Source organism: Diaporthe citri (genome assembly GCF_014595645.1).
Source record: "Diaporthe citri strain NFHF-8-4 chromosome Unknown scaffold_1, whole genome shotgun sequence".
NCBI classification, from domain to species: domain Eukaryota; kingdom Fungi; phylum Ascomycota; class Sordariomycetes; order Diaporthales; family Diaporthaceae; genus Diaporthe; species Diaporthe citri.
Genome location: NW_025064846.1, coordinates 11,146,187 through 11,388,179, shown reverse-complemented (window position 1 = coordinate 11,388,179; position 241,993 = coordinate 11,146,187). Strand labels below are relative to the sequence as shown.

Below are 241,993 nucleotides of genomic sequence, written 5' to 3'. Positions count from 1 at the left end.
TTTTTAATGCTTAATATAAAAATAAAATTAAAGGTAATTTTTATAATCTTTATTAAGGTTTTATTAACTTAGTTTTAATTATCTTTTTTATTAATAATAATTAAATTACCATTAATATTAAGTAAATAAAAATTATTATTATTAATATTTTTATTAATATTAATTAAATAAGTAAGTAAATAAAAATTATTATTATTAATATTTTTATTAATATTTATTAAATAAGCATTATTAATAATAACCTTATTATAGAAATTAATAAAATTAATAAGCTTATCTTTATTCTTATTAATTAAGATAATTTTAGCCCTTTTTATAACCTTAATAATAATTTTAATCTTTATTTTATTACTTAATAAAAATGTAATTATAATATTTATTTTATTAATTAAGGTTATAATTATAATATTTATTTTATTAATTAAGGTTATAATTATAATATTTATAAAGGAATTTTAATTTTATTTAAGGGTTGTAATAAGGCTACTTTTAATATTAATTATATTAATAATAGTTATAATAATAATTATATTAAGTATATTCTTAATATAAAAAGTAAATATAATATTTATTAAATAATTTTGCTTATTATTATTATTTTTATAAAGTATATTAATAAAAGTATTAAATAATTCTTATAAGTTATTATTAATATTTTTTATTATAATAAAAAGGAAAAGATTTTATAAAAATTTAATAATTAAAATAAATATTTATAATGCAAAACTTTATAATTATTATATAATAATTATTAATTTATTTTTTAATTATAGGAAAAATTAATAAGTTATAAATAAATTTAATAAAAGTTAGTTTTAATATTATTATTAATAAATAGTAATAAAAAATAATAATAATAATAATAAACTTAATTTTAAAATAATAATTATTAATAATATTAATAATTATAAGGTTATCTTTATATATAATAAGGTATTAAAAAGGTTTTAATTAAAGTATAAAAGGTTAAAGTTTATATTAAGGGTTTAAGTTTAAAAGGTATAAGGTTTTATAATTAGTAATAATAAAATTAAAAGGAAAAAGTATTAACAATAAGTTACTCCTTCCTTAATAAAAAGGGGCTACTTTAAGTTTCTTAATTAATCCATTTACTTATATATAAAGCTTATTATTATTAATAAGCTTTTATAATATAATATTTAAAGTTAATTTTATTATTATATTAATAAGGTTATTTTGTTTTATTTATTTATCTTACTTTAGCAATCTTTTTTATTTTATATAATTTTTATAATAATATAATATTAATTATAAAATGTTCTTTCTTTATTATTCTTAATTTTATAAGGTATTGTTATGGTTTGAGCTTTGCTTATTGTGATTAGTTAGTGGGCTTTGGCCCTATAAGAATAGGCTTTGGCGCGGGTATAAACGGAGAGCGAACCTTTTCCTTTGCACTTTAAATATAAACCCTATTTAAATACTTTACGGTAAATAACTTAAGGCTAGCCTATAATATATATTTAAAGTCCTTTTGCATTATAAATTTATAATGCAATTATATAAAACTTAATATAGCAAGACTTAAAAAGAATAATAATAGCCCGCTAAGCCCTTCCTTATTTAAAGGAACTCTTATCTTAAAAATACTTAGTAACTTAGTTAGTAAAAATAAGGGCTAAATTCGCAATAAATAAGGAGGCAATTAGCGTTAAAGGGGCTTAATTCTTTTATATATTTAATTAGCTAAGAACTTTTTATAATTAATTTTTACCTTATATTAATTTTATAAAGATATTTAAGAAGCAATTAAAAAGCTTCCTAAAGAAGGTTTGCCTTACGCTTAAAAATTCTTTTAAGTAAAGATGTATTAAGCTTAGCTTAATTACGCTGCAATAGCGTTATAAAGAGGGGATAATAAAATTTTTTGCTTAATTTAATTAATTAGCTTATATAGCAAAAACTTAAAGTTAGCTAAATAAGTATAAAATATTATTAATAGCTAATGGCTTAACCTTTATAATAAAAGCCTAGCTTAATTATAAGGAGTGGCTAAATATATTTAAGGCTTTTTACTTTGCTTTATGGTAATATAAGGGCGTTTTTAACACTATAATAAGAAAGGATAATACTTAATCTTAAAACGGCAAAGCAATAAATATTAATATTATAGCGATCTTAATAAGCAAAGTTAAGTATTTCGCATATAATTAATTTAGCCATTATAAGCGCAATTACCTTAATTATTGTAAAAAAATAAAAGTATAGTTTTTATTAATTAAGGCTAGCAAGGGGGAGAAGTTTATTTAAGAAGATGTAAAATTTTTTTTTATGGGGTAAGGCTTAAAAGTAATGCCGGCTTAGCGCTAGCCTAGGCTTAAAGCAAACTAGCTGCGCGTTAGCTAATTTAATGCTATAAAAACGCTTAAAATTTAGAAAATTCCCGTTAATAAAGTAAATTACCCGCGATTAAGCATTAATTAATTATAAATTATATAATAAATTCGCGGTTTTAAGGTTTTAGGTAAGGAAGCTTATGCAAAAGGCTTGCATTAAAGGATTATAAAAATGCCATTAATTTAGCCGCTAACTTATGCTTAAATGATTATTTTTTATTAGCTTGCTTTAATTAATATATTAAATTATAAGGGCTAGGGCGTGCTAATTATGGATAATAGGCCGGGCCTTTAGCGTAGTTAAGAGGCGCTAGGGTGTAATTAAATGGCTAAGCAAAGAGCAATATTTAATTCGCGATTAAACCATGGTGTTCTTTATTTTTTTTTGTTATATAGCTGCCCTTTAAGGCCCGCTATAGGGACTTGGAAAAGGAGGATATGTTACGGTTTGGGCTTTGCCCATTATAATTAATTAGTGGGTTTTGGCCCTATAAAAATAGGCTTTGGCGCGAGTATAAACGGGGAGCGAACCTTTTCCTTTGCACTCTAAATATAAACCTTATTTGAATACCTTACGGCAGACAACCCAAGGCTAGCCCATAACAGGTATTTATATAAGCTATATAAGTTTATATAAATAATTAAAGATATATTTAATAATAAGAGTTATTTTATAATTATTTTAATTATTATAATTAAGGAAATTTTAATATTTACTTTATTTATTATGCTATAAATTTTATTTATTAATATACTTTAAGTAATATATTTATACTTTATTAATAATTAATAAAGAATATTACTTATTATTATAAATTCCTTAATTTCCTTATAAATTTTATTTATAAAAATAATAATATATTTAAGTTAAAATGTTAAGTTTTAGTTATTTATAAATAATCCATTTATAAATATAAAAAGTTTCGCTATTTTAAGATTTAAGAGCATATATTTAATTCCTTATATAGCATTATTTATTTATTATAATAATTATATATTTAAGCTTTTATAATTTCTTACCTTTAAGTTTTATATTTATATAATTATTAAAAAATTATATAAAGCTTTTAGTTAATAAATTAAAGCTATATATACTTTATAAGTTCTTTATTTAAGGTATTTTTAAAAAATATCTTTATTATTATATTAATAATTATAAGTTTATTAACTTATTTTTTTTAATAAATAGTAATTAAATTAATAATATTTATAATTATATAAGCTTTATTATAATTTATTAAGTTTTTAAGTATTAGCTTTTATTTTAATTTTTTTATATTTTTTTTATAGCTTTTATTTTAATTTCCTTTTTATCTTAAAATTTTATATAAATAAAATTAATATATTATTTATTTATTATATACTTATTATCTTAAAGAGTTATGTAAGCTTTATAATTATTAAGTAAAAATTATATATAAAATAATTTATTTTAAGCTTTTATTAATAATATTTTTAATATATATTAAATTAATTAATGCTGGATTTTATTATATTATATAAGAATTAAATAATATAAATAATTATGCTTAAAGAATATTTATTCTTTAATTTCTTTAATAACTTTATAAGGATTATTTTATATAGTTTTAACTTTACTTAAGGGTAGGCTTAAATAATATCTTAAAGTATAAAAATTATGCCTTTTTTTAAAATTAATAAAAAAATAAATATAAGGATTATTTATTAACTTATTCTTTAAATAATTAAGCTTTATATTAAGATTAATCCCTTTTTATTATTATTATAACCTTAAATAATAAATTAAGATTTCTTATAAAATTTTATAATTTTACCTTTTACTTTTTATATTATATAAAACTTAAAAAGATAATATTTATTATATTACTTTATTAATTATTTCTTAATTTAAAAAATACTTTTAATAATAAGGTTATTAATTTTTATTTTATTAAACTTTTTAAATAATAAGCTTAATATTATAATAACTTTATCTTATTTTATTTTAATTATTAAATTATAATTTCTTTTTTAAAATATATAATATAATAATATAGTTTTTTATCTTTAATAATAATAGTTATATAATAAGTTGCATTTAAGGTTTTATAGCTAAATCTTTTATTTATAAGGATTACATTTCCTTATTATTATTTTAATAATATAGTTAAATAATTATTAACTTAAACATTATAGCTTCATTTAATATATTTAAGATTATATTATAGCTATTTATAGCAATAACCTTATATAAACCTTTTTATCCCTTTTTTTTTCTTTATATATAAACTTTGCATTATAATAAATATTTTATATTAAAGATAAGTTTAACCTTAGTATTTAATGCATTTTATACTTATTATTTAGCTATAGTATTTTATAATATCTTTATAACCTTTAAAATAGCTTTTGCTTGCTTTTATATTAATAATAATAATAATAACTTATATAATATTTATAAATAAGCGTTAAAAACTAAAAGCATAAGAATTAATTTATTTAATTTAGCAATATTATTAATAGCTTTTATAACTATTTATAAAATAGCATTATTATTTATATTATTATATAATTTAATATATAGGATTTTATATATTTATTTAAGGGCTTAATAATATTTTTTAACTTTCTTAATAAATTAATATATCTTTATAAAAACTTATTTATATTTAATTTTAATTATTTATACCTTTAAATAAAATTCTAAGGATATAAAGTTTATTTTCGCATTATATTTAATAATATTTAATAATTTTTAATATATATTAATTTAAAGCATTTATAGTATTTATTATGCAATCTTTATAAATATAGATTTTAAGAATTTTGCTTTTTAAAAAGCTATAGCTTAGTTTATAATATAAAGAATTAAGTGTTTGCTTAAATATATTATGTTAATTAAGATTTTATAATTAAATTTATAATTATTATATAATGTAAACTTAAAACGCTTAAGCATAGGTTTATTTATTTAATAATGGTAATATATCTTTTTAATCTTTATTATTGCTTATTTATTAATATTTAAATTACTAGCTTTTTTAAGTATTTAGCATAGTTAATTTATTAATAAATATTTAAAATAATAATAAAGTTTTCTTATTTTTATTTTTAAAAGGAAATATATAGCACTAATAATTTAATTTAAAAAGAATTATAAATAATTTTATTTTTTAAGTATTAATATAATAATTACATTATTAAAGGAAATTATTTTATTTCTAATATTATTATAATATACTTAAAGCTTATTTATATTTATTAAATAAAGCAAAAATAGGGTTTATATTTAAATAATATAAAAATTAATATAATTAATTAAGGTAAAAACTTTTATTATATTAAGTAAATTAATAATTATTTTATTATTAAATTTAACTTTAGCTTTTCTTACAATAATTATATTAATTTAATACTTTAAGTCTTTTTATTGCAATGCAAGAAATTACTTATATTTAGCTATAAATATTAATAATGCTTTTATATTTAGCAAAATTCCTTAAAAATAAGTTTAATTATATTTATTTTTTAAAATAAATTAGTTAATTATAATAATTATTTTTATTTAAAAAATATTATTTCTAATAATTTAATGCATAAATGCTTTATTAGCTAAGAAATTAATATTTATATAATAAACCTTTTTATTAAGTTTTACTTTTATAATATAAGCATTATTATTATAATTATTATTTTAATCTTATTTATCTTTATATTTATAAAATTTATTTTTATTATTTATCTTATATTTCTTAAACTTACTTAAAAAAGTATTAAAGTTATTATTATAATCTTTATATTTATATTATATTAAGTAGCTTCTTTTTGCTAAATATTGCTTATTAATTAACTATTTAATTAATTAATATTCTTTCTTTTTATAAATATAATATCTTTTCTTTTAAGGTTATTCTTCTTTTCTTCCTTTATAAGCATTATTATTTTAAGCTTTATAATTAATATTATAAGATTTTAGCTACCTAAAGCTTAAATAACTTAAATTTAATTAGCTAAATCTTTAATTTCCTTAAAATACTTAAAATTATAATTATTATTCTTTTCTTAGCTTTTAGCTATTATATTTATAATTAATATAATATTAATTTAAGATTTTATTTATAATATAAATTATAATTATATAATTAAGTTATATTTTTATTATAAATTTTAAATTTAAAAATAACTCTTTGCATAATTAAGCTAGTTTAAAAAAAGCTATTTTTAACTTAAGAACTTTTTTATAAGCTTTAATTATTATTATTCTTAAAGTTATTTTTTTTAATATAATTTTAGCTTAATATTTATTAATAAAGTTATAGCTTATTAAGTATTAAATATAAAACCTTATATAAATCTTTATTTAAGTTTTATATTTTTATCTTTATAAATATTATTATTATTTAATTTATATAATAATATTAATAATTAAGATTTATATTAAAATGCATTTTAATTTTAAAGTATATTATTATAAATATATTAATGTAATTTATAAAATAAAAATAATAAGCCTTAATTTAATTTTTAAGCATTTAAGGAAAAACTATATAAAATTAACTTAATTAAATTTTAATATAATAATAAATATTAAAAAATATCTTTATCTTATTATTTAATAAATTATATAAATTCTTAATATATTTATAAAAATTATTAAAGGTTTTTATAAATTATATTAACTTTATTAAATTTAAGCGCTTATTAAAAATATATTATAAAGAAAGAGTTTTATATAAGTTATACTTTTTATTTAATAAAAACATTTTTAAGGTAACTTAAAGTTATATTAAATATAATATATATTTTTAATATAAGCTTTATTTTTATTTTTTTATTAATAATAATAAGCTTTATTAATTATATTAATTTTTAATAAATTACATTATTAAGTTTAGGTTTTATAATTATATGCTTAAAGTTAATAGCGGTAATAAAAGTTATTCTAGGAATTATCTTTTTAGTAATTATTATTATTTAAAGCCTGCCTATAATGCTTATAAGGGCTATATTTATAATTATTATTTTTAAAGTTATATATAATATTTATTTATATTTAATTTTAAGGTTAATAAAGCATTATAAAGTTTATTATTAATTTATTTTAATTTTTCTTTAGCTTAAGCTATAATAATTAATTATAATATTATAGGTTAGTTATTATATTTTATATAAATACCTTATATTTAAAAAAAAACTTTTAAGCATTATTAATAAAAATTTAATAATGCTTTAAATATTATTTATATTTATATTATATAATTCTTATAATAAGTAATAAAAAAGTTATTATTATAAAAGTTTTATTATATATAGTTTATTAAAGTATTTATTAAGTAAGTAATTAAGTATTTTATTAATGCTTTTTATATAAGAGCTGTAAATTATAATTTTAAGTTAATATATTTATAATAAGCTAAGTTAATTAAAGTTTAAGTAAGTATTTTATTAATTATATACTCTTTAATAAAAGTTAATAGCTTTTTAATATTATTAGCTATACTTATAAATTTTTATAATAAATATTATAAGAAATAAAATTAATAAAATAAAGAAATATTAATAAAATAGGTAATATTTAAAAGTAAGTTAATAATAATAATTTAATAATAAGTAAGTTATAATTATTAAAAGAAAAAAGTTATTAATTTCTTTAAACCTTAAAAGCTAAGGCTTTTTCCTATTATTAAGTCCTTTTATATTAGCTAAAAGTATAATATATAACTTATGCTTATTTATAATATAGCGTTATATTAGCTTTAATAATTGCGATAATTATAAGCTTTATTTATTAATAAAACAAAGCTTTATTAAGTTTTGTTAAGTTTTAAAGAGAATTTAAAAATAAGTTTATTTTTAATAAAGTTTTATATATAATAAATATATATTTCTTAAATAGTAATAAATATATATATAGATATTATAGGAAATGCTATTTAGTTTATTTAATCTTTATAATATTTACTTAAGAAGTTTAATAATATAAGGAGGCTTAAAAAAGTAATTATTATTATATAGCGCTTATTAATAAGGAGGATATAATTTTTAAGTTAAGGAAATTTTTATGGGATTGCCTTTTTTACCTTATTAATTTATAATACTTATAACCATTAATTAGTATTGATAGGTCTTTTATATATATAATAATCATATGGGAAGCAATTGTATATTGATGTTGTTCTGTCTAAGTTCTAAGAGGCTACGTGCCCCGGAGGGGATAACTAAAGTAGCCTTTCAAGTGCGAGGGTCGTACTTGCCAACAGGCCTGGTCGGTGGAGTGTGCCGCCTATTCTATTTCGCAGCCTTTGTGCTTGACCAAGGCAAGTCGGTTCTGGGCACTTTCGGAGAGCCCCCCAACAACGACGTCAAATCCAACGGGCGATTCACCATGAAGGAGACGGTCAGCACCGTCTACTATGATCTTCTGCCGGAGGAGGCAAGGTACTGGGCCTCGAAGACCATCGACCAGAGCTACGCCGTGCAGACAACACCCATCTCCCGCGCGGCCTACAAGTACATCCCCTCGACGTATGTCGTGGCCGAAGATGACCATGCTCTTCCCTTGCAGTACCAGGAGATGTTCGCAGCGGCCACGGGCGCTGAGGTGAAGAAGATTAAATCAGGGCATTTGCCTCAGCTGAGCAAACCAGAAGAGCTCGCGGAGTTGATAGAAGAGGCGGTGTCGGCGGAAAAAAGTACATGAAATCTTGCGGATTCGAATACTCCATGAGACCTTGCGGATACAGAAGAGGCGGCATTCTGCACAAATAGCAGTGCTCTTCGAACCCAAAATAGATGCTTGATCATATTAGAGGCAGCTTGAAATGAGTTCGATAAGTTGCAAAAATAGTTAGAAAACTAAAGTTACTCTTACTTCGATTTGAACACAAGTGACGCGTGCGTGCTTGAAGGGTGTCTGTTGTGTCGCCTGGCTGCGGCGACAGGCCGACCTTTGCAACACATGCTCCATCTATTGGGGCGGAATCATACATGACGAGCTTTTCATACTACTGCCCATCTCAAGATAAGCCATTCTGTGTTATGCACAATCTGCCTTGTCATCCTGACACGCATTCTTTTGAGCTCCTACAGGGTTCCGTCCAGTTTTGCGCCCACCGTCCTCAGCACAGGCCTAGCATTCAAGTCATCGTAGGGCTTCGGCGCGCCGGTTCCAAACTTCCCCTGAAGCTCCGGCGTAACGCCAGCGTAATCGACCAACGGCTTTCTAGAGTCGAACCGAGAGGCATCAACCTGTAAACTCGATTAGCTCTGGCTCTTTGACAGCAAAGCAGGGCTCGTGACGTACCCATTGGCCGTGGACGCCGTCGTGATCTCGGAAGGGCAGTTCAATAACGGCGACGGGGCCGGCATTTATATCTGCGGCGTCCAGGATCGCCAGGCTGCCGTAACCAGTCTTCTGGTCCTGGCAGCGGGTGAACAAGTAGCCATCTCCCTCGGGCGAGTCTGCCGACCGCGGTACGAAGCACGGCTCACCCACCGTGGTGTGCTCGCCGGCCTTCCAGACCTTGGTCACGCAGGTTGCGATGTTCGTGTGGGTGATGCCCTCGAAGCCCATGGGACCAAAGGAGCCCTGAAGGCGTGGTTATACGGCTTCCCTGTGTAGCGGTCATCGCAACGCGCTAACTCCCCGGGGATGTCGCTGAGGATAGTGGGCAGCTCCAGCTCGGTCGACTTGGAGTTCGGATCGATCTTGAACCGGACAAACTTCCCGACCGGCGGGACATCCGCCTTTCCAGCATCTACCTCCGGATGCATGGAGGGGAATGCCCTTAGAGAGTCGTTGTTGTGCATGAAGGCATCGATGTAGATAATACCATCTTCTTCGAAATGATTGCATAAATGACCCCAGTAGTGACCCTTCAAGGACTCGAACCATCTTGCCTGCTCAGGCTTGGGATTACGGCGCGGGAGCACACCGAACCGGTTACGCTATGGATTGTCGGTTACCTGAAAGAATGTCGACCTCATGAGCCCAGGATGATCAGATATCTTACCAGATAAGCATTTTTGCGGAAGTGAGTCCCGGCCTCTTTCTTCTTGTGCTCAAGACCCATCTCATGAGTCGCCATGACATAGACTACATAGCTGAGCCCGATCGTCAGCACGGAAAGCGATTTAGTCTTGTTATGACAACACGGTTTAGGGGAAGGTGGCGAACTTATCTGTGATTGCCATCTCATGGGTCCAGGTAACAGCTGGGGTCTTTATCCAGCACTCGTCGATCACTTTACCGTCTTTATCAAATTGATAATACGCGAGATCATTTGGCTAAAATTTGCCAGAACTGCTTCATATTTGCGAGACGGATCGGGTTTACCCGAGGCCGGAAGCCTCCATGCTGTATGCCGCCATCTCGCCCGTTGTGAAGTCTGTTTTCGGGTGTGATGTGAAGGTTTTAGCAGTTACCTGACCCTCAAAGTCGTAGAACCCAGCTGTTTGTTAGATCCTGTTATTTCCCTTCAAGGACTGCGAAGTTCGAACCGAATGTGTCCAGCGTGTCTGGGTCCAAGATCAGTGGAGGGCTATCTTCCTTTAGGACGAGCAGTTTCCCCCGCCAGAACTGAACATGCGTATTTCCGGTACTCTGGACCTCGCCAAATACCCTGGAGTCACCCGCATATGGATTTCTGTAGGTGCCCCCAGAGCGGCTGCCGAGCCGTCCTCTCGATGATGAAACGCGGTGTCCGCACGAACTTCGTCCTGAAGTCAACAACACCATTGGAGAAGCGCCACGCATGAACGGATCCATCTTCATTGATCCAGATATCCTGATTATTGCGGTTGGCGAAGATAGGTTCTATCACTATACAGTAGTAGGTTCCGTCGATGCTTGTGGGCACCGTTCCGCGAACGACGCATGATGCTAATTCGGCATCAAAGCGGGTGGGTTGGTTTGGTAGCAGTCGTCTCGAAGGGTCTTTGTCTTCGAAATGGAAAAGCTCGCTGACAACGAGCTCTTTCACCTTTGCTTCAATACTTGGAGCAGGTTTCTATATCACCGTTTCAATGACCTCCCTCCGAGGCAGGTGCTCCATCATCGAAGCAGGTGCTCCATCATCGAAGCAGGGATAGCCTCAGTTTCCCTGCCCATTTTTCTGGTCTGCTGAAGAACGTATGCGACGAGCCTGGGGTAGACACGTGCGAATGTCTACATTAGAAATGCTTTCACCGCCATCCAGGGTATCGTTTACAATTGGTGACTATTAAGTACTCAAGGCGCCGTGCAGCAGGATCCAGGCCAAGACGGACTCGGCTTGCCAAAGCGCCTCGAAGCATTGCAGATCGATGGCCCATCCACAGAGAGTGACGCAACCAATTAGTACATTCGACTTACGAATCCTTTGAAATACCATATCACTTCCCCTAGATTCATGTTCTAAATCCGGAGACTGCGTATCTCCCCGAAGAAAGCACTGGCACTGGGTTGTGCGGATTAAGGCTTGTGGGGTTGGCAGTCTCAGTTCGGGGTATAGTATAGTTGCAGCGGAATTACTCTCATATGCAATCAATCGTATCATTTTGGCGCTAGTAAGCTGCACAACACACACCACACCCTTTTTCCTCCTTACTTCGTTTTTCAACTATTTTTACCTTCTATATAATGAATATACCCTTAATTTAAATATACTTTATATTAAAAGATAGCTGCTTTTTTTTTAATTTTTTTAATATTTATTTAAGGAAGGTAAAGAAATTATTTAAGGTATAAGGTATATTAATATTTAATTTTAAAAATAAATTTATTTTTTTAAGTGGGAGGTGTTTTTAAGTAAATTTAGATATAATTACCCCCTATTTATAATGATTTTAACGTAATTCTTAAATTTTATTACTCTTTACTACCCCTTTAAATTTAACTTTAACTTAAATTATTTTTAATCTTAATTTAAATATACCTTATACCTTTAATACTTTCTTCTCCCTTCTTAAATCTATATTAAAAGAATTAAAAAGAAAGTAGCTTTCTTTTAATATAGGTGATTATTAAATTAAAGCTATATTAAGAAACTTAAATAAAATATGATTAAAAAAGGGTGTGGTGTGTATTGTGCAGCTTATTAGCGCCAAAACGATACGATTGATTGCATATGAGAGTACACTCCAAGCATCCACAGAGAGCCGGAATACAGGGATTATGAGACAGCAATTGCGGGGAAGCTTCTTCGAGGTGAAGCTCAGGGACACACTAAGTAGATGGAAGCAACCCATCAGGTCGAACCACGGGAAAAAAAATAGACTTGGGGCTGCATTGACAGATATCCAAGAGGTTGATCCCTCGCTGATTTGGAAGGTTAGGAGTTGCCCAACGCGAAACAGGTGGTCCATTCAACTTTAACGGACCGTCGCCACTTTCGAACTGTTGAGGTTGATGGTGAAGACTTCGATATTACTAACTCTGATGCTACTCTGCTGGCTAAAACTAGGGTCTTTCGAGGGGCTGGCGATGAGTAGCAGCTCGCACAATTTTTTGTCGAAGGGTCTCTGACACCGTCGAAGGAAGGTGAGAGTGGGCTGAAGACCCCGTCTCGCGAGAGGGTTGGGATTGTAGTGTAGTTCAATCCTACAGTGTTTGCTATACTGGAGACAGATGGATAGCTTCCACTAGCCACACGCATATAATTCAACTCAGAAGGTTTTGTTATACCTGTCCAATGCTGCACATAGGGTGGTCGTCCAGCGAGAGGCGGGCAGCCCGGTCAAGGAATTGAAAGAAGAGCATTGCAATGGTCCAACATCAGCCGAAGAGGAATGCAGCATTAATCTAGTCTTCCAAAGTTGTAGATGTACTTAGGATTTCCAGCACTTTGCTGTTGTACGAAGTCTTAGAGTCTTAAATTGCTCATCCTCTAGTGGAATAAAGCCAAGTCGGTCAAGCCTACCAAGCTCATCTCCATCAGCACCATATAGGAACAGAGTAGATATTATTAGTACATGACGATTTGTTGGAAAACCAGGCATGTTACCTTGCTACGGGCAAGCACTGCGGAAAACAGACCGAGGCAAATGGGGCCCGGAGCAAGTGGGCTTCCAGCTTAAATAGAAGCCCAAGGAGCCCTTCCCCTAGGAAACCCAATAGAATATTTCCTTCCCCTTATAATTCGCATCATACCTTGTAGAGACTTCAAAGCTTTGTTGTTGTTAACAAAGCCTTGCTCTTCTATTTAGATCGGTCTCACAGTTGCCAAAGCCTAGAGGCCCATGGCATGCTCCCATCATCTCTATAATGCACTCCAACGGGAGGGTCTCATGCGGGTAGGCTGGAAAGATATAGACATTATCAACACACACCTGGGCGACTCCAGCTTCTATATCGGTGGTGGTAATGAAGACACCCCGAAGAAACCGGCAGCCTAATTTACCAAATTCTGCCTCCAGATAGGTGTCACTGCTGTGGTCTTTGGCGACAAGAAGAAGCGACGGGCCGGGATCGACATCTAGTCCAAGGCTGGTCCGAGGGGGATCACGTACGGGTTCCGTCTGGATTATCTTCGCATAGAGATATGTTGAGTCTGAACCTACAGTGCAATCCAGCGCTGACTGCGTCCGCGATATCCCTTCGCACACAGCGGATGGGAATTTGAGTCATCTACCAAGGAGATTTTGCCACATTTTAGAGAAAAGTAGTTCACGATATCCAGAAGATGATTGGGATCAGGAACAGGAAGAAGCAAAGCACCAGCTAAGACGGCTGTCGTCTCCTGCTTAGGCTCATCAGGTCGCTCGCCCCGACTCCACAGGGGGATTCACTCATTGTGCATTCCCCTATCTTGCGTTTGTTATTCGACCGTGGCCTGAGTTAGCTTTTCCGGGGGCCGCATACGCGTTTGTTCGCGTTTGTTGTTCTATGATTGCTGAGCCCCGCTCCTACTGCCACGACCGGTGGTCTGTTCTCTGTGATTGCAGCCAGTTACTGGGGCAATTCACCCCCAAAACCTTCAGATCAATCCCGCTAGGGTTAGTTGGGAGCATGAAGAGTTGTGCCTGAAACTCGTTTCCCTCTTCCCTTCCTCTCTTTCTTTCAGCAGCCGCAATCACAATTTGCATGCCCTGCGACGACCTTTCCACGGAAAGCAAAGTGTGCAAATGATTTCGAGGTCAGATTCCTTGTTTCCATCCTTCGCAGCGCAATCGGCTTCAAACTAACAGGATGCACAACTGCATTCATAGGTACCTGAAGCGATCATGGAGCAAGCCACAAAGCAAACTTTGAAAGACGACTACGAAGTAGCCTCTAGACTGATGAGACGGCACCAGCTGGAGCCGACGGTTGAGGAATTCATGTCCCTGGTCCAACCAATTCTCCACGAGGAGTTACCCACAGTGCGCTCCGAGATCAGGCAGAGGGCAGAGCGAATCTTCGACAACTGGAGAAGCCTTGAGTCCATTGTGCAGCGTCACGAGGCCACCATTCAGAAACGATGGATGAACAAATCACTGATGAAGAGAAGAGAGTTGATTCTCACCACCTGGCCCAACATGGCTCGAGACCACCGCCCAGACATTGTTCTGGAGAACAAGTCCTGCAGTCCCAGGGAGTTAAAGAAGGAGAAGAAGCTATTGCTGCAGGGGAAGCGAACACAGTACAAGATGTATGAGGGATCGCAACGTGAGGCCTTACTAATGCCATACATCAACCTACACGATCTTACCAAATCGGAGCCACTCCTGCTCATGATCAACGCCAGAGCACGCCAGCCTCCACATGCATTTTCCAGGCGGGACCTCCAGCTCTCTACACAAGGTGTTTGGCTGACCAAGTGGCGCTCTTTGGAAGGCTACGTTATGGACTTCGACGGCCGGCAGTCAGGCCCAGAGACTTATGGCGAATTGCGAGAGGGAGAATGGAAGAATCTTGTCTCCTCCACGGGAGCTGACACTCGGCTTGCTAATGGGACAATCAACCCAGGAGACGGTCTATGGATCCTAGAGATTCAAGACCGTATCTACAAATTTGTCTATGACACCGTCATCAGAATACTCCACGACATACCTACTGGCGACTTGACAGGACCCAAGTACAGTATTCAGCCAGAGCCGCCTCTGCCCTCAGCAAACTCCCGAGCAGACAGCGTCGTCTCCCTCGCCACCACCAACTTGGAAGCCATTTACTCCCCGCCCGGAAAAATGGATCTCCGTCGTCTCCAGCTGCTCGTGACTGCCAAAGCGAATGAGGAAGAAGACAAACTTTGGGCTTTGCGTGAGGACCCTGGGCGCTTCTCGGAAGGGTTGAAGGAATTCATTGCCCATCAACCTGAGTATGTTGCAGATCTACTCGGTGCACAACATCCTGTAACCACCATCGATGGATGCAGGAAGCATTATGGGTCCCATATCACAAACCTCGAGGACTTGTTTTCTTTTTTGTTCTTGCTGTCTAATTTCCGTTCTGTCGAGTTCTGGGTCGGCCTTGAGCGGGACATCACGGACCTGGTGGAACTGCAGAAGCAACACTTTGGCAGCAAGATTATCGAATCAGGCGACCCGTTGCCAGAGCCTTTCGCGATGGCATTAGGCAAGTTTGAGTCTACTCTATGCAAGTGTGTTGAGGAACGACTCTTCATCCTGCGAAGGGCGGCCTATTCATCCCCACCGCTTCGACCATATGTTCGAAGAGCCTCACCCGATAGCATCGACCACTTCAACTCCTGTTCGGGCAAGCGGCCACCACAACACATACTCGACTTCATGTCTATCTTGTTCCGACTTTTCCAACAAGACTCTCTCATGAGCAAGGGCCACATTTGCGGTGTCCAGTCGCTGATGGAACAATACGACATGTTCATCAACACCGTCCCAGACGCGCAAGAGGCCGTTTCTTCATACGTAGCCCAAGAGATTTCAACCCTGGCGTTGTTGTCCGAATGTCTGCGACAGATACATCTCTTCCAGCCATGGGCGACGACGGCTCACAGAGAGGTGGAGACGCCGCATGTACAAGATACTCCCGTGGCACATCACTACGGGGAAGAGTGCGAGGAATTCCCGCCTAAGGAGCTCAGGTTGAGTGTTCAGGTCTGGACAATGGCTTCTGATGTAGCAAAGAGCCCGTATCCAGTCCACAAGAAACGCACCGCGATGAATGTGGACGCGATGCAGAAGGCTGAGGCATTGCTTGACCAGATGTGGGCTGCAATGCTGGGGGAAATGGAAGAGCACGACTCTCTGAAACCACACTGCAAGAAGGTTCTTTTCTTCCAAGGCCGTCAGTTGCAGCGGACTCCGGACTGGGTTGAGCCAGTGACCTCCACCAAGAAGACACCACACCAAATCGCATCTCCCGAGGTCCTTGTGCAGTCCTTTGGTGGGCTCAACATCGATGACAACAAGGTGGAAAACTTCCCGATAGAGAAGATCAAAGTCAAGACACGTGGGACACCCGCTCCCCAAGCCTCGGCCTCAACGCAAGACGAGGAGACAGAGCAAGAAGACCAGGACCCAGCCCGTATTATCCAAGTCGACCGACGAGCCCTCAAAGTCTTCGGAGCACTCTTTCATACACCTTCCTCAACGTCCAAGCCAGGTGAAGTGCCGTGGACTGAGTTCCTACACGCCATGCGCTCCGCCGGCTTCAGAATCGAAAAGCTGTACGGGTCGGTCTGGCAATTCACGCCCCACGATGACAGCGACGGCCACGTGGGCGCGGGTATGAGGAGCATCCTGTTCCACGAGCCGCATCCTCATTCCAAAATCCCGTTCTGGGATGCAAGGAGGCACGGGAGGAGGTTGACTCGCGCCTATGGGTGGAGTGGGGAGACGTTTGTTGCGAGGTAGAGATGGGACACCGGCGAACATGCATCATGCACAGATACGAGGTTAGCGAAGGGAAAAAAGGGGTAACTAAGCAGCTGATGAGGTTGGGTTTGGAACCGGAAGGACTGCTCCGCTGTTAGTTGTTTGATCTACAGCAACTTTGCCATCAAATTTGTACTTATACCTTACCACTGATGTATTTGCGCTTTTTGTGTGTGTAAAATATGTGACTTAAATGATACATGAAGATATCTCCCGTTGGCTCCCTGGATCCAGCTACTCGGTACAGTGAATAAGAGGAGAGTGGCCGAGGTATTTGTTTACATCAGATGTCACGGGCTAAGGCCTCTCAGCACAAAGAGATTTGCGCTGGTGTTTCGGCTGTCAGAACATGTCCAAATCCATACCAGCCTCTCGTGTCTGGATAAACCGACCATGATTCTCCTGACGATCTCATCCCACCAAATCTTGCATCTAGCACCACACAGTCCCCTCCTATATTCCTACCAACGTGGCCAACATTGTGCCATATCCCAGCCAAGGGTACTGGTGGTATGGCTAGTTGCAGAGTCGACTAGAATATCCTCTCCCGAGACGTCCGCACACGCGATATTTCGGAACCAGGTCGGGGCATACCTTCCAAGGCCGGCGATGAGCAGATCGTGGAACTCCTCGGCAGATGCGGGGAATCTGCATATAAACCTATTATCTATGCGATGGTCGCAGGCAGTCCTCCTTTGTGACTCGTTGGCGCCACACGACGCCTCTGCAAAAGCAAGCTTTCGCTGTTCAGATGGTCCTTGAGAACATGAGATATTCCTGCCTGAAATGATCTCACTGTGCCACGCCATACACTTGTCAACATCAAACTCAAATTGTAATTGTTCTTGGGCTTTCAAAGCCAGAGAATGTAAATACTCAGGTATAATGAGATCATATACATTTTGTTCGTGATAAAACATTACTAGTGTGCTCTCATCGCATCCTTTCTCTGCCCATTCCAACTACATGACCATCATTATGACCAACATTAACCCAGACCGTGACACTGTTATTCGACAAGGAGTCGCTGAGAATGATTGAGTACAAGTATGCCGATGTGCATCTCTCGGCTTGCAGTGTTGAAGTTTCCATGATCATCCATATTTTGCCCTTGACTGCCGGCAGAGACATTGCATGCGTGCTCCTGCTTTGACGAGTTCCTCGGACAAACAGGTGCGAAGTCGGATCCATCTCGTCCAGCTCTCACAGGAACAAGATAGCGAACCCGGCAACACTGGCCATGCCCACAACCATGATCTGCTGCACAGCTGCAGCAGACGCTCCATTCTCATCGCCGTCATCGGAATCACTCCCATCGTCCGAGGCACCGGTGGAGGAAGAAGAAGAAGACGAGGAAGTGGAGGTGCCGGTGCTGGCGGAAGCAGAGGTGGTCACGGCCGGCTCCGTCTGCGACGTCTGGGTCACGCCGGGGCACTTGTTGACGCATTCCTTCATGGTATTATAGGCCTTGGAATCGGTCAGGTCGTCCGGGTAGCTCGCGTCGACGCACTCCCTGGCGCACGCATATGCGGTGCAGGGCAGGTTGTTTGCATCCCAGAAGGGAGACCCCTTGAGGTCCGTCTCGTACTTGGTGTAGTTGCCAGTGCCGCCGGTGAAGGTGAACTTGTTGCTGTAGTCTATGTCGTCCTCGTCGCCGTCGACCTCGCCAACTCCGATCGAGTAGTAGGTTGCCGAGGGGCCGACTTCTGCCGGGATGGTGAAGTTGCTGGTGGTAGAGAGTGTGGTAGAGTTGGTGAGCCAGCCTATGTTATTTTGTAGCGTCAGCATCTGATCTACATCTGATCCGGGTAGATCATGTCGATCACGGCCAATTGTCACATTGCAGACGTACAAGTTGGTCCAGTTTCGCCTCCGAGGGCTGCCGCCAAGTATACACGGTACTTGTCGTTGCTGTCGAGGTCCTTGGCGGTCACTTGGAAGCTCGTTTCGGCGGCAATGGTGATTGGCACAGTGACATCGACCGCCTGGGCAAGATTCACCAGGGAAGCAGCCAAAGCGGCGTAACTCGCGACGTGGTGATGCATTTTGTTTAAAAGAGTGTGGAGCGACGATCGGCTGTAGTCGCGATGTGGGTGTTTTGAAAGTAAGCAAACGAACAAAGTTTAAGGAAAGTTGATGGAGAACAAACGCAGTCGACGATCGATTGTCAAGTTGAGTGAGGAGTCAAAGATGTATGTCTGCACAGACGCCCTAGCAATGTTGAAAAAAAAGCGGACAAAAGGGGTATTATTTCCAGGAACATCCATATGCAGCTCTGACTCGCTGCCAGCCGCTGCCAACAACAAACCTGAAATCCCGGAGTGGCCCACAAGTCGGCCCGGCGCAGCATCTTTGTTTGTAAGAGTGCATGCGCCCTGCCGCCCAATAAATTAGCAGCGGTTCCAACACATGCAACGGGCGCAGGGAACATGGTAGCAGAGCTCGTGATTTTTGCTTCGTGAAGCAACCGCAATTCCGCGAACCCCTACGACCCGGAATCCGTGACATACCTCGGCCAATTGCACGTAGTCCCCTAGAGGTACTTGGATAACTTATCCCCAGCAATGACCATGCCAAATCTTGTGGCCAAAGCGAACGATTAACATGCGCCCATCGCCCAGGCTGAGCTTAGCCGTCGATCCTTTGTGCATCTGCCGGATCCTCTCGTCGAGGCCTCCCCAAAAGTGCGAAGACCCCCATTCCGGAGCGGTCTGGAGTGGTCTCATTGAAGCGGGTGACGTCGTTAAGGTAAAGCGGCCCGCATTTCATTCTCCACCAGTGCGGGTCGACCCCACCACCCCTGCTCCGTCTCATACAAAATCGATATGCGTAAACTCCGACAGGTGTGGGGCATGGGTTTTGAGGAAACGACAGTGGAATACCCTCCTCTCTTCCCGTCTTGGACAAAAGTGGCCTTCCACATACATATAGGCTAAGCTTTGGGATGCACCTAAGCCGGCGTGGTCACCACCACGGGTTCACTCAATCGAACCAAAGCTTGAATTGAAGATGCCACAAAACTAGCCACGGAACACGTCATTGGCGTACTTGGGTTGAGCACACTTAGGCGCGAGACTGCTGCGACGCTTCCTCAATATAGGTAGTGGCCAACGCCAACTCCCTCAACATGGCGATGATCTCGAAGGTAAGTGTGTGATACTATTTCGCCTCGGCAACATGTGCAGCCATTTTGTCGTATTGGGTTACCAGAAGAGCAGAGGCAACATGTGGGTATGACGCATTTGGAAAAGGGGTTTCGAGGGGTGAGGCAGACTGTCAACCCTTTCAGTCTGTTGTGCTTGATATCTGCCTTGCTCCTCGGCCAGTTTCTCCAACCATCACATTTTCTGGCTGATCCTTTAACCGTCACGACGTGGTATATGCATCGCAGTAATGGCACTGGGGACCGATGAAGTCTAAGCATATTTTGCAGACGATGACAATGGGCACGGGTTCTGTGTATTAGTCCGAGCGGCATAAGTTTACTCCCCTGTGTATTATTCATCCCATGTTATGGATTGGACCAAAAGTTCCGGACAAACAAGTCGAATTCAGATGCATCTACCAACCGGAAGATTTCAATCAGACTGACATGCGAGTCTATCCTGTTCGGGATGTGACCTAAATGCTGTCGGATGCATCGAACAGGGCCTGGGCTTCGATATTATGCGAGCTGCAAGCCCAGGGCCCCAAGTGTTTATGAACTCTAGACATTAGGAGCAAAGTCTGTCTTTCTGATTTCAAAGTCTCTCGCTATTATTTTGCACACTTCCACACTTTTCGTGCCAAGTAAACCCTTCAGTATGACTTCGGCACGTCTTAATTGTCGCCCTGTTACTGTCCTGCGGAGCCTGCGTCCCTGTCTCGGATCGCAGGAAAAGACAAGATGCCGCCTTTGACTATGTGATTGCGGGTGGGGGCACGGCGGGCCTTACACTCGCGGCCAGACTTTCTGAGGACCCTTCTACCTCAGTGGCCGTCATCGAGGCTGGCACTTACTACTCGATCACGGATCCTTTGCTGGCTTCAACTCCAGCAGGCGACACAGTAGGTCTACAGCAGCTGAAGACATTACCTTAACTTGGACACGAGTTCGCAGCAGACGAAGTCCATATCGGCGCTCCTGAACGTCGTTGTCATTATCTTCAACTAACTTGACCACAACCCAATAGCTTTTCGCCGGCAGCTCTCCAACGGACACCGACCCGCTTGTAGACTGGGATTTTGTCACTACATCACAGACAGGTGCAAATAACCGCCAAATTCGCTATCCGCGAGGGAAATGTCTAGGGGGCAGGTGAGCAACCTGTGTGGTTCATTTGGATGTTTTGTCAGATTCGTCGTGCATCGAGGCTGATTGATAGTACAGCTCAGCCCTCAACTTCATGATCTACCAGCGTCCAGACACGGGCTCCATGCAGCTCTGGGCTGACACGGTCGGGGACCAGAGCTACACCTTCGAGAACATGCTGCCATACTATAAGAAGAGCGTGCAGTTCACACCACCTGACACGAATATGAGAGATCCGAATGCAACGACGCAGTATGATGCCAGTGCCTTCGATTCAGCTGGCGGACCCCTGCGAGTGTCGTACGCCAACTATGCACAGCCATTCTCCAGCTATCTCCAGCCGGCAATGGAAGAAATGGGAGTACCCAGGCAAAGGATTTCAACAGTGGGACGGTCATGGGCTCACAATATTGCAGCTCGACAATCAGCCCGGAAAACGAGAATCGGGACTCGTCCCAAACCTCATTCCTCAGCGCGGTGGAGTCAAGGCCGAATCTCAGCGTCTACCATTCAACCAAGGCGAGCAAGGTCGTGTTCGATGGGAACAAGTCTGCCACGGGCGTGCTGCTTGATTCGGGCTACATGCTCTCGGCGAACAAGGAGGTCATCCTCTCTGCAGGAGCCTTTCAAACTCCACAGCTCCTGGTGCTGTCGGGAATTGGGCCTGCAGAGATTCTTCGGAGGTTTGACATCCAGGTCATTGTTGACCGTCCTGGGGTGGGACAGAACTTAACAGACCACATCTTCTTTGGGCCATTGTACCGCGTTAAGGTACAGACTCTCACATATCTCGCCAACAACCTCGCATATGTTGCTGAGCAGTACGCAACAGCTTATCTCCCTTCCAACGAAGGCCCCCTAACCAACCCTGTCTGCGATTACCTCGGCTGGGAGAAGGCACCGCGAGCCAACATCACCGCCAGCGCAGCCACAGCCCTGGACCAGCTTCCCGGCTCGTGGCCCGGGATCGAATACCTGCCGGCACCAGGATACGTCGGGGCCTTCACCAACCTCTTCACGACCCAGCCCAACGACGGGTACCAGTACGCCACAATCCTCGCCGCCCTCGTGGCCCCGCAGTCCCGCGGCACAGTGACCATCTCCTCGAGCGACGTGGCCGACCTGCCCCTCGTGGACCCGCGCTGGCTGACCGACCCGACGGACCAGTCCGTGGCGGTGGCGGCGTACAGGCGCACGCGGCAGGCCTTTAGGTCGGGCGCGATGCGGGCCCGCCCTCGCCGACACGGCCGAGTACTTCCCCGGAGCGGAGGTGTCGGGCGACGAGCAGGTGCTGGACACGGTGCGCGACACCCTCATGACGGTGTACCACGCGAGCTGCACCGCGCGCATGGGCAGGGCCGACGACCCGACGGCCGTGGTGGACAGCCGCGCCAGGGTCGTTGGCGTGCAGAGGCTGAGGGTCGTGGACGCGAGCAGCTTTGCGCTGCTGCCGCCGGGGCATCCTCAGAGTACGGTTTATGCTTTTGCTGAGAAGATTGCGGATGATGTCAAGGATGGGAGGTAGAGTTGGGGCCGATGGTGAAATACTGGGCTTGAAATTTAATCGAGCAGTGTCGTCGTGCCTAGCAACTTTTCAGTAATAACAATGAGTGGGGGAGGGGGGAGGTGGCAGACAACTGTTCATGAATAACGACCAATAAGCACTCATTGTTCAAGCTGGTCCAGTCCTCTCAATCACGCTTAGTTAGGTATCATAGTTGTTGAAAAGGCATATTGTTTAGGCAAATGGGGAGAGATACATCACTCCATGCGGCGAAACTCGACCTAATTTATTGACGGACGGTTCTGAATTGTGTCTAATGGCACTCAAGCGCGCTCATGTTGAACAGACAAGCCAAGACCTCCACCAAATATGCTCAGGGCTTCCTTTCCGCTCCTCATCTGTCCGTGAGCCAGTGACGATGGTCCCGAGCCGCAACCGCAACAACCCCTATCTGCACTTCTCAGCGCCGTTGACAATGACATTCCAGTGCTCGGTTTCGTGGAATATCTGCCCGCGAGTCCAGGATATGGGAGTGTCAAATTCGATGCACCCATCGATTATCTTCCCGGCAAGGTCGGCAATATCGTTGGCAGTGACAGTTGCGCCGATGAGATCCTGTTTTTGAGTCCTTAGCATCAGGACTTGTAAAGACAATCCAAACACAGACATGGAACCTTTTGGCAGGGTGGGAGCTTACGTCGTTGCACCACCAAATCGCCGCGTGGCGGTTCTTCAGGTCGCCACGACACTGCACCTGAGCACAGGTTCCAGGGCCGGAACCCAGGTTGAAGTAGTGGTTGCCGATCTGTTTCAGGGTATCCTTGCAGAGATTGACCATGGGGTATGGGGCGAGGCCGAAGACATTGCAGTTGGGCGTTGGGTCGTCTTGGGCTGCCTTCTCCGGAGACGTACTGTTGAGGTTGTCGACGTCGGGCCAGTCGTAATCGGGTAAGTGGATGTTGATGTATTGGAAGATTTTGTCTGCGGTACCCGTAACCTTGATCTTCTCGCTGTCGGAGGCACCTGGGATGTTCAGCTCCCAGGTCGGGTCGACAATTGTGTAAATGGTCATCTCGCCGTGGGCGTTGGGAGCAAGGAGGGTGTCGTTGTCATAGAAGATGGGCGCGTTGTGGGGGACGACCTGATTTGAACCTTTGTCAGTATTTACGCTCTGACAGTTCGTTTGACAATCCCAAAGCCAATGCAAGTGTTTGTTTGCGCGTTTGGGACCTACATCAGCATGACCGGCACCCATCAGCAGACCCATGAGGATCATGATGGTCATCTTGAAGCCGAAGTCGGTCAACATGGTGACTGTTGAGGAGACTTTATAAGGCAATATAATAGGCGATGATCTGTCTTGCAAGACTTGTGGGAGTGTTGCCAATCCAGGCTTGAATTGCAGAGGATGGTTGTCGTGGTGGAGACGTTCCGTTCTAGAAATGGGCGAGATAGACATGCAGGCCCCTTTTAAGGTTGCGTGAGTGAGTGACTCAAAGGCATAGACCAGATGAAGCAGAGTGAAGAGCTTGCCTCTCCGACTTTGTCCTGGTAATGATGTGTGCTGTTGGCAGCTACGTTGTTATTCACCGTCTCCTGTTACTGCAGCTTGTGATTCATCATTCATTACATCCCAACTTTTAGCGCTATAAGATTTAGATGCTACATTACTTTATTCCCAAATTTACTTCAGTAATTTACCTTCGATCTGTAATTAGGACCCAGTCTCCTTTCGGAGTCAAAGGAGCAGGAGTCAGAACACTGCAGACTGCCAAAACTGCCAACGGAGAAGAAAAGCCAGATCTTGTTCCGAACGTTGGGACCATCTTTAAGCACCATGCCTCTGGATCTTTCCGCCTGATCTGTGCAATGGGCTTCAAGACCACAGCGCTTTTGCACTCTTTCAAGAGACCTACACCTGTTCTCTCCTTGACACACTGACGTCTGCTAATCAAACTTGATCACTTGAAATCCATCAACAAAATCAATCATATATACCTAGACCTTTTCAACCACGCGTGTACCCACGAGTTCCTCAATCGCCATAGCAAAAGCCGCAACTTGAACCATTAATACCGACGATCCTAAGCTTCTCACATTGGTGTGCTGTCATCTATCTCGGATCTACTAAGGATATCGCCAGGCATGAAAGGCGAACTTCTATCTTCCAGCGTCTTCTCCAGCATGTTGCATGCCATAGATAATCCAGAGATACTCATATTCAAGATGATGTGCCGGCCTCAGAGCGAACAGCCCAAATGCAACAGTACAGGGGCACCAGGAGCAGTCCCTCCCAAATTCTTCGCCGGCCGTACGTACACGGATCTGCGTCTCTGGTAGCAAATCACACGAATTTCCAAAGATTGGTAGCGTGCCAAAAATTATTTCTAAGCCAAACCCACTGCTTGCAAACCCTGGTCCCGCATATAAATTTCTAGACTAGAGCCCGCCGGCTCAGTGCATTGCCAGGACGAGTTCCTTGTTGTGGCGACCATGGTCCAGACAAACTGGGCCGATGCTTTTAATAGTACCGTAGCGCGACGGCATCAACCATGTGAATACTGCCGACGCCACCGCCAAGAATACTGCGAAAATTACATACATTGGCGCCCGTCTACAGTGTTTGGTCAGAGCGGCACATGCAGAAAAGGGATATTTGATGGATGGCTCTGCCCTGGGGTTTGCGAGGAAGAAGAGTACGAGCCGGCTTGGACGGTTCCAGCTGGCTTGATACTAGCGTGGCCAGTGTAGCCAGCCTTGCCGCTAGGCTTGGGTGGCCGATCCGGTTGTCCCTCAAGTCTGAAGTCGTCAAGGTCCCATCTACCAAGCTTGACATCTAGACGCCGTGTGGGCCAAAACCGTCAAGTTTCTTAACTCCATCGACAGTTCATCTCTGCTCAAGAAGTGAGTTATTCCTGCCATGAGAATCTTGATCTTCAGTGATTGCAGACATAGAAACTCTCACCACCAGTCTATCAGTTGACTGCAACGCTGCTCTACAACCACCCAAGCTCTTTCACCATACAATTCGGCTTCAGGGATACAAATGTCTGCTCTTTTAAGATGGGTCCGAAAGCAGCTCGAAGAGCACCAGCGTCTCGAGGAAGCGAAAGCACGCGAAACCGAGAGACGTATCCAGCGGGAGCAGCGTGACAGTGAACAGGCTCGAGCCTTATCCCTCACCCTATGCGAGCTACAGCGCAGCATGGACACGCCCATAGCCGCACAGTTCTACAACGACCGTTTCTGTCCCTTCAGTCGGTTGCCGGAAGAGCTCCTCCTAAATGTACTCGACTTCCTCGCCGACGATCCCGTTACGCTGCACTGTCTCCAGGCAGTCTCGAGGATATTCCTGCGTCTTCTTGACCGGGAATCGGACATCTGGAGAGACGAGTGGTATGTCCGTCCTACATATTTGGGAGGAGCTCGCACTATCTATCTCCAACCTCACTTAAAGGGACAATTTCGACCGCTCCTGCAGAGAGACGGGCGGTGCGACAACTGCAGGCACTGGAACCACTTCTCTGTGTGCCAACCGTTCGACGACTGCAAATTCGCGCAGAGGCACCGACGGCGCGATTACAGGAAGCTTTATTGCGGCGCGTGCGATACTCAGCACGACATCTGTCAATTCTCCAAGAGATCTCAGCAGCAATGGGAATTCCCACGATCACGACGATGTCTAGGCCAGGAGGGATCGGTGCAGCTGTGTGAGCACGTGCAGATCACCTGGGCCAGCATCACGGCTCACATCGACGAGTGGCGGCGGCGGCACAGCGAAGGGGGAGGAGGTTTGAAAGCCTGCCTCGACAGTTTCAACATTGAGTGTTGCGATGCCAGCCACGATACGCGTTGCACAGCCTTGGAGGCGCCGACATGGCCGCGAGCCCGCCTCCGTGCTTCCACTGCCTTTTCGAGCTGGCATACTGTGGTTCTCAGTCTGGAGTGGGCGCCCCACAGCCGCATCGACTCGCTCAATCTCACCGCTGATGGCCGGATACCCGCTCATGAGCTGAGGGCGAATTTTCAGAGGCTTCGAAAGCTGGGGCCAGCGGATACTCTGTATCCTGCGAGCCGTCCTGGCGGTCTACCCGAGTTGGCGTGCATTAGCAGTTCGTGCCCTTTTGTTTACTACAAGACGGAACAGGACGACGAGACCCCGGCATGTCCATCGCTTCCTCATGGGTGGCAGTTATCGCGTTATTGCAAAAGCTTAAAAAGCAATGATGGAAGCGGGACAAGTGGTCGGAAGCTCCAAATCATGCCTCACCGCCTGAAAAACGCTGGCGGTACTGGCATTTCCTGGCAATGTTTTGTGACCAGATACATGGAAGACATCGTTATCTGCAAGATGACAGCCATAATGGATCCTACCATTAAGATTATCCCCACCGACTACTGGCTCCACGCCATGGATACCGACACATACCCCCACCCGGAGGCATGTCAGATCAGGCCTCAGTGCAGGGACGAGACCTGCGTTAACTACCATCGAAGGAGAATGGATTGCTGCTTGTTCGGTAACAGATACTTCAGTGGCTCATTTCCGGTAATCTAGTCCATGCATCCGCGATTTCAACATTTACGTCCAACAAATAGCGCAAAGACAGGACTTTTCATCAGGGAGTTGGTATGAGATGCAGATCCGCCCCGGGTTGAATTATGCTCTCTGTCGCCTGCCAATATGAATACAACTTGCGACATGGATTTGTGACACGACGAGATTTTGTTCTCTCTTCCTTGATTTCTAGCCACTTTAAGTTGGCACCAAAATCTCCGCGGAGGCGAGCGTGCCATCACTCCGACCGGGAGTCAATGACGGGCTAAGCATGACCTTCCTGCACATTTTCTGTGCTTTTTTCGTCCTTCTCTCCCTCCATAGGAGGCTTCATAGGAGGGCCACCTGTTCGGGCGTCTGTCCCAGTCTTGGGTAGCTGTCGACATCCCGCTTCTATCGCGTGCGGCGGACCAGTAGGATCTTTTCGTAGCTGACATGTGTCCCAGACAAGGCGAAGAGTTCCGCTCCGTTAAAATGGGGTAAATAGCCGTTGATGTACGATATGAAATCCAAGGACGTCTTTGTTACCGGCACGTAACGAAAACGCACTGGCCTGTTTTTCAGATGGTTGAGACTTTGCCTCGAGATTCGATATTCCGGGTCGTAATCATTCACGGTAGCCACCAGGGTTATGGGACTAGGAAACACAACCGAATCGAACAGATTATTCATACAGCCTCGCACGAAATTACCAATCGCTCGAGACCTGATCTCTTCAGAAGAGAGAGTATGTTCATGTCTCGAGCCGATGAGTTTTATCTCGACAAGCTCTTCATTAGGCCCCAGGCCCCTTTGACCCACATCTGACATAGTCGTGCCGCTAGATGGTCGCCATGCTGACTGCAGAGAATAGATATTAACCGCAAGATTCTGGATGTATTGGATGAAGGGGGGCTGAGCCGGGAAGACTACTGACCTCCTCGGAGTTCTCATCGAGCTGACGCTGGCCCTTCGTTCGTGACAGCCAGGTGTTGATGTCTTCTTGTGTGTAACTTTGTAGCTTGTCGGCCTCAGGCAGCTGGTGCGGCCGCTTTTGGACGAGGTCTTGCAATGTATAAATCCCCGGTGCCCATGTCGGGACAGAAGTCCGCGTCCTAGAAGAAGCCAGGCGAATCGAGTCAATGAAGCTCAGGCTGGGCCTTGGGATGGTTGGACTCCAGATGCTCCGCGCAGCGGAAACTTGTAGACCGGGGGCCAAAGAGGGCGAACGAGACAATAGCAACATCGCAAGTGTCTTCAGATCCTTCACCGCGGATGAGGGCAAGTCGATGTTGACACAGAAGCGAGTTCTCGTATGCCTGAGCACAGCTTGTGCAGTGGGGCGAGGTTGTGAGGGGAGGTCGGGTGGAACCTGAACCCTAGACCCCGCAGATAAGATAAGACGGCGAGACTGCATAATTTCCGGGGTCAACCCCGGGGCAGTTCACCCAAGAATCTGAATAGAGGGGGAGTCTGTGTAGGGCTGTTCTAAGTTAGTTCTGCTTGAGCACGTCCCTATTTTGGGCAAACTGAGCGGCTGTCAGCCGCGCGAGCCTGTCTCATGGCAACTGGTGGTCATGGACATGCTGCTGTGCACAATACCCGGGTACTTTGTTTCACACATCAGAACCACACAGACCCAGGCATACATTTTCCGCAGCCCATGATACGGTATGGCTTGAAGAATGGCTTGAAGAATTCAAGCTCTCATTACTCGCAACACGGGGTCGTCCCGGTTAGGAAGCAGTTATCACGTGATTGATTCTTGGCATTCGCGGTCTTGGCGCGGTTTCTTAGCGGCGCTCGGGAATTCCTGTGTGCCCGTGGCTGGGCCAAGGACACAGCTGGGCGTTGTCGTTGGGCTCGATTGGCCACCCCTAATGCATCCCCTACTGACAGCATGTCTTCCTTGATGAAGGTGGCTCCCAGCTCGGCGACTCCGTAGATCACTGCCTGGGGATTTGCCGTCGGCTCCAGAGGTATAATACTCGCGTCACACACGCGGAGGTTGGAGCAGCCATAGACACGCAGCCTGTTGTCCACCACGCCGCCCGTAGCACGCGGCACCATCGAGCACGTACCAGTACAGTGGTGCGAACCGTCCACCGTGCGGCGCACCTAATCCTTCGCCGCCTCCAGGTCAGTGATCCTCTTGGTGTACGGCTTCAGGTGGCGCGCGAGTGGCTCCGCGGTTGTAATAATGTCCTCGGCGAAGCGGACCTGGCGCGCGAGCACCTCGAGGTCCAGGGGGTGCGAGAGGGAACGGGTGTCGATGCTCACGCCCTCGCTCGTGCTGGCATGCTCCGGCACCGCGCTGGTGATGTGCATGGAGCCGCGCGAGAGCGGGTGCGACAGCTGTATCACGACGGAGACGTGCTTCCCGGGGGCCCGGTAGGCTGGGCTGGGGCCGTCGAAGGGCGCGTAGGCGGCGCCGAAGATGTAGCTGCCCAGCCCCTCGGTTGGGTCTCTGAGGATGGATCGTACGAAGGCCTCGTGAGCGGCGGCAAAGGCCGGCGTGGTTGGTGGGGAGCGGAGCGCGTCCGCCTCCGGGTCCAGGGTGCCTAGCAGCTGGTCGAGCTCCTTACGCCCGTCTGGGGTATGGAACTCGGGCAGCGGAAGCTGGGCCATGGTTATCAAGTTGCTGGTGCTGAGGGGCCCAGTCCCCTTGGTGCCGTAGTCCTGCATGGCTGCATCGACGGCATCAGGCTCCTGGCGGAAGAAAGCATCGATCGTGTCCACATCGTCGCGCGCCTCAAAGGAAATTCCTGTGAAGAGGTGGTTCTGGAGGTTCTCGCCAACGTGTGGGTTGTCAACTAAAACATCGACTCCCAATCGCTGAAGCAAGTCGGCACCGCCTACTCCCGAGAGCTCGAGAAGTCGGGGCGAGTTGATGGCCCCCGCAGAAATGATGACCTCCTTACGGACTGCAACACTTTGGGCAGACCCTCCCTTGGTGATTAACTGTGCGCCCTTTGCGACAGCATCGCTGCCTGGGGAAGGTCTTTCGAGCAACAACTTGGTAACGGTTGTCTCAGTCTGGATCGTCAGGTTCGGCCTGCCTCGGACCGGATCGAGACATGCATTGGCAGCATAGCTCCTCTGCTTCGTCTTAGGGTCGATACTCTCGGCAGCGATATTCGGTCCACCAAGACGGCCAGAGAGTGGATCAGTCCTCGGAAACCCAACCGACTCCAGGCCGTCAATCCAGGCCTTCTCCCAGACGGTCTGAGGTGCATGAAGCGTAACCTGCAAGGGGCCACTGCCTTCAACTTCCCCCGAGGACTTATGCAGAGTATATGACTTCTTCAGAGCCGTCTCGTACGCAGTGTAGTCCCAGCCTTCGTTGCCCAGGTTCTTCCATCCGTCCACAGTCGCCTTGGACGTTGAGGTGAACAGGAAGCTGTTGATTGCGCTAGAACCTCCGAGGGCCTTCCCCTGCGGGGTTGTGATTTGCTTGTCGATATTCTTCTGAGTAACCGTGTGGAAAGTCCAGTCAGCTGGAGACTCGGACAGCAAAGGCCAGGCCCCCGGAGTCAGGGTGTTCGGGTCTGCGCTGCGGTCCTCGCCACTTTCGAGGACGAGGACCTGTACATTCGGCTGTTCGGAGAGGCGGTTGGCCAGAACTAGGCTGGAAGTACCGCCACCAATAATGACAATATCGTAGGTCTCTGGAGACATTTTGACGATCTCTTGGTGAAGGAAGATAGGAGGATTTCAGCAATGATTCAGACAATTGAGACGAGGACATGCTCGGTGTTCGAGAGGCGTCTTCAAGTCAAAGCATCCACGGAGTGACGAAACCTCAAATGTATATTTGGCGGACTTCAAAGAATTCCTTGACGGTCCTCAAGGTTGGCCAATCACAGTATACGGTGAACGGATTTTCACTTATGCATGAGGACCCGCGCGTTGGTTGACAATGACAGGGGCATTTTGTCTCGGTGTTGCACTGCACTTCGCCCAACAGATATTAGTGCGGAGCCGAAATACAGGAATAACATGTCAAGGGGAAATTGACACCCCTGCCGCGGCCAAATCAGCACCCTCGTGTGTTCGCCGAAGGATCTAGAGGGTGTCGCCAAAAAGAGGCACAGCACCCAGGAGCAGACGGAGCGAGTAACTTGCCGGCTGCGATTGCATGTAAGCTGTTGGTTGTCAGCTTGTTGATGGCCGCAAATGCACAGCTAGGCAACAGATCCTTTTTCCTGGGCGTGAACATCCTCGAAAGGCCGGCCGCATTGCATTGAGTCGAACAGTCAGCGGTTGTGATGAGTACTTGGATTGCGGTCATGGTAAGCAAAGGCATACTGTCAACCCTGGGTATCTTACGAACTTAGCAAATTGGTTCCTACGGAAATGTCTTGGATTATCCCCATACTGTATTAATAAAGCTATCGTGCCTGAGTTACATGCCATCAGTCATAGAATAGAACCAGTCATCTGGAAACTGTTCATAGTCATAAGCTTTTGAAATTTAACTAATTCGTGATAACTATTCATTCCTTTTCTTAAAACTTCTGGTGTCAAGCAGGTACTCAGCCGGGGAAATTGAGTCCAGTGAAGAAGTAGTATGCCTCGATGCTTCCAAGGTTGAAACCGCTACTACATATCCTGGGGCACATAGACACTGAGGAGGGAGATTCCTATGCCAATGGTCTCGAAACCATCAGGGTCTGAGTAACGAGCCCAGAGTCACTTTGCAGGACTTGGAACTTTTCGGCACAAGAATTAGTGAGGTAATCCATATTAGGGTTTCGAGAAGATTCTCGAAATGCATAGATATATTGCCCTGCAAGGTTCCGTGTGACGGCGAAGCAGAGAAGACAGGGCTATTAGATCAGCCCTGGCTTTGCAAATCAGCCAGTCCCAGAACTTCCTCTCGTAAAAAGCTTTCCATCAATGTTCGCCAGGTATTGGATAGAATATGCGCTAGTATCAACATTGGTCTCGATCAGACAATGGACATATAGGTTCTCTTTGAGTCAGCGTAAGCCATCACGGTCCACACCACACAACTAATGCACATAAGTTATGTACTAGCCTACAAATGAACGAGTCTTTCAGTATTTAGCCATCATAGTTTGCAGCTTAAATCAGCAGGTCGCCATTAGGGTGCGTACACTCTTCACTGAAAGTATAAATGTGCCGGTCCCCCCGACTCCCATCACCCAACTTTCCTTTCCCTTCTTCTTCTTCACCAAACACACACTCTCTATTTCTCTCACACACACACACAAACTTTCAAACTCATTTCAAATCTTTCTACTTCTTGCTTCAAGAAGAACAACAACAACAATAACAACAACAACAACAACAACAAGAGAAAGAAAGCATCATGCCTTCTAAATCTCAGAAACAAAAGAGAGTCCCGCTCCAGTGGTGGTCGACCGAGGCCCCACAACAAGGACGGACTCTGGGGAGCCAGCTTGCTCCTCAACCTGGCCCAGCCAGGAACAACGCTAAGTCTTCATACCTTCTCACCCCATCTGAGTTCCAAGCTGAGCTGGGGCGACAATGCATGCAGCACCATCAACAATCAACTAACCGGAAATGAGACCCTCTAGTGCTGCCGCTGGTGGGTGCAGCAGGCGAAAGCCTTGGGCACGTCGCGGTCCCTTTGTGGCCCGGCGGTTCCACCAGTGGTTGTCTAGCAGGGCACCTTATGAGCGCTTGGGGGTAAGAGCCTGGCAGTGCAGGTACCGTCCTTTGGGGCGCGGGCGGCTCGGCTGGTGCTGAGTTTCTCTGCTGGGCGACGACTCCCTGCTTGTGTTTTTTTGTTTGTGTTTCAGCGGCGCGAGAGGGTAAGAGCCTGGCAGTGCAGGTACCGTCCTTTGAGGCGTGGGCGGCTCAGCTGGTGCTGGGTTTATCTGCTGGGCGACGACTCTCTAGCGTTGCTTCTGTTTTGCTTGTGTTGTTTGTATTTCAGCGGCGCGAGAGGGTAAGAGCCTGGCAGTGCAGGTACCGTCCTTTGAGGCGTGGGCGGCTCAGCTGGTGCTGAGTTTATCTGCTGGGCGACGACTCTCTAGCGTTGCTTCTGTTTTGCTTTTGTTGTTTTGTTTGTTTAGCGGCGCGAGAGGGTAAGAGCCTAGCAGTGCAGATACCGTCTTTAGACGAGGGCGGCTTAGCTGGAGCTAAGTTTATCTGCTGGGCGACGACTCTCTAGCGTTGCTTGTGTTTTGTTTGTATTTCAGCGGCGCGAGAGGGTAAGAGCCTAGCAGTGCAGATACCGTCTTCGGGCGAGGGCGACTTGGCTGGAGCTGAGTTCATCTGCTGGGCGACGACTCTTTTGTGCTTTTGTTTTGCTTTGTTTTTGGGGTAAGAGCCTGGCAGTGCAGATACCGTCTTCGGGCGAGGGCGACTTGGCTGGTGCTGAGTTTATCTGCTGGGCTCCGACTCCTAAGCGTTGTGTTTAGGGCGTCAAAGTCGTATTCTGCGCCTCCACGTGGTGACGCCTGGATAGTACCAGAGCAGAAACGCAATAAGAATTAGATAGCTCTTGATAGGTGGCAACTAAATGTACTCAGACGTCTTGGTCTTTCTGAAGAGGCACCGGCATTCTTTTTTTTCTCGTGTGACTCTTGTGATACTTGTTTCCAAGGCTAACAAATATCCACGAAGCAGCAACCACGGTGACTCACTATGGCTGACACGTGATATTTTGGCTGCCTTAGGTTGGGAAAGGCAATGCTTAGCCCGGGTTCGGGTACCGCCCAGGACCTACAAGGCTGCTACTTAGCGCGGTGAGGCTGCACATCATATAGCCAATTACGAAAGCGGCAGCGTGGACGGCGTCACGGGTATTACGGGGCTGTGTCTCTGCTCCGGGGTGCAGTCCACACTGCGTTGGCCAGGTTGGCTCCTCATAGCCTTCACACCGTCTGCTGTTATATGTACCTTATTCTGTATATTAGAAACTCTTACATGTAAGCAGATATGAACCAAGGCTTGTAACACAACATTTACTTCCAGCATATAGCCGAAGAATAATAGTTTGAAGAATGGACCTACATTGATCTTCTTTATTTGTATCCTTACCTGGGGAATTGATGCGGTGTTTCTGCATCACCGTCGTTCTGCAAAGGCGTCCGGGGTAATTCTTGCAGTATCTATCTTGCTTCCAAGCATACATCACTTTCGTCGTGTTAGACTGCGTATGGCCCTGATTCCTTGCAGTTTAATGTAACTATGGCCTGAAATAGCTTGCTAAATCATAGGTAACGTCACGTGGCCTTTCAAAGAAGCCTCGTACAGAGATGTCGAGTCCGGAATGACCATCATGTACGCTATTTAGCATAGCATGCGCACCTTGATCATCTCTGCGAGCGCACGCATTTGCTCAACCTAATCTTCAGTGCTGTTGTCCGAGAAAAACTCTTGAGACAAGAACTTATCCAGGCACTGCAGTGGAGCATCTGCTTTCAGGTCCTCCCAGCATTCCACCAAAACTCTTCCCACAGCTTTGGGAACATTCAGCTTGACCTTCACGTACTGACAGAGGATTTTGCTGATTCCCATGTCTAGAAGGTAAATTTGTGTCCATATAACGTTCTCCGGTTGCACATGATTTCTCAATCCTCTTTCTCTCTGGCCCGGTTCCCGCTTCAGAGGATTCTGTGAGCGCATGGCTGTTGCCCATGATACCGGGTCGAACCTTCTGAATAATTCAACAGTATGTGGCAGCAGGCGGCCCCACACGAGGCTCGGAGACCGGTCGCCTGGGTCTGATGTATTTGGAGCTTCTTCGCGGCTCGTTTGGTTCGGTTGAACATTGGCAACTCGGCGCGCTCGGAACCTAGGCTGAGGACGTTCTAGGTTAAGGGACCGAGGGCCTGAGAGATCAATGACAGGCACTGAACTGAGTAAGATCTTCTCAACCCGTACCAGGTCAATCAGGTCCAATTCGGTATACATCCAATAACGCGTTTATAATTATACTTAAAAGCTATAAGATTTATTTTAAAGAGATTAGAATTTTCATAAGTATTAAAGTAATAATTATAAATGGAAAGATAGATAATAAAAATATGGCTAAGCTAGTTAAGTTCTTAAAAAAGCATAAAATAATTAATTAAGAGTTAATGAAATATTAAGTTCTGCCTATAAGTAGTTAATAGAATAATTATAGTTTAATAAACATAGTTAAAAAACACAATTATAAGTCTTTAGTCACCCTTATACCCAGGAGGGGAAGGGGACTATGATAATGAAGAAATTCGCCTACTGAATGCAAATGGCTATTTATTCATGTAATGGTATCTAGCTTATTCATGTAATGGTATCTAGCTAGGTTTCACGAAGTAGTCATGGTAAGAGATGGCAGCGATGAGCTCCGCCTGACCAGGCAGCTTGATAGAACGAGGTGTGCAGAAGTCACCATTTACTTTTCGGGTCCAACCAAGGATGCTTCGCAAGTTCTTCAGGTGTTGGCCGCTCGGCTGGGTTGATCTTCATCATAGCCCGGAGAAAAGACCCAAATACCTCCTTGGTAGTCTGGTCCAGACCTGGTAGAAATGCCTCTGACTCGAGGGGTGGACGGCCCATTGGCTCAGCGTCTTTAATCCTTCCTTCGTCGTCAAACATGGCCTGAACAGTGGCATCGCCTTTCTCCAGCAAGGCCCTTGGGAACGGGCCAAAGATATCGACAATCTCCGCCAGATGTTCCCTGACTTCGGAGTGGCCGTCAGGCGGGACTGCCCCATCAAACAGGCGCATGGCACGATAAACTTCAAAAACCGTAGCGCCGAGGTTCCACCAGTCGACGCTGATATCCCACGGGGCCCTGATCAGAACCTCGGGAGCCCGAAGAGCGACGGGCTGGATGTTTTCAGTCAGATGCCTGGTGGCCCAGCTCGACACTCCCCAATCGCCCAAGGCGATGTCGAGCTCGTGAAACCGTGTGATATCCGCCCTGAAATAGTATGCCCGTAACGGCCGAGATTAGATCGGAGTGTACCGTTCTTCAGCCTTGTCCTGCTTCGGGATGGGTTCCTTGACAAGGTACTCTGACTTGATACGATGAGTGTCTCGAAACTTGATAAATACATTGTCCGGCTTAATATCTAGAATTCATTCAGCCTGGTAATCTGTATCGTATTTTTGAGGACAATGACATACCGGTATGAATCACGTTACTCTCGTGAGCAAAGTCGAGGGCACACACCAGTTGGAAGGTGAGCTTGCGCATGAGCAGGGTAGGCACCATGTGCTCTTGGAACCAGACGCCGAACGTCCGCAAGGTTTCACCCATTAGCTCCAACACGAGGCAGACGTGGTCACCGTTGGGTCCCTTGAGCTCGAAATCATCGACGAGATGGCAAACGTATTTTTAGCCCAGCAGTTTACGGTCACCGGCGCGAAGGTGGGTGAGAATCTCTCTCTCGAAGATGGGACTATCCTGGCCGTAACACTCCGCACTCAGAACTTTGAGAGCCTTGAATCGGTGCTCATCTTCCAGCCTGCATATTACAGGCCGAGTCAGTGTGAGCCCGGTACTGGAAAGGAGGGTGAGGGGGGTGAAGAAACGAAGGACTCACGGTTTCGAGAGGTCCTTGACAAGCCAAACTGTCGAGTAGCGTCCGTAGCCAATCTTGCTCATGACTTCATACTTGCTTGCATACACATCGCCAATGTAGACTGGATGGAATCCCCCTGATTGGTATGCATCTCCACCCTCCTCAATGTTGCCCAAATCGGTCACCACGACGCCGGATTGTTGCTGGGTGTCAGCTATTAGCGCAGCGCACGCCTCATTGGTTGGGTTTGAAGCCATGTTGATGAGAGCGGAGGAATTCTTGATAGCAAGTGTTCGTATAGACGCGGCGACGTTGAGCTCGAGTACGTTGCGAGATTTGTAAGAAGCTGTGCGTACTGTGGCAGCATAAAGCAGGCAGCATATTTGATCAAGATTGCGAGTGTCGAAGCATATGTTGGTTGGCTAGACTGCAGTTTGGCTTAAACGCAGCAGAAGCATACCGGTACCATTGCAGTTCCAAATTCCTGTGACAGTCCTCACGTCCTACGGCAACGAAGGTACAAGCTGAACGTGACGAATTGTTGATTTACAACTGTGGTTGCCTGGCTAAAAGAGAGGTTACAATTCAGCATTGGAGGCCAGTTGGGCTGATAAGATAAGCGAATAAGTGGGTCCAGTCAGTGACTGGGCCTGGCGTGCGTTCAGTCCACGGCCCTGACAATTCCCACTGCAGTGCAATCAGGAGTACCAATCGCCCTCGTCATCGTCAATCGACTCCTTTCTACCAGACTTGTCCAGCAATTCCTGAAATGTCCAAAGCTTGAAAGGAAAGCCCGGAATCGTGTTCGTGTTCTTGAAGTCCTTTCCATGAAGCAAATGGGCTGCGCAAGCCTCGTAGTTCTCATAATGTCCCCGGCCCGGATCTGCCGCACCCCCTGCTCTGCCGCACGAGATTTTTGGTGCAGACGCACCTTAAGACACCCACTTTTTAAACGCGCTAAATTAATTTTCCGTTAATTCTAAAAGTATCCCAATTTAAATCCTATATATAAAATTAATTATTTTATATAAAAATAAACTTAATATTAATTTACCATATTTATAAAATTTAATATAAATTCTTTAAGTTAAAATTAAGGATTTATTAAGATTTATAAGCATTTCTCTTATATTTTATAATAGCTACATGTTAATATGTTTCTTTATAAAATAATCTATATAAAAATTATGCTTAAATTTTATTATATATTTAAAAATTTATTATTATATATTTTAACTTTATTTTAAGTAATAAATCTTTATATAAGTTTATATAAACTATTATATTAAAATGTAATATTGAATTAAAATATATTAAGTGTCAACCAGTCCAGCTTGTTCGCGTAGACAAGGGCGGTAAGGCATTTTCGATTGCTACTGGCGAACCTGTTGAGATAGACGAAGCCAGCAATAGACCTGTCAAGGTCAAGCGGTCTGCTTCTGAGGAAGCAGCCGACGAAGACGAGATCATGCAATCCATGGCCCGGCGGAAGAAGAATGCAAGCCCCCCTGGTTATCAGTGAGCCTTTGAAAGACTTATATGGAGCACAGAGAAGCCACCAACGTGCATTGGCCACAGCTCTTAGTCCAACGGGATATTCGGCAGCCTAGCAGACGGGCGCGCATCCTGCGAACCCAGTTGAACGGTTATGTCCTTCCTCAATACCACTGCTCCTTCCAACCTGCGCACTCCCCAGCAGGCTCCTGCGGCTCTATTTCAACCACGCAACTCGCATTTTCCGCAAGGAGGCGACTTGTTCAGTAAGATCTAACTTCAGATAGGATGTAGTACCAGCAGCACCCTCGCTGAACGATCGAAGAGGCCCAGCTCCAGCAAGCACGCATTACACCCGCCAGCACCACCAGTGAAGATTTGACATCTAGATTTACAGGCCGGCTGCCTCACCAAGACGACTTTGGGTGGTGAATCTAAATTTTTATCTTCAGTGGTGGAGCTTTCCTCCACAGTTTCATAACAAATTTAATCCGCACACATCGAATCGTAGACTAATCCCAGCTGTGTAAGTGGCCATGTGAACGAATAAAGAAATGCGATCCATATGGATATCGTCCTCGTGTTCCTCTTTGAACTCACTCGCAGCCGCGACTGTTTTTTTCCCACCGGCTATGTCGACTTCACAGCAATAATCAGGCTTTCTTGAGCATCAGGAGCGTACTCGCAGATCTTGAGGATCTTGAATCCACTCTCGGCCGTGAGTCTTTCCCACTCAGCCTTGGTGCGCTCCTGCGCCCCAAGTTGGCACATCATGGTCATATCCAAAAACGCGGCTTTCCACGGAGCCTGCTTCTCAGACAAGACCGTGTCATCAATCAAAAGGTAAGAGCCCTCATTCATGGCATCCCTAAGATGTCTAAGAATCTCAACAGCCTTGTGACCGGGCCAGTCATGGAAAATCATTCTGAGATAGCATGCCCGTGCTCCTGTTTTACTTTGAGTGGGAGTTGAAATATGCGAGCGCTTGTATTTGCGAAGCACGTACCTTTGATTGGCTGGGGCTTGAAAAAGTCGTGAGCCATGGCCTCTATACCCTCGAAACCCGGTAGAGGCGTCGTTTCAATCTGGCTAACGACTTGTGCCTGGTCTTGGACAATGACCCTCCCCTGAAGGTCAGAGTATGCGTTTTTGAAGAAGATAGATTGCTGACCCATGGCCCCGCCTACAGCCACGAACAGAGGCACAGAGGGGTCTGTATCATGGCCGTGGAGGATTTCTTGGCGAAAATCAACAAGGTCAAACCAGTTGGGCATGCCATCCCTCAGCGTCGCCATGGCCTGATGACACCTTAGTTAGCACTCATATGACCAAATCATCCTTTTCCCCCTCCGACCCGCCTCCCCCTCCCCTTCTCTTTTTCTTCTTTTCTTTTTTGCCGTATCTGCAGTGGAGCAAAAGGGAAAGGGCAGGCTACGGCAAAATCGGCAACACTCACCTGCATGAACACTTCCATCTGACGCGGGTGGTTTAATAGCCCATGGGAAAGCATTGAGTTCAGTCTTGTGACCTGCATGCCACGCTATATGATCCGGGTTTGTAGGATTCTTGTACTCGTTGTCCCGCAAGAACTGGGGATGGTCTCGACCTCCAAAGCGGACACAATGCCACTTCTTGTCACTTCATTAGGAGGCACTCGACTGTGTGGTGCCATTTCCAGGAAGATTTCCTGGTCGAAGTCAAAGTAGTAATCCAACATCGAGAGACTGTAAGCCTCCGGAACGAAATCGTAGAGGTCCCAGAGCCTTGACAACGTCCCATATCGGTCCAGATACAAAGTAGCCTCCGGATGAAAGTCGTCGGGTAAGTGATTTAACTTCCTTTCTAACCCTTGCCTTTCATGCATTTCCAGACTTGTGTCCATGAAGTGGACCGTTCAATGTTGGGCCAACACGACCCTCTCCCTCTGCTTCTGACACCTTATGCTGGCGAGCCGACCGACGTTGCAGAGTGTATCAGGATGGTGAGTCGTTGCGGTGAGTATGCGCATCTTTCGCTCTTCTCTGACATCTCTCTTGATTGCTCGTGCTCACCAGCATGCCCTCTCTTAGTGGAAATGATGCACAATGACGCCGACATAAAAAGTGTAGTCATCGGGGTCGCCGCAGCTAGAGCCCAATGCAGACGCCCGGCGGCAGCCGCGACGCGCGATGCTACGACTTCGTGGGGCTCGACTTGGACTACAAAAATGCCATCGGGGTGGCGGGGAAGAACGGGACCTTTTCATAAGGCGCGAACATTCTCAGGCCCCTGAATTACATCGACTTCTTCGCCTACGACGCGGGCGTCAGCCCGCAAGTAGTCCAGGTCCTCGAGGTCGATACGGTCTCGTTGGCGATGCGCTTCGAGGCCGCGGACTGCCGAATCCTCTAGACGTCCAATACTTTCTATAACTTCACAAACTGGTGGAGAGACGCAAACGCCGCTACGACGGCATCGCCGTCGCTGTGTGCCCGCGGAAGGGTTCGACGGGCTACGCGGGACCTTCGGCTCAGCCGGGCCACTCGACCCGACGCCTGATGGCCATCAACTACTCCAGCATCGACGTCGCCCGCCTGGATCTGGATCTCACTCGCGCCGTCGGCATCCCAGTCCTGATGTTCAACGGGCCTGTTCCGGATGTACAACCACCCCTCTCCCCTTTCACGTCCTCCGCCCGATGACGCCGGCTTATCCGGACTACATTCCGCGGTCATAGCATTTCACGAAGAAAGTGCAGGATAAACTAAACTAGCTGCACCAGTTGCGAGGAAGAGATTAATTATAATAAAATAACAATAAGAATTACCTTTCTCAAGGGCTCTTTGCACTGCCGTCTTAGGATCATCAGAAAATGGAGGATGTTGTCTTGATGATCTGAAGATGATGAATAACCAAGAAAAGGCCTTATGAAGATTAATTTCACGGAGAGTAAGGGTTCTCGTCTTGAGGTTGATGCACAATTTGTATATTTCTTCAATGCAAACCTCAAGCCGACCTCGAAGATTTCAAACTAGATTTTATTGGGACGAGCTCTGCTCAGCCCGGAGACAAGATTAGCTAGGCCTAACAAGGCCGAGGTTATGGCCGGTCTAATTAGAATAACCAGCCTTTGTCGCCCCAGACGGGCCACCAGGAGGAGTTTAGGGATTTGTCACCGATAGTTTACGGTACCTAGTCCAGGAGAAGCTGTCATCAACCCGTCCCCGGCAGTAGGCTCCTGTTAGCCTGTTAGCTTAATTTCGCGTGGGGGGCGACCAATTAGTCCATTGCGAGACTTACCGATGTCTTGGCGTCAGGTTGATACGCTCCCGGCAGTGCAATACCTGTTGGCAGCGTGGTCGATCCGCCTCCAGTGATTGGTAATCTGATCGCAGCTGGGATAGAACTGCGCGAGTCTTCCGTTCGTGTTCGTCCGCTGGGGACCAAGGACCTCATGTTTGCAATACTGGGTTAGAAACGAGCTGAGTATCAAGATTCTAGGGGCCATTATCTCGGGCTCGACGGAATGTCAGACTCGATGTATAGGGTTCATGACCATCTGTCGATTTACCTAGGTACATTTGCGGCTGGATCAAGCTAAACATTTCGAGGAGGCGGAACGTAGGCAGTAATTAGTTTGGACGGAGAAATTCGAGGCGTGTAATCAAGCCTTTGCCAAGAAGGGACTCGCTGCAGGCTTAATTCCTAGCGCAGATCCCGGAGCCTAAGAAAACCTGGGGAAAGCTCATTCTATTGGGGGAGAAATTAGACGCCAAGGAGAAATGCTGGCTCCGTGAGGGAAATGACTTGGCAGACATAAAAGAGGATGAGCAAAACAACGTTGCTCTACTAGGACTCTCATGCTTCACCCGTCTCTTGCCAAGGCTTCATCACAATCATTGTCATTATCAATTATCATGGCCAGGCTTGCTTGCGCCGTCGCGCTGCTCAGCGTACCTGCCCTGGCGGTCAGCGCAACAACCTGTACAGTATCTACTTATACTGCAGTATCCTCCGCGGTCGCCTCATGCACAGATATCGTCCTCAATGGCATTACCGTGCCGGCTGGGAAGCAGCTCGATCTGTCGGGCGTGCAGCCCAGTACCACTGTGACATTCTCAGGCACAACCGTAGGTGTCTTGACTGAAATTTGCCTTGATTTGAGCTAATGGTTATCCCATGCTAGACGTTCGGATTTAACGCCTGGACTAGTCCTTTAGTTTTGATTGGCGGAACTGATTTTCATATCACAGCTGAATCTGGCGCCATTCTCGATGGGAACGGCCCGGCCTGGTGGGATGGACAGGGTGATAATGGGGTGCAGAAGTATGAGACCTGACTGACTTGACTGAGTAATTTTGACATTATTGACAGGCCCGGCCACATGATCTCAATTAAAGCCGCGGGCACCAACGCACTAATTGAGAATCTTAATGTGAAGAACTGCCCTGCGCATTGTTTCACAATGTCTGGAACGAATTTGCACATCAAGAATGTCAATGTCGATACCTCTGCGGGCAATGCTGCAAATAGCAAGTCGGGTGGCAAGCCGGCTGCGCACAAGTAAGTTTGTCATCCTTCTGTCGGCATTGAGTAGTTAGCTAACAAGTGAATAGCACCGATGGCTTCAATGTCAAGGCCAAGAACGTATGAACGGAGACTGGCATTCGCTACGTGCTATTCTTAAACTGACGTCAAATAGGTCCTTATCGAGAATATTACAGTCAACAACCAAGATGATTGTGTAGCCGTCAGCGGCGGCGCAGGAAACGTTACCATCAGAAATGCTGATTGCACTGGGTCTCACGGTCTATCTATTGGAAGTGTTGGTAGTAAGTAACGCCTTATGACACACTCTCCCGTCCAACAAGCTAACGAGAGCAGGCGATACGACTATCAAGGACGTATTCTTCTACGATAGCACCATCAAAAGCGGCCAGAATGGATGTCGAATCAAGACCGTCTCGGGCGCTACTAACAGCGCGGTGGAGAATGTCAACTACGTGAACATCAAGTTATCGGGTATTGCGAACTTCGGAATTGTAAGAACTACCCCCTCTCCAGCCTACCAAGCTGACCGATCCAAACAGGTGGTCGAGCAGGATTACCTAAACGGCGGCCCATCAGGCACCGCCACTAACGGCGTGAAAATCGCCGGTGTCACTTTCAAGAATGTGACTGGAACTGTGACGTCCAGCGCCAAGGATTATTATATCCTTTGTGGTTCTGGTAGTTGCTCTGATATCACCTTCAACGGCGTCAAGGTGACTGGAGGCAAGGGCGATAGCTGTAACTATGGCAACCTGTGCTAAAGATACGTTTGAGCTCTGTCAATAGTTATCATTCTAGTACTTATTTTTGTGAGCCCGGCCGATATGTATGCAATGTCTCTGTGGAGATGAACCTTGTTACTACTTAAAGAATTATGAAATCTGCAAAGCGACAAATCCTTGCGGTGCCCGCACAGCATACTGTCGTCCACTTTCGTCCTTGCTCACGAAGTCCGGCCCGAGTTTCTCGTGTGTCGCCACGAGCCAGTGAAGGATCAACCTGGCTTACAGTACAGTGTAGACACTATGCTGTCAGCCGTGGCTATCCATGCCGTCCTGTAGGTTGTGGAAACGACGGATGTACTGGTAATTGCAAGGTACCTTCCTTACTGGTATCCTTAGTCGACATGTTCTTCATTTTTCACTTGTCCGATTTCCTTGCTTCCTGCTTCCCGATTATTTACATTTCGTGTTCTCCGTTTCCCATTTTCGTTTTCTTCACCCAGATAGAATTTACTAAAATAGTTTGTAAGGGAAAGAAAAAAAAGAAGAAGCTTGGAGAGCAACGGCAAGAACCAGAATGGTGGCTGTACCATTTGGTGATTGGAGCAGTGATGTGTTTTGGGTGAAATTTGGCCTTGTTAAGTGTTTTGGGCAGTAGGTAATTTTCTTTCTCGTCCAGCAGGCTCAAGTTGTTGCCTCCCCAGCTAATCCATGACCAAGAAGATAACATAACTCCTGGTAGGGCAGATTGATGGCTCGCAGAGTGCTTTCTGGCCTCGAGAAATGTTTTCACCTTGTAGCCGCTGAGGTAACCTGCTCCCAATCTGCAGTGCCAAATCAACGCAGCCTCAAATCTCATCTGTGGAAGCCCACACAGAAACCCTCCCCTGAATGAGTATTTGACTAAATCCACAAGGCCAGTTATCCCTGGCAATGCGTCTTCTGGGCGTGTAAAGTTGTTGAAGTACCTACGGTATATAAGGCTTGATCCGGCTGACGGATTAAGCGTTCGCTTTTTCCACAAAAGTCCCGCATGTGGTACTCATTCAGTAACCGTTCCAATCCATTGAAATCAGGTATTCCGGAGAGCATGTTGGGCACACCTGACTGCAACGCTGGGTCTTTGAGATACTTTTTTTCTCCCTCGGTCTATCCTCGTGAAAGATCCTACATGCGCAGCTCCAGTGGATCTGCCTCTTCCCGAAAGTCAGCCGTCTTCGAGAGAGAGGTATTCCTGAAGGGTCGATCCCCGTCAGAAATACTCAGGATTGGGGCGGTGTTCATATGTTGAAGGGCTTGCAGAAGGAGCAGGCAAGTCTCGCACGACTATCTTGATATCGTTTAGCCACGAAAAGATATTTGGCAATTTTCGAGGTTGAGACACATTTCGGACTCTATGTAGTCCATCCCAGGCATCCCCATCCGCCGAGATGATCGTCGGCTTGGCGCAAGTGGAGATCGATCCTATAATCTGAAGCTGCCCAGGTGTTCTTGCAAATGTTCCTCGTCGTCGCATTTGATGCACAGGGAGTCTACCCAGAGGTGCCGCTCTCCTAGCAACCAGACGACGTGCATGGCGTGTTTGATTGTGTGTGGGATGTTGGTCTGCTTTGAGACGGCGCCTGGAATAGTCAAGCTGTTGAAGTTGCTCTTCTTGGTCCTGAAGCCAGCCACATGCCTCGTGCCCCACGTGTAGCTCAGCGCAATGTACTCGAGCCCTGGTTTGCCTTCGACTATTCAGTCGAGCTCAGTGTTAATCAGGTAGGCTGGAGTACATGAAAAGGTCTCGAAGGTGTTGCGGCATCTTGTTCCGTGTCTTTTCACACAACGCCTTAGCCATTGCCGGGCAGCCTGGAGATCTATCCACTCCGGGTCGAACGACTTTTCGTACGAATTTGTCTGGCTTTCATCTGGGATCTGGATCAGGGATATGCTCCGAGACCACCCAATTCGTCCTTAATAGTTGAGTGGTTGAATCTGAGGCGAGGCTCCAATTTTTCGATGAAAGCCGATTGTGTAGTGATGACGCGATGGATACGGATAGTGAGGTGCGCCGTGGCTGGCGAGGTATTGGGCTTGTTCGTCAAAGGTACCCTTGAACCAGGAGAGCACTGCGTCGTGCGCGGCCAGGGCGCAAGGTGTTACCTTCCCTTCACAAGCATTACCAAGCTCAATATCCACCTCATCCTAGACGAAGAGCCGTCTGATGCAATGGCGGATGTAACATGCCCCTGCGCTAGGGAGCAGGTCGGGTTCGTAGAAACTATGAGTCTTGTTCATTGAATCGTGTTGCATGACGAAGTTGGAAAACTCTTCTAGATACTTTCCATAGGCCTGAAAAACCAAGTCCATCTCGCCAGATTCAATATATTCGATCTGAATTGCGCAAGTTAAATAGAGCATTCAGGCGGCCTACAATACGTCGTCTTTGTGTGTGAAGGATGTGTGGAGGGGGTGGTGCCAGAGTAGATCCATGGACTTATCAGGTCGGCAAGTCGGCAAGTTGTAATCTTTGCTTCCATCCCGCATCGGTATTATCCTCCATCTCATAAAAACGGAAGGTAGTTATTGGTCACATGTTTGAGGTTTGTAAGGATATTGCATTGTGAAGCCACAGTACGCCCACCCAGCTTCCAGCGTTGGCCTACCTAATACTTCCTTTTCTTAATATTATATTAATAAAACTAGGTACTTTTTTAAGTTTACCCTATATATAAAAAGCTAGGGTAGCTATTTTTTAATTTAAGCAATACTTTAAAAATATAAGCTTAAAAAGCTTAAAGTGCCTTAAAGCGCCTAGAGGGCCCCAGAGGGCGCAGAGGGCGCAGAGGGCGCCGAGGGGGTAAAGGGCGCTAAGGGTAAAAAGCAAAAGTAACTTTTAAGTTATAAATAAAGGGGTAGTTATAAAACCTCTTTAAAATAGCTATAACTATACTTTATTAATAACCTTATAGTATTAATATTTTATAATGCATGCAGCTAATTTCCTTATACTAGGTGGGCCAACGCTAAAAGCTGGGTGGGCGTACTGTGGAAGCTGGGTGGGCGTACTCTGGCTCGCGAAGAAGGGGTTTGTTAAAAAGTTGGCGCATCTGAGTTACATGTGGATCAAGCCGGATCCTTCATCCATTCTAGTCGGGTCCCGATTTGGCAACCACACCGGTTACCTGATGTTGCGACGAGGAGGAATTGCACATTTGCTTTTCACGGCATGTGAGCACGCGTTGACAATTGATGAAAACAGTTGGACCCGTCGGTGATTATCTGGGGAGAATTATGGATACTAAGCCGTCTTCTAGAACATCCTTTAGCTCGTCTATGCATTCATCCTTAAGTTCGCTCTTGAGGTTTTCCTTCCCACGTTCCAGGTTTGACTCGATGGCAGCCTCTAGATCGAGAATGCCTTTCCCAACAAGCTTTTGTATGAGCTGCCCCCACTCTTGGCTCTTCGACCCTTGGTCATCTGTCTTGTATGACTCGTCGCGGAGATGCTCCTCGACTCGTTCGATGATCCGGCTTTCCATGCATTGTTCCGCATGATCCACGCGAGCAAGAACCGCTTGCTGTTGCTCAACAAACTTCGCCATCTGAGCTTGCTGCCATGAGATGAGCTCCGTCATCTGTGCTTTCTGTTGCTCAACAAACTTCGCCGTCTCAGCTTGCTGCCATGAGATGAGCTTCGTCATCTGTGCTTTCTGTTGACTGAGAAGCTCAGCGCAAACGTTACTGAAAGATTCGTGGATCGTGCCTGGATTTTCGGAAGACAGCTGCCGCTTCTTCAAGGGCGCCACTGTATCTTCGGGGGACCGCTGCCGCTTCTTCTGTTGTGCGAACAGCGTGGGTGGTGGCAGCTCTCGGGCTTCAGGATACGGCGGGGGACTCGCGCCATAACTGCCGTTTCCGTCAACTCTGTCTTTACCACTCCTCATCCCCGTATCTTCGCCCCCGGATCTTGCAAAGCCAGAGAATTGTTGAACCACTCCAGCACCGCGACCCCTGTAGAAATCGCGAAGAGAATCGTGCCTTGGGTGCTGCTTTATTGAGCCATTTGTAAATGCGTCGCATATTCGTCGCACCAAATCTGAATCGGAGATGGTGTGTTGGCCGAGGTGGATGCCCAGAACTGTCTGTCGACTGAGCTCTTCCAGGGAGTCCAGAAGCCGAGAACTGCGTTCCGATCGGAGCGGGACAGGGGCATCCAAAGGGGCCAGGATCGAAACAGGTCTGCTCAACACGAGGCGGAAATATGCTGTAGGACTGCGCACCGCAGCAGCAGAGCCTTCTGGGAGAGAATGTGTTGGACACTGAAGGAGCAAGTGGACATTTTCGGGATGAATGCAGATGTATACATATTCCTGCCTCTCGCCACCCGATGCCTGCTCAAAATAGAGCCAAACTCGGATCTTGAAGGACACAGTACCTTGCTCTTCGTTAAAGAGCAAGTTGAGCTGGACGGAGCAAGGTTCCGGGCCAGCGAGGTAGCGAGGAGTTCGGGGTCTGGACGCGACGTCGCTCCATTCGACCACAACGGGAGCATTGGGGATGATAGGCAACAAAGGTGAAGTCGAGGCGGGGGCTAAGGTAGCCATAGGATTCTCTATAATACGCGCCAGCGTCAGTAGAACTCGTTAGCATAGCTCCGAGCAAGGGCGCAAGAACGGCCACTAGGAGAAACTCGGCACATGGAAAGCGAAACCCCTGAAATCAGGATGCCCACCCTCCCAGGCTTTAGAAATGGCGGTTGGGCAGCCTTGACCCCGAAAATCCGTCGCAGCAATTTAATCGTGGCGAAAGAGTCGAGTTGAAGCATCCAAAGCTGCCCTCTAGACAACGGCGGCAACCGAGGACGGCTAGTTTTCGCAGCTCAATGCCCAGAGGCGTCCGGTCTGTGACGGTGATGGCGCGGCTAAAGTACGAAGCAGTCTTGACTATATACACCAACAGACACAAGTGCGATACGAGGCCTCTGGTGCACATAGATAAAAGAGCCAAGTAACGCCTGACCAAAACCCAGATTCTTCAACCATCTGTAGCTTAGCGTTGAGCGCGGTCGACGATCGTCCTCAGTTGCGTGCTGCGAAGTGCAATGCAGCAATTGCAGCGTCTATTCATTAGGTAGCTCGGACTGAAACAAAGAATGAAAGGGATGAATGCGAGGACGTGTGGATATTAACGTGAAAAGGTAAACCAGAGTGAGCGTTCAGGACCGTGATGGAAAGGCTCAAATAGGAGAGGGGTTGGGAAGAAGAGGTAGCAGCAGAGCAGCAGCGAGAGCATTACTAATAAAAGCAAGTCAGAGAAAGCAAGCAGGTTGTGAGGGTGGCTGGTGCCGGGCCGGGGCAACAACCAATCAACGCGAATTGACTCCTGGCTGGTTTTTCTCCACTCGGGGCCTACTTGTACGCGCGTGAGAGTTTTTTGGTCCGCGGAAGACGATCGCGCTGGCGCTCTGGCCCCTATCCCCAGCCACCAAGTTGCATGTTCGGTTGGACGCAAGGAACCCTTGGCCACGACAACTCCGGCGTTCCAAATACAACTCGGCATGACGAATTCCACCCTCCCCGGGCGGACGAAAACGATAGTTGTGCCAAAAACGGTTAGCGGGCCCACTATTTCCTCCATGGCATTCAAAGTCGTTCCAGAAAACGCATCTTGCTCATTTTAAGGAACATAAAAAGTACCGGGTTGGGCCTCAAGTGGTGCTCGGCGGTACCGGCACCGTCCGTCCTCGCCCCAACCGGCCCTTTCTTAATTCAATTGTCAACCTGAGAATTAAATTAATTGAGGCTTTGTTTGGAAGTGATGAAGTTGCTCTAAGATTGTTGTTTTTTTAAAGTGGATACGCTAACCGTGTTTGGCACAACTATCGTTTTCGTCCGCCCGGGGAGGGTGGAATTCGTCGTCCCGAATACAACTGAATGTAGCCTTCGGCGATCGGCCCTGCGGGCCCGAGAATATCGGGCTCCTCACTGCACAATTGTAATCCAGCGCTTCAACCTCACCCGCTGGAGGACTAGACAATGCGAGCAATCGTTAGGTCCTGTCCGGCCAGTTCCAGCGGATCCCCAATCAAGACCTTGAATTCCGTACCTACCTAGGTAGGTTAGGGGATGACTGATCGACTAGCTACGTAGCTAAAACACCACGAATCTCCCCGTAGCCTGCCTTGATTATATTCTTGCAACAACACAAGCACTCACCAATATATGCTTCCAGTCCTGCTCACAAAAAAAAAATAAAAAATAAAAAAAACTTTTCTAACTACTTCTCAATCTCTTCGATCGCCGTTGGTCTGCATCGACGCCATAGTAGGATACGCAGGCGTGGAGATTCCGAACGATGCTCGCACGCAATTTCACGGGGTCTAGTTGGTCGTCCCAATCGCCAACTGGCTGGCCGCTCATCCGCTGGGAGGCATTGCGCACGACCATCGGGCCGCAGCTCGAGCAATCCTGCTGCTGCGGGCTGGGCTGGTCTGGTCAGCAGTACTTCGTGCTTGATAGGGAGTCTGTTGCCTACCGCTTCTTCATAATTAAAGCCGAGGCTCTTCATCTCCTCCTAGAGGCAGAGCTTAGCACATCTGCCAAACCGAGGGAGAATCTTGACTTACCTGTACCGCGTTTCGAACTGGGTCGCCTCTGGAGAGTCCGGACCTACCCGAGCGATTTGAGAGGGAGTCATAATGATATATCATGCCTTCTCTTTCGTTGATTTCAAGGAGTGTAAAGTGGTTGGCGTTGACGCATAAGGGGCACAGAAAGATAAATCCATCCTGAGGCCACTGGCTGAGAGACTGAATTTCGCTCCTTAGTCTTCGGAAAGGTGCCTTAATGGGCTTGACTTTGCCATCGACCAGCTCGTGCGTGGACACGCAGGGCAACAGTTTGACACAGGCGGGCCGGTCCTGGATTTCAAGAGCGGCCTCCAGTAGCCAGATGTCAAACCACTCGCCTGTGCCCAGCCTGTTGAAAGAGTCACCTGGAATCGATTTACCGGACAAGGTAATAGTATCCTTGTGGTCGAGCTCTCGCTTGCCGAGGGCCTGATGCAGTCCATTCTTCAACTGATGGATTTGTTGTCTCAGTTCGGCGCCAGACGTCGACAACTAGGAATACTGTTAGCACCCCGAAACAGCTCTGAGTGAAGCGATCCTTGCGTACGCCATAGTCTAAGCGCAAGGAAGATGCGTCGTGTGCGCTGACGAGTGACTTCGCGTCAACCGCGTCGAGGAATTTAGCGGTGTTCGGCCGCCCGTTCCCAACCAGAAGCTCTACCTGCTCACCGAGAAGGGCGAGGGTGGTAGCTTTCGCGGGGTCAGTAGAAAGGTGGGAGACCACATCTTCTACCTGGTCCTGAGCTATTTTCAATAGGTCCCTCAGAAAGAGTTAGCAATTGCGACCAACTCCGAATAAAGACTCACCAAATACGGCGGTAGAAGAGAACACCTGTGCCCAGGACTTTGACGATCTGGCGCAACCTCTTCCCTTTGTTGCACTTGTCGATGAAGGTTTTGCGTTGTTGGTCCTTTCTGTCTGTGGGTCGCTCAGAGGGCGCATCCAAGCCAGTTCCATTCGCTTCGTTAAGCAAGCGGTCCAGGACCGCAGTAGAGACTCGCTTCATTGGCTTGCCTCGCTTCGTCCGCGGAGGGGCGGTCGATGCCTGCTCGACCTGATCGTCGAACCATGCCGAGGCTCCCATCCACTCGATCTTGCGAAGGATTCCGCTCTTTTTATGTGACGCACGTCCTTCATCTAGTATATTCATTCACATGGTTAAAGACCAACCCATGGGGCGGCTAACCACATAGACGGAACCTGCCAGTAGTGGAAAGATCCCGTCGGTGTCTTCGCTTTTCAAGGAATCGAGAATCCCCCGGTGAACCTCGCCTCCTAGTCGGCCTTCATACATCTCCATGTTATGTATGTCCCGAGCTGCGTCAAAGATTATGCACCTCGCCGTATCTTCAGATACCAGAGTAGCCAAAGCCGGCGATGCCGCTGCAATGGCCTCGTCTCGCGGTGCCTTGATTACGTCCTTTTCGGACTCCGGTGACGTATCCAGCATGACAGGAGATTCCGGTTTATCCATGGCTGCAAAGTCCACGGTCAACGTCTCTACCTCATCTCGTGTGCTATAGTTGATGGAAGCGCTCACGACCTCAGGCGACTTTGGGGACGGGAGCTCAGGTTGCGATACCTCAGGCGACGTTGGGGACGGGAGCTCAGCTTGCGATACCTCAGGCGACGTTGGGGACGGGAGCTCAGCTTGCGATGTAGGCGGTTCATCCTCTGCATCATCTCGCTTTAATTTTGTCGACCTCGTGTATTTGGAGGATGAATGCGACGGGCGCTACGTGAGATCTTCCTGCTTCCTCGTCGTGCTCTCGGCTTCTCGGCATCGTTAGAATCGGCTGAAGTTTGAGTCCCGGCGTTGATGTATTTGGCTGTAGCTGGGGACTCGAGCGGCGTCTGGTCATCGCTAGATGCGTTGGGTTCGGCGGCTTTGTTTAGTGTTGCTCGTCTCCTCCTTCCCTGCTTTGAGAGCTCTCCCAGAAGCTCGCCAGCAATCTCAGGGTCTCTTGCCCACACGGTCTCAACTGCTGCCGAGAACTGATCTCATTAGTATCCGTACCTGCCCAGGTCCACAGCTTTCTTACTCACGCATGCTTTGTCACTTGTGCCGGTCTCCGTCGACTTCAGAAGGAGGAGGGCAGATATTAAGGCATCCATTTCATAGACGAGTAGGGCGAGTGACAGTGGAGGTGGAGGAAGGGATGCGTGATTAATTTGAAAGGAGGAAGGAACGGCTGAGAGTAGCAGAGACGAGAGACCTAGTTTTATAGTAGTCAGGGCAATGATGGCACATCGGACAAGGACTAGGGTACGAAAGGTATGGTAGCATTGTGTGCTGCATTGAATCAGGGATATGAGAGGGAGCGATTGAGGAATATGCACGTTGGCGCTAAGAAGGTAGGTTCGAGTCTGCTGTTGGCTGGTTGCCTGCGGTTGGCTGGTTGCCTGCTACGAGGGCACGTCGATGGTCCAGACATTCCAAATGAAGACACACCTCTTTGCCCGGACAAGATAGTTGGATAAGCCTCGTCATCCCAGCCCCCCTTTTCCTTTCCTAGGCTCCGTGACGGAGTCCTCGTGCAGCTCACTAGACACGAGAGTCTCCGGGATAGGCAACATGGCCCGACGGTGACGCATCGCGTCCCTTGTGTCGAATCTCTATCGCCTACAGCATCGCAAACGCATCAAAATGTGGTTCAAATTTGGTCTGGCTGCCATCTCATGCAACACAATGTACTACAAGCACATGACGCATCTAGATCAAGACAAGCATATGGAAGGATGCCGTGCCAGGGATGTCTTGGGAATATGAATGTCTTGGTGGATACAATTGGCACCGTAAACGACTCGACAAACCTCAGGTGCGAAGATTTCACCTCTCATTCAGATCACCACTGATGAAGCAATTAAGCAAACGATAGTTGATTGTTGGGTGTTGAGGAGAGAAATCTCCCTGCTATTAAACGCTTAGAAGGAGCCTATTTATAGGCTAGCGCTAATATATAGGCATATAACCCTTGCACCTTTTAATACACCCCTTATTGCAAGTATTGTTATTTTAATAATAATAAGAAATATTTCGTTTTAATAGCTAAAAATATAGTTTAAATATTCCGTTATAATTTATACTAAGACTACTATATAAACGTTATTTAATATTTATATATTTTGCTTATATTATTTTTAGTTAATTATTTAAATACCTTCCTTAGTAATATAAATTTTATATTTATTTTAATCTTAATTTCTTATAAGCTTTTTTAAGGGTAAGGCAAGGTAATGCTTTTATATAAATATTAGCGAGATTATCTTTAAATATAATGTAATAAATATTATATATTTTTTTAATTCCTTTATAAATAAAGTAATAATAAATAGCAATATATTTTAATTAAGCGTTAACTTTATAATTTTAAATAAGGTTTAATATTAGCTAATTATTAATATATAAAATAAGCAAATATTTAATATATTTAATGCTTAAATCTTTTAATGCTTAAATTATTTAATAAAAATATAATAATATTAATAAATATATTATATATTTCATTTTATAAGTAAATTTTATAATAATAAATTAATGCTTTAATAATTAAGCAATTAGGCTGCTATTAAGAAGTTATATATATTTATTAAATGCTTTTAAATTATTTAAATTAATATTATAAAAAGCATTAATATATATATTAAGTATAGTAAATTAAAATAATAATATTTATTTTAAAAATTATAAAGTATAATTTAATATATGCTAAATATATTAAAGCACTCCCTTTATAATATTTAAATAATAAATTATAAGCTTTGCATTAAATATTAAGAGCATTATATATAGAAATATAAAATTAAGTTTCGTTTTAATAATAAGAAAATTAATAAATTTAATAAGTAATTAATATATCATTGCATTTATTACAATATTATTAAGTTCCTTTTATTATAAAAATGAATTTAAATTTATAGAAGTTTATTTTTAATTATAATTAAATATATTAAAGCGTTTTAAAATCCATTAAGCATATCCCTTTTAAGAAATGCAAATTTTATTATTAATTTATATAATTTCTAATTTAAATAAGTATTTATAAAAATTAAAATCCTTGCATTTAAAACATTGCATAAGCTTAATATAAAATTTATTAACTTAAAAGGAATTCCTAATAATAAGAATATCATTAATATAAATAGCGATAATAATTTAATCTTTAATGAAAACATAAGGATTAAATATTATTTTTATTAAATATTTAATTAATTCCTTTTTAAGAGTATTAAATTATTTATAGCTTAATTATTTAAGTTTATATAAGGTATTAAAAAGTTTTAAAATAACTTGCTAATTATTAAATAATATTTAATATTCTTATAGCAATTATATATAAATATTATATTTTAAATAGCTATATAAGTATATTATTTTAATATTAAATTACTAAAGCCATTAGCTTATTATAACGGTAATAGTAATAATTAATCTTAAACTATTATAGTGCGCTATAAAGCTATAAGTGTTATTATAATTTATGTTATAAATTTATATATATTTATAAGTAATAAGTTATGCCTTATAATAAATAAGCTTATTAAAAGTATTAAACTTCTTTATATATACTTAATAAAAATTAATAATATATTAATTTATAATAATAGGTACTTTAATTTATATACTTATATTTAAAAGTAATTTAAGTTTTCTTTTAATAACTTATTGCTAAGCGTTTCTTTTATTGCTTTTTATAGCTTATGCATATATATTAAGAATATTATTAATATTTATTATATTAGCAAGTAATGCTAATTAAGTAAGATTTAATATAAAGTTTGCATTAATTAATGCTAAGTTATTAAAATCTTTAAAATATTTTATAATAATGTTTACATTTTTTTTCGCTTTTTATAAAGGCTAAATTTATTATTTTTAAGAACTATATAATTATATAAATTCCGTAAGTTTAAGTGGTTTATTAATGGGTTTTATAAGTTTAAACAGTTTATTTATAAATTTATTTATAAGTTTTGTATTATTAGCAGGTTTTATTAATTAAAACGTTAATAATATCTTTATCTTAAATAGCATGTTTTTATTTAATTAGCTAATTATTTATACAATCTTTATTATTAAATTAAACTAAGTAATATAGCTTAATATTATAATTATAATAACTTTTTAAAGTAGTATAAATAAATAAAAAATAATCTTACCTTTAGCCTTAAATCTTATAAAGTATATCTTTTTGGCTTTATTTAATAATTTTATTTTTAGCTTGCAAGCTTTAATAAAGATATAAAGGTATGTAAAGCAAAAGTATAGTTAGAAATATTTAATATTAGGCTTTTATTTATAAAGCGCCTTAAATAGTATTATTTAACATAATAGGGCTAAGTATAGTTTTTAATTTCATAAATATATTACATAGGAAATCACTTTAAGCTATAGGAATAAATAGTTTTTATTATAAATTATTATATAAGTATTAATAATAATAGTATATATAAACCTTTTAAGCATATTATTTAATTTATAATAATAAGGAGGTAATTTCTTATAAATAATTTTATATCTTTAAAATATTATAATAATTATTTTATTTATATATTTACCCCTGTTATTTAAATTAAATATTTTAACTTTTACGCTAAATTAAGTTTTAATTATATTTAAAAATCCCTTAATAATATTTAAGATATTATCTTTTTAAGTAATAAAGTAAACTTAATAAAATTAAGTATAATTATTAATAAATAAAATAAAATATTAAGAAATTTTTAATAATTTTATTAAAAATTTACTTAATAAATTAAATTAAATATACTTAAATAGCTATATAAATTATTATTTTAGCAATAAATATAAGCATTTCTTAATGAACTTTATAAGTTAGTATGGTTTATAGTAAAAATCCATTAATTTATTTAGCATAATATTTTTATCTTTATATAGGCATTAAGCAATTAATCTTAATAAATTGCTATAGCTAAAAGCTTTATAAAATTTATTATATATTATAAATATTATAAAGTTATTTTTTATTATTTAAATTTTAAAATTTCCATATTAAAACTTTACTTATAGTATTTTATAAAATTTATTATCTTTTAATAATAAGAAGATATTATTTCCTTATGCATTTAGTTAAAACCTTTTTTAAATTATAATTTAGCTAAATAAATAAGTATTCCTTAGTATATAATTATATAAAATATTAATAAAGATGCTTTTAGTAATTAATTTATTTAATAATTATAGGAAGAATTTTATAAAGTTAATGCCTTTTATAATAAGTTAATTATTACTTATAATAATAATTATACCTAAATATAATTATAAAGAGCTAAAGTTTTTTATATATTTTATTATATGCTTTAAAGCATTAAAATTAAAAATTTATAATATTAAAGTATTTATAATTATTAATAGCTTTGCTATATATATTAAAATATTAATATGCAATGCTATTATATTTTCCTTATTATTATTAAAAATTTTAATAACTTCTTTATTTATAATTTAATTTATAATAGCTTATTTTTTACCCTTTTTTTATTTTTAATTAACTTTATATTTAACAAGCTTTATATAATTAATATATAAATAGTTAATAAATATAAAGTTTTATACATAGCATTAAGTATATTCTTTATTGCTTAATATAAAGTTAGCACCTATTAATATAAACTTCGCAACCTTTTTTATATCCTTTAATACTAACCTTTTTTAAATAAAGGTAAAATAGGCTTTAAATTATTTAATCTTTATATAGAAAATAATATTTATTATCTTAGGTTTAATTTTAAAAAATATTATAAAGTTTTAATTACTTAAGTTATTAATAATATTATTTATAATATTTAATAATATTATTAAGAAAAAGGAGCCTTTAACTTTATTGCTTTTAAAAAGTAACTTTATTAACTTCTTAATTAACTATTTTAATATTAAGATTTTAATATAAAGTTTTATTTAAAGGTTTTAAAAAATATTTAAATAGCCTTATAAGTTAAAATTATTCTTATATTATAAGTTTATTAATTAATAAAAAAAGTAAATAATTAAGTTATTAGTATTATAATTAAATTAATTAGTTAATATTTTTTAAGCATTAAAAGATTTTTTATATAATATAATAAATATTATAAGGCTTAAATATATTAAGCTTAAAAGCATAATAAAGGCTTAGTTATTAAGCTTTTTTTATTTTATAAGGGCCGCATTCTTATTTAATTATTTCTTAATACTTATAATATATTTATTAAGATTAATAAATTAAAAGTTGTAACTTTATATTATCCTTTAATTTAAGAAGTTTTCCTTTTTTAAGTTTAACTTTAAGAAAAATAATGAGTTAAGCTTAAAATTAAGTATATTTAATATCTTTTAAATAATATTTATATATTTTTAAGCATATTTTAAATAATATTTATATATTTTTATTTATTTATAATAATTAGCATTAATTAATATAAGTAAATAAATAAAAAGAAGTAAGTAATTAAAATATTAAATAGGGTAGAAATGTTAAATTATTATGAGTTATTATTAGCTATGGCAGCTATTATAAAGTATAATGATGGTATATAAGCAAAGGCTAGCGATATTAAAATTTTAATAATTTGGATATGAAAATAATTATAAAAATGAGGGTATTAATATTTCTTAATATTTTAAGATATTTTAAGCAATGCTAGGCTTATAACTTAATAAAGCAATTAAGCAAACGATAGTTGATTATTGGGTGTTGAGGAGAGAAATCTCCTCGCTATTAAACGCTTAGAAGGAGCCTATTTATAGGCTAGCGCTAGCGTATGGGCATACGACCCTCGCACCTTCCAACAACCACTCCTGTCACGGGGCGTGACCGCTACACTAAAGCCATGCCGTGTCCCTACCAAAAGGTACAGAATTCCAGGACGTACTGGGTTCCTCAGTGTAGTCTATGTAGCCGTGTCATCACAACTCCTCTTACTTATTGGCAGCAACGAGACCTCTATCGTAAAAAATGTGAAGGCTTACCCTAGGGTAATTAGGGAATCGCAACCAGGTCTCAGACCGACATCACGTCGAGGAGGTTGGCGTCTGACATCTTCCATTTCTAGTTGAGCAGTTATTCGGGAGGCGAGGATGTTGTGAAACCGTCATATAGAACTGACCGATGAAGCATACAATGAGGCAGAACCCAAGGTGTAGAGGTGCGAGGAGACGGGCTTCCCAACTATACACTGCCCTGGTCTTGCAGAAAACAACGTTCAAATCCAAGTGGCAAGCAGCTTGGAGCCGGGTGGTCCCCATGTGGTATAGCAACGACGCTTGCGCATAGTTGTCACGAATCTACTACTGCTAGCAAATAGACCGCTCGGCCAAAAGACCAGTAATTTCCAATCACTATTAGAAATAACCCAGCAGTATATAAGTGCTACGGAGCCGTACCGTCACAATAGTTGAGATTCTTTATTTTTCTTGAAGTCCCAGTACGTTTTGAGCAGGCTCGAATGGAAGGGCACGTGGTTTCTTCATAGATGTACACCTTTGCGCCGCAAAAGTCGAGTCACAATCGAGGTTTTCCACGTCGTAGATGTGGCTTGAATTCGGAATGGGCGGAATGTGGCTCATAGTCTTAGTCAGTGGGGCGCAGCACCCGCCGGCTACCATACAGGCTAAATGCAGCGCAAGGAACATCTTTAATCCAGGACCCGTGGGGCGGAGTCTCATCGGTTACTGTGCTCAGCTGACGGAAATCCCCAGCGGGGAGGGTGACGCCTTTGTCACCATAACTGTCCGCCATAACCAAGCATCCACAATGTCGGAATTCACACAAATGGCAGAGCGTGCTCTTGCTGATGATGGGTTCTTGGAACTAGACGCCCCGAAAATAGGAGAGTCCATACTAGAGTTGGAGCGGCGGCGCTTCCCTCTGGCATCTAAGCATGGCCTGGACTTCATCCAGCAACATGTCCTTGATGATAAGGTAAGTACGTTTACAAGACTACGTAGAAGCATAACTAACAACTTACAGCGCATCACATCCATCATCGATTCCGTCTTTCCTAATGGGTGCGTGATCAGGCATTTCTTGAGATATCAAGCGTATCCTGGTCAGAGTTGTGAAAATACAAAAAATTACAAAATACAAAATACAGATACAGATACAGATACATAAAATTTTAAAAATACAGATACAGATACAGATACATAAAATTTTAAAAATACAAAATACAAATACAAATACAAATACATGTATTTAAATACATAAATACAAAATACAAATACAAAATACATTATATATAAATATTAATTAATTAAATCTAGTATAAATTCTTTTAAAATAAGCTTAAAACTAGCTATTTAAGTATATTTTTTTTAATTTTATATCTTTTTGTTCTAAAAAGATATTACATATAATATAAAAGTATTTTTTTTTTAAAAAAAAGCTTATCTTCTTATTTAAGTCTTATCTTATCTAAGTTTTTTTCCCCTTAAATATAAAGTATTTATAGCTTTTTAGTAAATTTAAATATAAATAAAATAAAATATATTTAAAATGCTTAAATTAATTAGAATTTAATTAAAATTTCTTTCTTTTTTAAAATAATAAAATTTAAATTAAATATTATATAACTTGTATTTGTATCTGTATTTTGTATTTTAAATACAAAATACAGATTTGAAATTTTAAAAATACAGATACAGATACAGATACAGATACAAAATACAAGGCCTATATAAATACAAATACAAATACAAATACAGTATTTAAATACAAATACAAATACATGTATTTATGTATTTTGTATTTTTAAATACAAAATACACAAATACTGTCACAACTCTGATCCTGGTAGGGCTGTCAGTTTGTGGCGGAGGCGTGGTTCTGAAGACGGGCGGCACGCTGTCGTAGTGCATTTCTTACCCATAGAATCCCAGGTCAACTACATACAAGGATCGCATCTTCTCGAATTATCTTTACAGAATGGGAGCCGTTCGCTATGGGAGGCACCTGCAGCAGAATTATTGGCAGAAATAGGGTGTAAGAAAGTATAAAAACACTTTAAAGATGGAGGGTTGTAAGTAAAATGCTCTTTATTCCTAATAATCTTCTAACTTATTATAGGATTATTCTTAATGCACAAACTCTCTGTATGATGGAGCAAGCATATGTGATTAAGTGCGAGATTACAACACAGGATGTTGCAAATACCTAGAAAAAAATGATATTGCCGAGAACGAAGACTACAGAGGACAAGCTCGCTGCTATCCAAAGCTCCAAAATCCAAATCAACGCAACTTTCCAGCAGACAACAACATCCGCTAAGTATTAGTATGGTTGGAGGTGCAGTGACTGGTTAACATAACGGTCGTCAGACATAACAGCGTTGAAAGATTCGAAATTGTTGGTAAAGTCGATCGGTGGCTGTGGGATATTGAGATGGTTGTGAACACAAGCGTAACGGTCCGCGTATATATCCAAAGCTGTGCCGGGCGTGGGGGGTTCTCCTAAAAGGGGCAGCGCATCTTGCTGAGGGGCCGACTGGCCGGGCGTGTCGAGTTCTCCCGAAAGGGACAGTGCATCTTGCTGACGGGCTACCGCGTTGCTGTCACCTATTCTTGCCATCTTTAATTATCCACGGCCAGCCCCAAGATTTGCAATATATGATGGCCTTTTCTTAGACCTCTTTTGTTCTTCGAGCAGGGCACTGTTGATCGTTTCCCCTCATCATGTCGCGTCTTGAGAGGGTGTAGATACTCTTGGATTGATCATCTAAGAGCTCCTTGTTGTACTTAAGTGGCAAAACGTGTCTTAAGAATTTGCTAGCTGTGTCAAAAGTTTGGTGGCAGTACACGCAAACTTCAGCACATGCAACATCTGTGCCAAACCAATCAGTACGGGAGGCTGCTCGGGAATGATTTACCTACGTTGTTGGAAATGTTGCTTTAAATATTTGCGCGATTGATAAACCTTCCCTTCTTTGCAGCCTCGTGGACAACTTCCCGCTGTGATGCCATCACTTTGACTATCACTTTGACTATCACTTGCATCACTTTCTGGGTCCTCTAGACGCAGAGCCCAATGAGCTCGGCATTTCTCCTTCTCAGCATCTAGATCCTTTTCTTGCGTCTTGGGAAAGTTAGCTAAGATTTAATAATGCAGAAGGATGCTAACCTTGTATTCATCTACATGGCGATCTAGGCCGTCGCTTGTCCTGAAAAGAGCAGAGCATGAGCATTCCCAAGACATTCTGGATGATAATGTGTCAAGAGGAAGTGCAGGACATCAACATAATGCCAGATTGCTAATCTTATCAGTGCCGGAACTATATTAATCCGTCATTGGAGAAGCCTGTTGGTGTCTCCGAACCGATGCTGGGCACCCAAACAGGCTTAACAAAACCCTGGTGGCTGCAGCCCGGCCTACGACCTTGTTTTCCTTTTTTGCCATTTTCAGAGACCCAAACCAGTCATCCTATCAAGACAAATTTCACTTCCTCAGGATAAGGATGCTCGCTTCCATTCGATACGAACGCGTTGACCTTGATCACCCGTGCGAGGTTTGCAAGGGTTCGGGCAAAGTTGAGGGGATTAATTGCCCAACTTGTGGTGGGTCAGGGTGAGAGCACTCGGATGTGTACTCGGGTATCTTTCTGATGTATTTTAGGGCGGGCTGATTCGGATGTGTTGAATGATTGTCGCGGACATTCGACACAGATAACCTCGGGTTCACATCGGCCTGCTGCTTCCATATGGCAACGCTCCGGCTCGGAAGTCGGTTCGCGCGTGGTCCTCGCTTTGTGGAGGGTTGTTATCTAAGTTCAAGGATCAGGACGTAGGGCGGTTGGCGGAACAGCATTTGGTACACGTGAGGGCAGAGAGTGGTCTGTTGGTTTACGTTTCATAGATGTCAAAATTCACGATCAATTTGCCAAGGACTCTAGCCCCAGGAACTTTACCGGTATTGCAGGACAGTCTGGCTCTGGCTCTGGCTCTGGCTCTCGCAGTGCACAATCCGGCCGGGGGAGCTACCGAGTACGTTGCCCAGGAGGTGAATGGACCCCCGCGTGCCCCGAGCGAGGAGAAGCTCGGGCCCCCAACGTCGACCAGCACCAAGAGTCGCGCCCATTGGTGCGTATGCTCGGCATCGCCCCCATTGCTAGTCTCTCTATTCGTCTGGAAAAGTCTCCGAACGGAACTCTTGCCAAGGTTCCTCGAAACTGAACAATGATTCGTCAGTCGCACTTGCCAAGACACTAGCGCGCACACGGCCGGCCAAAGAGCCTATCAACCGAGCTCCCCAGCAGGCTTGGCAGACTACGTGGAGGCAATCCGCGTTGTTTCTCGTGATAGGCCCGGATCTTCGAGGACGGCAGATGGTCCGGTGGCCCCCGAGAAAAAGCTGCTTGTCACCCCTGCACCCATGGCATCCCAGCCCATCAGGTCTGACCAGCCACCAACAATTTCCTCTGCCCCTCGTCTCTTTGTTTCAGACAGAGCAACACCAAGCGCATAAACTGCATTGCATTTCGCACGGGCCGTGGCAAGACAGTGCAGGCTGGCAGGGAGCCCTGTAGTGCTTTTCAATACCTTCGTACTTGGAAGGAGGGAGGTCCCACAAGGAACCACCATAAGTATTTCTGCGCGGCACTGCGAGCGATTAGTCTACTACAGTACGTCGCTGCCCAACAGTCGTAAAATACGTCTGCAGTGGGTGGCACCCCTGACCAGAGGTACCTGCCGTTTTGTCTCAGCCTCTCGGCATACCTTAGCTGCATGCCGCTTCAACCGCCAACACGAGTGATGCTGCGACTCTCAGTCCAGACTTCGATTTCTCCAGCCCCTGCTCATCTGAGATCGCATCCCGCAAGTCACCTTTTGCAGGACCGCGGCCGTGGCCGAGCGCGCCCATCCGTCGGCCGTCCCCGGGAAGTTCACAAATGCTCCCCGTACGTGTTAACCGTGAGTTAAATCGTCCCGTAGCGTGGCTGCACGCAAGGACTACGTAATGGCGTTCAACAAGACGATCGAGACCGCCATGCCTACTACAAACGGGTCACGGACTTCAAAAACAGGCTCGGCGTCCCGGTTTTAAACGCGCTTAGGCACGCATGCTAAAGCATTCCTCTAAATCGACAACGTGACTTTGCAAATCTTCATAGAGAGGGTGTCCTGCAGGATGGCGAAAGGATATGATTTTCTTATAGTCACAGCCGAAATCCCGGTCGTAATCTTGGACGAGTTCGTGCCCAACATCAACACGGACAACCCTAGCGAAAAGATCATCTGGAAAGTTGTGGCTGCTAAGTGTACCTATCCCTACGACCTTATCAGCCTCGCGCTCTCGCCAGGCACTAAGTTCCTGGCTACCAGCGTGTGTGCGATCTACTTAGATTCGGCCGCATTCAGGACCCCGCACCGGTGCTGTAGAGCTGTGATGGGTCTCGAAACAGAGTCGCTCTAATCCAACAGACCATCCAAACCCGCTGTGTGAACGTGTTGCGCGGAAGGCAGAGTACCCGCAAAATGAAGACTGAAATTCATCCTAAATCCACGACTTCCTATTCATCATCATCATTATCAACATTCTCAATACAGCTAACAGCGGTTCTCATCACGTTACAGCCGTCCATAGCGTATATAAAACTTAAAAAAAATTTCTCCCACTTCTTAAGGCTAACTATCCCCTCTATATTAAAATCTATTATTTGCAGCATGAAATATTCCTTATCAAGAACATTAATAGCGCTCTTAAAGTTTTCCATTATGGCAACCTCCTTCCTATTAATATAATCAATGCATATATAAAGTAGGAGCTTATGCATATCGGCAAAACTACTAATCGTAATGGCCGTAACATAAATTTCTAAACGGCACATTATTCTAAATCAAGCTTAAAGAGAGGGTTTATAAATAGTAGCCCTATAAATATAAATAAATTCCTTTATCTATATATTATTAATAGGGATTATAAGGACTAAAAAGTTAACTAGTTGCCCATTACGGAGGATACAAATGGAAATATAGGCATCTATAAAGATATATCGCAGGTCAAAGCTCTTCATTACCTTCTTCTTATCCAACTCCAAAATGATATTACCCTTGCATAGCGAATATAATTCAGCCTTGCCATTTAACGCAGTGCATTGCAAAGGAACCCTATCCATAATAAATAGCTAGTTAAATAAGAATTGCTTCGCGATAGCGGATATAGTTTAATTTAACAAGCTTTGCCAAAATGCATTAAAATGCAAAATGCTTTTAACGTTAAAGTCCTAGAATTAAATATTACTAAGCTGGCCCAACTTCCAGAGCTTAAAAACATTATCCACCCAACTAGCGGGGAGGAAGTAATATTGCTAGCAGTATAACTAAGCTAAACTTACTATAATCCAGCTACTATTCCATCATTATAGAAAATAACGCCGCTCTTTATTCTTAAGAGTAGTAAAGTAAGGAGCATAATCTTATAATGGAATGGCAGGTAAGAGCCTACACTTCTTTAGTAAAAAGTGCAATGGCTAATTAGCTTAACGTAGGTATGGACAACCTTTTTCTTGGCATTATTAAAGCTTGCAAAGTAAACCTTATTGCATTCTTTAAGACGTCTCTTTAATAAGGAAACTAATTTAAAGTTTGGGATGTATAAAATGTTAGCGATATTATACTTAATTAAGGTAAAGTTAGCCGCCTTATATATAAACATAATATGCGCTTATATCTTTATTCCCATTAAAAGCGTGATTTTAACCTTATTAAAGAATAACATGCCTTTGCAATATATAATAACAAGGCCATGCTTAAGAAGTAAGCCAATCTTAATAAACTCGCCGATATCGTAGCCATTAATATCCGCAGAGCTGTAAAGATGTAAAGACATAATACCGTGGAAGATTTCGTTAATTTTCTTGCCAAAACCATTTTCGGGAAAAGCTTTTTTAATGCCATATGCCACAATCTCGCCCATGCTTAATTTAACTAAATCAAAGCGTTAGCCAAAGGCATTGCCGAAGGGCATCTCCATTTTCTTTTCAACCCAGCCCCCTCCTTCCCAAGGCTTTCTCCATATCTCTTAAGGTAGTTTAAAATTATTAATTAAAAGGTATGCCATAATATATATAGTTTTGCGGTCTTTAATATCTCTATGTATGGTTTTAATGTATTGCGGTCCCTATTTAAGAAATTAAAGCGCTTATAATAGGCTTCCCATATTTAATGCTGAGTAGTTGTTAATAAACTTAAGAAAATGATAAGATTTAAATGCATTACTCGTAGCTTCTTCGGTAATGTAAACACCCTCAATAGGGTAATTTACCTAGGAGGCCGTCATCCACTCCATAGGGTAGAAGGTAGCGCTGCAATAGCTTATAAGATGATATACAAAGATGGCGTGGAAATCTCCGATATAGCAGTTAACTTGAACTTCTCAATTCCAACGCCAAAGCCAAAAGCTAACTTCCCAATCAATGTAATTATCCTTATATATACTTAGCCTTAATAAATCAGTTTGCAGGTCCTAATCTACCTTTAAAAGGATGTCGCTAGCTTCAATCTTACTATATGCAGGGCCTCCCTTCAATACTTTTTCTATGATAATAGCGTTAAATCTCCCTTTTTCCCGTATCTTAATATCCCACTTAGCTAGCAGGCCATATCGTTTACTTTCATAAAGTGCTTATAGCGTTTATTATACCTAAATGGTGCCATAAGGAATAATTATCCCCGCAAAAAGTTTCTTTATAACCATTTAAGGGTAGTATAAGGCAATTAAGAAGTTATTACTGCTTTTAAGATATCCTCCCATTATTAAGCCAATTGCCTTACCTTTTATATTAAGAGCTAAACTTCCAAAGCTCCCACTTATAAAGGAAAAAGCAACCTAAATTATCTCGCAATTAAAGATCCTTAAGCAATAAGCATTATGGTTATACTTGGGCTTAATATTAATTCTGCTAATAGTTGCTTATCTAATACTAAGCCTTAGCGCCTCATTATTGCCAAGGCAATGAAAGTTAATACTAGGCTTTGCCCCTTTTGTAGCGAAAAAAATCGCCTTAATTCCCTGGGAACGTGCAAGGTTCGCGTTAACCTAAATAATAGCGAAGTTTATCTTAGGATTTATATAAACAATATGCAGAATCTTAAGCTAATTTAGTTTATTAATCTACTTACAGCCAGAAGAAGTAAGATCTTAGCCATAAGCATACCTTAATGTTACCTTTAAAGATAATAAAGCCAAAATAGGGGCCTAGGCTTACAACGTGCTTACACATAAGCACAAAGCCTTTCTCCTCTTACACATAAAAGCCAGTGCCTCCTTTAATTACTCTTGGCTCCTCTAAATTAATATACTGAAAATAAGAGAGGCTAAATTAATTAATGCTCTTACGAGCTTATTAAATAATAATTTCCCATTGCTTAGCTTAATTAGCAAGGCTCATGTTAAACATCTTATCGCTAAAAGCAATGAAATTAAAAGTCATTATAAGGGCGGGAAGCATACATTAAGTCAAAACTGGAAGATATGGAATAAGTTCTTGGAAGTGAGAACAAGGTATGGTGTTATTATAAGAAAGAAGGGAAAGAAGGGAAAGAAGAGAGAGGAGAGAGACTAAGGACCCAAGTTTCCAAGTAATTATACTGGTAAATTATAGGCAGTGTCCTTACACTCCGTCAATCCAGGTCGGGAAAGCAATTAATACATTGGTACTTATTTCTTGCCTCTAGTGTCAATATATGGCATACAATCGAAGTTTGTGTCGCGCCCCCTCCCTGTACTTAATCTACGCAATAAAAGCGGTGGCAGCAGTGGCCCTGCATCAGATTGCAGGTGCTTGACCAACGTCCTCGCCTTGTGGTTGCCCAAGTGGAGACCACAGCGTTATGATGTGTGTAATGTCCAGACTGATGGCATGCTGCCTTGATACATCTATATTTGGCGACACCACGGTGACATCTAATTAGTGCTTGCATTATACCAGGGGATGCAGCTTGTAGACCTTGTTCACACCATGACAATGGCTTGCAGGCCTGTTCACACCATGACTACGGCTTGTAGGCCTTGTCCACACCATGACTACGGCTTGTAGGCCTTGTTCCACCAAGGCTATGGGCTGTAGGCCTTGTTGGATTGTCTTTTGCCTGTGGTGGGGTGAAGGTGGCTGGAGCAAAGAAAAGGAAAGGGAAACATCTGTACCAGGTGTGAGCTCATAGAGACAGCTGCAAATCTATGGGTACAGGTACAAGCGACTACCAGATTTGTGGACACGGGGGCAAGGCAAGCATGTATGGGTACATGTATTGCCAAGCAAGGGCCTGCAGTATATATTTTATCGACACCCGTCTAGACATGGAACCTTTCATTCTGGTTGCCTTATTCACGTCACTACGAACTGCACCTTTGCCAGCCCTCAGAATGCCCCAAGATGGTCTCCTCCAGCTTATTGATGGGTGGGGTGCATTTTTATTTGCAAATATAGCTGTCTTATCCTGGTTTGCCATTCGCTTAAGTGCAAAGGCCAACCAGTCTTCCTTAATGCCATAGTTCGCATGGAAGTTCGCCTACTTACTACCTCTACTCTCTGCACTTCCAACCCTCTTGCTTGCTATTGCATTGAGCTGGAGTATCAAAAGCGCCAAGTCCTTTTGGCTTCCCCATACCTTTCAAATTCTTCTAGCCTTACGAGCTACCTGCATTTTCATAACTACCTTCATTAAGGCAAGTCTTGGTGGTCCCTAACACCTACTATTTCTATGCTAATGTGCTTACAAGTTCTTCAAGGTGTTTCATCCTTTTCTTCAAAGTAATCTAAGACGATACTATTTGAATCTATCCACAGACGTTGAGGTGCCAAGAATACAGCTTTTCTGTTTTGTTACTGTCATCCTTCAGTGTGGGCTTTTTGGTGTGGGATGGAAGCTGTCTGATTCGAGTCACGACCTGACGGCAGCGCCGCTTGTTCTGCTGCGAGCGCTTGTTTTCGCCTTGAGTCCCAACCTTATTCGGCATCTCTGGAAGCACAACAGACGCCTGCTCGTGGTGGTATCATCCATGCCTCCCACAGCCACAATTTCTATCGCATTGTTGGCTTCCACAGCAGAAGGGAAGCTACCTGTTCCAACATCTCTTCAATGCATGCTTTGTTTGATTCCACTTGTGACCAAATGGTTGGCACACAAACGACATGCTAGCCTAGCGACACTCAGGACGCCCCCGAACTCGAATCCTTCCACTCGGAATCAAGTTTTGGGCATGCGAAGTCAGTCTGAGACCAACTCCGAATCTGAAAGGCCGAGTTCAATTTCACGTTCCTATTTCACGGTGTAATTTGGAAGCGGCGTCATGTGAACTTCGGGCAGGGCCATTTTCTGTGCTGGAATCTGATGAGTGGATTTATACAGTGAGCGTCACTGAGCACAAGTGAGGTGTGGGATCAGAGGTTGGGTCGCCGACTAACTTGCGGGGCCTCGCAGAACTGGGGACCCGCGTTATTGGCCAGCGGTTACCGCGGAAAGGTTGCATGGCGTATTGTGATTCGGAGGAAGCGGATGCATGCCTGGCGTCGGGGCCGTCGGAGGTGCGCAGGATAGCGTTGTCGAGGATGGTGCATGCGTCCGCTGATCCTATGTACTCTGCACGAGGCGGACGTGCCCAGTGTTGCTCACAAAAGTTTCGTCGAGGGTTGCAACGCCCACACAGGGGGTGCTTTCCAGATCTGGCAAATAACACAAAATTGATTCATCACATGCGCAGTTGCTGTAGCAGGTTTCAAATCATTGTCGTCGTCATCGTTTCTGGAAGGCGCGATGTCCATCTCGGTATGCCATCGGCTCATGCCTGCGGGGCAACGGTTTGCAGGATCGTTCTGAGGCTCTTGATGAGCAGTTGAGGACTTCCGAGACCATGGAGGACGGGTCCATTTGACAAAAGTGGCACCCTCTTGCCGGGACTGTCAAACTGGACCCTTCACACCCCTGGTTGATTGCTGTTAGCGCATAACCCTAAAAGGGCCTTGCTGTACACCTGCAATCCCATACCCATGCACCCGGACGGGAGCATTCCCGTTTTGGCTTAGATGTCGCTGCGTTCTTGGTCCTTTCCCGATCTGTCAGAAAATCAGTAGTGAGCCTCCAAACAACCTCGACGGGGAAAATGGATGATGGAAATGAACACGAACCGACTCAGCCCACCGACCTCGAGGTCATATTTTATTTGCCGGATCATGCAGTTGGCGTGTCCTTGCCGCCGGCGAATAGAGGATCCGGTATGCCAACGTGGGAAAGGCTTGCAGGCCATATCGGCACAGCCACCATACTTCCTCGCTTGCGTGTGGAGGATTGCCTCCAGCTGCTACCAAAGTACAGCGGTGACACAGCTTTAGAGGCTGCATCGAGTCTTGCATCAAGCATCTCGCAAGCTAAGGAGAGGCGAAGCATCCAGGGGATCTTACTCCTCAGCCTCTGTATAGTGTTAGACATGTCAGGGCGTGCTTCTCGAGCGAAGATTGATAGCATCATCAAGGTCCTTACCAAGAGTTCGAAGCCGAGATACCTTGACACTTTAAAAAGAGGAGCGCGAGTTGCGAACGAGATCATCGCCGAGTGGGCTGGGCGGCATGGCGGCGATCATCTGCAGCAGCTCGATCAGGCCACGCAAGCAGTGCTGCAAGGTGCGAGATTCATTGATTCATTCCAATGTACGATCTAACCATTTGTGTCATTCAGCTCGCCTCTCCGTTGCCCAATGGGGGACACTAAGTGAGCACTGCACTCAGGTAAAGGAAAGGGTAGTATCGAGACCTTTGTCTCAAGTACCAACGGGTAATGGGTGCCCAGTACTCATCCCACCTCTCATCAGCCATATCACCAAGGGTTCCCTGAAGTGCGTCGCCCCATCTGCAGGACCAGTAGCAAGTTACTGATATCTTAGGCTTGGCGAGGTTTGTCGCTACCTGGGGTATAGCGCTGACCTTACCGCCAGCATGGTTGGCGTGTCGTACGAGACAGGGAGGTTGGCCTAGAGTGACCCCGATTGGTGAAGTCGCAAGGAGGAACATCGCGATACCAGAGACGAAACCTTCCCCATCCGCGCCGCATCGGGAAAGATTAGCGGTGGCGGGTCGCTATCCCTACCCTTGATCTACGGGGAAGGGGCCCGGCATTGATCTTGGCCCCGTGTAGCATGAGGCAATTCAAGGCATTTTGATAACAGAAAAATTTCGAGGTCTTGCATGCCCCTTTACTCGCTACTATCTACCAGCCGGGACTGGTGTGGTATCCAAAGTAGGATGGCCAAGGACTGCTCCGCAACAGACGACCTCTCTCAAGCTCCCCTGTCGAAAATGCATCCTTTTGAAGCTTCAGCAGGGTGGTGAGTCAGTTTGATCAACACTGCGAAGCTCATACTGAGATGCAGAGCTTTGGAGGCACAGGACATTTTGCCAAAGCTGACGGAGACAGAGTACCCATATCTGGCGAATGCACACGTACATTCCGCCAGGGACGGAGGCGAAGTAGACAACCTGCAACGTCAGCCTCAAGCTTTTGACGTGTCAAAGAACGGACTCACCAGAGAGAAATCATCGTATGGGCCAACAAACAAGGCGAACCAGACTGCTCCGTGGAGGAGGAACATCACCAATGCCGGAACCAACCACTTTACGCTCTGCTGCCCTGTGGACACAACTGAAAAAACTCCTCCAAATTGTCGCAAAATCGTCCAACATTCCCATGCAGACCACATCCGACAAAGAAAAGTTGCAGACAACGTCGTTACCCTACTCCAAAGTGGACTCGCTTGCGCCAACGGTACGCTTCCGACAAGGAGGCCCAGCAACACACCGTCACAGATCATCGCCCCCGCCATCTTGCTCTTAGGCCATGGATCGGTCCACATACGAATCCAGAAGAGCCTCTAAAAAAAGGTCAGCCATAGCTCTGATACCTCTTCCGCCGAGTGTACATACCTCGCCTGACACCATCAAATAAGTGCCAAGGTTAATTTATGTAGATAAGAAAGTCGTGACGACAGTGGAGAATGGAAAGAATGATGATAGGAACAACTCCTGCCATACACTGCCATAGAGCAAAACAAAAATATGCATTAGGGAATATGAAAAAGAGTATCCGGGGTCCGTCTGTGCCGGTGATTCTGCGCCTGCGAAGTATCAAGACAATACTGAGTCCTGCCCAGAGATGGCTCAGCACAATGGCAAGCATGGCGGTCGCAGAGGGTGGCCAAAGGCCATGGCTCCTATTCGATTCGTCGTCGTGCATAATTTGGTTCTTGTGCCGGTCAATTCGTCTTTGCAGGAAGAGGAAGACAACGTTTCCCATCCCGGCCCAAAATGGAAGATGGCGATCGGATTACTCTTATATACTTTTCACATGCAGAGCCGAGATCCATCGCCGAGGGGGGGTCTCAGAGATGTGCATTGTGAGGCAGATTATATAAGCCACGGAGTGGAGTTGAACGTGACATTCTGTTCTCAGCCACCCGAACCGAGATGGGTGCTCAAGGGCCCCGGATGCGAAACTTCACACCCCAGTGTGCCCAGGGTGGTCTACCATATTGTAACCAAACGCGAAGGCAAGGGATTGGGGAACCAATAGCTGCGCGGTGAGACCTTGTCCACACCATGACTACGGCTTATAGTCCTTGATCCCAAACGGCACTGCGCAAAAAAAGTGTCCGTGAAATTGCCTGGTCAAATTACTCATGCTCTGCGCCGCATCTTTGCATCGTGTGGTCGCACATTCAGAGAGTCTCTGGTTTGCGAACCGAGACTCACGGCTATATAATGTAACTGGTGCTTCCAACTGTCGCCGATCAGAAGGATTCCCGTTCTACGCCTGAAAACATCCGTCCCAATACATATTCGTTTTGACATCAGTTTCGACTGACAGCCGAGAATCACCAACCGTCACAACTATGGACAACCACACTCCTGACCAGCAAACAGTCCTGAAAAATTTGCAATGGATGGAAAGAATTTCCCTAGGAGTCGGTTATCGATGTGAAGAGAGTCAAATATCATTTAGTTCGATGTTGTCGCTCCAAGATGGGCACCAAGAGGAAGCGAAGCTGCAGGAGCTCCTCCAGAATCATTACGGATTTGCGTTCATGAATCTCTTCCTTATTGCCCTCGCTCGACATTCTTCTGCAGCTAACGGTCTGATACGAGTCCTTGCATCTTTGCTGTCATTCCGCATCTTATCCCTTATACAATCCTTTTTTTGGCTACGGGACGCACGCACATGGCTGTATGACTTCGTCTCGCAAATGGGTGTTGTCCTGTCTTTTCTTTGCATCCTCGTGCCAACCCACCATAGCTACTTTGACCATTGTATCAAGGAGTTACATAAGTCTGTCACCGCAGTTTGTCGTGGCCTTCACGCAATGTCTTTCTGACTATTCTGATAGGACTATCTCAGTCGGATTCTTGATCGGAGCACAGAGTCAATTTGGCAATACGGCATTTCGTCAGAGCCCGGATTACATGATTCATTTCATCCAGTCACAGGGAATGCGGCCCACTGTTACGAAAGTTATGACAGGCCTTCAAAAAATCATGCAGAGCATGAAGCGCAAACACGATCTTTCCGAAAGTGATTTCCAGGTGGCCTTCGTCGAGTCTTTCGAAAAGTGCCGTACCCTCGTTCATCCGGATGACAAGCAGATATCAACAGCGGCGGACCAGTCACCACATTGGAACAATCAAGACCACAGGATGACCGAAGGCTCCCAAATGAACTCGGCCGTGCCTGCACCACAGTGGGATTACCAAGACCACGGGATAACTGGAGGCACTCAAATGAACTCGGCCGTGCCCGCACCACAGTGGGATTACCAAGACCACGGGATAACTGGAGGCACTCAAATGAACTCGGCCGTGCCCGCACCACAGTGGGATTACCAAGACCACGGGATAACTGGAGGCACTCAAATGAACTCGGCCGTGCCCGCACCACAGTGGGATTACCAAGACCACGGGATAACTGGAGGCACTCAAATGAACTCGGCCGTGCCCGCACCACAGTGGTATAATCAAGATCACGGGATAACTGGAGGCTTCCAAATGAGCCCGGGGGTGCCAAATTTGCTCTTTTCTGTGAAGGATATCCAGGAGGCGTCGTTGGAATATGCTGAAGATGACAGTTCGCAGGTGGCCGGAGGGAGTCAGCCGAGAGCTTAGGCGGCTTGAAGGTGCTTGATATCACACAAAAGTGCAAGGGTGCTCTGGAATGGGACACACATTGATCTCCTGAGTCTGTAGTCATGGTTTCGCGAGACTGAGCAGGGGCACAAAGAGAATGAATGTATAACTGAAATCGGGGAGCTTCACAGTCTTCGTAAACATAGAAACGTAATTGAGTCTTTCGAAAATCAGCTCAGCAGCCTTGATCACGTAGATCATCCTCCGTGGGGCCGGTTCTCCCATATCAACGTCGCTTACGGAGCATCCCTTGGGCCTCGGATTGCATCTCTTGGACCCTGTGTTGCGTCTCTTGGACCATGAGTAGCTTGTCTTGGACCTCGCGTTGCCTCTCTTGGACCGCGAGTTGCCTCTCTTCGACCGTGCATGTCATCTTGTCGACCGCGCATTGCAGCTCGCGCACCGCGTTTACAAGATTTTTGAGTCCCTCCGAGACTCCTTCGTCCGGTGATCCTTGATTGCTGGCAGACGATTCGACTTGGACATTGGTTTGAAACTCTCGGACCGCGTCTGACACCTTATGTGCCACGCTCTGAAGTTTTTGCAGTTCCTCCTGACATTCAAATTCTACCTGTTGGACAGAGAGCTCCTCTCCCTGTTGCTGCTGTGTATAATCCACGGCGTCCATCACTCGGGACTCTCTGCTTCATTCTTGGTCAGAGATGGTCGATAACAAAAAGGAAAGTCAACATATCTTACTGGCTGGGAGCAACGACGGTTTTTGCAGAAGGACTGGATCTGGGTTTCCAAAGACTTTACCATACGGTGCCAGCTCCTTGCGGGAAATCAAATGTTCCCAGTCGACCTTTTGACTGTCAGAAGAAGCCCTGCAACTTACTTTGGCCTGTTAGAACCAGGATTCTCATCTCCTTTTCCCAGAATGTAGCCTGGTAGAACTCACAACAGTCGCCACTGAGCTCCTCTGTCCAATTCACGATTTTTACAGGGCAGCGGCGATGGTAAATGATGTAGGTGGAACACCACTCCGCCGCCCGAATGTAGTAGTGGACGCAAGGGTAAAAATACACTGATTCCCATTCGCACATGGTCGATGGAAGTGTCATCAGAAATTATTCTGCAGAATTGTTCGCAGACTGGTTCGCAAATGACTGAGTTGCCTCCTGTGGCACCTATTTCACTCTGGTGTAAGCGTCGCAGCCGCTTCCTGCGAGCTTGAGTTCAACCGGGTCTTTCACTGGCTGAAAATTGACGCAACAGGGGTCTTCAAGTATCAATTGCAACATCCTGCAGGCATGGCATCCTGAATCACTACTGTGTCAATCGGAGGCTGTGCAACCAGCAGCTTTTTCGCAGATTGCGCAGAAGAGGGAGGCGAGGGAGTCGTTACTAGCGCCTTCTGATCCGTTCCCCGAGATTCCAGCCATAAAAGTACTGCTTTCAGTATAGCTGCTCATGTCGTCACCCGCCTGGTCATGGTCAGGGAGACGGATGTCTCGATTGCCATCCGAAGCCCGCACTGCCCTGATGTGCAGTGTGCGTGCCCAGGCGCATGCTTTTCATTTCTCGGAATGTCCCTCCATCCAGCTCATCATATGCTCTCCTGGGCAGAGGGGAGGGACACTACCGTTTTGGTCTCAAAAGAACAAAATTCATGGCAACTCGTTAATTACAAGGTCTTAGCAGCCTAAGCCTCTGTATGTGTCTCGGTCTGCATGGCTCATCGGAGCATCTATTGTTGGTCCCGGTCTTCCCAAGTCTGGTCCCACGGGACTTCCCACGACTGAAAGTGCACTCTATTCTTTCAATTGAAGGTGGTATTCGATTTTCTCTGAGCATTGGGTTGGTGTTCGTTCGGAAAACAATCGCCACGTGCAACAGGTAGTCTCAATGAAGTAGCGCTGGGATGCACTGCACACTGATCTAAATTCAGAAATCCCTGTTTTGACCCTCCTTGATGCAAGAGCCACAAACCCCTGCCGAGCCTCTAAACTGTTTTCAGAAATCCCTGTTTTGACCCTCCTTGATGCGAGTGCTATGAACCCCCGACCTGCGATGCAATGTGATCGCTGGATTAGGTCATGCGCCCGTTTCAGGGCTGGATGCTGGTGGAAGCAATGGTGGAGGCAATGTTGGACAGGGAACGCTGCGTTGCTTCTTGGCCGACTCGCCTGACACGATCATCGTGACCGATGTCACTAACACAGACCTTGAGAGTCAACTCTACCAATCTATACCTTTCGGGTTCTGACTGAGATTACCCCGCTATCTCTGTACCCTCTGGGTAGGCGGACGTTGGCTGCGCACTAAGCATGGCTGTCTGCGACAACTGAGAGCGCCCCCTCGCAAGCCCAGGCCAGTCTCAGCAGCGCTTAGTCAGTCCAGGGCTCTGTTTGTAGACTTGAATGCCAGCAAATGCTTCTTCTCGGGGGTTTTTTTTTTATTAAAAAAAAAAAAAAAAACCTGGCGGCACACAATAGCCACGCTGCGGAGCCATCTGCATACATATCCCAAATGCTTCCTCCAGTTCTCTCATATTTGTAACACTCGGTTCTTGCCAAGGGCAAAGAGTCCTTACCAGATCTGCTCTTCAATTCAACACCCTTATACGTCTTGATGCGATGGATCAGAGCCTTCCACATCCTCCTCTTCCAGCTCTCTTGGAGGACTTGGCATCTCGGTCGCCCCATGACACGTTGATTTGTGAGGAGACTGAAGCTGTCGCCGTGCTTGATCCTCCGGAGAGCCCGACAAGCCATTCGGAAACAGCTTCTTTGCTTTCCACGGTGGACCTGGATGTCCCAAGTTACCTTCCTTGGCCTTCAGAGGATGATCGCAAAGCTCCTCATCCCCAATTCACACTACTATTCGGGCATTATCACAGCATTATGATGATGGAGATTTTAGGACCTGAGTCGCATATAATTGATGCGACCATTCGCCGTCCGGGCGGAACTCAACCCTCTTGTGTGGGGAAACATGATCTGGGGAAACATGATTGGTAGATCTCTTCAGATCATCGTCTGTCTACATAATGCAGCGTCTGGAGATCAGATCACAGATTGTGTCCTGGACGGTGAAAATACCTTTGTCGGCATCTAATCTCAACGCCTTGACAAAAATGGACAAGCAACCTTGGTATATGACTTTATGATTTGTGGACTGCGGATATTAAAAGAAGGGCATTTCTATTTTACACATTTGTTCATAGAGCCGCTTGATGAGACAAGGGCTTTTTGGGACTTGAAAGGCAGTCCTTGCAAGGCTACTCGCCGCCCGGAACTTTGTAAGCAAATGACCACATTTTGCGAAACGCAGCTAACGCTGATGATAACCAGTGGAACATAAGGTGGCATACCTAGCTGAATTAGAGCAACGGGGCATCCTGCCGTTTAGTTATGGGGAACGGGCAGGAAGCGAAAATCGCGACTCGCGTACGAGCGGAACTAGTGAGGCTTGGTGGAGGTCAATCGTCGACAAATGAGCTTCGTCTGCTTCGTTTGCTGGAGCCAAGGATGTCTTGACAGCTAGTATTTGGTCTAATAGAATGTTTTGCCTGCCTGTTCAACTTCTATGTCTGCAGCTCTGGGAGTCCATGTGGTCGTCTATGTCATGATTGCCCGGATCAGCGTCGATTCTATGGGGACGAAAGTGGTCGTTGAGGAGGATACCATGATGGGGGGAGTCAGGTACATTCAGGTCTTCCTCGTCGCGAGACATGAAGATTGTTCTATTCTAACTGAGGTGCAGAGGTTCAGGATGTGTCCTTCTCTAGAATTCTCGCCGTCTCCTTGCTCCCATCTCATGCTCATCGTCCTCCCGGGGCCTCTTAATGCGGCGCGGCGGAGGTTGGCTCGCATCTGACTTGCCTTGCCTTTCTTCCTCGGCCTCTGAGGCGTGTTCAGTTGTCTGAGCCCGGTTCTTCGCAAGCCGGTCCATTTCCGCCTGCTTCCTCGAGAGGTTCATCGAGTGGGCCAGCACCGAGCCAGAGACATCCTGATGGACAACTGCGCAATGAGTCCTCCACTCTTCTGGGCCCTGGATCAGCGGAGGCTTGCTTTGGTCCGTCTTTGTCCTCGCACATTCTGGGCACGAAAATTCCTGGCTGAACAGTCCCTTGGCGACGTGTGTCTTCGTAAAGTGTCCCGATATTCCCTTGAAGTGTCCATTGCAGACAAGGCAACGCGTATACGGCGTCTTATCGGCGACTTTTTGGATACCCCACGGGGCTTCCTGTCCATGAGCGGCAACACAGTGAACGTGCCAATTATTGCAGTTCAGCACCAAGTGCGGGGCCTCGGCGCCCTGTCTAGCACATTCCGGACATGGGAAAGGCTTATCAAATTGACCAATCTTCACATGCTTGGTTTCGAAGTGCTTGCGTGGATTATATGTCGGGGTGTTGCATAGGAGACAACACGGTCGCTGGTCCATCGGCCCTGGAGGATTAGGAGTGTGCTGTGATCCGTGGTGCGCCGCCACGTGCTTACACCACTCATCGAGACCAGAGATGCTCCTTTCAACTTTGCCGAGTCGGCGGCACTCAGGACATGGGAAGGGGCTGGTGAAATCCTCACCCTTGACGTGGATGTTGGTATTATGTAGCGACAACCCAGTCTTCGTCGGATAGCATTGATCCGAGCAGAGCAGGCACCTGTGCTCGGTGGGATTCGCGCTGCTCGCCTCCGTCGTGGATGGCAGGAGTTTTGGGTCATGGTGCAAGTCAATGTGACGCCTCCACTCCGCACGGTCGCTGATAATGCAGTCCTCCGAGCCCAGACGACAACATTCGGGGCATGGGAACGGCTCGGCAACAGTCCACAGCGCCCGATGACACTTGACCAGATGCTCCCTGAGGGCGGTCGTGTTTTCGAACGTCTGGCAACCAAGGATACACCGGTAAGGCGCCAGCCCTCCCGGCGCATGGTGCTCATGTACGTGGCTGCACCACTCTCCAAGGTCTGCGATCTGGTCCAGGGTCTCTCCATGGCCCAGGCGGTCGCACTCGGGGCAGGAGAAGGGACACATCCGCTCACTGCGATGCGCTCTGTTGGTGTGCTTCCACACGTCCTTCCAAGACTTGAAAATTCCGTCCCCCGTTTTGCCGGTAGCTTCCAAAGTACTCGCCCCGGCACAAATAAAGCACGTCGGTACACTCTGTGATCTCTGCTCGAGGTACGCGACCAACATGTCGATGTATATGAACTCCAATTTGTTGCAGTCATCCGTGCGGTCCTGCTTCAAGTACTCGCTGATGGCCTCGGCCGGGAACTCTGCGCCACGACGCGCTCTCAGCCTCGGGCGTGGTGTTTGTAGGTCGCCTGTGTCTTGGCCGAGAGCCCGCCGGCGGTTGGTTTCTTTGAAATACTGGCCGCGTTGCTCTGCGACGCGAGCTCTGGAGAGCTTTTGGGTCAGGACCCGGATCTGAGTCGACTTTCTGTAGTCGTTGCTGCTGAGTAGAGCGCGCATATCTTCTCTTGTACTCTTCCAATTCTCGATGTCTTCGGGATGTACATCGAAAGGGGCTAGCTGATCACATCGCAAGGACGAGTTGCGCAGGATCTGGAAAAGATCGTCGGCATCCTCTGCCTTCGCTTCGGGCGCTAAGATTGAGACGAGGTCCTCTTTCATGTGTCTCGGCTGGTAACTGCGCTCAAACATCGTGTTTGAGTGCGATAGAATGTAGTTCCGAAGCGCAGGAGTGAGGGCACCTTGATTCTGAATGTCAGAAGAGCCGACCCGTATCAGGCTAGGTAGGAGCCCCAAGGGGCCAACGCACCGTTCATTCTGCTTCCTGCGCCGACCCGTACCGCGTAGGGGCGGAGCGATTCGGGGAACCCAGCGACGAGGAGGACCCGGCTCCATATCTCCCAGAAATCGCGGTAGGAAATTGGGAATATCTCCTTTTCCAGGAGTTTCTCTTTCCAACCTAACGTGACACTTTTGATGCCCTTCTCCATCAGCGGCCGCTTTAACAATTCCTCCGCCGAGCCGAATGAGGGATCAAACGCATCTTCGGACAGGCCTTGAGCGACAACAAGGCTTGCGGGGCAGAAGAGGCGATACGGGACGAAGGTAACGGAGAATTCAATCCTGCTCGGAAACATCATATCAGTCATCAGTCAAGACGGGGGCGAATGAGAACATACACATCCTTCTGGTCCGTCTTGATAGCGTCAGGCCGCAGCTTATTCTGTTGCAGGGTGAAGGTGGCAACGAGTCGCTTTTCATGTGTTTTAGGATGGCGTAACACCCGGATGGAGACTTGTTTGTACTTGACGTTCTCGACAACCCCAGGACGAAAGCCGCCAATAGCAGCCAATAGAAGCATAGCATGAAAAGATACCCGAGTGATGGGGGTGCATGGAATATCCTCAGCACGTTGCCACAGAGTCTGGAGTATCAGTGCAATATCCTCAGCTGTTGCTTCCTTCTTCACGAACATCTGATTCCGTGAAAGACCCATCTTATCGGACTCCGCTCCGATCCACTAGGTAGATCATTATCAGACGCGTTTGCAACGCGGATGCGAAGAGTGCCTTGGGGCGGGGGGAACATACCCGAATAAGCTCATAAACTGGCCCCACGCCCTTCTGCGAGAACAGACCCTCCTTGAAGCTGAGATTCCACCGCGCCGAATTGGCAGGATCTTCTCTCCTCTTCTGGGCAAGGACTGTCCTGTTAAAGTGGACAACAAGGCTCCTCCAGCATTTGCCAATGTCCTGGCAGAGTTCACAGTACGCTCTGCTTTCTTCTCGCTCGGGCCCAGATCCACCCGGTACCGCTTGCGGCGCGCCGCGTAGATGCTCAAGAACTTCTGGCAGAGGCGGATGGCATCCATCTGCCTCTTTCCCTTTTCGCAAAGGTCATACCAGATCTGGTCAGGGTTGGCGACAGCCGTCGTTGAGGACCAGAAACTATTCTCAGCGGTATCAGAAGGAGTGCACTAAAATCTCAAGTAAAAGAAGGACGTGACTTACTCATACCAGGTGCTTCTCAAGCTCTCAGACTTCCTCATTGCTGTCTCGCACCCTCGGAGTTCAGTAACCTCTGCGTCAGACTCCTCTAGCATTCCCTCAACTTCATCCGAATCGATGTCGAAGAAAGCCATCGTTCTCAAGTGTTGGTCAGATTGAGGAAACTGAAGCTGAGCGAACCGTGTTCCCATTAATGAGAGGGGAGGTAGAGAACACTCTATGTAAGAAAGCAGAGAGAGAGAGGAACCGCCGGATCATGCCCAAGGGCGGGCGCCCGCCCACCACCTACCACCCTGCCTGCAGTGCCGCGTGGACATTCTGTGGGTGCCCTCCTGTGTTAGTTGTCAGGTATGGCGACGAGAGGTTACTGACACTGCTCATGGCCAGGTCTGACACATCCAGATTTCCGTTCACGTGACATTCCGTTTCCCCCTTGCGGTTTCCCGTTTCCCGTTTCCCGTTTTCCCATTACTTCCGTACCGTCTCCCGTTCTCCGCTTCCCGTTCTCCGTTTCGCACTATCGCCTTCCATCAAAAAAAGAATTTCACCAGAAAAAATTGAGAAGAAATGGAAAGTTGCATAAGATGCAGGGCAATAACAGGATCCACAATGCCGAAAAGAAAGAACAGGGCAGCAAAAAGGAGGGGTGCAGGGGCGAATGAGCTGCAAAAATGATGAGACTGGGACTTGAACCCAGGAGGATTGCTCCACCAGGATTATTGTTTGTTAAGTTTAACCTTAACCTGGCGCCATAACCTTCATGGGGATTAGCGTTAAATCAATAATCACGAATTGCAGTGGTGTTGCTTACCGACTCGGCCATCTCACCCATTTTTAATGAAATGGAAAGTTTGGAATAGCCTGTAAAGGTTGTGTGGCATCCAGGGTGGGACCGGAAACGGGTCCGAGGCATGGAGCTCCGCCTGGATCGGCAGACCGCGTCCAGGCGCTAAGGGCTTATTAGAGCCATTTCATCTGGCAATGCTTTGCGCAGAGGAAAGTGAGGGGGGAAGGCTGATTTTCTCGGCTTGTGCGATGCTCGGGGCACGGGCTACTACAGATGCATTTTGCCGCCTTGGCTGTGCAACCCAAGAAGCAGCTCATCCTATGTGCCCACGACTTAAGATACTCTCGGGTTATGTACCTTTGTTAGCCTTCGTCGATCAGCGTTTCTCTCCGTTTTCTTGTGCTGCTCGAAGACGTGTCAATTGCATTTTCGTGTGCATTGTTCGGCCGAGCGGGGAAGAGGGGAACCCGCCAGGCGTACGTCGACACCGCTTTCGTCGAAGCAGCCATAGCTTTAGCCCTAGACTTTTAATTCCTTTTCTTGATACGGGGAAAAGAGAGCCACACGATAGCAACCACAGCAATAAGCGAGAGAATGATAGGTTGTAGGACACCAACGCCTCTGCTAGCCGCGATCGCGCCAATGATAAAAGGGAAGACCGTGCCGCCGGTGCCACCGATAGCCATGGCAAAACCTATAGCACTCACGTGAATGTGCTTCGGAAGCAGTTTGGCGGTCATCATCACAGCGCCGGGAAACATGGGTCCCAGAAAGAAGCCCAAGAAAGCCACAGTAATAGCTGAGACAACGAGTTGGGGAACGAGCCAGAACAGCAGCTGCAGAGCGATGCAACAAGCCAGGTAGACGCTGATGCACAGCCTCTCACCGTATCGCTCAGTCACAAAGCCTAGGCCGGCTCGGCCGAGGGCTTGCCCGGCCCAGAATCCGGTGGCGGAGATACCAGAAACATAGGCTGATGCCTTACGGACCCGCAGCATGAAGGTGACGATCCAGCCACCGAGACCAACTGTCGACGAAATCAGCCACGGAAATCATTGATCGCATCATCCAGCATACCTTCGACGCCCAGATATGCGAAGAAAAATAAGGAGCAGAGCCAGGTGACCCTCGACTTGAGGGCAGCCCTGGTGCCGGCGCCGCCGTCTTGGTTCTCTCGCGTGTGCTCCGCGCGGTAGACCCCGCCGGTCTTTTTCCAAAAGGTGATGGTAAGGCCGACCAACTCAAGCACGGACATGCCAATCTAGAAATCGATGAGTTACAGGCTCATGTGGTACCTTGCGTGTTGTTTCTCACCATCAGATAGTAGTAGTTATACCACGGTAGCTCTGCTTTCACGACCATGGACGTCGCGACGAGTGGTGAGACGAGGGCGCCCACTGAATAAAATGAATGCAAGAAGCCCTGTATGGTGTTCGCCTTATCCATCACACCAACCCAAGCGCAAAAGCAGGCGTCTGTCAAGCCGTTACCAAATCCGCTAATCGTGTTGGCTATAACAAGCACGGGGTAGGGAGGGTGGAGTGCTAAAATGATGTAGGTGATGATGTGGCAAAGGGGTGCCATTATCGCGATACCTCGCTGCCCAAAAGTTTGATGAATACGGGCGTTGGTAAAGGCGGCAACGGAGTATCCAGCGAAAGGGGTCAGGAAGATAAGAGACACAATAGTGTAACTGAGATCATAGTAATTTTCGATCTTCTCCTCAGTAAGACATGGCGACGTTGCCTCGGGGACGGAGGAACATCACGTACGTATGGGATCAAAGCCTGTAATCTGTCAGCAAACGGATGCGTGTTGGCGGTCAAGACAACGCACTCCAACTGCGGCGTCATTCATTCCAGCAATGGCGAACGATAAGCAAGCAAATACAAGCCTGCCAGCGTTGGCCTTGGGCCAGTTCCACCTCTCAATTTCGACATGGGCATTCGGCGGCGGAGTGACATCGACGCCCTTTGAGTCAGTCGACTGGTGGTGCTCTTTCGACCTATTCTTCTCGGGCAAGATGCCACCGAGCTCGTACACTTCCGAGCTAGAAGTCTCTTGATACGTCTCGGTGCAGGTCTGCGTGTTCGATTGGGCCATGGCGAAAGAAGACGTGAGTTTGCGATATCGTTCAGAACGAAGACTCCGGACGAGACCGCGTAGGGTTCAATGTAATGTGTAGGTAGGTTGTCATGGATGGGAGCGATGTTCGGACCAGTTAGCGTGATGTAGCCAACTTCAAACAGGCAAAGCGCCCTGAGAATTTCTCCGCAACGCTCTCCACCTTTCTTTTATGGACGTATGAACTCGGCCGTGCCGAACTGGTGAGTCTTATGCCATTTGAGCGACACATCCAATCTCCAATTGATATTTCTTTGCTAATGTAGACAACGGTTTTAACGGTGTGGTGTACATTTAGGCTCTATTAAGGCTTTTCCCCTTACGCACCGGTTCTACATATCTTCGTCTAGGTTGTCACTGACTTTTGCATCGTCCGAGAATCTCGGCCTTTTACTCCGATTGCCTTTGTAGCCACTTGAAGTTGGTTCAATACAGCTCGGAGATGCTCTGGTGCGTGTTGAGGAATACCAATGCTATGTATTATCCATTCGAGGTACCTCGCGTTTCGGAATCAGGAAAAAGGGTGCTTCAAAGCTGTTCTTCACAACAACGCCTATAGCATAGTGAGTCCTTGTATGGAAACCTCTGTGCCTCCGTCTGCATCTACTTCAAGAAACGGAGGCCTAGCATAGGTGCAGTCGAGTATGGATGCCGCAAGTTTCAACACGAGAATTTAATTCATTGTTTTAGACTCGGTGCTATGCTGTTAGGCACTAGGCTTTGAAATGGCTCCGAGAAAAAATCTTGATTAAACGAGTGTGACTGAACAGAGCCAATGGAATTACAATCCTGGATGCCTCATGGCTCGAGCTAGGATGCACCAGATTACTATCAAAAGTTACAGTACCACAGCTTACTTTTGGTGGTATTAGTGTCAATGTTCCGCAGCGCTTCGGACACATGGGGGTAACACTGGTAGAGGCACTTAGAGAATACAAGTAGCCCATACCATGTATCGGATAATTATCGTTGCCCAACAGGAGCAAAAGAGTTTTATCAATGTAGTTATACATCACCCCCGATGGGGATGTCCGGCCGGTCTTTAAATTGGCTTCAGCCACATGCCTGAGGTCAGCAACAGCTACTTTCGAATTGTCCCCCAAATCAACGAATTCCACTCCGATATAAAACAAATAAAGCTCTCCAATTTGCAGGATTTGACTGAGTCCTAGTGTAGTCTATGCTCTCGCACCTATACTTTATCGCCTAGGAATTACATTGTGCATCATGGGTTCTAGAGGCACAGTTACATCGACACCGCTCAAGATTGGGGTCGTGGTATGTGGTATCGCCGGGCTCTCGGCGACGATAGCCTTAGCCAGAGCTGGTCACGCGGTCGATGTGTTTGAACGGTCTCGTTTCACACGTGAGAATGGGGCTGCGCTCGTAATCGGGGTGAACGCTACCCGTGTCCTGGCCGGCTGGGGTTTCGATGTTGACAAGTACGGGGCCGTGGACTACTGTCAGCTTCGACGTTTCGACGCCAAAACCGGTGAACTGGTGTCAACGGAGAATTTTGACGGGATCGAGGAGAAGTATGGCTCACGATGGTTGATATTCCATCGCGCCGATCTCCACGCAGGTCTGCTTGAGCTGGTGCAGAAGCCGGCGGTGCCATATGTCCATGCACCCAAGATCAATCTGGGCACAGCTGTGTCCGACGCCGACCCTGACACCGGAACAATCACCATGGCAGACGGAAGTTGCCTTCAGAAGGATGTCATCATCATCGCCGACGGTGCTCACTCGAAGCTTATCCCACGCGTGACGGGCCGAGAGGAGCCAATCATCAAGTCTCCTCTTTCCATCTATCGCTTCATGCAGCCAATCTCATCCATTGTCGACCACCCACTGGCAGGCCACTTCTACCGAGACCAACCGTCCGGGTTCACGGCTTTCTTCGTCAACCAGGTGGGCAAGCCAGGCGTCCTGCTCAACACGTATCCGGTCAGGGGCGAGCAGCTGCTGTATGTTGCCTTCATGCACCCGACCAAGCCGCAGGAACGGGATGTTGGGGACAACTGGAACGCAGAGGCAAGCTACGAGGACCTGATGGAGGATCTGCAGGATTTCCACCCCAGTGTCAAGTTTGTCTGCGAAGGTGCCGAGGACATCAATGTCTTCACCATTATGAAGCGGGATCCAGTGCCCAGCTTGACAAGAGGCCGGGCCGTTCTTGTGGGAGACGCGGGACACTTGATGCTATCTACTCATGGACAGGGAGCGTCACAAGCGATCGAGGATGCCGCTGCTTTGGAGGTTCTGTTCAACATTCAGCAGAGCAGCCACTCATCAGAGAATGCGGTGTTGGAACGGGTCCAGATGTTTGGTGACCTTCGTGGCCCTCGCATCAAAGCAACTCAGACGCTTTCCAATAAAATGATGGGTCCGCCTGAAGTCATGATGGCAGAATGCAGGAAGTACTACGATGAGCCATTGCCAAGCCTGAAAGCGCAGGTCTTTTCGGATGAATACAACGACTGGTTCTTCAATTATGATGTTGGAGTCGAGGCCAAGGACTTGCTGGAAAGGACGGCATGAGATTCGCAAGGAGGGGGTCTTTGTGTCACAGATTCGAGCTGTCGATGGATTGCCAGACTCTGAGAAGTATGTTATAGTGGGGCACAACCGTCCACTTCTGAACTCGAGGACATCAGAGGTAGCCCATGTTAGAATATTCTAGATATCTAGGCTATTATTAATACGGGATATCCTTTTCCCCATACATTTACCACTGTATAAAGGATAATAACTATAAATAAGAGCCTTCCCTCCTATAAAATAAATATTAGCTAACTTAATAAACTAAGCATTTAACGCTATTATTTTAAAGATTATAAGCCTAAAGCTAACCCAAAATAATAACGCTAACCTAATATAAAAAACATATATTACATAACACCCTTAATTATTATTACTTTTCAAACCTTTTAAATAAAATAAGCTTTATATTTAAAAACATACCTTTTAATTAATTACTTAATTAAGCTAATTAATAAGCCCTTAACCAATTAAATTACTCCATTTAATATTATAAATTAACCTTATCTCTTAACTTAAAGCTTATATATAAAAACCATACCTTTTTTACTTAAATACTTAATTATTTCTTTATTAATACTTAACTTACTTATATAATTTATATATTATTTAAAAGCCCTTATTAAAAATAATAAAAGCATTTCTTTAAATTTTAAAAACCATATTAAATTAATATTAAAAATATAAATTTTAATAAATTTATAATAATCCTTAAACTTCCTTAAAAATACTTAATTATATCTTAACTATCTTTAATTCATAATATCTTAAAAATATATTATTTAAAAGCCCTTCTTTTTTTCTTTATAACTATATTACTTTAATACTTATATCTTTATTCCTTAACTTATTAATGCAGTACGAATGGGTCACGGTGAATCTGCGATAAATTTGCCATGAATTCACGGGCACCCGTGAATTCACGGTACTTTCACAATGAATTCACCGTAAATATATGGTTTCACAATAAATTCACCATATATATATTTAAATAAAGAAATTCCCCGTGAATTCACCTTAAATTCACAAAGAATATTAAATTTTAAACCTTTATTCTTATTATTATAATAGCTATAATTACATGCCTTAGCTGCATAATTACCTTATAAAAGAATTAAGTAAATTATAATTATTATTATTATAATATTATAATATTTATAAATTAAGTTATAAGATTTTTAATAATTAATAAGTTAAGTAAATATTAATTTAAGCTTTTTTAAATTATTAAAAAAAGATAAAGTTTATTATAAATTTATAATAAATATATTATAAATAAAATATAAACTTAATATATAATTTTTTTTTATATTTTTATTATTACTTTTTAACTTTTAATTAATAAAAAAATATTAATAATTATTTTAATTATAAATAATAATTTTTAAATAAATAAATATTTTTTTATTTATTATATTTAAAAAAATATAAAATTTATTAAATATTATAATAATATTTATTATTTAATAAATTTTTTATAATTATTATATTATTATATATAATTTATTAAAATTATAAAATTTTTAATTTAAAATAATTAAAAATTAAATAATAATAAAAGGAAATATTTTAATTTTAAAAAATTAAGCATTAAGTTTAATTTTTTTAAAAATATTTTAAAATAATCTTTAAATTTAATATTTAATAAATATAAACTTAATTAATAATTATAATTATTATTATTAATTATATTAATTAATAAAATATAAAAGCTTAATTATTTATTAAAAATTATTAAATAAAATTTATTTAAATTAATTTTAATTAAAATATATATTAAATTTTTATATAAGCTTTAATAAATTATTATTTATTTAAATTATAAAATATTAATTAAATATTATTTTTAATTATTAAATTATATATATTATATTTTATTAATTTATAATATATAAAATTTATATTTTATAAATTAATATTTTTATTATATAATTAAAAAAATTTAAGAAAAAATTAAAATTATAAGGTTTATTAAAAATTTTTAAAATCTTTTAAAATTAAATTTAATATTTAAATTATATTTAAAACTTTAATTCTTATATTTAAATTTAAAAAATTATAAAAAAAACTTAAAATATTAATATTATATATATTTATATAAAATCTTTTTTAATTTTTTATAAAATTTTAAAATTATAATTTTTAATTTAATTAAAAAATATTTTTATTTATATAAAATATAAAACTTTTTAAAAAAAATAAAGTTAAATTAATAAATAATTATATAAATAATATTATTTTAAGCTTTTTAAATTAATTAAATTAACTTTAAAATTAATTAAAATATTTATAAATTTATTAAAATTAAATTATTATATTTTTTATAATTATTTAATATAAAATTAAATTAAATAATAAATTTAATTTTATTTAAAATATTTAATTAAAAAAATACTTTTTTTATTAATAAAGCTTTTTTAATTAAAAAATTATAAAATAAAAACTTAATAATAAAAATTTTTTAATTAAATAATTATTATATTTACTTAAAATATTAATTAAAAAATAATAAAAAAAATTAATTATATAATTATAATTAAAAATATTAAAATTTATTAAATAATAATTATTTACTTAAGCTTAATAATTTTTATAATAATTAAAATTTTAAAAATATTATTATTAAATAATTTAAATTATATAAAAATTAAAATAATTTTTAAAATTTAATTTAAATATTTTAAATTAATAAAAAAGTTATTATTTAAAAAAATTTTTAAAATTTTATTAATTAATATAAAATATATTTATAAAATAATATTTATTAAAAAGCTTAATTAAATTATAATTTATTTTTTTATTTATTAAATATTATTTATTTATAATTTTAAATAATATTTAATAAAAATAAATATTATAAATTAATTTAAGAAAATTTAAAAACTTAAATTTTATAAAAAAGCTATTTATTAAATAACTTTTATATTTTATAAAATATTATTAAAACTTTATTAAATTAATAATATTATTTTTAAATAAATATATTTAATAATTAAAATATTTAAAAATATATTTAATAAATTTATTAATTTATAATATTAATTAAATAATTAACTTTTTTTATAACTTAAAATATATAAAATTAAATTAATAAAATATTAATTATTTTTTATTTTAATTATTTTTTTATTAATAAAGATATTTATAAATTTAAAGCTAAATTATAAAAAAAATAAAAAATTTAATATTTATAATAAAAGAATTAAATAATAATAAGAAAAGCTTTTTAAAAAATATAATTATTATTTTATTTTTTAGCTTTAATTAAGCTTATTTATTAAATATTTTTATTAATATATTAAATCTTTATTTTTAAGTATTAAAAATAAGCTAATTATATTAATAAATTTAATTACTTTATTTTAAAAATTATATTTTAAACTTTATATTTTAAAATATAACTTTAAAATAATATTAAAAATTATTTAATATTTATTAATAAATTTAAAATAAATAAAATAAATAAATAAGTTTATTTTAAGCTTAAAAATTATTAATTAATAATTTATAATAAAATTAAAATTAATTATAAAAGCTTTAATAAAATATATAATTAAATTTATAGCTTTATTAATATTTTAATTAATAAAATAATATTAAGAATTTTTTAAATATTATTATTTAAATATTTAATATAAATAATAATAAATTTTAATATAATTTTTATTATAAAAATAAGCTAATTATTAAAAATTATTTTTTTATAAATAATAAATTAAAAGTTATAAAAAAAAAATTTTTATTATAAAAAATAATTTAATTTATAAAATATTTAATTTAAATAAAAAAATTAATAAGTTAATTATTTTAATATTAAAAAATAATTATTATTTTATTAATAAATTAAATTTATATAATTTAATATAAATAAACTTTAATATTTATTTTATTAATATTAATTTATATTTAAATAAATACTTTTATTTTAATTTTAATTAAATATATTATAAATATAATATTATTTTTATATTAAAATTATTATTTAAGAAATATTTAAAAACTTATTTAATAATAAATTTTTATATATTTATTTATAAAGTAATTTAAAATAAGTTAATATTATATATAAGTTAATTATTAAAAATCTTATTATTATATAATAAATTATATATTTATATTTATATATAAATTTAAAAAATTATAAATAAATTATTATTTATAATTTATTATAATATTAAAGCCTTAAAATATATTATTTTTTAAAATTATTTAAAATATTTTTTATAAATTATAATAAATTAAGTTATAAAAATTAATATTTAAAAATAAATATATAAAAACTATTAATTAAATTAAATTTAATATATTTTATTAAATTATTATAAAAAGCTATTTAATAATTATTATTATATATATTAAAATATAAATATTTAATTATTTAAATATTAATTTATTAATAAGTTAAAAATTTATAATTCTTTATTAAATTAATATTTTAAATTTAAAAAAAAAAGTTACCTTTAAATATTTTAATAATATATTTATAAATATTATAATTTTTATTAAAGCCTTTAAATAAATATATATAATTAAGATTAATATAAATATTATAATTTTATTATATTTATATTAAATTATATTAATATTTATTATAAATTTAAAAAAATATAGCTTTTTTATTTTAATTTAAATAAAAAAGCTAAATTAATAATTTAATAAGCTATAACTTTATAAGTATTATTATAATAAATTAATTATTATACCTTATATATATTTATTAAAACTTTTATTTAAAAGTAATTATTTCTTTTATATATAATTATATAAGTTTTTTCTTTAATATTTAGCTTTATTTAATTTTATAAATTTTCTTAATAACTTAAATTAAAGCTTAAATTATATATTAATATAATATTAAAATACTTAATTAATACCTTAATTAAATAATTCTTTTAATATATTATTATAAAATAATCTTTTAAAATTTTAAAAATAACTTTAATTTAATAATAAATTAAAAATATTTAAATTTAAAAATTTATTAAAAGTTAAATTATTAAATAATATTTATATTTATTAATTTTTTAACTTATTTATAAAAAGAATTAAAAATCTTATTTAAAAATATTATTAAATATTTAAAGATAATAAATTAATTAATATATTAAAAAATTAATAAATAAAAATATTATTAATAAATAATTAATAAAATTATAAAATTAATAAATATTTATATTACTTAAATAAAGAAAATTAAAAAATAATAAATAAACTTATAAATAACTTTTATTAAAAAGAAAAAGTAAAATAAATAATATTAATTATTTTTTTTAAATTATTTATTTTTATTATTTAATAAATTATTTATAATTAATATAAAGGTTAAATAATAATAAACTTAAAAGCATTAAATAAAATTATTATTTTAAATATTTATCTTTTTTCTTTTTAATTTAATATTATATAATAAATATATAATAAAAATTACTTATTTATAATAAATATTAATACTTTTTTTTATTAATTTATAATTTATAAGTTATATTAAAATAAATTTATTATTATAAATTATTAAAAATAAAAATAATTTAAAGTAATAATAATAAAATTTTATAACTTTCTTATTTATATTTAAAAATATATAAATTATACCTTATAATTATATAATTTTTTTATTATTATTTTTATTAATAATATTATTATATTTTTTAACTTAATTATAAAATATTTATAGTATTTATAAATAATTCTTAATTTATTTAAGGTTAAGAATTTATTTTTTTCTTTTAAAAAATCCTTTTTAAGATATTTATTAATAAAATTACTTAATTTTTATATTAATAACTTAAGAATATATAATATTATTAATTAAATTTAAATTATTATAAAGTTATAATTCTTTTTTATCTTATAATAATTAAAAAAATTTATTAAATTTATAAAATATTTTTAATATTTTATTTTATATTTTAATTAAAAAATTAATTTATTATAATATAAAATATTTTAAATATTTATTATAATAAAAGCTAAAAGTAAGCTATTTAAAAATAACTTTAAAAAATAATATATAAAAAAAATTAACTTTAATTTTATTATAAAGAAACTTTATATTTTTATTAATTTTTAAATAGCTTTAATAAGTTTAAATATTTTTTTTATTATAACTTAAATAAATTATTATTTATTTAGCTTAATATATTAAAAAAAATTAATTTCTTAAGCATTTATTTTTAATTAATAAAAAAATAAAAATAAAATAAATTTTTATTAATATTAAGATTTTAAATATAATTAATAATATACTTAAATAAAACTATTAATATAACTAAAAGGAAATATTAATTAATTAAATTAAAGATAATATACTTTATATAATTAATTTAAAAGCTTTAAATTATAATTAAATTTAATTATTTATAATTAATTTATATTTTAATTAATTATATTATAATTATTAAAATTATTAATTATATCTTTATAAAAATAATAAATAAAATAAAAATAAATTTTAAGTTTATCTTAGCTTTAAAATATTTTAATTAATATTAGCTTTTAATATATTATATATTAAAAATAATTAATATTATTATTAATATATTATTATAATTATTAATATATTAATTAATTATTAATAATAAAAAAGTCTTAAATAAACTTTTTAATTTAATTATTTATATTTTATTTAAAACTTAACTTAACTTAAATTTTAAGAATAAAATATTAAAGGTATACTTTAAAAATAAAAAATAATTTAAAATTTAAAGTTAATTTTAATAGCTAAGTATTAATATTAATATATTATTTAAATTAAATAATAATAATTTTCTTTACTTTAAAAATTATAATAAAAAGCATTAATTATATATTTCTTTAAAAATAGCAAAACTTATTATAATTAATACTTATAATTTTAAATATTATTTTAAAAAAAAAAGAGTTTATTAAAAGCTAAAAAACTTATTTATTATTAAAAACTATTAATATAAAGTATATAAATATTTAAATATTTACTTAATATATATTATAAATTAAAATAATAATTAAAAAAATTATTAAAAAAAATATAATTTATTTTTTTATTATTAATATTATTTTATATTATTATTATAAAAACTTTATTATAAATTTCTTAAAAATATTAATAATATATATTTTAAAAAAAATATTATAAGCCTTTTTTTTAATTTATTTTTATTTATTATAAATAAATATATTAAAGCTTTTTTTATTATTTTTAAGAAATATTATATATATAATAAAAAATTAAATAAAAGTTATATTAAAAACTCTTTATTTAAGTAATTAAGAAATCTTAAAATATATTTTTTTATTAAATTATAAATTTTTTTTTAAATTTTAATAAAAACTTTAAAAAAGTTTAAACTTAAAACTTTTCTTTTTTATTATATAATATTTATAAATTAATAATTAATTTAAAATTAAAAATTAAATAATTAAAATAATAATATAAATAATAATAATTATTTATTTAAATTATAAATAAATAAATTTAATATTATTATTATAATTTAACTTTAATAATATATATAATATAATAATAAAGTATTTTATTAATTAAATAATTTATAATTTTAATTTATTTATATTATTATTATTAATAAATTAAGGGCTTACTTAACTTTATAAGCTATATTAAAAGGAAATTTAAATTATAATTATTAAGGCTTAAATAATTATTAAATAATAATATAATAAAAAGCATTATTAAATATAGTTTTAATTAAGGAATTAAATATATATATTTTTAGGAAAAAAATATAATTTATTAAGGAAATTAATATATAAGTTTTCTTAATAATAAATAAAATTATTTAAAATTTAAGAAAAGATAAGTAAGCTTATATATTAATTAATACTTTTATTATATATAAATATATATATAATAATTTTAATTATTTAATTATTTTTAGCTAAATTATTAAGTTTTAACTTATATAATTATAATTTTTTATTAATAAAAATTATAAATATTATTAAAAATAAAGTTAAAAGCCTTAAAGCCTTTAAATATTATAAAATAAAAAAAATTATTTAAAGATAAAATTATAAAATAAGCTAAAGCTTAATAATTATTAAATATTTTATTAAATAAATAAACTATTTATATTATTATAATATATAAATATTAACTTATTATTTATAAGTTAATAAGTTAATTAAAAACTTTAAAATATAAAAAATTAAAATAAAAACTTTTTATTAATAAGTTAATTATTATATTATAATAAAGCCTTTGCTTTTTAAGCTAAAAAATATTTTTTAATTAAGCTTATTTATTAAATAAAAAAGATTATTAAAAAAAAGAATTAATAATAATCTTATTATTATAACTTTATTATATTAAAGTAATATATAAGTTATTTAAAAAATAATTACTTAAATATAAATAATTTATTATAAATTTATAATAAATTAATATATTTAATTAACTTTCTTAATTATATTATTTTAATTATTTATAATTTTATAATATATTTTCTTAATTTTTATTAATATTATTTATTATTAAATTTAATTAATTATTTTTATTAATTAATTATTATTATATTACTTTAAAAATTATTATTAATCTTATTATTTTATAATATTATTTATTTATAATAAGTTAATATTATTATAATTATAAACTTATTAAGGTTAATAATCTTATTATATTAAACTTTTATATAATTTTATATTTAATTAATTAAGATTTTAATATAATATACTTATAATAAAGTTATATATTTAAATATTATTACCTTATAATTAAGCTATATAAAATTAATAAGTTATTAATAATTAATTATTATTAAGTAGCTTATTTATATAATAAAAAAATATATATATTTCTTTATATATATATTATTATAACTTGCTATAATAATTTACTTATTTATTATTAAGGTAATTATAAGGCTTTTTAATAAACTCTTTATAAGGAAAGATATAATAATTTCTTTAATTATAATATTAAATATAATATTTTTATTTCTTATAACCTTTTATTTAATTATTTTATTAAATGCTTTATTATTAAGGTATAAGCTAAATTATTTATTAATTAATATTTTATTTCTTATTAAATTAATTATAATAACTTATTATATTATAATTAAAATCTTTATAATATTATATAAAAAGGTAAATAAATATTAAAGAACTTAAAATTAATAAAGAAAAATAAATAAAAGTATATAATTAACTTCCTTACTTATAATTATTATAATAACTTATTAAGCTTATATTTATATAATTTATTTTTTAATATTTATTATTAAAGTATATTATAAAATTATTAATATAATATACTTTTTAAAAATTAAGCTTATAATTTATATAATTAATTTATTTATTAAAATAAAAAGATTTTAATTATTAATAAAAAAATTATTATTATTATTTTTATTATAATTATCTTTATTTATATAATTAAAAATTTAAATATATATTTAGTTAAATAAATTATTAATATTAAAATTAATAAGGCTGCTATTTTAATGCTAGCTATTAAGGTTAATTAATTATTTAATAAGGCTTAAAAGCTTTAATTCCTTATTAATATTTTTTATTACCTTAATCTTAGCTTTAATTTATTTATTTTTAATTATAAATATAAAATAATTATTAACCTTTTTAATAATAATAAAAATAATATTAAGCTTATTTATATAATTACCTTAAAGTTTAATTTTAATAATTTATTTATATCTTTAATTAAAAAAAAAGCTAATATTATTTAATTTAAAAAAATAAACTTAGTAATTATTATTATATTTCTTAAAATTAAAAACTTTTATATAAATATTATTATATTTATAAATAAATTTAAAGAAATTATTAACCTTAAGTTTAATTTATATTATTTTATTATTATTAACTTTTTTAATAATTATTTTATTTAATATAATAATATAATTAATATTAATAGCTAATATATTATTATTATCTTTATTTATAATAAGTATATTATTATAATTTTAATTTTATATATTTTCTTTATTAATTTATATAAAGCTATTAATATTTTATATTTTATTAATTTAAATAATAAAATTAATTATATCCTTATTAGCTTTATTTTATATAAATTATTATATATAAATTAAAATTTTAATATTATTAAAATTTATTATAATAAAAATAATTAAATTAATTACTTAATTATTATTTATATTTAAAAGGCTAAGTTTAATAATTTCTTAATTATTATTAGCTAAGATATTATATATAATTATATAATTAACTTAATTAACTATATTAAAATTTATAGTATAATAAAGTATTATATATTAATTAATAATAAAATTAATTTAATTATTATTAATATTATTAATAATGTAATTAATATAATTTAAAAAACTATTAATAATAATTATAATAATAATAATATTATTAATATTAATTAAGTAAAATTAAATACTAAAGATCTTATAACTATATAATTATACTTATATTTTACTATAATAAAAATTAAAAGAAAATAATTTTAATTTTATTTTACTTTATTTTAAAAGAATTTATTATAAATAAAAATAATTTAAGTTTTTTCTTTTAATAATTAATATATTAATTAATTTATAAACTAATAATTTTATATTAATATAAAGAAATGTTATAAAAATAAAATATATTAATAATTATAATATTTATGCATATAGCCTAACCCGCCCTATAAGCACATAACCATGCCTATTACTTTATTTATTTCATTTTAAGGACAATATTTAGCAAATTTATAATGAATTTACAGCAAATTCATAATAATAATTAAAACTCCCACTGCAGTGCCATAGAGTTATTTCTCTTTAATGTTTAAAGTTTATAATGGCAGCCGGGATACCTTATCAAGAACTTCCGTATCTCCTCTGCCGCCTTCCGCTACTATCAAGGCAGCTCTTAAGATTTAAACTCCCTATTCGCTGCCATTTCCCAAATTTACCTAAATCCATATTATTTACTAATACCACGAAAAGATTATACTTAAAAGTAAATTATTTATAAGGGGGAATTTAATGCAGTATAAATAGGTTATAATGAATTTATAATAAATTCGCTGTAAATTCATAGGCACTTATAAATTCACGATACTTTCATAATGAATTCACCGTAAATATATGGTTTCACGGTAAGTTTACCGTGTATATATTTAGATAGAGAAATTCCCTGCGAATTCACCTTGAATTCACGGGGGACATTGAATTTCAAACCTTTGTTCCCATCACTTATTAAACTTATTTAAAATTTATTATATTTTTCTCTTTATTATCTTAATTATCTTAATAAATACTTTATTTATTTACCTTAAAATAGCATTTCTTAATAAGTATAATATTTTACTTTTTAATAAAATAAAAAACTATATATATTAAAATATTAAAATTTAAGCTTAGCTTAAGAAAGAAAATATTATTAAAAATAATTTTAAAAATCTTTTTTAAAGCTTATTTTTAGCTTAAAATAAAAAAGCCCTTATTAATATTAAACTTATATATAAATAAAGGCTTATTATATTTATAAAAAATATAAATAATATTTAAGAAATATAAGATATATTTAAATTTTATTATAAACCCTTTAAGTTTATAAACTAATATTTACTTTATAAAAAGTTCTTTAATATTAATTTTAATTATTTTAAGATTATAAAAAAAATATATTAATAAGTTAAAGCTTTTTTTAAAAAATTTAAAAATTAATAATATAATTCTTTTTAAATAAATTATAATTAGCTAAATTTTTTATAATTTAAATAATAAATATATTAATTTTATTTAAAATATAACTTAAAGTCTTAAAAAAGATTTAAATGTTTATATAATTAAATTTCTTTTTTTTAGCTTATTAAATAAAAGTAAAGATAAATTCTTTAAATTATTTATAAAAGTTTTATATATAAAGAGCAAGAAAAATAAGAAAAAAATTATTATATACTTTAATTATAAAATAAAGGGCTATACTTAAGAAAATTATTATTTCCTTTATTTAAATAAGGTACTTATTAATTAAAAAATAAATAAATAAAAAAAAGAAAAGAAAAAAATTATTCTTTTAAAAAAAAATATAAGCTAAAAGAAATAAAAGAAAATATAAAAACAACTCTTAGCTTTATTAGCTAATATAAAGTTTTCTATAGCTTTAAAAGATACTTAAGAAAAACTTATAGCTTATATAGCTATAAATAATTTAATAAAAAATATTAAATATAATAAAAATTTATTAAATTTCTTATAACTTTCTTTTAATAACTTAATAAAAATTAAAGTAAATAACCCCTTATATACCCTATATATATATATAATAACTATAATAGCTAATAATAAATTTATAGGAAATTAATAATATATAAACTTTATAAAAATAGCTATAAATATTGCTATAAATATAATAAGTTTCTAAAATATTTATCTCTTTAATACTATATATATAATTAATAAAACCATTAAATAAGGTAATATAAGTATTATATTTATAAATAAAATAAGGGATTTAATAATTAAGTTTTTAAAAATAAATATTATAAAGAAATTCTTTAATATATATTATATGCCTTTTTTAAGTTTAAATATACTTAGTTATAAATATATAAGTAATAAAATTAAATTAAAATTAAAAGGAAATATATTAAATTATACTTTTAAGAAATAAATAAGCTAATAACTTAAGAATATTAAAAAAATAGCTTATACTTTATAAGAATTAATATAATAAAATAATTAAATAAATCTAAATATATTTCTTAAAAAATATATATAACTTAATAAAATTTAAATATAAATAATAAAAATAAAAAAGAAATATATAAATAGCATTATAAACTAAGCTATATAAATATTTAAGCTTTAAAAATATTTCTTTAAAAATATAAAATAAATATATTAATAAATAAACCTATTTAAAAATATATAAATAATTATAAAGTATGCTTAAAAGCTAAGTATATAATTAAAATAAATAAAATTAGCTTAAATAACTAAGTATATAATATACTTAAAAAAATATATAATAATATAAGCGATTCCTTAAAACCTATATATAATAAATATAAATATTATATATTATTTCTTAATAAAAGAATTTAATATTTAAAAGTTTCTTTACTTAAAAATAAAAATAATGCATTAAAAGCTTTTAATAATTATAAAAATAAGGCAAAAAATAAATATAATAAAAGAATAAAAGAATTCTTTATTAATAATAAAGGTAAATATATAAATAAAAGATTTAAAATCTTATTAAATAAATACTTTATAAATCATTATATAATGCCCTTATATATAAAAAAACTAAATAGCTTAATAAAAAGATTAAATTTAATTATAATAAATAAAGTAAAAAGCTTTTTATATATAGTAAATTTACTTATATATTTATAAGGAAAAGCAATAAAATATGCTGTATATTTATATAATATTATATCTTATAAAAACCTAGGGTATAAGTATCCTTATAAGGTAATAAATAAAAAGAAGCCCTATATAAATAACTTAAAAATATAGGGATTTATTATATATTTTTAAAATAATAATTATAAAACTAAATTAAAACTTAAAAGTAAAAAGAGCATATTATTAAATATAGTTTTAAAATTAAATATATATTAAGTATGGGATATAAATAATAAAAAGCCTATATTAATTTAAAATGTCCAAATATTAAAAGGGTAATATATAAATAATAATAATATTAATATTAATAATAATAATAATAATAATAATAATAATAATAATAATAATAATAATAATAATAATAATAATAATAATAATAATAATAATAATAATAATAATAATAATAATAATAATAATAATAATAATAATAATAATAATAATAATAATAATAATATATATTCCTAAAATTATAAGAATAAAGGGAAGAAAATAAGGAAGTAAATTCTCCTTTTATTTTAAATAAAATAATAGTTTAAGGGAATTTAAAAGACTATATATATATTATATAAGACATATTATTAAATAACCAAATATTTATATTAAATTCCTAAGAAAATATATTAAAATATTGCTTAATTACAGCTAATATTAATAAACCTTCTTTTTTAAAAAAGATATTAAATAACTTAAAAAAACCCCTATAGGTTAAATTTATGCTAAATGAAATATATAGTTTATAAGAATAAAATACTTATATAATAATAAATTTACCACCTAGCCGTATAGCTTTAAAGGAAAAATGAGTATATAAAAAGAAATTTATAAATAACCTAGCTATTATAAAGCTTAATTAAGTAGTAAATAATGAGAATAATATTAAATTTAAATTTAAATGGGTTATTTAGGGATATAACTAAAAATTAAGCATAAATTATTTAAAGACTTTTTTTATAATTTGCTACCTTAAAACCTATATTATGCTATTAATAATAACTATAAATAAAGAATATTTTATATTTAATTACAACGTTAAAAACGCGTTTCTATACTTTAATATTGATTTTAAAATATATATAAAATTACTTATATATATATATAATAAACTAAAATATAAAAATAAAGTTGCAAAACTAAATAAAGCTTTATATGGGTTAAAATAATTACCTATGCTTTAATATAAATACTTAAAAAATATATTAACTAAGCTAAAATTTATTATTTGCCCATATAACGAAGGGGTATTTATATACCTTAATAAACAAATTATATCTATATATTATATGGATAATATTATTATTATAAGACCTAATAATAATAATATAAATTTAATAATTAATAAACTATATAAGAATATAAAACTAGATTTTTAAGGAAATTTAATAGATTTCCTTAAAAGCGATATATATATAAACAGAAAAGATAAATAAATAACTATAAACCAAAATAAATATATGGATAAAATATTAAATAAATTTAATATAAAAGAAAAGGTTAAGAAAAAGGAAATAATCCCTTAACTTATACCATATACCCTTAATAAAAAATTAGAAAAATATATTAACCAAGCTAATAAAAATACTATAAAATTATATTAGCAATAAATAAGGTTTATATTATATGCTAGCTTAAAAACAAGGCTAAATTTAACTTATTCTATAAATAAGTTAGCTAAATATATAGCAAACCCAAAACCAAAGTATATAAAAGAATTAAATAAAATATAGGGATATATATATAAATTCCCACATATATCTAAAGTATATAATTACTCTGGAAATAATTTATAATTAATAGGCTATATAAATTTAAATTAAGGTAATAATATATCCACTAAAAAAAGTACCTTTAGTTATATATTTAGCTTATATAATATTAATAATAATAATAATAATAATAAAATAAATCCCATAAGCTGGAATTCTTAACTATAAAAAATATTAGCACTTTCCTTTATAAAAGCAAAATATATAGCTTTAAAAAAAGCCATAAAAAAAGCTAAATATTTATATAATTTACTTAAATATTTTAATAATAATTTAAATATTAACTTTAATTTCAAGCCCCCTACCATATATATAAATAATAACGGAGCTAAGAGATTAACTAAAAATACCTTATTTTATAAAAGAACTAAATATATAAATATTATATATTATTATATAAAAAAAGCAATAAAAAATAATAAAGTAATATTAAAATATATAGATTTTAAGCAAAATTTAGCAAATTAGCTTATAAAATTAATAAATACATTATATTATAAGAAGTCTAAAGAAAAGTATAGTTTAATAAAAAAATAATATAAAAATATTAAGCCAAAAAATAAAGAGATTTTCTACTTATATTATAATATACGCAAAATAAATTAAGGTATTTATTCTTTAATAACTAGGGTTAAGATTTTTTTTCCTTTACTTATAAAATATATAAATAAATAAAGCGGATTTAATTATATATATATATAATATTACCCTAAATATTAAAGGTTTTCCCCTAAAAGAAATAATTAAAATAATAAAGGTTTTTCCTGAAAAATAAGCATTACTTACACAGCCTATATATACCATATATATACACAGTCACAATATACCTATACTGCGTTTATATACGTTTAATTTTACATAAAAAACATATTTCCATAATATATATAATATAAATAAAATAATGTATAACTTTAATATATAAAAATACTGTAATATACCATAGTTATTATAAAATAATTAATAAATCCCATATAAAATTATAATTTAATATATAATACCTTACTAGCTATAAGTTTAAGTTTAAATAATAGCAAATTTTTGGGTTTTTTGCCTAAATATATAAATACTTAATAAGTAAGTTTTTCCCTTTTTATAAGGTTTTCTTATTATATAACTAAATATTCCTTTTTTATAAATTAAATCCCTTATATATAAAATAAAATAAATAAAAAGGAATTAGTTTAAGGGGGGCTGTTGGAATATTCTAGATATTTAGGCTATTATTAATACGGGATATCCTTTTCCCTATACGTTTGCTACTGTATGGAGGATAATAACTATAAATAGGGGCCTTCCCTCCCATAAAATAGACATTAGCTAGCCTAATAGACTAAGCATCCAACGCTATTATTTCAGAGCCCATCCCGGCTGAAGTTGTCCCTTCTAATACGATAACTACCTAGAATGGTGATACATGCCAATTGAGAGCTTGAACTGTTTCAGAACCGTATATACCTAGTCATCATCCAAGGGTTCGCAACCGCAACTCGATACTTCATCTCAGACTCAACAACAGCGACTTGTTGATTTCCATGCGGTACCGTATTGCTTTTCAGCTTTAAAAGGAGATTGCAGGCTAAATTATGCTTTTCTGGAACAGTCTTAACAAGCTGTCGTTGCAGACAACAAAACGCACTGCCGTTACACACAAGCTCTTGCTTGCATTTTCTACAACTGTAGTTGGCCAATGTATTATTAATTGACCGAGAATTAAAGAGCTGTCTTGATATCTCTACCATCGTACGCTTACTTCTTGCGTGAATACCGTCTACGGACTTAGACATCCTTTTGATCCTAGCTCATGTATCACATATCCTAGCTCCGTGGTGACCATACAGCCTGTACTAGAAACTGGAAGATTCCTTACACAACGTAGTAGGGTGACTGACCGCAAATCACAGACGGCTTCCATCCCACGCTCAGACGCTCTCGCAGAGACAGGATGTGGAAGCCGTAGTGGCAGGATGGTGATGGAAGGATGCTCTGTCATTGCATTGCTAGCTTGCTGTCAACTTGCCCTTTGATCCCATGCGCATCGTAGTCGACTGTCTCAGGCAGGCTAGATCGCTTCTGTCAACTGCATCGGTACTCCCGCCGCAGTCCATCCCGTCTACTGAATCCGCCAATTTAGTTTACTGGCTTGCCGGCAATCGCCCAGGGTCTACCCCGTATCCCACCTAGTGTCTACTTCCGGTATCGCCCCGGAAAGCACAGCATTCGCATCTCATCAACCTCGAATAGGCAGGTCCTCAAGGCAATATCTCCTCTTTCGGCCGGTCATGGATCAACATACAGAGAGATCCAGTTCACGCAGGCAGATTGGCCAGAACACAAGAGTTCCCCGCACTGAATGCACAAGCTATCTAGCATATCATCGGAGTATGGTGTAAGTGCGCTGTGCCCGTGAGAACCCATGGTATCAAGACAACTCATGCTATCACGGCAACTCTTGGTATCACGAGAATTCACAGTATCACTAGGACGGAACACAAGCTGCTTTCTACTCCTCCACTCATTTCCTGAACGGCAGAATGAAGGCATTTTCCACAGTCGTCATATCTCCAGCGGGAAGAGGACTACTCTTGCGTCCCTGCTTGTTGACCAACAATCCGGGGTACCCTCTCTCTGCTCGCTTGAACTCAAGCCGGTCAACAGCCGTTCGACAAGTAGCGATAAGCCATCAACTGGATAATTCCACAGCCAGTCAGGCGCATGCGTTCAGGCAGAGATACCCTCTATCAATTCTGTCAACTCGAGACCTTCTCCGGTCATTGTTGATTTCCACAATCTCTTCCAATTCATTCCTCCTGACACCAGCGCTCCACATGCTCTCTTTTCTGTGCAAGCCGCTCGGAGGTCGATGGTTAGATGTCGACAGAAACCCTGTGCTGCGCAAAATTCTCAAGACAACGTTTTACGATCAATTCTGTGCTGGCGAGAATCCCACCGAGACCAAGCTGTGCGCACAAAGGCTGAAGGATCTTGGGTTTGAAGGCATCATCCTCACATATGGCAAAGAATCTCTCCATGAGGATGACGCAAAGACAGCTGCTGCAAAGCAGGAAGTTGGATTGGATCCTGAGATTGGTAATTGGAAAGTGGGCATCATGGAAACAATCGATTCCGTAGGCTCAGGGGACTATATTGCGTTCAAGTGAGTGTGGACTCTCTTGTGCTGTCTGGGGTGTATTCTGACATGACAATACTTAGACTTACCGGCGCAGGGCGAGCAGTCACTGCGGCTCTAGCGGCACACAAGACTCTCCCCTCTCAGATGCTTGAAATTCTGGATGCACTGTGTATTGAGTGCAAGAACCGCAACATCAGCATGATTGTCGACGCTGAATCGCAGGATTACCAGGTTTCTATCGATAAAGTCACGCTCGAACTCATGCGCAAGTTCAACAAGGATGGGACTGCTGTTGTCTATAATACTTACCAAGCGTACCTGAAGAAGACCCCCAGGAACGTTATGGACCATTTGGTTGAGGCCAGTAAAGGAGGCTTCACATTAGGTCTGAAGGTTGTGAGAGGGGCTTATATCCTCTCAGAAAAGAGGTCCATGATCCACGATACCAAGGAGGATACGGATCATTCATACAACAGCATCGCCCAAGGCGCTCTCAAGCGTCAACTCGGAGACGTCGGAAGCCCCGGGCCAGGGTCGGTAACGTTCCCATCAGTTAAGCTCCTTTTGTGCAGCCACAACAAGGAGAGCTTAACCGACGCACTCAGCCTCCATCAGCACCGTGTCAAGAACGACCTCCCAACTACCCCCGTCGCTTTTGCACAGTTGCACGGCATGTCTGATGCTGTCAGTTTCTCGTTGCTCCAGCACGAGACCAAAGGACTGCCTCGGCCAACAGTGATCAAGTGTTCTACATGGGGCACACTTGGGGAATGTTTAGCCTACTTGCTTCGCAGAGCGGTTGAGAATAAGAGTGCGGTCCTGAGAACAACGGATGAGCACCGTGCGTTGAAAAGGGAGTGCTGGAGACGCCTTCAGACAGCAATAACAGGATAGTGATTATTCGGTCGTACATTGGGATTCAAAATGAATCGTTTACTGTTAATTAGTCCCGAAGTGGACTTACTTTTCCTACTTTATAGCTATGAAGCTCCCTCAGAAAGACAAATCCAATATGCAGTTTTGAAGCTAGGATATGCATGTATGCAAAACGTCCCAGATAGCTAGGACCAGTCGATCATCCACCCTGCCCCCTCTGAAGGAGAAAGATAAGAACGCCCACTTTCACATCAGAATCCATCAAAGTGGATTAGATTGCCACTTAGAAAGATCATCGCGAGCACGCTAAATGTTACGGTGCAGCATTGGAGTCGTGGTAATAACTTGTTGTTGCGCGAAGAAAGGAAAACTAGAAGTCTACAAGCCGCAGGCGAAGCTGCGGTGTTTATAAGGCGGGCCACTGTGGGTGGGTACCGTGACACTAAAAGCCTAGTCTGTCCTCTGAGGAGATCATTCTTGTGCGACATGATTGCGTGCATTAGAAGGGACAGTCAAACCTAGGCAAGTATCACCGTTTGCTAACACCTCTTGCCTCCATGTCTGTTGGTCCAGCCGGGCGTATTTCTTCCCTGATCCTGAAGCGTTCCAGAGTAGTAGGCATGTTCACACCATCCCCATCAGCCGCAGCAGCCGGGCCCAGGCCAATAGACGCATATTCTCATTAAGGTCTGTTTCCAAAGACATGACTGTTGTCTTTGCTTCCTGGGTGCCTCGGAGATACACGACACAGAATCCCCCACGGGTTTACGGTCCGGCGCGATACCGTTGCCGGGCGTACTGAGCATTCGCGATAATTTACAGAAGCAGTTTATTTCCGGCCGGGTGTCTATGAAAGTCCCCGAAGGGACTGTTACTTCTGAGACTCTGCTCAGAGTTCAACCAACCTTGTTCAAAATTTTGACCTCGAGACTTGTTTTCATTGAAATCGAATAGCCTCTTTTCTCATTCATATGTCCTCGAGTTCTGTCTCTCACTCCGTGGTGCTCCTAATCTCTGGAGGCTCGGCAGAACGCGGTATCTTTCTATGGGGTGCCTGTTTCAACACGAAGCGTCATTGGATCGCTGTCTCCTCCGGTGCGGGCCAGATATGACAGGTCACAATGAGGGAACGGGACATCCCGCCGTCTGCCGTATATGTTCCAGATCAGCGGTCGAAATTTTGCATCTCTGACTGTCCCATCGGTCAGGGTCCTTACCAACAGGGCGGTAGCCGCGCTTCAAACTCTTTAGTCAGGATGTCAGCTCCTTCGGCTCCATCTGAGACAGGCTTTTCACAGATAACAAAATCCCATAGCGGGCTAGCCGAGGACTGAATGTGGGCCAATCTCAGCTGCATCTCGACACGGACTGATGCGATGCATGTGAATGCACGATGGACCAAGAGAATGGCGAGTTCGCCTAAGCTCTGATCTCCATGGCCCACACCTTTCTGCATATCAAGCCATGTAAGAAGGCCAAGAAGAGTTACGCCATGCGGGTAGTTGCACGATCAAAATGAGTGTTTGGATTGGTGAGCCCGCTGCACTGGGAAGCCATGTGGTCTGAGTTATTGAAGCGCTGCAGAATTCGTGTAGAATGGGTCCCGGTCCTTGGCACTGTGAAGCATCCTGCAAGTGATTTCGACAGTGAGATTTTTGTCCGGTGAGAGGATTCGCAACAGTGTATTCGATGCCGACAGTGGAGTTCGATAGCATGTGATCAAAATTCTCGGCACCAATTTGAGGGGCAGTTCGAATTTATTGCTTGGGAACAAGGAATGGCGTCTTCCGATGATCCACTCGATGGGCTGTCCAAGATTATTCATCACGCGTGCCACGTTTGCTTACTCTGCACGTCAGATTTTAGGTCCCTTTCACTTTGCTTGGCAAGTTGATAGAGTGAGATTGCACTTCCCAGGGTCCTTTTCAGTAAATACTAAGCCGTATTTCTCCTTATGATTATGTCGAAGAGCACTGCATGCCACCATCGTGTCTAGACACTAGCAGTACCGCCAGACAGGATTGTCCTTCAACAGCTCTTCCACGATATTGACAACAAGATGGCGACTGTCACAGAAACTACCACAACAATAAGCAAGGAGCAGCTTCCGGCGCTCCCGTCAGAAATCACAGCTGAATGGCTAGGATCCAAGTTGGGCCACAAAGTCAAGGCCGTGACCATGACACGCACCATCTTCGGCACGGCCAGCAAGCTGTTTTTCTCGATCGAGTATGCGCACGAGGTGGCTGACGCAGGCTCACGGCCGGCGCACGTCTGTGTCAAGGGCGTGTTTAACCCGGCAATAGTAGCTGCGCAACCGTGGACGGTGAGCCTGGCGCAACGCGAGGCGGATTTTTTCGCCAAGATCGCACCCACCATCAAGCACATGGGTTATCCAAAGGGCTGGTGGGGTGGGACGAGTGACAGCCAGGGAATCGCAATCATGTCTGACTTGGTGTACGAAGGTTGTACATTCCCGCCCGAGGTGGCCTCCTACCCACTGGAGGCGGTGCTGGACGGGGCTGCGCAGGTGGCCGGTCTCCACGCTCAGTTCTGGGGAAAGAGCCAGGAGGACTACCCTTGTGAGTTGTGTCATCAATAAGGCCATGCGCAGAAATAAGGAAATCGACAGTGCTGATTTGATGACCTGACAAGGGATCTGGAATAATTACGACCCGGCGATGACATTCATGGTCCGACAGTGGGATACAGTCGTTAGAGAGCCGTGGCGACTCAAGCTGCCAGACTTCCTAATGGACGGCACGAGAGTAAACAAAGTCTTGGACCGATACTATGCGGAGCGCAACCCACGATTCCGCACCTTGTTGCACGGCGATACGCATTTTGGCAACGTCTACTTCACGGCCGAGGGCGGCACGCGCTTCCTCGACTGGTCAGCATTCCACTTCGGCTCGTGCTTTCACGACCTTGTCTACTTCATGACTTCCATGCTCACTATCGAGGACCGCCGCCGCCACGAAATGGACATCCTGGATCACTATCTTGATACCCTGCATCGTCTCGGCGGGCCCCGTTTCGACCGGCACTCTGACGAGGAGCTGATGGTAGAGTACAAGCGTTCGTTTCTGACGAACGTCATCTGGACTATCTGTCCTCGCGAGATCCAGTCAGAGGAGAGGATTGCGGCCCTGTGCGAGCGCACTGTTTCTACCTGGGTTGATCACAAGGTGCTCGAGGTCATCGAAGGGCAGCCAATTCCGACGCAGGACCAAGCATAGAATCCATGTCTTTCAAAACTACATTTCTTCAATTATTTCTCAATAATTCCTGGTGTCTCGAATCCAAAGAAAGATTTTGATATCTACTACCCTTGGGTACCGTTGTACCTTTTGTTCATAAGACAAATTCTTGAGCCATATAGCATCTCAAAACTTCTGTATGCACACCAGCCCTACCCACATGTGTATCTACTTACTGGTTTCTTGTAAACTCAACCGTTATTTCGAAACATTGACGGATGTAAGCCACTGTGATTTGAAGATCAAGTATCTTAACTTTGTGTTCGAGGCGTTATTTGTTGGCGAAAATCTTCATTTGATACACGTGTACAGGCATGTGGCCGATTAAAGATTGCCGGGTCTACCTACACGGTGTCGAAGATGAATTTGAAGATGCCGATGAAGTGCTCGCACCTACTAGTACGTGAGCTAATTGAAAATATTGATTTTATTTGTTAATTTCATGAATATCTAGCCTGCCTGATTAATTAGAGCTCACTGTACGAGTGCAGATGCAATTCTTCTTTAGCAATGGAAACCATGTCGCTGAGGTATACCAGCTGCGTGATATTTTAGCAGCTTGATATCCCAATACGTGGGTCATGGCTCTTGATCAGGATGTGCACGCACTGGCATATATAGTACAGTAGTATTCAAATCCCTATTTAATGCACAAATTGAGTGTTTTTCAGTTCGAATGGTACATATAGTCTATTCACGGCAGCCTCAGTCGCTGCCTCACAGGTGGTAGGCCAAATCGTTCCGGGGCAAACCAAGATGAGCACTAACCTTTCCGGGCCGGGGGCAAGAAACCATGACTGGCTGCTTTGCAGGCGGTCATGGTCACGAAAACGCCACGTGATCGGGGACTACTGCCTACATGCCCTGCTAAAGAAAACACTGGTAGTGGCATTGGAGACCTCGTCGAGGCCGCCCGTGTCGGGAGTATATTTTGGTTTAGCGTTCTCTTTCAAGCGACTTGTCTTCAATCCACCCAATTCAAGAGTTAATTACACAGCCGAATGCTCGTATCTCTAACGTCGCTTCCTTCCTACGTAGTGTATGTGAATAAGTGTTGCGGGGCAGTCTGGGAAACGTTGCATGTCTGCCGATTGGCGCTGACTGGCCTAATCACAACCAATGCCAAAGGGAAAATAGAAAGAGTCACATCAACGACAAAAATTCCAACATTAGCTCCAAATCATCAGGATACGGGTGGCAGCAACTTTAGCAGTGCGTAAACAGCCTGGATGCAACCCCGGGAAGATCCTTGGCGCATCCTTCGTTCAGCACAATCATTGTGATTGGGCCAGATGTGTGGCCAGGTCAATCTTCTGGCGGCTGTGTACAGTGTGCTGGTCTGCCTGGCCAAAGAGAGGGCTTTCTTCCGTGACTCAGCCTTCGCAACCTATTTTCTGACCTTTTCAGCTTCTTTTTCCGTGCACCAGCACGGCCATGCCGTGTTGCTGTCAGCCCATTTTGCTCCAGGCTGCGTAGTGTCATCAGGCGGGAATATAGGTTTGGCTTCATCCCTTCCTCCCATATCTTGGGTGCAATCATATTCTTAATAAGACGAAAGGGGCTCCAGACTTGAACTCAAAACTCAATTCCACTTCCACGCCGCTTTTGTGATCACTAGATCGATTTATTTTACTCTGCATTATCTCACTTTTATTTACCTAATAATCTCACATAGATTATTTCCTGACAATATCAGCCTAGCGAGAATCTGCTCACCTGACACCCGGCTCCGTACCCACACTATCCACTATCGGAAATATCAGTCGAGTCCAAAAATGGCGGCGTACATCGACTACAATGTCATAATCGGCGTTAATCTCGGGCTCATGGCTATCATGCTATTGCCTATCTCTGCGATGTTGTGCGCCAGCTTCTTGCTAGTACGCCGCAGCAAGGACCCGGCACGGGTAGCGTTTACATACCTGAAGGTCATGTTACCGTTGGCATTCCTGTATGTATAATTCCTGGCCCTCTCTCTAGACCACCTGGCTGCAGTGTCAGGTGGTCTCGCAGCCGTCCTCATTTCTGACTTTGGATTCAAATAGGTGGTTCGCCATGTATACGATAGAAGGCGCTTTAGAGCTGGTGTATCAGAACAGCACGGTGTATTGGTGGACCAACGATTCCATCTATAAGGCCTCCCTACGGACGTCTCTGCTGGGCTCCCTCTTCTACCGCTTGGCAGGCCTGCTATCCGTCATGACTCTTGTGGAGCTGGGCAATGGTTTCCTCTTCTGCCTCACCGAGACGAGGACGGCACTGCAGAAGGCTATGCGGAACGCGGGTATTGCCTCTTGCATCGTGCTCTTCATTATCGCCTTTGCCTCTTTTGGTATCCAAAATGAGGCATACTCGCAGTATCTCGCCACTCCCTGGGCATACGAAGACGTCGGCGAGTCTCTATTCTCTGCTGGGGGGAAGCTGAGTGCTGCTTTTGACATCATTTTGTTTGCTTGGGCCGTTGTTCTGGTGGTCTTTGCGGTGCTTGTCTTCAAGGAGATTAAGCACAACAACGCATTGAAAAATGTAAGTTGCTCCCCATACCTACTTCAACAGTGCCAGCACCATGAAACAACTTTGAACTTTCTTTTGCTGACACTCGGCCATCCTTCCAGTCCGCTGTTCTCTTCCTCGCCGCCATCGTCCTCAACCTGATCGCCCGTCTCTACGGCATCATTTACGCCTCAATCTTCAACCTCGCTGGGCTTGACTGGGGCCACGAGAGCTATACGGTCGTCATGTTCCTTGATCCGTTCATGAGCGAGTGGATATTCACAGTGATCGTGGCCCTTGTCTTTTCAATCGCTATACGCAAGCGCAACGGCCTGTGGACCACCATGCAGCCGTGGATGGACGCCCAGGGCCCACCCGCGCTTGCAACCTCAGGCGCCAAGGGCATGGGTCAAAGGAATGCTGCCCACGTTGGACGTGATGAAGAGGCTGGTCGTGGCTGGTAATCCTATGGAGAGTCCTCAACAAAAATCGATGATATACCTTTGGCGTTTAGTTCGGGTTTGGGGGAGTACACCACATGGTCCGCATTGCTACAACATAGGGAGCTTTTTGCTTATTGCAACACTACATTTGACACCACATACACATTTATGCTATAGTATCGTACCGATTATTCCGGCGCAGACCCGTTGACCTTGAACCTGGAGTGTAGCTTTCGAATCTTTGACCAGAACGAGCGTGGGCGTTTCGTTTGCCTCATACTTGCCGACGGTGAGTTACACGGTGAAGGGGTGGGACTCGAGGGAGCTGGTCGAGACGGTGGAGAAGGAGACGAAACTTGGCGGTGGCAAATTCTTGGTCCGATAAACTACAGAGTGCGTGTCCAGTCAATTGCCGAGGACAAGCTATAAAGCTTGATGTACAAAGTCCATTCAGAGCTTTGACTATAGACATGACGAGTGGTGGCTATAAACATGAGTAGGGGTTACAGCGCCGAGATGTCCCCCATCAAATCTCTTCTACAACTATCTTTTGAGAAGGAACGTGTAGTATATTTACTGTAAGAAAAGAATCGGTAAATGCCATCGCAGCACACGAGGCTGTGTCCCCGTTAAGTGCAACAAAACTTCCTGTGCTTATGCGAAGGAAGGCTTCGCATTGTTCAACAGCATCTCAAAGTATGCCTGGTTCCAGGTTCCAGCCTCTGGACTCGGCTTGTAGGCGTCGGGCATTCCACAGAACGAATCATATCGGACGGCTGAGGAGTCGCTGGTTCCGTCACTCTCGCCACCGGGCTTGACCCACACGAAAGCATCGGCCAGCTCCGAGCCAGTGTCGGCGGTAGGACGGAGACCGAACCCGGCGCCGTCGACATTGCACCAGTGGCCCCACTCCTCACGGAGACCTTGGACGCCGTTCCGTCCTGGGAAGGGGTTTAGTGACTGAGCAGAGATTTGGCTGATAGGGTACCAAGCGAAACAGAACCAGAACTTACCGGTGTCAACGATAGCATGGTTAGGCATGCCAGCAGTAGCGAGAGCTGCGCCAAACAGCTCCACGTACTTCTTCTCGTTCTGGGCGGCGTTGTACTGCCCGTCGGGGTCACTCGCGAACTCACCGGGCTCGGCGTCCCTGGTCAATGTCAGGATTCCTGTTCTCCACTCGAGGCCTCAAGAAGCTTTCGACTCACCAAGAGTTCCATCCCGCGACGTTTGTGGCAATTCCTCGGAACTGCGACGGCGAACCAGCAGCCTTGTATGCGCTGGCCAACTCCTCGGCGCCAGGCTTAAGGTTGTCGTTCCAGCCCAGCCAGCCACCGTGCCCGGCGTCCAGGTACTGGACAACGTTGGGCAGGTTGAGCGTCTTCAACGCATAAGCAACGCCGTCGCGGTACCCAGCGGCACTTTCCTGGCAGGTGGTGAGGTCGATGTTCGTGACCAGGTTGGGGAGCGAGTCGGGCTCGATGAGAAGGGCGAAGGCCGTGTTAGGGTTCGCCTTGAGGATCGCCGCGATTGCTTGAGACCATGTCAGAGGAGCCCAGGTCTCATGTATACAGGGCTGGGAGAGATTCACGCACGGTCAATGTACTCGGTCTTGTACCGGTCAAGTTCGCCCACTGCCAGCTCTCCATTCGAGGCCTTAGCGGCACAGTCTCGGCCTGGGAGATCGTAGACCACGACGCCCAGGATGTTGTCGCAGGGCACATCGGCAATGGCTGGCTCAAGGCGCTCGATGTTGGCGATTGTGTCGCTATAATGTAACGCATTAGTATGCCGCTCGGGGATCCTGTGTTCGTAGTAGACTTGAACTCACAGCCAAACGAACGACCCGACATCGGCAACCTTCAGGGCTTGTTCCTTCAAGGGGCTGGTCATGTTGGCAGCCGCCGCCTCGAGCTCGGCACGGTAGAAGTTGTTGGCGTGCAGGGTGTGGGTTGAAAACACATTGGTGCTGGCGTCCAGAGTCACAGCTGAGGCGCATGCGTCGGCGGCTTGCCTGGGCGCAGCCTTCAAAGTCCGAGACGGGGCTGCATTGACAGTGAGCGCCAGGCCCAAGGCCGAGGAAATCGCGTACTTCATTGTTGATGTTGGTCGTCTGATTCAGCGGGAGACTGCGGCGATGAAAGACTTGCTGGCCTGGGTCAAAACATGAGAAGGGTGATAGGGAGGCAGGATCGAGCCTTTTATCACGAAGAGACAATTCGATCGCCAAGCCTGCATACTGATGACGCGCGGGCTACATACACCTTCAGCATCATCTGTGGAAGTGCCAACATCGTAAGATTGGAGCCGGTCCCTTGAGCCGCCTGGGCATTCATTCTACCGTACCCTTTTTTTGCGGCGTCTTGCAGTCAACGTCGAGTCGAATCAGTCAAACAAGGGTATAACAAGGTTTTCGGAAGCATCGCTCCGACGTTGACCTTCCAGGCTGCGCCTCTCCACAAAATCGTGGGCCCCTGAGCAGGCGTGAGGTTGTTCGGCCTGCGGCCCGGCCAAACGCCTCGTTTGCGGGACGTCGGTCACGCGGGAGTCGCGGTGAGTCGCGGAGAAACAACACCGATTCCCCAACCCGGAGCTTGGGGATATTTCAGGGGCCGCGTAATGTCGAGATGCAAGGGTTGGCCGGGCTGCCCAAGGCTTGTCCGCATAGATCTGCGGAGCTTGTCCGGCACACAAGCCTTGGCACGCATCAGAATAGGTGATGGAGATGATCCATTTCCTATTCGATAACCACGCAGCCTCCGAGATTCCAAACGGCAAGCCGCTGCGTTTCGCCTAGACGCTCGAGTATTCTAGGGTGGCGTGGTCAGAGGCCAACTTAGAGGAGCGCGCTGCAAATGAAGTATTCAGGCATGCGTTGAGGTATAGAAGGCTGGGCAGCTGAAGATATTGAGTTACGTACAAAGGGAACGAAACTCTAATAAGTAAGCGAGCGCGCAGGCGGGCAGGCAGGCCCGGCCAAACTATGGATACTTACCCATCGCGACAACTAGGCGAGAGATGATGCGTCACAAATACCCTACACGGGTCCCGATTTTCTGCCAACACAGCCTGATGACAGCTGACAAGTGGATATGTTCTAGTCCTCGAACGATAATCTTGCCGTGGGGAAGCTGTCCTTTGAGAGGGAAGGCAACTTCAAGGGTGACTGGTCAACCAGAGAGCATGAGCATACTTGTGCGATGTTATGACCTCACCCATGTTCTTCAACAGGGAAGGCTGAGGCTATTTCCATAACTCCACCACGGTTCTCCTTTTTGTCACCCCTTAATAGCCGTCCTTCCTTAAGAGATCACTGAGGAAGTTCCCCGTTCATCTATTGCGAGGCTCTTCATGGCCCGGCCCGATTGCCACTCAGCCTGTCATTCGGAATCCCACGCGCAGATCAAATAGATTACGGACTGTAATCACGAGTAACACTCAGCGACAGGGTTGTTCTTTTCAGACAAGAGAGAAACCAGTCATCATGATGGCCCAACAGTACCGGAGTGGATGCACGACCCGGTGCTGTCTGCCGAGCCCGCCGAGCAATTTCTCATTCTCTCTCGTCCAAGCAAGCACATGTTCCTGCAGTCGTAACGAAGTTAAATTCCGGCGCAATGGTAATGAAGTACCGGCATACTTACTCAGTATGAGATATCCCAAGAAAGATCGAATGGTACCCGGGCGCTGTTGAAAGCGTCCTGTTTGCTTATTTCCACAGAGCTGACGATCATTAGAGAAATTGCGCACAATTCTAGTGACTGGCCAGCCTAGCCTACATAAGTTGGAACACTTCTTCCTGCCACCTTTACTTGACTATATGTAAGAAAGGTGTACAACCCAGCCATATCTTAAGCACTTCCCGGGACACCAGTACTCAGACTGGTACGCGATGGACGTGAATGGCTTGGGATGTTGAAGCGCTTCCGAGGTACCTTTTGAAATCAACCGTCTCCATAAGCTGAGGTCCTCTCAAATTCAAGCTGCTGTGCTATCAAAAGCTCGCGGAATGACGGCATTGGAGCTAATCCCATTCCAACTACACTCAACTAGCTGCTCTTTCATTCGAGGTGCCCCCCACCCCATAACACAAGCTCACATTATCTAGGCGACACGTGGAAAAGGATACAACGCTTCACTCTGAGTTGGGAGCCGACTTTATAGCATACTTACAGCCTGTCTCTAACTGTGAAACGTACTTGAGTAATTTACTATATAGGAAGGGCTGATGTAACCATATGTCAGTAAGGCTTTGATCAAATCAGATACCAGCTATATTTCTGAGGGTGTTTTCAATTCGGTCTCAATTCTACAGTGTGTGTCTTGTATCCCTAATGATCTGAGAGACGCCACTAACACTGTCAATAGGTGTAATTCTGAAGTCCTAACTAACTCAACGTCTCTCTCTCTATGACTAAGGCACCCTTACAAAGCTTTTCATGTTCACTTCTTCCTGCGCCTTTCCCTGACCCGGCAGTCAATCTGCATGGACCTCAACGATTTTACTCGAGGAATACACTATTTGTGACCGATTCATTAAGCCTCTTATCAACCAAGGAATGATCTCAGAGGGTAGCTCACCTGTCTGTGCAGAGATACAAATTTGTAGGGACTCCACCAGCATTTGTTAAGCAGATACCACAGCTTTCTCACGTCGAATCCTCCTGGAAGGTTGCTTTAAATGATCTCGCTTCCGTGTAAATTTGTAGCAAAATGCAAACAGTTTGAACAGTACGCACCTGTTACCTGTCGTATGTGTTGGGATAAGATACAGGGTTCACCAATATCAGCGAAGCAAAAGGCACCCCTCGCAGGGCTCTAACAAGTCTTCGCTACGCTTTACCAAAATGTTTGCCGGCAGAGATTTATTCATCAATACGCTGAGATAGGTAAGTGTTGGTCTCCGACTTAAGCTCCGCTATCACAACTCAGCAATAACCATTCGCAGGGATTTTGCATAAGACGTGGTCGGATCAATATGAGGGGGCTGAAGAGGATCGACAGCAGTAAGTGTACAGATGTAGTGACACTGCTTGAGTGACGTACACTCACTTGAGTACAAGGATTACACTCTTTTATATAGATTTTCTTTCATGTTGATCGATTGGATCTGCTTATTTGCGAGCGCTTCATGTTGAACAAGCATCAAACCACCAGCGTCTTTACGACTGACAGGAAAATTGCAGCTTGCAGTCAGACTTTGAGATCCCAAATATGGCAGTTCATGGCCTTCAAAGTGATACGGAAGCATGGATGTTAGAGGAGAAAGGCTCACATAGAATCCATCTTAGTTTTGGTAAGAGCGTTGTTGAGGGGGCTTCTTCTGTGATATGCTGGATGGCATACATGTGCTCTTGGCAATGTCGTTCGTGGTTGGCATGGACAACAATGAGATGTCACGTACAAAAATGGAAGGCGGGAATATTACGCAGGCCAGCGGCTATATCTTATACGAGGTGATCTGTTATGCGCGACAGCGGGAGCGTTTCTCAATTTGGCAGCTCAATGAGTAACCCTTTCCCCAAGACCTCAACGTCGCCATCGCGGTGGAGATTGGCGACCCCAGTTTGGTTCGCCAAGCACCTAGGGCCTCGTGTTCACGACGAACACCACATGATATCGCTCCTGGCACTGCATGCTCCCTTCAGTCCCGGCGCTAGACTTGATGAAATTCCATATATAAACATGGAGCGTACATGTATTTGAGACCTACCAGTGGTTCCCGATGGCTGTCTCACCTCTACTTGACCAGGTCACCTAGGCGCGCGTACGATCGTTTGTTTCAACTCGGCGAGACAGGCCAATCAAGACACAATGTTCAAGCGTGCTGCTGCTGCTTCGGTAGCGTTGCTCTCTCTGGTAACACCACCTGCGCTCGCTCTGAATTGTCTCAACGATGATCTTGCTGTGGTGGAACCGTTGAGCACTGCACTCCCAGTGTACACGAAGCGACAGGAGGCGGCCACCGCGGTCGACGTATACTTCCATGTCACCAGCACAGAAGCAAACAAGGACAGGATCACGGACGATATTGTGGATGCCCAGGTGAGAGGGCCCACTGAGGAGTGGTTCAGCAGCTAACAAGGAGGCCAGTTCGGTGTCCTGCGTTCCACATTCCTCGAGTACGGCTTCAATCTGACACTTGTCAACGTTTCGCGCATCGTCGATGAGGTGGCTGGTAAGGGCTTCTACGCAGACGACGGTATCGAGATCGTCGACTTCGACGCGTACCTGGCTTTCCGGACTGAGACGAGACGAGGGGGCTACGACGCTCTCAACGTCTACTTCTTCTCGGACCTCAATGATGGCATTGGTGGATACTGCAGTACGCCTACCGTCGTTGAGGAAGGCACCCAATTCTTCTACCAGGACGGGTGCTGGGTGAACGGGGACTCGATGCCCGGGCTGAGCCGCAATGAGACGACACCTCCCAATAAAGGACATGCTGCCATCCACGAGGTCGGACACTGGTTTGGCCTGCTGCATACCTTCCACGGAAGGCTCTGTGAGACCATCAACGATCAAGTTGCCGACACGCCCGCACAGTCAGGCGGAAGTTCTGGATGTCCCGTTGGCAGAGACTCTTGCCCGGATTTGCCAGGCCTGGACCCAATCCACAATTTTATGGACTACTCAGATGATACTTGGTGAGTTCCTTAAACCCAAACTTTGACACATGTGAGAATTCGCGTGGTTCGGTGGCTAACAGTGTCCTTGCTATAGCACTACGGAGTTCACACCAGGGCAAATGGAGAGGATGCATCAGCAATTCGATGTCTTTAGAAGGTGGGAAGGCTAGAAACTGGCAACTCAGAGAAGAATTCAGACTCCGATCTGCGTCCTGTTCATGTCTCGTTCAACTTGTTAAGTCCTTTATTTGGGTTTGAGCGAAACCGTTTTGTTGATCCCAATCAACTGATCAGGTACGCTCCTGTGAAAGATGTCGAGTGAGTTGACAGATCCAGTGTGAGTCCGGTGTGGTGATGTCTCGCCAATTTTGGAAACATTCCACAGTGAGGAGGCTGGAATAAATGGCAATCTGAAGTTACGGCAGGCAGGTTGTCTGGTAGGCAGAGGAAGATAGCAACAAATAATCTCTGGCTGGATGAGGACAGCATGCGCCTGCCACTAAGGAGCTCTAAATTCGTAAAATATGGCTGTTCAAGCCCCCCTTTGCCATCTGAATCACAATAGCCACGTTCTCAATTTGTTGCAACCGCATAGTGGCAGTACTCTCACAGCTGTCCTTGAAACAGCCATCCGAGTTCGTAGCGAGTTTCCTCGACGCCAGGGTAGAAACCCTTCTCATGCCTAGGACAAGAATTGGAAAAGAGAGTTGTATCAGCTTATTAAGTTGTTGATCCTTTTGAGTCCCCCCCCCCCCCCAAAAAAAAAAAAAAACTTTTGACACATGTTGCGCACCACGTATCCTACTAAGCTACAGGACCCTGTGACCCGTCCTCAGAACCTTCAGGTTCATAGCCTTCAAAATAGGGATACTTCGTGTCCCGCGTTATGATCAGGATCAAAGCCATCATGACTCTGTCCATAAATGGCGACCTTTCGTCCGCCAGGAACTGGCGGATGGTGAGGTCGCGAGGGTTCTGGATAACCGGCCAGTGCCTTGGTTCAACATTCAACGGCGTCAACATGGGCCCCTCCATGATCTGGTTAAAGCGGTCCTGAGCAGTCGCCGCGACACCTGTAGTGGAAAATCCAGCAGTGGCAGGCTCCGGCTCGGGATAGTCCTCCCGGGTCGACGTGTTGTCAGCGCCAGCTGCGAGCAGGGCGAAGACGATGTGCAGGCTGTTCATGTGGAGCAGCGAGGGCTTGATCAGGACCGTCGCCTCCTCCAGGGGTGAAACATCGTCCGTCCTTTCGTTGACGTCCTCGCCTAGGACTATCAGAAGCTGCACTATGTCCGCCTTGCCCTCCATGACGGCGGCCCCTAGCACAGGACCCACGCCGACCCCGCGCAGCCAGTACATGATCTGCTCCACGCCATGCTCTTCCGAGCGATGCTGGGCCGCGTAGCTGGGATAAGTCGCCAGGTAGGCGTCGACCACGTGCCGGACGAGGCCCCGGTGGTTTGTCCGGAAGTCGACCTCGTTCCCCACTCGCACCACGACCCATTCCAGCAGGGACAGCCCGTTCCTGCCGGAGGCGCTCCTCCGGCCTATGGCCTCGAGCATGAACGCGTTGACGTTCCCCAGGAGAAACTGCTGCGGCGAAGCCGCGACCAGGTTGAACACCCCTCCGGCGTCGAGGTTCCTGACTATGTCTATGGCCAACTCGGCGGGCATGTCGGCCAATGACACGGGCTTCGGTGCCTCCGGGTCTTCTAGGTCCTCCTCTGCGTCCGCTCCATCATCTACCCTCTTGCGCTTTCTGCCCTTTCGAACACCGGAGGGAGGCTCGTTGGGATCATCGTCGCTCGAGGAGTCGCTAGAGGAGTCGTCTTCTTCGGGCCAACCGTCTTCAGGCTCACCACTCTCAGACTCATCATCGTCGGGCCCCTCCTCGTCCTCGTCGGAGTCCTCTTCGGAGTCCCAGTCGGAGCTGTCGGAATTTTCTGGGTCATGAGGGCCTCTGATATCATTGTATATCCTGAGTCCATTGGCACGAAGCCGAAGGTAGAGCTCATACTTGAGGCCGCCTGCGGGAATCTCTGCCTCCCGGAGCTGTTGTCGTATGCCGGCTGTGGTGGCGGCAATGAAAAAAGGGAGGTCCTCAGGGGGAACATTATTTTGGTTTCTCGCTTGTGAAGGCATGATTATCCGAGGTTTGTATTGTTAATACGGGTGGTTATCTTCGGATTCTCGGAAAATGATTCAAATCAGGGGATATCCTCATGATTGGGCATGGTGGTTGAAATTATTGGTTGGTGAGTTGGTCTCGTCAAGAACGCGAAAATTTCCTAGACTGCTGCTATTCGCATCACAAAGCTTTGTTTTGCAATGCTCGCTGTTAAATGAGCCGCGAGTGCCCATGTGCGAGGGCTGACCCGTTTTATTGTCTTCGATCAGTCGGCATCTTTGTTTGAGCCAATTCGGAAATACCAACGCTTCTTTGTCTACGAGCCAACTTCGTGTGAGACAGCTCACAAGATCGAAATTGTCCGCATTCGGCGCCGTGTTAAAATTGTTTTGCGTTCTATCAAATATCGCCCCTCAATTCTTAACCATTCTACCTACCTCTCTGCCTCGTTCCTCCCATAAGTTCCAGTACAGTATGTTATGCGTATATTCATTGCTATCTATCTAGGTACTCTGCCCTGTCTGTGCACATCTTCCGTTCCTGGCAGCCCTGAAGCCGCATTTCCCTCGGCCAAGTGCCAGACCAGGAGTATTTAAGAAATAGATACGTATTGCACCAAGTCTGCTCTCGATGCCGGAGCCCGGTGACCCTTTGAAGAGCACACACAATATGACACAACGCCAGCTACTCCCCAGACTACTGATTCGTCGAGAGACCAATGCAAGGCTTGAAAACCTAGTCATCTACAGACCAATGCCAATTCCAGTATCCTGTGATGGTAACGCCAGTGTATATCCCCCTTTCCGTCATCAACGCCGTTGAAATAAATTTGATGTGCGGGTGTTTCCCCAGGCCTCTACGCAGCACACAGGCTAAAAGTTTAGAAATGATGCGCACCATTCACGCCGTTCGTGAGCTTGGCGGACCGCCCTAGTCCCTCCTTCAGGACCTTTTCGAGGAGTCCAGCACTGGCGGCAATGAAGCCAAGGTAAGGCTTCTGTATAATCCAGTCAGAAATGTCTCATAACTGTTGGGAATGAAGCTGATGTTTGAACTTACGCTTGGGTTGAGCACCTTAGACTGGTACTCGGCATGGAATTGTGTGCCTTCCAAGGGCGTTAGCGATTGCTGCAAAGTGAAGGAACCATGAGGACCGCTGCTCACCAACGAAGTAGGGGTGATCCTTGAGTTCGAAGATCTCCATGCGCTGGCCTGTCTCGTCCTTTCCGACGAAATGCAGACCAGCCGTCTCCAGGCGATGGATGTACGCGGGATTGACTTCGTACCGGTGACGGTGTCTCTCCTCAATTTCAAGGCCGCCACCATAGAGTGTACGAATCTTTGCCCAATCACTTCCATCCTGGAAGATCGTCTTCCTCGACCCAAGACGCATGGTGCCTCCCATGTTTTGCTTGTCGAGCTCGGGCATCGAAATGACGACACAGTCCTTCGCCATGGAGTGGAACTCTTCCGAGTTGGCCTCTGACATACCACAAATGTCGCGTGCGTACTGGATGGCAGCAGTTTGGAAGCCCAGACAAACCTATGTAACAGATCAGTCATACGTACACTAGGGGGGTGGTCTTCTGGGAACGTACTCCCAGGAACGGCGTGCCATTCTCCCTGGCAAATTTGGAGGCTAGCATCATGCCCTCTGTGCCACGGGTTCCGAAACCTCCTGGAACAATGATACCCGAGGCGGTGCGCACTGCGTGCCATGCTTCATTGCACTTCTCCTCGTCGGTTGACTTCGCCTTGGGCTCGAGGTGCTCAGCGTCGACCCAGATCAGGTTGAGCTTCCGTCGCAAGTGCATCGAAGAGTGCTCCAGGGACTTGACAACGGACAGGTAGGCGTCATGTGTCTCCACATACTTGCCTACCAGTGCGATATCGATAGTGGCTTCGTGATCTTGAGTGACCACAAACTTCCACGTGTCCCAAAGTTCGGAGCCGGTGGAAACGCTTGCGGGCGCAATGGTCAGAGCGTCCAGGTTGAGCCGGGTCCGGAGAAGGGGAATAATCTTCTGTTCCTCCAAGAGCAAAGGGACTTGGTAGACGGTGGGCATGTCCCGGACAACGAGAATCTGATCGAGCTCGACTTGGCAGTGCAGCGCCAGCTTTGCAACGGTGCTCTCTGCGAGGGGCTGTTCACACCGGCATGCGACCTTGATCTCTGTCAGCGACGGTGGGCCAACAGGAGCGATTGTTACATACAAGGTCAGGGATTAGGCCGTAGCTGCGAACAGACTTGACCGCGTGTTGAGTGGGCTTCGTCTTCTGCTCTCCGTGAATGGTGGGAACGTAGGAGACGTGGATATTCATGAAGTTCTTCGGTCCGGCTTCGTGGCGCAGCTGAGTCAGTGCCTCGACAAAAGGCATGCTCTCGATATCGCCGACTGTGCCTCCGAGCTCAATGATACACACGTCCGGATCCTCGCTCGATCCATCCACCGGGACCTTGGCGACGCGCTTGATCCAGTCCTTGATGGCATTTGTGACGTGGGGAACGCTACGAAGGTCAGCGAGACTGCGATGAGTGATGATGCGAAAGCAAGATGGGAAGCAGTTTGAGACCATCCACCCTGCAAGCGAATGTGAAGGTAGGTGATGCCGAGCACGTACATCTGAACAGTCTTTCCAAGGTAGTCGCCTCGGCGCTCCTTCTGGATAACCTAGATGAAGACCGTCAGATGACTGAGGAGCAGAGGTGCAGCTGAAGGTACGTACATGTTGGTAGATCTTTCCGGTGGTGATGTTGTTATCGCCGGCCAGGGTCAAGGCCAGGTATCTTTCGTAGTTCCCGAGATCCAAGTCGACTTCGGAACCTGCACAAGGACTCAATACGCAGCCAAGCAGGCGAGGGCGTTCTGGCACGGACCGGACTGCAGAACAAAGCATTCACCGTGCTCTGCGGGGGCCATTAGGCCCGCATCGACCGACACATAAGGGTCGATCTTGACGCAACTGACCCTCAACCCGAGTGTCTTGAGAAGCTGTTGAAGGTCCTATCAGAATCTCCTATGCTGGGATAGTTGAGCTCATAGCAAACGAACCAGACCGGTGGATGAGGCGATGATGCCCTTCCCCACGCCTGATGTCCCGGGTTAGCGATGCGCGGCCTCGGAAAGGGGGAACCCGCGCTGGCAAGGTGGGAGGGGTCGGACAGTACCAGAGATGACTCCGCCGGAAACGAGGACGTAACGCATCTTGAACGCCGCGATGCTGTGATGATAAGACCGACAGTATAAGTAGATGACAATTCGAGGTGTGGGAGAATGAACAATTCCTTTATGGTCGTCAAAAGGGCGATTGAAGATGATGGGCTGCGCAAAGATTTTTCCAAACGCGGTCGCGTCCCTCCAAAAAAATATCCCAGGAGAGGTCGCGGGGTCCTTTTTAGGTCTCTTATCGATAAGAATGACTCGGAGGAACAAAGACAGTGTACCTTCCCTGCCGCTGCGAATCACAAACACGGTCCCGAAGAAGCTAGCATGTGCCACCCAGCACCGCGGTCGTTCTAGGCACCGCAGGTATATCTGGATGGCAATATTGAACGCCAGCTGATCGGCAATCTCATTTCACTAAACTGGTTGAATAACAAAACACCAAATCGTTCCTGCCGTCTGTTCCAACCCCTGTGCGATGAGCCGGGCTCTTTGTAGGCTAGCTAACCTACCCGGAATGACGCACAGTGAGATAACCTGCCATAGATAACCTGAACGGATAATCTGCAACGGGACCTTTTCCAGTAGGATAATCTCACATGGAATATCAAATTGTGGGATAGCCCTATATGATAACCTTCTGCAGGGTAATTTCTAGTGGGACAATTTGCTTTAGGAGAAACACTGATAGGATAACTTTTGAACTTACCTAATGAGACCTGTTTATCATGGGGTTGACGTTATTGCCTAACAGTCCCTATTTAACGAATGGTACACTACCACAGAGAGGTAGAAGATTAGTAAATAGGAGGTAGGAGGTTTGAGGAAAGAGGAGGTATCCCAGACGAGGTACCCTAGAGATACTGCCTGGAGACCATTTGCTGGGTCTGGAAATCCCACCCAACATATTCCACCCTTAATTTGCCAGCCTTGGGCGGGCTGCTCGCAATGACCATTTCGCTACCTGAGAAGTGAATCTGATAAATACGAAGATAGACCTAGGTGAAATCCTGAAGTCTACGTGATAACTACTTATGAAACATATACAAATGAACATTCACTTCTATTTCCGCCTCGGTAGGTACTCGGCAAGGAGAATGGCTAGCCCTAGAACGGTTTTGATTCTTGTTTCCCCTGACCATATCTTATTTCAATTTTCTTACATAGAATATTTGTGATCGTCTTCGACATAAAGCTCAGGTGGAAAATATGCCCCACCCTACTCTTGAACGACGCATTCCGATGTACCTTTACGAGCGAATGGTCTTCTCCGGAAAGATAAAAAGCCAAATGCATTGCTTGAACGTTCAAATATCGTTCTTTCCCATCGTTCAGTGTTTACGGAGAAAGGAAGACCTGCTGTCGTCTGGTCCTTCCATTTGTAGCAATGCCGTCGCTCACCTGAACCCCTACCACAAACACCAACCACATCACGATCAAGAAGTCCAATACCTGCTGGGAGATGCTTGGCGATGGACATTGTGCACGTGCAAACAACGAGCTTGGACCAGTTCAGAGACGTTAAAATTCATTACCCAAGCCTGAAACCCTCCAAGTACTAGCTATGTGTATATCCGCGGCAACAAGCTTTTAACCGAATCAAGTTTTGGTTCTATGAAGCGAGATGTGTGAACGTCGCGTTTTCGTCATCGCTTACTGCAGGCTCTCAATCACGATGGCGGAAGCACCGCCGCCGCCGTTGCAGATACCGGCGCAGCCGATCTTGGCCTTCTTCTCCTTGAGAACCGTCGTCAAGGTCGTGACGATACGGGCGCCGGAGCAGCCAAGTGGGTGGCCAATGGCGACGGAGCCGCCGAAAACGTTGACCGTCTCGGGGTCGAGGTTCAGCAGCTTGATGTTGGCCAGGGCAACAACGGAGAAGGCCTCGTTGATCTCGTAGAAGTCGATCTTGTCGGCGGTCAGGCCGGCGTGCTTGATGGCCTTGGGGATGGCCAGCGAAGGGGCGGTGGTGAACTTCTCGGGCGCGTTGGCGGCATCTCCCCAGCCGAGGATCTTGGCGATGGGCTTGATGCCCAGCTCCTTCAACTTGGCCTCGGAGACGAGGACCACGGCAGAGGCACCGTCGTTGATGGGGGAGGCATTAGCAGCGGTGACAGTGCCGGTGCCGGGGATGAAGACGGGCCTGGCGCTCTTGAGCCTGTCGATGTTCAGGTTCTTGACCTCGTCGTCACGGTCAACCTTGACGGCGGGCTTGCCGCGACCGCCGCTGACCTCAACGGGGGCGATCTCAGACTTGAAGACACCGGCCTCGGTGGCGGCCTGGGCCTTCTGGTAGGTCTTGATGGCGTACTCGTCCTGCTGCTCACGGGTGATGTCGTGGGTGGTGGCGCACAGCTCGCCCTGCATGCCCATGAGCTCCTGCTTGCCGTAGGCGTCCCTCAGACCGTCCTTCTGCACGCCGTCGATCAGGGTGCCGTCACCATACTTGACGCCCGTGCGCAGGTTGGGGAGGTAGTGAGGCGTGTTGGACATCGACTCAGTGCCTCCAGCCACGACAATGGACGCGTTGCCGGTCATGATGGTCTGGGCGCCCAGAATGATGGCCTTGAGCCCCGAGGCGCAGACCTTGTTCACCGTTGTGGCCACCACGGCGTCGCTGAGACCAGCGTTGATGGCACATTGACGGGCAGGAGCCTGGCCCAGGCTGAGGGCGTGTCAGTAAATCGAGCAGACCATAATAGAAGTGAGAGCTGCCTACCCAGCCGAGAGCACATTGCCAAAGAAGACTTCCTCAACGTCCTCGGGCTTGATCTCAGGAACTCGCTCAACAGCAGCTGTGCAACTTAGTCAGCAAGTCCCAGCCGCTGGAGGGGAGAAAGATTGAAGCAGATTTAGGCCACGTACCCTTAATAGCGTGAGAGCCGAGCTGAGTAGCCGTGAGGCTGGAGAGAGACCTATGGGCACACGCAGGCTCATGTCAGTTGAGGGCATCTCGGGGTATAGTTGCCGCTGTCCGGGGTTCAAGGACGGGTCGAGTTCAAGCTTACCCGAGGAAAGATCCCACCGGGGTTCGTGCCACGGAGGCAATGTAGACAGGAGGGAGGCTGGACATGATGAAGGACGTCTGAATGTGATGTGGATTCTAGAACAAGCAAACAAGGACAAACAGCAATGCTTCTCGGCGGTAAACTGGAAATCTGGCGGAGCAAGTGAGGACGGACGGGGCTGGACAGAGGACAGGACAGAAAAGTCGGGAACAAGGTCGCCGTCAGCGCCTAGAGGTGTCTTTTTGTAGACGATTGGGGCTGATCGGACGTGGTTGAATGCCGTTCGATGTGGATTGCTGAGTGGGACCCAACAGAGTGCAGAACCATGCGAAGACTAATCGAATATCCCCACCCACTGCCGAGTTCGGGAACGTGCTTCAGGCTGCGGTTGAGTCGGTTGAGTCGTTTGTTGCTGCTGGCTGCTCGGAGTTACTCGCTCGGGTCTCAAGCTCCCAAGACCCAGCACCCAAACTTTTGGCCTGCCCAGGCCTGCCAGGCCGTCCCGCCAGGGGTCCAGTGCCTTGCATGTGCCGCCCGGCCACTCAGAGCAGGCCCTCAAATTTCAAGTGGGGCACCACCTTTGCCTTGGACGTCAGCCTCGCCGAAATTTGAGATGGGAGCTGCAGTCCAGCAGTAGGGTAGCTCTCCCTCCCAGCGCGCGACCAACTGAGAGCCCATCTTCCATCCCCCCGCCTCCTACTTTCCCACTACACAGACCGCAGCCGCCATGGATGACCTCTACGATGAGTATGTTAATGCCCGCGTCTTCACGCGACACTCGGTTCGTAACTGACAATTGATTTCTCTCCAGATTCGGCAACTTTATTGGCGAGGAGGCCGACGCATCAGAGGACGAGTCCCAGCATGGCGTCGACGCGGGCAACTACGTCTACGACGACGAGTATGCCGAGGAAGACCAAGCGGCAGCCGGCCAGGAGCTGATGGAGGTAGATGGTACGTTGGCCCCCGGAGGCGTGATGCGAGCTCCAGCGCCGTGCTGACTTTCACTGTCGCAGATGGCCCATCGAACGCCGTTGTACTCCACGAAGATAAGCAATACTACCCGACGGCAGCGCAGGTATATGGAGAAGGCGTTGAGACGCTCGTGCAAGAGGAGGATGCGCAGCCCCTGATCGAGCCGATCATTGCGCCCGTGGAGCAGAAGAAGTTCACCGTGGAGGAAGCCGACCTGCCGCCTGTGTTCTTCGACAGGAGCTTCATGACAGACCTGATGAACTTCCCCGAGCAGACGCGGAACGTGGCCCTCGCAGGGCACCTTCACCACGGCAAGACCGCGTTCATGGACATGCTAGTGCTCGAAACACACGACATCAACGACCGGTTGGAGAAGCGCACGGGCAAGAACCGCGACGAGCAGATGAGATACACCGACGTGCATGTTACCGAGAGGGACCGGGCCTTTCCGTGAAAGCGTCGCCTATGAGTCTTGTGCTGCAGAGCACTAAGGGCAAATCACACCTCGTCAACGTCATCGATACCCCCGGTCATGTCAACTTTGTGGACGAGGTTGCGGCATCATTACGACTGGTGGACGGTGTCTGTCTCGTGGTCGATATTGTGGAAGGAGTTCAGGTCAACACGGAGCAGATAATCAGGTATGCAGTCCTGGAAGATATACCCTTGACGCTCATCATCAACAAGATGGACCGGCTCATCCTAGAGCTCAAATTGCCGCCGAACGACGCATACTTCAAGCTAAGGCATGTTGTGGAGGAAGTCAACACCGTCATAGAGAACACAATACCCGGAAGGGGAGAAGAAAGGCGGCTAAGCCCTGAGAAGGGCAACGTCCTGTTCGCTTGTGCCGACATGGGTTGGTGCTTCACCCTACAGTCGTTCTCGAAGATGTATTCGGACAGTTTTGGTGGTGTCAACACGGAGGAATTTTCCCGGCGCCTGTGGGGTGACGTCTACTTCAACCCAAGGAAGCGGTCTTTCACCAGGAAAGCGGTTGAGGAGGGGGCAAAGAGGTCCTTCCTCACCTTCATCCTGGAGCCGATCTACAAGCTATATTCTCACACGATCAGCAAGAACCCAGAGGAGCTGAAAGCTACTCTGAGCCCACTCGGTATAGCGCTCAAGCCGTCACAGTACAAGACAGATGCCAAAGTCCTCCTCAAACTGGTATGCGAGCAGTTCTTTGGTCCATCTACAGCGTTCGTCGACATGATCGTGCAGCACATCCCCTCCCCGGCTGAGGCAGCTGAGAGGCATCTCGAACGGTACTACACTGGCCCACTGGACACGAAGATTGCGGAGTATATGAAAGTCTGTGACCAAAACGGCCCACTGGTTGTGTATGTGACGAAGCTGTTCAACTCGTCCGATGCCAAGAGCTTCTACTCGCTGGGACGTGTCATGAGTGGCATTGCTCGCCCAGGCGCGGAGGTTCGCGTTCTGGGAGAGGGTTATTCGCTAGATGACGAGGAAGATATGGCCATGGCACGGATTTCAGATGTTTGGATCGCAGAGACGAGATACAACATTCCTGTGGATGGCGTACCAGCAGGCAACTGGGTACTCCTCGGTGGGGTTGACAACTCCATTGTCAAATCTGCCACCATCGTCGACAAGCACTTCGAGGATGACGAAGATGCGTACATCTTCAAACCCGTCACTCATTTTACGGAGTCAGTTCTCAAGGTCGCAGTCGAGCCGATAAATCCTTCAGAGCTTCCTAAGATGCTTGACGGCATACGGAAAATCAACAAGAGCTATCCATTGATCAACACCAAAGTGGAGGAGTCTGGCGAGCATATCATTCTGGGCACAGGCGAGCTCTACATGGATTGCGTGCTACACGACTTGCGGCGCTTGTACGCGGATATGGAGATCAAGGTCTCTGATCCTGTCACTCGATTCTGCGAGACGGTCGTCGAACAATCACGGACGAAATGCTACGCCATTACACCAAACAAGAAGAACAAGATCACGATGGTGGCTGAGCCGTTGGAGGACGGCATCGCAAGGGACATCGAGCTGGGTGCCGTAAGCATCAAGGAGCCAATCCGCAAAATCGCCAAGTACTTCGAGGACAAGTACGAGTGGGACAGGTTGGCAGCCCGAAGCATCTGGGCCTTTGGGCCAGACGAACTGGGGCCCAACATCTTGCAAGATGATACTCTCCCTGGCGAGGTAAGTGCAATTGCCAAGTCCCCCTGTCCTGTGATGAGGGGTGAGCTGGGATGTCAGAGAGTCTGCACGTTGCCAGCCATCGCTTTGGCTTGACGAATCGCTAACTTAGATCTGCAACAGGTGGACAAGCGACTCCTGAACACGGTGAAAGAGCCAATCCGCCAGGGGTTCAGCTGGGCCACTCGAGAAGGTCCGCTCTGTGAAGAACGTGAGTGCATAAGTATTCCATTTTGACTCCTATCTATCTCTATTCCTGCTATCGCCTGCGTGGGTGGCATTGACACCTGCCGTCCTCACCCACTACCGTTATCACTGCCGGTCAAAAGCCGATCTGGGGTCCAGGCCGCCTTCCCAAATCAGTAATGGCTTTGAGAAGAGGTGCGGTGAGGTCTCATGCTGTCAGCGGTGGCCCGTCAGCTCACTCTCCCCATCCAGTTTGGGGGGGGGGGGGACACGGTACCCGCGGACCCATGTGAATGCAGCCACGACATTAAATCCCTTGCCAAGCCCATCGCGTCAGCTCTTTTACCCATCTTTTGTCGTGGCTGTCACATTCTTGCGCATTCTTGTGTAGCTAGCAGCACACATAGCTGCATGTATGATCTCTCACTAACACTACCTGCAGCCATCCGCAACACAAAATTCAAGATTACAGACATTTCACTGGCTGACGAGGCGATCTTCCGGGGAGGGGGGCAGGTGATCCCCACTTCCCGAAGAGCTTGCTACTCGTCGTTTCTCATGGCGTCCCCCCGCCTGATGGAGCCCATGTACTCGGTGTCGATGACAGGAAGCCAGGACGCGGTGTCGTCCCTGTACACGGTCCTGGCGAGGCGGCGGGGACACGTGCTCCAAGACGGGCCGATCGTGGGCACCCCGTTGTATCGTGTGAGCGGGCTGATACCCGTGATCGACTCGTTCGGCTTCGAGACCGATCTGCGAATCAACACCGAGGGCGCCATGCTGTCTTTGGTATTCGACAGATGGAGCATCGTGCCGGGCGACCCGCTCGACAGGGACATTGTCATCAGGCCCTTGCAGCCCGCCAGCGCGCAGGCGACGGCCCGCGATTTCGTACTCAAGACGCGCAGGAGGAAGGGCCTTAGTGAGGACGTTTCCGTTGCCAAATTCTTAGAGCCTGAGTTCTACCAAGATCTGGTCGACGGCGGTACCTTGGGGGATATCTAATGGAAAAGAACAGCCGGGGTGTTCCTGTTTGCGAACATTACTTCAAACAATCATTCGGCCCAGCCGCTGGGGGATTTTAAGATTCTCGGTTTCGTGTCACAAAATCAAGCCTGGAGTCGCATGGCAGTGGAGTTTCGGGTGAATGAATTCAGCAGGGTTTGGCCAACGCTCAAGATGATTTCTGGCCTGAGGGATGTGGCCTGTCACTAAAGACACTCACATTTGCACCCAAGCCCGCGCCTGACATATTGTGCGTGCAGTAGATACGGGCCAGCCGCTGGTGAAGGCAGAGAGGGGGGCCCCCTCCAAATGCTACCTACCTTTTGGCATCGACTGGACATGCGGCTCCAGTCACAGATGAATGTGACCCTGCGAATGCCCGCCAGCGGTTGCCACCGCGATTCAGATGAGACGGCGACACTATTTATGGTCGCCGGGCGCAGAAACAGTCGGTCCGTCTGCTGCCAAGTAGTCAGTCTATACAAGATGCAACGACAGTAGCAAGGTACACGTGCATACAGGCATATATACCTGCATACATATGTGTACGTACGCACACACAACCTACAAATATATACAACCAACATACAGATACACCGATCGGGGTTCAAGGTGGGAAAATCTCAGGGCCTTTTGTATACTAACCCAGGTACAAAGACGATCAGCAACGCCTCTTACCCCAACCAGGGACTGACGCACAGTAGGGCCGAGAGACTGGTGCACGAAGATCCAAGTCGCGGAAGCGCACCACTGGAAGCGCTCAGTCGAGGGATCAAGAGCTGGCCCGCTGCTATGGCGCCAGCGCCTAGCCGTTGATTGCTGCGGCGGCTTGCGCCCAGGGCTGCTTGGACAGGCAAGCATTCCCCTGGAGTCGGACATTTGAGAGGGTGCGGTGCGGTGGTAGCGCGCCCTAGGTACAGTACCTGGCTGGCTGGCTGGGTACGTACGTGCTGTAATCCGAGGAGGAGAGGAGAGAAAGTAGGGGGCAAGCCACACACGCCCCCCGTCCCCCCTTCTTCCCAACCACCCCGGTCCTCCTCCAAACCTCTCCACAACTCAGTCTCCCCCGCCTGCAATTTACACTGCCGAGTAAGCTGGACTGGCCCGGCCTTTCCATGATTTTATCGTTTTGGGATTCCTGCTCAAGAACTGCCACTCTGCTATTATCGAACCCTGAATAAACTAGCAGGCGTCGGAGTTCGTCTCACATCCGCGCTACCTAGGTACGTTGGGTTTACCTACCCACGACCCTACGCGCAGGGCTATTTGGGATTTACCTACCTGGCGAAAAATGCATGCAGGGCATTTGCCCAACGTAACCATCTGGATACACACGCACGACACGCTACCCACACACCACACGGCAGGTTACAAGGTTCTGGCCCAGGGTTCTGGCCCAGAGAAGCTTCTCTTAGTGTCGAGAAACCAGACCATCTTGAGGAAAGCTCGCGCTGGTGTCCCTGGTGGCTGGAATTCCTTCTGGAAAAACGTATTCGGAAAAGGCCGCGGCTTCTGGTTTGACCCTCTACGTACTCTTTTCTCCTTTGCGGGGAAAATAACAATCCCTCCAGCCGCCTCCACGGTGAAGCACCCCCCGCCCTGCTCCCCCCCCTTCCCCCAACAGCCTCCCCCAAGCCCGAATGGATTCGGTGAGAGAAAGAGAGAGAGGAGGACAGGAGTACGTAGCTACATACAATACCCCCGACGTGACATGCTTCCTGCCGAGGTAGAACCTTATTCTGGCGTGCGTGCAGAAAACCCGGGGCTGGCCTGCCTGACGGGGGCCCCGGGCAGGCCAACTAACTGCCAGGGCCCTTTGCCAGCTCTTGCCAGCTCTTGCCAGCCCCCCGGTTCTCCCCAGGCAGCCCGGGCTGAGGCAAATCTGCCAGCTTGTGTTATACCTGGGGACGTGTGTAACAAGGTAGTCCATGCAGTAATAAATCCACACACACACACACCGTCACACACCGTGAGATCCCGCATTGGGCCGCCCCCCGGAGCGGACGAGCAGGCGGGCGCTGGCCGCGGCCCTCGGGAAATATTCCTGCATTTGCGCGAACAGAGTATGTATCTATGTTTGTGTTTTGTTCCCACCTCGACCCCCCAGCCCAGTTAGGCCCCAGGGAACCAAAGCAATGCAATGCGGTGTGTGCATGTGTGTGCCGTCCATTGCTGCAACAGGGCGGCAGTTGCGATGCCCCCCCCCGCGCCGACCAGACCGAGAAAGGTATCCAGCTGTACGTTGCCCGTTTCAACAGGATATACCTCACACATAAAATCCTTGGGGTAGGGGGGCGGGTGACGGAATTTTGGGCGGGGGTGGGAAGGGGGTGTATTAGAAGGAGGAGGAAACTCTGGACGAAAGGAAGTATTTAGCTACATTGTCTACATACATGCTACCACAAGGTCCCTACCTACACGTCCCGCCAAGCAAAACCTTATCGAGCGTTCGCCGGGGTGGCTAAATTTTGTCCAGCAAAGACGAGAAGAAGATGGATGGATGTGCAGGAAAAGGAAGGCTGCTGGAAGGACCTGAGACACGCGAATCTTGGGGCCGATCCGCGGTAAGACTGTGGCCGAGAGAAGATCAGACCCTCGTCCCTTTTTTTGGTCGTGCGTTGTCGTCGGTAGGGCCGACGACGCACAGCAGGAAACAAGGTTGCCGGTTCCCTTTTGTGTTGATGCTGTGCTAGTATCGTCGCAGCATGGGATTGCGAGGGAAGGTGGGGCAGGGCAGGCACCCACATCAGACGAGGAAAGCATATCGAGCCCTTTGTTTTTTGTGTTTGAATTCTATGCTATTATTCTACTCTGTGGCCGCTATAAGGCTGGGACGGTTGACGGGCGTGCATGCGTGCATGCTGTCGTCGCATTTCTCTTCACTTACCATGTTTCCGTGCACACATATACGTAGCATTAGGTAGGAAAGGTGGGTTGGGTTGGGTGAAAAAAACAATCCCATCGGCTTTTGAGGCTCCCCAAGGGCGGGGCCCAGGTCAAGCAAGGTGAGCGAAGCGTGGGGAAAAAAGGGCGAAGGGGGCTCGGTACTTGACGGGGCTGGCAACACCAAGGCGTGTTAAAAGTCCACACACCGGACAGCGGATCGGGAAGGGGGGAGGGGGGCATGGGGACGTCGGTTGTTCGGGGGCCCTGGTGGCCCTGACCAGAAACCTGGAACAGCCCGCATGGCGCCGCGTTAGATCCAAGCACGTTAAAACGTATCCATCCACACACGCCTGCCCTTTGTTATTAACATAGACCAACCCACTACGAGGTGCGTTATACAGTTAGACCGCGGGACATGCCACGAGGGGTGCGTCCAGCCCAATACCCTAGCGTACCATACTACCGTGATGTTTGGTACGACGGGTGCGGTCTAAAGTACAACGGTGGCAGAGGCGGCCAGAGAGCTCTCTCCCCGTTGGCCCGCCCGCCTCGGCCGCTGAACTACCTTGGGTACCCAGCTGAACAATGAGTACATTGTGGACCAAAGCTAAGGGACCTCATAGACTTGTTGAGCACACCACCCTTAGAAAGCAGTTTAGCCTCTGGGCACGCTGGTAGCCGGTTTCTAGAAAACCGCTCAAAGTTCTCGAACATAGTACGGATGTAAAGTACATCAGATTTCCAGGGGGTTGGAAGGAGAGGTCGGCGGTGTGTGTGTGTGTGCGTGCCCCATGGGATGATACACCATGGCGCAGACCCCAACCCAGGTTTCGAAAGCTCCCACTCCTCGAAGCATTCCCATTCGGCAATCTGGGCAAGCTGGTGCTCAATGTGCATCACCCAAGCCCCGGTCCGACGCTGCAGACACGTCCAGCAGCCCCAAGCCGCCCAGACAGCGGATGCCTTCCATGGTCAAAAGCTTAAACTTGGCGGGTGATTCAAAATCCCGCCATCCGCGCCGGGGGATGCCCAGGACGCTGATCCTCGCAGCGCGTGGCAGGACACGTTCGAGGTCTCGCCGTAGCATTGATGCTCTGCTATTTCGTGGTGGTATAGTTTACGGTAGGGCACGCTCGCATTCCTTGGTTGCAGTCCCCTATTTCTTTGACGTGGCATCCTAAGCATCTGCAACGCTGCGCTGGGGGCATGGCTGTGCCTAGGGCCCGTCTATTGTGCTGCAGTGTAGAGACGTCGTCTCGCACGAATCGACGGGGAGAGTCGATGTTACTCAATCCGAGTCAATATCTTTGGCATAACCGCTCACGCACGTCTCCATCATGGTGTCGAGGGTTCGCTTGAGTGTGTCGTTCTCCAGGGCTGCAGCGACGCGCTCCTTGTCGGCGAGCTGCTTGTTCACCTGGTCGTCCTGCGCGTGGGAGCCGTCCTTCATACAGACGTCGACCCTGTAGTTTGGCGGCAGGCAGGCCTCGAGGCGAACACGCACGGCAAGACCAATGATGGTGGCCAGGCTGCAGTGGTTGACAGTGGGAGTCAGCTCGACCGTGACCGTGGTCACGGTGTCCAGGCTGGGCCCCACCCCCGGAGCGGGCAGCGGATCAAGGCGGATATCCGGAAGATTGACAACGGCGAGCTGCCCAAGAGTGAGGGGATGCTCCGGATCGGAAATCGTGGAAATCAGATCTGTGAGACGTCAGCTGTTCCACGTTCTGGAAGGCAGCTGTGAAACAAATGATTGCCCAATGCTCGCCGGCTTCACGTTCTAGAACGCGACCTCGACCCTGCCCGGCTCAGGGAGAAATGAAACCGAACTTTAACAGACGGCCAACGGCCCATGAAACCAGATGCTGGGCTGGCCGGGGATGGCAGCATCGGGCCCGGAACTGCAAGTGTGCAGCAACCGGAAAAGCCATGAAACGAAATCGGCAAGACTTGTTGGGCACACACAGCATGGCGTGGCGCACTGCAGCAGGGCACAGGGGTACATGGCGGGTATCTCGTTGAAAGAAAAGCGAGAGAGAGAGCTATGCGAACAGACACGTACCAAAGATCTCCTGCTCGTCGATGGGGTCCTCGGCGTCGGAGCTGTCCGACACGGACTTGCTCTCGAAGCCTTCAAAGGTCTCATGGAGGACCTTCTCCCAGTGGGGCGGCCTCGGCGAAAAGGTGGTGAGGTCGTCATCGGGCCGCCGATGGCTCTGCTTTTGCCTCCTCCGGGTGGGAAGCTCGGACAGGTTGAGGATGGTAGGGTTGGCGTTCTGGAGCTCTGCCATGGTGGTCGACGTTGAAACGTAGAGCTGTCAAAAAAGTGTAATTGTTTGTGTCTGTCTCTGTCTATGTCTCTGTGGGAGTGGAGCCGGGTTGGCGCCGCGGATGAGGCAGTCGTCGCAGGTTAAGTGAAGAAGGGACTGGCGAGTCCGAAAGCCCTGTCCTGAGCGGAAGTGCCGGACGCGCGATCACACGATGCCCAATGGTGATCCTTTTTTTGGATGCTGGTCAGGTCAAACAAGGGTTCGCCTTTAGGATTCAACGTGTGGCTGACGTCCAAAGGGGTTTGTAGAGTTTGTTGGTGAGGCAGAGCTTGATGTCGGTGGATTTTTCTGGATTGCCTCATGGGACTGGATGACTGACGGGGCTGATTTGATATGCTGGGCTGGGCTGGAGCTAGAAGAGGCGAGCGAGCGAGTGGGTGGCGCCCGGCGATCGGCTGTCCAGAATGTCGGAGCCCAGTTTAACAGAGCGACCGCAGACGAGACACCTGGATCTGCTAGTGTCCAGTGCCTTACATAATACACCCCGCATTGCATTATCATCATCACTATCGTTATCACTGTCACTGTCACCATCGATTCGGGCCTTCAAGACACACAACACACGCAACGCAGCAACCGGCACGCAGATCTACCTTTTTCACAAAAGCCTCGGCCATCCCCGCCTTTGTTACAGGCGCTGGACTCTTGACTCGTGCACGCTGAACTCTCAACTCAACGGGCCAGCGGGCACCAGGTCGAGGGCTCTCTTGCCTGACGTCGGAGCTTACCGAGCCGCCGAGCCTTCAGGGGCCGCGCCTTGCCCAGTTCAGCATGCGGCTATCGTCTTGAGACAGCGGCAGCAGCCCTTCACTTCTTCAGATTTCGCCGTTGTTCCTCGCCGCCCCCACACAACGCTCCTGCTGCGCCTTGTGGCCAGGGCACGCACCATCTCCTCGGTGAGAATTATCGGCATCATCGTCATCATCATCGACCTACCCTAAAACATTTCTCAATACTTGCACCCCGGCAAAATTGAGATGCCCCGTCGGCAGATGCTCGGCCCTCGTGAGTGAACTATTTCAGGAGCCTGAACCTGGGCTGGTGGCCATGGGCCCTGGAGCTCACGCCCCCCCCCCCCACTTGTACCCTCTCCCCCGAACCGAGTGAACATTGAAAAAGTACCGGTACAAAGATGGGTCCCCGCTGAAAAGCACGCACCAACGCACTCCTGTCCTGACGATCCGATTAAAGTTGATCACCCATGTAACGTTTTTGGAAAATGGGTCATGGCATCACACTGTCTGTCTGTGTACCTGCACGGCCCTGCTCGGCTCTGCTCTGCTCTGCTCTGTGCTGCAGTACACTGCATTGCACTTTCTGCACACGTGCCACGCCCTATCTGGCTACCACATCACCAGCAATGGCTCAGAACACTCTCTCAGCCACCAATTGAAGAATCGACACAACTAGAGAAGACCAGACGATGCGAGACGACCGTTGCTTGAACAGAGTTGTACTCGTGTGGTCAATATCAGACTTGATATTCGCAACGGGGGACCAATTCAGGATCCAGTCTCAATGCTGGCGAAGATGTTCACTGCGCAGTGCACTTACCAGTGTCACCAGCCAACCAACCCCCCCCCCCCTTTCCAAAAAATAAAAATAAAATAAATAAAAAAAAATTAAAGAGACAAAATAATCTCGCGTGAACAAGGCTGAACACCAACGTCACCCAAACGCCACCGGCGATACTGGGACGTGCTCCTTTCCGCAGCAATAGGTGTTGGTAGGGGGTGGGGATGGTGGGCTTCCTTCACCACCGGAGGCCTGGTTCGTTAATCATATCGCCGCCTCATCGCCCTCCAAAATATTGCGGGGGGCCCACAGTCTATACTATTGGCAATATTTCATTCCAGTCTGCATGGAAATATCAGCATTCCCATGGTTTAGGGCGTTCGTAAAGGCATGTCGCCCTGCCACGATCGTAGTCATGCTCATCTGGCCCGGTGGGCTGCAGATTCATGCGACCCCCGGTCGTCCCATGTCCGCCCTCGCCCTTGCGGCCCCGGGGCTGCCCTGTGGCTCAGGCGTCGTCACTTACTTGGGGACGAGGGAGGGTTCTTTTCGGTGGCTTAGTCCCTGCGCGGGTCAACCAGGGTGATTTTCGGAGGAATCCAGGACCCAGGAGATCACTATTGATGGGGTCGACGGAGAAGAGGCATGCAGGCATTCTCGATGAGTGGTAGACCCTGGAAGGATGTAATTGCAGAGGATTAGGCGAGCGACCCTTGGATGCCGCGGCAAGGGGACACGCAGGTTGCTGGAACTCACGTGCCCTGATTCGTAGGGTCACCGCCTCATTGGAAATCAAATTTGACGCCTCCAATTCGGCATGTTGATCATGCAGAGTATAATCGAACGTGCACCCGTCCAGGTGGTGACCTGCATGATGTCAGAAAGCCAGACCGGCGCATGATACCGTCTGTAAAACATCCTACTCGGCCCTACCGTCGACGTCCGTGCTCGCGTGTGTCGAACCTCAAACCGCATGGAAAGCTTCCACGATCCCTGCGTTGAACGAGGATGGAAGCATCGAGGTGCAGAGTGCACAGAAGGGGTTCGACTCCGGACCACCGTGTCAAACAAGCGGCCTCGAGCCTGTCCGATGTTTACCAAAGTTTCCTCACATTTTTAGGGTTCCTAGCCTCGGGAGCTCCCTCCACGCATCTCAGGGCACGGGGCGCGGATCTCGGACGAAACTCCTGAAAGAGGTGGAGGGAGGCCCCAACAATAGAATTTGGCATCGCACTGCCCCTCGGCGAATATCTGATAGCAACGGGGCCACGATGATCAACTGTTGTATGATCAGATCCGCGCCCCGGTGGGTTCCCCTACGTTGGCAGCCCGGCCTCGCTTCCGCGGTTCAGGGTCGGCATGTGGATAATTCTGAACAACCGCGCCTCGTCAGCCGAGGTGCAAACAGTTCTGGCGGGTGACTTTGCCATCCTCGACATGCAGGGCAGGCGGCAGGCGCTCGCCGTTCTAGTCGCCGAAATAACGCCCCAGACTTATTGGTAGTGATTCGCCCGGTGGCCTCGATGTTGACGAAGTGTCCAGCAAGGGTGCGCCGAAAGTGGGTGGCACCTTGGATCGCGGGCAACTTTCGAGTGCGGAGAGAGGCGACCCGATGCTGTGGCATCGGTAGCGTTGACAGCCCTTGTCGGTGCCCAGATGCCGCGATTGGCGCCGAGAAGACATTGCGGGATCCCTCGCCGTCAGGGGTGGATGGCACAGGGGCACGAGTGCCCTGTTCTGCCTCTTTGTGGACTTCAACTTTGAATTTGACTTGCACGGCAACAATCCAGCGACATGCAGCTGCTTTTGTGTCACCTGAAACGCATGCTGAAGACTCAGCTCTGAGGGTCAATTTCGTGTCATGCTCTGACGAGCTCGAGCCTGTCATTTTTGTTGCCCTGCTTGCCCTGGGTGGTCAACTGATATCTTGAAACGTGGGGACTCGCTTATTTGCAGCCACCAACTTGAGTTTTGGGAAGGTGGTTCGTGCCTACGACATACGCCACATGCAACAGGGACTTGGCTGGGCACTGGGCCCTCGGTAAAGGATTGTCGTCCCCTTGATTACAGAACTCTGGTGTGTCTCTGCATCTGAGTGCCACACCTGCGGGACATACCCACGTTTCCCGGAATCTCGATGCCACGACGGCAATTGAGCATGTGAAACGACTTGACGAATAAAATTCGGGGGCGCAAGTTTGCTGCATCATGATATGGTTGCGCCAGGACCTGTCGAGGTGGTAGCGGTGGGCTGTTGAGCCATATCAGCTTTTGGGTATGGGCGTACGCAGTGCTGCGATGGATCCCAATTCGTCGTTCGGTCAGCGATATGTGGGAGTTGGTTGTGCGACGGCATGTGGGGAACACGCCATTCAGCCCGGACAAAAAAGAAAAGTGCCGAGGTGGAACTGGAAGGCATTCATGAAAGATTCCTGGCCTGGATTTGACCTGGCAGCCTGGGTGAGCCGGGCATGCTATCGGGCTGTGTGAGGTTGTGAGAGATCGACATGTACTCCATCCTACTCGGTCCGCAAGCATCCGGGCATCATGTTGCTGTACATAGTACGCGAACAGCACCTTGCGGGTATCTGTATGCACTGCAACTCTCCGCCCTGGAAGGTTTGTTCGACCAACCGTACCTGCCGCTCGCAGAGGACCCTGGAAAGCTCTTGCGAGCGGTCTGACCCTGAGCTCGACTGGGGAGCTGGGCTGCCGGGTTGCTTGTCGAGGGGTCATCTCGGCTAGCACTGCTCGGGGCAGATCCCCCAGAGAAAATCCACCAGTGTGGGTGGGTAACATATACGCTGCGTACATAATAGTGTAAAGTACACCGCGTAATGATTGTTGGTATACTGCACTGTACCGGGGGGCACAGACAGAAGCGCCGCGAGTGCCCACACTCGGTCACCGCTCTGTGACTGATCAAGCAGAGGCGCAATGGATTTGAGCTTGACGCCCGCTGACCCTGTCCAGCGGCATTTGCTAGCTGCCGCAGCCCCGGGGACCCGACGTCCGGGATTGCGCTACTGCCAGCACGGAGTCAGCCATAGAGCGAGCTTCCCCATAGTAAATCTGGATTCGGACCCTGGCGAACGACGTCTATGGACTACCGTGCCTTTAGTGAGTGGTCTACTAAGTCCCACTGTTGACGTGACCAACGCCTTGAACGACGTCTATAGTCGCCAATGTTATAGTCCAATGGTCGTATTCGATGCCTCCTTTTGGGTTCGTGAGCGCGAAAAAGCTTGATCAAAAGATGAGCGTATATCTTGGCGGGTGGGCATCGAAATGACAAAGCTTACTGCTGAACGGGCCTGGGGCCAATGCCAGAGTGCTTGTTCCTTGGGGGCCGAGGGGACGACGGGAGATGATGACGATGATTGGGGGCTCTAGCAGCAATAGTTCTAGTGAGAACGCGCCGGAAGCAAGACCGAGTCAGCATCGGCCGAGAATCCACGATCTGCCTCTATATCGGATGGATCCACGGAGATCCGCCAGACAGGTACCAGGCCGGTTGTGATCCGAAAACGAGGATTCATACCGGCTGTCGCTGACAGCCGCGCGCTGAGTCGGCGATCATTAGCTACGCGGCCGGATCAAGGATACCAAGCCTGGAATAAACAGGTGGGGAACAGCGTTCTCATTGATTAGTCTACCTTGTCGTATCCGGCCTTGGGGGAGGCGAAGAGAAGGTATGGTTGCGAGCGATGAGATAGGCATGATTCGTCAGCGGCGTGGGCTTGGGGAAATGTATACCCGTTGTGCACACACCCAAGAGATGACACCCCTCTGGCAGATAGAGTGCTCGCTAAGGTCCAGTCGGTACCTACTAGCTACTGTGCAGTAATACGCAGTCGTAAGGGTACTGACCGCGACGAACTGCAGGTACGGTGCCATCTGTGTAGGCGGTGGATCTCTGTTGGGTTTAGTTGCCTGGACCAGGCCCTAGCAGGTCAAACGCAGTTGACGCAATCAGGCGAAATAGTTCGTGCCGTCAACGGCTGCTAGTTTTGCTCTAGTGCCGTCTCCGTTGTTTCTCAAGCCCGCCGCACACCCCCGCCAGGCCCCCTCCCCCAAATTCGAGTCGTGGCCCAGCTGGCAGGTTGTCTCTCGGCCCGTCCAGAGTACATGGAAACCGATCGTGTGACGAGGGCGTCAACCTTCTTTTTGAGCATGCCGGTACCTTACAGGAAACATGAGACGAAATCGGTCGTGCCGTGCCAAGACAGGTCAGAACACCGGCCGCACGCCGTGAATGGTACGTACCGACAACGAGACGTCATATTGAACATAGCATTCACACTGCTTCTGGGAGGCAATTATGTCCACAACACAGGCCAACACCAAAGTCAGGAAGAGCCGAGGGGAGACTGCTATCCCGTTGTCCAGCAAAAGCGCCGTACTGTGGTGGTCAACGCGCCGATAGACCACCATGGCAATGTAGCACTGCGTTCTTTTGAGTACCGAGTCCTGACCCACCACGGCTTCCACATGGCAGAAGATCGAAAGAAAACAGCGAGCCCGGCGGGCGCTGCTTGGGTATCCCCACAAAGACTGCCGGTGGGACGGTGGGCCGCATGGGTCTGATGTTTGCGCGCGTCTACAGACCAAGCCTTTCTCATGATTGCTGGTACTGGTGCAGATGTAGGTGCAGGTGCAGGTGCAGGTGCAAGCGATGGTGCAGGCCATACCGTAGTCTGGTACAGAATACGGCAGACCTGCCACAGTACCGTCAGCAGATATGCCTCCAGCACGGCACTGTCCCGCCCCTTGTCTGATGAGACCTCGGGTTGAACACAAACCAGATTTGCCCTCGAGTCGAATCGTACGAGTGTTGCGAATCTGTTCGTGCCCATGGGTCATTTACTGTGCTAGTCGTATTCACGTACGTGGGGCGTTGGGTCTTTCTGCCAGCCCAAATAGCCCGAGTCCTTGTCGTGGCAGCCGTCAAGCCTGGGATATCCCTCTGTTTCTAGCCCTCTGCACTGACAACGCGGGCGTCTCATCCAGTCCACCCCAACCTGGCTTTCTTGGCGATGGGGGGTGTCTGCGGCGTGCAGGAACTAAAAAAGTCCATAATCTAGTGGGCGTTGAAAACCCAACGGCCGCGACTGACACTGACAGATGACCCGACCCGCGGACCGGCGTGGAGACGTGCTGGGCCATGGGAAACGAGAATGAAAGGTTAGCAAAATTGACACGAGAGCTTGTCGACTGTGGCCCCTATATGTGATCTGATATCGGCTGCTTACGATACCGTTGGTAAGTCGGGTAGAGGTGCAGACGTGCATGTACTGTACGTCCGTACTGCACGCAGCACGAGTCTGTTGTGCCACCGTACGTGCAGATAGAGTTTGTCTGGTTCCAGGGCTGGCTTTTTTGGCTGGGTCCGACAACGGGTGCCGACCTGTATTGCGACCGTAGTTGCTTTCTCTGGTGCTGGACTGGAGAAGATCCCCCCACCGACCAGCCAGCTGCCACAGTGAATGTGTACAGTACAGAACGGTACAGTGCTGATGGCTTTGCTTTTTTTGACATGCAATGGCAGAGCGGGTCGGAGCTGCATGGCTGCAGGCACTCGAGTCCCAGTCCCAGTTGCATTGTCCGTACTCGGCTCCTCAGGGATGGCGTGAATAGGAGGCAGTGAGGGCGCAGGCGAGTCGTCAGCATAGGATGGATGCTGTCCTGACTGACTGACTGACTGACTGACTGACTAGAGCATGGCAACCCACCCCCAGAGGCAAGGACAGGCGCGGAGGCGAGGGTGAGGGCGATGGCGTCGGCGCAGGCGCGTGGCCATGTTCCCCAGTCGCACCCATCAAGGGTTCGATTCTGGTGCTGGCGGCATGGACGTACGCACTGAGTACCCAGGCATTCCTAGCACACACCCAGAAGTCAGGCCTGGGCAGGCCGGGCAGCACCGATAGCAGCAGCAGCAGTCAGCACTTGCCTAGATGATGCACTCCTGTCACAAGCAAGAAGAGCACATGGGCCCAACGGGCGGCAGGCGCAGGCCAGCCAGCAGCCTATTCGGGTTAGCAGCACAAGCAGCTAGTGTGCCTCTTTTCCTTCTTTCTTCCCCTTGGACGGTCAGTCTGCCCTCTAGCCCTTGGGGCCCTTGGGGCCTGAGCTGTGGCCCTCTGCATCCCCACCTCGCCTGCTCCTCTCTCGCATGTCTGTGTGACAAGGGTCTGCCGATTTGAGGCACTCGCGCCTCCATATTTCAAGTGTTTCTTGTCTTCTCCAAACAGGCCCCTTCATCAACGGGATCGAGGCCCCCATCGCACCTGGCACCTCGCTACACCTCACATAGCAGCACATCACACACGCGCACACAGAGCCACTACCACGCACCCACGCACATACACACCACCTCGTCCAATCCACACACCCTCGGCACCCGCGCAAATCACCAGGGGGGTGTGGGTGCTGGTGCTTTTGCTGCTGGATGGAGCTGCTCGACGCCGTCAGCCACAATATCTGAGCAGAGGCGGAGACCAGGTACACCCATCAATGCGCCCTAATGATGGATCATGCCCTGCCCTACTCATCTTGCCTCGTGGAGCCCTTGCAGGATAGACTGACTGACTGCTTGACTGACAGACAGACAGGCTGCCAGCCAGCCAGCGAGAGACGCACGCACTCACGGCACGCACGTACTGTACTGTACTTTGCTCGCACACACACATCGCCCACTTGCTCGCTCGCCCGCAGCGGGACATCCGGGCGTCCCTCCCATCTTCCAAGCTTGCCTCCACCTGCACATAGACCGCGCTGCACATCATCATACTTGGACCAGGCTGAGCAAGCGAAGTGCTCAGACGTTGTTCTACCGTTAGCACAACCCTTGTTCTGGCCTTCTCTTCCCGCCAGCAGCCGCCAACTTCAACTCCAATACCCAACAGCCACACCCCTCTCACCCCCCTCCCTCCCCCCAACCTTGAGCCCACCTTTTCCTGCTTCCCAGGCCCCAGTTCCATGCCCAGTCCCAGTCCCAGTCCCCAGTCCCCAGTACCTGGTCGTGGTCCCGGCTCCGGCCCCTGGCCCTGGCCCACACCCATACCCATACCCCTGGACTCGCCTCGCCTTCCCCTCCATGTCTCGAGTATTGCAATGCAACCTGTACTCCAGAACAGCGACAGTACTTACATAGCTCTGTGCCGGGACCTTGACCTGCCTGCATGTTCCCTGCCGTCCCAAAGTCCCAAAGAGGTTCACCAGGCCCTTTCTCCCTGCCTGTCCTACGCAGCAATCGCTACTCCATGCGTACATGTCCATGTCCCTCCTGGTCTTCAAACTCCATCGCCCTCACCCGCGTCTTTGGACAAAACGGCCCTCCCGACCACACTCTCGACGTCTTGAAGGGAGCTGAAGGACGCCTCTTTCAATACAGAAACATAACCAGCCCGGACCGACCTTTCTGGATGTGGATTCGAGCTCAAGCTGTGTGCACCTGTCACCTGTCACCTGTCTTGTCTCGTTGAACGTAGCGACCTGCCGCTGTGTGCCGAATCGTTACTACAACACACCGTACCGCACCGCACCGCACCGCACACACCAACCACTGGGACACCGAACGAGAGCCTCCTTCGACACCATCCCGCCTCTTCTGCGCTGACCTGTCATCTCCCGAGAAAATCGAAAAACCACAGCAACGATACCAGCAGCAAGTCCCCAAAACATTGGCCTCGTACTGGTCACGATCGGTTTTCTTTCAGGACCAACCGCGCCCGTTCTATCACCACCATGTCGGGCGATCCATCAGCTCGGCGGCTGCTCCCGCAGAGCTCCCAGATGACCAATTTCAGCTTCGCGCCGCAACCATACCAGCCGAGGGAAACCCAAAAGAGTGCGCTTCTTCTCTCCTCCGACACTCGCGGCCTAGCTTTATGTGCTTCGATCGTTAACGTTGTTTGATTCCAGATTATGTGTTCGTGGATGAGCATAATCGTCACAAACGACTAAAGGGTATGGAAATCCGGCCCCAGAAAGCCCAATTGAATGAACATGCCGCGCCCGTCCCGCACTACGACCGATGCTAACTGCTTGCCCAGTCATGAGAGCATGTGAGGGATGTCGGAGAAGAAAGATCAAGTGCGATGCCGCGACCACCAATACGTGGCCGTGCTCCGCCTGCATTCGTTTGAAGCTTCACTGCGTCAGGCCCAACGGCTACGATGGCGCAGCAGAACCTCAGGTCTTCGAGCCCACTCGCCCCGAGTACGAGACTCTTGGAGTCCAGGATTTTCGACAGCACATGCCAATGCATCCTCCTCACCTCATGCCTGGCGCTGCCAACCCATCACCTATGTCCTCGTCCATGTCCTCGTCCATGTACGCCCCGAACCGAGGAAGCTACTCCGAGCAGTCCGGACTCTACCAGCCGATGCAGTATCAGGACCATTCACCGCAGCACGGCATCCATTACACTACCGTGCCTGCTCCTGTGGGCGTGGTTGACCACTCTTACGCACAGGCGCAGTCACAACAGGCGCCACAGCCCACGATATTCCCCACACCGCCCATGCAACAGGCGACGCGTCCTGAATCCCCTCCGGAGGTCTACAACCAGGATCAGTACGGGCAGCAGGATTTGTCAGAACTTCTCGGCACGCTGAAACTAAATGATGCAGGCACAGGTGAGTTTCGTGATGGCAAGCCCGTTTTCTGACCATTGAATTGTTCCTAATGCCAGCAAAGCGCCGTACTTGAGCCACAGACTCAGGCTGAAGGGATTGGCGGACGAAGAGCCTCTCCTCCCAGAAGACGAGGACTACAAGACATCGCTGCCACCACTTGTCTCGGGACCGGGGCTTAAAGTCAGGATACCGCCAGAGTTGATGCCGGACGAAGAGACTGCTTTGCACTATTTCGACCTGTTCTTCAGCAACATCCACCCCTACGTACCCGTACTCGACAGGTCAGCTTTCTATCGTCAGTGGCAGACAAACAGGGATTCGATCTCTCCGTTAGTTCTGGAGGCCGTCTTTGCTTTGGCTGGAAGAATCGCGGACGAGCCAGGCGAAGGGCAGCAGTGGCTCGCTTTGGCAACAAGTACGTATTGTGCGACATCCGTCGTTCTCGTTGGAGTACTGACACCCACTAGGGCATGCCGATTCCTTCATGGACACGCCTAGATTGAGCACAATCCAGGCGCTGCTGCTAATTCTGAAGGCAAGAGAAGCGGCTCCGAGACGTGGCTATTTCTACCGTTCCTGGATGAGCATCGTCCAATGCGTCCAAATGGGCAAAGAGCTCGGACTCGATGAGCATTTTGAGGATCATAAAGCTGGGCGTTCTTGCGACTCCTCCGCGGCCGATTGTGCCCTGAAGAGCCGAATCTGGCAGACGGTCTTCGTAGGCGAGACCATGATAGGTTCTGCCCAAGGTATGGAGGCCTGGTCCCGAAAGGTTGTTTGCAGCTCCACTAACACCAACAACAGGTCGCACGGATCTCTCGGTCGATCTCGACTCAGTTGACTTCGGACTCCCGCGCCCATTGGCAGGGGGTGACGATCAGGACTACCAGGTCGCCCGAAACTTCGCGTACATGGCTCGTGTTGTTCGCAATATAGCGCGGATGAACAGAGTCTACTCACGCATCCACAAGCACAAGGACTGGGGCTGCGATCCCGAATTCGTTCAGCTCAACCCTAACGCAACCGCCTGGCTGGATGAACTCCCTGCGGATCTATCAGTCAACTACCCGCCTGATGGCTCCGCGCCATGGTTGTCCTCGGCGATCATCGGCAATCTGCACTCCTACTACCACCTCAGCATCATACTGTTGCACCGCCCGCAATTGACGCATCTGGAGCCGACCAGCATGGATGGCCAATGGAAACATCACATGCTGCTCTGCTACAATGCTGCGAAGACAATCTGCAGGCTACAAGAGGCTACCCTGCAATCCTTCGGCCTGCACGGGCTGCAATGCATGCAGAGGGGCATCAATTTCTCGCTCTACTGCATCATGTCATGCATCGTGCTGCATCTTGTAAGTCTTGGGTTCCCATGCTCGACGTCTCTCGTCACCTGACAAGCTCTAGGTTGCCCTCACTTCGCCGGATCCAGACTTGAACTCTGATGCCCGTGAGTACTTCACGAGACACATGAGGGTGCTGGAAAAGGTCATGCACGCGTGGCCAATGCCCGATGTGCAAAAGCAGATAGACTCCATCCGAGAGGCCTTCTCGGCCGACACAAGGAAGCCTTTCGTGTTGAAGCCTAGCTTCCCGTACGGCAGCCCGCACTCGACCACACGTCAAACTCCGCCGCGGCTCAACCCCAATAACTACAGGCCGTCTATCCCCCGCGGATCGATGGACCACCACCAGCAGACAATTGACACACAGGGCGCTGTCCAGCATTCTCAAGTCAGTTACCCCGGGCAGCACCCAATCACGCCTCCAATCTCGGCGGGTCCTATGGACATGAAGAGTGACTCTCCTGCGGGTCTACAGTTGCCCATGATTTCTGGCAGCCAGGCCAGCTCGTCACAAGCACCTCCGATGCAGTCGTCTATGCCAATGACTTCGGACGGGGGATCTGGGTGGAATCCCTCGAGAATATTTGAGTCAGTACAACATCTTGGAGATCTTTTCGATAAGGCGAATACAAAACTGACATTTATTGACTAGTCAATGGAACAACTCATTCGGTACGCCGTCAGCCCAGTCGGCACCAGTAGTGACTGGTGCTCCACCTCCCAATAGCTCTCTAAGTATTCCAAATTCAGGTGCCACGGAAATTCCTTCGATTCAGGATATCCAACACGTGCACGCCACCGTGCCTTCAGTTGCTGCTGCCGCCGCAGCTTCACAGATTTCTCCCCACCAGCAATACTCGTCTGCACCTGTGCAGACATTTGTGACTCCTGCTATGTGGCAGGACTCTGTGGCCAGTGTCTACGAGGGCGGGTTGAAGCGAGGATGGGACTACGATGCCAGTGGGCTGCCCTTGACGAAACGCAGATAGACGACGCTCACACAGCAACACGCACACCGCAGCACTTGGGTTATGTCAATTTCACCAAGCACGCCGTCTTGATCATTCAACGGCATAAAAAAGGCCTCATGGAGTCCTCCATCGCTCACGAGCATTTTCCTCATTTTGGCAAGTCCCTGAATTTCCTGGCGTTTTCTCGGGGGCATTTTAGGCGACCATGGGTGCAACCGGACATGAGAGTGCATTTGGTTCAGTATTTATGATACCACCAACAATTTCCAACATTTATGTATTATATACCTGGGAGGGATGATGGGAGAATGTTTGAGGACGGCAGTCCAAAGGGGACCGCCAAAACTGTACCAACAATCCAACGGCGCCGCAAGCAGTGTGCTTCTGACACTAATTCTTCACGGTTTACTGTTTTCTGCTACTGTGACAGGGCCTGTCCAAGCTACCCTGATACCAGAAACAAACACTTCCCTAGCAGCAGCTGAGGGCCAGTCAAGACGGCGTTGCAGGGCTAAACTTTCCAGCCACCTAGGTACACCGTCTGAGCAATAATCGACGATGGACTTCTCAGACACCAAGTGTCGCTGCTAGGCTCCGCCTCTGCCAAGCTTTCCCCAGCTTCGGCGAAGCTCTCGGCCTGCTTGTTGATCAGATGGCCTCCTCCGCTTGTCACGGGCCACATAGCATCAGCGGTCCCTCGAGTCTACCCACTCCCTGGGCCCCCTTGTGCTCGGAACCGAGTGCATGTACTGCGCAAGCCAAGGACCGTCCCAGGATCACGACGGTCTCGCATGTCCTGACGATTCAGGAGGCTCGCTCTCGTTCGAGCACGTGGGATGCTGTCGTGTGAGAGGAGGCTCTGGGAATCGCGAGCGCTTTTTCTCTTCCTGATCCATGACCCTGGGAAAACCTTGGTATCCATGGCCTGCAGACCCGCTTACATGGTTATTGACAGCAAGCAGGCAAGCAGGCAAGCGAGCAAAAGACCAAAACCCCCGACTTATACCTGCGTCTCTTGGCCACACCCCCTCCCCCCGGCTGCCTTGGCGCTGGATGGGCTGGAATTTTCTCGGAGGAAACCCCAGCGGGTAGCGACCCCCCCTCACCAGCGCTCCCCCGGAAGCTTCGCACCCACCCCCGGACGCACATCTTCTTGTGGGCTGGGTGGATGTGTATACTTAGTAATGTACATGACGTCTTCCAGGACCCTGCCATCACCCTTCGGCTTGATCGTCTCCTTCGCGGCGGCCAGACACGCTCGTCCGCCGCCGCGGGCACTGAACATGAAGATGAAAAGACGGGAGGAAGTCAATTCGAATGACACGTGCAGGAATTGACGACAAGCGCGCGCGCACGACATCACGGGTACGGGACGGATACCCCCCCAGAGCAAGCAGGTCCTGGTCACGCGTTGTCCAGGTGCGAGTCATTACCCAGTGTCGATATTTGTGTGCTGTATATCCCCTTTTCGTCTGCCATTTGTTCACAATGCCTCCCCCTTTTTCTTTTTACCGCGGCCACGTAAACGCGCACGCAACGTCGTGGGCGTGCATAGCTCGTCCCTGTTTTCTTGCCTTCGGCCGCCAGACAAGTCTGTGGATGTGTTGTCTGGTGGCGTCTTCTTTGGGGACTCGTCAGCTGTGAAGGAGTGGAAGGGTTTCGAGGTTCGCGGCGGCTAGTCAGGATCGACGGGGGATCCTCATGGTCGCGGCGGGTAGATGGGGAGGAACCGGGGTACTTGTGTGGCCTGTGCTTCCTTCTTCCCTCTACTGCATGAATATGTTGCGGCGGCAAGGTCGGCCCCGTTCTAGATACAGTGTGCATCACGGTGAGATCTTGCTAGGAGATGGGCGCCGTCGGCCGGAGGCGGCATCATCAGGGAGCAGGCAGTTATATACTCAGGTCACAAGGCAGAATCTCACACGAATGCCTGAGAATAGGCGTAGGTTTGTGTGTCGAGGGCCATGTGGGCTTCGTATGAACTATTTATCTACAACCTGCAGTGATGACCCAGATTGCCTGGTAATAGCCAGTGTCATATAGACTGTTGGAACGCGTTTCAAACAATTGCGTGTAAATATACCAGTATACTCTTTCAGATTGACCTCCAGTACTCCAACCAGGACAACTTTCCGAATAGCGATGTCTCACGTTAAAATGCTTGGGCCTGTGTCAAGTCGAGTGTTTCCTTCAGAATGCAGAACCTGCAAAGCATTTGAACATCATTTACATGCTCTACATATCTCAGGACCACGAATGTTTTACCACCTATGGAAGCCTCACCGCTGGATTCATTCGCCTTCGCTGTTACGGCAGCTAGACCTAGTGAGTAATGATCAATGAAAACAAAGAGACTACAGCAACGCCACATTGTACTCGCACGGTCGGCAACCACGAGGTCAATGGCAGACAAAGAGCAATAAGGACGAGGGAGTTATCTTAAATGTTTAGATGCTCATTCTTATATGTTTAAATTAATCAGCTAGTTTTTAAGGTCTAAGCTTTCTTAGTAATTTAAGTGGTTATGCTAAAAGTATAAAATAAGTAGGTTTTAAATATATAAGAAAAATATTTAAAATTAAAATATAAAAAAGTTTAATTTAAGTATTACTTTATATAAAAGCAAAGAAAATACTTTATAAATACTTTTTAATTTTATAACTTTTTTATATAATAATTTTAATATAAATAATATATTAAATAAAAAAAATAATTATACTTACTTTTTATATTTTTTTTATCTTAATATACCTTTATTTTATAAAATATAACATACTTAATTAAAGAAAAAAATTAAAAAGCGCTTTCTTTATTTTTAATTACTTATATTTAACTTTTAAATTAAAGGAATTAATTATTTTAAAATTTAATAAAATAATTTATAATAATTTTAAAAACTTAAGCCTTTTTTAAATTATTTTTTAAAATATTTTTAAGGTTTAATTTTTTAATTTTTATATAAGAAAGGTATAACTTAAGAAAAATAAATTAATAAAAGCTTTTAAATTTAAAAGAGATATTTATATAAATAAAAAAAATTTTATAAGAAAAAATTAAAGTTTAAATTTAAAAGAGTAATTAAGTATGCTAAGGCATAATTAAATCCTTATAAGCGTTATAAATTAATTATAAACCTTCTTAGCCGCGAAGCTGCCCCGTTTTCCTTCGCCATACCTTACGTAAGTGCAGCCCCTAAGCCACACTTAGCTTCGCCACTAGGGAGGTCTGTGAGTCAGAGATAACGAGGGAGCACTTATCCGTTGCACCGACTGTGTTGGTGTCGGAGCGGCGTGGGTGATTATGTAAGAGCCGTCGGCTGGGCCCGCGCCAACGCACAGGCCCTCTGTCTCGGCAACTCCGTGCTAGTCCGGCCCCGGTCGGGTCTCCATATCTCGCTCGATCCCCGGCCCACCCGTGAGAAATTTGCATTGCCACAACGTCCTTGGATTCTATTTCGTGTTGCATTTCAACAAGAAGCGGTCCCGTAGCTCAGCTGGTTAGAGCGTGGTACTAATAATTCCTTGACAAGGAATCATCAGTGATGCCAAGGTCGCGAGTTCGATCCTCTCCGGGACCAGCCATTATCTTTTGCCTGATCTGCAGGCAATTGTTTTTGTCCTTGTTGAACCCGTACCGAATGAGGCCCCTCTGGGTGTCTAGGAGGCTTCAGGATGACTAAATCTTTTGGAATGTTGGTGTTCGGTGCGTGGGCGAGTCCCGGGGTAGCCTCCCGGTGTGCTGCATCTCGTATCCGTGATCCCGGCAATTGGAACTTTTCCGCCTACAGCTGCAACAGTGACGACGGCGTATGTTGACTGTGAACTTTGATTCAGAAGAAAAGTAGACAGATTGTGTATTATCTCCCATCTCATGTGGGACCTCGTGCCCTCTTGGTTCCGGGTTGAATGCGTGGGCAGCATTGCACATCGCCATGCTCCGGCTCTCACCTTTGACTTGAGCGGCAGGGCACGAGCTTCACGGTTATTGAGTAGCATCTTGTGGGATAAATTTGCGTGCACATTGGGACAGTCGTCAAGTTCCCGAGGCACTTGTGAGACTGAAGCCACCGAAATACCGGCCGGGACGTACTTCAAGCGAGATTTCCGCCGCATGAAGATTACGCCCTCCTGGTCTTCTTCCCCTCCCCTGCCCTCTGCCGGATCTGCTTCGCCACAGCCTCCCACGCCCACTTCGTCTTGGACCCCGTGGTGGTCTCATCCTCGATCCTGAAGCCGCCCATCGCCCTGAACATCCACCACTTGCGCTGAGAATTCTCCTTGGCGGTGTCGCGCGTGTAGTTGATCAGCCCGAACCGCTTCTTCTCAGGCTTTAGGTCGGAGATCCTGACGTTGCTGATGCGCGGCTTGAACACGGCTCCCATGTTGGTGATGGTGACCTCGGCGTCGGCGGGCGGGGCGTCGAGGAACAGGTCCACCACGTGCTTGGACCGGCGGTACTTGTCGGGCACGCGCATGTGGATCCAGACCACCATGGGCGAGGTGAGGTACCAGACCCCCAGGAAGGGGATCACGCTGGCGACGGCCACTGCGCGGGCAGGTGAGTGAGATGAGCATGGGAAGTTGGGTGATGATGCTCTTGGGCAGGGGACTCACATCCGGTGGTCTGCCAGAGCGGCATGTCCGCGGACACACATCCTGGTATCACGACGAGGGCGAAGAAGCCGAAGACAAAGATTGTCGTCAGCTTCAGGGCACCCAGGAACATGATCCTAGGCGTTCCGATGTGGTAGATGATCATCCTCTGGGGGATTGCTGCATGCTTGTGGTGAGCTTTGGTGATCCGAGGACGTGAGGTTGCTGGTGGACGTACCGAACTTGGGCCCCTTCGGTTTTGGCGCGGGTGGCGATGATGAGGCTCTCCTGATGAACTGCTCACGGCTCACCAAAGGGACAACGACGCGAGACTGGGCGCGACATGGTGGCGCCGAAAAGCCTCGAAGGGCAAGCCTGATCACTAGAGGGCTCAATTGGGTCCGTTGGTGTGATATCGACCGTATCATGTTGAGAGTGAAGTTGTTGTGCAAGGGATGAAATGAGTTGTGAGGTGTGGTGGAAAAGTTGTGGTGGCCCAAGCTCCTAACTGTAAACAGCCGCAGTTGGACGCTGGCTACCAAGGAGGATCTCAAAGCACTTCATTGATTTCTGTGGATGTTCCAAATCCAGAACACAATTTGAATTTGTTCTACTTGAGATAGAGAATCAATATAAGCCCCTCAGATATAACACTTGAGACGTATATAACAATTATGCTACCAAGATCAAGGCCGTTGGTACAATGCACGGCCGGGTTTGAGAGATACACGGAGAAGGCTGAGAAATCATTGCAACGTCTATTCATGTATCAATCATCACAGAATCAACCATCCATGTGAAAGTCCTAATCTGCTACCCCAGGCGTCCATCTAATCGATGACCTTGCCCAGATACTCGAGCCACTGATCAGCACTCCAGCCGGAGCTGATATCGTTGTTGACCACACCGTTGAAGATAACAGTGGGGCTAACGTGGACTCCGACCAGACGGGCAATCCTGATAGTGAGCTTGAGGTCATTCGTCACCCCGTTCCCAATGTTCAAGCTGCCATCGTCGGCCGGCTTTTCGGGGATAGCCAGCAGCTTGTACACCTCGCCCTCGCTCACACCAGTGCTGTCCGCCGCTAGCTTAGCCAAGCGCTTGTACGTGGCATTCCGAGGCTCGTTCACAATGTTGACGTCAAAGTACGACTTTTGGTCGTTGAATAGGGCCTCGCTGAAGGTCCAAAACTTGGACGGGGCAAGCTGGTTCACAGCGAGGGCAGCCTCGTGAACGAGCGTTGACGACGGGTGCCAGGGCTGGACCTGCTGGCGGAAAATGACCTGCAGCTTGCTTGCCAACTTGGGGTCCGCCCGGATCTTGGGAGCAACGGACGTGATAAAGGTCTTGAAGAGCTCTGTGCGGCGTTATGCTGTCAGACAGGCATCGCTACCCGGAGAGGCAATGGTTGGTATTGCACGGTCAGTCACATACTTGCTGAGAAGGGACACACGAAATCCAGATAGAGTTCTATCGTGTGCAGGGGATCAGCTGCCGATGCCTCCGTGGGTGCCGGAGCAGCCGGGTCGTCGCTGAAGAAGAGCAGACGGTGGCCCTTGAGCTTGGGAGGGAGCGCCATAGCTGTCGTAAGTGTTAGCCGAGCTCACAAGCTGGTGGTTTCCAGGGCGAGGGCGGACTGGAATTGGATCTTTTCCTGGGTATGGAGCACGGTATGGAGTGAAGAACTGAGAAGCAGGTCAATTGGGGCTTGATGAGTCTTCTGTGTAGGATGCAAGTTGCAGAAGTTATGCAGCGTCCGGAAAGGAGCATGACTTAATGGTGATGGATGGCGTAATAGGAGCGATGGTGAGCGAGCTCATGGTGGGGCTGGGGGTGAGGGAGGAGCTGGCAGCTCTCAAGGGTATAACCCTCTCTCTCGACCCCACCCCGTCTCCTTCCTCTTCACATGGCAGCTCCTGGCCTCAGAGCAAAGAAAGCACCCTCGCGACTGTGACGCGACATCCCTGCCCGCAGAACAGCAAGGGTCTGCACCACCCCGCGATTCGATAGCCGATTCAAAGTCCTTATCAGCCCTGCGGTGACGGAGCCCCGCGAAGAATTTATTCTTGATCTCCCCTTCGGCGACAGCCCTCCCACCATTGGACTTTGGACTCTGGACTCTGGCCATTGTCCCAACTCTCGCCATGCCTTACCAAATTCTTACTGGGAGCTCGTGCTACACGAGTTCCGAAGCCCAGAAGCTCCTGGGCCGGATCAACAAGCAGACCGACGCCAAGCTGCAGTCCATCCAGGGCAACTGGCTGTACTATGTCGACCTGAAGAAGGGCCAGACCGGCCTCGACAAGGTCCAGCAGTTGCTCCAGGTCAACAACGCCTCGGCGCCCGCCCCTGCATCGCAATCCGAGAACACCGTCACGCTCTACATCACTCCTCGCAACATCTCGCCATGGAGTTCCAAGGCCACCAGCATCGCCCACGTCTGTGGCCTCAAGGACCAGGTTCACCGGGTCGAAAGGGGTCGAGTGGTCACCATCCAGTACGAGAACGCGAGCAACGCAGGAGATGACCTGCCCTTCCGCGATGTCATCCACGACCGAATGACCGAGACGCTCGGCATCGAGCAGCCCTCCATGGACGCCATGTTTGCTGAACGTGACCGCTCTCCTCTTGTCGTCGTCGACATCTTTGCGGACGATAGCCGTGGACCCCTGGCGGTGCTCGACGATTACAACAAGAAAATGGGGCTGGCATTGAGTGCCGAGGAGATGCAATACCTGGTGGATTCATATACTCGGCTGGGAAGGCCACCACACGACGTCGAACTGTTCATGTTTGCTCAGGTCAACTCCGAGTATGTCTTCCGAGGCAGCCGTGTTTTTGTTCCTTGTCGTTGCGGATGACAAGTGTCACAACTCTCGCCCGAACAATCCCATCTCTTCTCTTTTTCAGTGCTGTTTCTGACTGTCGGTCCCACACAGACATTGTCGCCACAAGGTCTTCAATGCAGCCTGGACAATCGACGGCAAGCCCATGGGCAAGAGCCTGTTCGAGATGATCAAGAACACCCACAAGAAGACACCTGACTATACCGTCTCTGCATACAGCGACAATGCCGCCGTTCTTGAGGGAGGACTCTCCAACTTCTGGGCACCAGACTATTCCACAGGCACATGGAAGCTCTCCAACGAAGTGATCCATCCGCTGATTAAGGTGGAGACGCACAACCATCCCACAGCCATCTCACCGTTCCCTGGCGCTGCTACGGGTTCAGGAGGCGAGATCAGGGTATGAGGACTCTATTTTCACCAGCCTACCTTCTATCTTCTGATCACAGACAACATACATGCGATGGAAACAAGTGTTTCCGCTTCTTTGTCTTGCGGATTAGTAGTCCGTTAGTTGCGTCCGTATACTGACCTGGTCATTGTAGGACGAAGGTGCTGTCGGTAGAGGCTCAACACCCAAGGCCGGTTTGTGTGGCTTCTGGGTGTCGGATCTGCTCATCCCCGGCAGAAAAGAGCCGTGGGAGGTCGACATTGGCCGACCTGGTCATTATGCCAGCAGTCTCGACATTATGCTGGAAGCGCCAATCGGCTCTGCACGATTCAACAACGAGTTTGGTCGGCCATGCCTGACCGGCACCTTCAGAACTCTGCTCACAAACACCGAGGGCGAACATTCTAACGCCAACACCGAATGGAGAGGATACCACAAGCCAATCATGATTGCTGGCGGCATTGGCTCTGTCAGGCCACAGCATGCCCTGAAGAACGAGGCAGATGTGCTCGACGGCGCCCACGTCATCGTTCTCGGAGGGCCCGCGATGTTGATTGGACTCGGAGGAGGAGCTGCCTCGAGCGCCGTTGGTGGCGGCAACGCGGATCTCGACTTTGACTCTGTGCAGCGAGGCAACCCAGAGATGGAGCGCCGGGCGCAGATGGTCATCAACACTTGTGTTGCCCTCGGTGCCAACAACCCCATTGCCATGATCCACGACGTGGGTGCCGGTGGCCTCTCAAACGCCCTTCCCGAGCTGGTCAAAGATGCTGGATTCGGCGGCAAGTTCGAACTGCGACAGGTTGAGAGCGCCGACAACAGCATGAGCCCATTGCAGATCTGGTGTAATGAGGCACAGGAGCGATACGTGCTGCTCGTCAACAGGGACAACATGAACCGCTTCCAGGTCATCTGCGGTAAGTTCATGTGATGATGGATTCCGCCGCCGCAGACTTTATGACTAACTTACAAACAGAGCGCGAGCGTTGCGGTTACTCGAATGTCGGAAACGTGGTTGCCAAGGACGACAATGGTGCTTCCCGACTGGTTCTGCAAGATCGAGAATCCAGGGAGTACCCCGTTCCAATTGATCTGCCTATGGACGCTTTGTTCCCACCGGGCCGCCGTCAGGAGCGAGTGGTCGAGAGTATCAAGGCGCCTCTGGTTCCCTTCGATGCAGCCACTAGCATATCGGAGAAGTATGGCCTCTCGGACAAGACGGAAGTCATTTCCAAGGCCATTGAGCTTGTCTTCTCCCTCCCATCGGTCGGATCGAAGATGTTCTTGATCACCATCTCAGACCGGGTAAGAGCTCTGTACCATTTCTTGAACGATGATCATGTCGATGCTGACTCGTGCCGCAGACTGTCGGTGGACTTACGGTGCAAGATCAACTCGTTGGACCATGGCAGACGCCTGTGGCAGACGTCGCCGTGACACTCGGCTCCTTTGGATTCGAGGATAAGACCCGCCATGGCGAGGCAATGGCAATGGGAGAGAAGCCGACGCTTGCCCTCATCTCTGCAGCAGCTTCCGCGCGGATGGCCGTCGTTGAGAGTCTAATGAACCTCGGCGCTGCTCACATCAAGGGCGCCGCAGACATGCGCGGGGATCTGCGGCGTGTCAAGTTGTCTGCCAACTGGATGGCCGCTGTAAACCACCCTGGCGAAGGCGCTGCGCTGTTCGAAGCTGTCAAGGCCATCGGCATGGAGCTGTGCCCAGAACTCAATGTCTCCATTCCGGTCGGCAAGGACTCGACCTCGATGAAGGCGTCTTGGAAGGATGAAAGTGGAGAGTCCAAGAGTGTGACGGCTCCTGTCTCAGTTGTCATCTCTGCTTTCACACCTGTCGAAGACGTTCGCAGCACCTGGACGCCACAACTCCGACGTGTTGAGGAGGTTGGCGATTCTGTACTCATGTTTGTCGACCTCGCCGGAGGTCGCAAGGCCATGGGAGGTTCAGCTCTGGCACAGACACTGGGACAACTTGGTAACGAGGCGCCCGATGTCCACGACTCTAGGCTGATCGTGGACTACTTCGATGCCCTGTCGCAACTGCACGAAGAGGACATTGTGCTAGCGTACCATGACCGCTCTGATGGTGGCCTGCTTACCACCATCGCTGAGATGATGTTCGCCGGTCGCTGTGCAGCTGACATCTCGGTTGATGAAATTGCCAAGTCTGCGTCAACCTCAGATGTCCTTGAGGCTCTCTTCAATGAGGAGCTCGGTGCCGTGTTCCAGGTCCGCAAGTCAGACGAGAAGAGATTCCTGCGTTGCTTCGCAACTTGCGGGCCGCCGCCAGGCCTGATCAAGAAGATTGGCTACGTCCGGCCGACTTCCAAGCAGTCCCTGTCAGTAAAGTATGGTATGACACCGGTGGTCGACCTGGATAGGGCTCAGATGCAGCAGTGGTGGTCAACAACTTCGTACGAGATGCAAAAGCTTCGGGACAACCCGGCTTGTGCCGAGTCAGAGTTTGCCTCTCTCACCGATGCCAAGGATCCAGGTCTCTCATACAGGCTGAAGTACGACCCCGCCGACGCCAGCCTCCCGGCGCTCACAAATTTGAAGTCCCTGGTCACGCAACGGCCCCGCGTCGCCATCCTGCGCGAGCAGGGTGTCAACGGCCATGCCGAGATGGCGTTCGCCTTCCGCGCCGCGGGCTTCGACGCCGTGGACATCCACATGACGGACATCCTGTCGGGCTTCTCCCTCGATGGCTTCCGCGGGCTGGCGGCGTGCGGCGGCTTCTCGTACGGAGACGTGTTGGGCGCTGGCCAGGGATGGGCCAAGTCGATCCTGATGCACGACAACGCGCGCAAGACGTTCGAGGCCTTCTTCCGGCGGCCCGACACGTTCAGCCTGGGCGTGTGCAACGGGTGCCAGATGCTGTCGCGGCTCAAGGAGCTCATCCCCGGCGCGGAGCACTGGCCCGCCTTCGTGGAGAACACGAGCCAGCAGTTCGAGGCGCGGTACAGCATGGTGCAGGTCAAGTACGACGACAGCAGCGTCTTCCTCTCCGGCATGGGTGGCTCGCTGCTGCCCATCGTCGTCTCCCACGGCGAGGGCAGGGCCGAGTTCGCGGCGCCCGCCGCCGCTGGGCTGCAGGCCTGCAACGACGGCGGGCTCGCCCCGCTGCGCTACACGGACAACTACGGAAAGGTGACGGAGAAGTACCCCTTCAACCCCAACGGCAGCCCGCAGGGTATCGCCGGCGTCCGGAGCAGGGACGGCAGGGTGCTGGCCATGATGCCGCATCCGGAGAGGACGATCATGGCGGACGTGGCGAGCTGGGCGCCGAGGGAGGAGGTCGACCGGTGGGGCCAGTTCGGGCCGTGGCTGAGGATGTTCCGGAATGCTAGAAAGTGGGTTGGTTGATTGCTATGTTGTTCTATGAGACTATGAAAAGGAAGAAAAGAAAAGAAAAGAAAATGGGACCGCATGGTTTTGTAGATGGATTGGGGGATAGGCCGGTTCAGCTCAATACATGCCTTACAGGTGTGAACTCACAATACGTAGAAATGTTAGCCTCGTGTTTCTGTGTATATGTATGTGTTCGTGGTCTCATTTATTCATGCCTTATTCACGCTCGCTGAGGTATCTTTCGCTTCCCTTTCTAGCACAACCCCTCAAGCTCTATATTGAACACATAGCCTCGAGCATGCAGTCTTCCTCACTTCCTGTCCGGTCTCTCTACTGGGCGCTGGCCCCGCCAGCCAGCCTCTCAAACTTGTCCAGCACGTCCTTGTCCACATTAACCACCCAGTTCTCCCTGAAAGCCGCCTCTCCGCCGGCCCTCTGCACCAGGCCCTGCAGCCTCTCCGTGACAAATCCGTACGCCCGCAGCGTGTGCACCGGGTCCCTCGCCACGAGGGCGGCCTCGGCGTTCTCGAGCGGGGTGCCCTCCTCCGTCTGGGGCGCGGCGTCCCAGACCAGGCCGTCCTCGCCGAGGGCGTTGCCGTCGTGGCACTCGAGGACGACCGACGGCCACATGGTGAAGTAGTCCTGGAGGCTGGAGCAGGCGAGGTCCTGCACGGGCTGGGGCAGCTCGCACAGGCGAGTGAGCGCCAGGCACGAGAGCTTCTGCCGCTCGATGTCGGCCATGCTGTCGAGCGAGCCGAACCACTGGGTCGACAGCCACGGCCACACCTGCGTGATGTCGCCGCCGACGGTGGAGATGACGTTGACCAGCAGGGTCGGGTCCGCGAGTGCGATGCGGGCGAGGGTGCTGAAGTAGGCGAGCTTATGTGACCACTCCAGTGCTTCCTTGTTCGCCGCGTTGGGGCCGGTCAGCTGCGAGTGCTCCCAGTCGCTGTGGATGCGCTGGAGCATGAGCGGGATGACTCCCAGCTCGATGAGGTCCTGCACGATGACAGACGCGCCGTTCGAACCACCGAGCTCGGAAGCCGCGATGAACATGAGCTCGATCTTCCTGTAGCTGGTCAAGACGTCGGCGCCGCGGCTTCGACCAGATGATTGCAGAGGAGCTGACAGTGCCTCCAACGTGCTTCTTCGCAAGTTGTCTGACAAGACAGCTTCAGGGGCCAGAATGATATATGCATTCAGTATATCGTACGCCGACTCGGCCAATTGAGGCTCGTTATCCAGGAGTGGGAGTATCATGGGTTGAAGGCTGATAATGTTCGCAGATAATGGAGAAGAGCTCTGAGTGATGAGGGACCTCCAGAGATCCACGATGTCTTCGAGGAAAGCCTGGCTTGAACTGTCGTGCATACATTGGTCGATGATAGGGAGCATTGCTTGCTGATAGCGTTGCGACTCGGCTCCTATCGAGTTCACCAATGCTGACAGGACCCCAATGATAGCAGCCTTGACCATGTACGCATCGCCGGAAGCTTCCCAGAGAGCTGGAAGCGCCGCCATAATGGGATCTGCAAAGGGAACCACGTGCTCCTCCATCCTCTGAATGCACACACGAAGGGTTTCGAATAGAGCCTGCTTTGTATCCTCCAGGACGGCCTCTTGAAGCAGGTTGATAAGTTGGGGGAGAAAATCGGGTGCGAATTTTGCGAACACATCACCTTGGAATCCGAAGTCATCGGCCACTTCCTTCAGTTGCCTCGCCGCGGTGAGCCGGACAACCTCATCGTTGATCTCATCTTTGTCGTTGAGAAGGTGACGGTAGATCTCAAAGATCAGTGGCCGACTTGCGTCAGCGATCTTGACCGGAACCCAAGTACTGATCAAGATGGCAATCCTGCGTCGCAGGACCTTGGCCAAATGGCCAGTAAACTGTGCATCTTGCACAAGCGTTGTCGCGAGAAGGTTGTCAAAGTCAAAGGCTTCCGAAATATTAGGTGCGGCTGCGCCCATGGCGGTATAGATTGCTTCCTTTGTGATGACGTCTGATTCGGCGCTTGTCGCCTGTTGGAAGTAAGACAATAGTGGAGGTGTCAAGAGGTCTTTGTAGTGCACAAGGAGTTCCAAGAAGACTCGTTCAGCACATGGTCTTACAGCGAACTGCCACCCATCACCTAGATACTGCTCTGTGGACTCGAACTCCTCAGGGTCGGCTTCCCAGGCCTCGAGATCAGCTTGGCGGAAGATCAAAAGCTTCGTGATAATGACGTTGACGATCTGCATAACAAGGTCGTCCTTGAGCAACTCCTCCTTAATAATCTGGACGGCCCTGTCTTTCTGTTCCAGAAACTCCTTGCTCAGGTATCTGAAGGTCTGCACAGGTCTCCAGACAATAGCCACGCAGCTCTTGACCAGCAACAACCCTTTGAGAGCTAGCTTCTCGAGCAAGGGGCCCTCAACCTTGGATTTGGCACCTGGTCCGTCCGCAGTCGCTGTCTGTCTCAGACCGCCAGACTTGTCGAAGACCTCAGCGAACTTGGCCACGAGATCCCAATACGCAAGCACAAGAGGGATGGAGTTTGTCAGGAGGGGGAAGCTGGCAGGATGTGTTTCTGACATCTCGACATGCAGCTTCGTGAACTGGAGGAGATGCTTCCCCACCACGTCTTGGTAGGGAGCAGGGACGGGGGAGTCGTGGCTCACGTAGCCCAGGAATTGGCCAAAGTGGTTTTGCGTGACAGACCAGTACTCGACGACGACCTTGTCTTTAACAGGGTTCTCATACCCGAGGATCAGCAACCGCCGCAGGATCTTTGCTGCCAACAGGCTGTTCTGCATGGCCAAGTCTGCGTCATCCTCGTCGCCACGGCCATTCACCAACCACTCGGTCCATAGGGAGGTTCTTTCTGTATATATCTCGCCGAGAAGGTAGACCAGCTCGGGTGTGACGGACTGTAGGGCGGTCTGGGATTTTCGCATCCGAGCGGTGCCGAGCTCCTTGACAACCCGGAGGAGGATGACCAGAGCACCGCCCAAGAGTACCTGGTCGCCATTTTTGTACGTCCTCAGCAGGTCTATTATGCTTGGGAGTGCCTCTGGCCACGAGTCGGGGTAGTCGATGCGAAGGACCTTTGCTGTGGCAAGGGCGTTGTGCAACGCGAACGCCCTGTCGTCCTCGCCCAAGGTGCCTTGGAACAGTCTTGATCTTATAAGGGCCTTGTCATTGGGACTCATGGCGTTCTTGGCAATGTGGCGCCAGTATTTGTCTATTCCGTTCTTGAGTTGGATTATGGCCAGGAAACGAATCTCTCGCGGGATCGACTTGTCGAGGAAGATGCTCTGTGCGGTGAAGCTTGGTCAGCCATGTTGAAATTAGAAGTAGAAGGACTGCTCGGGCCATAAAGAGACGTCATCGTGTTGCATACCTGCAATGAGGGAAAGTAGCCGTGCTGTGTCTCCCAGGTGCTGAGCTGCTTTCCGGCGGCCTGCCTCTGGCTGTTGTCCATGGAGGTGGCAGCCTCGAGTGCCTTGCACAGCTCCTGCATGGTGAGAGGGCTGGCCTCCCCGGGCACCTCGATAGCGAAGCTCATCTTGCCGGCGCTTGGACTGGCTTTCAAGGGTGAAAGTGTCACGGTTGCAACAAGGGGGCGAGCGACGGTGGCACAAGCACAGATTATGTCAAGGTGAAGACGCGGCGAGAACAAACGCTACGCGACACGGCAAAAAGATGGAGGGGTCGGAGGGACACCTTGGTAGGTACCTCCACCCCTGTTCCTGAGCGCAAACGGTCACGCACGGCGGCGGGTCAGCCCCCAGGGGTCTGATAAGTACCTCAGTACCTACCCTGATACCCTGGTGTCTTAGACACAGGTAGCTCTTTCCAAACAGGCAAAAGGTCTTTTTCATCATCTACAAGTATTCTAGATATTCAGATCCACGACGCCCTGCTACTTGTACAGCATGTCCTCATCCTTACAGCTTCGCCTGGCCGTCCTGGGGCACCTTGACCACGACCTTGCCCCAGGTCTCTCTGCTTCCTAGAGCCTTGAGGGCCTCGGGTATGCTCTCGAGGCCCACAAACTCCTTGTCCGTGAACTCGGTGCCCCTGAACTTGCCGTCCTCGATCAGCTGCAGGATCTCCTTCCACACCCTCACCTCCGTCTCCGTCTCCATCTTCGCATACATGCCCCAGTGGATCCCCACGATCGAGATGTTCTTGAGCAGCACCTTGTTCATGGCCACCTTCTCGATCGCCCCTGCCGCGAACCCAATCACCAGAATCCGCCCGTTCCAAGCGATGCACTTGGTGCTCTTGTCCACCATGCCCACCGGGTCGTAGACAATATCCACCCCGCGGCCCCTGGGCGTGAGCTTCTTCACGGCCTCAGGCCACTTCTCATCCCTGTAGTCGACAACGTGGTCGGCGCCGAACTGCCTCGCGACCTCGAGCTTGCGCTTCGTGCCCGCAGTCGCGATCACCGTCGCCCCAAATGCCTTGGCGACCTGCACCGCCGCGAGCCCAACCCCGCCCGCCGCCGCGTGCACAAGCACCCAGTCGCCCTTCTTGACGCCCGCCCGCACCACCAGCGCCCCGTAGCTCGTCGGCGCCGTCACGAACAGCCCCGCAGCCTCGGTCGACGTCCACCCCTTGGGCTGCGGTTGCAGCGCCGCCTCGCCCGCCGTCGCCCGCGTGGCGTAGGCGCCCTGCGCCGCGCCGAACACGCGCGCGCCCACCGGGTACTTGGGGTTGGAGCTGGCGGACGGCGTGGAGAGGACCGTGCCGGCGAATTCCATTCCGGCAGTCCAGGGAAAGGGCGGCTGGTGCTGGTATTTGCCCTGGACCTGCAGGATGTCGAAGAAGTTGGTGGCGGCCGCCTCGACCTTGATCAGGTACTCATTGGGGCCCGGCACGGGGTCTGGAAGTGTGGTGACTTTCAGATCGTCAAGTTTCTAGGATTCAAGTCAGCAGGCTTGTTCTCAAGGCGGTTGCTCCGTGTGAAGACGGCTGGTTGGGGGCGCGTACCTTGACATATTGTGACACTTGTATTCCCTTCATCTTGGCGTTCGGTGGACAGTAGATGCTTATTTCCCGGGAGAAGAAATAACCGTGTCCAACACTCTGAAGGAGACTATGCTATAGGATGGAGAAGTAGTGAAGATACCGTAAGAGGCGGGACTGAGAGGAACAAGATTGACGAGGTAACCAGTGCCAGATGGGAGATCTGGGGCATTCCGGGGTAAGGAGGTGTGGAGAGCCGAGGCTCTTTTGACGATTAGCAGGGATCACGCAGATCAGTTCTTGGTGCCGTGCTCTTCGCGCTGCCGACGTGCACTAAACGGTCAAGTGCGGCAGCGAAGGTGTTTATCGATGGGAGCTTCTCTACGAGGCCTGCGAATGATGATATGTTGTGTAACTGGCTTCTGAATACTCGATGAGGCTGATTGGAGCACACCATCTGGATTGCGGTGAGCATCGAACCGTCCTGGTGACTCCGCCATGACGACTATCCGGGAAGGGGAGCATGAAATCCAAATTCCGAAGAGGACCCGGGGTATCCCGTAGACCTTTGGCGTGGCCAGGCGATATCTTGCAGTTGAATCTTTTGCTGCCAGTCTATGTTCATACACCTCACAGATTTGGCTAGAATTTCTCTGGAGTGAACAGATGTTGTGGCAGGTTTGTGTTTAGCGGTTCGTTTGCGCCGAGACCGAGGCCAGGCAAGTCATTATTATGGTATCCTGAGTCTATATGAGTAGATGAACAGTTGTGATATTTGCGCAGCCTCCGTTATGCTGCGAATTCCATCTTGCAATGACACGGCTTGCGCCTCACGCTTTGCGGCAACGGTCGGGGGGGGGGGGGGGGGGAGGGAGGGGGGGATGGGTCGCTGCGATGTCCACTCGTGCCCACAGAGCCTGCCAGGCTTCCAATACAATCCTCGAAGTAGCCTCAGTCGTTTGGGGAATAGCTGATCTCGCCTTTGTGAACAAGGAGGTTGCTGGTTTGCTTCAATCCTTCCGCAAGCTGACCGGGACGGGATATTTGGTTTCCTCGAAGAGGCCCTCGCCCGATCTTGCCGATGTTCTTCGTTCTCATGATTGTTAGCGTAGGAATTAATTCTCCCGCTCATATAGAATCATCCTTAAGCTTCGTCATGCTGAATTCTGGCAACCTCATGGTGGGGTACAGGAGCCCACCGGGGCTCTGCCTCGCGCGCCTCGCCTTCTCAATCGCCTTCTCCTCCGCAACAGACTCCCTCTCGGCCTCGTCGTCAAGCATCGTGCCCTGCAGACTCAAGTACGTGTAGTCGCCCGTGGACCCGCTCGAGAAGTTCTTGATGCGGAAGTAGATCTTCCCTGTCACCCTGTCGCCGTTCTGGTCCAGCCAGTGCCCGGAGCTTTTCAGCTGGGGCACCTCCTCGGCCTTTTTGCCCTCCTCGCCCTCGCCGCTATCCTGCCCCTCGACGAAGGGGTCCTCCTCGGCGGCCGGCTCGGGCTGCTCCTCCACCAGCTCCTCATCCTCCGGCTGGTCCACCCACGTCCACCCCCTCGGCAGGCTGCGCCGCGATATGCTCGCGTTGAACTTGTCGAAGCACACGACGCCGATGTGGCCCTCGCTCTGCAGGTTGATGACGCCCTCCATCCAGGCGCCCCGCGACGGCACGAACAGGTGCAGGTCGGCGGTGAGCCACGCGAACGGCGGCGCGTAGCACTCGACCGACTCAAGCACCACGGGCGTGTCGTCCGTCGGCGGGTCCTCCGGGTCCGCGCGCCGGGGCCCTTCCGACAGGTTCACGTTCTTGTACGCCAGCAGCACCCCCCTGAACTTGGGCGAGTACCGGTTCAGCATCGGGTCGAGGTACTCGCGCGCCGTCTTGGTGATGGGCTCGTCGAAGGCGGCCGGCCACACGGGGATGCGCTGCGAGAAGGTCTGCGAGAAGAAGGGGTACTCCTTTGGGTCCGGGACGACGGCCTCGTGTGCCTGTTCTTTTCGCCCTGCCGGTTTCTCGGGCGTGGCTGCGGATTTGTGGTGTTTGCTCTTCTTTTCCTTCTTGTCTGTGCTCTTGTGCTTTTTGTGCTTCTTTTCGGGCGAGGCGGTTGGCTCAGCTTCGACATCTTCGGCCTTTACGTCTTCTGTCCTCTCCTTCCTCTTCTTTTCCTTGTGCTTCTTTTTCTCTTTCTTTGGTGTCTCGGTCGCTTTTGGCTCCTCGTCGACGTCCATCTTGTCGCCCTCTTCCTCGTGCCGATGCTTGCGCTTCGACTTCTTATGGCGCTTTTCTTCGTGATCTGAACCCATATCGGCAGACATCGTGTTGGAACCTGGCTGTAATTGGTGTCGCTGCAATTAGAAACGGGGCCCAAGTCCTGGCAAGCGGAAAAGAAGGTTCATGTAAAATGCGTCTCCAAACTTTTTCTTTCTGCCGGGCGATTGAGCTCTCGGGACCCCAATTTAGCCCCACAACTTACCACACCGCCCAGCTGTAAATGGCCTACCTACAGGGGTTGGCGTTCGCCTAGGAACACTTGCACATGCATTAGTAGCTCTAGCCCAGGCCGTCTCGGTATGGGACACTTGAGAATTATGGGATAACAGAAGCGCGGCATAAAAGCGACTCGACTTTTTCAATGACAACTTCAACCAGTCCCCGTGATTGATTGAAATGGTGTAAGCGCTGTCTAGAATAAACAGCCGAAGCTCGCCGCAATGTGCCAGAGGCATTACTCAAATTTCATTAAACGACGCCTTCTGAACAATTATACCCGAGACGTACGACAAGAAAACGGCTCTAATGTTTTGTCTGTCCTCTTGGTACATATTGTGCCGTGCCGTTGGTGAGTCTGCAGTGAACATCATGGCTCGTGCAGCTTGACAGCCTCTTGTAACACCCGTTTTTGAGGCCTGGCACGCCACGCCATGAGGGGCTTCTCATCCATTTCTTAACCTGGGCGAATTGCCGTCAGTCGCCAAAATCGGGACGGATATGCGGCCGCATCACCCAGCAAGACGCATTGCCAACCGATTGGTCGTAGGGAAAGATTTGTCCAACATTCGTCGATGTTGTTTTCAACCGTCCTCGGATTTCGTGCGCTTCTCTTCGTCCTGCCTTCGTTTTCGCTTCGCCTCTTTCCTAGCCCGACGTTCCTCGTTCGTTTCTGGTGTTGCGCCCTTTTTTGAGCTCTTCTTCGAGTCCTTTTTGGACTTGTCCTTTCTCTCAACAGGTTTGGCAGCCGCCGCCGATTTCTTGGCCAGTTTCCTGGCCGACTTCTCAGCCTTCCTCCTCTTCTTTTCCGCCCTCCTGGCCCTGCGCTCCTCCTTGGTCTCCGTTCTTACTGGAGCGGCTTCGGCCTCGGGTGTCGCGTCCGTCGATTCGCCCTCTGGATCCCATTTCAGCGAGCCTTCAAGCATCCCACCGCTGACGAAACATGCGTACAGGGCATTCGCGCCCTTGTACTTCCCCGCGCCGGCCGTCAGAAGGCCGTCCAACTTGGTGTTTTTCTTGGTCTGCACGATGCTGGTCTTGTTGGAAGTGTCGAGACTCTTCAGCTGTTCGTCGAACGCATTCAGCCACCACTGATCGCTTGTGACATGGCTCTTTCGGCCGATTCCGCGTGTGTTGTCTTTTCGCGACGCAAGGATGGGCCTGGCCAGGCCGATCGAGTCGTCGGACTTGTGCAGTGAATGGCCAGTGCCCCGCCACCCTTGGGACGTGAGGAGGGCACGGGCGTCCATTTTGTCGGGTCTGAGGATGTCTGCAGTACAGAGGATTGCACTGGATTTGAATTATCGTGTTGGACCTGTTGATATTATCATGTCGACGGCTGGTGGTGTGGCTGTGTGCTGAGTGCTGCTTGCGAAGAATTTCAGAGCCGCTTCAAGGGACCCAGCGAGTTGGAGAAAGATTAAGTGGGGCTTCGGCACCGGCCACGGCATTACGTAAGCTTCGCAGACTGATCCAGTATTGGATCTGGTCAATTTAGATCTTTTGACTTCAAACCACCTCCCGCCTATCAGTTCATGCATTCACCCTCAGTGGGATAGACACTTTTCAGTGAAATGGCTTATGTTGTCTATTTCTTGAAGGCGCCCCGGGACTTGGGGTTGAGAGATCACACTCCAGATGACCAGCATGAAGAGCTGAAAGTCGGAATCCCCTCGACCAGGGCGACCCGATTCAGTCGACCTGCAGGTTGGTTGACCTGTCTTGTTTCTGCAAGCCTGCTCGCAGCCGAGATAGCAGGACAAACTGGGGCATGATACACTGGCTTGCAGACCAGCGTGGAGATGGGATATCCGAGTGGATATAATGGTGGCATGTCCACTGTCACATCATGAAACCCTCTCTACTTCTTTCCCCCCCCCCATCCGTGGTCAAAGAGATTCACCCGTGACATTCCAATCAAGCAAGTCAATCTCTTTCTTCAGTGATGGTCACCCGTCCATTTGAGGCTGCATCTGTCCAAGCCGATGCCCGCCCAGCAGGCTCACTCCCTGGGAGGAACAGTCAACAGGGGACCTGGTACAGCCCAATTGTCCTAGATGATGATTACCATCACGCTGTTTTGAAACCTCAAAACCATGGCCGGGACGGCGATACAAAATCGAAGCCGACTTGTATCCAAGAGGATGATAGAGATGAGGTCCACCAAGGATGGTCTTGAGACGGAGCCAAGTCTGCCATCGCCAGTGGGAGTGCCGACATTATCGACCCGACCAAAGCAGGCATCTATGGCGAAAACCAGTATGTACCGAGGAGAGTGCCCTCATCGCTTGAGGGCACAAGGAGCGAACAGCACGGTCCGGATGCAGCTCCGCGTGCTCACTCGTCAGTGCATGGGTTGTTGAGGACAGCTCATCAGCAGCACCATCATCACAGCGCGGATCGCTATTCTCGCCATTTTCACCATCCTCAAACGGGCGGCGACCACTCTTGCGATGATTGCATGACGGGCACTGAGTTTCACGGGTAGGGTGAGCTTAAGCCAGAACAGAATCGTTGGGATTTCAATGTTTGGGGCCTGTCCTTTTCCTCCTACTTTTTTTATGGTGGCACGAGACAACGCCTCCTCCCTACTACCGCAATTGAGATTCCAGTACGCCTGGCATGATGCAAACCAACGGCTCGGTACTGGACGTGTTTGATGGGCCCATCCATATGGCTGTGGGTCCAGTTCAGCAGTGATAGCAAGGCCCACGATGCTCAATGTTGGAGACTACTCGACAGGAAGCCGAATCTTCTGGTCTCACAATCTTGCATAGCGTTGTTGCTAGACTACCATATGTTGATCTTTTACCATCTGGCCTGGTCCCTTTGATCTGTAAGGTATGAGTGTGTACTTGATCCATCTCGCGCTACTAGTCTCTGAGCTGCAACTGACCTTGTTGAGCAATCTAGCCTAAGGGTTTTGAATTTGATATTTCCCATTGGCATCCGAAAGTCAATGTGCACACACAACATTGCAATTCCGAGGGCCATAGCTGCATCAATCATGTAATTGAGCTCCGAGAGGTAGCTTCATTGCCGGCCTAGACGAGGACGCCACTGATGATCGCCTCAATCCTGCTGCCTGCTTGCCTGAAGAATGACGAACTGCAGGATTGAACCCCTGGGCACATTCTCAGGTCGCCGGAAGTTGACAGGCTAGACAGGTTGATTAAGCACAGTTCTGGTGACTGCTGGAGCCGGAGGGCAGGCAAGACTCCGGCGATCGCTCATCCTGGTCGTGCCTCCCGGCCCTGTACTTGGGCGGACCGGGAGCGGATCTGGGCGGGCTGTACCGGGGTGCGATTCCTTCAGCTGGCGGGTGCCACCACAAACAGCGCCAAACCCCCTAATTCATGATCCTTCTCACTCAAAACTAGGTTTTGCTCCGCCCTGAGAGCTGAGCGATGATACATGGCCATGCTGCTGGGTGGTTCAGCTGCCGGGCCCACGATGCAGCTAGGCGTGGGAACCTCATCTGCCGCCGCCAATGCTCCCCGGTCGGTCCGGGTGCAGGATGACGATCATCTTTTTTTTTTTTTTTTTTTGCCCAGCATAGCTCACCCTTTAAGAGCAGACGTCGCTCCTGTGCTCAGTCGATGTCTCCGACACTGAGCGGCCGAGGGTGTTCGTGCTACTGCTGATGATGTCCACCCCGGACAGTATCCCCAGAGACAGCCATGGATCGAGACGACCAAATCGCGGCAAGTCCGGAGGCTTCGCTTGTAGCGATAGCCCGCAATAAACACGCCGGGCATCAAGAACAGCAGTACTCGGCCTTGCAGACTGATGACGCTAGGGACGAGCTTGCCGACAATGCTGGGCATTTAGAGGGTGACGACAGCCCGGCGTCGCCTCCCTCTTATCACTTATTAGACCCAGGCCATGACACCACCAAGAAAGGCACCGGCGAGTCCAAGGTCGAGAGCGTGACGGGAGACGACACGAGCAGCTACGAACAGCACCACGGGGCCGATGGCGGAACGCACCTGCCACCCAGGACGCTCACGCCCCTGACGAACGGCCAGATCTCCCTCCTCGTCCTCGAGCTGCTCGCCGTCGTGGCGCTGACCATCTCCGGCATCAAGGGGCTGTTTATGCTCCCGGACCTGAACCTCTTCTCCGTGCCGCCCATGACCCAGGACTGCGGGGGGTACAGCGTGCCGGCGGTGGAGCGGAGCTTCTACATCAACCTGCAGATCGCGAGGGACCTCTCCTTCACGCGGGCCAAGCTGCTGGACCTGGCGTGGGACACGATCGTCGGGCAGGGCGGGCGGTTCCTGCACGGGTGGCTGCTGTACCAGGTCGCGGCATCGCAGCTGGCGTGGATGATGGAGTATTCGTCGGTGCCGTACTACTTCCAGCTCGACAGTAAGTAGCTTCTGAATACGGTTTGGAGCCCCCCAACAAGAATTGTCTGCAACTGGCCGCCTATATCGCAGAGGCTTTGTTCAGACTATAGAATTTGAACAGCTATAGCTATACTTTGGTTTATCTGCCCTCTGTTTTTGTTCTTTTTCTCTTCTCCCAGTCTCTCTTCTTCCTTTCCTCTGTCCTGAATTTCCTCACTGTTTTCATAGCTAACTCTGTACTGTAGTCCTATTTTCGACGGCGTCCCTCCCAGCACTGTGGTCCACGCTGCGGTTCCTGGGCACGAGGCGGCCCGCACGCGCCGTCTTCTCGGCGGTGTGGTTCCTCCTCGCCATCCTGTACGTGCTCGCCTTCTCGTCCGTATGGGGCGCCGCGACGGGGTACCTGAACCCGAGCAAGCCTGCGTACCAGATGGACGACCACTCGTACGTGACGGTCGACTCGGATAGTCTCAAGCTGTGCATGTCGGTGGACACGGAGAGGCTCAACGGGACCGTGCCGGCCATCGTGCAAGGGCCGAAGCTGGGCGACTGTTTCGTCATTTGATTATATAAGTGACTGGGGCACCTGTGACACCACGGAGGGCCCGGACGATTGGAGGAACATCGTCGCTTGTAAGAGCCTTCTCCCGGTGTTCCGTGGCCCGGTCGTGAACTGACTGCTTTTTGTAAAATAGACTCCCAGACCAAAGGGACCATCCAAAACTTCTATTCCAGCGCGAACTCCACAGCGGTTGTGAACGAGACGACAGATCTCAACCTCTGGGGGTATCACTACGCGAAGTCTGATCTTGGCGGCGCTTCGATCTCTACCGGACGCTATCATGGGCAGTACGGCTATACGGGCAGCTCGATATCGGGCGGCTCAAGATCAGCAGTCCCGGGATTATACCGACAGTTCACGGGATTCCAATTCGCCGGCGCGGGCCAGAAGGTCACCAATGAAGACGAGCCCTGGTTCAACACCACCTTCCAGCTGGACACGTCGGTCAACATGAGCAGCTGGACCCAGCCGTACCGGCCACTCGACCCGGTGCCCTACAACTCCACGCTGTGGTGGAACGGCTCGGCGATCCCTCTCGAGGCGCCGTTCATGAACCTGCCCGCGCGCGAGGACGACTGCAACTGGTTCGGGGTCACCGGGATGTGCCTCTGCTACCGGGACGCCCTGCTCACGTCCGACTTCCGCGGGGACGACAACCTGATCTGCATCAGCGAGGAGGGTTACGTGTGGGGGTTCTCGAGCGTGATCACGCTCATCGGCGTCATCCTCGAGGTGTGCTGGATCGTTGGGTGCTTCGGGATGTGGCTGGACGTCCACATCAACAGCAGCCTGTTCCGGATGAACCGACGGGGCTCCGGGGTGGTGAGGAACATCCTCGACCTCGGGGGCGCGATCCGGAACGACCTTGGCCGCGACACGGGAGCCTATAGGAATGGGGCCCTGCTGAAAGAGCTGGAAAAGCTCCCACCGGTTGGGTATGAGGTTGTCGACGATGGCCGGCAAGGCCGGATTTCCACAGTTTCAATGCCGGGGGGCAAGGAGACGAGGGGGCGGTCCCAAAGCTGGCAAGCTGTATGCGTGATATAGGGCGATGTAGAGCTCGGGCAGGTTAGACCCCGCCAGCCCGACCAACAAGTATAAGTAATTAATAGAAAGCAAGCGAGCATCGCGCACGCGCATTGCACCCCTGGTCTTGCCCTGCAACGCGTAAATTGTGTTTGTCTGCAAGCTGAGGAGAGAAAGGTCATTGATGAGTCCCGAGGACGCATGAGGTTTGTTTGATAGCGGCAATTGCACAGCATGTATGGGCCCTTGGGGGCGGGCAGCAGAGTAGCCTCGGCCTCCAGCCAGCCAGCCAGCCAGCCAGCCAGCCAGCCAGCCAACGGGTCGTGTGAGAGCCCGAAGGCAAGACGCACCGCAGACTGCGGTCTCGGCCGGCCGGGTTTTGGGCTGAGGCCGGCCGGGGCGATGAAAACCATCGGTCTCAAACAGACAAGGGGGCTGAAGTCAGACATTGTTAACCGAGCCACGCTCCCGAGGCTTGCTTGCCTGCCTTTGTGTCTTTCCCGAGAGAGACGCACTGCCACATGTGATGAGTGGTGACTGACCGACTGCTTGGTTGCTTGTTGACGTGTAGAAAGCAAGTGCCGGTGGAGGGGTCGTCATGTCTTGTGATGGCTTGCGTGTCTTCAAAGTATTCCGCCCCAACAGCAACAGCAAAAAGCATGCTTGCCTTGTCACCCATCACGACCTGGTGGCTAGGGCTCGGGGTATCCCACATCCCTAGTGGCAGCTCTGGGAGGCGGGAGACGGGGGAGGCGCTGGGCTGCATCGAGTGTCAGCCTGGGTCACATTTAGGCCGCCGCCCGGATGGATGGGATTGGGCCTGACATGGCGGCTTGCAACCTCGGGAGGGCGGCTGAGTGGGCGGCGGGCTGCTAGACAGTCTGGGAAAGAAAGGGTGGTGCACACAGGATAGATGGGCAGGCGCGGTGCAGTGCAGTGCAGTGCGGTAATGCAGGGGAGGTAGGAGCCAACGTGCCAAACCCGCGGCCAGGACCAGGGGATCAGGGACAGTCGGGCATGACACCCTTCCCGTTGCGGCCGATCAGGGCGATCTGCGTGGCCCGAATCCGGCTAGTCCCTGCTGCACACCAGAGTTTCTGAAACTGCCGAGAAGGTTTCTCGTTCTTGAGAGGCTAGGGAAGGTGTGATCTCATCGCGCTGCACAACGCATGATGTTCTTCGTCAACTCTGTTCGAATTGGCAAATGTGCATTGGGCAATGTGCAGTCAGTCGTGAGCCACACTTGTTCCAGACGACCTCGATGCTGTGATACATGTCCAGCACCCTTGTAACTGCCGCCATACTTCATAAAACCTCACGCCGAGGTAGCACGAGGTCACAGTCGAGCCACTCCACGTCTTCTTGTCCGTCCCAAGAAATTGCTGTATTCGGGAACGAGCCTTGTCAAGAACGTGAGGAGGCTGGGCCGCAACGCCGAGCCTTCTGCGCTCATCTCGTCTGATGTTTTGGAATCCTATCCGCCGTGCCACCAACTGCTCGCTCGGGGCTGTCTAGGACCACATTGCGTCACGCAACAGCCTTCTCTCTCTCTCTCTCTCTCTCTCTCTCTCTCTCTCTCTCTCTCTCTTTCTCTCTCTTCAGCTGTCAGGTCCTCTCCTCTTGTTTTTCGTACACCTCGTACAATCTCACACACACTATACGCTAGACCACGACGCACTAAGAGAGGGGCAAGTTTGCTTGCCTGCAGTATCTGATCCGAGGCACCCGCGCCGGGCCACAGCAGCACCAACCAGCCCGACAGCCAGCCCAGACTACGCCTCCTTACTCTTACTCTCATTACATGCAGGTCAGACATCTGACACCTGCATCCTGGCCCAGCCTGTCGCATCTCATCTCGACCGTTTTCTTTCTTCTTTTTAAACTTTGTAACTTTCAATTTGGTATCATAAGTATGCTGCCATAGGCCCCTCGGCCCTCTAGTCTCTTCCCAGGCTCCTTCTATTCATCCCAGTTTCAAACTTGATATCTCATTGTCCCCACTCATCTTACATCATGGCACCGACCACGATGCAACTGGTCGCGTGCCTCCTCTCCGCCACCTCCATCTCCTTGACGGCCGCCAACTCCATCCCATTACGGGAGCGCGCTCTTCTCGAGGCCGCAAGGGCTCTTCCCAACGCTGTCAGTGGCGGATACGCCCCGGCAGTCGTCCCCTGTCCCTCATCGCGTCCAACAATCCGCAGTGCTGCCACTCTCAGCCAGGATGAGACCGACTGGCTCACCAAGAGGCGCGCAGCCACTGTCCAGCCCATGGCTGACTTCATCGACCGAGCAAAAATCTCGGGTTTTAATGGCGCGGATTACATCAACAACCTCAGCAACAACATCTCGGCCCTGCCCAACATCGGCATCGCCATGAGCGGAGGAGGCTACCGGGCTTTGATGAACGGAGCAGGTTTCATTGCCGCTGCAGACGACAGGACGCCAGGTTCCACGGATGCAGGCGGTATTGGCGGTCTGTTGCAGGCGACGACCTATGTGGCGGGGCTTTCTGGCGCCGGGTGGTTGGTCGGTTCCCTCTACAGCAACAATTTCACAACCGTGGTCGACCTGATGGACGGCAGCTCCGGGTCTGCCGTCTGGGACTTCGAGAACAGCATCTTTGAGGGCCCGAAGGAGGGCATCGCTGTCATAAGCACCGTCAGCTACTGGAGCGATGTCCGCGACGCCGTCACCAGCAAGGCCGACGCCGGCTTCCAGACCTCGGTCACAGATTACTGGGGCAGGGCTCTGTCCTACCAGCTTATCAACGACACAGACGGTGGCCCTGCGTACACCTGGAGCTCGTTCGCCCAGGATCAGCAACTTATCAGCGGCTCCATCCCACTGCCCATGATAGTCGCCGACGGGAGAGACCCTGGGGTTGCCATTGTCAGCTTGAACGCGACCAATTATGAGATCAACCCCTGGGAGATGGGCTCCTTTGATCCCACAGTCTATGGGTTCGCACCCACGCAGTATCTGGCATCTAACTTCTCAGCTGGAGAGATCCCAAGCGGCGGCAGTTGTGTGCAGGGTTTCGACAATGCCGGGTACATGATGGGCACCAGCTCTTCTCTGTTCAACACCTTCTTGACCACCAACATTTCTCAGTACGCCGATGTACCTTCGTTCGTAGGAGACGCCCTCACGTCTATTCTGTCGCCACTTGGGTAAGCAGGACCCAACACCGACTCTCGTGATCACTCAACTCAACTTGCTAACCACACCTACAGCGAGGACAACAATGACATTGCGCAATGGGTCCCCAACCCTTTCCTGGGCTGGAACAACGCAACAAACCCCAACGCCGACCAGACTGAGCTCGGCCTCGTCGACGGTGGTGAGGATCTCCAGAACATCCCAATAAGCCCTCTCCTGCAGCCCGTCCGAGCCGTCGACGTCATCTTCGCAATAGACAGCAGCGCAGACACCCCGTTCAACTGGCCGAACGCGACCGCCCTGCGCGCGACATACGAGCGCAGCCTGAGCCCCATCGCCAACGGGACCCTGTTCCCGCCGGTACCCGACGCCAACACCTTCATCAACCTGGGCCTGAACAACCGCCCGACCTTCTTCGGCTGCGACGCCTCCAACTTCACCCTGTCCGCGGGCCAGTCCGTGCCGCCCCTGGTCGTCTACGTCCCCAATGCGCCCTACACGGCCAACTCCAATGTCTCGACCTTCACGCCCAGCTACACGCGCGAGGAGAAGATGGGCATCATCACCAACGGGCTCAACGCGGCCACCCAGTCCAACAGCACCATCGACGGCGAGTGGTCCGCATGCGTCGCCTGCGCCGTGCTCAAGCGCAGCCTCGACCGCACGGGCACCGCCGTCCCGTCCACCTGCGACAACTGCTTCGGCCGCTACTGCTGGAACGGCACCCTCGCCACCGGCGAGCCCGCGCCCTACGAGCCGGGCTTCGCGACCGGCAACGCCACCGCCGGGTCCGAGAACGCCGGCCCCCGGGCTGGGCCTGCTACCTCGTGGGCCCTGGCGGCCGGCCTCGTCGCTGCTGCCTGGCTGCTGGTGTAAAGCTTTCGTCGTCTCCAATATCGAAATGGAAATGAAATAATGACCGCCTCTACTGAGGCGCAACAGGCAAAACAGGCCCTGATGATGATGATGGTTGGCATAACACGCCAGGCTGGCAATGATCTAGTGGCGTTACTGGAACATGATCGTGGGAAATGGTCTTCACGGGTTCCTACAGATAAACGCCATGTTTTCTGTCTTTGGAAGATTGGTTCACGTCTTTCTGGATACTTGCAAGGCGTTAGGGGCCAGGTCTTCGAATATGATGGGGGGTTAATTTATCAACGACATATATGAAAGGTGTTGGAAAAGGTGTATTAGTTATGTTTATGCATTTACACGATAATTTCCAAGTGCCCTATGTGTACGTGAAGCTAAGGGGGAGAGTGGTACATGCCCGCCGTTGTAAGCGCGCACGCTCCAGCACACCGACGGGGTTCGTCCACAAAAGGCAACAGGGCCGAATAATACGACTACCCTGCTTAGTTGGACCCCTACTATTCTCTCTATACTTCCAGGTTCTCCTCTTTTCACCGAGTAATGGACGTGTCTTGACAAGCCGCACTATTGGATCACCAACCAGGCAAACATATCAAGGCAGGAATCCCTACGCAAGGCCACAGTGGGAAGTTGAACACGAGTGAAAATAACATGCCATTCCTCAAGCTCTCATCATCGACCTCTCAAGTGTCTCCGGCCGAGCGAGCGAGCCAAAACATCTCCGAACCGATAGCCTCCCCACCAAAGTAATTCTCATACTCCAAGGATATTTCCCATCCCCCCAAGCCTAATTCCCCAATGACAGTTGGTATACAATCGAGGTACCATACTCCGCGCGACCCTAAGTCTTGTTGGGCAATCCTGATACTCCTTGCTCCCATGCTTGCCTTTGGTGCTTTCCATCCCTGGTGGCTAGGCCCTCCCCCGTGTTTCTCAGACCCAAAGACCAGGAGCATCCATCAAAAAAGAAAAAGGAAAAAAAAAAGCCAGACCATGTATAAGTATACCCGAGAAAAACAATCACAGACTAACCGAACCGAATGTAAGAAGACTGTAAACAAACCCGGCAATGCCTTTATCCCTGCCCACTTCATCCCAGAGGGAGCCCTCTCAATGGCTTACCTTGTTAGCACAAAGAGAGAAGCTGTAGACAGGGCCAGCATTGCCCGGCGAAATGATGGTAAAAGCCGTAACACTCCCTCCCACGAAGACTTCCCCACGGCCGTCTATCTCAACGCCGACCGGAAGGCGCCCTCGATCTTAACCTCTCTGACGCCGTCGGGCATAAGGCGCAACCAGTCAGCCCAGCGGTCGGCGTCGGGCTCCCTGTCGAGGCGTACCGTCATGCTGACCTCCGCGCCGGGCGACGGCGAGACGCTCTCGGTGCTATTGAGCCTGCTGCCCCGCAGGGGCGCGAGTAGCACAGACGGCACCATTTGGCTGTCGGCGAGCTGTAGGTGCAGCGGTGCGGGGAAGGTGCTGAGGAACTCACGGTCCGGGTTCAAATCCTGCACGATCCGGGGGTACTCGGCGAGGAGGTGCGCGTGGAGCTGGGCGGCCGAGAAGGGCCGCATGCGAGCGGCCTGGGTCCGCAGCTTCTCGCTCAGCGCCTGCGTGAAGGCGCAGCGGGCGAGCGGGCTGGCGTACTCCTCGAATGAACCTGCCGCGAGTACTTCCAGCGTGCCCCGGCGCCGTGCCGCTCCCAGTATGCCGAAGTACCGACAGTCCATGATGACGAGTGTGTCCGCGATCGCCTGCTCAAACGAGGGTTGTACGGCGTTCCATTGAATGGTGCGTGGCTGCCCGGTTTGCGTGGAGCTGGAGACATATTTGTTAGCTTTGTACAAGAAATACTCGAGTATCAATGAGACAGCTTCGAAATAGTGTTCGAAGGGAGAGATCGCCTGTAATTCAGACGAAGCACAACCAAGCAGTATTGTGTCAAGAGCTTTCGTATTGGTGTCAATGTCCATGGACGCATTCAATCCGTCAGTGCTGGCCAGGTTCGCTTAGATCCAACAGCTCCTCTCGGCCGGGCACGAGGTTTCTCCAATCAAAGCTCGTTCTTCGACACAGTAAGGAATGCTCACGGAGAGTGTGGATACCGAAAGGGCAGTGGAAGTGCACGCGCAAAGATTGGAAGACAGCGGGCAGGGAAGCTTGGGATCATGGAGCAGGTGGCGCACTACGAAATGCCCCAAAGACTTTGGACGTACCTGGCGAGAACCATTGCCCGATTTCCGTCCAGCTGTGTGCGGCCGTTGTAGTAGAAGATCTTCAAGACGTCTCGTTGGTCGTTCTGCTCCATGAATTGGTTGATCCTCCGTGACAACCACCTCCATGAGCGCTCGGGCTCGTCAGAAGGTATCACGTCCATCTCAAACGTATAATGGTAGTGCCTGTCGAACACTGATCGCAGTTCTTCCACCGACTGTCTCACAACCTCGTCCTGTTCGTCTCCCCATACGAGGAGGAGCACGTATACGGCGCTGTATCGTCTGCGGCTCGGATTGGCTATGATGGTCGACGCTTGGCTCTGCATGCTCGAGCTGCCAGGTAAGGACATTGCGGCCTGGGCAGTCCGTTCCAGACGAGGGCCCGATGGTAAAGGAGTTCTTACGGTCCTCGTTTGAGCGTCGGTGGAAGATGACTGGACCGTTTGTTGGCTCGTGGGTGACTGATCGATATCCATGCCTTGTGGCTCGTAGGTGTAGTTGTCGTTATTGCCGTTGACTGGATGGAACCCGCGATCAGAGCTTATTGCAATGGGTTCCTGGAGATCCTGGCTCTGTGATCGGTATCTCCTTTTAGCCTCGTCCCATGACATGTTATGGTGGCTCGGGTTGCACTAGAAAACACTTGAATCAGCATTCAAACTCTGCAAGAACGTTGCTTCAGTAAGGCAGGCACGATCATCAACCAAAGGGTTCCGGTATAGAATTCAAGAAGCTACCCTGTCAGCGCCTACTCCCCAAAACAGAGTTGGACGCCACATTAGCCATGACAGCAGGAGCCAATGGGCCTGGGCAGAATAAGGCTTGCTCCAGGACGCAGGCCGGGTCAAGGCAGGGCAGTCTGCACCAGCGAGACAATCCGTGCTCGAGACGTGGTCCACGTTCTCAGAGACTTGGTGTAGCGCAGAACATCTGGTTCCCAACAACACTGGAGGGGCCACCATGAATCCATTCCACCCAGTGATAGCTGCTCGTACAACGAAATCATACTCACAGCGACTCGTCTCCGACGACAGTCCGGACAAGCGCCCAGCTTCCGTATGATCGCGGCCTTCTCCCGTTGTTCGGCAGACAAGGGCCCAGTGCGCCTCCTATTGGCTCGTCTATTCTGGGAGTTATCGGAACCGTTAAGGGGAAAGACACCTTGCGAGGCATGGTTGGTTGGTGAAAATCCCGAAAGGCTGTAGCCGTTACTTGTCGTCTCAACAGAAGGAGCCCTCGATTGCCTCATGTTCTCGCCGGCTGCCGAAGCGGATGAGTACGTCTCTATTCGGCGTGGCGGGGACACCGATTGGGTCCGCCGAATTGACAGAGGTTCTCGTGATCTGTCGGGACCAAGCTCGCCGCCGTCGTCGTCGCCGACAGGGCCGGGGCTCGGGCTCCGGACACCTGTGTTTGCTCCGTGCATGCTGTATTGGCTTGAGCGAGGCTCGTCTGGTCGAGGACCGCTTCCCGGAGGGGCTTCGGCCAAACTGGGAGCTTGATGCATGCTTCGTCCACTTCCTCCCCCACTGCCGCCGCCGTCGCTGCTGATGACACTGCCAATGTCCATGTTGCTCACCATTGCACTTCGGTTGTCACGGGAGCCAAGTCCATGGCTTGAGGTTGACGCCGATGCCATTCGATGTTTCCCCTGGGCTTTGAGTTCACAGCATCATATAGAAGCGACCAGAAAGCGCAAGAATTGGAGATACTCTCTCCGGGCAGCCGAGCTACTCAGTCGTCAGGTGACGAGTCCACGTTGACTGGACTCGGGAGGCTGAGCATCAAGTACCTCCTAGCCGAGCTATAATCAAGCTTCGATACCTAGACAGCGACCGACCTAGGTAGTTCAGGAGCACGGACAGCTACGCTTGACCTAGGTGTGGAAACGAAACAAGGGTGCCAGACCAAGGGAACTTGATTAATAGGACGGGATCCGGCTGTAACTTGTGGCCTCGGAGCTGTGGTATGGGCGCGGTCCTCCTGGGCTAGACTGGCGTTCAAGGCAGCACGGCTCAACCTGACTGCGAGGAGCTGGGCTGCGAGGACAATATGTCGTCGACGCTGCCTACTCCTATAGACGAGTTGAATATCGACCTGATGTGGGGCTCGGCGAGTCTGCTCGGTGGGGTGACCTCTTGGTGTGCTGATCAGTGATGTCTACTCCGGTTTAAGGTTGCTGGATTAAGTTCAGAAGAATGAGACGAGATGATCTTCGAAGATCAGAACAAGGGCAGGGTCTGGAAGGCATGCGACAGGGCGCCCTGTGGTATTTACAAAGTGTGAAGACGAGGGCAGAATAGGCAGGGGCTAGAGCTGTGCTGAGCTGTGTGGTATGGTGCGGCATGGGGTGTGGTGTACAGTGAACGTATGTACAGTACAATATCAACAAGCAGAAGGGATGGAAAGAGCAAGCGTCGAAACGGTAGCAAAAGAAGGAGCGACGTCAAGACTGGCCGGGGATAAAAGAGGGTACATTGCGACCGGAAAGGTTAGAGCGCGTCCGTGTGAGGAGAGGAGAGGAGAGGGAGAAAGAAAATTCGGACATAGACAGATTCAGTCTGTCGATGGCCCAGCGGAGACCCGACAAGCCGAGGACGGAGAGGGGCTCTAGGATCTGAGGGGCTCGCAACGGAAGACGGGTCCGGGGGAAGCTGGGATGGTGGAGGCCAGGCATTGCATTGAGGCCCAGACAGACGGTCACAGTGGACGGCGATGGCGACGGACGGTCAGGGCAGGGCAGGCCCAGGCTAGGCAAGGCAAGGAAAGGCATTCTAGGTCAGGCAAGGCAAGCCAAGGTATCTACTGTGCTGCATGGTGGTCGGTAAATCAAGTCAAGACAAGTCAAGTCAGGCCCGGTCAGGTCAGGTCGGGTGGGTGGGGCGCGCCTGCCCTGCCACTCCGTCTGTGAAGCCGGGACAGGATAGCTCGAGCACACAGAGGTGGCATCCATCGTTGCTGGTCAAAATCTGTGTCACAATATCCTAAGAGGAGTTCAGGGGTAAGCCGAGTTCGAACGGAGAAAGAACCGTGTGCCGGCCACGGAGGAATCCTGCCCAGTGCTGCCCGGGTGCGGTCCAATGCAGCATAGTCTGGGTAGTGTGCAGGACAGTACGGTGCGGTGGTTGAGGAGGGTCTGGACAAGTCCACCCATGTCGCTGCAGTGCCCAGGCAGTCCGGTCTCTACATAGGTACCTGCAGTGCTGGCCCTCCGCCCAAGGCCACAGCTCATGCACGTCCGTACCCATAATGACGCTCGAGATGGAGAGCATGTTGGCAGGTGGTGGGGCTGCTGTGTGTGAGAGAGACAGAGAGAAACTCGCTGCCGGGTCGTGCAGGCACCGGTTCTGGCCCGCGGCGCCAGCAGCAGCAGTAGCAACAGCAGCAACAGCAGCAGCAAGCAAGATCAAGCATGCGCACAAGCCAAATAGCGTCGCGACGGCCGAAGTGTAGACGGCCTGCCCTCCAAGGATCAGCGCCGTCAGGGACTGACGGCAGCGCGGCAGTGGGTGGTGAGGTGAAGGATGTTGTACATGCATAGTACCTAGGTAGACTGGCACTATGGCCGATCGGTCGAACCCCTGGCCCGCAGAGGTGAGGTCTGGTAAGGTCTGGTGAGGTCTAGGTCTGCGCCGCTGGCCCGCCGCAGGAGGCCCAAGCTTCAGATCTATAGCCCGGGGCCTATGTGTTATAGCTGAGGATGCCGTGTCGATCGCTCTCGGGGGATCTCGCACGGCCTTGGTCTGTCGCCCGGTCTGTGCTCGCACAAGCTCCAGTGATGGTCGTGGGCCGTGGGGGGGGGGGGCAGCTCGGTAGGGTTGAGGGGTGAGCAGCGCCCAGGGTGGAGGCCGAAGTGGTGGTGGCAGTGGTAGAGTAGCAGTAGTGGTGTGTGCGTGCGGTGGTGGCCGTGCTGTCGTGGTAGTCGTGGTGGTACCATATTTAGTGGACTAGAGATGTGTCAAAGCATGATGGCATGGCATGGGCACGGCGTGACATGCAGCGGGTGCCCGATGGCAGGACAGGTCGGGACAGGGCGGGATCTGGCATACTGTGGTTACTCTGTCAGTTTCTGGCCAGTCTAACAGTAACAAAAAAGGCCCAGGGGGCAAAAGGCAGACAGAAAGAGAGAGAGCGAGGTGAAGGCATGGGCATGAATGAAGCATTAACCTGTCGCATAGCGCGATAGACACGGAGCAACGCAACTGGCCCAAAAGGGCGAGGAGCGGGACTCTCTGACTGGGGCGCGCGACGGAAGGCGCCCAAGGGTACTCGGTACTTGACAAGACGTAGCCCACAAGTCAATCCACGCATCGTCGTCTCGTCGTCTCATCGTACCGTCGCATTGTCGTCCGGGTGCAAGTTGGGGTCGTCGGCGTCGGCATCTCTGGTCTGCAGCATGTCCGGCTGGAGACCCTGAGATCTGTCGACAGCCAAACCTTTTTCCCTGGTGTCAACAGGGTTGCTTCTTGTTTAGACACGTCAAGCCAGGGTACCCCCGATCCCCCGTTCTTGACTGCCGTCTGCTATGTGCTGTCAGCTTTCAGTGGCAAGGAAAGGGGGGCATTGACCCCTTCCCTATTACCTATAATGACGGCAAGATAAAACCCAATGTAATTACATGCCTACCACCTACCTACCTACCCATCTACCTGGGCAGCAGTAGGTAGGCACGATTTCTTGGTCATTCCCCAGTCCCCCCCAGGTCTGCACCTGTGGACGGAGCATACGCAAGGTAAAACCCATGGTGAGAACATCGTAGGTACCTCGGGACGAGACCTTGAGACCTCGAGGCCTCGGGATATACAGCACGAGGACATCAGACTGGCATAGGTCGGTGCTTCCGCACCGGTACAGCCGTACTGCACAGTACTGCAACTGCGCGGACATGCCTAGTAGCTGCCTGGCAGTAATCAGATGGGCTAGGGAGGTATTTGCAGGACGCCAGGCGGGGGAAACCAGCCGGTCCAATACCAGTGCCCAACACCTTCCGTGGGCATGTTGCGAAGGTACCGAGGTACCATACCTCCTGCACCATGACCCTGCGTGCCTGCCTCGCCCACCTGCTCGCCCAGGCCTATCCCTGGTCTCTCCCTGCCTGCCCGCCTGCCTGCACGCAACGAACTATTTTCTGCACCCACTCGCGACTGACTGGTGCACACCCGGCATGGACATCTTCTGACTTCACCTTCAGTCACTGCGCTACCCCAAGAGACAGACAAGACACAGGGGACACGAGAAGACACAGGACGATGCGAAGCCAGCACGATGCAACCTGATTAAGACAGGCAGGGAAACAAGGCGACTGGGTGAGAGCGAGAACCCAATCGGCTCCGTGCGCGTGAGGAAAGCATGAATGAACTTGTCAATCGTTCCCTCCCAAAATCTCAACCTTCCAACACGAATGTGCAGCCAGTCAGCTCACCAGGAACGAAGACTGTTGACGACACCTCCCTCGCCCGCCCGTCACCCGCCTCAGGCTTCAATCTCGGACTTTGACTTGTTGTTAACTTCTCCATTGTGAGCCCGAGTCCTCATTTGGGCTCGGACATCTAGCCTACAGTAAGGAGTCAAGTCAGTCCTTGAGTCGAGCTGGATCCTCCGGTAGCCAGCCCTCCATCTCCCTCCCTCTATCTCTCTGCCTTGCCTTGTGTCACCTTGGCAATCGATGTGGCATGTCGACACCTATCCGCACCTTGACGAGGGCCATCGAATGCAATGGCCCTTCCCAACCACCTCTGTCCAACCAGCAGGACGGTGAACGGCACGGTCAGAAGGCTCATCCCAAAGGGTCCGCAAGTGGTCTGTCTCACATTCTTTCACGCTTAGGCAGACTTTCCGGCCCTCCAGAATCAGAGACACCGGCCCGCCCTTGACTCGAGACATCTCCACAGCCCATAGCCCACAGCCCACCGTCCACATGCACGTCGACTAGGGCGGGGAGGCTCGGTCTGCCTCAATGGGCAAGTGTCGTGCCGGTTTCCTGCTAACCCGAACCGTAAATTATCGACGCCCTCAGTAATAACCCCCCGTACTTACGCGTATACTGTCCCGACCCGACGTGCAATTGAAGCCCAAACTGCTGCTGTCAACTCGTCCGGGGCCAGACTTATATGTTCGGAGCCGCTGGGGTGTGGTCAGCACACTCGCTGCCTCGCCGCCACATAAGTTCAGCTTCCGGCCCAACCTGGGCAGGCCTGGGCACGCATACAGTCCTCTTCCCAATCCAGCTCGTTCCCATTCGCCCGTCCATCAGGCCAGGCCTCTCCTGCGGCCCGCGCTGTCCTCGGGACTTCCCCTCCCCTTTCCAGCTGTTGCCCACTGCACGTCAGCAAGCAAGCAGCATATCCTGTCTGCATTGGGACGCTCTCATTCGTCCCTACGCGTGTAGAGGCTGCGTCAACTACCCACACGCGGCTGGTCATGACGGCTGCCTGCCTGGGCTTCGAGGGCCAAGCGAACCCTCTGAGGCGCCGCTCGTCCTATGGATGGCTTATTATGGCCCTGCCTACCTGTTCCACATGGCAGGGTGAGTATGACGAGTAATCCAGACCAGCGGCTGTGGCCGTTCCAGACTCGACAGGTGCATGCAGTCGAGATGCAGCCTGGCCGACACAAGCAGGTCTCGTGCGGTTCTCCCGTGTTTTCTCCGTCCTATCAAGGTTTCCACATGCGCCTTGTGTTGCATCGTCCAGAGGCGTTTGTCTCATCCTGCCGGACCAGCCTCTCTTCACGAGTCACCTGCGTGGCCTATCGAACCCATCTCAACGTCCCAGACCGGGGAATTTACGGCTATGCGGCCGGCCTTTCGCATGCAGCCAGCCACAAGGCAACTTGTCCCAGATGGCCAGATTTGCAATATGGACAGGACGCACTCGAGTCCAGTCGTGGGAAAGCATGTCCCGCCTCTTGGGTCTTTCCGAGAGCAGTAAGATACTGTTTCAACCTGATCATACAACGCTTCACACAGGATTGGTCCCAGTAGAGGCGTTCTCCGCTCCGCTACTGCAGCCACGGAAGACCGTCCACTTACTTCACGTTTCGGGAGACTTATCGACCATTGTGTGCTTCAAGCCTCTCCAGCTTGGGGATCCCAACTCTGACTTGCGGATCACCGTGGCCTCCAATCGAAATCAGCGTCTGTCGGTCTCTTTCCTCCTCGTCACCAGTGCTCGGCCTTCCTTGATGCCCATGTGTTGATAAAATTGGGTGGCAGGGGGCCTGCTTGGGCACATGTCAGCGTTTCCCCAGTCTGGACCTTTCTGCTTCACCACTCAGTACTGGCGCCGGCGGCACACGGAGAGTCAGGCTTTCGACTGTCCATGACTCTATCAATGCCCCTCACCCTGGAGATCACGATCTAGCCTCCGACTGCCTGGGTACGAGCGCGACCCGGGCTAGAAGCACTTGTCCTTATCCGAGCGTCCTTGCCTCCCCGTGTGTAGTCGCGATGCCCACCGTTGTGACCACTTCTTGACATCTCATGTATGGGAAAATCATCGAGAGTTCCACAAACCACAAGTTGTAGCCTTTATCCGCATGATGCTTTGATATTCTTTGTCATCGATCCAGTCCGCATGTCAGTTTGTATATCAGCCTCAACGGGGACATGTCATGCTCAATACTATTCATGAAGATGATACTGCTATAAAGAAACGGGCGTTTCCAATATGCCAAGAGGTATACACGAGAGCCTTTCGGAACTCACCACGGAAACGTCGATGTTTTGGCCGTTGCGCTTGAGAGTTAAACAGCTTCCTTGGCTGCCAATAGGCGCCTGCAATCCCCCTCCCCCCAATCCTCGAGCTTGATGCACGTTCTGCTGCATATGCTAAGCGTCAGTCATGCCCAATCTGGTTTTTGAGTTCAACACCAATACTATCATTCCTGGGGGCCCGTGCGATTTGGGGGAAGGGGGCCTGCCAATTTCCTCGAGTTTCTTCTAGAAGAGCTCATGTATTTGGCTGGCTGGCTGGCCACTAAACATTTTTCGACGTAGATCAGCTTTTCGATAGGATGGGCTGTTTATCTCTAACTGTTGTTTATTTGTTGGCGGGTGAGGGGAGACTTTGGTTCATTGAACCATCGCCCCTGAAATCCGGACTTTTGCCCCAGTACCTTTTTTCTGCCCGGCGTATTTCTCACGCCGAACGTTGGGCATCTACGGTACACGCCAGCTGGCAAAGAAAAAGACAACAGCACGCGGCGTGTCCTTACATCATGCTCGTCGGTTCTGTTTGGTACCCATGATTCTTGGTCAAGCGCGGCATATTCGTGTAACGTGCCATACGTTTCGACGGACGGTATTATGTGGTGAAACTTTGGTACGGACAATGTATTTGGGGATATTGCCCTGCTATAACAGCGCAAGGAGTTTCAAGATATAGCCGCATGCGTGGTCTTTCTGCGGTATTGGCGCGTGAACACTGGCTCAATGCTTGGTCGGATGTATATATGTGCGAACCGCTCGCGGGCCAGCCATTGTTGATCAAACGGGTTTGTTGGCTATCGTGTCACGCTGGCATTATGTTGCGGACCTTTGCACTTGGCGAACTGGTTCTGGTAAACTCGCTGTCACTCGCGCAAAGTGGTTGGCTTTATCGGCGGTTAAAGTAATTCCATGCAACATGTGGTTGATTCAACCGTTCCAAGTTCGCGAGCCGGGGGCGAGATTGCGAAGCTATCACCATCAATCATGGCAGCAGCGCGCCTGAGACGAAATAGCGTGTTATTCGAAGTCCAACGCTCGTTCTGTACGGATGACACAGCATCAAGTCAAATGCCGATGGAGATGCCCTGAGGTTACATTCGCGTGCCAGCAAGTGCGAGGGACAGCGGAGATCACTGGAATCCTTCGGGGAGGCTTGTCGTCAGTCTCATGCCACAGGGCCAATATCGAGATGGAGAACGTGGTATTCTCGCTGCGTGTCCGTCAGCAGAGCCCACTCTTGTCTCCTGGACGCATGCAGACTAGCAGGTCGCGTCACACAAGATGGGTAAGCAGCCAAGCAGATCGTCTCTGGTTCGACCCACCGCTCTGGTTCTCACCTCACCGAGGCGTAAGGTGACGGAGATGATGACCGTTCGCACATTGTGGGCGTGGTTCGATCCATTAAATATTGAGACCCGTAGTCTTCTATTCGCGTCCTAGAGATAGTGAATTGTCTCTACGTTCCATCCAACGGCCATGCTGACAGGGAAGCGTGTTGCAATTATCGGCCTCTGCCTTCTATGGCAGAGTGCCTCTGCACAGGATTCTTACGACTTTATGTAGGTCTGACCAGATGCGATATCCCGTTTGATACATGTAATTGAACTGATGACATACCAGAGTCGTCGGCGGTGGTGCATCCGGCTTGACGCTCGCGACGCGCCTCTCTGAGGAGCCCGACTTCTCGGTGCTCGTCCTCGAGGCCGGGAACGACCACATCAATGACACCAAGGCGCAGTGTCCTGGCATATTCGCGTCCATGTACGGAGATCACGAGTACGACTGGGATTACCGAAATGTGCCGCAGGTAAGTTTTCTCCTATGTACCTTTGCCGTCTCCTTGCAGTCGTCGAAGTTGACGTCCTTCCCCTTCAGCCATACATGAACGACCGGGTCCATGCAAACATTGCCGGTAAAGGCCTCGGCGGCGGCAGTGCTGTCAACTTCATGTGGTGGACTCACCCCTCGCGTGAGGACATCGACAACTGGGGCGCCTTGGGCAACGCGAACTGGAGCTGGGACGAGGTGCAGCCGTACCTCAAGAAGTCTGAGGCGTACGTGCCTCCCGCTTCGGCGGAGGCCATTGAGGAAATGCAGACGCAGTATGTGGACCCAGATGTGCATGGCACGGATGGGCCCATAGTCAACTCATTTCCCACGGCTTATGGTCCATTCACGGAAGCTTGGGCCCAGACGATAGAGCAGTTGGGGCTGTATCCTCCTGGGGATCCGAGGGGAGGTGAGGCTCTGGGTGGGTATACGAACCTCTTCAACATCAACCCAGAGACGAAAGAGAGGAGCTACCCGACGACAGAGTACCACCTCCGTGCTGGCGAGAGACCTAACCTTAAAGTCGTTACTGGGGCTTTTGTCACAAAGATTCTGTTCGACGAAGGCGAGGCAGACGGAACGACGAACAGCCCTAGAGCCGTGGGAGTAGCGTATGTCAAGGACAACTCGACTCACACGGCGCAGGCGAGCGCAGAGGTGATACTCTCGGCAGGGTCGATGCAGTCATCCAAGCTGCTGGAACTCTCAGGGGTCGGCGATTGCGATTTTCTGAGCACTTTCGGGATCGAGTGTCTAGTCAACAACACGAACGTGGGCGAGAACTTCCAAAACCACCTCATGCTTCCCCTCGGGTGGGCCGTGATCCCCGGAGTCACGACGACGGATGATTTCTCATCCACAGATTCATTCAATGCGGCCCTGGCGGAATACACCTCGTCCCGGAGCGGGCCATTCTCCACCGTGAACGGCAGCTCGGCCCTCCTCTCCCTCGAGCAGGTCGGCGGATCATACGACGATATAAACCCGTCCCCGGCGGACCCCCAATACGAGGCGCAGCACCAGCTCCTCCTGCACGGCCTCAACTCCTCGCAGAACTCTGCGTTTCAGGAGATCTGGATATCCGGAGGAATCTCGCCCTGGTACTACAACGACAGCTCCAAGGTCTTCGCCGGCCCCGGCGACGGCGGGAACTACTTCAGCCTCTTGGGTCTTGTGTCGCACCCCTTCTCCCGGGGTTCGGTCCATATCCAGTCCGCTGACCCGGCCGAGCAGGCCCGCCTGGACCCTCGGTACCTCTCGCACCCAGTGGACAGGCAGCTGGAGCGCCAGCTGGCATTCCACCTCCGGGACGTGGTGCAGAACCCGCCGCTCAGCGGGCTGCTGGAGGGGAACGGGACGGTGTTCCAGTCCGGGTACCTGGATGGGGGCGTGCTGGGTGAGGACAACGTGGATAATTTCGTGGCTGACAAGATACTGGTTGCCTACCACCACTCTGGGAACAATGCCATGCTGCCAAGGGATGCCGGTGGTGTGGTTGACCATAGGCTGAAAGTGTATGGGGTTGATGGCTTGAGGGTGGTCGACGCGAGCGTGTTCCCGATGATACCACAGGGGACGATCACGAGTATCGTGCTTGCTGTGGCGGAGAGGGCGGCTGACTTTGTGAAGGAGGAGCACTCTCGTGGATGATTACTGCCCATCGAGCTGGGACAAGGTAATTGTCGAATCTCGGGACCACCAAGACGGCCCACATGCAGAGCACATAAACCCATATTCCATCTCCGTATTTGCCGTATTGCTTCCTTCTTATCTTGTTTTGCATGGGCGAGGGAGTCCATGTGTCCTGTATGGAAACTTCAAATAGGTATTCTGCAAAATGGCGATCTGCGGAATAGGCCCTGCGGATCATTTTCTCTGTGACAACCTTCAACCTTCATTCCCTGTCATTGATCAGAAGTGTACCATCGAGCCAGTCTGGTTCTCTATTTCATTCTCAACATTCGAGCGTAGGAGACGTTCGTCGCTGCACAACACACGATTAAGAAGAATAATACCAGAACCTGTGGAGGCCAAGTAGTGCCTTGCAAGACCTAGTTAGGCAATGTACCCAGTTCCGCTTGAACCGAAGTCGGGCTCCGCCACACTTGTTTTGTCCAGGCAGAAGCTGAATGATCAGGTATTCACAAACCCTCAGAATCAACCCAACGTCGTCTTATTGATGGTCTGTGCTCAATTTCAGTCATTCATATGTCGAAGGTTTAACGAAAGTACGGTACATGGAAACTCGCCCGTCCAGGATTAGCACATCACCGTGAATACATCCACGTGTTTCCGGTATGCTTATGAGCGAATTAAGTGTCTGCCAGAGATTAATCTAGTCACTGACTGGGAAGCCGTGGCTTTTTTTGCATTGTTATGTTGGGTCTCAGTCGAAACTTTCACCGGGGGTCCGTACCTATACCTCCCAGCAGATCGTTTTCCAAGAACATCAACCCAGGCTCATTCATTCAATTTTGATGCATTCGGACGCCCTGTGAAGTTGAATTCAGTGCCCCGCAAGAGATTCTAGCGCTGTATATCTTTCAGTGAGGTCCGGCGGTCTCCGGACCCGACTCAAGCCGAGTGGGTCCCGGAACCCCGGAACCCCGGCCGCGTCGCCTCCGGTCCACCACGATCCCACACAAACCTTCACAAACCCTCTGAAACTCGCAAATTCATCAAAAACGGGTGAGATGGCCGAGTCGGTAAGCAACACCACTGCGATTCGTGATTATTAATTAAACGCTAATTCCCATGAAGGTTATGGCGCCAGGTTAAGGTCAACTTAACACATCTAATCCTGGTGGAGCAATCCTCCTGGGTTCAAGTCCCAGTCTCATCATTCCTTTTTGCATTTTATTGTCATAGACCTGCAGGATCGTCCCTAAAAGAGATGTGTTACTGGAATTTTTGGGTGTTTGAGAATGCTTGGTTCCTAAATGGACTGAGGGCAGGTGGTTAGAAGTAACCTAGTCTTGAAACTTGATCTATTAAAACTGCCATTGAGAGTGAAAGGGACATGTCTTATGGATTGATGTTTCCTCTCTGCTCCGGTCGGAAGACTCAGTACGAGTTGCAGCCAGCGGTGTGAGATCGTCTTTGGGAACTTGGCTGCGATCGTCCGTTCCGACTCACTGTTTGATTGGCAGTCACGATCCCACCTGGGCCTGTCCGTCTCTGTCTCCGAATAATCTTTAGCGGCGCCCCTCCCCCCATGTCTCGTGTAGCGTGGACTTCGTTCTATCTAGTTGTCGATGGGTTGGCCCTGGTCGATGTTGACACCTTTGCTGGCGCACACATGCTCTGCAACCGGCTTGACATTTGTTAGATGGCATTGCAAGTCAAACATCATTGAGGACAGAACCATCTGGTGATTGACGTAGCAATCAGACATTTCATTGGCATGAGCAGTCTGAAAGCTGGCGTCCACTGTCCTGGTATGCCCAAAGGTGGGCGCGCAATCCTCAGCTGTGTATCTGTTCTAGTTGATGTTACTCGAATTTCCCATGATGTGCAACGGAGAGTAGCGGCTGAAGATGGAGGCCCGGGACTCATACTGTCTGCCCAAATTTCCTTCTCAAATCCTTTCACAGTCTCGGACAGGCACTTCCAAAAGAAACCGTGATCGGTGACTTAACGAATCGAACCTAATGGACGACACGAAGAGCACGGCCAGTACGCTTGACATCTCTTACTGAGCCCTGAGTTGCCGTGTAGCACTGTGGGTTCAGGCAAAATAGACAACTAATACCAAACTTCTTGCGAGACTGCGGGAAGTAATCTGCAGCCTGTCCTGCCCTGAGTTATCCAGTGTGTTGTCAGTGAAGACAGTTTGGGGAGACTCGGTCGAGATAGATGTCAGGAACGGGTCGATCAGGGTTGATTACCAACCAAGGTTATGTCGGTATTAATAGCAGAACACATATGTATGCCATTACTACCTAGGTATATGAGCTCACGTCTTACCCGGGCAGGATTCCCCTGTCCTTGACAAACAGGTGGCTTACACCTCTTGAACTTACCCCGGTACTCTTTGCTTAACGTGAGGCCGACTGAATGTCCACAATGTAGTAGTGGTCATAACCAGGCTGGGGGATTTTATGACCAATCTGTATTGGAAATGGCTGTGTCTAATTTGGCTGGCTAGCTAGCTACTGAGTGAGCAGGCGGATCGCCTTTGACTCCCGTCCGGTTCAGAGAGTAGAACACAAGCCTTTCTGAAACGCCAAACACCGAATTAGCCCGCCGTGATCAACTACCGTGACCAGCGACCATGATGTTTGCATGACCAGGTCCTAAAGCCCCAACAAAACCTGAGGAGGAACCTCGAAGGCCAGAACCTAGCGTTTGAGCCTTTCGCTTCTCCTTCTCGGCATTGTTGTGGTCTTGGTTCGCTTGCTCCTATCCTCGCCGGGGTCTGCTTCTTCGTTTTGGCGCTTGGAGGGGCGCCGGTCGGAATCATTGTCGTGGAGCACGTCCGCTTCCTTGGTGGCTTCATCATCGCCGCCGTCATCACTGTCTACGCTGCTGGCTTCCTTATCAAATCTGCTTTTCATCACCTCGCCTTTCACCAAAGGATAGCCAAGTAGGTCTCTCCGCTTGAAGAACTCCCAAGCCAGCTCGTACGCCTGGGACTTGTCTCCGTTCGCCGGGCCCTTCTTCTTCAGGAACGCAGTCAGGGTTTGGCGCGTGATCCCCAGTGCCGTCTGGAAGTCGTCAAGCTCAAACTCGCCATCTCCATTGTAGTAGAGGAGGGGCAGGGCCTGCTCCCAGAGGCAGAAGCGCCGGATCATCAAACGAATTTGATCGCAGTCCCAATCTATCTGCACAGGTGGGGGCAACTCGGCCTCGGCCCGAAGGCGCACTGTCGATTTGCCGGGGAAAAGTACAGAACGCCTGAGGGGTGGGAACTTCTCGTAGTTGCGGATAGCACCAGGTCGCACACGGGGCGCCAGGTCGATGGTAGTATCGACAGTTGTCACGGCCTCGTGCAGTTTCAGGACTGCCTCAGCCTGCCTCTCGTGCTCGAATCCGTAGCTCAGCATGATTCGCTTGAGATTGCATTTGTGGATCTGTTCTGGCGTGGCGTCATCTTCAGGTATGCCCTTCTTGGCTCTGTAGGCGCGTAGGTCGTCCTCTCTCTTCTTGGCAAGTGCCTTGCTGTACTCGCTCACCTGGTCGGCGGTCAGGTCTGGGAACAAGGCCCTCCGGGCAGGTTGTCTCTGGTCTTCGTTGAGTGCGGCGACTTCGTTCTCTTCGTCCTCTTCGTCGTCGATCTGCTCCAGCAGCCAATCCCGGATGAAATGGTTAGGCACATCAGATAGGGTATGATTACGTCCTAGGCGGCCGCTGCCAACGTAGTCATTCTTGGGGGACCAGATGCCGCTAGTCCCGTCTTCATCCACGGAGTCGCAGAAACAAATGTATCCAATCAAGGATTTCTTCCGGTCTGGTGTCAGGCTGACCTGCTCTGCGAAGATGTCGATGAGCTGTGCGTTGGTGAGGGCAGACCCAGGAGGCTACTACGCGTCAGTTGTGCTCGTGGGAAAATCAGGAAAGGCGGATCATGGACATACGGCCCTAGATTTCGAGAACGGAGTGGCAGGCTCCTCATGCTGACCGCGACGAGAGTGCGACAGCGGTGGTAAAGGCAGAGGCGACTGCGAGGGTGATGGCGATGGCGATGGCGATGGTGGCAGCGTTGGCAACGCTCTTCGCTGGCGTGGCTGTCGGCATGTTAATTCAGAATTTTCCAGGCGGAAGATCCGAGCTGCTTACAGGCATCGTGGCTGTGAAGAACTGTACGGGTAGGAAGAGCTCAGTTCTCCGCCCACGAAGCTGGGTCAGAGGAACTCAGACAAATGACATCAGAAAATGGTTTGAACGCGGTCGCGTGTCTGCAGGGGGGGAGGGGTAGGGAGCCGGGCTTGCCAGGCGTGCCAGGGTGACAGGGATCCAGCCAGTAATCGGTATAGGCTGTGGGTCTGGCAAGGAAAGAAGATGAAACCTTGTCACCAAGAGGACTACAAGGAAGGAAAAGAAAAAGAATACACTCTCTATTTAGTAGGGAACGAATATTCGCACAGAAAGAAACGGATGGCCACAGATACACTATACGCCTGATGCACTCACACCCAACACACCCACACCCAACGCACGTACACCCAACACACACACCCGCGCCCAATTCACATAGCCAAGCCTAATTAACATACTAAATTGATAAAAATATTTTGTGGGCTTCCCTGATCCTGAATCCTCGCTCCGTGGCGCATGAGAACAACACCAAATTTACGATGCCCACCGTACCGCAGCTTCCAACCGTCAACCACTACGTGTTTCAGTATTACTGGTGCATGCCGTCGTGGAACACAACCACAGCCTCGGAATAGTCGCTGGCATGCTCATGGACTTCTTCCACTAAGAAGACATAGCGCTCGCGGGCATCACGATCTGCGTGGAAGACAGCCCCAGACATAGCTGATCTTTCCAACTTCAGCACGGTCGTTGAGAACTTAGCCAGCATGACATCGCCTCTGGGTGGACCGAGTGTCCAATCCTGGACGCATATCTTGCCACGTACACCGACCGCCATTACAGAATCCACGGCGCGGCCCTTTAGATATGTTGACACGACTTGGGGGTGAGAAGAAGGCACAGGCTATTCAGCGAACTTTCGAGAAACCGCACTAGGAATTATTTTTGGTTGATAACATATGCAGTCCCTATTCATCATTGTTGCTAATTGAAGCGATGCTTTTCAATCGCTCTTATGATTCGCATGGGTATGGTGGCACAATTTACTAGATGACAACATCTTCTGAGACAGTTTTTATTTATTAGCTGCGCCAAGTTTAAATCCAGAACTCCAGAGAACCCAATCCAAATCCTGTTACTTTTTTTATGCGGGTTTTGTATTTTTTAATTCGAGGCTCTCTCTTTTTCGGTCACTCACCTGCACTGCCTCCCTAGCAGTCCCATATAGATGAGCCAGTTACTCCGAGTCCGAGTCCGAGTCCGAGTCCGAGTCCCAGTCTCCAGTGGAGTCCAAGCCAGGTCCCTTGCAGACACAGGGGCTAGAGCACTGTGCTGCAAGACCTACACCCTCGTTAGCCCCAGAGAAAACAAAGATGGCCTCGATCGAGTCTTTGCCCAGCTCAGAGATTGGGAAAAAGATGTTCGCTCGGCCGATGGTCTTCTCCCAAAGCCATTTGGGCTCACCCACAAAGCCGCGGAGGGGCTTGACCTCGGGTGTCAAGGCGTTTATGCCCAAGATTTTCCAGAGAGTGCTTCTTCAGAATGCCGACGAGCTTCTCAGCGAAGGCCTCGCTCTCAGGGTCGTTCGGGTTCGCAAGGGGCTCCTCGCCGTCGAGAACGTAGCGGAACTCGTAGGGTCGGAACTTGGGACCGTCAGAGTCAGCACTGAGTCGGAAGCTCCGGGGAAACACTCGGCCCTGCATCACAGAGGCGTTGTCCCCGAGGTTTTTGACGTGCCAAGGGGTAGAGGTGCGCTCAACCTAGACAAGTATCTCGCTGCTGGTCATTGAGAAGTGCCGATGGAGAAGCTGCAGTCCAAACTTCTGGCGAGCGTCGGGATACTGCTCAAACAGGTCCAGAATCTCACCGTCAAGGACCTCCCGGGCAGACTGATCAGTGAAAGTCTTGTGGGCGGCCTTTAGGGTAGGCAGAGTGTTGTACGACACCGGCGTGTAGGAACGTATGGCAGCCATTTTTGGGATGTGCTGATGTTTTTAAGAAGAGTTTGTTGTGATGGTTGGGATTTTGTGCTGTAGTTGTGATTTGTAGTTAACGTTTGTTGCTTTTTGTTGCAGGCAATGCAGATTGGTTCAGCGATCTAAAGCTGAGAAATTTACACCCGTTTTATATTCGAATGGCCCCCTCTCTGAGGCGATTGCAATGCCTCACTTTGAAAGATTTAAAACAAAAAAGGGCGCCCTCACTTCTAAGTCCTGTGGAAAGCTCTAATGTTTCTATACAATACATTTCAAAGGATAGACGCTTTGAGGTAGCCGATTGGATTTGATGATACAAGGATGCCTCCACGCAGTTCAAGTTATGATTCTGCCTTATAAGCAGCTTTTACAAAGACTCTATGTCCAGCCAAGCAACAACAATAGGAATATGTTATGCAGCTTGTGACATTGTAGTTGTCTAGGTTTGCTAGTTCTCAGTAACTTCATCTTGGTTACCTGCAGTTGTTATGAGCTGCACAGGGCCTTTGTTCACTAGCAGTCGCCGTTAGCTGTACAAAGTCTTTGTTAACTAGTTAGTGCTTTTTTGACTTGCATCTCTTCTCAGAAGCTGACTAACCTTGCGGAATTCGAACAAAGAGCACAAAGCGCTGTCTCTGCTCAGACTTCCCGTTGCCATAACCGAGTCTCTGAGAAGGAAAACACTTCTTCAACCTTGCAGGACCTGCGATATCTGGGGTGACTTGGCCGGGAGGCGAAAGTGCTCTTGGATGGAAGAGACTTGGAATATTGTTTTGGGCGGACTGAGACATGGCTGTGTCGAAGGGCTGAAATATCTTATGTGGTCTTTGGTGTAGAACAGAACCGGGTACCTCCGCGTGCTTTATAGTCGTGAGCTCAATCAATCAGTATCTGGGTGCATGACCACGTAAGAATAGGACGATGGAACCAGACGGGGTGGCAAGTTGAAGATACAGCATCGCAACTGTGTCTGACACACGAGACAAATAAATCTTTCGTTGTCTGATCATGCAGATAACACTTCGTTGTAGGATCCCTGAATTTGTTGCGAAGGAGTTGGTGTAGACCAAATTATCACTGCGCTGCTTATTCTAGGCAGTTCTGCCGGACTCACCATTGGAATGTATAGAGCGTGTATACAGGAGCTTGATAAATCAGGCAGGCATTCTGTTTGCTATCAACCAAGGAGCCGGGTGGCTATGGCAATGAGCCACCCAATAGTTCCAGCAAGCAGCAGTCCCATAATCCGCATGTCCCACTCAGCATAAGCCGTCAAGTTTTTCTTCAAATTAAAAGAAGAAACAGCCATTGAGGCAGATTCAAGACGAGAGTCGCCGTCCTCATGAAGTGCTGTCTCAGCCTCAGCCTTGTGTGAGGTGGGTAACAACCTTCTTTGCGGGAACTCAGGCACCATTCCGTTTGGTATTGCTCGACCATCGTCGGCCGGCTTCTTTAGCCAGTCCGCGGGCGTCAATATCCTCTTTGGATCCATGCTATGCAGAGCGACTAGTGCCTTTTCGAAATCCTCCCGAGGCCAAGGGTGATTTCCCAGGGCCCCGAGCCCCGGATCGGGTCTCTGTGAATCCCTGAAAAAGTCCCTAACCTGCTTTCGCCGGATAAACTCAGGCGATTCTGCTATCCTCGCCTCGAACACCCCCTCGCTGACCATGTCCGCAGCATCCCACCGGCCGACCAAGCCGTCGATGGCGTCCTGCCGCGCCTGCCGGAGCAGCTCCTCCGCCAGCTGCAGCGCGGTCATCCCGGACGCGGGGTCGCGGTGGTCCGCGTCGACCCCCGCCGCGATGAGGCGCCCGGCCGCCCGGACGTCGCCGCACGCCACGGCCGCGTGGAGCAGCGTGGGGCGGATCTCGTGGGCGGCGCCGGGGAGCGCCGCGCCCTTGCTGATGAGGTGGACGCACATCTCGTCGCGGAAGTAGCTCTGCGCCAGCTGCAGGGCCGTCTGGCCCCAGCTGTCCGTTGCGTCCAGGTCGATCCCGGCGTCTGTGAGGAGTCGGAGGGCTTCTTGTGAGTTTTTGAGGACGGCGAGGTGCGCGCAGGTGCGTCCCAGGTTGCACTTTGCGGACAGGAAGTGTCCGCTTCTCGGGAGTAGTAGCGCCAGAAAGCTCGTGTCTTGGGGTTTCTGGAGCTCGATTGCCCGATAGAGGAGGGTGTATCCTGTGTAACGGTCTGTTTCGGGATGAAGAGGGCCAGACGTGCCGCTCAGGACGGTTTCAACCACGCTGAGGTCCCCCGTCTGGAGAGTTGACAGGAGCGTTGGCCGTGAAGTATCGAGTGTTGCCTGGGTTGTGACTCTCCTTGCTGCGAATACAGGTCTGACATGCGTGGTCCAGAGCCCTGGGGACGCGGACCTCGCCATCGCCACTGCGTTGAGACCATCGTCATCCTCTAGGTCGAAGTCGGCACCAGAGTCAAGAAGGAACACAACTGCTTCCACGTGGGCCTCTGTGGAGAGGTATTGACAAGCTAGATGAAGAGCCGATGCCTTGTAGTTGTCAAGGGAGTCAATATCAAAGGATTGAGAACGGGCAAGGTGTTGGAATATAAGCTGTACGACTAGGTAATTACCCGTCGCAGCAGCCAAGTGGAGAAAGGTACGACCATGTTGGTCCTTGTACGAGCAATCTAGACTGTCAGCCTTTGCGAAAGTCTCCAGCAAACTCGTCCTCCCTAGACGGACAGCAAGGGCGACGGCTTCGTTCGAGGGCTTCAGCCCTCGCCGATCAGCCAACAACTCACTAGCCACCTCATCTATGTCCTCGTCGGTGAATAGTGAGCTGACACTCTCTTCCGCGGTCCAGTCCAGAGCTGATCGACCTCCCAGTAGATCTGTCACAGTAAGGTCGGTCGCGTCACAGCGGAGCAGCAGGCGCACGCAACCCATCTCGACGCTCTCCACTGCTCTTGATATTGCAGTGCAGCCCCAGCCATCTGGCTTGTTGACATCAAGATCGGCGCGGGCCAGCAGCTTTTCTACTGCGGAATCGTGGCCCAGCTCTGCAGCTCTGACCAGGGCGGTTGTGCCCCCCCGGCCAGGAGCTCTGGCGTTGACATCTATGTCCGCCCGGCTCAGCATGAGATCTAGCATGTCGATATCGAAGCTCTCGATAGCCTCTATCAGAGGCGATTTTCCCTTCTTACTGAGATGGTTAGGGCCTGCACCAGCATCCAGAAGCAAGCGTGCGGTCCCAATGTGTCCGTTGCGGCAGGCATATGTCAGAGGCGTCTGGTTGTATAAATTGTCACCGGTGGATACGCTGGCAGGGTCGAAGGTGAGAATTGCCTGGCACTGGGTCTCCAAGCCGTAGAAGGCGCAAAAGTGAAGCCCAGTAATGCCCCCAGCCACATCCCAGGACGCGTATTCGAAGGGCCGGGTCCTCGATGCAATCTGCATCGCACAGGCGAGACGATTCTGGTCACTCAAAAACTTCAACACGCGAAGACTGTTCTGCACTGTCGACTGTGCGCTTTCGGCGTGGAAGCCCAAATAACATGCAGCGTAGGAGGCGAATGGGTGCTTCTCTAGGGTCTTCTCCAGCTCGTCACGGGATTGGAAAGGGCGCGAGAAAATATCGAGGCTTAGGTACGACAGGCATGAATCGAGCATCATTTGTGTCGCTTCAGGCAACCATTTGGACTGGTGCTCTTCCATGTAGGTCGTAAGTGATCGGTGAAAGAAGCCAACAGGGAACGAGTCTGCAGCCCCGACGGCCTTGATAGTAAGAAGACCGTGCGTGTCACGTCGAACAATTTCCTTGCTGCAGAGGCGTCCAATGAAGTCATCCAATGCTTTGTCTTCGGGGCTGATGGCCGTTGCGTGGGACAGCTGCTCAAAGGTGAGCACCTCGTGCGCAGTTGCCACGATGGCAAGGTGCTCCCTGACCACCTGCGCACCATATTTATCGTTTTTCTCCAAGCACAATCTGATCATGTCGTCGTATTGCCCTTCGAGGTCATCCATTTCCCCGGAGGAAAGCTGCTGTGTGAGGGAGACGGCGCCGTCGAGGTTCCTCTGCAGTCTCAGTCGCTCAAGAAACAGTCGGGCATACAGAAAGTTCCCGCCAGCTGCCTCGCTGACCTTTTCTGGCAATGAGTCCCAGAATTCGGGCCCCAGTCTCTGTCTCAGGGCTGCCAACAATGGGACGTTGCCGGAAAACATGTCGTCATCATCCCCAATGTCACCGCCACTGAAGTTGTCGTTGAGGAATTTGGTGACGTGGAGTGCGATGTCTTCCCGGGATGCTTGGATCTCCACGTTGACTCTCATCGGTGGCATCATTACGTGGCTCGGATCAAAACAACGAATCCCTTTGACATTGTGGCACTCCCCACAGAGCCATATCTTCTCGCCAAAGTGGCCGACACACTTCCTGCATAGCCATGCTAGGTCCAGAGGCCCGGTTCCACACTCTTGACAATATGCGGCATCATAACTAACACGAGGTTCCCAGCGGTTGGTACTCAGGATACAAACACCCTGGTGCCGGAGCTGTTTGATTTCATAGTCGATGCTGTCTATGCAGCCTTCCGCTTCGTCAATGGCATCTATGATGAGGAACTTGGTTGGGAACATGGCCAGCTGATCTCGGAGTATTTCTTTAGCCTGATCTTCCGACAGACCCCGCCTGCCGGTGGATCTGGACTCGGTCCACAGGCTGGTAATTTCGTGTGGGATTTCGATAATGCCGTTGGAGCGTTTTTTGTTGAGGATCTGTCTCAACAGGCTACAAAACACGTTGTTCAGTGTCTGACGGGCTCCTTGCTTGGAATGGAAAAATATGGAGAGGACGGGCGTCCCAAGTGGGTCATTGACTTGTCGCAGCTTCGCGGCGACGGCCTCGGCCAGAACACTCTGTAAATACAACAGTAAGCATACAATTCCAACATAAGTGGGGAGTTCTCAAGTGTCTTGCCTTCCCGCACCCGGGGGTGCCGTACCAGTTCAACTGCCAGGAAGCGTCCTGTGCCCACTGCTTGTATATGTCGTTGTGTTCGACGTATCGGTTTGAGCCGGGACTCGTCGCCCCCGCTGGCGCCGGATTTGGGGGGTCTCGTAGGCTTAAGCCAGGTGGACAGATCCAATCAAGAATCTCGAAGGTACGGTCGACATGTTTCTCCTGTGACAAATATCGAACTTGGAAATGTGTGTCATAGTTCACCTGAGAATCGCCGTCCGAGACCAGTTGTCTCATGGAATTGACCAGCTGGATAATTTCTTCCTGCTCCTTTGCTAGCTTCTTCTTCTTCAATGTCCACTTCAGGCGGCGGTTTAGTATCTCATATTTGGATTGGGCCAAGCGTTCCAACCCAAATTTGATATGCTCCAATTTCTTCTTTAACTTTTCGTAATCACCACCAGGCTCGCGAATGGCCTGTGATATGGCAAGTAGTCGTTCACCGCCGCTAATTCCCATCCCTGGGAACGTGCTTTCCTTCGACCTGGAAGCGGTGCCAGGGTCAAACTGGGTCTCGATGTATTCAAGTCTCTTGGAAAGGCCCTCCAGGTTGGCTATAATGCGCCTGAACTTCTCACAGAACTCGCCTCGCTCCTCATGTTCGTGGCGCACGTCATGGATGTAAGAGTTCATGGCAACTGCGGCGCTGAACGCTCCTTGGGCAAGCGAGATCAGGCCGGCAATTGATGCCGCCATACTCAGAGGGTCCGCCATCTCGCCTCGTGCTTGGAATTATCGCTGAGACCTTCTAGCCGGGCAAAGTATCTGCAGAAAAGAAAACTTGTTTACCTTCAAGCTGGACGCGACTGCCTGGAGAAAGCGGATGGCCAGGAAGGGGATATAAAATTAGGCCTTAATGATCCCATGAGAAGCAAGGCGTGAGATTGGGGGCTGTGATCAGCACTAGCAGTTTTGTGCTACGCACCAGGACTGGTATGCCTGGTCAGATTCCAGCTCGGGTAAGCTTTGCTTGGAGGTGAAGTGCCGCTAAGTGAGATTGCAACCACGGAGGATGCAACCCAAACAAGCTGATTTCCCCAGTCGCACGGAGCGACCTACCATGTGCTCTCTCCGGAGTATCCAACCAGTGGTTGAAGGATGCCTCGGGAGGAAGCTTCTAATGCCAAGGGCGCCCTTGCATCTGATTCCTGCCCACCCCAGCTGCATGCTCAGCCTCTTCGAGCTGAACAAAATGCAGTTTTTGTGATGAGGCTCTGGTGTTGGCCGCTTCCAGAAGAAAACATTAGTCAGTCATTCGCTGCCACTACGAGTGCCTGTGTATAATATAGAGGACGGAGCTTCTGGGGAATCATGTTCTGCGGACCTCCCACCTGGGCAGGTTTTCTTTCCTTTGAATAATTGCTACACGTTCATTCTGCCTGCAATCATCATGGGCCTCCTCGGGCTCTCTTTTGGAGCAAACCTCCTCACTGTCGTTTCCGGTCTCGTCGCGTCTCAAGATCTTCCCGGGCCAGTAGCTGGTCGATCTGATACAGAGCCCTCCCATGCATGCGGTGACCTTATCCGCAATGCTCATGCCTGTGAGAACCCCCCCTGGTATTCATAAGAGAGTTTTTGTAATTGTTGTGGCCCGCAGACTGACAATCACAAGACGGAGTTGTGCCAGCCGTAGATGTTTACAATTGCTGGACTACCGTCCCGTTACACACGGCCGTTGCCACCCAGCTCATTCAATATTGGAACAACACGCTCCAGTTCCAAAGCACTCTCGACTATCTCAAGAAGCCCCCTTCAGGCTACCAACAGCCTGCTGTGGACCTAATTGCCGCACTGGGTGAGGTACAAGCTGCCGTTGACAGCAATGGATTTGCCAACGAGTACCAATTTGAGGCTGCTCTCCAGAATGTTCTCCTGTCGGGTAACGATCCACACCTTGGGTTCTTCGGTGGTTTGCTGTCTTCGTTCGGCTTTGGAAGCCAACATGGACTCACTTCACTCTCGCTCGACGGCACACAGCTGCCGAAGGTGTATTTTACCGGTACGCATACTCATGTCCCCCACGAGCCCATTCAGGACTCACGTATCTAATGAAGGTCGGAGACAGATGACTTGATCCTCAACCAGACGAGCCCAGACCCATCATGGCAGCCGTCTGCTGTCCACCAGATCAACGGAACTGATGTCATCGACTATCTCACCCGTTTTGCGGCGCTTAACTCGTATGGAACATCAGAGGCTCACGCAGACTGGAACCTGCTGGTCGAGAATCCCGTCATGGACGTACTCAACGACATCGACTATCCCCTCTGGAACGGCGGCGCAACTTTCTATCCAGGCGACAGGTTTACATATGCGTTTGAGAATGGATCAACACTCGAGGATCAGTGGCTTGCGGTATACTACGACCCGGGAGACACTGGCCCCCTGGAGACGGGCGGTGACTTTTACAACTTCTTCGTCCTGGGCTTCTATCCGGCCTCATATAATGACAGTGCAGTGGACTCCGTTGATAGCAACACCGCTGACAGCGCACAGTCGTTTCCGACGTCACTGTCCGGTGTTAGTAGTGCGTTCCCGCGGGCGGATGTCTGGCAAGAAAACCTGACGGACACCGGCTACCTCACCGGATATTTCCTGCACGACGAGTCTCTGGCCGTGCTAAGCATTCCGACCTTCTGGGCCGACGAGGACGCCATCAGGGCATTCGCCGACACTGTACAGAGCTTCCTCAGCCAGGCCAAGGCAGCTGGGATGAGCAGGGTCCTGGTCGACCTGCAGCGGAATGCAGGCGGGGACGTTGTACTCGCCTACAGCACGTTCAAGCAGTTCTTCCCAGCCATCGAGCCTTTCGCTGGCAGCGTAATGCGCGCAAACCCCCTTGCGGATGCTCTAGGCTCCAGCATCACCGAGTACTGGGACGGGACCCTGAATTACACGGATTGGCAATACCAAGCCGCGTCCGCGAATGAATGGATCGCCACTACGAAGCTGAATGCCGCCACGGGACAAAACTTTACTTCTTGGGAAGAGCTCTACGGTCCCCAGTCTGATTCGGTTGCCAGTTTCACGCTGACGGAACGGTTCAACGTCTCGAACTATCTTCTTGCTTATTCCATGCTGGGCCAAGAGGAACCCCCGGCAGTGTTGCAGACACCCTATGCCGGGAATGCACCTTACGCTGCTGAAGACATCATCATGGTAAGTTCTGTCTAGGCTTTCGTATCTCTTATTACCTCTTCCCCCACTTTGGGGCTCCCGTTCCTCTTTGACGCGTGTGGCTTTCAGTGCTGATGCTTTCGTGTGCCCATCTAGCTGTCCGACAGTTTCTGCTCATCCGCTTGCTCGCTGTTCATGGAGATGATGCGCCATGATGCAGGTGTCAGGAGCGTCGTCGTCGGCGGGCGTCCAAGCTACGGCCCTATGCAGACACCCAGCGGAAGTCGCGGCGCACGTCACTACGACCTCGACTCGCTCAACGTCGACGTCCTGAACGCATTCGGGGTAGCTGATGCTGTCGACCAAGATGTTAACATTCTCGGGTCCCTGAATTACTCGGGTGTTTTTTACTAGCGGTGGCGTCAGCCTCCGCGCGCAGGTCCGCGAGGGCGAGACGGTGCCCCTCGCAATGCAATTCGAGGCAGCTGACTGCCGCATCTTCTGGACGCCCGAGACGTTCAACAACTTCACAAACCTCTGGAGGTATGCGGACTCGGCAGCGACGACTTCGCCCTCCCTCTGCGTGCAAGGGTCGACAGGCTACGCCAGTGGACAGTCGCCACCGGACCCCCCACGCCTCGCGCCCGTCGTTAACTACACGAGCACAGGCACCCCGTCGATAGACCTCTCAGACGCCGGAGTGCCCTTGCTCGTGATCGACGGGCCGATGCCTGATTTTCCTGGACACCTTGCGCCCAGCACCCCTGCCCGCCAGCCGCTCGCCCCCCAATACTACAAGCCCAAGCCGCAGGGGCTCACGCCCGCTGCAAGGGAGGCGCAGGCAAAGAAATTAGAAAGACTACAGAAACAACAAGGTCTGAGGAAGACTTCTCTCTGTGGGTTTGCGGGCCCGCGGTGTTCACAGCGGCTCAGGAGGAGGGGACCCGTGGGAACGACCAGAGCCTGATACCTACCAAGTGACGCAAGAGAGTTATTAAAACCATTCCCTAGATTGTCTCCAAGGAACTGGATATCGAGTGGCGTTGACGGAGCAGTTCTTTTCCTTGGCGGTTTCGGCCCGAGCACCGTGGTCTTCCCGGTGTATATCTTCTTTGATATATTGATTTATACTATAATAAGGATAGACTGTCACATGCATGACATACATTTGTTTAACTCTTGCTAGTGGGAGAGCAAGCTAAGAGCCAAGTATGGCATTGAGCTTTAGGACCTGCCGCCAAGATGAGGGAACTCATGAATGGTATTGTACACCTCCCAGGTGCTAGGTGATGCGTGCTTGCCTGTATGTATATTGTCTTACTGATTATTGTTGATCAATTAATTGGTAGGATTTCCTCATGGTTACAGGTTCGCCGATCGGCGTCGTAAACTATGCGCAGTCGCAGACGAGAGTACGCTACTGTATAGGAGACTCGAGACGACTGTTCATTCCCTTTGTAGGACGAAGCGATGCCGATGTGCCCTTGCTAGGAAAAAGGTTAGTGTCGCATGCATCGTCAGCTGGTGGCAGAAATGGCTTCGTACTTGGCGTCGCGTAAGACTGTGATAGGCGGATAATACAGCCGTAAGCTGCATAACATGCAAGAGGAATGGTAAAGCTAACAAGATTCCATGCACTAAACATGGGCCCAAACAGTATGCATTGGTCTATTGAGTCCGCATTCCGAAAAGTGTATCCGTTTTTGCTGATCGCACATTCCTTCCTGGACATAGAGACTAGACTATCCCCTCGATATCAGGTCCTTCATGGTTTCTGCTTATTACTTCAGCCGTCCTCCAGCTGTCAGCTCTTAGTTTCCTAGATATTTAGCCCTACTTCTTTATCTAGCCCGCAGATATCGCTCGACTTAAGCAACGCAAGATTTTCTCGGTATGGCTATAATCTTGAGTAGCCTGACGGCAATTCCAAGCCAGGCCAACAATCTGCTGGCCGCGATAGCGACTGTCCTGGTCTTGATGGCTGCAAGACCACTTCTTTACCGCATAAACCCGCCCAGTGATGCGCCAGAATTTGCCAAAGGATACTTGAGCTGGAAAGCACCAAAGTTCTGGAGATCTAGAGCGGAATACCTTCAGCTCGGAAGAGATAAGAGCCCAAATCGACAGTTCAGCTTCTGGTATGGATCAAATCACGTAATCGCAATTTCTGGCGAGGTAGCACGGACTACCTATCTCACTTCCAGGGGACTTGATTCTCTTGCCGGGTAAGCTAAGTTCTTTTGTTTGAGGTTGCAAGCACTCGGGTAGGTGCTAAGCCAGTCAAAGATTTCTCGTCTTGTTCGGAAGTTTTCTGAACGTAGATGGACTAACGAGTAGCGTTGCTCGTACTGCTATGCTTGTCTACAAGAAGTGCACACATGATGACCAAATGACACTCAATCTACATCATCTTGTCAACGATAGTGACGAGTGTGTTCAAGACATAGGCTCTGAGAGCATCATTGACCCAGTTGACACAATGGGTATTCTTATCTATCGACTTACACATCGTATGACAGGAACGCATGACATTGCTAACAGCTTGGACCTGGTTGTCAAGACGAGAGAGGTGTACAAACCACTCGAAGAGAGCTCTCTATTTGATATCTGGTTTCCATTACTACCCACACCATCCAAACTCAGGCGCCTTTGGGGATACTCCAGATTACACTGGTTGATTCAAGGTTTTGTCTCTGAGAGACGTAAAAGTGGCAGAGTGGAGCAGGATGCAATGCAGCTGATGATGGAACAAAAGATCAGCGACCCCATAATTACCCTGGTACGTCTTGATCCTTCTTACGCTACACAAATGGTAATATCTGACATCCTGTGATGTATAGTCTATTATCGGCGGAATTCTCGCCGGTGTCTTTAACACGAGCATCAACGCTGCGTGGAACTTATGCTACCTGACTCAGAGCCCAATCTGGATGGAGAAGCTGAGGGCGGAAGTCGATGCAGCTATTGAGAATCATAGGCTGCAGTCAGATGAGAGCGTTGTTGATATCCTGCACCAATTCACGCTTGAAGACTGGGAAAAAGAGTTTCCGCTCCTTGAACTGGCTATGAAGGAAACTATGCGGTTTACCATGTCCGGAACAATCGTGAGAAAGAATGTCGGTGGAAAGAAGGTTCCAGTCGGGGATACTGGATCATTCATCCCTCCGGATGGCCTCGCAGTACGTGATGGATGTGAGACGCTAAGTCTCAGCTTGAGTATTTGCTAATGTTAGTCTGACTCTAGGTCTACGCTGCTCAGGATGTCCATATGGATCCGAATATTTACAAAGACCCTCATGAATGGGACCCAAGCAGACACGACAAGGCCAGGGCTGAAGGTTTGGCAACGCCTCATGCTTTTCTTGGGTGGGGTTCAGGGAATCATCCATGCCGTAAGTGCCCTGAATATATGTTACTAAGGTCTCCAAACCGTACTAACCTGTTTCACTCTTCCAGCGGCTGAGAGAGTATGAATGATCCTTTGAGACCATACTAGGATTATAAGCTAATGAATTGTAGTTTGCGAGACTGAACATTGTGGTGCCAACCGTCCTATTCTTAGCTATCTACGACATTTCCCTATGCGATGCTCAGGGGAGGACGACGGACAATCGACTCCCACCTCTTACCTTTGATCGTGTGGGAGCAGGTCGCCCTTCAGGAAACGTGTACATGAAATGCGTTTCCAGGGCGCAAAGATAACACCTAAGTTCGAAGCTTTTGGCAGGGCGTTGATTACAGCCGGGGATAGATTAAGGAACGGTGGATTGGGAGGCGAGCATGTTGAATGGATCACGAACCCAATGGTCAGACGCATCATAACAAGAGGCGTAATCTCATGCCGAGATCGGAGGTGCTCTCGAAGGTGACAACACCACCAGGAAAGCTGCTCATGGAAAAGAACATCTATGTGAAAGACCAGACGTGCCTCTGAGCCTGTCAATAAAGCAACAGCCATAAACTCGATCTTGACTCAGATCAATCCTCCCCACTCTACTTGTATACCTGTTCTTGCGTTCAGGCCACGTTGAAATGGATTGGATAGAGAGAGATGGACTGCCTACTGAGCAGACCAGAAACCCCGACAGACAACGGAAAAGCCATATTTATCAAGGAGTATTGTCCAAGACTGCACACCCTCAGCTAGGTATAAGCAAGGCAGAGGTAATTTTCAATTTCGAAAAGAATGGCAAGCACATGCGTGATTGCATTGACTTTTACCACTCCCGAGACTATCCTCTACAGCCTCTCCTGGACGGAAGTGCCCTGTAAGCAAAGCCCCGAGGGTGTCACTGAAGGGGGTCATATGTTAGCGCAAGAACTCGAGGAGCCCTTTTCGTCCTGTTCGTACAGCTCTCGTAACGGGCTTCTCATACGCCAATATGTCTCTAGTTGAACTGATTGAAGCTAATGCTCTCTAACGATTTGCTTCTGACATGGATGTTCTGTATCTCATGTCGTCGCCTGCGATCTTTTACAACCTGGCTTTCGCTTCCTCCTCTCGGCCTTGAAGATTGGGGTGAGGAGTTTTGACAGGTCGAGTGACAGCATAGAAGGCAAAACCATTGGACTTGGTCGAGAACTATAAAGTATTCGTTAGTGAAGACAGCCAGAAAGTACTTGGATGTAACTGCTTCTATGATGAAAACATGCGTGCCCGGCTGCCGGACTGACAGTGGACAGCCACGGTACTCCGCGGTACAAGATGAGATGGATGATCCAGTATTTCGATCATGACAGACGATGCAGGCGTGACGTACCTTCACCTTTGATCCGACATGGAAGAAAGCAAAGTCTCCGGGCACGAGATGGTGAGTAATGCCAGTAGCTTCATCCTACGAAACGGTACGGAGTCAGATAATGCGATTATCATCGAAGGACAGATGGGTACATACCAAGATATCGATCTGACCACTTAAAACATACTTGGTCTCCTCAAAAGTATAATAAGCGGGTCGAGCAGGCCCGGCGGTGATCTTATAGAACCCGGAGGTGAAGTAACTCGGAGAGTCGGTGGTCTTTGTTCGGATTCTGCAGAAGTTTAGATGATGACACACTGGTCCAGTCAAGAATTTCAACATACGAGTGAAAATCGGCAACAGTCGCGTTCTCCCCCTGGGGAAGGGGGATGAACTCGTGGCCAGCGCCCTTGACAACGGTGAGAGGGACAAGGTTAGACACTGTAGGGACGAGGATCAGCAATCATATCGCGTGACCGAAATGCTCAATTGACGGGAACTAGGTCAAGGCGTAACTCACTGATTGTTACTGATTGTGTTTAAAGATAAAATTAGTGGATATGGTAAAAATGCGTGACGTTTGTGACGCCTTTTATAAGGACTCGTGGCACACTTCGGCTGCGCTGCCGATGATATACGTCGGGGTTTTCTCGGATCGGGAGTCGACCCGACTTCGCTGGTCCGCTTCAGGTGCAGTTGCCCGCCCGCGCAACGCGGGGTCATGTGAATTCTACACTGCACAGTAAGTTTCGATATTTCTTTTGTCAAAGCATCCTCGTTGACAGAGCTATGTGTCTGCCACCAAGAGACAACCTAATCCCCTAGGGATGCCTACTACATGTAGGGAGATTATACTAGATCTCGTGTAGATCTAGATAGACCTCACAGACCCAGAGACTGTGTCTGCACCTACCCCTGTTCCGGCTTTCGGGCTGGACCAGGCGGACGCCAAACTATCTTGTAACCAATGCGCTGGTCCATCTCAATCGAGAAAATCGGTACGGTCTCTCTGAGCAAACGAGGAAGCAATTCAGAGGGCCCATGTGCGTTGCAGAAAAAGGCCCATGTTAGGGCCGTGGGGTTGATCGTGCGCAGTGGCCCTCTGGGCCCGTCTGGTTGGCTTATCTTACCAACCCAACTGGCCTCCAAAACCACTCTGATTTGCCCTTTCGGTAATTCTTCCTTTTCCTTTCTTTTTCTTAGGCAAACCTAGTTGTAAATCAACCATTCTTCACTGTCACATTGCGCCCTTGTTGCCATTTCGACGTGAGGACCGTCTCAGCCCAGAGGTGCCCAGAGGACATATATATGGGCTTAGAATTTCTCGCTTTTTTTACTTTCCCTATTAGCCGTTTTCCATTTCCTTCTGTCTGTTGTTTTTCATATCTCACTCTTTTTAACCTATCTGACGTGCAGGAACCTCGGTTCTACCTCGTTCAACGAAACTTCTTTCTACTAAGGAGGCTACTACCTATTTATACACTAAACCATAGGATAGTAGTAGTTCAGCTGGTCTAATGCTACGATTCTGCCGGCGAGTGCGGAAAACGCAGCAGAGATCTAGGTTCGAGTCCTAGGCTGGACGATTCTCCTGACTTGAAGCCCCAGAGCGTGATTGACGTTTCTATCCACTCCACTTTTTAAAGATTCAAGTCTGACAACTTGACCTCCTTTGGAACGACTGCATCCTTTCGTCTGCGGTCACTGGAGCAGGGCTACATAGAGAGCATGCAAGTGAATTCTCAGGCAGTCAATTACAATACGCTGACACCTATCGCCAACACCAGAAGCTTTCTTTTGGGTCACAGCTGAACGGTTTCAAAAGCCTACTTAATAAACGTTGAGTATTTGGCGGTTTTCAGAGCCTATACTCTGAGAACTGAGACTAGATGTCGAAGGCCTAGAATGTGTCTGCATAGATCAAGGCATCCTTTATCGAGCTTGCCTAATACCGAGTTGCGAGACTTCTTCAGCTGTCCACGGCCCAGTGCATCACTTGATGATGATAACAAGGCGCCCATCCCGGTCCTCAGAGGCGGGCACAATCTTAGCAAGTTCGGTCGCTTTGATTGAAGAATCTTGCCTCAAGACATCATAAAGTCTTGGTACAGACCTGTCTCCCTGGATTCGTCCATTCGGCTGCAGACATGAAAGCTGCCGATCCTCCGTAAGTGTTTGGGACCGCTGGTGTTGCTGGAAGGCTGGAGGAGGAGACCCTGAATTATACGTTTCGATTGAAGTATCTCCCCATCTAGATAAACTTCAATCGACTCCGTATCGCCTTCGATGACCGGCAGGATGTAAAAAGGGCCTTCACTTAGATCTGATACTTCCTCTAGACAGTCGAATGTGACAGGGACGCCTTCTGGTTCAGACCCCCTGTGTTCTGGGCCTTCGTTGTGTACTCCCACATTCTCATCTCTGTTGATTTTAGCACGGATGAGGTGAGCGCAAGACAAAGTGAGCTCTCTGTCGACGACTGCGCCGTAAGGATCTGGCCCGGAGGGTCTTGTCCAGGCATCCACCACTCGGACGTACTCGTTACAATCCTCCGATTCGAAGTGCCCTACATCACCGTCTATCGAAGCCCATGACCAAGTCGGCGCCCGCCATTCAGGCCTACGGCTCTTTTTGTGGAGGGCCTCCCACGAGAGCTGCGTGATGAGTGATTCTTTCCACATGCCTGCCAAATACTGGTCGCCGGCCACTCGCTGCTGACGAGCAGCTATTCCAGACAGCGCTGGAAGCCGATCTGAGCCGTACGTTAATTTGGCCTTGGAGTACTGCTCGACGATTTTCCTCCAGTTCCAAGGTACATCCTCCGCAACGACCGAGTTCTCGCCACTTAAGCCTGGGAACCCGAACCCGTCCGGTAGGAACTCCGAGCTGATGTGAGTGCGACATTCCCAGAACAGGCCAGTCTTGCCAAGGTAGATCGTACGAGGCGACAGGAGCCTTTCTTGGAGAGCCCATGCTCTCGTGGCCAAGTGGGTCTCAGTAATCGATCCGTCATCAGGATCGTAGCTGTGGAAGTTTTGGACTCTGCAGTAGTCGTTTGATGTGACTCGGGCAATAAAGCCCCCGTTGTAGTGTTTTGGCCTCGTGCTGTGCATAAATCTCTCTTGGACGCTGGTTGCAGTAGACGCGGCGAGGTTGACGAACGTGCCGCCGTAAACCGCCGACATGAGGCCTGCTTCATTCTCCCAATCGCTGTTGTTTTCTTCTTTCTGTATGATACATGGAGCGTCGATCCAGACGTAGTCTATTCCAAGTCGGCGTGAAGCGTCGATGGCGTCAAGAAAGGTCCGTGGCAGTTCACCCAGCGGGATGCGATCCAGGAACAGAGCCATGTTGTCTTGGGTCAGCATGGTGAACGGTTCGCTGCCCCAACAGTAACTCAAGGTAGCATACCGAGGAGGCGCGGGTAAGCTAGCCGTGACTACCAGTTTCACGACGCCATGGCCGATGGAGATCAGCCTGGATGGCGGCCGAAGCTGCCTTTTGCTGCGGCAGCATTCATGCGACTCGGAACACCTTGCCAACCACATTCTAGCTATCTCGAAAGGATCGTCGACAGGATGCTCCCACAGCTTAACTACACACAACATCAGCATGCAAGTTGAGGTGTATGGAAGGGATAAGACCATGCCGGCTCACCTGATGGCGGCAAGATACATGAACAGAACATGACATTGGTCGCAGAAGGCTCGCTGATATGGCTTGCGATTTTCCCCGGAAAGTTCAACCAGAGGATCTGCATATTGTATCGTGCAAACTCTTCATGCTCCGATATTGACAATGAAGCAGTCGCACTGTCGCCAACATCGCGAAGTCGAACCTCTATCTTCTGGAACACGTCTAGGAGGTGGTCATGTTCCAGCCTTGACAGGAGCAGCGCGCAGAACCTACACCCCAGGCGCGCGGCTGCCTCGAGTTCATTAATGTGGAAGTATCTGCCAACGGCGTGATCTCTGATATCTGGAAACATCAGCATCGGCCAGTTTTCCAGAAGATGCCGGCATTTTGCGCAAAATCCGCCGGCAACATCTGCTGCTGGGATGAGTTGCTGCACTTCGGCCTCAACCCGCTCGTTGTCGAGCACGTCAGACTTGACAGCTCTGATGATAGTGTGTTCAGACCTGAGGGAGCCGCCGTCTTGCGCGTTGTACTGTTGATGCCAGGATTTCAGAGCGTCCTCGGGTACGCCAGGCGATGTCCTCCCAAGCTCCGCGCTCACACCTGACTGTCGAGCAGAGTCGGGAGGCATTGTGACCAGAAAGGAGGAGGAGTACTGGCCCCTCTCCAATGCCAGCATTCAGTTTCTCTCACAAGAGTCGTACGTGCTCTGCCGGATTGATATACTGCAAGGCTGCCTAGGCTGCCTAGGCTGCACAGGCTGCAGACACAAGGTAGTTGGAAGACGCGCCATGTCATCATTGCATGTGCTGAGACTGGCGTGGACAGCGCTGACCACCTCATAGGTCGCAAGAACGGCCTTCACTCCGGCCGTTTGTGAGGAATTTACTACTCGAAACGGCTACAACCTCTCCTCATCAGTTGACAACAATCTGCGCATCTTGCACGTCCATCCTTGTATTGAACGGCGCCGATGAATATATGCAAGACAGAAGTGTAAAAAGAAAACATGAGGGGCGGGGTGGTTAGCAAGGGTGGGAGACTAGGGGGACGGAGTTCACGTTCTAACAACCGAGAAAAGACTTCACAACATAGAGTCAGAAAGGCCCCCAAATCTCTAAGATATCTATTTAGCCGGTGCTCAAGCTAGGCATACCCTTTCCCGAGGCAACGGCCCCAGGCTAGAGCTCTGCAGGAGCTGAGGGTGCAAAGGGGTGTAAACACATGTACCTTTTGTAAACTTGGACTCGGCCAAGATGAGAGTTGAAACTGTTGATCAAGTCTGCTGCATCCTCATTGCGGTCGGCTTTTGGCCTGCGGCCTACCTCGCCGGGCAAATTTGCCACTGATTAAAGATTATTGCATTTGGACAATAGTCATCAACACTTATTAAGTGCACGCGTGTTTTGTGTTCTGTTTTTCCACTTCCAGCCCAAACCAGCCGGGTTTGCATCTACTGCCTCGCATATAGCACGTCATAATCCTAAGGGCTCCCGTCCTAAGACCTCTCTCGTCGCTGCCTCTCCAACTCTTCCCTGAAGGCATTCCCTCCCTGTGGTGGTGGTGGTTGCGTCACAGGGAAATTCGCACTCGTCGGCGTCCCAGCCAAGCTGCCCAGTGCATCACTGTCTCGCCTGGCGTGGCCGAGGAACTCGTTATTGTTCTCCTGACGGCGATAGACGTGCTGCTGGCCCCAGCCATCGCCGCCGCCGCCCCGGCTGCCGGGCTGGTGTCGCGGCTCGTCGCGGTAGTGCTGGTCTTCGGGGAGATGATGCATCAGGCGGATGTTGTCGCCCTTCCTGTCCCGGCGGCCCAACCTCCTCGCCCGGCCTTGGCGGTGCCGTAGCCGTGCCTGCTCCGCGACATGATGTTTCCGATAGATATCTTGCGCGCCTGCCTGTTCCAGAGGCACACGCCGAAGATCATGATCACGCAGAAGCCCAGGACCGTTGGCAGGCCAATGTAGAGCGCCGCGCCGGTTGGCATCTTGGGCGGCGCCTGGTGGTACGTCGGCGGCTTCGTCACGAGCACCATGGGCCCCGTGTATGACTTCGCGGTCGTGTTCTGGTCGGCGTCGAGCGCATTGAGGAACAGCGTGATGTTGACGGCCCTCTTGCCCTGCAGCAGCTTGCTGTCTACTGCCCAAGCGTAGTATGACCAACCGGCCGTAATTTTGTCCGAGGAGAATGCCTGCGACGCAACTTCGCCGGTCGTAGCATTGTTGTAAGAGCCCTCCAAGATCACGGTGGTGTTGGTGGAGTTGAAGACGGACGTGTCCCAAGTAACTGCAGTAAGGTTGAATTAGATGGCTGCACATGTCATGTGAAGAGAATCTGGAGGTTCGCATACCATAATACGTCGTGCCGGGGTAGAGCGAGCTGTTGTGCGACGGCTGGCAGAACGGGGCATTGATCCCATCGGAATTATTGCACACCAGGAACGAGCCCGTCCCATCTTTGTTCGTGGCCGTGGGCTCAGGAGGCGCGGTGCCAGTGCTGGTGGTGATCTCAGCATGATCCGTCCTCGTCACCACAGTCGCAGTTAGGTCGTTGGGAGCAGCTGATATCGTGGTCGTTGCCCCGTCCACGACGGTGACCACGGGCGTCACCGTCACGGGCACGCCGGACGTGTCGACGCTGACCCATGGGTCTGTAGCTGCTGGAGCTCGGGCGTCCAGGACCGGTGTGACGAGTGGCGGGCGGGCGGACGCGGCTCCGAGGAGCAGTGATGCCGCGGCGAGGAGCTTGGGGCGCGTCAACATCGTGGCGCGGATCCGAAAGTCAATTACACGGGTACGGGAGGTCTTCTTTGCAACCAAAGATCGGACGCAAAGACCAATTGACTCCCCAGAAACGAATGACAGTTCGACAGACCAACAGCAGCCCAAAAGCAGAGCTGTTATGCAGATCCGGACGAGAGAAGGGACGCAATGAGTCGTGAAGCGAAGGGTCGAGAACACTCGCCCATGGGGAAAAAGAATGGCGTGGAGCTCCCTAATCAATCAGTGATCGCCCTCCCTTGCGCTCCCTCGTTCCTTCCTTGCGCGCACTGGCAAAGCTCGTGTTAGTGGCTGCCCGAAGGTCGCGCTATCACCCCGACAAGCCAAGCGATAAAGCTTGGCTAGGCGAAATGAGCTTAGGGGCAGCAGGAAGGAACCAGCTTAATTCCCGAGCCTAGAGCTCCCCCGCCGGTGACAAGGGTAGCCTGCGGGTATTTTCTTCTCAAGAACCACATCACAGGGCTGAGGATCTGCAGATGCGTTCGAGGCGAGGAGGCTCTGCGGTGGATACACAAACATCGTACAAGAAGTAATACTGTGGCTAGTCTTAGCTTCCATGGTCTTATGGTCTTTTCCCTTTCCACAAACGCCGACCCAACCAACCATCAATGCAGACCTCAGAAAGCCCCCAACATTGATCACTGCGGCTCGCACGCCATTATTTCTTGGGTTTCTTGTGCTTCTTGTGCTTCTTTTCACCGAAAGCCTCATTATAGACCTCCTCCGCGGTCTGGCCAGCCTTCCTCTTCTGCTTGCTGCTCTTGACGCTGACCACATTGCTTCCCTTGCCCTTCTTGACCTGCTCCTCGGCGTCTTTCCACACTTCTTCGTTGCCCTCGATTTGGTATCTAGCACGCAATGATTAATAGATGTCCTCTACGACATACTCCGGGGGCTTTTCAGTGCACTTACTGATCAAGAGGCAGAGAGTCAATCAGCTCTCTCTGCTTCCTCCTGACCTCCTTCAGGGCCTCATCTCCCTCCTCGTCAAGCTCCTCCTCCAGAGCCTTCTCCAAAGGTTGGAACTTGCTGTCGACAATCTCGTCGTCATGCACGCCAGTCGCGTTTTCGCGGCTGACGCCAATGTCCGTCCGGGGCATCTCGGCATCGTACGCCCCTGAAACAACGCTGCTGAAATGTGTCGTGATCTTGCGCAGGATCTTGATGAACATGGCGAGCAACTGCGACGATTGGAGGCTTCCGTGTTCTTCCGCAACAGCATCCATATCCTTGCGCTGAAGACCGACCGAGAGGAGGATCGACTGCTGGATACCCGACAATTTGACTGCGTTCTTGATACGTCCCGAGAAGTAGAGTTCTGCTATTCTTGGGATGAGATCGAGGATGACGTGGTAGTCCAACATGTTGTTCGCGTACGACTCCAGACGCTTCAGATCGTGGGGAGTGAAGCGCTCATCGAGCTCTGCCTTGGTTAATGGGCGGGGCTCGACGTCGTCAAGTGCTGCTCCAGCGTTGGCGCTCTCGTCAATGCTCAGAGCCAAGACCGAGGGGAACGTCCTGAATTGGTAGGAGAGCAGCTCCATGAATCGGCGGTGGAAATCACGGGAGAAGGCACCAAGCCAGCTCCTGTCGCCGCTCCTCTCCAGCGGCCTGATCATGACGGTCGTGTGCTCGCCCGTCAACGAGTTGGCCGTTTGTCTCAGATAGACCGGTGCGAACGACGACCGTTTCCAGAACTTGTGCAGGGGCTGCGTCAGTCCGTAACTTACACCGACATAGTCGAGTTCTACCGGCCTGCGTTGAGAGAGAACCGAAAACAGTGGGGGCATTTTGCTCTGGTCCCTGATCTTGATGTTGTCATCCAGCAGGTTCGCATCTGCAAGCTCTGCGTCCGTCACCCTGGTTATCGTCTCCTCAACTGCTACATCCGCATCCTCCGCGAGGTTCGTAAACCTGCCCTCATAGTAGTCGGTCAAAAGTTGCAGCGCTTTTGATCCGTATCCCATTGAGGCGTAATCTGGGTTTGTTGCAATCCGGACAACTCTGGCCCCGGACAAGGAAGCAAACTCGTCATCCTGGTACTGCTGGCTGACCAGCCATGGTATCAAGTCACCATCGGGTCTCCGTCCTCTGCTCAGAGAGTTGATCACACTTTGCCGGCTGATCTTGCCCTCAAGAGCCACTTGAATGACACAAAGCGGTTCCGGGAGACGACTCCCTTCTGTTGCCCCAGGCGGCACCAATACGTACAGTTCGTGGGAAGGTGCGTCGCTCATGAGCTGGAGGTCGTCAGGACTGTTCTTGTAATGACTCGAAACGTAAAGTGAGACCATCTGCTGCAGGAACTTCTCCGGCACGGGATGGAAGCTGAAGAGGGTATCGCGATTGACGTGCAACAGCTCACACTGCGCTGGGTCCGGGCAGCCCTGGCTGAGCTTTGCTTTTGGCAGTGTTGCGTCCAGGCAGAGAAGCCTGTTCAGCCACCTTTCCACAGAATCTCCTTGTGCGTAACGGATTGGCTCTGACAAAGTAATCTCTCGCAGTGTCCTGCCACCGAGGTGGGAGGACTCCTGATTCTTGGCGGCCCTGCCCGTTGATCTGTCTGCAACCTCGCCCTCTCCGCTGACGGACGCGCCTGGTCTTGACTGCTCTCTTAGCTGCTTAATCAGCTTCAGCGACAGAGAGCGCCCGGTTCCCTCGTAACCATTGATTGTAGATGCCATAAAGACAAGGTACGGCCCCATCAGCTTCCTCACGAGTGGTAATGGGATGGCAGCAGCTTCGTCTATGACGACCAGTTCAGCCTGTCCAAGCACATGCGCATCCTGTGGTCTTATGTACTGGATCGTTTGTCTGTGGTCCCGGTGAATGTTGACTCTGACGATGGCCTTGTTCAGCTCCGGCGAGGTGGCCTGAATGATAGAGTAATCAAGATGGTCGACGTAACCCAAGGCATCGAATCCTTTGAAGATGAACTCGAAGAACGTCTTCAGGTTTTCAGGAGAAGGCGATGTGACGAAGATATTGCTGTAACCATACGCGACAGCTGATGCGACAGCCACACCCATTGCCGCAGATTTACCTCTTCCTCTCGCAGCGGTCAGGGTGACAGTATTCCTCAAGGTCTTCTCCGAGATGGCGTCGCAGAACGTCAACAGGGCCTTGGCCTGGTCCACCGTCTTCGCAAGCTTCACCAGTGACCCAACGGGTTTGGTGTCCTCCAGGCTCTCCTTGAGATTATCCAGCTCCTCTTGGGTTGCGGTCTTGGGCTGATCCAAGTCTGGGGGCGGAAGCGCCTTGACATCTTTCCCTCCCGATATGGGCAACACGTTGAACTCGTCGTCAATCACCAGGCACGAGTCGCAGCTCCCGAGCGACAATATGAACCGCTCGTTGAATCTGGCGACAACATCGTCGTAGGCTTCGGTTCGGTATCGCGAGTGGACGTCCATAGACAATGTGTAGAGGCTCTTCAGGCTGTTCATTCCCTTGAGTAGCAGCACCACCAGCCCGCCTCCCTCGACCGTCTCGATCGTTCGCGCAAGGATATTTGGCGTCACGGCCTCGAAATCCTGGAGGATACACATGCCGTATGTGTTACCGAGGACCTTCTCTGTCTCCTTGTAGTAGACATATCGGATGTTGTGGAGCGAAACAAAAAGTTCGAAGGGGTCCTCGGAGTTTGCTTCTCGTGTGCCTCGTTTGATTTCCTTCTTGATCTTTGCCTCGCGCTTCTTTCGGTGGCTGGTGAAGTCGAGCAGCTTATTCTTGTAGGCCCATAGCACCGACTTGTTCTGCTTGACGTCGACTTGGGAGAGGATATAGTGCAGGCGGACGATCGTATCTTTGGAATGGTCACCGACAACCACAAAGAAACTCCTCTTCTTTTCCTGGACTCCGTTGCGGATGAGAGCCGGGATTCTCGAGTCTCTGCAGGAAATTTTGGGATCAGTAACAAAAGCATATCTGTTGGACGGACTTAAAACTTACACTTGCTTGCGCGACATCTTGAACGAGGTCGAATGTGCGCCGGAGATCTCGAGTGATCCGAAATGCGACAGGCGAATTCGTACGGGAGCGCGAACATCAGAAGCTACTGAGAGCTTGAACTTTTTTCTGGCAGGCACTCGAAGTTTTTAGTGGGTCACGCCAGGATGTGGGGCCGGCCGGCAGGGTCCTCGGGTCCGGACCGGCCACGATCGGTCGCCGGCGCGGCCGGTCTTTTCAACTTCGACATCAATTCCAAGTTCGGTTGCTCGGCCAACCTATGACCACTGTCCCATAATCTGGAAGCTCCCTTTCTAAATTGAATCGCATTTCTTGTCCTTCAACAAGCCTTATTTGCTAAAAATGTGTCTCATGGTCGGCGACGGAAGATATGAGATCTGTAAATGCTCACTCTCGCCGAGATCCCATTCACCGCATATCTTGGACCAGCTGTGAGCCACTACCCGCATGAAGAATTCGCTGACTGTCATTGAATATCTTCAATTCCACAACTACAACAGCTCTGAAGAACCTCGCGGCTTCATGAAGGGCCGGGAAAACCAGCACAAGTCTATGCCTCAGATGGTAGGATCGCATGGATTGCTCCACGGGATGGGTGATTCATCTATACAAACAGCAGATCATCCCGCCTTTGAAAGATTAGAAATTTAAACACGGTGCCTCGAGCTGTCTCGAACTACCGGTAATCGAAAGTGGGAAATTAAAGAAGTTGCAACAGTGATCTGGCATCCGCGAGCATCTAGCCACAGCTGGATGCCAACTGGTCATAGTTAGAGAAACTATGATGGTGTTGAGACGATGAAACGACGACAAGAACATTTGCTTAGTACGTGCCAACAAGAAACGTCAAAAAACAGGCCTGCGATGAATAGTCTAAGTCACCTGAGCTATGTGACTGACTTATACGCAGGAAGCGAACGAGATATTGTTACCGAGATGCCATGCCATTATCTAAGTTGAGTCCATGCTTGGCAGTTCCGTACAAGATCACCCTGACGTATGCTATCCTACGGCGGAGTGAGTGCTGGATATTTCCTGCCCAAGCGTCTGGAGCCTCTGTGAGCTATAATTGTACAGCCTATCGATACACCGCTCAAGAATGCACAAAAGCGATGCCCTTGGAGCGTCACACAAGCCCGCAGGCAAAGGCACAAGGTCGTGATGGAGTGGTAGTATGAACTCTGTAATCGAAGAGGGAGATGATTATAGAAGCCCTCTCTAAAAGCTGCCGATGACATCGCCGTGAACGGCCTCTAATGCAGCACCCACGGCCTGTACCAAGAAAGAAAGAGCAGCAGACGACGCCGTAACGTGCACACACACACCGAGATCAGATGCCCACCCCAGCTAGCCTGAGAGCTCCCGACCAGCTCACACGTGCTCTCTCTCTGTCTTCCTCTTTCTACCTGTCGTGCTTCCTCTTCTCGTGCCTGAGCCTCTTCTGCAGCTTCTTGTACTTCTTCTTCTTCATCTTGAGCTTCCTCTGCCTCTTGACGCTGATGGCCTCGTAGCGCATCTGCCGCTGCGCCATGCGCTCCAGGAACGTCCGCGGCTCTGGGGCCGCCTTCGAGCCCTGCTGCTGCTGCGGCTCCTCGATGAGCTCCGGGCTGTGCGCCAGGATCTTGACGTCGCCGTGTGCATCCGTCGACTCCTCGATCGTGAAGACGGCCCTGTACACCCGCGTCTGCATCTGCTGGTCCGCGTCCGCCGCGGCGAGGGCAGCGTCCGACCCGGCCTTCCCTGCAGCAGCCTCGGTTGTGCTGGTCGCGGAGTGCGGTTGCGGTAGAGGTGGAGGGCGGAAGGGCAAGAAGTTGCCGGACATCGAGTTTATTTGCACGGAGACGGCTGCCTCGGCGCCCTCTCCTTGCATCATGTCGAGCTTCTGGATTCCGGCCTCAGTCTCGTGGGGGGTGTTGGCGTCGCTCTCGACGGAAAGGCTTGCCATGGGCTGTTCGAGGCCTTGAACGGTGCGCGAGATGGTGGACATGACCTCGGAGGGCTTCGCCGCTCTCGCGCGCTGTGTGAATATCGCTGCGAAGGCATCGTCGGTTACGATTCGGGGTAGGCTGTGTGTCACCGAGATAGGCCTGTGGAGAGAGAAGAACGAGGATAGGGCGAGGGCTGCGTGGCACAGGTTAGCATAGTGCACATGATAGCGATTGCCGGTGATTTAGCTGCGCATACATTCGTTGGGTATACTTTGCGTGCTAGGGACCCTTGGGAGCTGTTGTTCCTCCGAGCTCTCCTTCGCTTTCCGTTTCCTCTTATCACCGGAAGATTTTGCCCCGGCGGTCTTGGATACGGTAGATGGCTGGACGGACTGGTTGACGGGCAAGTCTCCCGAGTCGTTGTCTCGCGATGGTTTCGATGACGAGTAGCGTCTCTGTTGGAGAGGTCTGCATGTCAGGGTGATGTTGGCGACGGTCGCTCGTGGGATAGCTGAGCCGATGGATGACAGAATCGGCGAGTGTGGCGCCGTTGCGGCTACGCGCCGCACCGAGCCAGGCAACATGGCGCCTCTGGAGGATGGGATCGTTTCGAGGTAGGGGAGAGGTTCGCCGAGACCACCAGAGAGGATATGCGAGAGGAGGTGACGGGTCACGATGCGGGCAGAGGAGTGCTAGCCCGCTTGCCCGATGTTTGGTCACAGGTCGAAGTTGGAAGGGGGAGGATCGCCTCATCCGGGCAACCTTGAAAGCCTTGCCCCATTCAAAGGCTTGGCAAGCTGTCTGGTGGCCCGCTTATCGGCGACAGATAAGGGGCGGCCCCAAAAAGAAGGGTTTGAGCGGGCCAGGTGGGGGGGGGGAATCCGAGGGGGGTGGTTCAACGCGATCAACAATGAATATTGTTTCGTGTTCAATGTGTTGGCACCACTGTCTAACATGCTTTATTGGGAACATATGCATTCTCTTTCTCTTGTTAAATATCATTTCAAACAGGAAAGGATGCGTGCGGCGTCTTCTTTCCTCTAAATTTAGACCGGTCTCCTATTTGGGTCCACCGTTTGCTCCCTAGACCGCCCAAACGGCCCATACTATGCCGTGAAGCGGTGCTCAGCTCAACACTCCATGGGCCGGACCCAATGACCTCCGCTTGATCATGATATAGGGGGCAATTACACATGGATTTCGCTCATATGCAATAATAATCACAGCTGGTTTATACACTGAATTGTGAGACGGGTATACATCTCCCAGGCCCATTAATAAGAACAACAACTCCTAATCCCATCATCCCTTATAAGCCAACCACAGCCAGAACCCCCCAACCATCCACAATACTCTCCACGCCGTGGTCCATAATTCCCTCCACGCTATCACCAGCGTGTTCCTGCTACCCCTCCTCCTCGAACTCGTCGCCTTCCAGCGTGACTTGCCCGCGTCGTAGTAGTACTCGTCGTCCTCGCCAATGTCGATCTCTATCTTCGGCCCGTGGCCCCAGCCGCCCCAACGGCCCCCGTTCTTCTCCCTGTTGGAGCTGTGCCTCGCGAGGCCCTTGGCGTTTCCGCCCCCGCCCGGCGTCCGCTTCGGCGATGCGTTGCGGGCCTGCGCCACGAGGCCGTTCGCCCTGACTCCGGGCGTGAAGGACGCGCTCCTATCGCGCGTCGCGGACCGGTGCGGCGCGGCCGAGTTGAACGACGACGCAGAGGACCCATTCCGGTACCCGGAGTACCCGGACTGGGCCTGCTCCGGATCGTGGTCGTCCAGCTTCGCCTTGAACATGGGCAGCGCGGACCGGGACTTGCTTCCTGGCGCGCTCGGGTCGAGCGCAAATGGCTGTAGGTTCAGAATGGGCACGAGAAACGCCCGTATGGTCAGTGCTACGGCGCAGACGAAAGCGAAGCCGCCGTATCGCGCGTAGGTAGACAGCTGGCTGGGCAGCAGGCACAGATGCGTCTGCAGCGTGTGCTCCTGGTCACCTGAGAGTGGCTTCCCTTCCGCATCGATGGGGTTGTACATGCTGACCATGACAAAACCCGGCGTTGGGACGCCCATGGCCATGCTCGTGCTCTTGACTGTGATCTCCTTCACATTCGCCTGATTGTCCGCATGCCTCAACTCGCAGTAGTCGTGGTCATCGCCGGAAAACGCGTGAATAATGTTGCCGATCTTGTTGACCACGTCTATCGAGTCGCCTTCGTTAAGCACATTCTGGTACTGGTAGCCCCTAGAGACTGAAATCGCATTCCTATCGTCTCTGGCCCCTGGGTCCGCTGGGTTCGCTGGCGGCCAGTGTTCTCGCATAGGTCCACACTGCGTCCCTGGCGGCCGGTATAGCGGCACATGCGAAAGCAGTATCGTTGGCAGTTCCGCCTTGCCCTCGCCTGGATTCAGCGTCGGGATGTGGTTGAATTCTGCCGAAAGCGCGTCTTCGATCTTGTGCTCCTGTGGCACTTCCCCAACCTCTCCGCGAAGTCGTCGTAGCTCTCGCTCAACTGCTTTCCGTTTCGATAGTTGCGCCTTGTTCAGGAAATCCTCTGTTGGCTTGTAGATGCTGCTCAGATCGCCTTGGTTCCTGTCGTCCGAGGAGCGGGCGCTCAGGGAAACCGCGTCTATCGACACAAAGGTGTGGTTCGCGATGACGTCCACCCTGTTCACGTCCCCGAAATACGCCTCGAAGCGATTTCTCACAGGGACCTTGACCTCGGAGCCAAACCCGAGATCATGGTTGCCAGGTAGACTGGCAATCAGCCTTCTCCCTCTTTGGCCTCGCCCTGCTTCTTTTCCGCCGAGATCCCAAGGGTTGACGAACAGCCCAATGAACCTCGCATATTCCTTCAACCAGAAGTCTTCTCCGTACTTTTTCTTCCACTTTTTCGCGTAGCCTACTTCCCCCTTGGGTCGGTGGTTCCAGCTTGGGTCTTGGGAATCGCCGTGGAATGTCCGCCACTCTCTGCCTCCGTCGAACAGGTCGCCCAGAAAGAAGACCGTGTCAGGGTGTAGCTGCTCTTGCAGCTGGCGGTACGACCGGCGCATGTAGTTGTCGGTGACGGTGACAGTCAACGAACTGATCGGCCAAGGTCGCCCGGGGTAAGAGTGCGGATCGATCAGTTGGGGGTCGGCGACGAAGATCAGGTGGTGAGGCGTGGCATCTGACGGCTACAGAGACGGTACGTGTTGGTCAGCTTCCGGTGTCTGTGTAATACGGCGCCCCAGAGGAGTAGGGCAGGGACATCATTACCCATTTCTCCCAATTACTCCAGTGACAGCTCTCGACCTTTGTGTGGAATATCCATCGCTCTCCCCAAAGTAATACCACGGCCCATATCATGACCATGAGGTGTGGGAAACTGGAAAGGCGACGGAATGTTAGATTCCTGCGCAGCTGGTGGGCCACGTCGAGCAGGAAGGCCAGCGTCGCCCTCTTCCCCCTCGCATTCCAAAACCGATGCAGCGACTGCGCCTGGCGCCTGAGGAAGCGCATGAAGTCGCCTACGGGGTCCTGGTCGTGGTCCCCGAAGTGAGCATAGTTCTGGCGAAGGTTGGACGGGGCGTGGGGAGCATAGCCGGACGAGGAGGAGGAAGGGCCGCCATTGCCGCTGCCGGTGTAGCTAGCCATGACACGGCTAGCATAGGAGGCAGGGGGAATGTGGCAGGTCAGGTCGATGTTGGGATGGATATCCGGGCGGAGGGTAGTCGGAACACCGGGTGCGTGTGTGCTATGGAGGCGGTGGTGGTGGCCTTTGTCTGACAGCCATGCCTCGAATCCAGCCTGCCCAGGTTTAGGAACGGAACCATGTAAAAGCGACAGACAGTAGGACAAGCCCGATGACGACCCCTGACCCGCAGTTCTGATGAGCTGCGTGGCGGGGGGACCGGGGACTTAAAAGACGAGGACTGCGGTGTCAAGAGAAGGTTTCAGGAACAAGCAGATGGTCGTGTGGTTTGCTAAGGAATGCAGGAGAGCTGCATGCAGACAACTGGCTAAACCATGTCTCATTGACTTTCGGGCGAGCTACAGGGCCACGGACTAGAGACTACCGTAGCGCGGCGGGAGCTTCAGCTTCGCCAAACCATTTTAAGTTAGATGAGCTGATCTCGACTCGGAGCCGAGGCTCCCTCCTCACAGCACTGTACAGTGAGTGTGTGCGTGCTGCACAGCCAGACAGCACAGCAGCCAGGGCACATTTGCAGATCTTGGCAATCAACCGCAGCTCGTTCGGCTCGAAATTGCCCTCTTTCAATTACGCACTACACATTCCTAGTCGATGAAATGGCATAATAAGAAATAATCTCGTTGGCAATACAACACAGGGTACAGCTCGAGAAACCATTGAAGTCAAACGGCAAACCTCCGACGCGTGGCATATGCACCCCAGCTTTGTCTGAGGCATGTCATCCCCGCCCCGAGCAACGGTCCGTTGACAAAGTTCCCCGAAATGAACAACACGGCAACCTTGGCTTTTCTCGCAAGGCAGCCAATATCTGCTACTGAATGGAGGATTTGGACGGTCAGCAGACCAGCAATGGTCACATTGGCATGTTTCTTATACTTCGTCGGCAGCCACGAGCAGGTCACAGCGGACAAGGGACCACCTGCCGGTCCGGGCCAAGCAAAGTGGCACCCTGTCTGGAAAATCACTTTGCCCTTCTTGGACCTGGTCTTCCAACACGATCTGGACCACACGGTACTCGGCACACAGCGGATTGGGCAGACACGAAGCCACAGCCAACCAACGCGCTCATGTTTTATCGCGACAGCTTTGAGTACTGACTTGCTTGCATATTGTCACTCCAACGACACGAGTACTCGATTGTGTTTACCGCTATATCCGGCCTCGAGTAATCCAGTCTCGAGATCTCATCTCACTGAGAACGTCGCTCAGTTGTCCTTTCCAGCACACATTGCCCCTTCCCCCCTCCCCCCAGGACAACAGCATACCTAGGTAAGCAACAGCCAAAGCTCTTTTCCTCCTCAACCTTCGGCCGCCCAGTCCACACAAACAGCCCTGAGATGGGTCCATATATTTACAGTGGGGGAAATAAGATGAAACCAAAAATAAAAAAATAAGACAGCCAAGAGCAAATGGCCCTCAAGTAGAGAGGGGCCAAGATCTCTTGGTCGTAGTATATTTCCCGGGATTCCGAACCCTCCTGCACATGCATCGAAAATGCCATCGTTCCCTTTGTATCGCCATGAACCCGAGGCGTATATCCGTTCCTTAAGAGGTGTGGTAAGGAGTGTATTGAAGAGTATTGCGAGCTAATCATGGCAATTTAGGTAGGTGCCTGGTCCGGGTTTGGATAGAAACCTCCTAAAAGACCCAGGTGAAGGACTCCTTGACTTCGAACGATATTTTCCGTCTGCAGGAGAAACAGTGTCAGCAGATATCTATATCATCGCTAGAGAATAAACACCATGCAACGTCCAAAAGGGAAGAGAAAACCAACCTGATATCAGCCGACGACGCCCCGATGAGGACCTCAAACCTCCCCTCCTCAGCGATCCACGCCCGCAGCGAGGTATCATAGTACCCGACGGCGTACTTGTCGATCCTGATCCGGAGGTGCCTGGTCTGGTCCCTCTCGAGGAAGACCTTCTCGAACGAGACGAGCTCCTTCTCGGGCCGCGGCAGCCTCGACTTCTCGTCGCGCACGTAGACCTGCACCGTCTCGAACCCGTCCGCCTCGCCGATGTTGCTCACCGCCACCAGCAGCTCGAGCGCCGGGCCGTCCTCGGAGAGCACCCTTGCGCTCAGCGAGGGCCGCCCGTACTCGAACGTCGTGTACGAGAGGCCGTGGCCGAAGGGGAACAGCGGCGCGATGTTGGCGCGCTCGTAGTGCCGGTACCCGATGTACAATCCCTCACCGTAGACGACGCCAAGGTTCTCGCCGGGCCAGTTGTGGTACGCTGGTGTGTCTGTGAGTGCCTTGGGGAAGGTGCACTGCGCGAGACGGTCAGTAAAAGCTACTCCCAGACGGCATTCAAAGATGAGCCAGCACTCACCGGGAGCTTCCCACTGGGGTTCTTGAAGCCGAACAGGACGTCGGCCAGCGCATTGCCAGCCTCTTGGCCCTGGTACCACGCCTGGATGATCGCAGGCACCTCATCAACCCACGGCATCGTCACCGGCGACCCGGACTGGTTCACAACAACGGTTTTCGGGTTGGCCTTGACGACAGCCTGCACCAGGCGGTCCTGGCTGCCGTCCGACGGCAGGTCCATCGTCTGCCTGTCGTAGCCCTCGGACTCCCACTCCGCATCAAGACCGACAATCACAACAGCGACGTCGGCCTGTCTCGCCGCCTCGATGGCCTCCTGGAGGTAGTCGACCTTGTCCTCCTGCTTGAAGCCGATGCGGCAGCCCCCGTACTTGTGCGTCATGTTGAACTGCTTCTGCTTCGAGATCGGCCGCAGCTCGTTCGTCATCTCCACCTTGAGCTCCACGGCCTTGCCGGCCTCCATGTCCACCTCTACGAGATAGTCCACCGAGCCGTCGAACATGGCCTCCCCCTCCTCCGTCCAGTCCCAAAGGTCCAGAGCGAGCTTTCCGTCGAGGTACAGCTTTCCCGGCCCGACGCTCATGAAGCTGATGGTGTGCCTCCCTGATATTGTCGGTACCAAGGACGTCCTCGCGATTGCCGACCAGTCCGGGCCGACCTGTGAGAGCGGCGCCGAATCCCATAGGAAGAGATCCGTGTTCGTCCTTCTCTGCTGTACGACTGGTGTCCCCTTGAACTTGTCTCCTGCAAACCAATCAATTGTGACTCCCTGCTTCCCGTCCTGCGTTTTACAATATGGCGATGCGACAGGAAGCCACTTGTTGATGTGGCAGCCCTGGGCATAGATCACCTCCTTCTCTGCGGCGTTCTTGATGCTGTCAAGGGGAAGTGTGTTGTAGTAAGGGTTCAGACTGGCACTCCCCCCACCCCCAGCGATTGCGCGGTTGGCATTGGGGCCGATCACAGCCAGCTTCGCAGTTTTCGGGTTGATGGGGAGGATGCCGCCCTCGTTCTTGAGCAGCGTCAGACCTTGGGTTCCGGCCTCCCTGATCAGCGCCCGCGTCTCCGGCCGGTTGTCTTGCCTCTCCGGCTCCTCGGTATATGCTTCACCACCCGTGACTCGGTGGACCAGGGTCAGCGCGTTCTCAGCCGCTTGGTCGATGTCCGCCTGTGAGATTTTACCCTTTTTGAGCGCGTCTAGGACTTTTTCAAATCTCCATTTTGTGGAAAAGGGGAATTCAATGTCACATCCTGCCACGATTGACTCCTCAGTTGAGTTTATGCCGCCCCAGTCTGAAATCACTGTGCTGTGGGCGAGGTTAGGTCTGATCCTGCTCCGATGATGCTAAAAAAGAAGAAAACTTACCCATCGTATCCCCACTCGCCGCGTAAGATGTCTTTCAGAGTGAGCGTATTCATGTCCGCGTGAACACCATTTACGAGGTTGTAGGAGGACATGATAGCCCACGGGTTTGCCTCCCGCACGGCAATTTCGAATGGCTTGAGATATAGCTCTCGTAACGGCCGCTCCTGAACAATAGAGTTTATGGTCAATCGGTGAGTCTCCTGTTCATTTCCGACAAAGTCTGCTCCACGCGTCAGCAGTATTCCACATGAAATCCGATGTCCGGCGCTACGAACGCTTGATAGTGGCAGCAACGCCTTTCTGTTGCAAGCCCTGGATGTACTGCGCCGCGAGCTTCCCCGTGAGAAGCGGATCTTCCGAAAAGGACTCGAAATTCCTGCCTCCCAGAGGATGGCGGTGCATGCAAACAGTGGGCGCGAGCAGGATATGGGCGGACCTCGCCTTGACCTCGTCCGCGAGGTGCTGGCCGACCTCGTAAAGCAAGTCCTGGTTCCATGTTGCGGCTAGTGACACGCCACATGGAAATAGAGCCGCCTGAACATCACTCAGCATGTTTCCATCGATCTCCTGAGACTTTCAGGGGTGGAGCTCACCTTTGTGCCGCCGACGAAGATCCCTCCACGGGCACCATTTGGTCCATCACTCGTCTTTGCTGCCGGGATCCCTTTCGAGGTGATGGCTTTCGTCCTCCAGAAGTCCGCAGCGGTGAGGAGTGAGACCTGGCAGACATCAGCGACGCTCGTTGAATAATTCCCTGAGGCAACCATCCTATACTCACCTTCTCTTCTTGAGTGAGCTGAGACAGCTTCTTCTTGGCCCACAGTCTCTCACTCGAGAGATGGCTCCGGTGCTGCTGGACAGGGCTCTCTGGTGGCGTGACCTCCGTATCGGGAGTGGAGACTGTTCCGGCGCTTCCCATGCCCAAGTGGGAAGTGTCAGCGTCCACGTCGCTGTCTAGGGCCATCTCCCTCGCAACTTCTGCTATGATGGCCATCTTGGCTGGCACCTTTCTGGATCACTGTAATGGCGAGATGCCTTGACTGAAGTGTGAATATTTGAAGTCAGACCGAGGATCCAAACACATGCTCAAAGGTATGGCTTCCAGGTCGAAAACAGGGAACGAGCGTGGGTGTCTTCTCAACAGCAACCAAGAGATAAGGAGGATCAAAGACCAATGACCAATGCTTTATCACTCGGACGAGGCTGGTGACGTTCTGTTGGCTGCGATTGGCACCAACACACCCACCCGGGGGCAAGTCACGGGGATGGCTTGATATCTATATAAGCCGTACGCGATGGATCAGCAGGACCGGAGCATAGCTGCTCCACCCCTGCCGAGATTTAGCCGCCCCAAATGAATTATTCGGAAAAACCATCGAGTGAGAGTTCAAGTGCCATAAAGATCCGTCCTTGGCACTGAAGCCCGTTTCATACCCTGGATGGGTCGTATCTGGGGGCTCATAAGCCTGGGGTTCATCAACATGAAATATGATGGATAATAATGAGGAGAAGCATGTTCGTGATGTGGTTGTTTGTCCGCAGGACACGTCCGCCCGATGCTCATGTGGATCGACACCATTGATTGAGCCAAGAGAGCTAGGAGGAGGGATACTGGAGGACGGTGGGCGTTGGGAGTAGGGATGGACCCTGTGGGCGCTGTTGGAGTGCATTTGATTCCGTCACTTGACTGCTGGTGCTTTAGAGATCCAATCTATTGCGGCTCGCAATGGGGCATAGTCAGATCGGTAGGGACGGACCGTGTGAGCGGTGGTATTGTACGGGGTCATAGTACGGATGATGGGACCCTTGCCCGGGTCCCATATCCAAGAACTGGCCGTTCTCGCCTGCACACAGGGCCGGCAGGATGCTGACATTGAATCCACGGCAGAGGCATGAGCGACCTAACTCAACAATGCCTGCTCAAGCTGCGAGAAGTCCTCTTGGAAGCTGCGTTGGTTGTTGAATAGCTCGGTCTCAAGCTGCCGAGGCTGACGCTCAAAGAGGCCATGTCGCGTGTCGGGAGCGGAACTCGAGAGCTCGGAAGGGAACTCTTCTCGAAGCTTGTGCAGCTCGCGGGGCATGCAAAGGGAACGCCACTCGGGGCATTTCCTGCTTCCTCTCCAATGGATGCAGTGCAGGGGGCAGGGGAAGCAATCCTTGGCCTGCGGTGTGGAGGCAGATGGGAGGTGGGAGGTGGCAAGGTGTGGCAGACCCGACCGACGTTCCTGGATGCAGGCCACGGTCTCTTCGGGATTGACGGACAGAGACAGAGGGCTGGGAATGGGGATCCTTGTCCATGAGCCGGTTTGTAGTCCCGGCGGCTCTCACCTGCCGCCGCCGACGATCCACACAAAGCTGTCCGGTAAGCCATCATAATATCATAGTACCAGAATACCGGAGTACATAAGCAGTGCGACGCCCAGACTTGTTACATACTTGAATGCTGCTTTTCCTGTTGCGACGCTCTCAGCTGTTGCTAGCTTGCTCAGGGCCTCAGGGCCGTCTGCCCTCGTTCCGGCACCGAGTCCGTCTCGAAGCCGGGCAGGTTGCTGCAGCATTTGTCGATGATCTGGAAGATTGTTCTCGCGCTTCTCAACCGAGGCGCATCGAAGTCACAAGCATAGGTCGAAGTTAGCCGGGACTTGCCGTTCGGCCGTCGAGAGATGCATGGTCCATCCCTTCCCATGTCGATGCCGATGAAGTTTAAATGCCGTACTGTGTCTCTTCGTGCAAGACAGAAATGTCCATCAGTGTCTGCGCGAGCCCCCGCCCGCTGGGGTGAGATATCAAGTGGGGGTCTGCCGTGCGGCAATCCGGCCCGAGACTCCTCCCCTCGGGACCCAGTGAGCCTCATTGGATTGGCTCCTCGGAAGCTCGATCACGACAATTCAACGACGTAAGCCCGACCGCCCCGGAGCCGCTGTCAACACCGCACTCCTCGCGATGCAGGTGCGTGAATCATCATGCAGTACAATCCTGTTGTGGTTTGTAATAATCCAGCAGGCGCCGACATACCTGTTGTGCGGAAGGGGGGCACGAGATGCAACCTCGCACGTCTTGTCCCTGCGGGTGCTTCACCAAAGAAGGCATTCAGTGTCACTGGGCGGGTCTTCCATTTCAGGCATGGCCTGGACCTTGGATCAAGCCCCTCTGACATGTGAGTCTGTTCCAACTGGCATACCTGCTGTCAGGTGTTGCTTATCAGTGTCATCCCTCAGAGGCAATCCCTAACAAGGTGGGAAAGCCTGTCCTCAGGCACTGTCTGTGCGAATCCCGAGCAAGCGGTTTCGAGAATTTGGTTCAGTTCACGTTGGACACTTTTGTTTCCATCAATCATGATTTAGCCGTACCACTGTATTTGATCCCATGTGGTCAGTAGGGCTGTTCACGAAACAAGACTAAACGTTGAAAGAGGCTTAAAACGAGCCGCGGCGCCACACGTCAGCGCCTTGTGTTCTAGAACCGGCGCCAGATAGGAGTGTCAGCGTCCGCCCCAAACGAGTCGAACCATGGGTTGCCAATCGTGCTAGACTGGCCAATACTCGCCATCTTAATCCAGCCAGAAGATGGTGAGCTTTCCGTAGCTCTCATGGTGTTGTTTCGCCCATTCGATCTTTGGGGCGAACTCAATCTCCCAGGACAGTGGATATCGTACAAATGCCATGAAGTTTCACAAGCATCGCTTGCGAGCACTGTCAAGCAGCCAGGGGCGTCACGGGAGGACGGCATAAGAGCCGTCGGGTAACTTCCCTGCAGTTCCAAGAAGCCCTCGAAAGATGTTGGCAGGTGTATTTTCTTATGTATCTTTTTTCCCCTCTGCATGGCATCCCGGAGTGTTATGCGGTGAAACGGTGACATTGGCTTTGTCATTGCGTACGCGATTGTGGACAAATCGGAGATATTGTCGGCTGTTGGAACGTTCGCAGCGCATGTCTGACTAGACAGAAGGCAGCAGGCGCCGGTTGTTCCGACCCAGAGACTCTCGTATCCAGGTGGGTGCATGGGGACAGTGCGACCTTCCATAAAGCAAGGAGAACACCAGCCTGGGGACATGAAATCAATGTCGCTGGATCTGGATCTGGATCTGGCGCCTTGCAGCTTGGGTTCCAAGCTCTTGCGTCAGATGCTGCCCCAAGCGCGCTCAACGCCAGCATTCTCTGCCTGCAGTTGGACCGCCAACATGTCACTGGCTTCCGTAATAACTGCGCGGCAGATTTCTCTGCCTCAAATTTTCATGCTTAGCCAAGATATGTCAGAGGCACAGGTTGCGTCGCCAACCGTCGCTTCCGCTGCGGAATCTGATGCATGGGTCCGTCCATCAGCGGCCGCTTCGAGGTTCTGCACTCGGTAGAACGGCCCTTCGGTACATCTGTAAACACAGAATGCACCCACGAATGTTGGCTCCGTCAAGCGCTGTCTCAGTCCCGGCTCGGGAAGCCCGGTGGACGAGACTTCGCGGGCAACATTGTCCTCGAGCGGTCAAGCCCGCCTCCGGTGACATCGGTGCCGTATTTCGGGATGGCCGGTCTCTCCGGTGCTACCGCTTGTAACTCTAAAAGAGAAATAAGCTCTTTTTGACTTGGTAGTATTGTGTGTCCAGGTTAATAATATGTGATCCTTATAAGGAGCTCCTGCACGCAGCCCTGCACGATATCACCCACCGTCGCCTTTTCGAGGCTTTTAGAACCGATCTGAAGGGAACTCGAGGTACGGCAATCAAGATGCTGCCAAGGATTTCCCGGAAGCCTGGTCCGACAAGCAACGTCGCGCTGGCCAAGGGGGCAGGCTTCGCATATGCACGCGGCTCTGCATGTCTGTGTTGGACGAGCCTCACCCAACACCGGCCATACAGCCCCCACTTTGATCCGATCGAACCCGGTAGAAGAGACGCGGGCTGCGCCCTGACTGGCATTGTGTCCGTGCTGTGAGGCTGCCATCGAGAGCTTTAGAGGTTAGGCCCAAGGCCAACACGAAGTCCAAGAGTATTGTCGAGGCGCAAGAGGAACAGGATTGTGTACGTTTTGGCTCGACTACCCGGAAGATCGCGCCGACACTCACTGGCATATCGCTCCTGTCGCCCGTGTCGCTTCTCGTGGAGCCTATCTCAATTGAACATGAGGCCAAGGTCTGTATTTTCTCAAAGGAGGCCATTGTTTGGGCATTTGTCCGATTGGCCACCTGTGTCGCGCATAATCATGTTGCCGTGCCCTCGAGTTATGATATGCATCTGTCAAATACGGCGGATTCTCAACTGAACCTGATGGGAGGGCTCCCCTTCAGCTTTCTCTTTGGCGGAAGAGTGATATTAGTCGAGACAAAAGATTCAGCCAGCATCGGGTGGATGATGTATTCGAGCTGCTCAAATTGAGACACCAACACATGGCCCAGCTGTATCATGTTGTCAACTGGTTGAGGCGTAAATCTGGATCCATGTGCTCTTTCGTAGAGAATGGATATTCGCACCCGTAGAAACGGATAGCGCACGTGGGTCTGCTCGTCTAATTAAGCAGTGAGTCGATGTACCCACTCAAGCACCGTCCCCGGCCGACCGTTCGTTTCCCCGTTGTCCTGGCAATAATGTCTTGGTCCAAGGATTGTTTATAGCTTACACTTAGTAAAAGTTCCTTGACATTACTCCTCCAGCAGAACTATAGACTATAGCAAAAGAAATAGGACCTAAAACGACAAACAATCTGTAAAAATTCACATTGATGGACTTGCGCGTTATTGATTCGTTGTATATATGCGGCATCGATCGCGTGCTAGTTCCTACTTATCGCCACTTTTCTTGACGGGGAAGTCTTTGAATTTGAGCGTCTCCGCAGTACCCATATGGAGGTGATGCGACTAGGACTCAGGGTTCCAGGCAGTCAAGCCACCAGCTGGTTGTGGCGGAGACTTGTGCTTGTGCACGCGGACGTGCATACATGAAACAACACAGAACCTGGAAGGCACTCTATGCATGAGTTGTGAGCGGAGTGACTTTTGCTGATGCAAGAATAGCATAGCGATAGCTTCCGCTGATTTGACATCGCATTCTGCGAATTCGGACTCCCCCATCCTTGAAAGAAAAGCTCGAACGCATGTGAAACCCTTCTAAGAATGTGATGTTCAAGTCTTCTCTCCCTGCTATGCCATGTAATAGGTGCGCCTCACTTCTTCTGGTGGACGAAAAGCAAACCAGACTGCCCAGAAAGATTCGCAACTGAACCCGAGCCAACGAGCTGCCTGCGTGCCATGTCCAACCATGGCACCACGGCAGCTCTTATTTGTTCATGCTCGCCGGAGGGTGTTGAAGTAACGGCCAAGATATGCTCGTACAAGTTGACGGCGACGGAAGCTCGATTGGCACGCAGGTATGCTTCAGCAAGGACCACCTGAGTTGCAAGAAGGTGTCGATCTGACGTGTCAAAGGTCGAGATTTTCACCGTCACGACATCCTCTAGTACTTTAATGGCCTCTGATATCTGGCCATCTGCCAAGTGCGCCCTGCCAAGTTCATGTTGGTATGTAAGGCGGCGAATATCTGACTTTTCAAGGGCGACCAATTCCTCCCCTACCAGATGCTTCAATATCCTGATTGAATCTGTTGTTTGCCCGTTTTGTGTATAAGCAACTGAGAGCTTGTACTTTGAGTGAATGCAGTCCAGATGATTCGGGCCAAGAATGTTTTCACGGGTTTCCACGACACTCTCAAGGATCTTGATCGCTTCTACGATGCGGCCCTGCCCAAGAAAAGCTTCAGCACGCTGCGATTCGAGTTGGCTCTGATCCACTTGCGAAAGAAGCTGCTCTTGTAAGGTGGCGGCCGAAGTAGCGGGGGTTGCTTCTTCAATAGAAACTGTTGAAGAACTGTCCGGTTGGATTATTCGAAGACCTCTGAGAGGCAAGCGTACGGTGTTGTTGTCTGAGAAGATAACGGATCTCTCCGTCTGTCTAACGTGCTCATTGGTCGTTCCAATATGGGCTGGCGGGCGCGGGAATGCTGAGATGGCCAGAGAGACCACATGAGCGCTTAGGGCATTTTGTATTTCCGTGATTGCTGTGTGCATTGGCACCATATATGCGTGGTCATCGCCGTTTATTGCGATTATGTATCCGTATACACACCCATCTCCGAGTACCCAGGCACCAGAGTCGCCTTTCATAAGTACTGCACCTATTTGGAGATCAGTAACTGGCTAACCATATCCTGAGTGATTCACAATGGCCTGGGTAAATTGGAAGTAAATTACCTTTGTCCATGACGATCGTTCTCACTTGAATAAAACCCTGGTCTGCGTTGAGCATTATCCCGCTCGAGGAGGATGACAGAGTGCCAGCCAAATCGCCCCTTAAGGTTCTGATGGCTACCGCAGTGCCCTCTCTAGGAAATTCCGACTCCTTGGCTGTGGTGAAGCTGGTCGTGTCGTGGTCGAAACCTAGCTTAGTTGCATCGAATAGCGCCCAATCGTACAATGGGAGTGCTCCCGGATTCTTTGGATGAACCATGCTTCCGATAATCGGAGAGTTACCAATGATTCTGTTGTGTTGCTCCATGGAATCTTGACCCAGCTGCTCTAGGAGGTGCGCAGCAATGAGGCCGACTTGTCGCGGAGGCTGGTTGGGGGCCTCCATGCGTAGGAGGCCACCACAGGTGCCGCGTACATATTGCGAACCGTCTTTCTTAATGAGACGTATACCCATTCCATGCCTCACCCCTGCAGCGATATTTATCGGGTCGTGTACTACAGACACTGATTGAGGATCAGTTGCGGGTGCTTTCGAGGCATTCAAGGAATGACGTCCTGGGCCACTGTCGCTGTCTTCCGCAGATCTGAGGGAATCGTTGCTATCCGATAGGATATCTGACTCGCTACTGTCCGATTGGGTCTGCGGGCTGTTTCGGACAGTGTCGTTTGGCAAGCCGATCAGTGTTGAAGACCCTTTGCATGCTAGAGCCAACAGCTCAACTGTTGTCCCATCCTCTGGTCTGCACCGGGTTTGCACCGTACCATCCTTGTTAAGGAAATCTTGCATCCTCTTGATGTGTCTAGGAATCACGACCAACACTGCCGGCATTGAACTTGCTCTAGTGACGCCAGCCGACATCAACTCAATGACCGGAAAGGATTGCCGCTTGTTCAACGTCACAGCAAATCGCCCCCGTCGCAGCCTTTTATGCACTCGGTCGAAAATCTCAGGACGTATAACCTGCCAACGGGCTTCGTAAAGCTTTGGAATTATCTTCTGCGTTTGGTCATAAATTTTCATCCCTCCAATGCTGTATTTTGGGGTATCCTCAAGTGGCTGACAGTCAGCGGCCACTGCTGACCCTTCTACAGGCCTAGAAAGTCCCGATGATGCTGCTGTTGTTGAACCAATGATTGAAGAAGAGGCCGTATTCTTTTCATGATTCGGTATGGCTTTCGAGACCTCATCACTTGTGTCTGGCGAGAACGCATTCATATGCGTTGCAGACTTCGTCGGATCAAAGCCATCAGAACCGTAGGTCGCTTCAGAGCGGGGTGAGATGTTCAAACTGGGAGGTGGCGACCCAGTCGAACCGTCGCATCTGCCTTTCCCTTTCGTTGCGTTCTGAGAAGTTTCGAGCTTTTTCAACCCTCCCTCGGTATAGAGAGGGATTGAAACCCGTGCTTCGTGTGATTGATGCGTCTCACTATTTTGCTGCAGCAACTCAGTGATTGAAGCATTCCCGTTGTAACTAGCGTTCGAATCCTTCTTTCTTTCTCCCATGATACCTAGCCCCGCTCTTGCGCCGTAATGTGTAACAAGACAGATCTGCTCAAGATTGGGTCGGCTGTGAAGCCGAGGCAACATAGCATGTGGAATGACATGGAATGGGTGGATGATGTGATGATCAGATGAGAGAACTGCCAGGTTGAAGTGTCAAGAAAATTGGTGATATTTCCGATCACAAAGCGTGGTCTTTCGGTTGCAGACCGTTCACCTGAGATGAAGTCGCAAGCGTAAACTGCCTGACCTCCTTCTGTGTTGGCGCTGCAGAAACGGTAGAGTGGAGCGGCACACCTGCCAGGCGGGGTGATAGGTAGATAATGCTCGGGGCTAGACTCGTCTGCATCTCAACTCGCAGATACGGTGGTTTAATATGCACCTCGTCCTGCAGATGTGGTCGTGCTGACGGAAGCTTTGGGTCTTGTCGCCCCAGCCACACAAGACCCCGGGTTTAAGGAGGCCTCGTTGTGGTTCCACGGGGTTGTGAAATGGGCCTCCCGGTGCGTGGGATGAATTTTTACACTTGAGATCTTCGGTGACACAAAGTGGTCAGCAGCCTCAGTACAGTCAATCGCCGTCCACCTGTACATTCAGAAATTGGTTTCTCCTCCATAGCATCTCGGTCTTGAACACATCATGTAGCAGATGGCCTCGAATACTAAACATGAACATGGCGCCGCTTCGAGAAGAAATCAGCTCTACACCAAACTGTGGGAGCTACACCGATGCGATGGATCTGGCCCAATTTGCCGTTGGAAGCTGGTGGATGAGGGCTTCATGGATGTTTTTCTTGCTCAATTCCAAAAAGCCATAAAAGGCGTTGCAAGCTCAGAAGAAGAAGTACTGGAAGCAGTGGCATGCATCAAAGCAGCCTCTGGAAACGTGAAAAGGGTGTCGCGTACAACCGAGCTCAATCTCCCAAGTCCAGGTATTTCACCTTCCACGCTTCGGCTCACAATACATAGTAAAGGCTGATATTGCAGCTCAAACACTGGTGATTCCAACAGAGAAAGAGCGCTCATTCCAACTTGCGGCCAGTATCGCAACTATGTGTAATTGTATCGGTCAGGACTGGGACGACCTGCATTACGGAGACTCGGCCCTGGGGTCCATGGGACGCTGGCAATGCGATGAGTCTCTTGATGCATTTATCATGGATTCATTTCCAAAAAAGGAGCATGAGGCGCTCCAAATAGGCGGCAGAAAAAGCGAGGCTATTATGCGCAAGCTGACTGCTGTCAACTTGAAGACAATCGGAAATATTGAGATTCAAGGAACGCACGACTTGAGAAACCACCTTCGGCTCAGTGACTGGGAGGGAAAAGTCCGCATCAAAATCTTCCACCATACGAGCTTCCTGAGGCAGCACTTGCTGGCCTCAAAACAGGCGAAGGAACAGAAGTAAGTCCAATCTGAAATTCAATCTACATCAAAGACTGACGACCTTTTGCTGCCACACCAGTGACCCCGACGAGGTCTTTGATGGTTTCATTCTCCCGCGTGAGTTAGCCTTGGAAACGCTCTACACATTGCAGATACTGTTTCCGAACGACAGACAGACGAACAAGCTTATAAAGAAATTGATCTTAACAGAGGGGTTCGATCCAAATGTCGGCAAGCACAACACCAACGGCACAGATGAGAACGGCATAGAGTTAAGAGGTGAGCGAAGAGAAGCGCAGAAGTGGAAATACTGGGGTTCACAGATGCTGGAATTGTACGAAGAGCTCCAGAATGAGAGGCCACACGGGAATTGGGACGTCTGGGTGGAGCGTAACAGCAAGAATAGGCATGTTATGATGGCTACAATCATTGGAGTCTTTATAGCAGTGCTTCTGGGGCTTCTGAGTCTTGGTCTGGCTGGAGTACAGACTTGGATAGCGTACAAAGCTTGGAAGAACCCTGTGGAGAATACAGACAATCCTGTTTCTTAGTCTTCCCATAATTTCCACTCACATAACCCAATCAGAACGAGAGACTCACGTCCATATTCATGGGATGTCCAGTCACCGAGAGCTGCACCATAGTTTGTTGGGCACTTTTCCCTCTACACCAGGGATGGTTCTATCCCGCCTTCACTGGGTTGTGCCAAGGTATCAGAAGAGAATATCATCAATTGTTATGCCCGGCCGTAAGCTGTTTTCCGCATTCAAATCACTTTCATATGTGAGTACATAGTAACTACTTATGAACCTTTTGGTCACCGCTTTAGAGATGTTGAAAGACCTCGAATTTGCTTGATGCACTTGTCTTCTCGCCATGGCTGCTGCTAGGCTTGTACAACGACATTCGAGAACGCTCATACAAACATGAAATATCAATATGGTCAGAAAACAGTCTGCCAAAGGGAACCGAGTCCGTCACGCCCGAGTTCATTCGACACCATGTTTCTCTTTCCTCAGTATTCTCTGTCCAGTGTACTGGAGGCGGCAGTAGCCTTCCTGCACATCTCTCATGCCTATTCTTTAAATCGTACCTTCGAGGAGTCGTGCTCTGCCTTTGCGTCTGAGACGAATATTCCAAATGTGGAAGTCCACTTCAGTCAATGTCTTCCCGTGGGCTACAATCTGTCTATTCCCGACTTCGTAAGTTCACAAGCGACCCATTCTGATTTCGCACACATTACTGACTGAATTTCACAGCCGCAATCATGCATCGAATCCCACGGATCCTCTGCCAACCAAATCATCCGCTCCGAAGTGTGTCGTGTTGCCATGCTAGTTAACACGTCCTCTAGCAGCAGCATGACTCTGGAGGCTTGGCTCCCTTCTAACTGGACCGGCTGCTTCCTAATCGGAGGCAATGGTGGCCTCTCCGGTTGTATTCAATACCCGAACCTGTCATACGGCTCCTCCTCGGGCTTCGCAACCGTCAGCGGAAACAATGGCCACAATGGCTCATCTGCAGCTCCGATATACCAGCAGCCCGATGTGCTGGAAGATTACGTCTACCGTGCGATCTACACCGGAGGAGTTGTTGGGAAGCAGATAGCTGGCGCCTTCTACGGGAACAGTGTTTCCAAGTCTTACTACATGGGCTGCTCCGGCGGAGGCAGACAAGGATTCAAGCTGGCACACTTTTTCCCAGAAATTTTCGGTGGCATTATTGCTGCCGCCCCAGCTATTAACTTCAACAACCTCATCAACTTCGGAGGTTGGCTTAGCACTATAGCCGGCTTCAACACAAGCTCCCCTAATTTCATTAGCGAGCGTCTATGGCAGGTCATTCATGAGGAGGTTATGACCCAGTGCGATGGTTTAGATGGCGCAGTTGACGGGTATGACCCCGGCGATGCCAAAGAACCGGGTACCATTTACTGACCATGGAACAAACAGCATCATCGAGAACACCGATTTCTGTCATCCTCAGTTAGAGCGTTTGATTTGCACAGAACAGTCAGCAAATGCCACCAATTGTCTCAGTGGCGCTCAAGCTGCCAAAGTCCGCGCTCTATACGAGCCTCTTTATGGCAATGACGGCACCCTCCTGTACCCGCGTCTCCAACCTAGTACCGAAACCACAAGCTACAGTACATACTTCTCGGGCGAAATGTCGCTCATCGCCTCAGAATGGTTCAAATACGTCGTCTATAATCCGGATTTCGACCTGGAGACTCTGACTCGCGAGGACTTTGCTGTCGCTGCTTCGCAAGATCCATACAATATCAGCACTTTTGATGCCGACCTGTCAGCCTTCCAGAGCCGCGGTGGGAAGTTCCTGACATTCCATGGGATTGAGGACTACATCATCTCGTCAGAGATCAGCACGCTACTACCGCCGGCTGGCCGAGACCATGTCCATGCCGCCCTCCTCTCTCGACTCCTTCTACCGCTACTTCCGCGTGAGCGGCATGGGCCACTGTTTTCTCGGGAACGGCGCCTATGGCTTGGGAATGTACTCCTTTGGTTCCAACCCAAACGCTTTGGTGCAGGACCCAGACGACAACGTGCTGCCCCGCATTGTGGCATGGGTCGAACGGGGCGAGGCTCCGGAGTACATCCGTGGCACTAGCTTCCAAGGCGGCCTGCCGGGTTCGGAGCCTGGATACAAGCGGAAGCACCGCAAATACCCGAGCAGCAATGTCTATGTTGGCCCAGGCAACTACACTGATGAGGATGCGTGGAGATGCCAGTAGGAAATGGCAATGCTGAGGGGTTTCGGGCACCTGATGGCTACCTTGTTCAACTTCACAAGCGTAGTGGATGCGCCCGGCCAGTCATGAACTAAGCAAGGCTTCTGTTGGTAGGTCTCTCGTACGTATAATAATCATATGGGAAGCAATTATGTATTGGTATTATTTTATCTAAGTTCTAAGAGGCTATATGCCCTAAAGGGGATAATTAAAATAGCCTTTTAAGTAATAAGAGTTATACTTATCAACACTTATAATTTTTCTCTTTTTTTAATAAGTATATATAATCCTTATTATAATTAGCCTTAAAATTATAATTTATTATATATTAAGTATATATAATCTTTATTATAAGAAAGTATTGCTAAAAAG

At 48.0% G+C, this 241,993-nt stretch overlaps 55 protein-coding genes and 1 non-coding gene across 56 annotated transcripts; 25 read left to right on the top strand and 31 right to left on the bottom strand.

The window, feature by feature from the left end:
- Positions 1-8,703: 8,703 nt before the first annotated feature.
- Positions 8,704-9,018, top strand: INS49_002966 (uncharacterized protein; the record flags this gene model as incomplete). The annotated part of the gene is made up of 1 exon (XM_043163766.1): positions 8,704-9,018. One exon carries the CDS (start codon positions 8,704-8,706, stop codon positions 9,016-9,018), a length of 315 nt encoding a protein of 104 aa, XP_043032272.1.
- A 383-nt stretch (positions 9,019-9,401) lies between these two features.
- On the bottom strand, positions 9,402-10,600 carry INS49_002965 (uncharacterized protein; the record flags this gene model as incomplete). The annotated part of the gene is made up of 5 exons (XM_043163765.1): positions 9,402-9,566; positions 9,622-9,840; positions 9,897-10,265; positions 10,331-10,421; positions 10,563-10,600. 5 exons carry the CDS (start codon positions 10,598-10,600, stop codon positions 9,402-9,404), a joined length of 882 nt encoding a protein of 293 aa, XP_043032271.1.
- Positions 10,601-14,519: 3,919 nt separating this feature from the next.
- On the top strand, positions 14,520-17,108 carry INS49_002964 (uncharacterized protein; the record flags this gene model as incomplete). Its single annotated transcript, XM_043163764.1, has 1 exon — positions 14,520-17,108. One exon carries the CDS (start codon positions 14,520-14,522, stop codon positions 17,106-17,108), a length of 2,589 nt encoding a protein of 862 aa, XP_043032270.1.
- Positions 17,109-18,332: 1,224 nt separating this feature from the next.
- INS49_002963 (uncharacterized protein) lies at positions 18,333-19,174 on the bottom strand (the record flags this gene model as incomplete). The annotated part of the gene is made up of 2 exons (XM_043163763.1): positions 18,333-18,892; positions 18,982-19,174. The coding sequence occupies 2 exons, from the start codon at positions 19,172-19,174 to the stop codon at positions 18,333-18,335; spliced, it is 753 nt and encodes a 250-aa protein (XP_043032269.1).
- Positions 19,175-20,256: 1,082 nt separating this feature from the next.
- On the top strand, positions 20,257-22,945 carry INS49_002962 (uncharacterized protein; the record flags this gene model as incomplete). Its single annotated transcript, XM_043163762.1, has 5 exons — positions 20,257-20,274; positions 21,302-21,426; positions 21,499-21,720; positions 21,837-22,586; positions 22,624-22,945. The coding sequence occupies 5 exons, from the start codon at positions 20,257-20,259 to the stop codon at positions 22,943-22,945; spliced, it is 1,437 nt and encodes a 478-aa protein (XP_043032268.1).
- A 426-nt stretch (positions 22,946-23,371) lies between these two features.
- On the bottom strand, positions 23,372-24,233 carry INS49_002961 (uncharacterized protein; the record flags this gene model as incomplete). Its single annotated transcript, XM_043163761.1, has 3 exons — positions 23,372-23,539; positions 23,622-24,065; positions 24,159-24,233. The coding sequence occupies 3 exons, from the start codon at positions 24,231-24,233 to the stop codon at positions 23,372-23,374; spliced, it is 687 nt and encodes a 228-aa protein (XP_043032267.1).
- A 1,737-nt stretch (positions 24,234-25,970) lies between these two features.
- INS49_002960 (uncharacterized protein) lies at positions 25,971-26,610 on the top strand (the record flags this gene model as incomplete). The annotated part of the gene is made up of 2 exons (XM_043163760.1): positions 25,971-26,320; positions 26,382-26,610. 2 exons carry the CDS (start codon positions 25,971-25,973, stop codon positions 26,608-26,610), a joined length of 579 nt encoding a protein of 192 aa, XP_043032266.1.
- Positions 26,611-29,579: 2,969 nt separating this feature from the next.
- On the bottom strand, positions 29,580-31,139 carry INS49_002959 (uncharacterized protein; the record flags this gene model as incomplete). Its single annotated transcript, XM_043163759.1, has 1 exon — positions 29,580-31,139. The coding sequence occupies one exon, from the start codon at positions 31,137-31,139 to the stop codon at positions 29,580-29,582; it is 1,560 nt and encodes a 519-aa protein (XP_043032265.1).
- A 4,692-nt stretch (positions 31,140-35,831) lies between these two features.
- Positions 35,832-36,708, bottom strand: INS49_002958 (uncharacterized protein; the record flags this gene model as incomplete). The annotated part of the gene is made up of 3 exons (XM_043163758.1): positions 35,832-36,275; positions 36,456-36,520; positions 36,576-36,708. 3 exons carry the CDS (start codon positions 36,706-36,708, stop codon positions 35,832-35,834), a joined length of 642 nt encoding a protein of 213 aa, XP_043032264.1.
- A 78-nt stretch (positions 36,709-36,786) lies between these two features.
- INS49_002957 (uncharacterized protein) lies at positions 36,787-37,230 on the bottom strand (the record flags this gene model as incomplete). The annotated part of the gene is made up of 2 exons (XM_043163757.1): positions 36,787-36,916; positions 36,995-37,230. The coding sequence occupies 2 exons, from the start codon at positions 37,228-37,230 to the stop codon at positions 36,787-36,789; spliced, it is 366 nt and encodes a 121-aa protein (XP_043032263.1).
- A 1,867-nt stretch (positions 37,231-39,097) lies between these two features.
- On the bottom strand, positions 39,098-39,762 carry INS49_002956 (uncharacterized protein; the record flags this gene model as incomplete). The annotated part of the gene is made up of 2 exons (XM_043163756.1): positions 39,098-39,414; positions 39,474-39,762. The coding sequence occupies 2 exons, from the start codon at positions 39,760-39,762 to the stop codon at positions 39,098-39,100; spliced, it is 606 nt and encodes a 201-aa protein (XP_043032262.1).
- Positions 39,763-40,603: 841 nt separating this feature from the next.
- On the top strand, positions 40,604-41,148 carry INS49_002955 (uncharacterized protein; the record flags this gene model as incomplete). Its single annotated transcript, XM_043163755.1, has 2 exons — positions 40,604-40,684; positions 40,897-41,148. The coding sequence occupies 2 exons, from the start codon at positions 40,604-40,606 to the stop codon at positions 41,146-41,148; spliced, it is 333 nt and encodes a 110-aa protein (XP_043032261.1).
- Positions 41,149-42,363: 1,215 nt separating this feature from the next.
- On the top strand, positions 42,364-43,758 carry INS49_002954 (uncharacterized protein; the record flags this gene model as incomplete). The annotated part of the gene is made up of 7 exons (XM_043163754.1): positions 42,364-42,576; positions 42,633-42,772; positions 42,821-43,009; positions 43,063-43,093; positions 43,149-43,278; positions 43,331-43,488; positions 43,537-43,758. 7 exons carry the CDS (start codon positions 42,364-42,366, stop codon positions 43,756-43,758), a joined length of 1,083 nt encoding a protein of 360 aa, XP_043032260.1.
- Positions 43,759-45,183: 1,425 nt separating this feature from the next.
- Positions 45,184-45,559, bottom strand: INS49_002953 (uncharacterized protein; the record flags this gene model as incomplete). The annotated part of the gene is made up of 2 exons (XM_043163753.1): positions 45,184-45,452; positions 45,544-45,559. The coding sequence occupies 2 exons, from the start codon at positions 45,557-45,559 to the stop codon at positions 45,184-45,186; spliced, it is 285 nt and encodes a 94-aa protein (XP_043032259.1).
- A 1,420-nt stretch (positions 45,560-46,979) lies between these two features.
- INS49_002952 (uncharacterized protein) lies at positions 46,980-47,648 on the bottom strand (the record flags this gene model as incomplete). The annotated part of the gene is made up of 1 exon (XM_043163752.1): positions 46,980-47,648. The coding sequence occupies one exon, from the start codon at positions 47,646-47,648 to the stop codon at positions 46,980-46,982; it is 669 nt and encodes a 222-aa protein (XP_043032258.1).
- Positions 47,649-49,685: 2,037 nt separating this feature from the next.
- On the bottom strand, positions 49,686-52,448 carry INS49_002951 (uncharacterized protein; the record flags this gene model as incomplete). The annotated part of the gene is made up of 8 exons (XM_043163751.1): positions 49,686-49,732; positions 50,145-50,184; positions 50,239-50,277; positions 50,330-50,782; positions 50,922-51,093; positions 51,140-51,444; positions 51,691-51,885; positions 52,380-52,448. The coding sequence occupies 8 exons, from the start codon at positions 52,446-52,448 to the stop codon at positions 49,686-49,688; spliced, it is 1,320 nt and encodes a 439-aa protein (XP_043032257.1).
- Positions 52,449-59,086: 6,638 nt separating this feature from the next.
- INS49_002950 (uncharacterized protein) lies at positions 59,087-59,446 on the top strand (the record flags this gene model as incomplete). Its single annotated transcript, XM_043163750.1, has 3 exons — positions 59,087-59,254; positions 59,303-59,381; positions 59,439-59,446. 3 exons carry the CDS (start codon positions 59,087-59,089, stop codon positions 59,444-59,446), a joined length of 255 nt encoding a protein of 84 aa, XP_043032256.1.
- A 4,005-nt stretch (positions 59,447-63,451) lies between these two features.
- On the top strand, positions 63,452-64,253 carry INS49_002949 (uncharacterized protein; the record flags this gene model as incomplete). The annotated part of the gene is made up of 2 exons (XM_043163749.1): positions 63,452-63,646; positions 64,248-64,253. The coding sequence occupies 2 exons, from the start codon at positions 63,452-63,454 to the stop codon at positions 64,251-64,253; spliced, it is 201 nt and encodes a 66-aa protein (XP_043032255.1).
- Positions 64,254-72,842: 8,589 nt separating this feature from the next.
- Positions 72,843-73,466, top strand: INS49_002948 (uncharacterized protein; the record flags this gene model as incomplete). Its single annotated transcript, XM_043163748.1, has 1 exon — positions 72,843-73,466. The coding sequence occupies one exon, from the start codon at positions 72,843-72,845 to the stop codon at positions 73,464-73,466; it is 624 nt and encodes a 207-aa protein (XP_043032254.1).
- Positions 73,467-77,216: 3,750 nt separating this feature from the next.
- INS49_002947 (uncharacterized protein) lies at positions 77,217-80,556 on the bottom strand (the record flags this gene model as incomplete). Its single annotated transcript, XM_043163747.1, has 7 exons — positions 77,217-77,520; positions 78,397-79,156; positions 79,225-79,538; positions 79,595-79,935; positions 80,006-80,118; positions 80,187-80,362; positions 80,426-80,556. The coding sequence occupies 7 exons, from the start codon at positions 80,554-80,556 to the stop codon at positions 77,217-77,219; spliced, it is 2,139 nt and encodes a 712-aa protein (XP_043032253.1).
- A 1,180-nt stretch (positions 80,557-81,736) lies between these two features.
- INS49_002946 (uncharacterized protein) lies at positions 81,737-83,312 on the bottom strand (the record flags this gene model as incomplete). Its single annotated transcript, XM_043163746.1, has 5 exons — positions 81,737-82,236; positions 82,287-82,470; positions 82,524-82,925; positions 82,982-82,996; positions 83,046-83,312. The coding sequence occupies 5 exons, from the start codon at positions 83,310-83,312 to the stop codon at positions 81,737-81,739; spliced, it is 1,368 nt and encodes a 455-aa protein (XP_043032252.1).
- A 1,248-nt stretch (positions 83,313-84,560) lies between these two features.
- Positions 84,561-85,874, top strand: INS49_002945 (uncharacterized protein; the record flags this gene model as incomplete). The annotated part of the gene is made up of 1 exon (XM_043163745.1): positions 84,561-85,874. One exon carries the CDS (start codon positions 84,561-84,563, stop codon positions 85,872-85,874), a length of 1,314 nt encoding a protein of 437 aa, XP_043032251.1.
- Positions 85,875-103,793: 17,919 nt separating this feature from the next.
- On the top strand, positions 103,794-104,837 carry INS49_002944 (uncharacterized protein; the record flags this gene model as incomplete). Its single annotated transcript, XM_043163744.1, has 3 exons — positions 103,794-104,122; positions 104,179-104,782; positions 104,835-104,837. The coding sequence occupies 3 exons, from the start codon at positions 103,794-103,796 to the stop codon at positions 104,835-104,837; spliced, it is 936 nt and encodes a 311-aa protein (XP_043032250.1).
- A 2,196-nt stretch (positions 104,838-107,033) lies between these two features.
- INS49_002943 (uncharacterized protein) lies at positions 107,034-108,213 on the top strand (the record flags this gene model as incomplete). Its single annotated transcript, XM_043163743.1, has 2 exons — positions 107,034-107,556; positions 107,630-108,213. The coding sequence occupies 2 exons, from the start codon at positions 107,034-107,036 to the stop codon at positions 108,211-108,213; spliced, it is 1,107 nt and encodes a 368-aa protein (XP_043032249.1).
- Positions 108,214-110,009: 1,796 nt separating this feature from the next.
- INS49_002942 (uncharacterized protein) lies at positions 110,010-111,191 on the top strand (the record flags this gene model as incomplete). The annotated part of the gene is made up of 3 exons (XM_043163742.1): positions 110,010-110,185; positions 110,280-110,760; positions 110,850-111,191. 3 exons carry the CDS (start codon positions 110,010-110,012, stop codon positions 111,189-111,191), a joined length of 999 nt encoding a protein of 332 aa, XP_043032248.1.
- A 633-nt stretch (positions 111,192-111,824) lies between these two features.
- On the bottom strand, positions 111,825-113,267 carry INS49_002941 (uncharacterized protein; the record flags this gene model as incomplete). The annotated part of the gene is made up of 5 exons (XM_043163741.1): positions 111,825-112,111; positions 112,184-112,320; positions 112,379-112,703; positions 112,766-112,938; positions 113,002-113,267. 5 exons carry the CDS (start codon positions 113,265-113,267, stop codon positions 111,825-111,827), a joined length of 1,188 nt encoding a protein of 395 aa, XP_043032247.1.
- A 3,717-nt stretch (positions 113,268-116,984) lies between these two features.
- Positions 116,985-117,821, top strand: INS49_002940 (uncharacterized protein; the record flags this gene model as incomplete). The annotated part of the gene is made up of 2 exons (XM_043163740.1): positions 116,985-117,215; positions 117,264-117,821. 2 exons carry the CDS (start codon positions 116,985-116,987, stop codon positions 117,819-117,821), a joined length of 789 nt encoding a protein of 262 aa, XP_043032246.1.
- Positions 117,822-118,603: 782 nt separating this feature from the next.
- Positions 118,604-119,941, bottom strand: INS49_002939 (uncharacterized protein; the record flags this gene model as incomplete). Its single annotated transcript, XM_043163739.1, has 1 exon — positions 118,604-119,941. The coding sequence occupies one exon, from the start codon at positions 119,939-119,941 to the stop codon at positions 118,604-118,606; it is 1,338 nt and encodes a 445-aa protein (XP_043032245.1).
- An 866-nt stretch (positions 119,942-120,807) lies between these two features.
- Positions 120,808-123,133, bottom strand: INS49_002938 (uncharacterized protein; the record flags this gene model as incomplete). The annotated part of the gene is made up of 10 exons (XM_043163738.1): positions 120,808-120,924; positions 120,987-121,033; positions 121,092-121,470; positions 121,526-122,071; positions 122,142-122,436; positions 122,550-122,599; positions 122,655-122,752; positions 122,806-122,920; positions 122,981-123,018; positions 123,097-123,133. 10 exons carry the CDS (start codon positions 123,131-123,133, stop codon positions 120,808-120,810), a joined length of 1,722 nt encoding a protein of 573 aa, XP_043032244.1.
- Positions 123,134-124,744: 1,611 nt separating this feature from the next.
- On the bottom strand, positions 124,745-126,164 carry INS49_002937 (uncharacterized protein; the record flags this gene model as incomplete). Its single annotated transcript, XM_043163737.1, has 4 exons — positions 124,745-125,756; positions 125,811-125,886; positions 125,957-126,006; positions 126,100-126,164. The coding sequence occupies 4 exons, from the start codon at positions 126,162-126,164 to the stop codon at positions 124,745-124,747; spliced, it is 1,203 nt and encodes a 400-aa protein (XP_043032243.1).
- A 662-nt stretch (positions 126,165-126,826) lies between these two features.
- On the top strand, positions 126,827-130,443 carry INS49_002936 (uncharacterized protein; the record flags this gene model as incomplete). Its single annotated transcript, XM_043163736.1, has 6 exons — positions 126,827-126,846; positions 126,911-127,053; positions 127,116-127,498; positions 127,558-129,255; positions 129,376-129,463; positions 129,881-130,443. The coding sequence occupies 6 exons, from the start codon at positions 126,827-126,829 to the stop codon at positions 130,441-130,443; spliced, it is 2,895 nt and encodes a 964-aa protein (XP_043032242.1).
- A 4,174-nt stretch (positions 130,444-134,617) lies between these two features.
- INS49_002935 (uncharacterized protein) lies at positions 134,618-135,620 on the bottom strand (the record flags this gene model as incomplete). The annotated part of the gene is made up of 2 exons (XM_043163735.1): positions 134,618-135,030; positions 135,392-135,620. 2 exons carry the CDS (start codon positions 135,618-135,620, stop codon positions 134,618-134,620), a joined length of 642 nt encoding a protein of 213 aa, XP_043032241.1.
- A 9,300-nt stretch (positions 135,621-144,920) lies between these two features.
- INS49_002934 (uncharacterized protein) lies at positions 144,921-148,151 on the top strand (the record flags this gene model as incomplete). The annotated part of the gene is made up of 10 exons (XM_043163734.1): positions 144,921-145,023; positions 145,098-145,142; positions 145,229-145,751; positions 145,808-145,813; positions 145,894-146,228; positions 146,281-146,562; positions 146,618-147,171; positions 147,224-147,550; positions 147,815-147,834; positions 147,890-148,151. The coding sequence occupies 10 exons, from the start codon at positions 144,921-144,923 to the stop codon at positions 148,149-148,151; spliced, it is 2,457 nt and encodes an 818-aa protein (XP_043032240.1).
- A 3,460-nt stretch (positions 148,152-151,611) lies between these two features.
- Positions 151,612-151,710, top strand: INS49_002933. The gene has a single exon. It is a non-coding gene; the product is annotated as a tRNA-Ile (tRNA).
- A 540-nt stretch (positions 151,711-152,250) lies between these two features.
- INS49_002932 (uncharacterized protein) lies at positions 152,251-154,304 on the bottom strand (the record flags this gene model as incomplete). The annotated part of the gene is made up of 5 exons (XM_043163733.1): positions 152,251-152,678; positions 152,747-152,905; positions 152,964-153,057; positions 153,568-154,082; positions 154,160-154,304. 5 exons carry the CDS (start codon positions 154,302-154,304, stop codon positions 152,251-152,253), a joined length of 1,341 nt encoding a protein of 446 aa, XP_043032239.1.
- Positions 154,305-154,869: 565 nt separating this feature from the next.
- Positions 154,870-159,342, top strand: INS49_002931 (uncharacterized protein; the record flags this gene model as incomplete). The annotated part of the gene is made up of 5 exons (XM_043163732.1): positions 154,870-155,537; positions 155,665-155,971; positions 156,117-156,879; positions 156,939-157,267; positions 157,327-159,342. The coding sequence occupies 5 exons, from the start codon at positions 154,870-154,872 to the stop codon at positions 159,340-159,342; spliced, it is 4,083 nt and encodes a 1,360-aa protein (XP_043032238.1).
- A 315-nt stretch (positions 159,343-159,657) lies between these two features.
- Positions 159,658-162,875, bottom strand: INS49_002930 (uncharacterized protein; the record flags this gene model as incomplete). The annotated part of the gene is made up of 2 exons (XM_043163731.1): positions 159,658-162,624; positions 162,711-162,875. 2 exons carry the CDS (start codon positions 162,873-162,875, stop codon positions 159,658-159,660), a joined length of 3,132 nt encoding a protein of 1,043 aa, XP_043032237.1.
- Positions 162,876-163,257: 382 nt separating this feature from the next.
- Positions 163,258-164,341, bottom strand: INS49_002929 (uncharacterized protein; the record flags this gene model as incomplete). Its single annotated transcript, XM_043163730.1, has 2 exons — positions 163,258-164,235; positions 164,309-164,341. 2 exons carry the CDS (start codon positions 164,339-164,341, stop codon positions 163,258-163,260), a joined length of 1,011 nt encoding a protein of 336 aa, XP_043032236.1.
- Positions 164,342-165,412: 1,071 nt separating this feature from the next.
- On the bottom strand, positions 165,413-166,594 carry INS49_002928 (uncharacterized protein; the record flags this gene model as incomplete). The annotated part of the gene is made up of 1 exon (XM_043163729.1): positions 165,413-166,594. The coding sequence occupies one exon, from the start codon at positions 166,592-166,594 to the stop codon at positions 165,413-165,415; it is 1,182 nt and encodes a 393-aa protein (XP_043032235.1).
- Positions 166,595-167,350: 756 nt separating this feature from the next.
- Positions 167,351-168,016, bottom strand: INS49_002927 (uncharacterized protein; the record flags this gene model as incomplete). The annotated part of the gene is made up of 1 exon (XM_043163728.1): positions 167,351-168,016. The coding sequence occupies one exon, from the start codon at positions 168,014-168,016 to the stop codon at positions 167,351-167,353; it is 666 nt and encodes a 221-aa protein (XP_043032234.1).
- A 2,430-nt stretch (positions 168,017-170,446) lies between these two features.
- On the top strand, positions 170,447-172,727 carry INS49_002926 (uncharacterized protein; the record flags this gene model as incomplete). The annotated part of the gene is made up of 3 exons (XM_043163727.1): positions 170,447-171,137; positions 171,364-171,669; positions 171,814-172,727. The coding sequence occupies 3 exons, from the start codon at positions 170,447-170,449 to the stop codon at positions 172,725-172,727; spliced, it is 1,911 nt and encodes a 636-aa protein (XP_043032233.1).
- Positions 172,728-174,719: 1,992 nt separating this feature from the next.
- INS49_002925 (uncharacterized protein) lies at positions 174,720-176,744 on the top strand (the record flags this gene model as incomplete). The annotated part of the gene is made up of 2 exons (XM_043163726.1): positions 174,720-175,879; positions 175,943-176,744. 2 exons carry the CDS (start codon positions 174,720-174,722, stop codon positions 176,742-176,744), a joined length of 1,962 nt encoding a protein of 653 aa, XP_043032232.1.
- A 1,226-nt stretch (positions 176,745-177,970) lies between these two features.
- INS49_002924 (uncharacterized protein) lies at positions 177,971-179,571 on the bottom strand (the record flags this gene model as incomplete). The annotated part of the gene is made up of 3 exons (XM_043163725.1): positions 177,971-178,562; positions 178,961-179,280; positions 179,365-179,571. The coding sequence occupies 3 exons, from the start codon at positions 179,569-179,571 to the stop codon at positions 177,971-177,973; spliced, it is 1,119 nt and encodes a 372-aa protein (XP_043032231.1).
- An 8,378-nt stretch (positions 179,572-187,949) lies between these two features.
- Positions 187,950-190,148, top strand: INS49_002923 (uncharacterized protein; the record flags this gene model as incomplete). Its single annotated transcript, XM_043163724.1, has 3 exons — positions 187,950-187,953; positions 188,291-188,475; positions 188,544-190,148. 3 exons carry the CDS (start codon positions 187,950-187,952, stop codon positions 190,146-190,148), a joined length of 1,794 nt encoding a protein of 597 aa, XP_043032230.1.
- A 2,690-nt stretch (positions 190,149-192,838) lies between these two features.
- INS49_002922 (uncharacterized protein) lies at positions 192,839-196,228 on the bottom strand (the record flags this gene model as incomplete). Its single annotated transcript, XM_043163723.1, has 4 exons — positions 192,839-193,987; positions 194,136-194,224; positions 195,745-196,015; positions 196,133-196,228. The coding sequence occupies 4 exons, from the start codon at positions 196,226-196,228 to the stop codon at positions 192,839-192,841; spliced, it is 1,605 nt and encodes a 534-aa protein (XP_043032229.1).
- Positions 196,229-197,408: 1,180 nt separating this feature from the next.
- On the bottom strand, positions 197,409-201,918 carry INS49_002921 (uncharacterized protein; the record flags this gene model as incomplete). The annotated part of the gene is made up of 3 exons (XM_043163722.1): positions 197,409-198,694; positions 198,989-201,101; positions 201,409-201,918. The coding sequence occupies 3 exons, from the start codon at positions 201,916-201,918 to the stop codon at positions 197,409-197,411; spliced, it is 3,909 nt and encodes a 1,302-aa protein (XP_043032228.1).
- A 676-nt stretch (positions 201,919-202,594) lies between these two features.
- INS49_002920 (uncharacterized protein) lies at positions 202,595-205,288 on the top strand (the record flags this gene model as incomplete). The annotated part of the gene is made up of 5 exons (XM_043163721.1): positions 202,595-202,745; positions 202,817-203,203; positions 203,270-204,363; positions 204,478-204,704; positions 204,736-205,288. The coding sequence occupies 5 exons, from the start codon at positions 202,595-202,597 to the stop codon at positions 205,286-205,288; spliced, it is 2,412 nt and encodes an 803-aa protein (XP_043032227.1).
- Positions 205,289-207,052: 1,764 nt separating this feature from the next.
- INS49_002919 (uncharacterized protein) lies at positions 207,053-207,794 on the top strand (the record flags this gene model as incomplete). Its single annotated transcript, XM_043163720.1, has 4 exons — positions 207,053-207,100; positions 207,162-207,500; positions 207,566-207,659; positions 207,790-207,794. The coding sequence occupies 4 exons, from the start codon at positions 207,053-207,055 to the stop codon at positions 207,792-207,794; spliced, it is 486 nt and encodes a 161-aa protein (XP_043032226.1).
- A 1,001-nt stretch (positions 207,795-208,795) lies between these two features.
- On the bottom strand, positions 208,796-213,327 carry INS49_002918 (uncharacterized protein; the record flags this gene model as incomplete). Its single annotated transcript, XM_043163719.1, has 7 exons — positions 208,796-208,903; positions 209,082-209,156; positions 209,217-209,352; positions 209,405-209,501; positions 210,026-210,069; positions 211,824-212,655; positions 212,718-213,327. 7 exons carry the CDS (start codon positions 213,325-213,327, stop codon positions 208,796-208,798), a joined length of 1,902 nt encoding a protein of 633 aa, XP_043032225.1.
- An 867-nt stretch (positions 213,328-214,194) lies between these two features.
- Positions 214,195-215,457, bottom strand: INS49_002917 (uncharacterized protein; the record flags this gene model as incomplete). The annotated part of the gene is made up of 3 exons (XM_043163718.1): positions 214,195-214,454; positions 214,514-214,981; positions 215,046-215,457. The coding sequence occupies 3 exons, from the start codon at positions 215,455-215,457 to the stop codon at positions 214,195-214,197; spliced, it is 1,140 nt and encodes a 379-aa protein (XP_043032224.1).
- Positions 215,458-216,133: 676 nt separating this feature from the next.
- On the bottom strand, positions 216,134-219,443 carry INS49_002916 (uncharacterized protein; the record flags this gene model as incomplete). The annotated part of the gene is made up of 3 exons (XM_043163717.1): positions 216,134-216,323; positions 216,388-219,366; positions 219,427-219,443. 3 exons carry the CDS (start codon positions 219,441-219,443, stop codon positions 216,134-216,136), a joined length of 3,186 nt encoding a protein of 1,061 aa, XP_043032223.1.
- A 1,403-nt stretch (positions 219,444-220,846) lies between these two features.
- Positions 220,847-225,003, bottom strand: INS49_002915 (uncharacterized protein; the record flags this gene model as incomplete). The annotated part of the gene is made up of 4 exons (XM_043163716.1): positions 220,847-221,565; positions 221,629-221,928; positions 222,797-224,543; positions 224,701-225,003. 4 exons carry the CDS (start codon positions 225,001-225,003, stop codon positions 220,847-220,849), a joined length of 3,069 nt encoding a protein of 1,022 aa, XP_043032222.1.
- A 1,696-nt stretch (positions 225,004-226,699) lies between these two features.
- On the bottom strand, positions 226,700-229,747 carry INS49_002914 (uncharacterized protein; the record flags this gene model as incomplete). The annotated part of the gene is made up of 7 exons (XM_043163715.1): positions 226,700-226,748; positions 226,836-227,329; positions 227,392-228,694; positions 228,754-228,973; positions 229,029-229,287; positions 229,347-229,472; positions 229,532-229,747. The coding sequence occupies 7 exons, from the start codon at positions 229,745-229,747 to the stop codon at positions 226,700-226,702; spliced, it is 2,667 nt and encodes an 888-aa protein (XP_043032221.1).
- A 5,158-nt stretch (positions 229,748-234,905) lies between these two features.
- INS49_002913 (uncharacterized protein) lies at positions 234,906-236,370 on the bottom strand (the record flags this gene model as incomplete). The annotated part of the gene is made up of 2 exons (XM_043163714.1): positions 234,906-235,912; positions 235,989-236,370. The coding sequence occupies 2 exons, from the start codon at positions 236,368-236,370 to the stop codon at positions 234,906-234,908; spliced, it is 1,389 nt and encodes a 462-aa protein (XP_043032220.1).
- A 2,167-nt stretch (positions 236,371-238,537) lies between these two features.
- INS49_002912 (uncharacterized protein) lies at positions 238,538-239,278 on the top strand (the record flags this gene model as incomplete). The annotated part of the gene is made up of 4 exons (XM_043163713.1): positions 238,538-238,890; positions 238,952-238,989; positions 239,083-239,151; positions 239,274-239,278. 4 exons carry the CDS (start codon positions 238,538-238,540, stop codon positions 239,276-239,278), a joined length of 465 nt encoding a protein of 154 aa, XP_043032219.1.
- A 595-nt stretch (positions 239,279-239,873) lies between these two features.
- On the top strand, positions 239,874-241,624 carry INS49_002911 (uncharacterized protein; the record flags this gene model as incomplete). Its single annotated transcript, XM_043163712.1, has 4 exons — positions 239,874-240,074; positions 240,132-240,766; positions 240,825-241,175; positions 241,228-241,624. The coding sequence occupies 4 exons, from the start codon at positions 239,874-239,876 to the stop codon at positions 241,622-241,624; spliced, it is 1,584 nt and encodes a 527-aa protein (XP_043032218.1).
- Positions 241,625-241,993: the final 369 nt, after the last annotated feature.